We start from the raw sequence: 279927 nt of genomic DNA, 5'->3' as shown, positions 1-279927 counted from the left end.
AAGCAGACGAATATCTGAGTTTGAGGCCAACCTGGTTTAGAGTGAGTTCCAGGGCAACACAGAGAAACAACTATTGGAGTGGGGTGGGTCTTAAAAGAGTTTGGCATAAGTATGATGTTGGAAATTTCCTTGTGACTCCTGGTTGGGACTACTAATGAACATCGAGTTCTGTCACTTTGTCCATTACCTCCAAAAGCGGCTTGTTTGTCTTTACAGGACAGATCAGTGGTCGTCTAGTACTTCACAGTGTTCCACACGTCTAGTTTTGAGATGTGCTCCAAGGCACTGGGTATGTGTGGGGCTTTTTGTGGGTTAGCTTTAGTTACCACGACTGGAAGGTACTTACAGATGGTCTTTCATGTAGGGCAGCACAGGTACTCAGATGCATTTAAATGTTCTAGTGGAAAGAATTGACACTAATGTTCGTTTCTTAGTGTTAGGTCTTGTTATTTTCAGTTTGCAGATGGATACTGAAGGTGCAGCTTTCTTCATAGTTAAGCCAGGAGCTTGGTTTGAATGTTCATCTTTTAGAATTTTTACCCTTAAACCACTATGTTATACCAGAAATGTAAGATTTAGAGAACTGAATTCTTCCCTACTCCCAGGAAAAGCTATGAAGGAGAAGTGGGGTCTCCAAGATCTGAGTTTGTGTGTGAGCGTATGTGGAGGCCAAAGACAACCTTGGGTATTGGTCCTTACTTTCTACCATGTTTGAATTAGGGTCTCTGAACTTCCAGGGGCATTCTCTTGTCTCTGCTTCCCATTTTACCAAAGAGGTTAGTTTGTTTCCAGCTTTTATATAGGTTCTGGCGTCTGAATACAGGTCCTCATGTTTGTTCATCAAGTACTTTACCTGTCCCTCAGCCTCTCCTCAGCTGCTGAAGCTCTCAGAACTGCAACTTCAGACTGGGTGTGGAGGCATGCACCTTTAATCTCAGCACTTGAAGAGGCAGGGAAATCTCTGAGTTCAAGGCCAGTCTGATTTATCTATTGAATTCCTTCTTTAAAAAAAAGAACAAACTAGGGGCTGGAGAGATGGCTCAGTGGTTAAGAGCACTGACTGCTCTTCCAGAGGTCCTGAGTTCAATTCCCAGCAACCACATGGTGGCTCACAGCCATCTATAATGAGACCTGGTACCCCCTTCTGACTTGTGGGCACACATGGAAAGAATCCTGTACACATAATAAATAAATAAATAAATAAATATTAAAAAAAAAAGAACAAACTATTGCTTTGGAACTAATTATTTTTAAAGGGTTTATTTGTGATGGACTCAGCATGTAACTTTTTTTAAAAGATATTTATTTATTTATTATGTATACAATATTCTGTCTGTGTGTATGTCTGCAGGCCAGAAAAGGGCACCAGACCTCATTACCGATGGTTGTGAGCCACCATGTGGTTGCCAGGAATTGAACTCAGGACCTTTGGAAGAGCAGGCAATGCTCTTAACCACTGAGCCATCTCTCCAGCCCCGTAACTCTGTTTTTGAACTCAGATATTTGCCTGCTTATGTCTTCCAAGCTTTTTTTTTTCTCTCCTTTTTTTTTTTTTTTTTTGGTTTTTCGAGACAGGATTTCTCTGTGGCTTTGGAGCCTGTCCTGGAACTAGCTCTTGTAGACCAGGCTGGTCTCGAACTCACAGAGATTCACCTGCCTCTGCCTCCCAAGTGCTGGGATTAAAGGCGTGCGCCACCACTGCCCGGCTTCTTTTTCTTTTTAAACATAAATCTTTATTGGTTCTTTTGTTGTTTCACATCATGTACCCTAATCCTATTTGCTTCCCAGTACGTCCATATCTGCCCCTACCCATGCAGCATGTCCCTAAAAGACAACCCCCTAAATCAAAAATCACCTCACTTTCTAACACCCTTTCATCTTAGTGTCATGGGAAGCTGCAGTGTATCACTATGTGTACCCTTTTGTCCAATCAGCTTACCTCTGGTACCCCATCACTGGACCCTCACCGAAACTCCTCTTGGGTATATTTCCTGCTGTTCCCCTCTGGAGTCCTGGAGATCCTGTGGTTATATTCTGCAGGGTCAGTCCCCCTCACACACTCCAGCAGGTCATAGATGGGACAGATGTAAGGGTGGGTTGACCCAAGGCTCAGGATGTTGGTCTAGGTGGTAGCTGAGTTGGTTGGTTCAGACCACTGGGACTGCCTCCCTCAGGTGAAGGACAGAGTCAGCTTTCCTAGGCTCATGTCATCTGGGTCAGCCGGTGATGGGAGGTGGGGCCATCTCTCCAGAGTGGGGAGTGGGATTCCTGTTTTGAGTGTCCAGTGAGGGGGTAGGGCAGGCTCAGCACAGCCCTCAGATTTTAACATGCATGGTTCCTATGACCCCCTATGGTAACACCAGGCCATGGACATCACAGACCCAGCTGCTATATCATCTCCCCGATGTCACTATGGTCCCTGTGGCAGCATAGGCCAGATCAGTATGGCCCCAGTGGCAGCAAGGTCCTTGGACACCAACATGGTCTCAGGTGGCTGTCTACACCCTGTCATCCACATATCCTCTGGTATGCACAGGAGCTAGGGATATCAACACAGACCCTGGTTGCTACTGGGTCATGGACCCAGACATGGCCCATGGTAGCAGCCCAGGCCTAAGAGACACCATGACCCTGTATGACAGTGTGGGCCACCCAGATTGGCATGGCCCTAGTGCAACACAGCTCTCAGACACCAACATGGCCACAGGTTGCATCCTAGTCCTGGGCATCCATGTGGCCTTTGGTACCATGGACCATATCAACACAGAACCTAGCTGTGGGAGCACTGTGAACCCAGACATGGTCTCCAGTAGTAGTCTGGGCTCAGATGTCACCATGACCCCAGTTAACTGTGCAGGCCATTGAGATTAGTGTGGCCCGCAGACACTAACATGACCTCAGGTGGTGGCCCGACCTCTGGCATTGGCCTGGTCTTTGATGGTATCTAGAGTCATGGATATCAACACAGACCATGGCTGCAGTGGGGTCATGGAGCAGATATGACCCCAAGTGACAGTGCAGGCCAGATTGGCATGGCCTTGCTGGTGGAAGTCTTTAGACACCAACATGACCACAGGATCTGTGTGGCCGTTGGTGCCATCATAGACTATCAACACAGATCCTGGCTGTGGTAGGACCATGAATCTAGACATGGTCCCCAGCAGTAGCCTGGGCTCTGATATCACCATGACCCTAGGTGGCAGTGCAGGTCACTCAGGATGGCATGATCCAGGAGGAAAGTGGCCCTTGGACACCAACATGGCCCCAGGTGGTGGCCCAGACCTCTGGCATTGGCCTGGCCTTCAATGGTATCAGGAGCCACAAACATCAACATACATCTGGCGGTAGGATCATGGACCCAGATGTGGCTCTTGGCAACAGCCCTGGCCTGGATGACACCGTGATTCCAGGTGACAAAGCCAGCCACTAGATAGATGTGGCCCTAGTGGTGGCATGGCTTTGGGTGCCATCATGGCCACAGACCCCAGGCATCTGTGTGGCTTTTGGTTGTATCATGGATCACGAACATCAACAAAGACCCACACATGGTCCTCACCATGTATGGCCCAGTCTCAGATGTCACCATGGCACTCAGGTCTTTATGGCCCTAGCTGCAGCATGACTCTCAGATCCCACTCTGGGCTCAGGTGACAGCCCAGACCCTGGGTAACTGTATGGCCTTTAGTGGTATCAGGAGCCATGGCCAAGCTTGTCTTTAAAAATTGTTATCCAGGGGCTGGAGAGATGGCTCAGCGGTTAAGAGCATTGCCTGCTCTTCCAAAGGTCCTGAGTTCAATTCCCAGCAACCACATGATGGCTCACAACCATCTGTAGTGAGGTCTGGTGCCCTCTTCTGGCCTGCAGGCATACACACAAACAGAACATTGTACACATAATAAATAAATAAATATTTAAAAAAAAAATTGTTATCCAGCACTCGGGAGGCAGAGGCAGGCGGATCTCTGTGAGTTCGAGACCAGTCTGGTCTACAAGAGCTAGTTCAAGGACAGGCTCCAAAACCACAGAGAAACCCTGTCTCAAAAAACAAAAACAAAACAACAAAAAAATAATTATCATGGGCTGGAGAGATGGCTCAGCGGTTAAGAGCACTAGCTGCTCTTCCAGAGGACCTGAGTTCAATTTCCAGCAACCACATGGGGGCTCACAACCATCTGTAATGAGATCTGGTGCCCTCTTCTGGCCTGAAGAAATACATGCAGGCAAAATACTGTGTACAAAATAAAATAAATCTTAAAAAAGGAAGAAAAAAGAATAGTTTATTATGAATGCATTTTCCAAGTCTATGCACCATGTGCATGCAGTACCTGAGAAGGCCAGAAGAGGGCATCACATTCCCTGGAACAGGTATTAAAGACAGTCTTCATGTGGACATTCTAAACTGAACCTGGGTCCTCTGGAAGAGCAGCCACTACTCTTGATTGAATCGTCTCTCCAACTCCAAGGCTTATCGTTTTAAAAATGTATTGTGTGTGTATGTGAGCATGTATGTCTGTACCTAGGTTGGTATCTGTTCTTTCTGGTGCTGTGCTGCACACTAGCTAGCTGGCCTGCGAGCTCAGTGCCATTCTATCTCTGCCTCCCATCTTGTACTCTCATATCTCTATCTCCACGGTGCTGGGATTGCAAGTGTTCTCATCCCGAGGGTGGGACAACAAGCCCAGGGTTCAGGCATGGTAGATAAGACCTGTAGAGTAGAGTTTAGAGTTTCATCCCGGGCTCTGTAGCTACTCTTGCAAAAGTGCTGTTTATGGTCCTGTCTGATGGAACCACTAGGGTCCTGTGGAGTTTTATTTTCTCAGTCAGGTTCTTAATATCCCTATATGCCTGGCTGACCCGGAACATTGTAGACCAGGTTGGTTTGGGTAGCGCTGGGATCAAAGACCTGTGCCAGCACGCCTAACAAGTTTATGTGAAAATTAAAGAAAAAAACGTAGGGGTTGGAAGGAAAAGTTTTTGTCTTGTAACGACAGGCCCAGTTTATTAGAAGGCCTTTGTGAAGATACACTATGGCAATAGTTTACTTTGCCATAGATATTGGGAAGTGTCTTCTGAGCCACGGGTGTCCCTTTGAGCATGCTGGGACAAGCAGATTTCACGGCTTTCCAGGGTTGCATCCACGTGAGTATGTAGTGCCTGGTGAGCACATGTGGATGTGGGGTGTATGTGGAAGCGTGTGTGAGGAGATGGGTTTGGCTGGGCTTTAGGGCCAGGCTACAAGTCCAGGTATGACAAGTAAGACAGTCTGCTCCTCTGACCAGTTTTGGTGACTCAGGCCTTTGGAGGTAGACTACAAGCAGGGAGGACCAATTGGAGGCCTGTTGCAGCTAAGAGGATAAACCCAGTCTGACGGGGAGTGAAGCTGGTAGGTGGTTGGCATTCTGGGGCTCCCTGGTAACCTGCTTGTACCTCTGCCTCTCCTGTGAAAATTTAAAGGATCTTATATGGACTGGTTGTTTCTAGATGCCTCTGGCACAGCTGCCCCTCCCAGTTCTAAGCCCTGTTGTACATTACCCCCACTTTAACCTGATCTGGATAGATGTGTTCCCATGAGTAGTCCCCTTGGGAAAATATGGGAAGAGCTCCCAAATGGGGAACCAGGAATCATTTGAGAAGTCTTACACACTAGAACAGTGAAACCAGAACTCTGGAATTTTGGGCTAGAGATTGAGCCCAGGGGTTTGTGCATGGTAGGTTCATGATCTGCCACTGAACCCGCCCTTTAGCCCATTTGACCTTTAGAAACATAGCTTAGCTAAGCACGAACATCCAAGGGAGCAGAGAAAACACAAGTACAAACTTTTTTTTTTTTTTTTTTTTTTTAAAAAAAAAAATTTGTGTATACAAAGTTAGGAGCTAGATGGGTAGGGGCTGTAGCTGGAGAAAATACCTCAGCTCTTCTCCAGGTCTGCCACCAAGTAGGGCTGTGTTTCTCTCAGGGCGTTGAGGAGCAGGTTCTTGCAGCTCAGGTCCCAGGATGGAGCGAAGCTGAAGAGCTTCCGCATCTTGTTTGGACTGGTGGTCTCTGCTCGAACTGCCTGATACTGTTCCTCATTCAGCACTTTGCCATACAGGATATCGAGGACACCGTCGACGTCTGTGACCCTGGCAATGAGGGCTTGCCTGTGCTGGTCAATGAAATGTGCTGGGGACAGAAGTCAGAGCAATGTTGAACACTGCTTCAAACTTAGTAAATGTAGTTTTAGGGGTGAGGGTGGGGGATCAAGGAAGGCCACCCACCAAGACTACATAGGTGAACTATCCTCCCGCCCCAGAATTCGTGGGTAGTAGGTAGGGTTAGTTTGGGCTCTGGCCTTGGCACAACAGAAAGGCTGTGCAAGGGTGTGGTAGGGTGGGGAGGCCTCACCTGTTCGGGCTCCCTTTGGAAGAGGGGCACTGGTTGCAGCTGCCACAGCTCCGGAGGCTGTAAAGAAATGTCGGGTGGTTCTTTTCAGTTATCAACAGTCTGGAGCTGGCTCCCGGTCCACCCAGGGTGCTAAGTTCAAGGCTACAAAGGGAAGATTTCTTTGCTTTTGTAGGAAGAGAAGAAAACTAAGAGCCAAAGAGGCAGGCCTTCTGGCGGGGTGCAGGAAGTTGAAGCCAGACAGGCGCAGCCGCACTCACCTTTCTCAAAGACTCTTTGCAGTTTCTCAGCCAGCTCCTGCATGCCCATGTCTCTAAGCACAGTCATTGTGAGTTCCGTGCCGTAAGACTCCAGGTAGAAGCTGACAAGCTTGTCCGTGAGGTCTATGGCGTCCATCGGCAGCAGGATTCCCCGTGGGATGCGTCCATAGCCCTCGCGCAGCGGCACCGACAACAGCTTCATCTTAAACTTTTTGAGCTCATCCGCGGTCAAGTTTTCAAGAGCGTCCAGGATGGCATCCCGCGCCTGCCCCATGGCTCTCGAGTTCGCAGCCGCGGTGGCCTGCTACCCGTGCCGTCGCCCGCTGAGACCAGGAAGTCAGCAGCCTAGGCATCCGGATGGGCGGGCCGAGACTCCCCCACCCTCTTCCAGTTACTGCTCCCTCTCTTTCCCCAGCTTGCAAGTTTTGGTTCCCGCGCTAAGACTTGAGACTCCACTCTTGGCTAGGCAGCAGAGGGAGACGGGGAGGTGTGTTGGAGGTTGGGGAATGGGGATGGAGGGTGGAGTAAATTGCTATTCTCTGGATTTTTTTGGGAGATGTTCAGGAGTTCTTGCTTGTAAACCAGCTGGCACTGAACATCAACCTGTTCTGTTTATTCTGAATTTACTACTGGAGTATATAGATGCTTAGAATCTTGGAAATCTAGAAACTCAAAATCTCATTTCCCCAGATCTTAGGATCCTCTCACATGCCATAGTATATTAGAATTGTGACAGCTAGAACACTAAGCCCCCTAATGCCACAGAGAATTGTAACAGCTAGAACACTAAGCCCTAATGCCACAGAGAAAAGGAAGTGTAAAACAGTCATACTTATTAAACATCTTCTTCATCTACCAGACTTAAGAGTCCCTCCCCATCTACCCATCCAGACGTTACTACAAGCTACTGCTAGTTAACAGTTACTTATTTGTAGCTCATGTGATATTTTTGGGCGGAGCTTGCTACAATGCTGGGGACTGTGCCAAGGGCAGGTCACATAGACATTACCTAAGGAAGGATGTGCCTGTTTATTTTAGATAAGGTCTAGGTGTGTAACCTAAGCTAGTTTTGAACTCTTGGTCCTTTTGCTCAGTCTTACGATGACTGGAATTGGAATTGCAGGTGTACTCTACCACATCTGGCCTAAGACTCGCCCCGCACCCTCCCACAGAATACCGTTAGGTAACCCTGGCTGTCCTAGAACTCAGAGATTCACCTGTCTCTGCCTCTCGGGTGCTGGGATGAAGGTGTACACCACCAGGACGGGCAAAGTTCTACCTCTTAACACTGTTAAGTTGTGGATTAAGTTTTCAGGGCGACAGAGCGTCTCCATCCTGAGCAACCATCATGGGACTACTCGTGTCCCTGACTCATAAAGCTTGCTATGGCTCCTCATTAATCCCTATTCTTCCAAAAAATTTCAGCTCATTACCACCAAAAGGACACATCTTCCTAACCTCCACAAAGGATCTTGCCCTTCTCTACTCTTGTGATTCACCAGGCTCCTCAGAAGCAAGTCCAGGATCCTTGGCTTGGCCTCTGAGAGCCTGTGTTAGCTTCTTCTGTGGTTCTTCTGTCTCGCTGGCTTTCGGATTATGGTACAGCTCTTATTCTGCTTGGTTTCTCTTCTCTTCTGTTCTCTTTGCTGAGCCTGTCCTTTGATGGGAGAAGACACCTTCTTGGGCTGGAGAAATGATGGCTCGGCAGTTAAGATCACAGAGATCCACCTATGGGATTAAAGACGCGCACCACCACCGCCGATTTATTTGGCCTCTTTAATCATGATATCCCCAGGACCATGGCCATATTCTGCTGTTGTAGCTGAAGATGCTGAAGCTCACTGACATGGGTCATTTTCCCAGGGTGCTCAGAGTGAGTTAGTGATATCAGGGTTAGGACGGGCGTGCATCGGTAGCAGCCTGCTGGGAGTTGTGCTTTGCACATATTCAGTCATAAGGAAGGAATGAGCACTGTTCCTGCCTTTGCTTGCTTGCTTCTGAGATAGCATCTTGAATTAATTAATTCCTTAATTACTTAGAGACACTGTCTCACTATGTAGTTCTGGCTGTTTTGGAATTCATTATGTAGACTAAACTGGCTCTTTTTGTTTGTTTTTGAAATAGCATCTTGCATCCATCCATCTATCTATCTATCTATCTATCTATCTATCTATCTATCTATCTATCTATCTATCTATCTGGGACAGTGTCTCTCTATGTAGCTCTGGATGTACTGGAACTTATTATGTAGACTAAACTGGCTTCGGATTCAGAGATCTGAATGCCTTCCAAGTGATGGGATTAAAGATGTATGCTATGGTTGGGCATGATGATATAAGTCTTTAATCCCAGCACTTTGGAGGCAGAAGCAAGTGAATCTCTCTGAGTTCGAGGCCAGCCTGGTCTACACAGAGAGTTTTAGGACAGCCAGGCTACACAGAGAAACCCTGTTTTGAAAAATCAAAAACAACCAAAACAAACAAACAAACAAATCCCAATCGCTCCCCTGACAAAAAAACCAACCAACGAACCCACCAGCAGCACCAACAAACCCCAAAAAGGTGTGTGCCGCCACTCCCAGATCTTTTCTCACTTTCTAGACCAGAGTAGCCTCAAACTCGAGGCTATCTTCCTACCTCAGCTTTCTGAGTGCTGGGGTTACAGGTGTGAGCCATTGCACATTTGTGGATGTATCACTAACTGTTGGGAGACTTTCCTGGGGTACATATCGGGACCTCTTCTCTGAGCCCCAGGGACTTGGTTTAGTTTCAGAAGCAGCAACACTGCTCCCCTAGTCCGCCTCCCTCAGACATGGCTTTTTGCTCTGTCTTGTTCTGTAACCTTAACACAATCAACGTCTCTTTCATGGATCAAAAGACAGACCTAGTCCACTTCTGTCCCCTTTTGGCCCTGGATACACACTCCTATAGATGAATCAAATCTAGACTCTTTTGCCTCAACTTGACAGTGATGGAAATTCTAGACGAGATAAAAATTTTGGATGTTAGTTTTTGAACCTAAACGAAACTGCTTGTGGTTTGGATGACCATCTCCAAATACACATTTGCCCTCCACCCTTCCTGTTACAAATGTCAGGTCAAATCCGATCCCTCCAAAATATCAGCGAGGTTGTTGGAGACGTAGAGATAATGAGAATGGGAGAACTAAACCTTCCCTGGACTTTTCAGTTGCCTGGTAAAGAACAGGGGCAGGGTTACAACCTGCCTGAAACACCAGCATTCAAAGACTGAAAGAAGCAAAGAGCCTCCAAAGAGGAAACTGAGAATTTAAAATAGAAACTTTTGACTGAGTGAGATAGCTGTCGAGCGAGGAATGAGTAAAGTTAGCTCAACCCTGAGCAAAACTGATTGAATCTGATAGTCCAAATGAGAATGAGTTCATTTCTGTCTTTATTCATTTTTGGAATAGTAATTGAGCATGATAGTGTGGCATGCACTTTAAGTCAGAGAAAAGCATGGAACAAAATTTATATTCTAACAGAAAATAAACCAACAAGTCAAATGCATTACATGTTAAATGGTGGTAATTGTTACGTAGAAAAAGGAATCAGAGAGGGGAGGTTTGGGAAGACGTGGTACTGTCAGCTGTGGCTCATCTGTAGGCATAGTTATTGGCAGGGGGCTGAGCAGGAGGATGAGTTCAAAGTCAGCCTCAAAACAGACATATCAGTCATGGTCATAATCCCAGTGCTTGCAATGTGGAGACAGAGGATCATAAGTTCCAGGTAGCCTTAGCTGCCATCTGTAACTTCTGTACCCGGGGATTGGATGACTTCTGACCTCTGTGGGTACCAGGCAGGCACATGATACATGCACATATATATAGGCAAAACACTCACACAGAGAATGTAAATCTAGAACAGTTTAAAATTAGTTAAACATAACAGATATTTCTGATGGATTGAAAACACATGACTTGTGGGGAGCTAGGTTTTTTCATTTATCAGATAAATGATTAGATATGGGCACATATAGAGATTTCTTCCTTTGGCTTGAATATTTTTATAGTTTTCATTCTATTTGGCTCTCTCTCCTCCCTCCCCCCACCAACCAGGTTTTTTTTTTTTTTTTTTTGAGACAGGGTTTTTCTGTAGCTTTGGAGCCTGTTCAGGAACTAGCTCTGTAGACCAGGCTTGCCTCGAACTCACAAAGATCCACCTGCCTCTGCCTCCCGAGTGCTGGGATTAAAGGTGTGCGCCATCACCACCTGGCTACCAACCAGTTCTTTTCATAGGCTGTGGGAGAGGTAGTGGGGCTTCACAAGACCAAATCCTGAATACCTTGCCGTGGATGACAGAACTCACCTAGAGCTTGGGGAGCACATTAGCAATAGAGACCCCATTTGGGGAATGTTCATGATGTCTGTAGTCCCTAGTGTGTCCCGAATGACAAGTTCTTTGTGCACAAATGGCACAGTTTATACAGCAGCCAGGGACCATGGTGGGTGTACTACCTTACTTTCTTTTTTTTTTTCTACCTTACTTTCTTAAAAGTTTCTCTTTTTTTTTTTTCTCTGCTTCTGTGGTTTGTGCAAATGCAGGCAGGTGCCCAGTGAGGCTACAAGAGGGCACCAGATTCCCCTGAAGCTGGAGCTGTAGGCAGTTGTGAGCCCCTGGATGCGGGTGCTAGGAACTGGATTTGGGTCCTTTTGAAGGGCAGATGCTTTAGCTGTTGAGCCGTCTCTCCAGCCCCACGTTGTGACCTTTTTTGGCAAGACTGTTGTTCTTTCATGTGTGTGTGTCATGCAGGAACTGAGGATACACATCCATGTTTAGGTTTGTTTATTCTAGTTTATGTATATGGATGTCTTGTCCACATGTATGTATGTATGTGTCCCATGTGTATGCCTGCCTTCAGAGGGCAGAAAAGTGTGTCGGATCCCCTGAAATTGAAGTTATGGGTGGTTGGGAGCCACCATGTGTGTGTTGAGAACCAAACTTGGCTCCACTGCGAGAGCAGTGAGTGTTCTTAACCTCTGAGCCACCTCTCCAGCAGAGGGCCATTGTGTGCCACACGAATGAGAGGAGCACACTTGCTCTAAGTCTTGGCATGGTAGTGCATACATGTGATCCTAGCAAGTAGGTGATGGAGGCAGGAGGATCTGGTATAGGGGGAGTTTGAGGCCAGCTTGGGCTGTGTGACACATTGTCTTGAAGAGCTAAATACAACAACAACAACAAGAAACTAAGACTGAAAATTAAAATCAAAATATAAGACTTGTGTTACTTCATTTCTTCATTTGTTTCCTGATACACAGGGTTTGGCTGCAGCCCTGATGCCCTGGAGCGCATAGCCCTCCTGCCTCTCCCTCTTGAATGTGGGATTACAGATGACCACCAGAGCTGGATTTTTTGCTGTAATTTTTTTTTTGTTTGTTTTTTGAGACAGAGTTTCTCTGTGTAGCCCTGGCTGTCCTGGAACTCAGGACAGTGCCCCCTGAGTGCTGGGATTAAAGGCGTGTGCCACAGCTGCTTGACTTTCTTTAATCTACATAATACACGTATATTTAATATTATCTTTAATATATCTTGATGTTGTGGAATATTATTTTAACTGTGTAAGGTGTGTTACATTTGTTTCTGCTGCCTTTGTGGATGATGCAAAGATGTGTTACAATTGTTTGATTGACTAAAGTTAATCTGGGGTCAGGAGGCTGAGTCAGCAACTAGCTGACAGGAAGTGGTAGGGAGGAACTAAGCATGGTGAGGGTGCTTTAGTGGGGGCTGAACAGGACAGCCCCTTTTTTTGGGAGATGCAAGCAAGGACAGAAGGTTAGCTACTTGCTCCTCAGCCTCTCTGAGCTAGCAGGATTTCTCCTCAACCTTTGAACCCTGAGTTCTATAAAAGGATAGAGATTTAGATCGAGTTTCTTTTAGTGGTTGTGATAGAGCTGCTGCGGAGTTGCAATTGCCAGTTGGGACAGCAGTTACTTAAAGTGCAGCCACTGTATTGAATGCAAAACAACATCTGGTGCCCAATGTGGGGCACCATAATGTAGTTAGTTCTTTTTCACTCTTTAGGGGCTCACCACCCAGCTCCCAAGTAAATACACAGAGATTTATTTTTACTTTTGATTGCCCAGCCTTAACTTGACTTGCTTCTTGACAGCTTTTCTTAAGTTATCCTGTTTCTCTCTTGCTCTCTGGTTTTTCCAGACAGGGTTTCTTCATGTAACAGTCCTAGCTGTCCTGAAACTAGCTCTTGTAGACCAGGTTGACCTTGAATTCACAGAGACCCATTTGCCTCTACTACCTGACTGCTGGGATTAAGGGTGTGGGCCACCACTGCCCAACTAAATTATCCTGTTTCTCTTTACCTGCATTTTTGTCTTTTTATCTTTCTTTATTCTACATATCTTTTTTAAAGATTTTATTTAATTTTATGTGCATTGATGTTTGTCTGCATTCAGGTCAGCATGAGGGTGTTGGGCCCCCTGGAACTAGAGTTACAGACAGTTGTAAACTGCCATGTGGTTGCTGGGGATTGAACTGGGGTCCTCTGGAAGAGAGGCCAGTGCTCTTAACCACTAAGCCATCTCTCCAGACCTCTACATATCTTTTTTTCCTTCTTACTCTGTGGCTGGCATTCTCCTCTCCTCCTTTTCTTGCATTTTTCTTCTTTCCAGCCTAGATTTCTCTTCCTATTAATTCTCTTGGCCTGGCAGCCCCGCCTCTTCCTCTCTCCTACCTCGCTATTGGCTGTTCATCTCTTTATTAGACCAGTCAGGTGTTTTAGAGAGGCAAAGTAACACAGTTTTACAGTGTTAAACAAATACAACAACATAAAAGAATCTAACAGGACTTGCTGCGAAGGAACGGCTGTTGGTGTCTGCCTTTGGCCGACCGGAAGCTGGGGTCTTTGCTGCTAGTCGCCTCTTCTTCAGAAGGAGCCATGGCACTCAGGGTCACTAGGAACACGAAACTTAACATGGAAAATAAGGCCAAGGTCAGCACGGCAGGCGCCAAGCATGTGCCTGTGGCAATTGCTGCAGCCTCCAAGCCCGGGCAGAGACCAAGAACCGATCTCGGAGATATTGGTAACAAAGTCAGCGAACATGCACAGGCAAGAGTGCCTCTGAAAAAGGAACAGTTACTGGGAAAGTTTCAGCTGAAATCCCACCCAAACTTCTGGAGAAACTGCCCATGAGTGAGCCAGAGGTGGAAATTCCTGAGCCTGAGCCTGAACCTGTTATCGAAGAAGAGCTTTCTCCTGAACCTATTTTGGTTGATAATCCCTCTCCAATCCCAATGGAAACATCTGGATGTGCCCCTGCAGAAGAATATTTGTGTCAGGCTTTCTCTGATGTAATTCTTGCCATGAGTGATGTGGATGCAGATGATGGAGCTGACCCAAACCTCTGTAGTGAATATGTGAAAGACATATATGCTTATCTCAGACAAGGGGCAGAAGAGCAGTCAGTTAGACCAAAATACCTACTGGGCGGTGAAGTTACAGGAACCATGAGAGCCATCCTAATTGACTGGTTGATCCAGGTTCAGATGAAATTTAGGTTGCGACAGGAGACCATGTACATGACTGTTTCCATTATTGACCGGTTCATGCAGGATAATTGTGTGCCCAAGAAGATGCTGCAGCTGGTTGGTGTGACTGCTATGTTTATTGCAAGTAAATATGAAGAAATGCATCCTCTAGACATAGGTGATTTTGATTTTGTGACTAACAATACTTACACCAAGTACCAAATCAGACAGATGGAAATGAAGATTCTGAGAGTTCTAAAGTTCAGTTTGGGTCATCCTCTGCCTCTGCACTTCCTCCACGGAGCATCTGAAATTAGAGAGGTTGATGTGGAACAGCATACTTTGGCCAGATACCTCATGGGGCTCACGATGCTGGACCACGACATGGTGCACTTTCTTCCTCCTCAAATTGCAGCTGGAGCTTTTTGCTTAGCACTGAAGATCCTTGACAGCGGTGAATGGGCACCAACTCGGCAGCACTGCCTATCCTCCCCTGAAGAGTCCCTTTGGCCTGTTATGCAGCCTGGCTAAGAATATGGTCACAGTGAACCGCAGCCTTACAAAGCACACAGCGAACCGCGGCCTTACAAAGCACATGACTGTCAAGAGTACGTATGCAACCTCCAAGCGTGCTAAGATCAGCACTCCAGCACCGCTGAATTGTACACTAGTTCAAAATTTGTCCAAGGCGGTGGCAAAGGCATAACTCGAGTAGGCCACCCCTACACCTGCAAATGCGACCGGCACCATGTGCCGCCTGTACATAGTGTACATTGCTTGTTCTTCAGGAAAGGTCGTTTTCCTTTCATAGCTCACCCCATTTGGATGGTTTGCTCTGACTCTAGGATAACAAAAGCTGTCTGAAACATTTATTTATTTATTTATATTTTATTTTCGAGACAGGGTTTCTCCGTAACTTTTGGTTCCTGTCCTGGAACTAGCTCTTCTAGACTAGGCTGGCCTCAAACTCACAGAGATCCTCCTGCCTCTGCCTCCCGAGTGCTGGGATTAAAGGCATGCGCCACCACCGCCTGGCTTAGGAATCTTTTTAAAACTTGTTTTAGTTTAACAGGGGATCCAAGTAATGTATATAATTGTAGCCTATGTTTATATACTTCCTTTACTTTGTGTGTCCTGATCGTGTCTTAAGTCATCCTGCAAAGTCCTCTGCCTAGCTCTGGTTTCAACCAGCTTGTCCTTAGTTCCATTTTCTTCAGGTGGTTGTTGCCCTTCACCATTGTCTCTTGAGCTATGGACTTTCATAGCTGAAACCCAGGTTTTTTGTATAATTATTTACTTGTTCTTAATTGACTTGGAAAATAGGATGTTTAAAACGAAAGGTATCTTTTAAAAGAACTTGCCCCTCAGTCTCAATGTCCTGTATAAATGTAATCATGCATGTGTTGTCAAGGAGATATTTTTATACGGGTTCATTTTTTTCCTAACAATATACCATTCGCTGCCTATATTGCATTCATAGTGTGCATTTCGTACTGTATGTAATGTATTCAGTTGTCCCTTCAAAGACATTCAGACCGCATTCTCTCACTGCCTCTATTATACACAGTGCTGCTAAAATGCTGTTTTGTGCTTTGCTTTCCTAGGGGTGTATGCTTCAAATTCTGACAAAGCTGGATGAGACTTTGAGTATTGTTGGCACTAAACCAAGGTGCCACTTCCTCTGTCTTGTGACTCTAACTGGCAAAAATCCTGTCTCATTCGCCATTTTACATTTATATATCCAATAATAAAGTTGAATAAAATTTTATTAATGGAAAGCTAAAGAAAGAATATAGCACATCTTTGCATCACTAAATATTCCACAGCGTAACTGAAATCTCAAGGTCCAAATCAGGAGCAGAAGGAGAGAGAGCACGAGCAAGGAACTCAGGACCGCGAGGGGTGCACCCACACACTGAGACAATGGGGATACTCTATCAGGAACTCACCAAGGCCAGCTGGCCTGGGTCTGAAAAAGCATGGGACAAAACCGGACTCGCTGAACATAGCGGACAATGAGGACTGCTGAGAACTCAAGAACAATGGCAATGGGTTTTTTTTTTTTGTTTTTTGTTTTTTCGAGACAGGGTTTCTCTGTGGTTTTGGAACCTGTCCTGGAACTAGCTCTTGTAGACCAGGCTGGTCTCGAACTCACAGAGATCCGCCTGCCTCTGCCTCCCGAGTGCTGGGATTAAAGGCGTGCGCCACCACCGCCCGGCTGGCAATGGGTTTTTGATCCTACTGCACGTACTGGCTTTGTGGGAGCCTAGGCAGTTTGGATGCTCATCTTACTAGACCTGGATGGAGGTGGGTGGTCCTTGGACTTCCCACAGGGCAGGGAACCCTGATTGCTCTTTGGGCTGACGAGGGAGGGGGACTTGGTCAGGGGAGGGGGAGGGAAATGGGAGGCGGTGGCGGGGAGGAGGCAGAAATCTTTAATAAATCAATCAGTCAATAAATAAATAAATTAAAAAAATCATCCACAGCATAAACGAATGCGACACATCCTAAACTCATATACCACAGCATTTGATCCTCTTGCCTCAGCTTCTCAGGCCTAAGTCACCCCACACCAACCTCTGTGTGCAGTGTTCTGCATGTACGCCTGCAGGCCAGAAGAGGGCACCAGATCTCACTGTAGATGGTTGTGAGCCACCACGTGGTTTCTGGGAATTGAGATCCAGATATCTGGAAGAGCAGCCAGGGCTCTTAACTTCTAAGCCATCTCTTCAGCTCCCGCCCCCAACCCCTTGCTCTAATTTGTTTTTTTAAAATGGTTTAAAGTTTATTTTATTTTATGTGTATGGTGTTTTGTATGCATGTACGGTTATGTGCCACTTGTGTGCCTGGCGCCCACAGAGGTCAGAGGAGGGTGTCGCGTTGCCAGGAACTGGAGTTACAGACGGTGATGAGCCACCATGTAGGTGCTGGGAACAGAGCCCAGGTTCTCCGGAGGAGCAGATAGTGCCTTTTAACCAATGTGCCGTCTCTCTAGCCCGGTTCTTTAAAGACAGTAAGGGAATATTGTCTGTCTGTCTTGCCACTATAGGGCATGGCAATGACACTCAGGAATTTAAGAACCCAGGATTTGGAAAAGGCATCACTGAAAGGTTGACATCGACAGGAGATCTGAGGGCAGAAGGACGGGAGCCATGCAGTGTCTGGGGTTGAAGGGGCATTCTAGGCAGAGGGGTGGGCAAGAGCAAGTCCTTGAGGAACAAGGGGAAAGGGCCGAGACCCGCAGGTCAGAGCAATGAACAGGGTCAGACAGGATGTAAATTGTGGGCCATAAGGAAGACCGTGATTTTTATCCTGACTGAAATCTATACTAACATTTGAAAGATTAGCATGAAGAAATCCTGGGTGCTCCCGGGGCAAGCTCCAGCTCTGAGCTGCAGACTCTGGGCTCAGTTCATTCAATCACCTACCTATCATTCAGTTTCCCAGCGTTTGGGGAGGGGGTACTTCATGCCAGGACCTATGCTAGAAAACAGGGAGAAAATACGCTCACCTCAGCTATGAAAGAGGAAAACCTTTCAGGGTTTGGGGAGGTTCTGCCTTCCCACAGGTGGAGGTGGCAATGTCAGTGTGGCTCCCTAAGTGGTCAGCTTGGGAAATGAATAGGTTAACTAACAACAGACAAGGAGGAAGGAAGCCAGAGACTGTGGACGTGAGAGTCGGAAGAAGGGGCAGCCCTTGGCGGTTGTCTTCCCTGTGTGTGCAGAAGGTCCTGCTTCCGCACTGATTCCAAGCTCTGCCCTGGCCTGAGGGGGGGACGGGCCAGGACAGGTGGCCTGGACTTGAGGCGTCTGCCTGTTGACGACTCACGCTTCGCTTTTAGAACGGTTTCCAGAAGCGGTGGGAGGGGATGGGCAGGGCAGCTAAATATAGCTCTTGGGCCAGTGAACTATCTGGGAGGGTCTGCCCTCTGCCCAGAATGTGCTTGTCACCTGTTGAGTCCACTGACTGCCGTCTGGCCCCGAGTCCCTGTCCTTGCACCAAGCCTGCTGCTGGCTTCTCGCTGGTCTCTGGACGCAGCTCTGTTCACCCTGCTGGTACGCCTGTTTCTGACGGTTCCTTCTTGGTTCTTTTCTGGCCCAAATTCTCCCACCAGATCTGTGAGTCCCGTGGGCCTAGAGATACCGGGAAGGGGGAGGGCTGGGTATGCTAGAGAGGTCAGTGAGCAGACAGTTGGGGAGGGGATTCTGGCTAATTCCAGAAGAGTTGGGGCCTAGACATGGGTCAGAGGCATTCAGCCTGGGCTAAATCAGGAGCAAGGAGTGGGTGAGACTGGAACCAGGTCGTGCTTAGAAACCGGGGTTGACAAAGGCCCAGTTGGGTCATATTTGTTTTTATCTGGGCTGATTGGCAATATATACACTCACTTTGGAACGATGCTAAATCCCGTTTACCTGTGGGCTATAACCAGTCTCTTCCAGTATGGACTATAAGATAGTTATAGGTTGGGGCTCTGGCTGCGGGCCCACAGACCCAGTGTGGGATTGAGCTGGAATTCTGTCTTTGGGTCTCTCAGACAGACTCCTCTTCCCAGGCTCACCATGTCGGCTGCACCAGGTCTTCTGCACCAGGAACTGTCCTGCCCACTGTGCCTGACGCTGTTTGATGCGCCAGTGACTGCTGAGTGTGGTCACAGTTTCTGCCGTGCCTGCCTGGTCCGCGTGGCAGGCGAGCCTGCCTCTGATGGCACAGTACCCTGTCCCTGCTGTCAGGCACCCACGCGGCCGCAGGCGCTCAGCACTAACCTACAGTTAGCGCGTCTCGTGGAGAGTCTGGCGCAAGTGCCCCAAGGCCACTGCGAGGAACACCTGGATCCACTGAGCATCTACTGCGAGCAGGACCGCACACTTGTGTGTGGTGTGTGTGCCTCTCTGGGTTCGCACCGTGGCCACCGTCTTCTGCCTGCCGCCGAGGCCCACGCCCGCCTCAAGGTGTGGGACCCAGCAGGGGTCGGGCTGGGGCACAATGGCTGACTAGAACGGGGTATGACTAAGGGAGAAGACCGCTGCGTTGATTTGCATTACGATCTTCAGAGAATAGGGACCCAGGTTGCTAAGGAGGGTGGACAGGTTAGGTGACCAGGGGAGGTGGCCAAAAGGCCGCAGGAGTCTTCTTGCTGAGCAAAACTCACGGAACCCGCTGGGAGCAGCGTACAGAATAGCGCTTGCCTGGCTGAAGTCCTCCAGCAAGCCTAGAAAAGCCCAAGGAGATCTGACTAAACCGTGGTGTGTCTGGCAGATTGTTACATACAACCTCCCACCCACACGCTTTTTGGTGAACTGGATGGACCTGCTAGATTGGCAAGTTTGCGGGGTGGGGTGTCGGTTAAGGCTAGCTGATGGGGAGTTAAAGGCAAGGCCAGGAGTTCCAGAACCCAACTGTCCAGTTGTCTACTGTGCATAGCAGAAATTCATTCATCCCTCAAGCTGCTAAACTTGTGTGAGCCTGAAGCTCCATGCTCCACGGGGATGTGGGAAGGGCAAGGCACATTTGGCCAAGGCTCACGGTCTGGGCTGTTATTCTGGTTGGAGCTAGAATAACACAGTGGTGCTTTCCCAAGTTGCACTAGGAAAAATAAATATCTAATTATAGTCAAACGGACATGCCAGCTATACGTGCTCCTACAAGTCACGGATATCACAGATTACACGCATGCAGATACTAACAGGTATGTGCCCGGTTGGCCCAGAAAGGTCTGTTATTAAGCATTTATTAGCTTGTGGAAAAGTGAACAGGTGCAGAGGCAGGGGGAGGAAGTAGGGTCCTGAGCCGTCCTTCTTCAGGCCGGTGGAGCTGCTACTACTGTTGTCTTCTGCTGCCGCAGAGGCATTGTGCCTAGTCTTCACTGGCCTTTGATAGCGATCCCCAAACTTCCCAGGGCCTCGCCTCACAGCCCTCCTTCCTGCTCCTGCCTCGCTCAGTCCAGCTAGGAGTCCACCCAGCCCAGTTTTCCCTTTGCTGACCCTAGAACTCTAAACCTAGCTCACTTGTGTCTGTGGAGAGAGGCTAGAACCTGTGGAATAGAAGTGCGAGGCTTCGGGGAACTTGTAAGGAGCAGATGTGAAGCCCCAGTCTCAGTGACCGGCATCAGGGTAGCCTAAGCCTTAAGCGGTCTGAAGATGGAGAGCCTAGAAGAGAGCCAGAAGGAGGCAGGGGACAGGAAGGCTCTGGTACTTGTCCACTTCTGCACACCCATGTCCTGCAGCATGGCTGCTATGAGTTTGGCACCGTAGTCCTTGAAGTAGAAGGCAACCGGCCTGTTGGTGAGGTTGGTGGCATCCAGTGGCCAAGTTGGCCCCACCTCCCACGATGTGTCAAAAGCCCTTAAGAATGCCACACCTTCAAGCTTGAACTTTTTGAGCCAGTCGGCTGTCAGACTCACCAGCACCTTCTGGACGGGGCTTGTTTACCATGGCTCTGAACCTCTGATTGCAGGTTCCCAGAGCAATCAGGTTAGCCTCAGGAGAGGACATCTGAGGTGGAGGCTGATCTGGCAGCTAGCTAGGAGTCCTCGGTTCAGACCTGTGACTTCCCCAACAAATGCCACCTGTGTCTTCAGGTTCCCCAGGGGAGGTGTCACTTGGCAGAGGACACCCATTCTGCAGAGGAGGAGACTGAGGGGAGTGAGGGTCGGGTGAGAAGGCAGAGGTGACTGGCAGCACCCTTTAGAAGCTCTTCTGAGCCTGGTTCAGGGATCCCTAACCAGCCCACAGTGGAATTTAGCTGACTCATAGCAGGTATGCACATTAAATTTTCTGTTCTCAGATCCCATAGGTTTGTAAAGGGGCTGACTAGAGCTCCAGGTGCCTGGGCCAGGCTTTTTAAATAAGGGGCGATATCCAGGATGGGAAGATCGCATTCCTCTTCCTCCTCCTCTTTTCCCTCCCCATTTCCTTCCTCTTCTCTCCCTTCTTTACTTCTCCTCTGAGACAGGGTACTATTACATAGGTCAGAATGACCTCAAATTTGTGATCCTACTGCCTCAGTCTCCCCAGTGCTGGGGTTACAGACATGCACGATCATGTTCCGTTTCATTTTTGTTTTTATAAATCCCTTCCTCATCTCTGGAAGCCTGCTGTGTGCCACGCGCTACACTTTCCAGTCTGGTGATGGTCTTGTCTGTGATCCTTGCAAGGACCTATACTGAGGTTAACTGGGGAAAGTAAGGCCAGTGGTGAGTTACCATGGCGACAAAGGATGAAGTATGGCCAGGCCTGGAGGCCTGCAAATGGACTGGGGACTAAGCAGAGGGCTGGAGAAGAAGCTGCCATTGAGGGGAGAAGTACAGATGGTGAGATAAGGGGGCTGTGTTTCGGGGTGGCATCCCTAGCATCTCTTTTTTCCTGTCCCATAGACACAGCTTCCCCAACAAAAGCTGCAGCTGCAGGAGGCATGCATGAGAAAGGAGAAAAGTGTGGCCGTGCTGGAGCATCAGTTGGTGGAGGTGGAGGTGAGGGGGCTGAGGGTGGCAGAGCCTGTAGGATCTGTAGGTCCAGGCGGAGGATCGCTAGGCAAGGATCTTCTCATCCTTACCCCAGGAGACCGTGCGTCATTTCCGGGGAGCTGTCGGGGAGCAGCTGGGGAAGATGCGGGTGTTCCTGGCTGCCCTAGAGAGCTCTTTGGACCGTGAAGCGGAAAGGGTGCGGGGTGAGGCTGGGGTGGCCTTGCGCCGGGAGCTGTCAAGCCTGAACTCCTACCTGGAGCAACTGCGGCAGATGGAGAAGGTTCTGGAGGAGGTGGCGGACAAGCCGCAGACAGAGTTCCTTATGGTGAGCACTGAAGGACCGCCCCTCCCTGCCTCCTTGCCACTGCTCAATTTCCAGAGACCTCGTCCTGTTGTCATATGGGGACCCTGAAGCCCACAGCAGTGGAGGGAAAAGCTAGGACTTCATTTCAGAGTTGGGTCTCTGAACCGCTGTTCAGAGTATATAGAGCATAAGTGTGTAAGTGGAACCATCCATGTCCTAAAGGTGCGGGTTTGTGACTCTGTTAGGAGCATCTTCTAACAGGAGACTGTATGGCTCTGGGATTGCTGTTCACATGAAAGTTAATATCCATCAGTGGCTTTGACTCCTGGGTTTCTTTAGGCTTTTCTGACCCCACATTCTTGGTCGTCTGTTTCACCGTTAGAACTCTCAGAGTCCCCCCTCCCTGCTTTCCAGAGTCCGCCCTCCCTGCTTTATCTCCATTCTCATTTTCTCTTTCTCCAGAAATACTGCTTGGTGACCAGCAGGTGAGGAACCTGTCTCTTTCTTTGGCTGAACTTGCTTGCCCTAGTCTTCCAGGGACACCCTCTGCTTGCAATGTGCTTTTCACCTCATTTCTGTGCACTGTGTTGAACACAGAAATGAAATGGCCTTGGTCCTTACTCCTGGGGACCTCATATACTGGTGCCATGGTGCTGCAGATGTGGACAGGTCACAGGTATCATTTCAAGACTGCAATGAGGACTACTGAGAACTGAAGAACAATGGCAATGGGTTTTTGATCCTATTGCACGTAATGGCTTTGTGGGAGCCCAGGTAGTTTGGATGCTCACCTTAATAGACCTGGATGGAGGTGGGTGGTCCTTGGACCTCCCACAGGGCAGAGAAACCTGCTTGCTCTTTGGGCTGAGGAGGAAGGAAGACTTGATTGGGGGAGGGGGAGGGAATGGGAGGTGGTGGCGGGGAAGAGGCAGAAATCTTTAATAATTAAATTAATTAATTAATAAAAAAATCAGCAAGAAAAAAAAAAAGACTGCTGGGAGAGACAGGGGGAGCCAAAGGAGACTCCCCAGAAGAACGGATGTTGGAGTTGGATCCTGGAGGAATGGGCCGGAGTTGGGGAAGTAACACGCAAGTGCAGGCGGGAACTAATGAGCTTGGCCTCTCAGATGCTAGGGTGAACGGCACGGGCCACGGTGTAGCAATCCGTTCCTGCTGTGCAGCTGTCCTCTTCCGCCATTTCCAGAATTTCCATATTCCCAAGCAGACGTTTTAGTGGAAGAGTTTGAGGCAGGGGTGTGATGTGGGGCGATCCCGAAAGTCCCCTCCAACAACCTGTGTCCTCTTGTCCCCGAAGTATTTCCTTCTGCCCCCCCATCACCTCTGCACCCCTTTACTTAGGCTGCAGAAGATCCTGTCCGAATCCCCACCACCCGCAAGGCTGGATATCCAGCTGCCTGTCATCTCAGATGACTTCAAATTCCAGGTGTGGAGGAAGATGTTCCGGGCGCTGATGCCAGGTACCGAGAGGGCGGCTCTGGGTATGGATAGCTGTGGGGTTGGTGGGAGGCACAGGGCACAGGGGCTGGTCTCCCAGCCCACCTCAGAAGCCATGGAAGAAGCTACACTGTGCCTCTTAGATTCTTCCATGCAGCTCCCTAAGCCGTGAGGGCCTAGAGTTTACAGTGGATAAATGAGTCGGAAAGCACCCAGCTGACCCCAGGAGCGCTGCTATGACGGCCCTGGGCTATTGACTGTGTGATCCTTGGCCAGTTCTTGTCCTTCTCCGACCATGGAGATGATGGTTCCTGCTGGCTGGGGGTTGAGGTTTTGTAGTGTCGTTGTAACTCTGGGGACAATACTGCACCTGACACTGCCTCTGGGAACCTGTGACTGGGAGCCAAGAGCTCAGCCTCCTCTCCTAGAAGCTAATATTTGCTAATATTTCTGGGTGCCCACAGGATGGACACGCACGCGCGCGCGCACACACACACACACACGGGGGAGGGGAGAGAGAGGGAGAGAGAGAGAGAGAGAGAGAGAGAGAGAGAGAGAGAGAGAGAGAGAGAGAGACTATTCACCCTTTATTGTCTCTGGTCCAGGTGGGGCAGGAATGAGTATAACATTGGTTTATTCAAGAATAAACTTTTTTTTTTTGGTTTTTCGAGACAGGGTTTCTCTGTGGTTTTGGAGCCTATCCTGGAACTAGCTCTTGTAGACCAGGCTGGTCTCGAACTTCCAGAGATCCGCCTGCCTCTGCCTCCCGAGTGCTGGGATTAAAGGCGTGCGCCACCACCGCCCGAGGCCCATAGACTACATCAAGCCAGACAGAACTGGGCTTCCTGGCTCCTGTTCTGGATCTTGGGCGTTTTGGGGGGGGCCTCAGAAAACACCACTCATTTGGAATTCTCCAGTCCTGCCCACCATGTGCCTTACTGTGCAGTTGAGCAAATGTATGGATGTGGGGAGGGTGAGAGGACTCTAAGGTCCCTAAGTTGGTTGGGAGCAGGAAGGCTCCGCGCGGCCAGCCTGACCATTGTCTGTTTGGCAGATCTGGAGGAACTGACTTTTGACCCCAGCTCTGCGCACCCGAGCCTGGTCGTGTCCCCTTCTGGCCGCCGCGTGGAGTGCTCGGAGCAGAAGGCACCGCCAGCGGGAGAAGACACGCGCCAGTTCGACAAGGCGGTGGCGGTGGTGGCTCAGCAGCTGCTGTCCCAGGGCGAGCACTACTGGGAGGTGGAGGTGGGCGACAAGCCGCGCTGGGCCCTGGGCGTTATGGCGGCTGACGCTCCCCGCCGTGGCCGACTGCACGCGGTGCCCTCCCAGGGCCTGTGGCTGCTCGGCCTGCGCGATGGCAAAGTCCTGGAGGCGCACGTGGAGGCCAAGGAGCCGCGGGCACTGCGCACCCCCGAGCGGCGGCCGGCGCGCATCGGCCTCTACCTGAGCTTCGCCGATGGCGTGCTGGCTTTCTATGATGCGAGCGACGCCGACGCGCTTGCACCCCTCTTTTCCTTCCACGAGCGCCTGCCCGGGCCGGTGTACCCCTTCTTTGACGTGTGCTGGCACGACAAGGGCAAGAACTGTCAGCCGCTGCTGCTCGTGGGGCCTGACGGCGGCGAGCAGGCCTGAGCTCGGCCCTGTGCGGGAAGAGGGGGAAGAGGTCGGTCCCGAAGGCGGTGGGAGGTTTAGGTCACCTTTGTCAGGCCTGGAGTGGGTTGGGCGGGTTTCTGGAGCTGAAGACTAGGCTGAGGGGTGCTAGGGAGGGGGAGTTTGTCTCACAGAGCTCAGAGAAGCACATGGGTTGGGATGGGCAGGGGACAGATGGTGAGGGATGGAGGGATAGGGTCTGTGGAGTAGGACGATTAGTCAGACCCGTGAGGCAATCTGAGTTTGGATCAAGAGTTCCAGGAGGAAGCTGAGGTTTAGGGAGCCTGGGGAGAGGGTGGAATTTAGTGGAGAATCTTGGGAAGTCTGTGGAACAGTGGTCCCTTCAGCCCCACAACTCGCTCCTGAAGGCCCCTCCTCAAGTCTTCACATTCCCCTTACCGGGCAGGTTTTCAGTTAGTGCTGCTGATATCAACAGTCTTCTTTTTCCTTCTCTCTCTTCTTTCTTCCTTTCTTTCTCTCTCTCTCTCTCTCCCTCCCTCCCTCTTCCCTTCCCGCCTCTCATCTCCTCTTCTCTCCTCTCCTCCCCTCCCCACTTCTCTTCTCTTCTCTTCTCTTCTCTTCTCTTCTCTTCTCTTCTCTTCTCTTCTCTTCTCTTCTCTTCTCTCCTCTCCTCTCCTCTCCTCTCCTCTCCTCTCCTCTCCTCTCCTCCCCTCCCCTCCCCTCCCCTCTCCCTCTTCCTCTCCTCCCTCTCCCTCTCCCCCTCTCTCTCTCTCTTTCTTTTGTTTTTGTTTTTCTGTTTTGAGACATGGTTTCTCTGTGAAACAGTCCTGGCTGTTCTGGACGGTCTTTTCAAAGCCCCCAACAATCCTGACAGACTGCTGGTGTCTGTACTCCCAGCACTCAGGAGGCTGAGGCAGGAGGATGGAAAGTTGAAAGGCAGCAGGACTCTGTCACAGACAAACGAATGTGCACAGAACAGTGTCTTGGTAACACTCTGCTGTGTTTCTGAGGTAGCAGATCTGGGGGAGGCCAAAGCAGGCTTCTGGACACGGGAGAGATGGCTCGGTGGTTAAGAACACTCGCTGCTCTTGTAGAACATTGAGGTTCAGTTCCCAGCACCGATACCATGGCTCACACACTCCAGTCACATGAATCTAATGGCCTCTTCTGTTCTCTGTGGGCACTTGTGGTACACAGACATATGTGCAGGCAAAACACTCATACATTTAAAATAAAAAAAAAGATTGTCTCTATGTCTCTATTTCTGTTTTTGTCTCTTTGGAGACAAAGTCTTGCTGTGTAGCCCAGGCTGACCTAGAATGCACTGTGAGGCCCAGGTTAGTTTCAGATTCTTGATTCTCTCCCTCAGCCTCCGGAGTGTTGGGTTTCAGGTGTATGTTACTATGCCCAGCAAAGATGGTTCTTCTAACAAAGAGGGTTTCTAAGTGTCCTGTAGCAGCAGGTCACCTGGGATCACACTGAGAGCACACCCTCACTAGCTAGCTGTAAGCGTAGACAGAGGCGTTGAGTCTAAACACATTTCCTGGTTCAAGTAGCACTTAACCCTGACCGAGAGATGTGGGAGGGAAGAAAAGGAACAACCCATAGGCACCCCTCCCCCCTCCCCTGTGCCTCTAGAATATGTTCCTGTTTGGATAGTGAGGAAATCCCCCATGCTTCTCACCAAGAGAAAGAACTTGACACTGTCTGCCTGTGGGCCCTGGTGCTGGTATTAAACAGAGGGTTTCTCTGGGGTGCCTGGAACTGGCCCCTTCCTGCTCTCCTCTCGGTTCATACTTTCCTGGATTTTTATTTTTCTTAAGACAGTGTTTGTTTCTTTTTGTAGTCCTGGCTGTCTGGCCTCAAACTCAGAGATTTGCCTGCTTCTGCTGGGATTAAAGGTGTGTGCTACCACACCTGACTACTTTCTTGGATATAAAAAAAATATGCTCGTGTGAGTGTGTGTGCTGCAGCGCCATCTTGGGTGGTGACACTGAGCGTCCAAACTGTAAGTTCTCCCCGCCTGGAGGAGCAAACCAGTCTGGGAGCTCTGTCCTGTGCACTGTCTCCCTAGGACTCCAGCACTGCATAGATAGTGTTTGTCTTTTTTTGATTTCTACCTAAAATCAGGCAAAAGAGCCGTGGGGTGGTTTGCAACAGCCTCCCTTCCCAGTTTCCTTCCATGTGGAGAACAGCATCGGGCCTTTACCAGAAGCTGAGTGAGACTGGCACCATGCTCTTGGACCTCCAGAACTGTTACTTCATACGCTGCCAAGATTCAGGTAATTCATTATTGCAGCAGAGATGGTCTAACATGAGTTCTTCCCGTGGGAAAGATGGGAACCCAGAGGAAGTGGCTGCTGCGACATTTCCTGTGCCTTCTGATGCCTTCTCATAGCACAATGATGAAGCCACACGGCATGTTTACACTGGAAGACAAGGGCACCTGCTGGGAGCTTGCTCTGAGTTAGTACTTTTGCTTTTATTATTTTATTTAATGCATTTTATGTACATGGGTGTTTTGTCTGCATGGATATCGGCACACCATGAGATGTTATAGACAGTTGTGAGCCACCATATGGATGCTGGGACTGGAATGCAGGTCCTCTGGAAGAGCAGCCAGTGCTCTTAACCACTGAGCCATCTCTCCAACCCAGTGCTGTTGTATTTAATACCTAATTTATCTTCACAGCACTAGGCCTCACAACAACTAAAGCTCCACCAGGCTCTGCGGCATCTCATGCTGGAGGTCTAGAATCCTCTAGGTGTGAGCGAAATGATGTTAAGTTAAAACATATTTTACTTTGAGGTGGTGATATATGCCTTTAATTCCAGCACTTGGAGGGAGAAGCAAGCAGATCTCTGTGATTTCGAGGTCAGCCTGGTCTTCAGAGTGAGAGTTTCAGGACAGTCAGGTCTACACTGAGAAACCCTGTTTCCAAAAACAACAACAACAAGAAGAACAAAAACAACCCCCCCCAAAAAAACCCAAAAAAGCCCAAACTTTTTTTTTAAACTTTTAACTCTGTGTGTGTATATATGTGTGTGTGTGTTTGCACACACGAGTGCACTGTCTTTGAAGGCCAGAGGAAGGCGTTGGGTCCCATGGAACAGGACTTACAGATGGGTATGGGAGCTGCTTGGTGGCGATTCACACTCCAGTCTTTGGCAGGAGCAGTACGTGCTGAGCCGCTCTCCAGCCTCTGAAATGAGCTGGAAGGACCTGGGTTCACAGGAGTGTGTGTATACTGGTGAATTTTGTGTTGGTGTGACTAGAACATCTGACAGAAGCCGCTTACGGGAAGAAGACTTTGTTTCCTCGCATCTCCCTCTTCCCTCTTCCTTCTTCCTGTCCACCCCTTATCCTTCTGCCCCTTTGCTCCCCTTTCTACCTTTATGCTACACATATTATTCTGGGACTTCCTTAAAAGTGTTCCTCTTCTCAGTTTGGTTTTCTAGTTTTATGACCTTCACACACACACACACACACACACACACACTCAAGCAAGTGTATATATATGTGTGTGTGTGTATACATATATATATATATAGTTAGGATCCACATATGAGAGAGAATATAACTTTTTTAGTGTTATTTTCATTTTATGCTAAAATCACGTCATTAGTGGGGCAAGCATTCAAAGCACCAGCCTGGGGCTGCAATTTGGGTTTGTGCAAAGCCCCTGGCTTGATCCTCAACACCACATAGGTACAGCGGTACATACCTGTAATCCTAGTGCTTAGAAGGTATGGGATGGAGACTGCAGAACCAGACATTCAGGGCCATTCTCCGGTAGAGGGAGTTTGAGACCAGTCTGAGCTACAAGAGACCCTGTCCAAACAAGAAGAAGAACGGTGACAAGATGATGGGGGCTGGAGATGTAGAACCAACAGTAGAGTGTTTGCCAAGGATGCGCCTAGCCCCGGAGGGAACTCCCAACACAGAATAAACTAGGCAGCACATACCTGTTGTCTCAGCCCATGGGAGGTGGAGGCAAAAGGATCCAAAGTTGAAGGTTATCCTCAGCTGTATACTGACTGAGCTTGAGGCCAGCGTGGGCTAGAAAGCCTGTCACAATCACTATGGGCCTATGGGGGACTTTTCAATCAAAATACACTTGCAGTCTTGGCATTGTCCTCCTTTCCCCTGAGTTTGATCCCTGGCACCCACATGGTGGATGGAAAGAACCAACTTCCACAGATGGTCCTCTGACCTATATACGTAGCCCTTCTGTGGCCCATGCACGTTCCCCTGTTATAAATAAACAATAGAAAGAGAAAAAATCTAGCAGAATTCAGCATCATTTTTAATTTATGAGGACCTGAATGGAGAAGGGAGGCACCCCCCCCTCTCATTTAGGCTGGAGAGCAAACCCAGGGCTCTTGCTGTGCTGGCTTCTTTAAGTTGACTTAGAGGGCTGTGAGCTCTCATGTTTTATGGTTGGGATGTGTGTGTTGAATACTTACTTGGTCCTCAGCTGGGGGCACTATTTTGGGAAGTCCTGAAAACTTTAAGAAGAGGATGAGGAAGAAGGGTGTAGCAGGGGTTCACTAGGGGCATGCCTTTGAAAGCTATCACTGGTCCCTAGTCCTTTCTGTAAGCTCTACTTCCTGTCCACCATGAAGTAAAGAACCTTGTCTGCCACATGCTCCTTCTGCCACATTGCTCTGCCCGAGCACAAGAGGCCAAGACACCATGGGCCAAACACTCTGACACAGCCAGCCGAATGAACCCTTCCTCCTGACCCTCACTAAATCTAGCTGGTTAGTTTCTTATTATTTTATTTTTCTCTCAACTTGACTTAAGCTAGGGTCACTTGGAAAGAGAGAACCTCAATGAGAAAGTACCTCCTTCATGTTGGTCTGTAGACTGTGGGGGCATCTCTGGGTTTACTGACTGATGTGGGAGGGCTCAGCTCACTGAAGGTGTACCACCTCTGGGCAGGTGGTCCTGGGTGGGATAAGGAAGGATGGTAGCAAGCCATGGAGAGCAAGCCTGTAAGCTGCATTCCTCTAGGGCCTCTGCTTCAGTTCCTTCCTCCAGGTACCTGCCTTGGGTTCGTGCCATGGCTCCCCATCATGATAGACTGTCATCAGAATGCGTAAATCAAATAAAGCTTTTCTTCCCCAATTGATTTTGGTCATGGTGTCTATCACAGAAATATAAACCTAGCTAGATGCTGATTAACACCCAGACAAGAGGTGTTGGCTTATCGAAGCTGGTCCAGACATACCTTCTCTGACTGAGTCCCTCACTCGAGGCTTAGCTTTGTTATTTTTAACTATATGCATGCATGTGTGTCTGTGTGGGGTTTGTGCATGCGTGTGGCCAGAGGCTTTGGATCTCCCTGGAGCTAAAATTATAGGTGTTTTTGAGCTACTTGATGTGGGTGCTGGGAACTTAACTCAGGTCCTCTGCAAGATGAGTGTGTGCTCTGAACCACTGAACAATCTCTCCAGCCCTGACTTATTGTGATGCTTGTACACGGTCCCCACCCCTGCCCATGTTGTCCTTCCTGTGCCTCACTGATTGGTCTGTTTGCCAAGGCAGGCAGCCATCCTGGGCAGAGATGTATCCCTCTCCCCCCCTCAACCCTCTGCTTTCTCCAGTGCGCACTTGGTCTAGGGTGTCTCATCTGAGGGACACACTCTTGTCTCTTTTCTTGTCTGGCCATCTCAGCTGCTCCTAGCCATCTCTATCCTTCCCTTCAGCATCCTCCAGTTTGGAAGTTGACACAAGTTTTCCAGTTTATGAAGATCTCTAAATCCTGGCAACGAGCAATAGGCCCTTCTGAGGCTTCATCTAGACTCTAACTTCTCTCTCTCTCTCTTTTTTTTTTTTTGGTTTTTTGAGACAGGGTTTCTCTGTAGCTTTGGAGTCTGCCTCTTGTAGACCAGGCTGGCCTCGAACTCCCAGAGATCCGCCTGTCGCTGCCTCCCGAGTGCTGGGATTAAAGGCGTGCGCCACCACGGCCCGGCTTAGACTCTCTAACTTCTGCAATCCAGAAAAGAAATCTCTGATCTCCACTTGGGGTGCTGTGGGATATCCAGCAGAGAAGACAGCTCAGACATGGCTTTAAGCCAAGAGAAAGTCTGTATTAGCGGGTTGGTGATTATACCGGGTGTTTGGGATCCCAGGGTGGCCCCGAACCTTCCTCATTTAGACTTGATGGATGAGGTCTTTGCTTTCATTTGTCAGGTGGTGCTGTCTGCATTCTGAGTTTTACGGCCTGAATGGTACGTCCACTATGGAGTCAGTTGTGCTAAGTTCAGGAGGTCTACTAAAGTCTGTGGCCATGTTACAGGCGTTCACTTATTTTGTGTTTGGGGAACCTGTCACGGTGCTAGGAGGATAAATGACGGGAGTAAGGACATCGGAAAGGGCAGAACTGGCCCTGCCCTTGCCACTAGGAAATCTTGAAGTCCTTATGGGCAGCCCTCTATAAGCTACAGAGCTGTTGTGAAACACTGTTCTCTGGGTGTGACTAAGCCACTGCCCTTTTGAACTGTGTTTCCTGGAAGGAGACCTGCATAAGATTGGTCCTGTTAACTTTCTCAATCTCTGAGTAGGGGCCTCTCCCTAAACTTTTATAGACAGTGTTTGGGTTGCTAGAAGGAAGGACTCACCCCTCAAGGATATATAAACATTAATGGTGACTGGGGGTACGAGAGCTTTCTTTAGTTGTTGTGTATAGGTCGCTACACTTGTGTAAGTCACCTTTACCCCAGTCACACTCATTCTTTCTTCATTTCTTTGGACCGTTGTTGAGAAGGTGTTTGTCTATATTTTCTCAAGAAAAGGCCACATAGCAGGACTTTGATAAATCACATTTTGTCCTTAGCTTTGGGCTTATTTTTTTTCTTTTTGGTGTCTGGGTTAGACCCCAAGCAGCATCATGTGAGTGAGGTTTCCCAAATCATCTCCAAATATCATATATATACACATACACACACAAAACTTATATATATATATACATATATATTATAAAATTGTATCTATAATTTAAAAAAATTTTCTAGATAGGGTTTCCTGTGTAACAATCCTGGCTGTTCAGGAACTAGCTCTTGTAGACCAGGCTGTCCTCGAACTCACAGAAATCTGCCTGCCTCTGCCTCCCGAGTGCTGAGATTAAAAGCGTGTGCCATCACTTCTTGACCCAAATATTTCTTTCTTTCTGTTAACATAATAAAAAAGAAATATGTGGTATACTGTTTCAATTTAAAATAAAATTTTCAATTTTATTTTTCGATTATAATTACAACTCCCCCCTTTTCTTTCCTCCTCCAAACCCTTCTGTTTACCCTTCCTTGCTCTCTTTCAAATTCACGACCTTTTTTCATAGTTGTTGCATTCATACATGTATATACATGTACTTCCTAAATACATACATTCCCCTCCCCCCTCCACTCTGCTTTTTACTGCTCAGATGTATAAGGTGTTATCTATTTGTGTGGTACTGGGGATGAAATCTGGGCCTCGCTCGTGAAAAGCAAGTTCTCTGTCATTGAACACTACTCCAAACCACAAGCAGGAATTATTCTTGTTTTTTTCTTTTCTTTCTTTCTTCTTCTTCTTCTTCTTCTTCTTCTTCTTCTTCTTCTTCTTCTTCTTCTTCTTCTTCTTCTTCTTCTTCTTCGTCGTCGTCGTCGTCGTCGTCGTCGTCGTCGTCGTCGTCGTCGTCCTCCTCCTCCTCCTCCTCCTCCTCCTCCTCCTCCTCCTCCTCCACCTCCTCCTTCTTCTTCTTTTTTGAGACAGGAGTTCTCTGTGTAGCCCTGATTATCCTGGAACTTGCTTTGTAGACCAAGCTGACCTCAAACTCAGAGATCCTCTTGTCTCTGCCCCCTGAGTGCTAGGACTAAAGGTATGCACCACCACCACCTGGTTATTTTTCATTTTTAATTAACATATGATAGTTGTACATATCAATGGGATACAACACAGTATTTCTCCGTGGACTAAGCACACTAAAGATTCCTCATATGGGGCTCTACAATGCAGTAGGTTTGAATGCATTAATAAAAATCTCTGAGTCACCAATAATGTGCAGTGTCTCATTAAGGACCCTTTGGTGTCACGTAACCAAGAGCAAGTCCCGATCTGAGTTCTCTGCTTTAGGCTCCCTGTGTCCTTCCTTCTCGGTCTGTTGTTGGAGTCTGAATTTGAGCCTGCCTGAAAGCGGCCGTGTGAATCTGGCCCTGTGCCTGTGTCTGACTCTCACAAACGGCTTTAATCTGTCTTTATTGAACAATACAGGACACATCTTGAGGGTAGGGAATGAGGGGTACTTACAGAAATCTTTAACAGTTTTATAAGGCAGTAAGTCACAGTCCTCAACTGACCCCAAATGACCCTGTAAAACAGTATTACAAACACCGCTGTTTATCAAGCAAAATTTGAAGAGTTCAGGAATGGAATATAGAATTAAAGGGTCCGGTTCAGGAATATACAATAGAAAGCTGTAAACTCAAACACAATTTGGGAGAAAAATAAATAAATAAAGCTGGCAGTCACTCTTAACCTTTAGCAAACACTTTCTTAAGAGCAGCCATCCGGGCAGCCACTGTGCACAGAGGTAAACCTTTAACAATTGCCTCCACCTCCCAGCTTCCCAGCTAGGCAGGTCCTGCAGACAAAGGTTAGCTTCTAACTACTGTCTCTATGGAACCCTCTGCATGTAGTCCCTTCATTTTTAACTGCCCCCGGATGGGACTCTTGCGTTCATTCAGGGGCAGTGGAAAGTGGCTTTCGCAAACACTCTAAGTTAATATCCTAACCTATTATAACCAACGCTGTAAAACTTAAGATGTACTGTGACTTTAAGCCTGACCTCAAGGCTGTAAAAGCTCTTTGACTCCATGTGGTGCTTGATTTTCCTTTAAGAGGAAGCCCCAAGCCAACCCCCCATTGCCACAACTGCAGAAGCCTGAGCTCTGGCTGGGGTCACAGCTATAATTGAGAAGCTTGTGTGCCCCATGGTGACTTTTTTTCTTTTTCTGGAATAAATCTTGCTTCTGGTTTACTAGACTTTGGTGGTCTGTCTCTCCATCATTGCGTGATCCCAGACCCAACAATATTCATAAGTATTGTGTGTTTGATAATCTTCATAAATATTGTGTTCAATACTTATGAAGGATTTTCACTTTATGAGATTGCTTTCAACCTCTATTTTTGTGTTTTCAGCAAACAATACACTTGCATCGTTTTGGGTCAGGCATGGGACAGCACATAACTTGAGACTGCAGCGATGCATTAGCTTAGGTTGTAAAAGTTGATTACATGAGGAACCCAAGGCACATGAGGCTGGTTGTTTATTTGTTTGTTTGTTTCTTTCTTTTTGAGACAGGGTTTCTCTGTAGCTTTGGAGCCTGTCCTGGAACTCACTTTGTAGACCAGGCTGGCCTAAAACTCACAGAGATCCACCTGCCTCTGCCTCCCGAGTGCTGGGATTAAAGGCGTACGCTACCACCTCCTGGCAGGCTAGTTGTTTCTTAAAGTCAGGTTGGCTGAGTATAGTAGGGTTGCAGGTTTTATTTATTTATTTATTTTTGAAATAGGGTTTTACTGTCTCATCTGGCTGGCTTGCTACTCACTTTATGGGTCAGGCTGGCCTCAAACTCACAGAGATCTGCCTATCTCTGTTTCCCAAGTGCTAGGATTAAAAGCATGTACCACCATTCTAGACAGGACCTCAAGGTGTATTGATAACTTTGGCTAAGAGGTTCAACAAAAGTTCCAGTCTCTTAGAATGTAATTGCTTTTTATCATAACGTAGTGCCATATATCTCAATTCATATTTACGATGTATGGTGATCAGACCAGAATAACTGACATTTATATCGCTTCAAATATCACATTTAACTATATTTCTCCTAAAAATCCCTCATCCATATCACTTACTCATTTTCTTTTTGAAAACTTATTTTATTTTTGTGTAAGGGTATTTTGCCTGGGTGTGTGTATGTGTACCATGCACACTTAGTGCCCAGGGAGGGTACAAGGAGGCACTGACTGGATCCCTTGGAACTAGAGTTATGGACAGTGAGTCATCTTCTTGTGGTGCTGATAACTGAACCTGGATTCTCTGCAGAAGCAGCCAGTGCTCTTAACCACTGAGCCATCTCTCCAGCCCTTAACCACTGAACCTTCTCTCCATCTCTTAACCACTGAGCCATCTCTCCAGCCCTTAACCACTGAGCCATCTCTCCAGCCCTTAACCACTGAGCCATCGCCATCTCTCCAGCCCTTAACCACTGAGCCATCGCCATCTCTCCAGCCCTTAACCACTGAGCCATCTCTCCAGCCCTTAACCACTGAGCCATCGCCATCTCTCCAGCCCTTAACCACTGAACCTTCTCTCCAACCCCTTGCTCATTTTCTTGACCAGTTATAATTGTTTTTTACATATTATGTACACTTATCATTGTCTGTTACATACATGTCTCTTTTTTTGGTTGTTGTTGTTTTTTCGAGACAGGGTTTCTCTGTGTTGCTTTGGAGCCTGTCCTGGAACTAGCTCTTGTAGACCAGGCTGGCCTCGAACTCACAAAGATCCACCTGCTTCTGCCTACTGAATGCTGGGATGGAAGGCACGTGCCACCGCCTGGCCGTCCTTCCACGTTTACACGGTGTTGGCTGCTTTTCTGTTGCTGTAGTAAAATATCATGGCCAAAAATCCTTACAGGAAGGGCAGTGGTGGCCACACCTTTAACCTCAGGACTCGGGAGACAGAGGCAAGCGGATCTCTGAGTTCGAGGCCAACTTGGGCTACGGAGCGAGTTCCAGGACAGCCAGGGCTGCACAGGGAAACACTGTCTCAAAAAACCAAAACTAAACCAAACAACCCTCCCAGAGAAAACCCCCAAACAACAGCAACACAATACAACAAACAAAACTTATAGGCAAAAAGACTTCTTTTGACTTATGATTCCAGTGGAAGAGAGTCCGTCAAGGAAGAGAAGACGCGGAAGGGCTGGGCAAGCAGGGCAGGGCAGCAGGAAGTGGAAGGATCGCCTTCCGTCTACTCAGGGAGGTGGGGCTCTACAACCTCACGCCTCGCCCCTCTTCTCCAGGGACGGACTTCCTTCAGCATGGCTCCTCCTCCTATAGGTTCTAGAACCTTCTAAAACAGCACCACTGACAGGGTGGAGACCATTGCTTGTTCACACTATGTGTGGGTTCTGGGGGACTGAACTCAGGTCACCAGGGTCGTATGGCAAAAGCCTTTGCCCAATGAACCACCTGGATGGCTCCTATAAAAACAAATCTATTTTAATTAAAAACATTTCTTCTTTTATTTTCTTTCGTTTTTTTTTTTTTATTTTATTCTTTTGGTTTTTTGAGACAGAGTTTCTCTGTATAATAGAGCCCTGGCTGTCCTGCATCTCCCTTCGTAGACCAGACTGGCCTTGAACTCACTGTGATCCACCTGTCTCTTTGCCTTCTGAGTGCTGGGATTAAAGGCGTGCACCAATATGCCTGGTTTCTCCTTTTATTTTTGAGATTATAATTACATAATTTCTCCCTTCCCTTTCCTCCCTCCAGATCCTTCCATACACCCTTCCTAGCTCCGGATCCTTCCATACACCCTTTCCTCCCTCCGGATCCTTCCATACACCCTTTCCTCCCTCCAGATCCTTCCATACACCCTTCCTAGCTCTCTTTCAAATTCATGACCTCTTTTTTTTCATTAACTGCAGTCACATGCATATGTGTGCATGTTTATATATATTCCTACATGTTACCTGCTCACTTACTTGCATTTTCTAGAATGACCATTTGGTAATGGATAACCATTGGTCTGCTCCTCCTTTGAGAAGAATATTTCCCCCTCTCTCAGCATTCCTTACTAGTCCTTTGTGTAGGGTTGAGGACTCATGATCTTTCCCCATCTGCTTCTGCATACCGACCTCTGTTGCCTTGGGTCAGCTCATGTTCAGGCAGGCAGCTAAGTTGGTGAGACCATGGGTGTAGCTTCTGGCCTGATAGGAGACACAGTCTCACAGCAAACTGATCCTCTGGGTCTGATAATCTTTCTGCCTCTTCTTCCTCCATGTTTCCGGAATCTTGGGTGTAGGAGTTGTTTTGTACATGTCTTCACTGGGACTGGGGCTCACAGCCATGCATTTTGCCTCTTTGTGGTTTTCTGTAGTGGTCTCCATATGTTGGTTACTGCCAAGATATGTCTGCCACCACTGTACCGTGCCCTTAGTGCTGTTTTGCCATGGTGGTCACTGTAGTACACAGGCAGTGTAGCTGGGTAGGACCTGCCCTCCTTTGGATGCTAGTCCTCAGGGCGGGGGTGTTCAGATCAGTTCCAGCTCAGGAACCTCTGGTTCCTCTTTCTAAAGTGCACAGGGTCCTCAGCAATAGAGGCTTACCTTCCACCTCTGGGGGGCAACCAAGGACCATAGCAACAGGCTGTATGTTTTGTGACTCTTGGACGGTCCTGACCAACATCTCAAAAGAGGGCTTCACCTTCTGGTATTGGGATATTTGTTAGGTAGTCTTTGGCTCTTGAAGAGAACATTGTCAGCTCGCTCGGGAAGCTCTTATTTAAAATATATTTGTATATTTATAGACAAAATTACATATAGATTTTTTTAGACAAACAGTAGTATGACTCACACTATTGCGCTTTTCATACTTAACACTTTTTTTCAGACTCCTTGATATTTTACCCCCTTCTTTGTATTTCCCTCTGTCTCCCCTCCTCAAAGAGCCCCTTTTCCGTTTTCCAGAATGGACCCCGCACCCTGCCCTTCCCGTCTCTATTGCTCCCCAGCTCCGCTGTCCAGACAACGGTCCCCTTTACTCCCCTGCTTTCTACAGTCGCCGCTCTTCCTCTGCCACTATCAGTACGGCCGACGTCAGAAGAAGGCCCAGTGATGCTCTGGGACTGGGGCTATGAGTCACCACGTAGGTTTTTGGAACTAAACCCGGGTCCTCTGCAAGAGCAGCCAGCATTCTTAACCACTGAGTCATCTCTCCAGCCACACCCGCATCTCCTGCTCCCCGCCCCCCGCCCCTGCTTTTTTCTCTTGAGACAAGGTCTTATATGACCTAGACAGGCCTCAAGCTTTCTATGTAGTGAAGATGGTTGAGAACTCTGGCTTCTTTTTTTTTTTTTTGGTTTTTCGAGGCAGGGTTTCTCTGTGGTTTTGGAGCTTGTCCTGGAACTAGCTCTTGTAGACCAGGCTGGTCTCGAACTCACAGAGATCCGCCTGCCTCTGCCTCCCAAACGCCGTGTTTAAAAGCGCACGAACGCCGTCATCATGCTTGGGCTCGAATTTAGGATTTCTCAAGGATAGGGCGGAGGTGAATTTCTTAAGAGGGAATGTGTGAGTCAGGAGACACCCACATGTTCAATTGCCTAACAGGCACATTCTCTACCACCGAGCCTCACACACGCGTGGTGAATGGGTAGTGACAGCTCTCATTGTGTTAACACTTTGTTTCCTTTAAACCGTCACAAAACTTTGTAAAACAAAGAGAAGGAGATAAAGCAAAGAAAGATAGACTAAAGAAGAGGTCTTTCTTTCTTTCCTTCTTCCTTTCTTCTTTCTTTTTGAGACAGGATTTCATGTAGCTCAGACTAGCCCCCAAAACTAACTGTAATGGCTATTCTTCTTGTTTATCGACTTGATTACATCTGGAATTAACTAAAACCCCAAAAGGGAGGGTCATGCAGTTAGGGATTTTCGCTTAATTTGAAGCTGAGAACTTTGAGCCCTCTGATTCTCAAGGGTTTGCCTCTCCTGAGGAAGAAGTCTCTCCACCCTCAGCAAAGATGTACTGGCACCCACCCCTTGGAATGCTACCTTTTCACCTTTCACTGAGGAAATTAATCCTTCATTGTCTTTCTCTGAAAGTGATGCCAGGCAAGACAGTTTTGGTGTATATTCATATTCTATACGTTCTGCTACTCCAGAGGAACCCTGAGTACCCCGACTAACCACTCACTAAGTAGCTGGAAATGACCTTAAATTCTTTCTGCTTTCACCCACCACATGCTGACATTACAGGCATAAGCCACGCCAAAGAGTTTTCAATGAAATGCTACCCCAAGTGACTTACTCTCCCAATTTGGCCCAACCTCCTTAAGTTTCTAGAACCTCTCAAGATAATGCCACCAGATGGGAATTAAGTATTTAAGATACAAGTCTATGGGGACATGTCATATTCAACTTGTAATATCATATACAACCAGGTGATGGTGGTACACACAGACGCAAGCAGATCTCTGAGTTAGAGCCCAGCCTGATCTGTAAAGCAAGTTCCAGGACAGCCAGGGCTACCTGGAGAGACCCTGTCTGGAAAAGACAAAACAAAATTATATACTTATAGAACTAGGGTTTAGCGTCTCCACCCTGTTTGCCCTATATTCTGTTATTTACTATTGCATCACTGTGACCAAAACATCTGACTTATGACTTGAGGGAGGTGTTGTTCTGTCTCCTGGTTTCATAGCATCTCAGTGTATTAAGGCAGGGAAGACAAGGTAAGTGAATGGCAGAGAGTGAAGCAGAGGCTGCTTACCTCACAGAGGAATAGGCAGCGGAGTCAGTTTGTCTTCGAGCCCTTGACTTCCTGCATAAGCCTGGGGTTATATGTGTATAGCTTTTTACAGACACACACACACACACACCACCCTTTACTATTTACAAGACAAAGACCACGAGGAGCTTTGGTTGCTTGTGTAAATAGCAAGGCACTGGAAGCTAAGAATGATCCATGCATCTTTTACTAGGTAGTTAATTCGGGCCCTCAGTGGTGTGGCCTTGTTTCATGTACCGATGCCCAGACAGCGAATTACCAAGGCAGGCAAGATTGGCAATTAAACACGGACACACCAGCGAAGGTCTGAATTATTTGATCAGTAAAAATACACGTATGAGCACACATGCACATATACACATGAACTCCCAGCACTTGGGAGGCAGAGGTAGGTGGATCTCTGGGAGTTCGAGGCCAGCCTGGTTCTCTAAGAGAGAGCTTGTCTTAAGCAACTAATGAGGTAAAAGGATTGCGCTCGGAACTCCTCCACTGGGGCGAAGAGTTCGGCGGAAGAAACCTCGAAGGTAGCAGAGACAGGGCTGTGGGGGTTCAGAGGCCAACTCAAGTTCATTTCAGGAAGCAGTGGTGAAGAAGGGCAAAAGTACTGAACCGCTGAAGGTAAGGACTGGGAACTGAAGCTGAAACAAACCAACTTGACCTGGTGACCCCTGAAGCTGTTTTGGTAGAGGTTAGGGCTGGGAACGCTTGCTTGGAAGAGGTTTACGGAAGAAAACACGCAGCAGATAGAACCAGCTGCTTTGGAGAAGATTTGCAGAAATGGAAGCGAAACTAGAGCTTTGGTGGGTGTGGGAGACAGAGCCAAAGAAGGGCTCCTCGCTTCTCTTTGGGAGAAATGCATAATTTCTGATGGTAGCATTAGGTTTTTTCCCCCTCTTTTTCTTCATAAAATTGTGTTACATTTATTTGCATTTTATTTATCTACCTCCCTGTCTATGTGTCTGTCCGTCTGTGTGTCAGGAAATCAGAAGTTTGGGGACTACCTGGACTCCACCTCTGTGGGGCAGGCAGCCTTGCCTCCCTAAGCTAGTCTCCACCTGTCCTGGAGCCAGGGTGTGTGTGAAGGTAGAGGGTAACTTTGGGGAGTCTCTCTCTCTCTCAGCCTGTGGGCTTCACTTGGGATGGCAGGCTTTGTAGGAAGTGCCTTTACCCTGGTTCTCAACAGGGTCTCCTGTATCCCATGCTGCCCTTTGTGTCAGTGATATAGAACTTCTGCTGCTGCGGCCTTCGTCTCCAGAGTGCCAGCACTGTTGCTGCGAAAAGATTTTAATGAAAAAGAAAAAAAAAAGCCGGGCGGTGGTGGCACACGCCTTTAATCCCAGCACTTGGGAGGCAGAGGCAGGCGGATCTCTGTGAGTTCGAGACCAGCCTGGTCTACAAGAGCTAGTTCCAGGACAGGCTCCAAAGCCACAGAGAAACCCTGTCTCGAAAAACCAAAAAAAAAAAAAAAAAAAAAAGAAGAAGATTTTAATGAAGCAGAGAGAAATTTCTGGTTTTGGAAGGAGGAGATCCTGAATGGCTCTCTCTGTGTCGCAGGAGAGACTCCTAGAAAGGAAACCTCAGGTCGGTCAGTTCGGCGTGCTGCTATACCCAGCTTTGTTTTTTTTTTTTTTTTTTTTTTTTTGAGACAGGATTTTCTCTGAAGCTTTGGAGCCTGTCCTGGAACTAGCTCTTGTAGACTAGACTGGCCTAGAACTCCCAGAGATCCACCTACCTCTGCCTTCCAAGTGCTGGGATTAAAGGCATGTGCCACCACCGCTGGGCCCGTACCTAGCTTTTGTTCCATGAAGTGTCCTCTTTGTTTCTTTAGATTTATTTTTTATTATTTTATTGATGAATTATTCTTATTATTATTACTTATTTTTGAGACAGGTTCTCTTTATATAGTCCTAACTATCCTGGAAATGACTATTTAGACCAGGCTGGCCTTGAACTCACAGAGGTCCGCCTACCTCTGCCTTCTGAGTGCTGGGAGGAAAGAGGTGCAACACCATGCCTGTCATGTGTCACATATATGTCTTCATGTGGGCTTGCGCATGCCAGAGCAGGTGGCTGTGGAGGCAGATCAAACTCGGTCCTCTGCAAAAACAGCCAGAGCTTTTAACCTCTTCAGCTTCCTCCCTTCCCTTCCTTCCTTCTGTCTTTCCTTTCCCCTTTAATACAGAAAGCTTCCCTGGGTCGCTGATATTATCAGAGTCTCCCAGATCAGGGGCAGCCTGTGTGCACGCTGCTCTGCTTTCCTTATCTCGTGTCCAGTTCAATATCGCTGTCACTGAGTGAGGCGTGCCAGCGCTGGTCATAGTGTCCTCATAGCAGGAACATTGCTGGTGAGAACGACACATTTCGTTCTGCCCTGTCTTTCTTTAGCGCTTGGCTGTGCTCCAGTATTTTCCACTTCTCATGCTAACTTAGAGCTTAGAGTTGGTGATTTTTTGTCTTCTTTGTGGCCACCATTTTGCTGTCTTAGGAGTTCAAACCAAGACCAACTGCTGAGAGGATAAGGAACTTTTTTTTTTTCTTTCTTTTTTTTTTTTTTAATGAGAAAGGGTCTCAACTCTGTAGCCCAGGCCAGCCTCTAATTTACAGAGATTCTCCATCAACCTTCTAAGAGCTTGGATTATGGATGTGAACCATCATGCCCAGACCCTTTCTTTCTTTCTTTTTTTTTTTAAATTAAAATTTATTTTTCTGTGCCTTTCTCGCCCCTCTCCTCCAGAACTGCCCAGGGCATACGCTGACCTCTGACGGTGCTGTGTATCTCTGATAATAATGCTCTGTCCACTTGTCTTTCGTAAAAATTTAGTTTCATTGTGTAGCTCTGGCTAGCCTGGAACTCCCTGTATAGACCAGGCTAGTTGCAGGATATTTGATCACACTGTGTGAAGATGTGTCTTGTCTGTCTTTCCTCATCTGCCTAAGTGTCTTCTGATTGGTTTAATGAAGAGTTGAATGGCCAGTAGCTATGTTGGAGAGGACAGGTGTCAGGAGCCATTTTTCCCCCCCAAAATTATTATAGGGATCATCGCCCTGAGGAGTTTGCAGAGGGCTCCACTTCCCAATTGTATTGAGAATTGTTTTATTGATAAAGCCTATCCCACACCCAAGTTAACTGTTAATAGAGAGCTATCTGTTAGCGGAACCCACCTCACATTCCAAACTATCTAGAAGAACTAGGTGTGTCAACTCGTGAACTCCTGGCAGATGAACCGTCACCTGACCGATCGTGATCTCTTGGCCTACGTGACCGACGTGGACCACAGGGCAAGATCCCGTGCCCCAGCCCCCCAAGCTCCTCATCCAGGGGCTATATAAGCTGCAACCATGACTCTAATAAACGGAAGCTTTGACAAGAACTCTGCTTGGCCTCCTTCCTGTCTCCCGCCCATGTCTTTTCAGGTAGCGCCTCTCCGGGACCCTGGAATAACTGACCAGTCAGGCAGGTTACAATCCCTAGACTAATGACCTGCCAAGGTGGTCTACAGACAGGTGGATTTTGAGGGGTTGGAGGGGGGAGAGGATCTCAGGGGAAGAATCTGAGAGGTGGGGGAGTCGCCAGTCAGATGCAGAGGATGTGGAAACCGAGGAGAGGTAACAAACCTTGTGGCAGAACGTAGATTAACATGAACGGGTAATTTGGGAACAATCCTAATGTAAGGCCAAGCTTTTGTGCTTAATACTACATCTCCGTTTGATATCCCAGAGCGAGCGGTTCAAGGAAAGACTGTTACACAGGCTGGCCTTGAACTCACAGAGATCCGCCAGCCTCTGACTCCCCAGTGCTGGGATTAAAGGTGTGTGCTACTATATCCGGGTTTTTTTTTTTTTCCTTCAAGACAGGGTTTCTCTGTATATCCCTGGCTGTCCTGGAACTCTCTCTGTAGACCAGGCTTGCCTCAAAATCAGATAGCCACCTGCCTCAGCCTTCCTAGTGCTGGGATTAAAGATGTGAACCACCATGCCTGGCTCAATTATTATTTTAATTATGTGTATGGTTTTCTGTGTGTGTGTGTGTGTATGGTGTGTGTGTTAGGGTTTTATTGCTTTTAAAAGAAAACATTTAATTGGCTTATCTTATAATTCAGAGGTTTAATCCATTATATGTTGTGTGATGTTTTACTCTTTTGACTTTTTGAGGGGCCTACCACCCTGCTCCCAAATAAATCACACACGGAGGTTTATTTTTAGTTATGAACATCCAGCCTTAGCTTGGCTTGCTTCTTGCCAGTTTTTATTAACTTAAATTATTCCAACTACCTTTTGCCTCTGGGCTTTTGTCTTTCCCTATCTCTGTACACCTTTCTTTATTTCTTTCTCTGTGGCTAGCTGGGTGGCTGGATGGTTGGCTCCTGATGTTCTCCTCTCCTTCTGTTCTCTTGCTCCTTCTCTTCATGGTTTTTCTCCTATTATTTATACTCTTTGTCTGTTAGCCCCGACTGCTCTTGCTCCTGCCTTGCTATTGGTTGTTCATCTCTTGTGTTTTAGACAGGCAAAGAATCACAGCTTTACAGAGTTAAACAAATGAGGCATAAACAAAAGTGACACACCTTAAAATAATATTCCCTAACAATTACAGTCATGACCGGAAGTATGGCGGCACGCAGGCAGATGTGGTGCTGGAGAAGGCACTGAGAGTTCATCATCTTGACCACAGGCAGCAGGAAGAGAACTGCTCCATTGGGTGTGACTTGAGTATCTGAGACCTCAAAGCCCACCCCCAGTGACACGCTTCCTCCAACAAGGCCACACCTAATAGTGCCACTTCCTATGGACCTATGGGGGTCATTTTTATTTGAAACACCACATGGGGGTTTATGCACATGAATGCTAGGTGCCCACAGAGGTCAGATGTGTCAGATTCCCTTGAGCTGGGGCTACCAGGTTGTCAACTGCCTGACATGGGTGCTGGGAATCAAATTTTTGTCCTTAGGAAGTGCAGTATATGTTCTTAGCCACTGAACCATCATCTCTCCAGCCTATGTTTCTCTGTGTAGCCCTTGCCGTTCTGAAATTCTCTCTGTAGACCAGGCTGGCCTTGAACTCAGAGATTTACCTGCCTCTGTCTCCCGAGTGCTGGGATTCAAGGTGTGCACCACCACTACCAGGCTGTTTCAACAAATTCTCATTTATTATCCTAAACGTTTTAAATGACATGTCTTTGTGTGCAGTGTGCATATGAGGGCAGGTGCTGGCAGGAGCAGGAGGCGGAGCTGGAGTTACAGTGCTTGTGAGCTACTTAAAGTGGGAGCTTGATTCAGGTCTTGCACAAGAACAGCACTCACCCTTAACTGCAGGACCGACTCTCCTCTCTGTCTCTCTCCTTTAGTGGGTCTCCTTTATTACGCTCATGGAGGCATTTCCAAGAATGGGTTAACTCTATACAGAGGCAAGGGTAAGGGAAGCCCTGATGGGTATGGAGAGCTTCTGCATTCCTCTGGGATCTGGAAGGCTCACCAGATTCCAGTGCCTTTGGAAAACTGGTACTCTATGACTGGATTGAGGTTGCTATATGTGGTCTTGATCTCAGGGCTCTGCGCATCTTTGAATCTCTCCCCTTTGCTGTGCGGTGTGTTATGCCCAGATTACAGGGACCCCCAAAAGACCACCACGGAAACGTAATCTCAGATGAAAAAGCAAAGGGCCTTTATTCAAGTTCAAACCTGGACTCTTCATGTGTCCAATGCATTGGCAAGATCAGAGAGCCTTGAGCTCAGCTGCGGTGTTTTTTTTTTTTTTTTTTTTTTTTTTTTTTTTTCCACAGTGGAGGTTGGGATGAGGGATTTCTGAGGTTCAGGACCCCTGATTGGCTGACATTTGTCTAGGGGTGTCTTGGTGAAAGGGGATGGGTGTATGCTGTGCTAAGGGACATCAGGTGGTCCTATTTATAATGGTTGGAATGTAAGTAATTTCCTCTGGAATGTTGGGTACTCTCCTTTTGGATGGTCAATTCCTGGGTGGTCTGTTTGTGGTCTTTCCTAGAACCAGGTAATCTGAAACTCAGGCCTCTATTGAGCTTGTCATGGCTGGCTGTTCCTACATTCCCCCTTCACAAGTATCAATGACAGGACCCAATCATGGATCCTGCTTGTTCAGGGATTTAAGGGGACAGTATTGTGATCTAAAAACCATTAGCTAACAGATTTTTCTAGGACAGTGAGCATCCTCTGCTATCAGGCCCTGTAGCTCTGAACTTTGAGTATAACCAAATTGTTAAATTGGGAGCATAGACCCCAGCCCCTCGCATCTATCCCAGTCACCAAGCCTGAGAGTTGTATTGGTCTGGACTCCAAATCCCAGCATGCCAGGTCCTGGCCCCTCGCTGGGGGGTCAGGACCACTCCCACAGAGTATTTAAGTGAACTTCCAAAAGAGGATCACGTGTCCTGTTTCCTTCCTCTTGGTGGTCGTGTTTGAGGCCTTCCGGTTCCCCCCATTAAATTAAATTAAAAAGCGCAGGAATCCCATTAAACCTGGATATTTCTTAATTTGGCTTAATTGGGAATTTGCGTCGGCAGAGAGTTTGCATTAGAAAACATTTCTAACACAAATTATAATTCTGAACGACCTCTGTGGTTCTGCATAAAGAACCAAAGTGTCTTATCTTCTTGTAGAACCATTTTAATTAATAAATGCATTGATTGACAACTCTGGATCTATTTTCCTGGTTTATCAATGGGAATTATAGGTAGCCATTTTGTCTCCCATGTCAAGAAGTTACCCCTTGTCTCAGCATTTCAACCTACTGGGCTAGGAGCGTGGAGTTCTTTTCTGTTACTACTTTGAGCTGTCATTGGACATTTTTATCAGGGCCCAAGAAGGCTCAAAGGCTAGCCAAGGGTAAGGGGGAACTCAGGCAATGGGGCAGTCATCAGAAGCATCCGGTCCATTGGTTGCGCTGAAGAGACAGGGAACATTCACATAGGCTGGACTGGTCCACAGCAGCTTTCAGCAAGCCCAGGGCTTGCAGTTTTGAGGCAGGTTGTAGTCAGTGGCTGATGCTTGGATATGCCTGTCAGTCAGCCATGTGGAAACCTGTTGAGACAAGTTTAAACTAGGAACAGAAGTTAAATTTTATGAATTTACTGGAAAATATTACATTTGAAACTTTCAGGTCCATAGTCTTAGTAAGCGGGAAGGGAAGGAGTCCCAAGACCAGGAGAGAGGAAAATATCATTCCCAGGAATAGACAGATAGGGAAAACTTGGGCTGTACTCATCGGGAATCCTTTTGACCTGTGAGAAGTGGATCCAGGTTTTTGTTTTTTGAAGCCTATATGAATTTTAATTTTACAAAAGGACAGATATATTAGTATCACCACTCTATACTGAAATCCACGTAGCAGAACTAGCAGGCAATGGTCTGTAAAGCAGCAGGCTGGACTCATTTGAGCCCTAGCAGAAGCTGCAGACTTGGGTAGAAGCATGTACATTTTCCTCTGGCCAGAGAGCCAGGTACAGACCGGACAGAGATGTCTTTAGCCCAATGACGTTAATAGACCTTAAAATCTATTAGCTTATCATAGCTATACCATAGAAGGAGAAGAAATATGAATTCCTTGATTTTTAATCTAATAATTTACCAAAGACATAAGCAGTTATTATTGAGAAAAGTCATTTCAAATCATGACTATTTTCTTTTTAGTGAAAAGCTACTGTTAGGAATATTCCTGAAGAGGAGCATCTCTGCTGATGCAAATAACTTTAATCAGACCAGCTTAGAACGAATCAAATATGCCCACGTTTAATAAATGCAGTGCTCCTGGGTGGCCAAGAGCATGGTGGGGGGAATAGGGGGGTGGGAGGTGGGTGGATGGGATGGGAGGTGGGGGAGGCCACATGAAATCCAAGACCATGTGTTCCTTTTTCCATCACAAGCTTAAATAGCCTGTGGAAGTGGTCCTGACCCTCCCTGGGGAGGGGTCAGCACTTGCAGGCTTCCTGGAGGTGGAGTCGGGACCAAGGCAACTCCCAGGGGGAGGAGCCTTGAAATGGAGTGTTCTGCTCCATTAGCACTCCATTGGCGCCCCTAGGATGGATGCCAGGGACTGGGGTGATGCTTCCAATCAGTAACATCTGAAACCTATTTATATTTTAATATGAAGCCTGTTAGCAAGGCAAACTTGTCTAATTCTTTTCAACAGGAGACCTAGTAGCTCTAGAAAAAGCAACTCTTGATTTTTACATATGAAATGAGCTAACAATCTGGCTGTAGCCTAAGGGAAGAACCTGGTTGCCTGCTATTAAGTGGACAAAGTTAAAGCTAGCCCAACTGTCAACACTATCAGAGATCTGAGAAGGATATATTATACCTGAGTACAGACCAAGCAGCTTCTGAATCTATTAAAAATGATAGGGAGCCGGGCGGTGGTGGCGCGTGCCTTTAATCCCAGCACTCGGGAGGCAGAGGCAGGCGGATCTCTGTGAGTTCGAGACCAGCCTGGGTCTACAAGAGCTAGTTCCAGGACAGGCTCCAAAGCCACAGAGAAACCCTGTCTCGAAAAACCAAAAAAAAAAAAAAAATAGGGACTAACCAGTTACCTAGTTAGCCATACCCAAGTCTCCATCCATAGTGTTGAGGCAGAGATATCAGAGCAACACCAGGCCCATATGGTGAGAGTGTTTTCTGTGGAGGAACATGGGTAAGACCGACCTTATTTTGACTAGGCAAAAAGGGTGTGATCTATTCTTCAGTGTCCATAGTCTGGGTCAGGTCCTGGCGGAAGGCGTTGCACTGGGGCATCTTGCCCAGTGGTCAGTGTTGTCAAATCCAGGTGAAAGCATTGTTGTGCCCCGTAATTTTTCTTTGGGGACTTTGGGTCACTGCCAGCATCTGGAGTCTCTGTCTGATATAACAAGGTTTTTTGTTCTGCTTTGTTTTGTTTTTTTTGAGACAGGGTTTCTCTGTGTAACAGTTCTAGCTGTCCTGAAACTAGCTCTTGTAGACCAGGCTGGCCTCTAACTCACAGAGATCTGCCTGCCTCTGCTTCCCAAATGCTGGAATTAAAGGCTTGTGCTACCACCGCCTGGCATAACAAACTTTTAATCAACATTTTAAATGCCATATTTTGCAGATCTCTAAAGTATTTGAGGGTTGCCCAGCTATGTCTGAATAGACAACTTTTTGTTTTAAGCTTAACTTTTGAAAGCATATACAGGGGACTAAGCAAGGTTTATTCCTGTAATTAGTTATAGCATAACTATAATTAACAAGTTTGATCATTAATAAGGATGGCTATTTTTTCTTTTTTTTAATTGTTTTTATTGAGCTATACACTTTTCTCCACTCCTTTCCCTTCCTCCCCCTCCCCTTCTACCCTCTCCCATGGTCCCATGCTCCCAGTTTACTCAGGAGATCTTGTCTTTTTCTACTTCCCATGTAGATTAGATCCTTGTATGTCTAGTCTATGACTATTAGCTTGTGATTCTTAACATTTTACAATGGGCTAACAGCTTTCATAAGACTAGGACTTTACATAACATTTTTGTCAGGTTTAGCCCTAAAAATAATGATCTTGAATTGAAGCCCTTTCATTATCAATATAAAAACATTTGTATGACTTAGTTTATCCAAAGTTAGCAAAGGCACAGAGGCAAGACATGCATTCTTAGGCCTGAGTAGACCTTGAGTAAAGAGAGACTTTCTCTAAGCCATTGGTTCTCAACTTTCCCAATGCTTTGGCCTTTCACTATACTTCCCCATGTTGTGGTGACCCCCTTATTACAAAAATTTTGCCATTGCTATTTCATAACTGCACTTTTGTCATTGTTATGAATCTTAATGCAAGCATCTAGCATGCAGGTGGTCCTAGTCTAGCCCTGTAAGAAGATTTTTTTAACCCCCAAAGGGTCAAGACTCAATGGGCTGAGAAACTGCTTCAAGTCCTTTGTCAGACAGCTTAGATTGTTGACTTGCTGCATCATGAGAAATGAACATCCCAGTTTCTGGTTAGTATTTGGTGATTATGACTGTGACCCTAATTTTTAGTCTTTTATTATTTTTAGTCCAAATATTAACAATATAAAACATTTTATAAACTTAAAAATGTCCTAATTTAAGTATTTTAAAAACTATTTTTAAAATTTAAAATCTCTCAAATGTCTTTCTGCAATATCAAAAACAAAGTATTCTTTTTAATTTTAAGAGGGAGAAAACATGACATAGCTGTAATGGTCTGTCCTGTCCCTTTAAGAGACAAGCCCTGCCTACTCCCTCCCCTGTCCATTGCTGAGGCAGGCAGATCTTCCTTCCAGCTTGCAGCCTAAGCCCTTTCCTTTCTGTCTTTCTCTCTAAGAGGCAGCTTCTGCCTCACTCCACTTCTTCTCTCCCCCCCATCTCTGGTTCTCTCTCTCCCTCTCCCTGCTCTGTTCTTCTTCCTCCCCCCTTTCCCTTTCCCCTCAATAACCCACTAAATAAATAGCCAACCTCACTCTGCTTGGCGTGCCTATCCCTCTAGGTCTCTCACCCACCCTGCGGCTCTGTGCCTAGGACCTGCTGGCTCTCATGGTCTGCGGGCCACTGGGGGGGCTCCCTGCCTGGGACCCAGCTGCCTTCATGGCCCGCCATGGTCTCATGGCCCACTGCCCACTGCTGCCACTCGGGGACCTGCAGTGTTTCTGCCGCTGCACCCCTCGGGGAACCTGTAGCATTTTACTTAAACCATGACAATAATGACAATCTGTGTGTGGCAAAACCAAGCTCCAATAGTGCACACAGTCTAAGTTCAGCATCTGGGGCTTAGTTACAATCTTTTCTTTTTTTTCTTCTGAGGTTTGGGTCACCTCTTTGGCCCCACCCTTGGCAGTGTATACATAGCCTGCCTTTTAGAACTCAGTCTGCTCCATTTTACGGTGGCTGGTGTTTCTGGTGACTGTCACCTGGCACTGGCATTTCTGAAACTGTTAAGGTCACTGCAGCAACTGGACTCCCTCTGGGACTCTAGCCCTGCCATGTGTTTGCAAACCTCAGCTGCTCCCTATGGTCCCTTTACGTCCTTAAAACCATTTCCATCTGGGTGACTCTGAGATTACAAAGTTTAGCTGCCAGAGCAAGGTGCATTCCTGTGTACAAAAGCAGCGAGGTGTTGCTTTAATATTTTAAATCCTACTTTTAAAAAAAAGTAAACCTTGTATTTAGGACAGGACATAAATTATCATGTAAAAACCTAAGCCAAACTGTTTTGGAGATCTGTTAGACCCATTTCACGTGGTCACCTCTGATCAAGATGGTGGTGAACTCCTGTGACATCTGTCCTTTTTAAACTCCAGCAAAATGGCAACCAGTCATGTAACCGACTAAAAAAATGGTGGCAATCCAAGTTGGAATCATGTCATATGGTTCCTTTAAAATTACTTGTGCATAGATTTTTTTTTAAATTTTTTTTTATTTTTGAGACAGGGTTTCTCCGTAGCTTTTTTGGTTATGGTCCTGGAACTAGCTCTTGTAGACCAGGCTGGCCTCGAACTCACAGAGATCCTCCTGCCTCTGCCTTCTGAGTGCTGGGGTTAAAGGTGTGTGTCACCACTCCCTCCATAGTTTTAATTTTAACAAATTTTTACTTATTTATTTAAAAGAAAACTATCTTTTCTCATTTTACATACCAATCCCAGTTCCTGATTTTAAGAGATTTTTAATCATATCTAACAAAACAAACTTATAAATTTTGAAGTAGAGAACGTCCACACAAACCAAGTCTAATTCTTTTGGCCGTTCTGTTTTGTTTTCTTCTCCCCGTCTCTGTGTCAGGGGCTCAGGCTGACATGTTTAAATAAGCATGCATGTCTCTAGTGAAGGAAGAGCCATAATCCAACTCCAGAGCCAGCTTTCCAATAAAGAATAGCATAAAACAGTTTGAAGATTATCCACATCAAAGAGACATCCGAACTCCTGCCAACACGAATCCAGTGACCACAGGTCTGACCATAAATGTAGCCCCGGCAGTGGTGGGTGGTGACTGGCTGCTGTCAGCAGAGACAGCGACAGTATCCAAACCCTTTCTGTTTCAGCTCCATGATTGCAGCAAAGCTTACAAATACACCAGGAAACACAGACAAAACCTTCCAACAAAACAAATATAAACAACTTTCTCGAGAAACAGACAACTTTTCCAACAAGACAGTGCTTTCCAACTAGGAAATGGCGATGTTCAGTAGTTAAACCATGACTCCAGCAACTATCAACTGCTTCTAGCTCAGGGGTCCTAAAGCTGTGACCCTTTAATACAGTCCCTCAGGCTGGGGTGACTTCCAGCCATAAAATTATTTTCATTAATACTTCGTAACAATTTTGCTACTGTTATGAATTGTAATATGAATCTCTGTGTTTCCGAAAGTCTTAGGAGACCCCCTTAAGGGTCATTCAACCCCTAAAGGATAAGAACCGCTGCTGTAGGGGGAGGGGTAAGGGCTCATGCTCCCTCCCCAGCCAATGTTGAAAGGTTGATGGACCCAGTCTTGTTGTACAAGTCTTGTTCAGGTGGCCACCAGGGTTGGAAGTTCATGAATGCAACAGCTGTGTCCATTCAGAAGCAAATGCAAAGCAGGTTTTTAACTCTTGGCTCAGCAGTGGGCAGCTCAGCCTGGGAAGACACTTGTCTAACCCAACTTCAGCTCCTGGAATTCACAAGGTAGATGGACACAAGTTATGCTCTGGCCTTCACACATGAGCCATCGCAAGTTGTGTGTACCCCCTTATGCCCAATAAACAAATGAAGGTACGGCGGGTGGTGGTGCACGCCTGTAATCCCAGCACTCGGGAGGCAGAGATAGGCGGATCTCTGTGAGTTCGAGGCCAGCCTGGTCCACAAGAGCTAGTTCCAGGACGTGCTCAAAAAGTATAGAGAAACCCTGTCTTGAAAAAAAGAAAGAAAGAAAGAAAGAAAGAAAGAAAGAAAGAAAGAAAGAAAATAAGAAAAAAGTGGGGGAGGAGGGAGGACACTTCTAGAGTTTTAAATCCCCAGGAAGTTGCTTCATCCAGAAGGGAAAAGGCGACAATGTAGTTCTCAGATTAATTCCCACTTTGGTGGAGGGCTCAGCTCTGCTTTAGAGCCTTACTTTTTATTCCGGCTTCTGTAAACTGTAATCCACTCTCGACATGTGTGCCCAGCTGCCTGCCATGGGGTTGTGTGGTGGGGTTGATAGCTGTTGCAGGTATCAGAGCTGACACTGATCCAGATGATTCTCATTTCCTAGCCACACTTTCTCCCGGAAGTCGCGAGCTGTGGAGTGCCACACCAACTCCAGTGCCGTCTGTGTGACATGACATACGTCATTATGCCGGACGGGAGCTACATGTCCTATGGGACCAGGCTTCCTGGAGGTCAATGGCAGATGGCCTGGTATTGGCCACCACTAAGGCATAGACGGCATATGGGCTTTGCACAATCTCTTTTATAATAATGGTATTCTTATATCTACAAGACAAGGGTTATCTCTTCAGGAACAGCTCTGGGATAAGGAAGCACAGTATGGGAATGTATAAGACTACAGCAGAACCTTTGTCATACACGGGGTGTATGATGAGCAAGGGAATAGATGGGTTAATGTTGATGGACAAAGACTGTTATATTATACTTTGAACTTTATGGATAGGCTTGCTAGATCCCAACCCCCACGGTGTCTGCTGCATAAGAAAGTACAAAAAAGTATATTTCAGCAGGTGCAGAGAACTGATTAGACATATTTGGTCACTAGATGAGATAAAGAAAGGGTTAGAAAGAGGAAGGGCCATGATAGCGATAACGAGGCAGAAACTTTCTATTCATAAGATGAAACCATTTGTCTGAGATTCACGTTCCCAGGGACAAGATTTCCTCTTCGAAGGATGCTTTATGTTGAACACCTGTTCCTGATAATATGCTTTTCTTAGAAATCGCTGATGTGACTAAAAGAAGCTTTCATACTGTGCCAACTGATGACACATGACCTTCTGATTTGTTCTTTGTTTGAATACTATATAATGAAAACATGAATTCAGTAAAATCGCAGCAGATTCCAACCACTCTCTTGTGTGTTGCGTCTGTTTGTCATTCGCCGATCTTGTGCCTTCCTGTTACCAAGACCCTGCTTCTCGCACGGTCTGAGTGGCTGCCATGAGCCAGTCCGTGACAGTGGAGGGTAACACTGCCAGCCTGACAGGATGTAGAATCACTTGGCAGACCAGCCTCTGGCCTGTCCGTAAGAGTTTACAGACTGTGTTAACTGAGCTGAGATAATCTGCCCCTAGTTCCCAGGGTAGCACCGTTCCATGGGCTAGGACCCAGGCCTGAATAAAAGGGCAAAGTGGGCCCACGAGGCCATGCTCTTCCTGAGGGACTCATGGCTGCATTAGCAGCTGAGGAGAAGGAAGGGCATTCACGGGTAGAGCCCCAGATCGGCTGCCCTTGCTCCACTAGATCACTTCGCTGCTGCCGAAACAGAATGCCCAACAGAGCAGCTTAAGGAAGGAAGGGTTTGGCTGGGCGGTGGTGGCGCACGCCTTTAATCCCAGCACTTGGGAGGCAGAGGCAGGCGGATCTCTGTGAGTTCGAGACCAGCCTGGTCTACAAGAGCTAGTTCCAGGACAGGCTCCAAAACCACAGAGAAACCCTGTCTCGAAAAACCAAAAAAAAAAAAAAAAAAAAAAAAAAGGAAGGAAGGGTTTGTTTTGTTCCCAGTTTGAGGGAGCAGTGAATGACATCAGGGAAGGCATGGTGTTCTAAGTCCCACCCACAGTCAGGAAGCAGAGAGACAAAGGCTGGCACAGATCTCTCTCTCTCGGTTCATGTTTTCATTTCTGTTATTTTATTGTTTGACAATTTCATATATATATATATATGTAATATATGTTTATAATTAATTTTAGTCATGTTAAACCTTTATTCCTGGCCCTCACCCCCTTCCTCTCCCACTGAAGACCTTCTCAAGTCTGCCTCCTACCCTCCCTTATTTTGCTGTCCCTGAGACTACTTGCCAAAACAGGGCCATGAGGCTATCCTTTGAACTGACCTCAGACTTCCAAAATTATTACATTGGATAGATTGTCTCCTACAATTCCTGAATAGATGGTGCTTCCCAATCAGTCTATGGCTAGACTTTTCTCTCTTAGCCAGTCCATTTTTATTGGATGTTGTCTTGGTCACTGTTTTATTGCCACGAAGGGACACCATGATCAAGACAACTCTTATAAAAGAAAGCATTTAGTTGGGGCTGGCTTAGAGTTTCAAGTACATTATCATCATGGTGGGGAGCATGGTAGCAGGCAGGTAGGCATGGTATCGGAGAAGTCGATGAGAGCTGTGGTCTGATTCGCAGGTAGTGGGCAGCAGGCAGGACACACACACAAAGACAGAGACACACAGAGAGACAGAGAGACATAGATGCAGAGAGAGAGACAGACAGGCAGAAAGATAGACAGAGATGGACACACACAGACAGAGACACAGAGAGAGACAGAGATTTGCAGATACACACACATACAGACTGGGCTTGTGTGGGCTTTTGATACCTTAAAACGAACCCTCAGGAACACACCTGGGGAACACACCTGCTCCCACAAGGCCACACACCTCCTAACCCTCCCCTGACAGCTCATCACTGGAGACATAGCATGCAAACATGAGCCTATGGGGGCCGATCTCATTCAAACCACCACAGGTATCTATTAGGTATGACCTGTGTACTGAAGAGAGTGAGGAACATTCGAGAATCTCTCCCGTCATGGAGCTTTTGTAGTCCACTAGGGGAGTCAGATAACAGACAGGCCATGAAAATATCCTGCAACTTCATGTAGAAAGAACTATGTGACAAGCTTCTGCACCCCCGTAAGCTTCTCTGCCAAATCAGCAATCCAAATCAGATCACATCTAACCCAATTAGGAAAAGCCCAGGTTTAATAGTAAAATGCTCCTGGATGATCCCTAGGGAAGAGAGACCAAAAAAACCACTGTCTGTTTCCTGGGGGGTAGTTTAAATACCCCATGGGAGTGGTCTTGAGCATCTCTGGGGGAAGAGCCATGTTTGACAGGCTTTCTGAGATAAGGCAGGGACAGAGAGATGGGGGAGGGGGATTGAGGTGGAGCTTCCACCAGAACATTTCAGACTCTTGGGGTATATGGATGCCAGGGGCTGGGGTGAAGCCTCCACCAGAACACCATGAAAAATGCTTATCTGTAGCAGATACTGTGTTTGCCCCATCCGTGTCCCTTTAACCTGTGATGTTCTCATGCAAGCTGGACTTGCAAGAGAGCCATCAACTACTGATCTGGGCGGGGTCGGGTGGACTCAGCAGCTCCTGGAGCCTGCTCTCTACTTGGGTGAAGGGCAGGCTTGGTCTGGGAGTGGAGGATTTCTCACGTAGCCCTTCAGCCAATAGCTAATGTGAGCTGTACAATAGTGTCTAGATTCCTTGCCCCTCGAGCAGGCAACGGAGCTGTCCAGAGTGTCCTAGTGTTCTGAGCTGCAGCTGTCTACAGAAGTAACTTTCTCTGAGCGTTTTCTCTTGTCCACGTGCCCACTTTTCCAGATCGCCTGCTCAGCCAAGGGAAAGAAAGAAGGAAAGAAAGAAAGAAAGAAAGAAAGAAAGAAAGAAAGAAAGAGTGGGTGTAGGGGGGCTGGACTGGCAACCTTCCCATACTCATCTGGTTAGGGCATGCCAGTTGGTGGGTGTGATTTTCTTTTTACTGTGTATGGGCATTTTATCTGCATATATATCTGGACACCTGGTGCCCTAGAAGCCAGAAGAGGTTGTTAGACTCCATGGAACTGGCTTACAGATGGTGGGTGCTGGCAATTGAACCCAGGTCTTCTGCAAGATCAGCAAACGTTCTTAACTGCTGAGCAATCTCTCCAGCCTCTGATGGCTGGTTTTAAACGTCAGCTTGCCACAACCTAGAATCCGTGCTCAGAAAGCCTCCGTTGAGAGCCTGTTTCCATAGGGTTGAGCTGCGGTATGCCTATGGGTAGTTACCTTGATTGCCAACCGATGTGGGGCAAGTGGCCCTTTGTGGGTGGTAGCTTTTTATTGGTTTGCTTTTGTTTCAGCTGGGCCATGGATGGTGTAAGTGTGAAGAAGGCCAGCGAGCAGGCAGCGTGGTCTCTCTGCTCTTGATTATGGATGTGACTGACAGTTGCTTGAGTTGCTGACTTGGCTTCCCTTAAACGATGAACCGTCACCTGGAAGTCTAAGCTAAAATAAACCCTCTCGAAGTTGCTTTGGTCATGGTGTTTTATCATAGTGAGAGAAATGACATCAGGACTGCGGACCTTTGAGAAGCACTCTTTGGATTGGACAGCTCTTCTGAGACTTGCCTAGTTCTTTGCAGTCAGTGCATGCTTAGCCGCTGCTCATACTTTGACGGCTTGATGTTGAGTTAGAGTAGCCCCTTGGAGAGGTCAGAATGTGACAGATTTTATCAGAATAAACCCATCTCATCTATTAAATGTCTCCCTGTTACGGCTTAGATAAGCAATGGTCCCCATGCTTGTATTGCATGCTGGGTTCCTGGTTTGTAGCACTATTTTAGGAGGTTCTAGAAATTTCAGGAAGTAGGACCTATTTGGCAAAAGTGGTCACCTCTGGGTGATAGGCTGTTTAGAGGAACAGAGCTAATGTGTGCGTATGTGTGTGTGTATGTGTGTGAGCGCACACGTGTGTGTGTGTGCGCGCGTGTGCGCATGAGCTCAAGTCAAAAGGGGATTCACTGGAATGGCTTACACACTAGGGCTTGGGTCGTCCAACCACAGCTGTCTGTGTGCTTTGAGACTGAGAGCGTGTCGATTCTAAGCCCACAAACCTGGGTGTCTCAAGAGTCTCAATCTGCAGCTGAAGGCCTGGAGGCCTGGAAGGTTCCTGGAGAATTTCTGTCGGAGGGCCAAAGAAGCTGGATCTGACGCCAGGGAAGGATGGTGGTTGTAGCAGGTGCATTCACATCCCCTAGGGAGACAAGAAGGCAGGTGGCAAGCAATGCCGTTATCTCTCCAACCTCTTACATCTGGGTCAGCCACTGGACAGTGCCACCCACCTTGAGGGGCATCTTCTATGTTAGTCTTTCTGAAAATTCCCTCAGAGATCCACGGAGAGGCTCAGAGTCGATTCCAGATCCCATCGAATTGAGAATTTTCAAGATTCACTGTTACCCCGGGAAGGTGGGTAATGGAAGCTCGCATCTGGTGCCCAGTCCCTTCCTCACTCTGCTGTGTGTTGTGAGCTGAAGACTGTTCTCTACCACACACGCCTTCCGCCATGTTTAACCTTAGCAGGATCCAGAAACAGGGCCAAGTAACAGTGGACTTTGGGACCTTGGGAAAGTTCTGAGGAAATGAACATTTCCTCCCCAGGCTGTCTCTGTCAGGTGTCTGTTCACGGTGAATGAGGAGTCTGACAAACACCCTTCCTCGCATTCTGTAGGTGACTTCTCATTTGGGTCCTTGGGCTTGTTCCTCTTTTCCTCAACCTGTCAGCTGAAATCAGCTGCAGTTCTTTTCTTTCTAGTTATAAAAGTCACCCCCCCCTCTTTTGTATGAAAGTTTGAAGTGCAAGCCAGGCGTGAGGACCACAGCTCTAATCAGAGCAGTGGGAAGTTGGGAGGCTGAAGCGGGAGAACAGTGAATCCGAGGTCTCTGAATGCAGGGGTTACAGATGTGTGCTGCCTTACATTTTAATTTTCTGTGCATGTGAGTATGTATGGTGTCTGTGCATACTTGCATGGGTGTGTGCGTGTACATGTGTATGTGTGTTTGTGTGCATATCCAAGCAGGTGTATACGGGCTTAGGCCAGAGGTCGGAATCCTCAGGTGCCTTCATCACCTCCCACCTTATTTTTTGAGACAGGGTCTTTCTCCGAATGTGGCCACTTATTGAGTAGACCCATTGACCAACGAGAGCCAGGGATCTGCCTGTGTCTGTCCTCAGTGCCGGGGTTGCAGGCCGGTGTTACTTTGCCCAGGTTTTACGTGGGTTTTGGGGATCCCAATTCAGGCCCTCACGCTTGTGCAGCAGACACTTAACTCACTGAACTATCTTCTCAGCCTGTGCATGTGTGTGTGTGCATGTGTGAATAGCTTTGAAACAAACTATATAGAATTTTATTTATTTTTATCTAGCAGAAAAACATCTATTTCTATTTGACTATTGGAAAATATAACTCGGAACAAAAGAAAATGTGTGGAGAAAGAATGAAGAAAGCTGGACACAGTGGTGTAGTGTGTGCCCATGGTCCTTGCACTGGGAGGGGCTAGGTGGGCAGACCACTTGAGTCAGGGAGGTCAAGGTCAGCTTGGACAACACATTGACAATGTACATGAGATGGCTCAGTGACAAGGTTCTTGCCACTAAGCCTGATGACCTGAGTTTGGTCCCTGAGACCCACGTGACAGATGGAGAGAACTGACCCCAGCAAATTGTACTCTGACCTTCATACAGACACAGTGAAATGCACAAGCATTTACACACACACACACATGCACGCACACACACAGCACACCAAATAAATAGATGTAAACAAAACAAAGACAAAAATAAGAAAATTCCAAAGAGTAAAGAAACCACTATTTTGTTTTGCTCTGTTTTTTTGGTTTTGTTTTTGTTTGGGGGCAGAGAAAGCGTGATGTGGTTGTGTATCCTGCATTTGGGGAAATCGCAGGCTCAACACAGCCCAAGTGCAATGGGTGAGCCTCGCCTTGAGGAAAATACCTTCCTGATCATGGCGTCTCCTCTACCAAGGAAGTATTAAAAAAAAAAAAACAAAACCACTATTTATCAAAAACCTAGAATGAAATGCATACCTTAACGACAGGAACGGTTGAACATCTCTGGTGTGGTGCACTCTCGGGTGTTGGGTGCCTATTGACAGACACTTTTATCCACTGAGCCACCTTGCTGGACCAATTCTTGGCTATTCCTTTAAAAAAGAGATTTATTTATTTTACTTTATGCTTATGGGTGTTTTATCTGCATGCAGGTCTGTGCATCATATGTGTTCAGTGCCAGTGGAGGTCATAAAGGGTTGTCGGATCCCCTGGGACTGGAGTTATGGACAATTTTGAGCCTCCATATGGGGATTCTGGAAACCAGTCTTGCAGCTGTGGGTTCCACCAGAGCAGCCTGGCACTAAACTCTGAGCTATCTACCTAGCTTGTTTTTCATAACATTTGACCTATCCCAGAGAGAAATGAGTGTCAGTTGGCACCTTTTGGGTGGTGACCGTGATGGTTTGGGCCAGGAAACAGGCTTGCGAGGAAGAGCAGGCTATGCTGTCCCAGAGGAAGGCTAAATAGGGCTGGGTGCTTGCCGAGCCTACGCCCTCTCTGAGTTGCTCACAGCCTTTGCCTCTTACTTCTCTATTTTTACCCCTCCTGGCTTTGTTGGCTTCCTTAATATCTGTTTGTGGTGCCTGCAACCCCACAGCTCACAGTCTTCCAAGGTCGTGGTCCTTACAGTCATGGCTTTTAAATTTCTTCTGGTAACAGGTATGTCGGGGTCTTGGGGGAGCTTCAGGGTGGGGAGGAGGGGCTGGGGGTCTTCAGGGTGGGGAGGAGGGACTGGGGGTCTTCAGGATGGGGAGGAGGGGCTGGGGGTCTTCAGGGTGGGGATGAGGAGCTGGGGGTCTTCAGGGTGGGGATGAGGAGCTGGGGGTCTTCAGGGTGGGGACGAGGAGCTGGGGGTCTTCAGGGTGGGGACGAGGAGCTGGGGGTCTTCAGGGTGGGGAGGAGGGGCTGGGGGTCTTCAGGGTGGGGAGGAGGAGCTGGGGGTCTTCAGGGTGGGGAGGAGGGGCTGGGGGGTCTTCAGGGTGGGGAGGAGGGAATAGGAGGTCTCCAGAATGGGGAGGAGGAACTAGGGGATCTCCAGAATGGGGAGGAGGGGATCTTTTGGATTCACGAGTGGAGAGAAAGGGCCGAGAATAGGAAGGAGTAGGTGGGGAAATGCAAAGGACTTTAGGGAACGTAGATTCTGGGGATTGAACTTAAGTGTTTATCTGCTGAGCCACCTTGCTGGACCAAGTTTTGGCTTTTTCTTTTAAAAAGAGATTTACTTATTTTATTTTATGTGTGTGGATTTTTTTTTCTTCTGGGTTCTTTGAGACAGGGTTTCTCTGTGTGACAGCCCTTGCTGTCCTGGAGCTCATTTTGTAGACCAGGCTGGCCTCAAACTCAGAGATCTGCCTGCCTCTGCCTCCAAATGCTGGGATTAAAGGTGTGCACCACCACCGCCTGGCGTGTGTGTGTGTGTGTGTATGTGTGTGTGTGTGTGTGTATGTGTGTGTGTATGTGTGTTTTCTGTAGACGGTGTGTGCAGTGCCAATGGATGTTAGAAAGGGGCATCAACAGGGGAGGGAGGACAGAGCATAGGAAGGAGTCAGGTGGGAGAGAGGCAATGTGCTTTAGGGAAGGATACGTGGTTCAAGGAGAAATAGAGTGGAGGTGGCCAAGAGAGCTGGTCAGGGAAGCTTGGATGAAGGACTAAATCCATCGTCTCTGCAAGGCGGCTTGTCATAGGCGAGGTTGCTGGGGCCCAGAGAGAGGAAGGGACCGGAGCACAGAGGGTGTGTTCTCTACTTCCCGAGTATGTCCTCCTGGGTTCCACTCACCTTGGTCTACTTAGCCTTAAGTTCTAGTTAACAAGGACCTCGTGCGAATGTTCGCTGAATGACTGCTGAATCAAAAAGCCGCTTGAGTTCTCCTTTTGTGTCTGCTTTGTAGGGGGAGAGCCAAGAAGGGAAGGAACTACTTGAGGATTGCAGAGGAAGGAAATTTCTATCTGAGGCCTTTGATTGTTGTGTAAATCGTTGTGGTTGTGACAGGGCAGGAAGAGGCCACTGTGGGCTTAGAGAGGGGCTGGTTTGCCCCAGGATGGGCTCCCATAGACCCTTGAGCCGTGAGTCAGCACATTTGGCCTGTGGGTTAAGTGTAGCTATTACCTGTTTTGAAGATGGTCATTTAGCATTCACTGGTGACAGAGGACACTAACTTTATTCCCAGTAAAGTGAAATGCCACTCCTCAAGACTCCCATTTATCTCATGAGTAAACCTGTATCACAAAAATTGTGATAACTGATTACAGTCTGAATTTCCTCCTTGGTGAAAAGTTGGTGGAAATGAGGCCCAGGACTTGCCTAGCACGTATGAAGACCTAGATTTGATCCCTAACACCAAGGAGGCTGCATGGGAAGGGTGCAAACCTGTAATCCTAGCAGTGGAAGGCAGAGGCAGGAGGATCAGGGGTTCAGAATGCTCTTCAGTTACACGAGGAGTTCAGGACCAGCCTAGGCTGTGTGAGGCCCTGTCTTGACAAGCTTTTCCTCCATTGTCTTACCGTATAGTCCTGACTGGGCTGGAACTCATTATTGAGACTAGGCTGGGCTCGAACTTGTGGCACTGCTTTTGTCTCTGCCTCCCCAGTGCCGGGTTCTGCTTAACTCTCTGGTCCTCTGTAGAAAAAGAGAACGGACCGCAGTGTGTGACGGCCCAGTCCTGCACCCCAACGTTTGGGAGGTAGAGTTGAGGCAGGAGGATCAGGAGGTCTAGGTCATCCAGAGTTTATAACACTGTAGTGTTCTAAGCTGGGGAGTATACAACACCGTCTCAGAACCCCAAAAGACAAGTCCCTGCTGGGTGGACCCCAGATCCCAATTGTCAGAGTTTTTTGGTGGATGTGGTCAGGGAAGGTCCCCATGGAAAGGGACGCTGTGCTCTTAGCCGTGTTGATTCCTGTACTTTGACTCTCTGTTGTCACCTTCCAGCCTTAGCCTTATGTCATGGATTCAATCTGGACACTGAAAACCCCATGACCTTCCAAGAGAAGGCAAGAGGCTTCGGGCAGAGTGTGGTCCAGCTCGGTGAGTCCAGGTAAATGCTCAGGGGAAGTCCCCTGTCTCGGTGCTTCTCTAAAAGCTAGGGAATAAAAGGTTCCCGATTGAGGTTTCTTCCTTTCCCTCTTTCCCTCTAGTCCCCTCCCTTCTCTCTCCCCTCCCCTCCTTTCTTTCTTTACTTTGCTAGGGGTAGAATCCGAGGCTTGCTGATGCCCCTACCGCTGAGCTACATCTCCCTGCCCTCTTGACTGATTTTTCCATTTTTCTTTTTTGACTCTGTAGTGAGGTTTTAGAGTTCCAGATTCATGAGATCCCAGAAAGCCGAGAGCAATAGGTGTTCTCTCCTGTACCTCCTTCCTAGGAGGGATCCTGACAACCAACTCATGGTTCTTCAGGAGACATTTTTGTCTTTCTGTCCCCTACCGGCTGCCCCCTCCCCACCCTCAACTGGTAGCATGAGTTATGCTCAATTTATGTTCTACTTGAACATAATACGGCAATAACAAGGTTATTCCTGTAAATACATCTAAGACATTTATGTGTGTGTATGTGTGCGCATGCACACGTGCCATAGCATGCTCGTGCAAAGTCAGAATTGCTTGCGGGGTTGGTTTCTCCATGTGGGCCCTAGGGAAGAGCTTAGCTAACAGGGTTCGCAGCAAGGGCCTTTACCCACCGAACCATCTCTCTGCTATGAAAATTAACCTTATCGAACACGACCCTGCTCACTTGTTACCCGCAGAACAGAGAGAAGTGATAAGGGGAAATAGTCTGCAGAGCCTAAGATGTTTACCTTTAGGCAAATATTTGCTGGACTCATTCTGGAGAGTCTTTCCGGAGTGAGAAAGGGGTGGTGCCTGCTGTTGTGGAGCTGGGGGTTCGTGTGAACAACAGCGCTGTCGTGTCCAGACACAGCTTTCCACTGCCTCTGACTCTTCCTGTGCTGTGGTGATGACCTCCAGGCCTTGAGAGGAAGTATGTGGTATAGATGTCCCATTTGGAGCTGAGCACTCACGGTCTCTTATTCTCTATATATGGACTGGTTGTGAGTCTTCGTATCAATCAATCAATCAATCAATCAATCAATGTAAAAGGAAGCTTCTCTGATGAGGATTGAGAGATGCACTAATCTATGGGTATAATGTTAAGTCCTTAGAAAGAACTTTAATTTTGTGTCTACCTAGTAGACTAATGGGAGTAGATTCTTCCCTTGGGTCTATGACCTACCTACATACAGGAACCTGGACCCAGTTACCAGTACTAGGCATGAATTTCGTCTTGTGGAACAGACCTTTAATGCAAGCAGAAAGAGGTGGTTACTCCCTGTCTTAGGTTTCTATTGCTCTGATAAAACACCAGGGCCTAAAGCAACTTGGGAAGGAAAGGGTTTATATGGGTCACAAACCCTGGGTCACAGTCCATGAGGGAGGCTGAGACTGGAGTCTGGAGACAGGAGCTTAGAGGGAGGAACTGAAGCAGAAGCCCTGGGGGAACATGGCTTATTGACTTGCTCAGTCTGCTTTCCTGTGCAGCCCAGAACCACCTGCCCAGGGGTGGCACTGCTCACAGAACTCACGTCAACCGCTAGTCAAGAAAATGCCCTTATAGACCGGTGTGATGGAGGCAACTCCTTAATTGAGATTACCCCTTCCCACATATGTCTAGGTTGACAAAGTTGACAAAAAGTACCAAGCATGTTCCCATAATAGTCATGCCACTATTACACCAGTGGGCACTTAGATATCTTGCCAGACCAGTCCTTATTGTAGCCCAAAGGTTCACAGCCGTGTAAAGCTTTTGATTCCTGTTCTTCTCTGGTAATACACATAGAGCTTTCCAGAACCATGGAAACCAGCTGGTAGGGATGAAGTTTCCAGCTTGGTACCGCTTGGTTTCTCCATATTCTATGACTCAAGGATGCATTGTCTTAAGCAATCAGTCATTATCATCAAATTTTGGAGGGTAGCCAGGAGCAGCAGCAATAGCCTGCCACATTTAGGGAAGAAGTCGGAGGGATCCCAGTGACCAACAACTCGAGAAGAGGCACTTTGTATCTGGGCTTTGTATTTTGTAGCTCATGGTATCTGGGAGAGGAAACTGTCCCCTCATTCTAGGGTAACTGCATATAAATTGTGTGTGTGTGTGTGTGTGTGTGTGCGTGCGCGCGTGTGGGTGTGGATGTGTGCATGTATGTGCATATGCCCACACATGGTATAGCTGGATCTTGCGGTAGAGCTATTTCGATCTTTCTGAGGAACTTCAGCACTAATTTCCATAGTGACTGTACCAGCTGGCTCCCTGACCAACAGAGGTTTCCTCATGTCAGCATTTGCTGTAATTCTTAAAAAAATCTTAGTCATTATGACTAGGGCAGGATGAAATCTCAAAGCAGTTTTAATTTGCATTTCCCTGATAGATAAGGATGAGGAACATTAAAAAATTATTTTTTTCAAGAAAAGATTTTATTTGTTTTTATTTTAACTAAGAGTTTGTCTGTGTGTACATCAGTGCACCACGTGCATGCAGTGCCTGAGGAGGCCAGAAGAGGGCAGCAGATCACCTGGAACTGGAGTCACAAATGCTACGGGGCTTTTTATTTGATAGCTTATGGTGTCTGGGAGTGGAATTGCCTCCCTCGTTGTAGGGCAATGCATTATAAATTTCATATGTATATTAAATTTCTATCACTCCACCCATTTCCATTCTTCATGTGCTCTCTCTTTAAATCCGTTTTTAAAAATTCTCTCAAGAGATTTGCCCCATTCTTAGAAAGGGCCTTCCTGTTCTAGGGCTTACATTTTTTTCATTGCTAATTTTTCCTCCTGTTCATGGGCGTTCAGGAAGCTCACTCCCCTATGGAAGGCAGGACTGCTTCTGTACATTCAGATTATTCTTTTCTACCCCCGTTTCTGCAGAGTGGCTGTTGCAGCCCCCCAGGAGGCAAAGGACATTAACCAAACAGGTGGCCTCTACGAGTGTGACTACAGCACCAGCAGGTGTGAGCCCATTTCCCTGAAAGGTGAGTCTCTCCGCTCGCCCTCTGGCTCCTGGTGGGCTCTACCTGTGAACACACCTGTAGCCTGTGCATCTCTGGTGGAGCAGAGAGCACCTGGCTTCCTCGCCTCTCTTGTCTATGGACCCTGCAGGCAACCCCCACTCTGTTCCTTCTTCATAGTCTATCCCATATCTCCCAGGCCGAATTGACTCTTTGCAGCTTTTTCGCTAAAATAATCAATATTTAAATATCTTATATGTGTGTGTGGTGCATGTGACCTGTGTGCCACCCGTGAAGGCCACAGTCGACATCAGGTGTTCTTGGTTCGACTCTGGCTTGTTTGTTTTGAGTCGAGAATTCATTGGTTTGCCTAGGGCAATGGATTTCTCTTCTTTTTTTTTTTTTAAATTTTTATGATATGTGTATGAGTATTTGCCACCATGCATTGTACCATATGCATATCTGGTACCCAGGGAGGTCACAGGAGAGTGTAAGAGTCCCTGCAACCAGAGTTACAGACTGTTGTGAGCTGCTGTGTAGGTGCTGGGAACTGAGCCCAGGTCTTAGAAGAGCAGTCCGTGCTCCTAACTGCTGAGTCCTCTGGTCCACGAGTTTTGAGGACGCTTCTGCCTCTGCCCCTCTAGCACTGGGGTTACGGGTGAGCGTAACCTCGTCTATTTTATCACATGGGGACCCAAACTCAGGGCTTCAAGCTTTCATGGCAGTGACTTTACCGACTGAATCATCTCTCCTGTTCCCAGATAGGCATAGTAGTTTATGTTACACCACGTGAGAGAATTAGCCCCTTTCCCTGTCCCTCTCCCCCTCTCTCCCTCTCCTCCCCTTCTCCCACCTCTCTGCAAGGTCTCTTGTACCCAAACTGGCCTTAAATTTGCGATGTAGCTGTCGATGACCTTAAACTTCTGCTCCTCCTGCTTCACCCTTGAGTGTGGCAACACAGTGGCCTTATGTTCTGTGCATGCTAGACCACACTGTACCACAGGGCCACACCCCCTTGCCTTAAACTGGGTTTCATTATGACAGTTTCTTTTTTATCCTTTATTTTTTTTATTTTTAAAGATTTATTTATTTATTATGTATATCATGTTCTGCCTGTATATATGCCTGCAGGCCAGAAGAGGGCACAATATCTCACTGCAGATGGTTGTGAGCCACCTTGTGGTTGCTGGGGATTGAACTCAGGGCCTCTGGAAGAGCAGCCTGTGCTCTTCACCTCTGAGCCATCTCTCCAGCCCTATTTTTTTTTTTTTTGAGACCAGGTTTTGCTGTGTAGCCCTGGCTGGCCTGGAACTTACTATGTAGACCAGGTTGGCCTCAAATGTACAGAGATCTTCCTGTCCTCTGCCTCCCCATTACTGGGTTTAAAGTTGCCTGGCTGACATTTTCATATATGTGTATAATATATTTCAATCTTCCCGCGGGCTTTACCCCCTGCCTCTTCCTGCTGCCTATACTCCCAGGAGTGCTCCCTACTTTAAATCTTTTCTTACTTAATTCTATCCACTTCTAGGCAAGTGACATAATTTCATTCTCTGTGACTGGATAGCCTCCATTGTGTAGATGGCATTTTCTTTATCCAGTCATTTATTGACCGGCTTCTGAGCTCGGCTATTGTAAGACTGTGAATGTGGTGTGTACACTGTCATGCCCCTGCCTCACTGCTTCACTGTAGCAAGCTTTTTTGTCCGCCATCAGCTCACAAATAATGACAGGGAAACTTACTACTTATGAAAGCTTGGCTTTTCTCAACTAGCTCTTAACTTAAACCAACCCATTTATATTAATCTCATTACCTCTCCTCCATCTTGTACCTCCTGTTCCCTCTCCGGGTCTCTGGCAACTCCACTTTCTTCTTCCCAGAGTTCTCTCTGCCCAGAAGTCCCGCCTATACCTCCTGCCTAGCTATTGGCCATTCAGCTTTTAATGACACCAATCACAGCAATATATCATTACACAGTGTGCAAATATCCCTCAACATTTCACAACTGCTCTTATCCCTGAGGACGACCTTGCTTGTGTCTCTCTTCCCAGTGCCCCCAGAGGCTGTGAATATGTCCTTGGGTTTGTCCCTGGCTGCCTCTACAGGCCCCTCCCAGCTGCTGGTGAGTTGCTCTGGCTAGGATGGGAGGAGTGGGAGACCCGGGGATGCTGGGGTGCAGGTCCTGTGGAGGGTGGAGGTGCTACCATGGCAGGACAGGAGGCAGGGGCAGCCCCTTTACCAGCTCTTTGCCCCTCAGGCCTGCGGCCCCACTGTGCAACAAACATGCAAGGAGAACACGTATGTGAAAGGGATGTGCTTCCTGTTCGGCTCCAACCTGATGCGGCCACCCCAGCAGTTCCCAGAGGCTCTCAGAGGTACGTCATTTGGGGCAGAGACTTGAGGATGGGAGGCAGGGTTGAGAATGGTTTTTGGGCTGCTTTAGAATCAACATCTCATTACCTTGGCTATATTCTGGTTATTTGAAAGAAGCTTAAAACCAAAACCCAGCTCGGCTAGGTGTCGTGACCTGTATCTGTACCCTATCATGGGAGAAGGAGAAGTGAGGATCAGATGTTCAAGGTCACCTTTAGTCACGTAGTGAGTTTGAGGCTAGCCTGGCCTACGTGAGACTCTGTCTCAACTGACAAAACAAAACTAACAGTGCTTCTTACACCGAAGAAGAGGAGGCTGTCTCAGTCAGTGCTCTGCTGCTGTGAGAGACACTATGACCAAGGCATCTTATAAAGAAAGCGTTTAACTGAGGGCCGGCTCACAGTTTCAGAGGGTCAGTCCGTTGTCATCATGACAGGACACATGGCGGCATGCAGGCAGACATGGTGCTGGAGAAGTTGCTGAGAGTTACATCCTGATCCACTAGTTGAGAGAGAGACTCTGGGGTTGGCATGGGCTTTGGAAAGCTCAAAGCCTGCCCCCTGTGACATTCTTCCTCCAACAAGGCCACACCTCCCACTCTTTCAAATATCACCATGCCCTGGTGATCAACCATTCAACTCCCTGAGCCTCTGGGGGGCCATTCTCATTCAAACCAACATAGGGACTATTCAAGTATATTATCGTCATAGGGTGGGGATGGCTGATTGATCCAATTACACTACTTTTTCTGCAAACCTTGGTACTCTGTGAAATATAATCTATTTTACTGGTAAGGCTTTCTACTGAGGCTTTTTTTGAAGTTTTTATTTCATCATCATTTGTTTGTTTTTATTAACATTCATTTTTTGAATTCCTTTTCCATATCTAGAATTTAACTTTCTTATTCCATTCAGCTATTTGTGCTCTCTTTGAAATCATTCAGGCGTTTATCCACGTGGTCTTTGAAATCCACAGACATATTTGTGACTATTTTTCAAATTCTCTGTTTATAATTTCGTCACAGTGACTCTCATCAGAGGCCATCACTGTTTAGTGCACCAGGCTTTTGCTTTTGGGCCACCAGCCAGCTCCCAAATCATGACATGGAGACTTTTATTAGTTATGAATGCTCAGTCTTATCTCATGCTTGTCCCACTAGCACGTGTAACTTAACCTGTTTCTCTTCATCTATGTTTTGCCAAGGGGATTTTCACCTTTCTTTCCTTCTGTAGATCTTACTTTCACTGCTTCTCGTGTGTGATTAGCTGACTTCTCGTGTACGATTAGCCTAGCTTCTGGCCCTGGGCGTGTCCCTCTCTTTTTTCCTCCTTCTCTCTTGAGCCTATATTTCTTCTCCTAATGTATGGTAGTGAGCTGAGTGTTGGATGCCATGGTGTCATATGATTCTGACTTCAGGAGTCTGGATCTGCACAGTGTGGAGGGGCCAGCGTTTCACAGACCACAGGAGCAGGATTTCATGCAGCCTTTGACCTTGGGGGTTGGAGCCTGCGTGGTTTGTGCAGTCAGGCTGTCTTAGTGAGGGTTTCTATTGCTGCAAAGAGACACCATGACCACAGCGACTCTTACAAAGAAAACATCTAATTGGGGCTGGCTTACAGTTTCAGAGGTTGAGTCCTTTATCATTATTGTAGTGGGACATGGCGGCACACAGGCAGACATGGTGCTGGAGAAGGAGCCGAGAGTTGTACATCTTGATCCACAGGCAGCAGAAGCAACTGTGTGCCACACTGGGCAGTAGCTTGAGCATAGGGAACCTCCAAGCCCACCCACAGTGACACACTTCCTCCAACAAGGCCAGGTTCACTACAACAAAACCACACCTCCTAATTGTGCCATTCCCTGTGGACCAAGCATTCAACACATGAGTCTATGGGGTCCATACCTATTTAAACCATCATACAGGGTGTCATGGTAGGAACAAGATTTCATGTGCCCTGTAGCAGGCTTTCTTTTGAGCCACCAACTAGCTCCCAAATCACGACACAGAGATTTGTTTATTAGTTAGGAATGTTCGGCCTTATCTTAGCTCTTGTTCTAATCTGTTTTTCTTCATTTATGGTTTGCTTCGGAGGTTTTTTTTTTCCCTTTCCTTCCTTCAGTATGTCTTACTTTCCTGTTTCCTCCATGTCTGACTGTCTGGCAGCTGCCTGGCTGGCCCTAAGGGTTTTTCCCCTCTCATTCTTTGAGCCTAGATTTATCCTCCTACTTACTTTCTCTGCCCGCCAGTCCTGCCTGGCCCTCTATTACCTAGCTACTGGTTGGTCAGCTTTTCATTAGACCAATCAGGTGCCTTAGGCAGGCAAGATGAAATAGCAATACATCTTTACATAATTAAACAAATGCAGCATAAACAATGTAACACATATTTATATAGTTAAAGCAATATTCCACAACAGTGCCCTCTCACCCTAGGAGTCAGAATCCATGCATTTCTGCAGGCCTTAGAGTATTGGGGTTACCAGACTCAGCGTGTGCCCCAACAAACCAGGTTCATCTACCTGCCCTCAATAAGCCAATTTAAACAGCTGAATTAATAGTGAAAAATAGAAAAAGAAAATTCATTCAGTGTGGCCACATTATGAAAGAGGGACAAAGAGATTCATTGACCGCCCCCTCAGCCTGTCTTTGGGGGGGTCCTGACATAATTCCTCCTCAGGCAGGCAGTCCTATGACTGCCTTAGGGCTTTGGCCTCTTCTTCTTCTTCTTCTTCTTCTTCTTCTTCTTCTTCTTCTTCTTCTTCTTCTTCTTCTTCTTCTTCTTCTTCTTCTTCTTTTCTAATTTTATGGGATCTATCCTTTTAACAGTTTGATAGTCAAAGAGGGGGATTTAGTCTACAGGCCAGCTCTACTGGGGTTTCATGTGGACTTTGACCCAAGGAACCTGGGTCCATGTGGTCCTTGCGCACTGGGTGCCAAGGGTGAGTTACTGATGAGAGCAGCCAGGGTCTGCAGGGTGTGCAGGTCCAAGGGTGTGTGTGGGGGGGCAGAGTTGGCATGACCTCTGATCTCAGGAGCTGGAGTCCTCATGGTGTGTGGGCACTGGATGCCCAGTGTGTTTGCTTGGTCTGTGATCTCAGAAGCAGGTGCACAGATTCCTTACATGGATCCAGTTCTTAGTGTGGGGATTCACAGGGCTTTCGCCCTCAGGATCTAGTATTTGCAGTGTCCTGGGGAGTGAGGCACTGGGTACCTGGGGAGGGTGTTGTGTGGCTTCTGACTTCAGAAGCCAGTATGCATGAGGTCGTCCTGGCAGTTGCTTTTGAGCAGGGGATCCTCTCAGTGGTGGTCTCTGTTCAGCCCTTCAAGTGAATTTTCATTTTACAAGTGTCAGAGAATACACATTGCCTTCCAAAATGAAGGGGTGAGCACACAGCGAGCAAATACTGGATCAAAGCAAGAATGGACTCCATAAGGGCAAACACCGAATCCTGCAGCTCCATGTCCAGTGTTCAAAGGGCTTAGATGACCTGCCTCTCGGGATTTGCCAACTACTGAATACATCTCTGTCTTAGCCTGGTTCCACTCCCTGTATGCAGCTTTCCTACATCTCTGTCTTGGCCTGGCTCCACTCCCTGTATGCAGCTTTCTTTGGCAGATGTCTCATGGTTTGAGCATTTCCAACATCCTGGGGGCTCCACTGCATCCTAGGCTTCACTTTTATAAAGCCACAGAATGACTTCTCAGGGCTTTCATGTAGAGACTCCCTGCCACATGCTGCTGGCCTTGGCAGCACTCCTAAACATCAGATGTAAAAATCCACGACCCCTTTACTCTGGCATCCTTCAGCCTCGAATGCTAACACTGTAAGGATGACACAGTCTGACTGCCAGTTTGAGCTAGATCCTCATTCTTTTATTACATTAGCAGAAGACTTTTTTTTTTTTTTTTTTTTACTCAGTTGCTTTCTCTTGCCCATGTTGGAAGCTTAGCTGGGTGGGGTCTGGCCCTGAGAACACCCTGTCCATTGTTCCAGAGTGGAGCAGGCCTCTCTAATGGTGCCGAACCCCCTAACAGTTACAACCTCTCTTCCAGGACAAACCCTGGCTGTAGTGTAACTGGAGGAGCGGGCTGCTTGTCGTCCTGGCTGCCCGGCTAGCTTACACACAGAATAACCACACAGAAACTGTATTTATTAAAACACTGCCCTACCCATTAGCTCTAACTTCTTATTGGCTAATTCGTACATCTTAATTTAACCCATTTCTATTAATCTGTGTATCGCCATGTGACTGTGGCTTACCAGCAAGATTCTAACCAGCGTCCATCTCAGGTAGGAGACCCATGGCGTCTGCCACTCTGCCCTTCTTCCCAGCATTCAGTTCTGTCTTCTCTGCCTACCTAAGTTCCACCCTATCAACTAGGTCAAGGCGGTTTCTTTATTCATTACCCAGTGAAAGCAACACACAGACAGAAGGAGCTCCTACGCCACTGTAGCTCTAAGCTTCCCAGTGTTCTGTCATTCTTCAAATTGTACATTCTCTGTCCCACTTGCTCTTTTCTCGTTGTAGACCTGGACAAACATTATCAATGATAGCCATGCTATAGACGCAATACTGTGACTTGAAATTTCCTTCACCAAAGAAATTAGTCCACTACTTTTAGTTTCGGACAAGTTCTTTTTTTGTTTTAATTTATTTTTACTTTATGTGCATTGGTGTTTTGCCTACATGTATGCCTGTGTGAGGGTGTCAGGTCCCCTGGAACTGGAGTTACAGACAGATGTGAGCTGCTGTGGTTGCTGGGAATTGAACCTGGGTACCTGGGAGAACAGTCAGTGCTCTTAATCACTGAGCCATCTCTCTAGCCCCTCCGCAAGTTCTGAAGACATGGGCACTGTCTCTGCCCCATTTGCTAACATTGTCTGAAAAGGCTAGGTGACCACCTTCTGTGTGGCCAGGTGCAAACTGTGGCCTGAAAGTCTGGCCGCCATACAATGTAGAAATATGGGCCAGTATAATATTGTCCTACAGACATCTGTTCATATTTTATTGTCCTTGGTACAAATTCAGATTTTTTTTAACTCCCTCATTTTCTTTTCTTTTCTTTTTTTTTTTTTTTTTGGTTTTTCAAGACAGAGTTTCTCTGTGGTTTTGGAGCCTGTTCTGGAACTAGCTCTTGTAGACCAGGCTGGTCTCGAACTCACAGAGATCCACCTGCCTCTGCCTCGTGAGTGCTGGGATTAAAGGCGTGCGCCACCACCGCCCGGCTTCCCTCCCTCATTTTCCAACTGAGAGCTGACATTCAAAGATGACATTTCTAATGACTTAACTAATTTGTATTCTTTTTTCCTCTTGCCTAGAATGTCCTCAGCAGGAGAGTGACATTGCCTTCTTGATTGATGGTTCTGGTAGCATCCACCCCACAGACTTTCAGAAGATGAAAGAGTTTGTCTATACTGTGATGGAGCAGTTCACAAAGTCAAGAACCTTGGTGAGGGCTGGTGGGTAGCCCTACATGAGGCTGACAAATCTGTGACTACCAGGCTGTTCGATTGATAAAAATGTGGGATTTGGCACACTGATGACTTTATTACTTCATCATGCTCTTTTCTCCTGTGTGTGGGAGACCAGTTTCAACAAGTATACCACTTACCGGAGTAGGGGCACAGGGATCAGAAAAAGAGAGAGACAGAGAGGATGCAAGTGAAAATAATAAAAAAAGAAGCATAGGATGGCACCAGGAGGGAGTTCCAGTGAACATGAAATCACCCCTGTTTAATTTTTCCACACACTCTTGTGCCCCAATACAAAGGGGAGAGAAGGCAAAAGGTGCTTTAACATGATACAAAGGACAACTAGAACAGTTAATTGCTTCAATATTTTGAGTCATCAAGCCATTAACTAATGAGAAAAGCATTCTGTTGTTTAGGCAGTGAACCCACCCTAGACCAAGTATCCTGAAGGTAGTCATTCCCTAGGTCAAACCTCTTAATTCAAAAGGAGCAGAAGTATGCTAGAATTCTTTGAACTTAGGTCAAGGTGGAGTGGATCTACCGGTATAGGTCATCTTAATATCCAAAACACCAAGCAACCACACCCTAGGTTAGGGTGTGTAGCAACATTTACCAACAACTATGAGCAAGCTAAAACTCTCTGACCTTCAGACAAGGTGGAAATAGGCTCACATTTTTTGGCCTCCATATCTGTGCTTGTTGCAGTCTTAGCATTCCTTTGGCTCCTGTCAAGTAGGTGGTCATGATTAATATGAGGGGATGAAACCCACATGCCATTCTTTCTCTCTCTCTTTTTAAAAAGGATTTATTTATGTATAGAGTTCTGCCTGTATGTGTCCCTGCAGGCCAGAAGAGGGCACCAGATCTCATTTAGGGTGCTTGTGAGCCACCATGTGGTTGCTGGGAATTGAATTCAGGACCCTTGGAAGAGCAGGCAGTGCTGTTAACTCTGAGCCATCTCTCCAACCCTAAAGAAGAGGTTTTAGTTTGTTTTGGTTCTTCTTCTCCTTCTCCCTCTCCCTCTCCTTCTTCTTCTTTGTTTTGTTTTTCAAGATAGGGTTGCTCTGTGTAGCTTTGGAGCCTGTCCTGGAACTGCCTCCCTTCCACCCCAATACTGGGATTAAAGGCACGCATCACCACCACCTGGCCACACGTTATTCTTGCTGAGCTCTAGTATTGTCAAAAAGATGTGTACAGTCCTTGTTGGGGTGGGGAAGGAAGATAGGCACTTTCTCTGGTGTAATGCTGGCTCCCCTGTTCCTAGTTCTCTTTGATGCAGTACTCTGATGAATTCCGGACTCACTTTAACTTCGATGATTTCAAGAAAAATCCTAACCCAAGAACACATGTGAGCCCCATCAGGCAGCTGAATGGAAAGACAAAAACCGCCTCAGGAATCCGCAAAGTAGTGTGAGTGCCTCCATCTTTGCTTTTGATCGAAGGAGACAGTGGCACTTGTAGCCGGATGGTGAAGGATCAGAAGACTTGCTCAGACAGGGGTGAGGTGAAGCATTTCCAGAGGGTGAAACTATTTGAAGAACGTTCATGTAAACACAGGTTGCAGTTAAAATTAACAATTAAAAGAGGCCCCAAGAACATGTCTGAAAAGATGGGTTGAGCCTGTTCTGGGTATGTGGTTTTGGGCAGAGTGCTGGCCCAATCAGTGGAAGGTTCTGGGATTAATCCTCAACACCATAAGAAAATGAAAAAACAAACCAAAAACCAAAAGACAAAATAACACCAGATTGAATCCAAGTTGTCACCAAAGGCCACTTTATAGTCCGTGTGGAACCACTGGTGGTTTTAAGCAGGAGGGAGGCTTCTGTCTCTTTTGTTTTTAAGATTGCTCTGCTTTTGGTGTACAGAGGGGAGTGCGGGGTTGGCAGAGTTTGAGAAGATGAAGTCAGGGGACTTAGCGACATAGCTCAGCTAATAAAGGACTTGCAATGCAAACAGAGACCAGAACCCAATAGAAAAGCCAGACTTGCTGGAAATTCATTTGTAATCCTACTGCCAGGGAGGGAGGCATAGAAAGGAGGATCCTAGAACTTGCTGGCTGCCCAGCCTAGTGAATAAGCTCCAGGCAGTGAGAGGCCCCAGGCTCGAACAAGGCAGACAGCTGCTGAGCTGTGACATCCTGTCCCTAACCCACATTCTCTCTTCTGCCCTCCCTCCCTTCCCACCCCTCACACACACGCACAAGTGTAGGAAAATGTCCTGGAAAACATAGTATTCGGAGTAAGATTTAACGATAGAGCCAGGCGGTCTTATTTCTTTATATATTTTTTCTATATTTGACAGTAATGAGGAATTTGCCTGTGTTGGCGCATAGCTATAATTCAGGAGATAGAGGCAAAGGGATCACCAATTTGAAGCTCAGCCAGACTCTGTGTTCAGAACATAAAAACAAATCCAGTCAAACTCAAGGGGGGACAGCCCCACCTAGACAGCCAGAGCTCGGCTGTACCTGTGACTGTTGCCAGTTCATGCTGGGTGCTAACAACACTTCTGTCTGCTTGTGTCTCTGTCATTCTTTTCTCTGCACAGGAGAGAACTGTTTCAGAAAACTTCTGGGGCCCGGGAGAATGCCGTGAAGATTCTAGTTGTCATCACAGATGGAGAAAAATACGGCGATCCCTTGAATTATGAGGATGTCATCCCCGAGGCAGACAGAGCAGGGGTCATTCGCTATGTCATTGGGGTAGGAAATGGAGAGATTGGGCCTGGCACTTCTGTGGAGATTTTCTACCGGTGTGTCCTATCTTCAATGTGCAGATATTGGTCAAATTAAAGGGGGGGCAAGGGCCATTGCTAGGCCACACACTGCTACCACATATCCACACCACAATAACGCTATATATATCACAAATGATCTCAAAGTCAGGGGCTTAATAATTTTATTAAGCCTGACCCTTAATGACTGGGCCACCTCGCCAGCCCTCAGTGGCTTAATATAAGTCCATTTGTAATTTGGCCAGATTGTTTTCCTGGTCTCAGCAAGGCTCACTTGGATGTGCTGTTAGCTGCAGGCTGGCGGGCAGATCTGCTGACCTTGCCTTTGCTTTCTCCACTCCTGGATGAGAGTTCTCCTTGTCTGCTGGGCGGATGGCCTTGCTGGGAACAAGTTGGGTAATTTGGCTCTTCTGCTCCCTGGGTCTCATCGCCAGTGGCCTTGCCTGGGGATGCCCTTGTGCTCGGGGCAGGGGAGAAAGGAAGTGGACGCTGCAGGCGCGCTTCCTGGCTTCTATCAGCCCCGCGTCTGGTAACTGTCATGGACTGACCCAGAGACAGCGACCCGGGCAGGATATTCCAAGAGTGAGCGGGTGTGGCAAAATCTGGGAAAAAGGCCTGGGTACAGAAAGAGGTAAAGTGTTAGGGCCGCTGGTGTTGTCACACTTGCACGTCACAGGAAAAGGCATGAATTCACAGTGTGGCCTGTAAGAAGGGCCTTCATGTATAAAACAAGATTCCCTTGGGGCTGGAAGGATGGTGCAGGAGGAGCACTTACTGCTTTTCTAGAAGACCAGTACTCAGGTCAGGGGCTCCTAACGCTTGTAACCCCAGCTGCAAGGGATCTGACATCTCTGGCCTTGAGCATTTATGTACATGGATATGGATACACACACACACACACACACACACACACACACACACACACACACACACACAGAGAGAGAGAGAGAGAGAGAGAGAGAGTTAAAAACAAAATAATTAAAATAATTTTAAAAAGGATTCTCTTTTGCTGGGGAGATGTCAGCCCCCTACCAGGAGGAATGGCTCCTTCTGGTGAACTCTTTATTTGATAGAAGTTTCAGATTCTTTCATCTAGGATTTTCTTTGCTGAATGATACAGCTACCATCAGAGAATAAATAATTTAGCTAATTATTACTCTTTGGTAATAGGTGGGAAATGCCTTCACCGGTAGGAAATCCCGCCAAGAGCTTGATACCATTGCTTCTAAGCCAGCTGGAGATCATGTGTTCCAAGTGGACAACTTTGAAGCCCTGAAGACCATTCAGAACCAGCTCCAGGAAAAGATCTTCGCCATTGAGGGTGAGCCAGCCCAGCGCAGACCAGCGGTTCCCACTTAGCGTTCTCACGCCAGCATCAGCTCTCCTGTCACCCTTTGAATGTCTCCGCCGCCTGGAACAGTGTGTGGTACACAGAAAGCATCTATTAAATATTTATCGAATACATTTACAAATTAGAGAATTTCTTTCTTTTGAGGGATATGCTGTTAAGATTGTCTCACCTCGTAGCCCACGATGACCCTGAACTCTTGGTCATCCTCTTGCCTCAGCCTCTTGAGTGCTGGGACCACATACATGTGCTACAACTCTTAACCAAATTTGGGCATTTCATATATAATCTGGATGGATGATGTCTGGGAAAAGTTAGATACCTTGAGAACCCCATTCTTCCTTGAGGAAGAGAAGGTCGCTGAAGGCCCACCATCCTCTCAAGCTGTGCGTGTTCAACGTGGGAGCCTCCCTTTGTCTGCCATGACAGCACTTGGGGTTTTGGATATTTGGTCCACGCTTCTCTGCTTGCTTTCACGTAGAACGTCTTCTTCCCTGCAGGCACTCAGACAGGAAGTACCAGCTCTTTTGAGCATGAGATGTCTCAAGAAGGCTTCAGTGCCGCCATCACCTCTGTGAGTGCTCCTACAATAAACTAGGGGTGAAGAGTGGGGGCACAAAGAAGGAAGAGGTGCAAGGGTTGGGGGCTTTTCTCCGTGGCACGTACTCCAGAGGAGGTTCTTTTGATGGGCATCTCTGGTCCTTTCTTTCCCCCTCAGTCCTGTTATGCTCCTTTCCTCAGAATGGTCCCTTGCTGGGCTCTGTGGGGAGCTTTGACTGGGCAGGTGGAGCCTTTCTGTACACATCAAAGGATAAAACCACCTTCGTCAACACAACCAGAGTGGGTTCAGATATGAATGATGCTTACTTGGGTAAGTGAGGAGGGCAGGGGTTGTTCTAGGAAGGGATCGGAATGTGATGTCACTCCGCTGACACGCATGCTTTTGGATCTTTTGTTGGCCTTTGGGATAGTTGTAGAGATTTTTTTTTTAAGAATCTAAATTTAGGGCCGGGCGGTGGTGGCGCACGCCTTTAATCCAGCACTCGGGAGGCAGAAGCAGGCGGATCTGTCTGTGAGTTCGAGCCCAGCCTGGTCTACAAGAGCTAGTTCCAGGACAGGCTCCAAAACCACAGAGAAACCCTGTCTCAAAAAACCAAAAAAAAAAAAAAAAGAATCTAAATTTAATTTTGGTTATGTGCATAATAGTCGCCCCAGCACATCAGGCCTGGGGCTGCTCTGCTGTCCTACTTAGGAACGGGCCTGCACTGTGAAAGGAGGCCAGGTCTGCACCGGAAAACGCTTTGCCTATTACAAACATTCTTCTTAGGTTATTCTTCTGCGGTCATCGTGAGGAGCCGGGTCCAAAGCTTGCTTTTAGGGGCACCTCGATATCAGCATACTGGTCTGGTGGTGATGTTCAGACAGAATTTCGGTGCCTGGGAGCCCCAGGCTGATGTCAAGGGCAACCAGGTAAGTGTAGAGTGTGTGAAACATGAAGACACAGAGGGCCCTGGAACTGAGATGCTAGGGTGGACCAGTGCTGCATGTGGCATCTTTGGAGGGCTCCATGTTAGAGAGTCCCAGGTGAGCTTTGAGTCTGAGAATGTCATGTCTTCGGCCTTTTTTTCTTTTCTTTTCTTTCTTTCTTTTTTTTTTTTTTTTGGTTTTTCGAGACGGGGTTTCTCTGTAGCTTTAGAGCCTGTCCTGGAACTAGCTCTTGTAGACCAGGCTGGCCTCAAACTCACAAAGATCCGCCTGCCTCTGCCTCCCGAGTGCTGGGTTTAAAGGCGTGCGCCACCACCGCCTGGCCTTGGCCTTTCTTTCTTGTGTTGTGGTCCTGGGGTTTGAACCTAGGGCCTCATGTGTGCTGGGCAAGTGCTTTACTGAGCTATTTCTAGTCCTAGCTTCAGCACTTCCCCAGCAATGACCAGTAGTATTTGAACTGCATGGAGTTTTCTATGATGACCTGGTTTTTCGAGCTGCTGTTCATCAGGATATAACCAATACAGCTACATTAGGTATTAAAATACTGAAGTAATTCCATGCCTGTTGATGGGCTATGGAGATAATAGGGATGTGAATTTGATGCCCAGAACCCACATAAAAAGCTGGGCATGGTGGCATGCTTGGGATCCCAGAGCTGGGGAGGTGGAGACAGGGGCATTTCCTGGGGTTCCCTGGCCAGCATCATATCCTATTTGGTGAGCTCCAAGAAACTGAGAGACTGTCTCTATGAACAAGGTAGACAGTTGCTAAAGAATGATGAACCAGGCTTTTTTGGGGGAGGTGAGAATGGGGGCACCAACCAGCTCCCAAATCATGACACAGAGACTTATTATTAGTTTTGAATGCTCAGTCTAACTTAGCTCTTTTCTGGCTATCTCTTTTAACTTAAAATTAACCCATTTCTCTTTATCTACCTTTTGTCTTTGGGCCTTTTACTTTTCTTTCCTTCTGTAATCTTGCTTTCGCTGCTTCTCGTGTCTGCGGGCTGGCAGCTGCCTGGCTTCTGGCCCTGGGTGTCTTCCTCATTCCCTCCCTTTCCTCTCATTTCTTCTCCCCTTGAGCCTAGATTTCTGCTCCTTTTTATTCTCTCCCCTCTCTAGCCCTGCCCTCTCTTTCTCTGCCTAGCTATTAGCTGCTCCTCCCTTTCATAATTAAATAAATGCAGCATAAACAAATGTAACACATAACACATCTTTGCCCAGTTGAAATAATATTCCACAACAAATGACCCTTGAGGTTGACCTCTGGCTGTCACACACACACACACACACACACACACACACACACGACACACACACAGATACACAGACACACACACTCATGGGCACCCACATATACATACTAAATTACTGAAGTAATTCCATATCTGTTGATACATAGCTGTTTCTCTAAGATGCTTCAGATGGACAAACTGATGTCAAAGTTCATGGGGAAATGAGGGAGACCCAGAATAACCCAAACAATTCTGAAAAAGGAGAGCACTTCCCAATCCTGAGTTTACAGACCAGGTATGGTAGTGCATGCAGAAAATCTTAGTATGCAGCAGGATGAGGCAGGAGAGTTGCAAGTTTGAGGTCAAGTTAGGTTACACAGTGGGTGCTAGGCTAGCTTGGACTGTATTGTTTGAGACTCACTCTCAAAACCAAAAGAAAACAACAGCAGAACCAACTACACAACCCCAATGTCCAAGTATATAGAGATAAAAAGCAGGTCAGGAGTCACCAGCGGATGAAGTGGGGCAGATGCTGGGGACTAATCAACACAAGGTTCCTTTCTGGGGACAGTGCTACAGATTTAGAGCCCATGGTTACAAAACAAGAATATACTAAACACTACTGGTTTTTGCACTTTAAAACAGAGAATTTATGTTATGTGAACTTTCTCACTGAAAGTGCTATTTTGAAAAACCTCAATGTAATAATTCATTGTAAACAGGCTTTAAGAGCTGTGTACTCACCCAAGTAGAGCCAGAAATAGAAGCCGGCCCACCCCGACATCTTTTCACATAGAAAACTCCTGGTGGCATGTGGGCTAAAGGGCGTGTCCCCAACTTGAAAGGGGTCAGTTACAAAGTCTCCAGCCGGCCTTATGCTTAAAAGTTTAAAATGTTTCCATCTTAAAATCGTAAACAAGTGACTGCCACTCTTACTATTTCTTTTTTTCAAGTACTCAAGTGTATTGTTGAGATATTGATCAAATTAAAATCATATTCCTCTCAGCAGTGTCCAGAGTTGATTTTAGATATAGTCAAGTTGACAACTGAGGTTTTTTTTGTTTCTGTTGTCTGCATTTTGGGGTCTAACATAAAAAGCGGCCCTGCTCATATCAAGGTCCTCAAGTGCTCCTTTGTTTTCTTCTAGTAATTTCATAGTTTAGGCATTATGTTTAGGTCTTCAGTATGTTTAGACTCAAATGGAATAGGGGTCTAGTTGCATTCTTCTGCCCATAAATAGTTCCCCAAGCGATAACATTTATCAAACGGATATTCATGTATGTCCTTGGGGCCTTTGTTGAAAATCTGTTGCCCATGAGAATGTGGATTTCTGGCTTCTGCATCCACCCACCTGGCTTATTCTTATTTATATTCTGATGCCATGCTGCTTTGATTATAGCATCCTCCCCCATATATGTAGGTGGAAGTTTCTGTCCCACCAACAACTCCCAAATAAACACACTGAGACTTAATATTACTTATAGATGCTTGGCCAATAGCTCAGACTTATTACTAACAAGCTCTTACGACTTAACTCATTTCTACTAATCTATGTGCTGCCCCGACGCTCATGACTTTTACCTTTATCCCATTTTGTGTGCCTGATTCCTTCTCTGTGTGGCTTGTGCTCTCTGACTCCACCCTTCCTCATCCCATCATTCTCAGTTTGGCTTTCCCACCTAACTTTATCCTGTTCAGCTAGTAGCCAGCTATTCACACAGTGTTGGAAGAATTATTCCACAGGATCTTGCTATTCAGCCTGGCTTGTCCTTGACAATGATCTTGTCTCACTTGCCCCCAGAGGTGTGACTCTAGGTGTGTCCCTGCTCCCAGGTATGGGCAGGCTTACATACTGTACCACCTTTATGTTTCTTCCTTTAGCTCAAGACTGTTTGGATATTTGAGGATTCTTTTGACTTTCTATGAATTTTAGAATTTATAAGGATATATTTAGTTAAAACTGCCATTTTATTTCAATGCAGACTAATTCTTCTAATTCATAAATGTGTTTTTTTCATTTTTATATTCTTTTCAACCTCTTCTCAATATTTTATATTTTTCATTCTAAAGAGGCTCCATTCTGTGGTTAAAATCATTCCTAGGTTTTTTTTTTTTTTTTTTTTTTTTTTTTTTTTTTTTTTAGATAATGTCAAGTAGCCCAGGTTGGCTTGGCTTTGAACTTTCTAAGTAACTGACAGTGGCCTTGCACTTCTTATCTTCTTGCCTCTTCCAAGTGTACCACCACCCCACTTATGTGATGCTTGACTTTCTCCATGCTATTAAGGGAGCATTTTCTCTTCTGAGCTGTATCTACAGACTTTCGTTAATTTTCTTTCTTTCTTTTTTTTTTTTTTAAGATTTTTATTTATTATGTATATAGGTTTCTTCCTTCATGTATCCTGCAGTACAGAAGAGGACACCAGATCTTATTACAGATGGTTGTGAGCCACCATGTGGTTGCTGGGAATTGAACTCAGGACCTCTGGAAGAGCAGCCAGTGCTCTATTCCTCTGAGCCATCTCTCCAGCCACCAATTTTCTTTTCTTTTTTTTCATAGTAAATATGTGTGCTTTTGTTTTTTTTTTTTGTTTGTTTTTTTTGTTTTTTTTTGTTTTGTTTTTTTTTTTTGGTTTTTCGAGACAGGGTTTCTCTGTGGTTTTGGAGCCTGTCCTGGAACTAGCTCTTGTAGACCAGGCTGGTCTCGAACTCACAGAGATCTGCCTGCCTCTGCCTCCCAAGTGCTGGGATTAAAGGCGTGCGCCACCACCGCCTGGCAATATGTGTGCTTTTGTGAATGTGTTCAGGGGCCCATGGATACCATGGGTTCTAGGAGATACCCTGGGACATTACAGGTGGGAGTTACAGGTGATTGGGAATTGTCCCACGTGGGTGATGGGAACTGAACTCAGGTACTCTGGAAGAGCAGCAGGTGCTTTTAACTGCTGAGCCCTAGACCTATTGTTTTTTATAGCTGTTGTAAATGGTGTTACTTTCTTCACAATTGTTTTCAGATGGTTCACTATTGGTACCTAGTTTTTTGTATTGCTTTTGTATGTGGATTCTGTGACCTTTAACTTTACTAAATTATATGCTCCAATGGCATTTTTGATAGAACCTAAAAAAATGTAAATTTTGCTTCCTCCTGTCTAGTTGCCCTATTTTCTGTCTCTTGCTTAATTTCTCTGCCTAGGGCTTCTTCTACTGTGTTGAGCAACAGTGCTGCTCAGATCTTACAGGAGACAGTTTGTTTCTTATCGTTCAGGGTGGTGTTTGCTCTCAGTGTGTCATAGATTATGTAGTATGTGTGTGCGTGCATGCATGTGTTTGTGTATGTGTGTGTGTGTGTCAACTCGCTCTGTAGACCAGGCTGGCCTTGAACTCAGAGATCCGCCTGCCTCTGCCTCCTGAGTGCTGGGATTAAAGGTGTGAGTCACCACTGCCCGTCAACATATACTTTTATAACTAATTTGTTTAAAATTTTATTTTGAAGAAATGTTGAATCTTATAAGATGGTTTTCTTGCATGCCCTGAAATGATCACACAACTTTTCCCATTTAGTCTAGAGATGTGATATATTAGCTTTATTGGCAGTACAATTCCCTTCACCTCTTCCCCTTCTTCCTCCCCTCCTTCTCTCTTCTTCTTTCCCCCCCTTTTTTTCTTATTCTTCATCTTTCCTTTCCTTTGCAGTATTGGGTAGCTTCATGAACACTAGGCAAATATCCCACTACCTCTCATCTATGTCGCCAGACCCAAGGAATCATTTGAAAATGTGCTGTTGAGCTCATTCTGTTAACACTTTACTTAGGGATTTTTGCAGGCTGTTTTCTTTTTGTTTCTTTTGATTTGTGCGCTTGTCTGGCTTTAGTAGCAGTGTAATTCTGACTTTATAAAGTGACTTTGAAACTATTCCCCCTCTTTCACACCTGGGATACCTGTAATCCCAGCCCTTTAGACTGGAGGCTCAGGAGTTCAAGGCCAGCCTGGGCTATGTGAGACTCTCACCCTCAACTCCAATAACTGATGCTCTTTATTTATTTATTTTTTTGATTTTCAAGACAGTGTTTCTCCGTAGCTTTTTGGTTCCTGTCCTGGAACTAGCTCTTGTAGACCAGGCTGGCCTTGAACTCACAGAGATCCACCTGCCTCTGCCTTCCAAGTGCTGGGATTAAAGGCGTGCGCCACCACCGCCCAGCTGCTCTTTAACTCTTTATGGGATGGAGTAGCAAGGCACAGGTTTCTCTTTGTTGGAAATCTTTTTCTTCTTACTGGTTCACTGGCATTCAGATTACCGGTGTGTTCAGGCTCTGCTGCACAGGACTCTCTCCACTCTGATTCTGTCTTCAGGGTAGATTGACACAGGGCTAGCTCATCTGGCAGGAGTCTTGGCATCGTCCTCTCTCGTGGTCATTGTTGGCGTGGAGTAGCTCTTTTTCTCCTCCCTTCACTTTCAAGCTATGTCCATAAATCTGCACCTATAGGGCTAATTTAGGTAGCCAGTACTGAATCTAAAAAACCCTTTCAGTCAGGCTTGGAGAGTTGGCTCATCAGTTAAGAATATTCATTGCTCTAACAGAGGACCTGGGTTTGACTCCTACCACCCACATGAGGCTCACAACCATCTGTAACTCCAGTTCCTGGGGGCATCTAATGTCCTCTTCTGGCCTCTATAGGCACCAGGCACACATATAACACACAAACATATGCAGATAAAACATCTGTACATATAATGAAAAACAAAACAAAAGCTCCAAACCCATTTGTATATTCTATGTTTTGGTTAAAGAGGGCAATTTGCTTGTACTTAGCACAATTGTTGGTGAACAACCTGGGTTTGTTCACTGTTTTCTGCTTTGCAGTTCCTTTGCTCCATTCTATCTCTTATTGTCTCATTTGGCTTTGATAAAATTTCTGTAGTTACATATTGATTTATATAGTTATGTAAGTCTATATATATTCATTATAGTTCTATACTGATTTCTCCTCTGTGTCTCTGCCGCAGATTTCTCTGTGTTTAGGAGGCTTACTTAAAACACCTTACAGTTATTGTAGTCTGTTTTTAACAGATGACAGTTTCACCCACATTAAAAAAAACTGCTCATTGACAGCTTCTTCCACCACTTTTTATGCTGTTATTGTTGCAATTGATGAATTAGTATTCAACAAAAGTACAAAAAAATGTAATGGAGAAGCTTTCCAACGAGTGACAGTGGGGCTGACAATCTACAGCAGACCATCTTATCGTGTCTGATGAGACTGATCCAAAGAAAAGCCAGTTTCTTAGGAGATGTGACAGCCGTTCACACACTAGCATTGCGACTAAGCATAACTGAGGAGGCATGGAGACAGATATTCACATGGAAATCGAATGCTTGCCACTGCTCTGTTCCCAACCACATCACACTGGAGGCATCGGGTTGCCCTGAGCTGGAGGATGGAATCGCAAGCTGTGACAGGCCTGTGCAGTGGAGGGCTCAGCAGCAATAGGAGTGGGTTACTAATGCACGCAAGCAATATGGATAGATTTCAAGTCAATTATTCGAGCTGAAAGACGAAGTCTAAAGTTGTCTGCAAACTGTGTAGCCATTCGCATAGCAATCTAGACGAGAACAACCGTGGTTCAGGGACAGAAACAGCAGTGGTGTCAGCGGGGAAGAAGCCAACCGTGAGGCACCAGGAGGAGGCCATAGCCTGATGGTGGTCATGATCATATGACTGGATGTTGTCAAAACTCTGAAACTGTAACTAAAACAGCTGAATTTTATTTTATGCAAAATTTATCACCAATAAACCTGACCTAAAAAATGCTATTGACGTCAGGACAAAGCTCCAGAGCCTTCACTGGGTGGTCAGTGAGTCTCCTGCAGTGGTGGTGGTGGGGGGGCGCAGAGTTTGTGTTGTCTCGAGTCCTCTGTACTTTTCCTTCCTGGGGCTTCTAGTTTGAAACCTGTAACACATCCCTGTTTAACTTGCTCTTCTTCTCTCCACATTGCTGTGCTGAGAGTCCTTGAAGGCACCGTGTCTGCTACCCCGTCTGGTGCTCAGCAAACACGTCTGTGTTGAGTGAATGAGAAAGTGGGCGATAAACGCCTGGGTTCTATGGATAAATGCTGCGTGTTTACCTAGAGCATATGAAAAAGACATTTTTACTGGTCAGATAACACAAAACTTTCTGGGCAGCAAGGTTTTCAGTACTAGGGACTAAACTACTCAGTGCTTCAAGAATACAGGACAAGTAGTTTACCACCGAGCTATACCACCAGTCTTATAATTGTGGTTTTTACCCAATCAAACTGATTATGGTCAAATTAGACTTTTTTTTTTAAAGGATCCCATTAACATCATACGGATTTCTTTTCTTTTCTTTTTTAAAGATTTACTTATTCATTTATTTACTTATTATTTATACAGTATTCTGCCTGCACAAATGTCTGTGTGACACAAGGGGGCACCAGATCTCATTATTGATGGTTGTGAGCCACCATGTGCTTGCTGGAAATTGAACTCAGGATCTCTGAAAGAGCAGCCCATGCTCTTAACCACTGAGCTACCTCTCCAGCCCGCCATATTAGACTTTATCCTTTGCTTCTGCAGATAATTCTATTCTAAAGGTACCATGTCTGCTCTTCTAGATATTGTATTTGTGTTCTCCAATGCATCATATTCTTAGCTGCCTTAGTAATTTCCCTAAAATATCATCTGTGATAACTACAATCCTACTTCCCCTTGGCTTTATGATATATTCCTCTAGCTAGGAGCATATTCAGTTGGTTGGGGGTGTAGCTCAATGGTAGACCAGTTGCCTAGAATGTCTGAAGTCCTGGATTTCACCCTTAACATTCTCTCTCTCTCTTGTGTGTGCGCCTGTGCTTTCTCAAAATGTATTCTGAACCATGTCTTAGTCACTGTTCTGCTGCTGTGAAGACACACCATGACCAAGGCAGCTCTTAGAAAAGAGAGCATTTCATTGGGAGCTTGTTTACAATTTTAGAGGTTTAGTTCATTGTCATGGCAGGAGAATGGGGACACATCTCTGCAGCAGCAGCTGAAAGCTATGTCCTGATCTATTGGCTGAGAGAGAGAAATAAAGGAACACTGGGCTTTTGAAAACCTCAGGGCTGGAGGGATGACCCAGAGGTTAAGAGCCCTGGCTGGCCGGGCGGTGGTGGCGCATGCCTTTAATCCCAGCACTCGGGAGGCAGAGGCAGGCGGATTTCTGGGAGGTCAAGACCAGCCTGGTCTACAAGAGCTAGTTCCAGGACAGGCACCAAAGCTACAGAGAAACCCTGTCTTGAAAAACCAAAAAAAAAAAAAAAAAAAAAAAAAAAAAAAAAAAAAAAAAGCACTGGCTGTTCTTCTGGAGGTCCTGAGTTCAATTCCCAGAAACCACCTGGTGGTTCACAGCCATCTGTAATGAGACTGATGCCCTCTGCTGGTGTGCAGGCATACAAGCAAGTAGAATACCGCATGCACAATAAATAAATAAATAAATCTAAAAGAAAGAGAAGGAAAAGAAAACCTCAAAACCCCTCAGATATGTTGTTCACCTTTTAAAATTTTTTTATTGATTTTTATTGAGATTTACATTTTTCTCTGCTTCCCTCCCTGCCTCTCCCCTCCCCCCTTCAGCCCATGCTCCCAATTTACTCAGGAGATCTTGTCATTTTCTACTTCCCATATAGATTATATCTATGTAAGTCTCTCTTAGTGTCCTCATTGTTGTCTAAGTTCTCTGGGATTGTGATTTGTAGGTTGGCTTTCTTTGCTTTATGTTTAAAAATCACCTGTGAGTGAGTACATGTGATAATTGTCTTTCTGTGTCTGGGTTACCTCACTCAAAATGATGTTTTCTAGCTCCATCCATTTTCCTGCAAAATTCAAGATGTCGTTACTTTTTTCTGCTGTGTAGTACTCCATTGTGTAAATGTACCACATTTTCCTTATCCACTCTTCAGTCGAGGGGCATTTATGTTGTTTCCAGGTTCTGGTTATGACAAACAAAGCTGCTATGAACATAGCTGAGCACATGTCCTTGTGGCAAGACTTTGGATATATACACAAAAGTGGTATTGCTGGGTCTTGAGGAAGGTTGTTTCCTAATTTTCTGAGAAATTGTCACACTGACATTCAAAGGGGTTGTACCAGCTTGCATTCCCACCAGCAATGCAGAAGTGTTCCCTTTTCCCCACAACCTCTCCAGCATAAGTTGTCATCAGTGTTTTTGATCTTGGCCATTCTTACAGGTGTAAGATGGAATCTCAGAGTTGTTTTGATTTGCATTTCTCTGATGACTAAGGATGTTGAACATTTTCTTAAGTGTCTTTCAGCCATTTTAGATTGCTCTGTTGAGAGTTCTCTGTTTAGGTCTATACTCCTTTCTTTCTTTTTCTTTTTTTCTTTTTTTTTGGTTTTTTCGAGACAGGTTTTCTCTGTAGCTTTGGTGCCTGGCCTAGAACTAGCTCTTGTAGACCAGGCTGGCCTTGAACTCACAGAGATCTGCCTGCCTCTGCCTCCCGAGTGTTGGGATTAAAGGCATGCGCCACCACCGCCTGGCTACTCCTTCCTTCCTTCCTTCCTTCCTTCCTTCCTTCCTTCCTTCCTTCCTTCCTTCCTTCTTTCTTTCTTTCTTTCTTTCTTTCTTTCTTTCTTTCTTTCTTTCTTTCTTTCTTTCTTGTTTTTTTCGAGACAGGGTTTCTCTGTAGCTTTTGGAGCCCGTCCTGGAACTGGCCCGTGTAGCCTAGGCTGGCCTTGAACTCACAAAGATCTACCTGCCTCTGCCTCCCGAGTGCTGGGATTAAAGGCATGTGCCACCACCGCCCTGCTGTACTCCATTTTTAAATTGGATTTTTTTTTTTTTTTTTTTTGGCTTTTCGAGACAGGGTTTCTCTGTGGCTTTGGAGCCTGTCCTGGAACTCTTGTAGATCAGGCTGGCCTCGAACTCACAGAGATCCGCCTGCCTCTGCCTCCCAAGTGCTGGGATTAAAGGTGTGCGCCACCATCGCCCGGCTTCTTGAGTTCTTTGTATATTTTGGAGATCAGACCTCTGTCTGATGTGGGGTTAGTGAAGATCTTTTCTCATTCTGTAGGCTGTCGTTTTGTCTTGTTAACCATGTCCTTTGCTTTACAGAAGCTTTTCAGTTTCAGGAGGTCCCATTTATTAATTGTTTGTCTCAGTGTCTGTGCTGCTGGGGTTATATTTAGGAAGTGATCTCCTCTGCCAATGCGTTCAAGTGTATTTCCCACTTTCTCTTCTATAAGGTTCAATGTGGCTGGCTTTATGTTGAGGTCTTTGATCCATTTGGACTTGAGTTTTGTGCATGGTGATAGGTATGGGTCTATTTTCATTCTTCTACATGTTGATATCTAGTTATGCCAGCACCATTTGTTAAATATGTTTTCTTTTTCCATTTGATATTTTTTGATTCTTTTTCAAAAATCAGGTGTTTGAAGGAGTCTTCTATTAGGTTCTAGTTGTCCTCCTGTCTGTTCTTATGCCAATACCAGGCTGTTTTCAGTACTGTAGCTCTGTAGTAGAGTTTGAAGTCAGGGATTGAAGTCCAGAAGTTCCTTTATTGTATGGGATTGTTTTGGTTATCCTGGGTTTTTTGCTTTTCCATATGAAGTTGAGTACTGTTCTTTCATGGTCTGTGAATAATTTTGCTGGGATTTTGATGAGCATTGCATTAAATTTGTAGATTGCTTTTGGTAAGATTGCCATTTTTACTATGTTAATTCTGCCTACCCAAGAACATGGAAGATCTTTCCACTTTCTGGTGTCTTCTTCAATTTCTTTCTTTAAAGATTTAAAGTTCTTGTCATACAAGTCTTCCACTTGTTTGGTTAGAGTTACTCCAAGATATTTTATGCTATTTGTAGCTATTGTGAAGGGTGTTGTTTCTCTGATTTCTTTCTCAGTCCTTTTATCATCTGTGTACAGGAGGGCTACTGATTTTTTTGAGTTAATCTTGTATCCTACTACATTATTGAAAGTATTTATGAGTTGTAGAAGCTTTTTGGTAGAATTTTTGGGATTGCTTATGTAAACTATCATATCATCAGCAAACAGTGAGAGTTTGACTTCTTCTTTTTCAGTTTGTATCCCCTTGATCTCTTTTTGGTGTCTTATTGCTTTAGCTAGGACCTCAAGAACTATATTGAATAGATATGGAAAGAGTGGACAACTTTGTCTTGTTCCTGATTTCAGTGGAATCGCTGTGAGTTTCTCTCCATTTAGTTTGATGTTGGCTCTTGGCTTGCTGTATCTTGCCTTTATTATGTTTAGGTATGTTCCTTGAATCCCTGTACTCTCCAAGACCTTTATCATGTAGGGATGTTGTATTTTGTCAGGTGTTCACCTTTAATTCCAGCACTGGTGATGCAGAGGTGGGCAGATCTTTGTGAGTTCAAGACCAACCTGCAAATTCCAGGACAGCCAGGGCTGTTAACACAGAGAGACCCTGTCTTCAAAAATTAACAAAAACAAAACAACAAATCCCCCCCCCAAAAAAGGAATGAAAAAGAAAAGAAAAGAAAACCTCAAAATCCATCCCCAGTCACATACTTCTTCCAACAAGGATGTGTCTCTTGTAATCCTGTCAAAGAGTTCCATTCCCTGGTGACTAAGCATTCAAATAGGTGAGCCTATGGGGGTCATTCTTATTCAAGTCACCAAAAGCCACCTAGAAAATCTTGCCTTCTCCACACCCTCCCCTCCCCGCAGTCATGATCTGGTTTTCCTCCTTCTTCCTTTGAGACAAGTCTCACCTATCTCCCTATGCATCCTTGAACTCCTGATCCTCCTACCTCTGCCTTCCTAGTGCTGGTACGCACCACCAAGTCTGGCTTCTTCACAGACAGGAAACTCCCAGAGGTGTGTGATCTTTCCCCCCCATCTCTTTCAGATTGGCTCTTACTTTGGGGCCTCCCTCTGTTCCGTGGACATGGATGGTGATGGCAGTACCAACTTGATCCTCATTGGTGCCCCTCATTACTATGAGCAGACCCGAGGAGGCCAGGTGTCAGTGTGTCCTTTGCCTAGAGGGGTAAGTGATGAATGGATGGCCAGATGCGGCTGGGTGTGAGGTGAAGGGTTGTCATGGTTTTGGGCCTGACACTATTTCTGTTTAGCAGAGGGCTCGGTGGCAGTGTGAAGCCATTCTCCACGGCGAGCAGGGCCATCCCTGGGGTCGTTTCGGGGCAGCTCTGACTGTCCTGGGAGATGTGAATGGGGACAAGCTGACGGATGTGGCCGTCGGGGCTCCAGGAGAACAGGAGAATCAGGGAGCAGTCTACGTCTTTCATGGGGCATCGACAGTCAGCATCAGCACCGCTCACAGCCAGGTAAGTCCCCACTGCTGACCTGGCATGGCACTGACTTGTGTGGTCTGGACCCTCTGATTTAACTGCCAGATCGGTTTTCCTACACACCTTCCAGAACCTTTAAGAGAGTAACACACTCTTCACACTGCCTCAGAGACTCTCCAGCCTAGATGAACTCTTTGAAAGGGTAGGCGGTGCTTTGGGGCACCCACACTCAGCTTTATTGCTGAGGCCTTGCTGGCCCCACACTGCTTGGTTCTGTTTAGCATTGGCTTTCCACTGTTGAGGGTGTTACTGTGTTAATTGCCAATGCCTTCTTTCTCCTCTTACTTCTTGTATTTATATGAGAGTTTGGGGCTGGTGAGAGGGCTCAGCAGGTAAAGGCCCTTACTGCCAAACCTGCGTACCTGAGTTTGCTCTCAGGGCCCACATCATGGAAGGAGTGAAATAATTCTTAGAAGTTGTCCTCTGGCCGAGTGGTGGTGGCGCACGCCTTTAATCCTAGCACTTGGGAGGCAGAGGCAGGTAGATCTCTGTGAGTTCGAGACCAGCCTGGTCTACAAAAGCTAGTTCCAGGACAGGCTCCAAAACTACAGAGAAACCCTGTCTCGAAAAACCAACCAAACAAAAAGTTGTTCTCTGACCTTTAACGTGAACACTTCCTCAAGGAAGATAGATGTAATGAAAGAGATAATTTTGAGCTGGGCAGTGGTGGCTCATGCCCTTAATCCCTGCACTTCGGAGGCAGGGGCAGGTGAATCTTTGTGAGTTCAAGGCCAGTCTGGCCTACAGAGCTATTACCAAGTCTCAGGAAAAAGAGAGAGAGAGAGAGAGATAGATAGATAGATAGAGAGAGAGAGAGAGAGAGAGAGAGAGAGAGAGATTGAGATTTTTTTTTCTGATCATATACATAAGATCCAGGTGGGTGAAATGGTATATATATATTTAATTTCTTTCCTGTAAAACTTTTAACTTTCTTTAGGAAACTCAGATAATCCAGGACAATTTTGTATACTGTTTGGAGATTGTGACTTAAAGTTAAACAGCTCCTTAGTGGGTCTTAAGTCATTTGAATTCCTTGAAAAGGCTGGGTGGTAATGAAGAGAGCCTCTGCCTCAGCGCCCAGTCACACTCTTGCCTCCTTCCTCTCTCCTTTCCTGCCCTCAGCGCATTGCAGGTGCCAGCTTCTCCCCCAAGCTCCAGTACTTCGGTCAGTCACTGAGTGGAGGCAAGGATCTCACAATGGACGGCCTGACAGACCTAGCTGTGGGGGCCCAGGGGCACCTCCTGCTGCTCAGGTGAGAACCCCTCTGATCGCACCAGCTCTTTGCCTTTGGAATGTTTCTGCCATCTCTGGTTCCTGATGACTCTCTGGTATCCCTCTAGAGCCCAGCCCGTGTTAAGACTTGAGGCGACCATGGAATTCATTCCCAATGTCCTAGCAAGGAGTGTGTTTGAATGTCAGAATCAAGCCTCAAGAAACAAGGATGCTGGGGAGGTCAGAGTCTGCCTCCGTGTTCACAAGAGCACCAGGGATCGGCTGCAAGAAGGTGAGAGATGCTGGCTGAACCTCCGGGTTTCCATGACAGCATGTCATCTCGGTCTGCCCAGGCTTCTGGCAGAAGAAAGTTCTGGCTGGTGCTGACAGCCTTTTAAAGCCTGGCTAGAATGAATGTGGAAGCCCAGCAACCTCTACAGAGAAGTGACCAGGTGACACTTGTGTGTTGTGTCAGTAGTCCAGAGAACCAGCACCCCCAGGTCTGTGAGCAAACTGGGCTCCCTCCCTCCCTCCCTCCCTCCCTCCCTCCATCCCTCCCTCCCTCCCTCCCTTTCCTCCCTCCTTCCCTCCTTCCTTCCTTCCCTCACTCCCTCCCTCCTTCCCTCCCTCCCTCCCTTTCTTTCCTTCTTTTCTTCTTTCTTTCTCTTTTTTAAATGTAAGAATATCTGCACATAGTTTTGTATTTTCATTACATCTATTATGTATGTTTAAAATGTACACAGATTGTTATACTCTATATATCCACCCGAAACCTCCTGTTTTTACTTAATGCAATAATAGTAAGATAATAAATTATTTTTTTCAAGGCAAAGCTGACCTTTGTCACATGCCCAGGAAGATGACCATTACTTCCATGCACTAGAACTACCTTACCCAGTTCTATGTGGTGCTGAGGACCGAACTCGGAACTTTGTGTATGCTAGGCAAACACTTTACAGCTGAGGATTATCTACCCAAAGTGGTTTTTCAATGACTATTTTAAACATACAAAGCTAGAGACCAATATATTTCATTCTTAGACAAGTTTTACAGCGTTTCCAAACATGCTTCATTCAGCTCTTTAAAAAATTTTCTTTGCCAAGTAATCTTTAAAAATTACTTTGAAGGAAGATTTATTATATTTTTAATTGTATGTCTCTTTAGTCTTGTGCGTGTCTCTGTGTAGGTGTGTGCACAGGACTGTGGGTGTCCACAGAGGCCAGAGGAGGGCTCTGGATGCCTGGAGCTGGAGTCCAGGCAGTGGGAGCTGCTTGGCAAGGGTGCTGGGGGCGAAACTCCTGCCCTCTGATAGAGCAGTGTGTGCTCAGAGCTACCAAACCTCCTCTCCAACCCCTCAAATCACTTGTTTGTTTTGATTTTTGCTATGTAGAACATAATTTAACATCAAATGGATCAAGAACTTTAATATAAGACCAACATGTTTTTTTTTATTAATTATCTTACAATATTTACCTTCTTTTATAGCATTTTCATACATACTTATTTTCGGTTGCTTCCCCATCTCCGTGTTTCCAACCCCACGTAACCCCCACCCTCCAGTATCCTCTTTGTTCTTTCCTGCCACATGGGTCCCATCGCTCTCCTTGCTCGTCTCCCTAACGCCTCCTTTCTTCTCATGGCCGCCCCTGTCACTTTCTGTCCTCTCCATACGCTCTCCCATCAGAAGTGAGATCCTGTTAGAAACAGAAGCCAGGGTTTACACAGGAGAGAGAACATTTGGGGTCTGCCCTTCCGAGTTGGCACTCGCTCACTTACTGTATTTTCCAGTTCCCCCCATTTTCAAACAGCTTCATTCTCAAGCGAGAGAGAACTGGCTTGGGAGATTCAATTGATCAAGTTGAACAGGGTTTTGTTGCCAATGGCCTGACTCTTCCCTGCCCCCATTCTTAAAGAGAAGCATTGCGCTTTGGCAGAATAGTAGTGGCTGACACGGAGAGAAACAGGAAGAGGAGAATAGATGTTTTTCCAGCTCCATTCTTACCTGTCCAGAGGTCAGAAGAGCCAGCTTGACTAGAAATAGAAATGTTTTGGAGACTAGGAACAGTAGGAAGAAGGTATCATGAAATCTACATAGAAATTCTTCTCAAGCTGTTTACTACTAAACTGTGAATGCCCAGATTAGAATATCAGAGCCAAACTAGCAAACAAACAAAACTTTGAAAGGAGCATAAATAGCTTTTTAATATCTTACAGAATAGAGACTATCCCTCCCCCGCCCCCGAGACAGGCTTTCTCTGTGTAATAGCTCTGACTGTCCTGAAACTCCAGACTAGACTAGACCAGGCTTGGCCTCGAACTCACAGAGATCCGCCTGCCTCTGCTTCTCGAGTGCTGGGACTAAAGGCGTGAGCCACCACTGTCCAGCATTGCACCTTTTTACCTTTTTTGTTTTTTCCTGGAGCTGAGGACCAAACCCAGGGCCTTGCATTTGCTAGACAAGTGCTCTACCACTGGGCTAAATCTTCAACCCTAGCCACGCTTTTTGAGGGTTTACTCAGTAGGCACGACCTCATTTCTTCTTCTTTTTAACCCCTTGAGGGCCATTGTTACTGTTCTTTCTTGGAAAGTAATGAATTAAGACAGAGGCCAGTTGATACGTGGATAATCACACAGCTGGGAGCCGAGCTGTGGTCTCCTACCTCTGCCTGCCTTGCTTCCTCACACCGCCCCCTCTCCTCTCAGGAGATATCCGGAGCACTGTCACTTACGACCTGGCGTTAGACCCTGGCCGCACACAAGCCCGTGTCCGTGCCATCTTTGAGGAGACAAAGAACAACACTCGCCGGAGGGTCCAGGACTTTGGGTTGGCACGGAAATGTGAACCCCTGAAGCTGCAGTTACCGGTGAGCAGGCGAAGGGCGGGGCTCCTGGCTGGGGATGGGGTGGTCTCGGGAGACTGCAGAAGGCGGAGCTCCAAATTCCCACTCTCCCTTAGGTCTGTGTGGAGGACTCCGTGAGTCCCATCGTCCTGCGCCTCAACTATACGCTGGTGGGGGAGCCCTTGGGCTCCTCTAGGGACCTCCGGCCCGTTCTGGCTGAGGATGCTCAGAGGCTCTTCACAGCTACGGTGAGTCCTGGAGTCGGGGCCTTGCAGGAGTAGAGAACAGAACAGAAAGAGTTTGCTGAAACATTTTTATTTTATGTAATTTCATTTAAACGTTTTTTGTTTGTTTGTTTGTTGTTTTTCAAGACAGGGTCTCTCTGTGTAGCCCTAGCTGTCCTGGCACCAGCTTTGTAGACCAGACTGGCCTCAAACTCACAGAGATCCTCCTGCCTCTGCCTCCTGAGTGCTGGGAGTAAAGGTGTGTGCCACCACCTGGTGTTCATTTAAACATTTTTAAAAAATTGCTCCCCTTGGGGCTGGAGAGATGGCTCAGCGGTTAAGAGCAGTGACTGTTCTTCCAGAGGTCCTGAGTTCAATTCCCAGCAACCACATGGTGGCTCACAACCATCTGTATTGAGATCTGGTGCCTCTTCTGGCCTGCAGGCATATATGCAGACAGAACACTTTATACACAATAAATATATAAATTTTAAAAAAAAAATTGTTCCCCTTAACCATTTCTGTTTCTTTCGTTTCAATGATGTGCCCTGTCCAGCTTCCCTTTGAGAAGAACTGTGGCAACGACAGCATTTGTCAGGATGACCTCAGCATCACTCTGAGTTCCATGGGGTGAGTGTCCTGGTATCGCTTCCCTTAAGTCTGGATCCTGGTCCCCAAAGGAGCCCAGGCTTCTTCAGAGATATTTGTGCACCACAAGGTTCCTTGTGCCTGCTGTTACATTCCTGCCTCTCCAAGTTTCTGCAGCCTGTCTATATCAAACCAGACGTGCTGAGGCGAAGCCCTTGGTACTTCATGGTCTTGTTATTCTCACAGCCGGGACACTTTGGTGGTGGGAGACCCTCGGGACTTCAACCTGAGGGTGACAGTGAGAAATGACGGTGAAGACTCCTACGGGACCACGGCTACCTTCTACTACCCGGCTGGCTTGTCTTACCGGAAGGTGTCAGCAAGTCAGGTAGCCGAATCCTCTCCGGTCTCCCGGCTCTGCTTTCCTCGCCCCCGTGGCTGGCAGTTGACGGTACTACATTTGCCTACCTTGGTTCCAGAACCCGCTTACCCAGAAGCCTTGGCGTGTGGCAGCTGAGCCCAGCTCCTCCACTGAAGGGCACGGGGCTCTGAAAAGTACCACCTGGAACATAAACACCCCCATCTTTCCTGCTAACTCCGAGGTCAGAACTCCAGCTCCTGCTGCTGTCCTTCTGTCTGCTGTCATCCTATGGAATTCTCTCTCTCTCTCTCTCTCTCTCTCTCTCTCTCTCTCTCTCTTCCTCCTCCTTCTCCTTTTCCTCCTCCTCCTCCTCCTTCCTTCTCCTTATCCTAAGGGAGAAGCTGCCCCTTTCTACAAACTGGCTTTATCGATCCCATGAACCTCCCACAGTGTACAATTCAGTGGTGTTTAAGTATTCTCAGAGGTTTGCATCCGCCACTCTGCTCAATCTGAGACCTTGCTAATAGCCCCTGGGGCCTCCCAATCGACCTTCTCTGTATGGATTCACCTCTCCTGGATATCTCCCATCCATAGACACATACAGCATGGTCCTCTGGGATTGGTTTCTTTTCACCAACATCGTATTTTCCAGGATCACTTGCCTGTCAGTTCTTCTTTTTATTTCCGAACAATATTCTATTACGTGGGCCAGCCATGTTTGATTTATCCCATTCAATGGTTGGTGGACAGCGGTGCTGTTTTCTTTACTATTTTAAATCACCGTTTCCATTCTCCATCTCTAGGTCACCTTTAATGTCACGTTTGATGTGGACTCTGATGCTTCCCTTGGGAACAAACTGCTCCTCAAGGCCAACGTGACCAGGTACGTTCCCACATTTCGTGGTCACCCTCCCTTCTGTGGCCCAGCCAGGATGAATCATTTTCTTCTCTCTATCGGTTCTCTGTTTGGATGACTTTATTAATTCAACAAACGGATTGAGCACGCACCCATGTGCCAGACATTGCTGGGGTCTCACGGTGGTTGATAAGACAATTGTGGTCGCCCTCATGAACATTCAGTGGCGTGGATAGGCAGGGAAACGGGTGATTACTGTATAGTATAAAGTAAATGATGGGGGTGGGGGAGGTAGGGATGCCCAGTGCTCTGAGAAGATCCCTGAAGAAAACACATTTAGGTTGGGACTAAGTCAAGCAAAAGCCTAAAGGTAGCAGGCAGCACGCAGCGGGCAAGACCCGGAACTGGGAGGTATCTGGGCATGCTCCAGACCAGCCCGTGAGATGGCTCAGTGGGTGAAGCCTGATGACCCGTGTTCCATCCTTGCAACCCATGTGAAACTGGAGGAGAGAGCTGACTCCAGAAAGTGGTCCTCTACCCTGTAACATGTGCGGCGCTGTGTATGGACCCTCTCGCTACCCACATCTAGTAAAAATACATGAGAGAGACTGCTGAGATAGCTCATCAGGCAAGGCCGCCAAAGCCCAATGACCCAGGTTCAACCCTTGGAACCCACATGGTGGAAGGAGCAAACCAATTCCAGAAGTTGTTTTCTGACCTCCAAGTGTATACTGTGGCATGTTATACCCAAATACACACACACACACACACACACACAGTAAAAAAAAAACAGTAGCTTGAGCACATGAAGCAGGATTTAAAGAGCTGGTGACAGTCAGACATGGCGGTAGCATGGGATCACTGAGGGCACTGCTAGGAAGTTTGCTGTTTAGACTACGGGAGACACACGGTTACATTTATTTGTATATCAGGGCAAAGGTGGGGGCTGGGAGGAGCAGTCAGAGGCCGCAGTAGCTGTTGGAGTGAGTAGGGCCTGATGAAGCAGAGGTCGAGAGGACCATGGGGACAGCAGACACGCAGACAGAGTGGACGCAGAGTCGGGGGGGGCACGGAGAGGAGTGGGGGGCACGGAGAGGCTCACTCTCGGTTCTTAGAGCTGGCTGAGGACCTGCTTTCCTTTTAGTGAGAACAACATGTCCAGGACCCACAAAACGGAGGCTCAGTTGGAGCTGCCTGTGAAGTACGCCGTCTACATGGTTGTCACCAGGTGCTGCTCCACCCCACTCTCCCCTGACAGGCTGGACACCACTGGCTGTGTGATTGTGTGCATGCCATGTGACTGAGTGGAGGAATGGTGTGTGTGTGTGTGTGTGTGTGAGCGCGCGCCCAAACCCACACAGAGTCTGACAGACGCTGCCCTCAAGGGCTATATTGTCCCCTTCCTGTGCTCTGTGTATTATGTCCAAGCAGGACACCTTCATGTTCGGTCACCTCTTGTCTACTCTTGTTTTCTCTTAGTGATGAGAATTCTACCAAATACCTCAACTTCACAGCTTCAGAGATGACCAGTCAGGACATACAGCATCAGTACCAGGTGAGGAGCAGGGGAAGCCCGGGTCCTGAGGGATGCTGGGAGGGAAGCTGATATGAAGGGAGGGCAGGAGGCAGTTGCAGGAAGCATGAATACTGTGCTTTCTGTGTGTCAGGCACACTTCTAAGTTTGTTCTACACTCCCTCCTCACAGATATGTAAACATGTGTGCAGACACACAAACATATACACATGCACATACACACACTCATATACATACATGCATACATATGCACTCAAACATAGATCACATACAGATCCATGTGCACACACATGCACTCATATACATACACGCACACACATGGATGTACATGTACATACTCTCACATATATGCTAGCACACAGATGCACATGTACATCGACACACAATATGTACATACACATAGATGCACATGCACCCACACATACATATATGCATACACATACAGATGCACATCCACATGCTCACATACACACATGAACACACATGGATACACATGTATATCCACATGCTCACACACATACATGCATGCACACACACAGATGCACATCCACACACTCACACACACATGCACACACACAGATGCACATCCACACACTCACACACACATGCACATCCACACATTCACACACATGGATGCACATGCATATCAACACACTCACACACATACATGCACACACACACGCACGCCCTATGTCAGGACCCTGAACACTCTTGCTGTCCCTTGTTTTCAGATGGAGAAACTGAGTCAGAGAGACATGAACTATGTCTAAATTCTCACAGCTGTGAAGTGACAGCTAGAACTTGAGATGGGCACGTCTATGTTTGGCATTTGTTTCCGTGCTCCTGTCTCACAGGAGAGCAGGACGCTCAGGCCTTATTCGTGGTCCTGGGCTGTAGGAAGTGAGGAGCCAGTTCCGAGAGCCAGCTGGGCCATAAGGCTAGAGCCCTCACCCCCTCCTTTCTGATGCAGTTCAACAACCTGGGCCAGAGGAGCCTCCCCATCAGTGTGGTCTTCTGGATCCCCGTCCAGCTGAACAAGGTGACCATATGGGACCATCCCCAGGTCGTCTTCTCCCAGGTGAGTCTAGCTGGGTCTCCAGAGGTCATGTCTTTCTGAAGACCTGTTTCTCACCTTTTCTGACTCTCCCTTGGGCCCAGGCTCTTACCCTCTGGGTGGGACCAGAGCCCTCATTTCTCTCTCGATGTCTGTTTTTCCTCAGAACCTCTCGAATGCCTGTCACACTGAGCAGAAATCTCCCCCTCACTCCCAGTTCCAGGATGAGCTTGAGAAGGCCCCAGTGCTGGTAAGAACACGGTGGACTCCAGCCTTGAGGCCACACGTACGGGCACTGTGGTCTGCCCCAGCCTTAGGCAGCTGTGTCTTTGGTCTTTTCTTCCAGAACTGCTCTGTTGCAGTCTGTAAGAGAATCCAGTGTGACCTCCCGTCCTTCAACACTCAGGAAATGTTCAATGTCACCCTCAAGGGCAAACTGTCATTTGACTGGTATATCAAGGTAGGTTGTGCTTTGAGGCTTTCTGGGTATAGCCGTACAGTCCAGAGCCCAGGCCTGGCTCCCATTCTGTTCTCTCCACAGACTTCCCATAAACACCTCCTGCTTGTGAGCACCGCTGAGATTGTGTTTAATGACTCCGTCTTTGCCCTGCTCCCAGGGCAGGGGATGTTTGTGAAGTCCCAGGTACCCATCTCAGGCACGGTGGGGTGGAGGGGCAGCGGGGCAGCTGGAGGGAGGAAGAAGCTGGACAGCCGATCTCGTCTCTGGGTTGGCAAGAGAAGCAGATGGGAAGAGAAATGAGGCCGGCAGCTGGTCTTGTGGATTGCAGGGAGGGAGTAGCCCTAGAGCTCAGGGAACTCTCCAGAAATGTGGGGCATATCTCCTCTGCTGTACCCCTTTTCTTTCCTCTCTCCCCTAGACGCAGACCAAAGTAGAACCATATGAAGTTCACAACCCTGTACCACTTATTGTGGGCAGCTCCATTGGGGGACTGGTTCTTTTGGCTCTCATCACTGCTGGCCTGTACAAGGTACTCCTCGATTCATTTCTGTCCCCGCCCCCCTCCTTAGCAGCTCCGTCCTTGGGTCTCAGTATTGCTGCTCACTATATGACTTTTGGCCAGTTGCAGGCTCTTAAGACCTCAATTTCTCCAGTTATAAAACAATAGTATTAACTAACAAAGAAAATGAGCGTAATACACGCAGAATAACTAGGATGGCCTTCGCCTTGTATTTTATATCTCTTTCCTAGCCTGATGCTGTTTCTCGCCCTGCCTGACTTTCCCCAGGTCCTGTCTCTTCTCTACCCTGTCACTCTGTGTCCCGCTTGGTCATGCTGTCTGATACGGTCTGTGTCTCTCCTGTTCTCCCTGATCTTGACCTGCAGCCGTGGACTCTGTGGCCTTACCCTCTGTCTTTACCCTGACAGTTTGGCTTCTTCAAGCGGCAATACAAGGACATGATGAACGAAGCTGCTCCCCAAGAAGCCCCGCCTCAGTAAAGGCCCTTTCTCCACGGAGCGACCTCTGCAATAGCAAGCAGGTCTGGTCAGACCAACACCCAGGTCCCATGGCTGATGGACAGACATGCCCTCTAGGATACTGTTGTAGTGTGTCTTGTACAGGAATGGTTTGTGTGTGTGTGTATGTGTGTGTGGTGGGGCTCAGACATTTCTTGCATGTGGGCAATGCCTTGAATGCGTCCTCTCAGAGGGAAAGGAATCTTTTGGGTTTCCCACTGTGTCAGGGCAAACGCTAATGGACTTTTCTCTGGGCAAGACGATGGAACCCTGTGGGCAAGCATAGTGAGATGCTCTGGCTGTCCTCTCTGAAGGAAGTACTATTTCCTTGCATGGATGAATTGCAGACTTGCAAGAGTCCAGGTGCTGAGAATACAAGAGAAGCTGGACTTGGACTAGAGAATGGGTGGCCCAACAGAAATGTCCAGTGAAGAATGAGACATCTCCCAGGGATTGGAGAGATGGCTCAGTGGCTAAGGGCACTTGTTGCTCTTGCAGAGGACCTGGGTTCAATTCCCAGTAACCATATAGCAGCTCTCAACAATCTGTCACTCCAAACCCAGGAAATCTGAGAAATCTCCCACTACCTAGTTATTTATTGTTTTAATAATAATTTAGATATTTAAATTGATTAACCTGTCCACAGTACAAAAACCGAAAGACATTCGAGAATGTATAGCAAAGGCTGGGAATGTAGCTCATGGCAGAGAACTCACCTGGTTTACGTCGTTGGGCTCAGCTTACAGCAGTGAGAACAAGGCAAAGCAAAAACCAATCTAAAAAGTGTATCGTGAAAGACTCCCTCCTCAGGGGTGTTCAAGGCTGTATGGTTAGAACCTACTTCAGAAAGATTGTAGGTATCTACACACACACACACATACGCAGAGTTTTAAACAAACAGTAACATATTTTTGTACTATTATGCATCTTGTCTTTTTATTAATATGCTCAAATAATTTTATAAGCTATAAAGAACTGTAGCTGCAGAGTACAGTATCCCATGTGACTATATCAATGTATTTAACCTGTCTCTTTGCATATATTATTTCCAACTTCTTGCTCTCCCAAACAATGCTGAATTAATAAATTGTATATATCTAAGTTTTACATATTTATCACAATAATTTATTGATATATTTATAGACATTTGACTTCTACTTGAAGTGATTCTAAGATAAAAATTTTAGAAAAGCCGGGTGGTGGTAATACATGCCTTTATTTAATTCCAGCACTTGGGAGGCAAAGGCAGGCGGATCTCTGTGAGTTCAAGACCAGCCTGGTCTACAGAGTGACTTTCAGGACAACCAGTGCTGTTATGCAGAGAAACCCTGTCTTGGAAAATGAAACAAAAAATTAGAGAGGAAGATGAGCTTGGTGGTGTACACTTATAGTTCTTTCTACTCAGAAGGCAGAAGCATTCGAGGCCAGCCTGGTCTACAAGAGCTAGTTCCAGGACAGGAACCAAAAAAAGCTACGGAGAAACCCTGTCTTGAAAAATCAAAAGAAGAAGAAGAAGAAGAAGAAGAAGAAGAAGAAGAAGAAGAAGAAGAAGAAGAAGAAGAAGAAGAAGAAGAAGAAGAAGAAGAAGAAGAAGGCAGAAACAACAAGCTTGTGAGCTACAGAGTGAGTTTAAGGACAGCCCAAGTCACTTACCAAGACCTTTGTTGATAAAATAAATGGCTGAATAAGGTTTGGGGCTACAGTTTAGTGACTGAGCACTTGCTTAGCTTGCATGAGGCCCTAGACTTTATCCTCAGTATCACTCCCAAAGAACTCAAGTGAGAAAGCATCCCACAAAATACCTACAGCCAGAGGGAGTTATCTGGGGAATGGAAGGCAGATGTCTGACCACGGGAGTGCCCTGTGAAACTCTGGATCTTGATTCTGCTGGGAGACAGTGAGTAGCACACACCTGAGTATCATCCAGGGGCAGAAGAAGTGCACATGCACCATTTTCACACAGTCACACAACTGAGGCTATATAATACATACACGCACGCACACGCACACACACATGCACACACACACGTGCATGCATGCACACATACACACACAGTGCATGCACGCGCACACACACACACGTGTGTGTGTTAATCCCTTAACTCTTCTTGCTTGCAATGAATGTGAGTGGAGTAGGGTCTGGCGGCCAGAGCCAGAGGTGCTGCCGGTCGGAAGCCTGATGGAAGAGCACAGCTGGAAAGGCCTGCGGGGACTTGGCTGAGGCATTGCCAGCACTGACTAGCAAGAGCACACACAGGAAAGTCTGACGGCTATTTCTAGATGGCTCTCCATCCTCCAGGGGAAGCCCAGTTCCTATCTCTTGCACCTTTGTGAATGTGGTGACCTCATCCTTAGTCTTGAAAGCATTTTCTTTGATTTTATACTAGTCTGTCTAAGTAAGTGGCTGCTTTTTCCTATTTATTAATATTTAAATTTTATTTGTGGAGAAACTGAGCTCCTGCTTCATTCTCCCAAGAAGCTGCAACCGTAGATGGAACCTCATCCTCCCAAGAAACTGCAACTGTAGATGCAAGCTGTCTTGTCCAACTTGTTTTTTTTTTTGGTACAAAAGAAAAATATGAATTTCATAATGTTCCTTGAGATACAAGAAGAAAGCCACAGGCTGGGTACCTGTTCCACCTGTTCCAGATGTGATAGGAAGGGAAGGGTATAGTGAGAATCACAAATATATATATAAATTTATTGAGGGGTACTGAGGAGAATAGACTCATGGAATTGGGGATCGAGGGAGTTGGGAACTGGTCACATGCTATTTCATGCTGCCCAACTCTGGTCTTCACAACCCAAAAGAGCGGGGGACTTCTCTCTCTCTCCTTTTAATAGATCATATCAGTAGACAAGAAGCTATACCTTAAGGCAGGTACCCCAAATCTATTGGTGGAATGAATTCCCATGTCAGAGGGGCTTACTTCTTCCTGGGGAGATGAAGAAAGTTGTGGTTGGTATACAGTTTGGGTGTGTCATCCTTGGTTGACTTGCCAGGCACTAAGAGATGGAAGCAATCTTGCTATGGCATTCTGAAGTGGGGCCTTTGGAAGTGATTAGAATTAGATGAGGTCATGGAGCAGAGTTGTCACAATGCAATCCTGGTGGCTTTTTAAAAAGAGGGAGAGTTCTTTTGGTACAGACCGAGGTCTTCCTCCCTCATTTATTACTGTCTGGCCAGACTCACTCTTACATAGTCAGACTTTCCTTTGGACTGCCAGCTCCCGAATAATGACACGGAGACTTCTTATTAATTATGAAAGCTTGGCCTTAGCTTAGGCTTGTTCCCTACTAGCTCTTATAACTTAAATTAACCCATTTATATTAACCTGCATTCTGCACATGGCTCATTACCTCTCCTCCATACTGTACTTCTGACTTGTTCTGTGTCAGTCTGGCAAATCCCATGCGTCTCAGATTCTTCCCTGAGTTCCTCTCTACCTGGAAGTTCCTCCTATCCTCTCTTGCCTCATTATTGGCCATTCAGCTCTTTATTAAACCAATCAGAAGGTGCGTTGGCAGATATACATCTTCAGACTGTAGAACACTCTTAGTCCTACTGCAGCCTGCCTACATGAGCCGCTCCTCCCACCACACCTTCATCTTTGGAGATGCTGCCTCTCGGAGTGGTCTCAGGGTCTCCCTAACTCTTTATCACTGTCCCCCTCAGTCTTTCCTCCTAGCCCGTCTTCACCCCTTTGTGTCACCCACCAATCCACCAACCCATGGCCACCACACTTGCCTAGGATCCCAACCGGGCAACAGCAACCACAGGACAAAAGACCCACACAACAAAGATGAGACCCAATATCTACACCAAGAAACAATTCAAGCATCCTAGCTCCAGATTCCTGGATCCCAGAGCGAAAATACAAACATGAACACCCAGTACAATATGCCTCCTCCAGAAGCCAGCAGCCCTATTGGAATAGGTTCTGAGGAGAGCGATTTAGCAGACGTACACGCAATTGTTGGGAGAGTTGTGCTGGCTGGCAAAGTCTGCAGTCTGCCATACCTGGCAGCTCTCTCTAAGCTCGGCAATATAGAAACCCCATCCCTCCCCAGCAAAGTTTCTTGCTCTCTACCTAGCCTTATCTGGAGGACATCCCTGGGCCTGGGGGACTGACCTTATCTGAAAGTTGCCTGTCTCTAAAACCAAATGCCTGACTTACCGTTAGCTTGAACATTGGCACAGATCCCTGCTAGAAGGCTCCCTTGCTGCACATTCTAGGACCCTTAGGATAGGAGCGTGCCTCTTTGTGCATATTAGGTGATGCCCCTGCCACTGTCCCCAATCTTTATATTTCCCATTTCTTCCTGGAACAAAGTGGAGTTGTAACACTTAACTGTCTTCCCAGAGAGCTCAGAAGTTGTGGGACCCTGCTCACTCGTTCAGGCTCCTTCTTCCCTCTTGGACAGCCACTGACAATCCTGAGGAGCTGCACACAGGGCTCTATCCTTACCCAGCTGGGATTTCTTTTCTTTTTTCTCCAAGCCTCTGAACAAGTTTGGAATTTTCCTGTTGTATCCTCTCTGAAATAGTCTCCAGATATCACACCTGGGTTCCAAACACTCCAGGGCTCACCTGCCCTAGACCGGCTGGTTCTGCCTTCAGACAGCCCCTATCACATGTGCTTTTTTGGCACAATCCTTGGTGTGTTTTTCAGACAGCTCTCTCTCTCTCTCTCTCTCTCTCTCTCTCTCTCTCTCTCTCTCTCTCTCTCTCTCTACCATGGGTTGTGGGTTCTCCCTGAACCCCCAAACTAGGTAGCTGTCTTGAAATCCAGTCAGGCTTTACTGTTCTCTGCAGCAGCAATCAGCCTCATGTCTTCATCAACATCACCTGTAGATTTAGTAAGACAATTGGGAACCCATAAAGAGAGGAATTAGTTAAAAGAGAGTTTTTTTTCCTACATTAAAACATGGGGAAACAATTACAATGGAAGGATTTGGGTCTCTATATGATAATATGCTAGACAGTTTGAAAATGGAATGATTAAATCTAATTTAGATAGGATTTATGTAATGTCAATTGTAAACATTGTCAGCTTTGTCATTTTTGTTTTGTCACTAAAAAAGTTGATTAATTTGAGTGCTAATATACAGGTCTTAGAAAAACCTAATAAAACAGAAGACAGAGATATTAAAATTCAGACAGAGGGATTTAATGGAAAACCAATTTCAGCATTGCATTATAAGAATAGAAAGGAACAGCCTAAGGTTTTCAAACAGCCAAACTTAATATAGCTATCAATCTTACAGGTATTGCCAAATGGCAGAGGCTCTGTTATAGCTAAGTGAACTCCTGTGCCAATGTTAGATTTAAAGAGATTCAAGGAAGCAATAATCTCAAATGGCATGCATTCACCTTTTCTGAAGCAAATGTTAAATTTGTGATCAGTTTGTAATAGAATTATCCTTAAGGACTGGACAGAATGGTTAAATGTGTTTTAGAGCCTGGTCCACAATTACAATGGAGTACCTGGTTCAGAGAAGAGGCTAAGGTTATTGAACAATGGAGTAAAGCTAGAGGTAGGGAAATCTCCCAAGATCAAATTCTTGGAGAAGGAGATTATGCTACTATAGAAAGGCAGGCTGTATATGATGACAACACTCTGGATTTATGCTACACAGCAGCTTTGAATGCTTGGGACAGAACTGGAGAAATAAGAAAGAAAATTGAATCATTTACTAAAGTTATACAGGGCCCAAAGAAAGTCTTTATGAATTTCTTACAAAGATTGACTTCAACAGTAAATAGAATGATACCAAATTCAGAAGTTAGACAAATAATAATTGAATCTCTGGCTTTTGAAAAATGCCAATTATCTATGCAAAAGGATAATTAGGCTGTTGCAGGCAAGGCCAGCATCCTTGGAGGAATGGATGTGAGACCTAATTAATATTGAATCTCATGACCATGATGATGCATAAATAAGAGAGGTGATTTTCCAAAGGTTTGAGGAATAACTAAAATGTCAAATGTTATAATTGTGGCAAACAAGTTTGCCTTAAAAGGGGTTGTAGACAGGGCATTCCTAGAAACAATTTTTTTTATAAGAATAATCCATTTCAGAAACCCTCCCTTTTGGATTATGCAGAAGGTGTGGAAAAGGTAGGCACTGAACTAATAAACATAGGTCAACAAGGGATATTCAAGGTAATCCTTTGCCATTGGGAAACTCCTTGAGGGACCTCTGGCAGGTCCCTATGCCAAATCCGGTTTGGTCATTTCCTCCCATCATGGAGGAAACTCCTTCCCAGAGCAATTAAAGAACCTAATGCCTATTGTAAGAAACCATACTGCTCTGGATAATAGAACAGCTATAGAAGAGAGAACAAAAAATTCAGAAGAAACCATAAATTGAGTATTTTGGCAAACTTCTATCAATGAACAAAGACCAAAATTAAAAATACAAATAAATGACATTGTCATTGAAGGTTTGGTAGACACAGGTGCAAATGTAACAATAATTTCATCACAATCTGGCTTTCAAATTGACCTTTTTAGAATACAAATGTTTAGTTGTTAGGAATCAGAACTTTATCTCAGGTAAAATAGAAAGCAAGATTGGTCAAATGTATAGGGCTAGAAGGACAGAGAGAAATATTAAGACCATATGTGGCTAACATAGTAATGAATTTGTAGGGACATGATTTGTTATAGCAATGGAATACACAGATTAACATTTCCCTGATTTTCAAAACAAATCGTAAATTAATGTATCTTTCTGGGAAATATTACAAGATATTATAAAGAACAGTAACCAGCCATTCAGGTTGTACAAGAACAGGGCACAACAGCTGCTGATCTTTCAAAGACATCAATAGCCCTACTTTTAAAAGAGTTGACAGACAAACTTGTATGAGTTAAGCAATGGCTCAGCATATTGAAGAATCAACCAGCCCTTGGAATTCTGTGTTTGTTGTTAAAAAGAAATCTGGAAAATGGAGAATGGTAACAGATTTAAGAGCTGTTACTAAGGTGATTCAGCCAATGGACTCTCTACAATCTGGAATCCTTTGCCTATTCTAATACCTAAAGGATGGCCTCTTACAGTTATTTATTTAAAAGATTGTTTTTCATTATACCTTTACAGGAAAAAGATAGAAAATTTGTATTCATGGTGCCTACTTATATTAATTATCATCCTGCTAGAAGATATCAATGGAAGATTCTCCCACAGGAAATAGCCCCACCCTGTGCCAATAGTTTATAAGTCATTGTAAATGATATGTAAGCAATTTTCTGAATCTATAGTTTACTATTGCATGGATGACATTTTACTACCTGATTCAAATGTAGATATTTTAGAAAGAATATTTGAAGAAGTAAAGAAAAATTTGCCTTGTTGGGGATTACAAATTGCTTCTAAAAATATGAAGAAGAGATTCTATTAATTTTTTAGACTATAAATTAGATTTGCAAAAATTAGACCTCAAGAGGTGCAAATTAGGAGAGATCAATTGCAGACTCTTAATGACTTCCAAAAATTGCTAGGAGACAATTCCCAACTATGGCTCACTATTGGGATAAAACCTGATGGACTGATTCGTTAAGCAAAAACACAGGTGGTAACAAGGCCTTAAACAGTCCCAGGGGATCATCAGACGAGACTGAGAGAGAACCGGCTTTAGTGGACGAGAAAGCACATGTGCATCGTGGGGATCCGAATCTTAACTGCGTTCTGGTCATATTATCCTCCAAACATTTTCCTACAGGAATTTTAATGCAGAGGGGAGATGTTATCTTAAAATGAATCTTCTTACCACATAAGATGAGTAAAAAATTAAAAATGTTTGTGGAAAAGGTCTCTGAGTTAATTATAAAAGAAAAATGGAGGCTTTGTCAATTAGCAGTAATAGACCCAGCAAAAATTATAATATCTTTTAATAATTATGGAATTGACAAATTATGGGAAGAAAGTGAACCCTGGCAAAGAGCTTGTAGTAATTTTTTGGGAGAGATTAACAATATTTGTCCTAAAAGCAAGAGAATTCAACTTATAAAGAGAACTAACTGGATTCTTCCTTGAATTATATGGGACACATCAATAACTGGAGTCCCTACAGTCTACACTGATGCAAATAAATCAGGAAAGCAGGTTACAAATCAAAAAATTTAAGTAAAGTGGATTAAAGTCCTTATGATCCTGTACAAAAGTCAGAATTATATGCTATTCTCATGGTAGTAAGGGATTTTAAAGAACCTCTCAACATAGTTACTGATTTACAATATGCCAAAGGAGTTGTGTTGTATATTGAAACCACTGAATTATACCAGATGATACAGATTTGACTTTATTATTTATTCAGTTTAAAGATACAATAAGTAATATGAATCATTCCATATATATATATATATATATATATATATATATATATATATATATATCACATCCAATCCCATACATATCTTCCAGGTCCTCCAGCGCAAGGTAATGCAGAAATTGATCAATTATTGATTGGAAATGTGCTGAAGGCCTCAGAATTTCACACAAAACATCATGTCGATAGCAAAGGTTTTTAAAAAAGACTTTTATATCAGATGGCAACAAGCCAAGAAAATTATAAGGAAATAAATGTTTTATATGTTTTTTTATACAGCCAAACACCACTTCCTGCAGGAAGTAACTCAAAGGACAATTAAAGGAATGAAATTTGGCAGATGGGTGTGTTCCATTTTGTAGAATTTGGAAAACTAAAATATATGCACCACACCATTGATACCAATTCAGGTTTTCAATGGGCAACTGCTGTGAGTTCAGAAACAGCTGATTCGGTAATCAGACATTTGCTAAATGTTATGGCCGTCATGGGTAAACCTATACTAATAAAGACAAACAATGCTCTAGTATATGTCTCTAAGAAAATGAAACAGGTTTTTGCTTATTATAATATAAAGCATATTACAGGTATACCACATAATCCTTAAGGTTATACAGTTATAATAAGATCAAACCAAACTTGAAAGGACATGTTAAATACACAGAAAGGGATGATAAATACCCCCAGAAATAGACTGCATAATGCTTTATTAACTTTGAATTTTCTAAACAATAATGAGAAAGGAACAACAGCTGTGGAGAGACATTGGATAGTAGAAAAAAACTACAGAATTAAATCAGCTGATTTACTTTAAAGATGTACTGACCTCAGAATGGAAACTGGGACACATGTTATGTTGGGGAAAGGGTTTTTCTTTTGTTTCCACAGGAGAAGAAAATCTATGGATACCATCAAAATTGATAAAGTTTCTATTTGAACAAAAGACACCTCTTAATTAGGAGAGATGATAGTTCATCAAACAGCATGGTTGTTTATAAACTAAACCAACCTATAAAACTAACAAATGCTTTTCATTTGATCAGATATAACTTGCCAAAAGAGAATCTCCCAAAAGTTAGGGCTGGGGAAGGATTTTGTTTCTGTCTTTTCAGGAGAATAAAGGCATCCAGCTAAGGAATCTGAAGACCACTGGACAAATGAAACATCTGAAGAAAAGCACAAATCATCCAGAACAAAATATTTCAATAAAAGGAGTAAATTGACCTATTGGTATATTACATTTTCCACAGGATAAAATTTCATAAATCTCCCCAAACTTTGGATGATTGTCTAGGCAGTCAGCTGTTTCTGTCATTTCTCACATTTTTTGGAAATCACTTGCTCTCACTTCTGCTTACTCAATTAATATTATTTCCTTCTTGGGTCTCTGAGGGAATTTGAAGACTAGATCGTTACTGCTTTCCTTGTTTACCAGATGCAAGTAAATTAGGTACAAGAGTCTGGACTCACCAAGATAGGACAGATATGGTGTATTTTCTCTGAATTTGTCAAATGCAAATGGGATAGACATTGTTGATGCATTTATTGCCTCTATATATTGTATACAGTTATTGCACTTATTGCAAATAATTTTTCTTATATTAGTTATAGCCTTCTTTTTATTTTAGACAAAATGGGGGAAATGTAGTGATATTTCATTTGTATTTTAATAAATAAAACTTGCCTGAAGATCAGGATGCAAGACAGCCACACTAGTCAGTCATACAGGCCCGGCAGTGGTGGCGCACACCTTTAATCCCAGCACTCAGGAGGCAGAGACAGGCGGATGTCTGTGAGTTTGAGGCCAGCCTGGTCTACAACAGCTAGCTCCAGGACAGGCACTAAAGCTTTAGAGAAACCCTGTCTCGAAAAATAAAACAAAAAAGTAAAGGAACATAACAGCAAAATGACTTCTAATGACCTGCTATACTCATAGATCAGCGCCTCACTCAGCCGTCACCAGAGAAGCCTCTTCTTGCAGATGGTAACTAACATGAAGACTCATAACTAGACAGTGTAGGGTAAAAGGTCTGAACCCACTTCTGGGTTTGAAAACCTACCCAAAGCCACCAATACCTGAGCACAAAACCCCACCAATCCTTGGGCACAAAATACCACCAGTCTCTGAGCATAGTATCCCACCAATTCCCAGGCTTGGATCGGAATCTCAACAATCCCCATCCTGAAAATCTCCACCCTAGAAAACTCCTCTCCCAAGAAACTCTATATAAGCCTGTCTCCTGCTCAGTTCCCCACTGCTTCTCACCAGAGCAGAGGCAGCCCACCCTCTTGCGTCTTTCCCAATAAACATTTTGGGTGAGGTTTGTCGTGCAGTATGACTTTAGCTGGAATTTTCTTTGGGCCACCAATCAGCTCCCAAATAAAGACACCCAGAGACTTATTATTAATTATAAATGCTTAGCCTTAACTTAGGCTTGTCCCACTAGTTAAGTTAACTTAATTTAACCTGTTTCTATCCATCTACATTTTGTTTTGTTTTGAGGCTTTTTTTTTTAACCTTTCTTTTATTCTGTATGTCCTACGTACTACTGCTTCCTCAGTGTCCGGTTGGCTGACCCCTGGAGTCTTCCTGGCGTCTCTTTTCTTTCTTTTTCCAAGCCTAAATTCCTCCTTCTATTCACTCTTCCTCCCAGGAGGTCCTGCCTATCCCTCTACTGCCTAGCTATTGGACATTCAGCTTTTTATTAGATCAATCTTAGTCTTAGGCAGGCAAGGTAAAACAGCAACACATCTTTGCATAGTTAAGCAAATGCAAATTTTGCAACATATGACTTTGTGGTATTCCTTGGCTTCCTATTGCCAGGATAGCCTTCCCTTCAGAGGTATAACACTTTCATTGAGGATTTCTCCTCAGAGTTGTAACACAACAGTATGTGTGAGATACTTTGGAGAACTCATCTCTGAATGGGATGTCTGACTTCATCAAACAGTTCCCTCGGGACTGAGGGGTCTGTGGAAGAGGAGGTGGAAAGATTATAAGAGCCAGAGGTGATAGATGTCTCTAAGGAAACTGTGTCCTCCAGACACAAAAGGACAGATGTGCATATGAATTCAGAGAGACATGGGCAGCACACACAGTTTGAGTCAAATGGGACCCAGTGTTGAGAGAGAGAGAGAGAGAGAGAGAGAGAGAGAGAGAGAGAGAGAGAGAGAGAGAGAAGTGGATAGGGGTTCCCACCCCTAACCAAGGAGCTATCTGTAATTGATACCTGCTTCTAAAGAATCCTAGTCACTCTTCGTGGTAAGCTCATGCCCAGGAGGGCAACATAAAATGAACTCAAAGATATTTTTGTAGATATTTTGTCTTAGGTTGCTTTGCTATTCCTTCCTTCCTTCCTTCCTTCCTTCCTTCCTTCCTTCCTTCCTTCCTTCCTCCCTCCCTCCCTCCCTCCCTCCCTCCCTCTCTCTCTCTCTTTCTTTTTTTTCTTTTTTTTTTTGTCTTATTGGTCTTTTGTTTGTATATGTTGGTTTCCATTGTGGTTTGTCTTTGTATGTGTGCCTGTGTATGTTTCTAGATATTTGTTGTTGTGTGGTTTGTTTTTAAAGAGAGGAAAAAAAGGGCTTGGAGTTGGGTGGGTGGAGATGTGGGGAAAATCTGGGAGGAGCTGGGGAAGAGGAAAACTATGATCTAAATATATTGTATATTTTTTTCAATAAGAAAGAAAGTTTAAATTATTTAAAAATAAGGAAATTTGCAACTGATCGACTAATAAGAGTTTTAGGCACTACATCTATGTTAAAAGAAGGTATTGAAAATAGAAAATTAATATTAAACATTTAGAGATTATAGCAGAGCTAAAGATAAATATTGAAAAATGGAACTTTTTCCAATTCTCTCCTCTCATCTCTTTATGACTTTAAGCCCTCTTTCTTTATTTTCAAGTAAATAAAATTCTGTATATCAAAGGAAACAATTACTATGGCAAAACATGGAAGGCAAAGAGATCCTGTACTACACTTAAAATTTCCACCATGAAAGTGACCCTCTGCTAGGTAAGAGCTTGCTCTAATGACCCAATTCTGCAGAACAAGCTTTGTTCTGTCTTACATCTGGAAGGATATAAAATTTTAATTTTAATTTGGTTTATTTATTTTTTTGTCTGGGTATACCTTGATCTAGTTTAATTTTCATGTCCTTTCCTGATAATTGTTTTCATGTGATTGTAATTTCTGTATATGTCTTTTTTGTGGGGGGGCAGGGTCTCTCTATGTAGCCCTGGTTGTCCTGGAACTTACTATGTAAACCAGGCTGGTCTTGAAAACATATATATCCACTTGCCTCTGGCTTCCAAGTGCTAGAATTAAAGACATGTGCCACCCACCTGGCTGTTATATGTCACTTTATTTTTAATAAAGAAAAAAGCTAAAAAAAAGAACTGAATAACAAAATCTGTGGTCACTTCATCTATATAATATTTATTTTGGATTAAAATATTTTGCATGTGCAAGAGATATTTGTATGCATGTGGAGTCTAAAGGTTGTTGCCATGGTATTTCCTGATTGCTTTCCACCTTATCTACTGAGGTAGGGTCTCTCATTTGAACTCAGTTTGCTGATTCAGCTGTTCTAGCGAGCTAGCTCTCCACCCCCTGAGCACTGTGATACAGCTGGGCCACAAGGTCCTAGCGGCACATGTGAGGATGCTGGAGATCTGAACTCTGGTCCTTCTGCTTCTGCAACAAGCCCTTTACCTTGTGCCATCTCCTCAGCCTCATTATACATTATCTTACTTAGTTAGGGTCTCTATTACCGTGAAGAGACACTGTGCCATGGCAACTCTTGTGAAAGAAAACACTTAATTGGGGCTGGCTTACATTTTCAGAGGTTTAGTCCATTATCTTCATGATAATGGACATGGTGGCATGCAGGCAGACATGGTGCTGGAGAAGGAGTTGTGGGTTCTACATCTTGATCTGCAGGCAACAGGAAGTGAATTGTTTACCACACTGAGTATAACTGGAACAAGAGACTGCAAAGGTCATTGTCTCATGGTACCGCTTGTTCGTCCCGCCCAGAACTGTAATAATCACACAGAAACTGTATTAGATTTAATTAACTCTAACTTTTTATTGGCTAGCTCTTATATCTTAATTTAACCCATCTCTATTAATCTGTGCATCACCATGAGGTCGTGACCTACCAGCAAAGTTTCAGCATGTCTATCTCTGGCGGCGGATCCATGGTGTCCCCCTCAACTCTGCCCTTCTCTCTCCCAGCATTCAGTCTAGTCCTCCCTGCCTACCTAAGTTCTGCCCTATCAACAGGCCAAGGCAGTTTCATTATTCATTAATGGTAATTACAGCACACAGAGGGGATTCCCACATTAGTTCATCCCCACAGTGACACTTCCTACAACAAGGCCACACCTATTCCAACAAAGCCCACACCTCCTAACAGTATCACTCCCTTTGGGGGCCATCTTCTTTCAAACCACCACACACATTAAAAAAAAAACAAACAAAAAACAACAACTTGTTGTGATGAATGCAGAGACTCATGGGTGTCCAAGATGCAGAACACAAACAACAGACACAGGCACAGCCCTAAAAAGAGCACTTAGATCACCCTCGTGAAGATCAGGTCACATTGCAGACAAGGGGGAGGGAGCTGGGGAAAGGCTGCAAAATGGTATTCTCTGGACTAGATAAAACCATTGCAATTGCTGACTCCCAGCAACTGCAGTTACCTGCACTGGGTGCACATGAGACTGGTGCTATCTATAGTCGATCAAGGAAGGGGAAATGGCTCCTGGGACCCTACCCTTGATCTAGGTTTGTGCTTCTTTCAATTCTGGTAAAGAAACTTGCTGCCCCCACCCCCCACACACAATAGGTAGTAGTTAGTGAAGAAATCCTAAACTGGTCATAGTGCTAAGAATAAATGCCTGTTATGTGCTCAGCCCTAAAAAGATCACTTACATCACCCCTCCTCCCACTGTAAGGCTCAAGGAACATTGCAGAAGAGGGAACAGAAAGAATATAGGAGGCAGAGGGTGAGGGAGAGTGTGTAAAATGTTGTCTTCTGAACACGACATAGCTCTCGCCTTCATGAACATGTAACTATGGTTACCTGGATAGGATCAAACCCCTGAACACTGCAGTGTGGATGGGGGAGGGTCTTGTGCAGGCCTGCCCCTTGCTGAGAAGTCATTGTTAGTAGGCGGCTGCTGAGGCAGAGGGGACCAGTTTTCTTTGGGGGTGTGACTGTTGGTAGGGCTGCCCATGCTCTAGTGGCTGGCCTTACACCCATGAGAATATGGGCTGTACTAATTGAACTTCGTGGATTTTTTTTTTAAAGTGGGATTGTGGAGGTGGGAGAGAGAAATGCTGAAGGATGCCCGAGGGAGCAGGAGGGTGGCAAAGACAAGAATCTCCCTGGAACTTGCTGAGTAGAGGAATCTGTTGTCTGTCCATCCACCCTGGGCTGTGGTCCTCTCCAAGATGTCTGGGTCACATCTCCGGGTTTAGGTCCGCTCTGTGGTGGGAAGAAATCTCTGTTGATCCGTATGAGTTAGGGTTGCCTTGGCTCTTGGGCCTGGTCCCCTCTGCTTCTTTCCAAATTAGAGGAGGGGGTTGGCTGGGGTCTGAGCGAGCTAAGTGTGGTGGTAGAGGGGACCTCAGCTGGACAGAAGTATCAGGATGTTGGACGATCAGTGGTAGTTCCCAATTTCTGCTTCCGAATTTCCATGATGGTCTCCTTCGAGTCCTGGTACAGATGTTATAAGTCTTGGGCCTTGGGCTGGCTGTTCAGGTGTCTGTGTTCTTAGGGAGAACAGAAAATGGAACAAAAGAGCCAAGACTCAGAAAAGGTGAAAGCAGTTCACCGAGGCAAAAGCTTTCTTTTGGGGACTCTGGGCTGGTCTGTTATAGGCTCCTGGAATCTCCCCCCCCACCCCCAAGACAGGGTTTCTCTGTCAAACAGTCCTGGCTGTCCTGGAACTCACTCTGTAGACCAGGCTGGCCTCAAACTCACAGAGATCCGCCAGCCTCTGCTTCCTGAGTGCTAGGATTAAAGGCGTGTGCCACCTCCTGGTGAGTCTCTCCTCCTGATCCCTCTCTTTTCTTCCCCAATTTCCTCCTCCCCTCTCCCATCTCTTCATCTGCATGGTCTTTGGCTTTCAAAGATAAACAAAGACAGTGAGGTGGCACCCCAGCTCGTTCCAGTCCGATGCTATGTGGGCATCTTAGGGTTTTTATTGCTGCGAAGAGACACCATGACCACCCCAACTCTTTTTTTTAAATTAATTTATCTTACATCCCAACTACAGTTTCCTCTCCTTCCTCTCCTCTCCCTCCCTCCCCTATCCTCCCCTCTGCACCCCTTCACCCACCCCTCCTCTGTATTTGTTCAAAAAGGGCAGGCCTCTCCTGTGCACCAGCAAAGCAAGGCCTATCAAGTGCCATAGGATCAAGTACCTCCTTCTGTATTCAGGCTGAGACAAACAATCCAGCATGAGGAATAGGTTCCCAAGAGCCAGACAAAGCATCAGAGACAGACCCTGCTCCAATAGCCAGGAATCCTGCAAACAGACCAAGCTACACAACTGTCTCATAGAGGGCCTAGCTCAGTCCTAAGCAGGTTCCTTGGTTGTGACCACAGCAACTCTTCAAAGGGAAACATTCAGTTGGGGAGGCTTGCTTATAGTTTCATGGGTTCAGTTCATTATCATTATGAAGGGGAGCATGGTGGTGTGCAGGCAGATGTGGTACTGGAGAAGCTGGGAGTCCTACATCTTATAGGCAACAGGAAGTCGATTGAGACACTGGGTGGTGTCCTGAGCATAGAGAACCTCAAAGTCCACCCCCATAGTAAAGAACTTCCTCTAACAAGGCCATACCCACGCCAACAAAGCCACACCTCCTAATAGTGCTACTCCCTATGAGATTATAGGGGCCAATTAAATTCAAACTACCACTTTCCACTCCCTGACCCCCATAAACTTGTAACAATATTATAATGCAAAATGTATTTAGTTCAACTTCAAAAGTCCCCATGGTCTATCACTGTCTCAACAATCTTTAAAAGTCCAACGTCCAATGTCTTTTCTGAGATTCATGCAATCTCTTAACTGTAATCCCCTATAAAATCAAAATCAAAATGCCAGATCACATAGTCCAACACATAATGGCGCAGGATATATAGTAACGTTCCGAAATTAGGGTAGGAAGCATAGTGAGGAAATACTGGACCAAAGCAAGACTGGAAACCAGTTGTTTTTTCCTTTCCTTTTCTCTTTATGGTTCTTTTTATTTCTTTTTTATTTGTTCTTCTCTCATATATTACATCTGCAGTTCCCTCCCTCCACTCTCCCTAGTGCCATCCGCGCACCTTCCCCAGGTCCACTCCTCCTTCCCCTTCAGAAAAGGGCAGGTCTCCCAGAGATATCAACCAAAGATGGTTCTTCCTTCCTTCCTTCCTTCCTTCCTTCCTTCCTTCCTTCCTTCCTTCCTTCCTTCCTTCCTTCCTTCCTTCCTTCCTCCCTCCCTCCCTCCCTCCCTCCCTCCCTCCCTCCCTCCCTTCCTTTCTTCCTTCCTTTCTTTTTAATTGTTTTTATTGAGCTCTATCTTTTTCTCCCCTCCCCTCCCATTCTTTCCCCTCCCCATTTACCCTCTCCCACGATTCCAATGCTCCCAATTTACTCAGGAGATCCTGTCTTTTTCTACTTCCCATGTAGATCAGATCCATGTATATCTCTCTTAGAGTTCTGTTTGTTGTCTAGGTTCTCTGGGAATGTGAATTGTAGGCTGGTTTTTCTTCGCTTTATGTCTAAAAGCCACTTATGAATGAGTACATATGATATTTGTTTATCTGGGTGTGGGTTACCTCACTCAATATGGTGTTTTCTAGATCCATCCATTTGCCTGCAAATTTCAAGATGTTATTTTTTTTTCTCACTGTGTAGTACTTCATTGTGTAAATATACCGCATTTTCCTTATCCATTCTTCTGTCAAGGGGCATTTAGGTTTTTCCAGGTTCTGGCTATGACAAATAATGCTGCTATGAACATAGTTGAGCACATGTCCTAGTGGTATGATGGGGTGTCCTTTGGGTATATACCTAAAAGTGATTGCTGGGTATTGATGTAGGTTATTTCCTAATTATCTGAGAAATCACCATACTGATTTCCAAAGCAGCGGTACCAGCTTGCATTCCCACCAGCAATGCAGGAGTGTTCCCTTTTCCCAGCAACCTCGCCAGCATAAGTTGTCATCAGTGTTTTTGATCTTGGCCATTCTTACAGGTGTAAGATGGAATCTCAGAGCTGTTTGATTTGTATTTCTCTGATGGCTACTTTGGACCCTGAAGTCCAATCACCAAGGAGGAGTCGCCCTAAGAGACCACTCTCATACTGCAGTTGATGTAAAAGCAAGAGGATTTAATTCTGTCGTGACAGAGTCTTTCAGCATTCAAGAAGCCAAAAGACCCCGAACGACTGTTACAAGCTATTTTAAAGCAAAAAGCCATAGAAACAAGGCGGGGGAGCCTTGGGCTTTTTTTTTTTTTTTTTTTTTTTTTTTTTTTTACTATTGGGATTGGCTTATTCAAAGGGCTATTACCAATAATTGGCTGGAGAGTGGTTGCCAGATCAGGTAAGGTAAAAGGGAACATCTGAGGGTCACTTTGCTTCCTTCCCAGGGACTGAGTCAAAACACCTGTGGACATCTGTGGGCTATCTTGTCCCAATTCCAGGAACGGAGCTCTATTTGGAGAACACTCACAAGGACTCAGGGAGATGGAAAGTTCCCAACATTCTAGTACATGCAGGTGCAGTTGTTAGGTTCCTGGGGGTAGGGGGGGAAGCACTAAGGCTGAGAGGCCTCAGAGAGTTCTACAGCTAAGGATGTTGAACATTTCCTTAACTGTCTTTCAGCCATTTTAGATTTGTCTGTTGAGAGTTCTCTGTTTAGTACTGTACCCTATTCTTTTATTGAATTATTTATTTATTTTTGATGTCACGTTTCTTGAGTTCTTTGTATATTTTGGAGATCAACCCTCTGTCTGATGTGGGATTGGTGAAGATCTTTTCCCATTTTGTAGGCTGTTGTTTTGTCTTGTTGACCATGTCCTTTGCTTTACAGAAGCTTTTCAGTTTCAGGAGGTCCTATTTATTAATTGTTGCTCTCAGTGTCTGTGCTACTGGGGTTATATTAAGGAAGTGGTCTCCTGTGCCAACGCATTCAAGTGTACTTCCCACTTTCTCTTCTACGAGGTTCAATGTGGTTGGTTTTATGTTGAGGTCTTTGATCCATATGGATTTGAGTTTTGGGCACGGTGATAGATATGAATCTATTTTCATTCTTCTACATGTTGATACCAAGTTATGCCAGCACCATTTATTGAATTTGCTTTCTTTTTTCCATTTTATACTTTTTGCTTCTTTGTCAAAAGTCAGTTTGTAGATGTGTGAATTGATATCTGCATCTTCTATTCAATTCCATTGGTCCTCCTGTCTGTTTTTATGCCAACACCAGGCTGTTTTCATTACTGTAGCTCTGTAGTAGAGTTTGAAGTCAGGGATGGTGATGCCTCCAGAAGTTCCTTTATTATACAGGATTGTTTTGGCTATCCTGGGTTTTTTTTTTGCCTTTTCTTATGAGGTTGAGTGTTGTTCTTTTGAGGTCTGTGAAGAATTTTGCAAACATGGTTCTTAGAAGGTGAATGTGAATATCTCATTCCTTATTGCCTTCCCTAGTACTTCCTTCTGCCTGCAGGGCTTGTGACCTGCTCACTCTCCATCCTTTCCCTACAGCCCCAGCCTCATCTCTTGCGAATCCTCCCACTCTGCGGTGTGAACTCCTTATAGGGAACCAGAGAAACAAACCCCACAGTGGGAATTCACTTCACAAACTCAGTAAAAATAAGGGAAAACCCTCTAATAAGAATAGCTTACTGGGTGGTGGCGGCACACACCTGTAATCCTAGCACTCGGGAGGCAGAGGCAGGTGGATCTCTATGATTTCAAGGCCAGCCTGGACTATGAGGCCAGTTCTAGGACAGCCAGAGTGACTACACAGAGAAATTCTATCTTAAGCCCCCCCCAACAAAAAAAAAAAAGAAAAAGGGAAAGAAAAAAAGGTAAGAAGGAAGGAAGGAAGAAAGGAAGGAAGGAAGGAAGGAAGGAAGGAAGGAAGGAAGGAAGGAAGAAAATCTTGTATCCAGTTTTGGCTGGTACCCAAAGAGAGACTGGCCCTGCATGAGAATTATTTGAGGCTTATGTAGATCTTGAGCTATAACATCTCGCAAATGATGTCACCTGAATATCTCTTTGAAGTCCCAGCTCTGAGAGATGTTCTGAGCAATTAAACATGTTTTACAGAAACTCAGACATTTTAGACAAAACAGAGACACAGCCAATATTATCTCTAAAGCATGTCAGAACGGGGAGATTTATACTGTAGTGGTACGGTCACACATGTGCTCACAAATGTCACAGTTACTTTAACACCTCAGTTTTCTGCCAACTGCCACTTGTGATCCAAGGTCATCCTGTTGGCCTGGCACAGCTAACTTTTTCCTGGTAGGGAAATGGAACCAGAACTCAAAGGCGGCTGTGAGGCAATGCTGCCTCCCTTTATCTGAATGCCCGATAGAGTCTGACCCTTGATGTGAGGAAGAGTCCAGTGACCACCTGTGAGCCAGGGTTGTCTTCTAAAATAGGGCCTACCTGATGGCGATCTTAGTGGACATAGCTGACTGTCACTTCTCAAATGCATTTGTCAGTATTCTCTTGACCTTTTGGTATTTTCTCTTGACCTTTTGGTATTTTCTCTTGACCTTTTGGTATTCTCTTCACCTTGGCTGCCTTTAAGACTCAACCCAAGGGCTGCCTCCCCCAGGAAGCCTTCTGGGTTCTCAGCCTAAGTAAGCCTCCCAGCGGTCTCCGCTCTTCTTCTCTTACAGTGCGCTCTTTACTGTTAACGTATCTGCTTCTCCACTGATCTCTGGGCTCTTTTCTTCTCTAGTTAGCAAAGGACTCAAATTAACCCCCTTGATTATGCTTGTTGAATAGTTTACTAATTCGGTGAATGAATGAATAAATGAACGAATGAAGGTCAGTCTGTGCTCCTCAGATGGGTCACAGGCTTCGTTCTTGGCCCAGTCTTCCCGGACAGAGGTGGAGGAGGGCTCCCATTAGGGTCCTGCAGTACTGGCATCTTCTTCCCTCTCTTGAGGCTGGCTCACACTTGAAGTCAAGGGTAAAGTTCTGCTGGGACAGATGGGAGCTGAGAGGGGTGAGGTAAGCAGGGGACTTGCACCTATCCAGGTAAAAATTGGGAGGAACAGAAAAATGTGCCAAGTCATTCCTAACTAGAACAAGTCTTCCATGGAAGTGTGTGGGCTGCCTTAGCCTCCTCTCCGCCCATCTTATCTTGAGGTTCTAGTCTTCCCCTCTGAGTCATACTGACAACTTCCCTCCTGGCCTCTGGCCTCCTGACCACCTTTCTTCTCATCAGCTTCCTTGGTGACTTGGTAGCTGTTTCTGAGTTGCTTGTCTCCCAGAGCCCCGCTTCTGTTCTCCAGTCATGAGCCGTCCTTGGAGAGCCCTTCTGCTGCTGACCGGTGAGCCTGGACCTGGAGGAGAGGGACTGGGTACTTGGTCTTTAGCGAGCCAGGTCCCTGAGCTGTAGGATATGGTTGAAAGAACCCGGTCTTGGTAAGGAGAGAGACATTTGCGGGAGGCAGAGACATAGGGCTGGGGATCTGGAGTTTGGGGAACGAGAGAATGTTGACGAGCTAGTTGACCTTGACAACCCACAGATTTCTGAAGCAGGCAGAGCAAGCACGTCTCATGGTGTACCCATGATACCCCCTTGGTTTCCAGGTTTTTCTGGATTCTCCCTCATCAAAGCCCCAGATGGGAAAAGAGTATCTTTAAACTTTGAGGCTCATTCTGTGAAAACAGAACCGAAACTTCGCAGTGGAAAGTGAACCCTCCGCTGAGCGAAGGAGAGAAGAGTCCAGGGCCAGGGCTCTTGGGTAGTGAGACAAGGGGGGCAGGAGCCTGGGAGATGCAGCTGAGAGGGAAGGATGGTGGTCAAGGGGGTGGAGACCCTCTGTAAAGCTTCTCATGCTTCTGCAGCGTTTGCTTCTTCTCTTGGCTTCAACCTGGACACTGAGCAGCTGACCCGTTTCCACATGGACGGTGCTGGGTTCGGACACAGTGTGGTCCAGTATGACAACACCTGGTGAGGCCTGGGTGGGGGCAGCACAGAGTCCTGGCCCTCCTCAGCCCCACACCCCAGCGGTACCACCTGCATACCTTCCCTTTGTGGCATGTGTCAATTTTCTTCATGATAAGGGTGTTTTCCTGAGAACAGGCCTTTTGAGTAACTTCAGATAACATTTCCTGAGTGCTCACTATGTGAGAGGCATTGTGACCTGCAGGTCCCAGGGCCTGTTCATTTAGACTTCATAGTATACTTACAAGGAATTGTGCGTCTGACATATATTTATGAAATATCTAGATGTCAGAAATGAAGGGCTCCCATCAGGAGAGAACAAAGCAAACCAAAACCTACCTGCCTAGGACTTGCCTTGTTATGAACCTCCATTATTCCAGAGGGGTGAAGCTCACCCTCTACCATGGTTCCAGTGTTGACGGTCCTAACGGCAGGGCACTGTGTCTCCCCACAGGGTGGTGGTTGGTGCTCCGAAGGAAATAAGGGCCACTAACCAAATGGGTGGCCTCTACAAATGTGGCTATCACGTGGGCAAGTGTGAACTTGTCCACCTCCAGGGTGAGTCATAACCCTACCTCAGACCTAGTGCTGAGCTCTGATGCTGTGGGCTTTGGTAGGGCCCAAGAGTCCCACCTGTCAGCTGCAGCTCCGTCCATAAACGCAGCCCTAGACAGGCTCCTGGGCCTACCCGTCACACCTCCATGCTGCCCCAGCTCCCTTATGATGTGGCTATCTGCCTCCCCTGTGGGCCCTCGCTGTCTCTCAGGTGGAGGTATAACGTCTTCTGTCCTCAAGGGTGACTGTGCACATGTCTGTTCCCTCAGTGCCCCCAGAGGCTGTGAACATGTCACTGGGCCTGTCTCTCACTGCTGCCACTAACCCTTCCAAGCTGTTGGTGAGTGCCCTCAGTCTCGCAGGAGGGTCTGGAGGGGTCGAATAGGGACTTGGAGCTGCTGGGCTGGGCGTGTTATGTTTGCTAGAGGTGCTGGGATAGGAGAATAGACCAGGACAGAACATTTCCCATTCATCAGCCCCTTCTGCCCCAAGGCCTGTGGTCCTACTGTGCACCACACATGCAAAGAGAATATATACCTGACGGGGCTCTGCTTTCTGCTGGATTCCTCATCTTTCCTGCAGTACCAAAGGTTTCCGGCTGCCCAGCAGGGTAAGTATTCAGGACCACGAGCTCTTTTGGAGAGCCCACACACATTCATCTGGGGGTTCAGTGGACCAGATTCTTTTTCCAATAAGGAAGAGAGTATCTGGAGAAATACATTGTCAGATGGTGCAGCAGCTCCAGGCACAGCTGGACAGATGCTGCTGGCACTGATACCTGTTCTGTTATTGTCTGGGCACTTTGGTTTTTGCATCTGTCAGATGGGTCTTTGAAAGTAACACGAGATGAGACCCACGGCCAGCCTTTGGGACAATGCCTGATCTGACACGGCACCAATGATATTAGCTGATGCTGCTCTCAGGATGAAAGTGAAGGGTATTCATTTTCCAATGACGGCTTGCTGAATGGTCTGAGATTGGCTGATGGAGGTGTGGTCTGAGTAGTGTGTGTGTTCTTTCTCTCTCTCTCTCTCTCTTTCTCTCTCTCTCTCTTGTGTGTGTGTGTTGGCTTCTCTGGTGCTGATGGAGATCGAAGATGAGGTGGAGGAGTGAGCTTCTCCAACCCAGTTGGCCTACTGAAGCTGTCCCCTAGTTTCATAGTCATTCTGAGGTTCAAGGGGAAATGGATGGGCACCCCTTACAGAAATCTCTGTGTTTTGACTCCACCCACAAGACCTGTTAGGAACTTAGCTAGTCTCTGTTCTTTGAGAGAACACAGAAAGGGAAGGCTGGGGGAGCGCTAGGAACGTCTATAGAGGCCATGCATTTGGTTAGCAGCCCGTTTCTTCTTGGATGCGTCCATCACCACTCTGTGCAGCGACAAAGGACATGCAGCTAAGAGCATCGACACTGCCGCTGCTCCAGAGGGTCGACTCTACTCCCTCGGGCTGGAAAAGCTTCTTCTGAATAAAAATTCTGATATTCCCTGGGAGGGGAACCCACACTGAAACAGAACAAAACAGGGATAGTGTGTGGCTCTTGCCAGGGGCGACATTAAAATACCAAACAAAGGTGGCAGTTCAGCACTAACCAGAAAAGACAGTACTGGCACAGCCTAGGGTCCTTTCCTTGCTGGATGCTGTGGTATCCAGGCTTCAGGAGAGGCACTAAATGTTTTATATGGAGGGAGAAGCCTCTCAGTGTTTTGTTATTGAGGCAGGAGATGCTGCATTTTTTTTTTTTTAATCTACTGGACTTGAGGTCGATGAGTGACAGCTGTAAGGCCTTGTCTGAGTCAGAGGCCTAAGGAAGCTTTGCTCTCTGACACAGAGAGGGCCCACGAGTGGGGTTGGGCTATGACTGTCCGACTGAGGGAGATGGAGGGGGGTGGAGGGCGTGGGGAGAAGGAGCTCCTGCAGCCAGGAGACCTTGTGAGTGTCTCTTGGAGGATCAGAGCAACCCCCTTTCTTAGAGTGTCCACGGCAGGAGCAGGACATCGTGTTCTTGATTGATGGCTCGGGTAGCATCTCCGCCAGCAATTTTAAAATAGTGCTGCAATTCGTGGAAACTGTGATGAGCCAATTCCACCCACCCCACACACAGGTGTGTCTCTGGGGACACGGGCCTGGGCTTGGGCCTGCGGGGCTTGATGAGAAGGCTCCCTGGGCGGGTTTGAGGAGTCTTGGGGAAGCTATCTTAACCTTTAGTCCCGTGTGTGTGTGTGTGTGTGTGTGTGTGTGTGTATGTTTTCCCCCTTAGTTCTCCCTGATGCAGTTCTCCGATAGATTCTTCACACATTTTACTTTCAAGGACTTCAGCTCCACCTCAAACCCTCTAATGCTGTTGAACTCTGTAAGGCAGCTGAGAGGGTTTACGCACACAGCCACAGCTATCGAGAGGGTCAGGTGAGTCCAGCCTTCCCGTGCAGCCTTTCCCAGAGCATCCAGAACTCTCTTTGGGCCTCATCTGCCAGTCTAAGAAACAGGAAGATCCTGTTGGTCCTCTTGTCAGTTGGGGGTTTCTGAGCGGGAGTGGGGCCTCTTACAGGAAAGGCTACAGCCTCATTTTTGAGAAGCCATCAGCAGCCAGCGTAGTTTGTTCACAGACCTCTGGACTCTCTTTCTTCACAGAACAGAACTGTTCACTGCCCAAAATGGGGCTCGGAAAGATGCCACCAGGGTCCTCATTGTCATTACTGATGGGAAGAAAGAAGGTGACCACCTGAGTTATAATGATGTCATCCCCCTGGCAGAGGCTGAGGGCATCATCCGTTATGCAATTGGGGTAGGACACAAAGGTGGTCACCCACTACTTGCTTCCTCCTGTTACTTCCTCTTCAAGCAACTTCCTCTAAAGGGCAGAACCCGATTTTCTCATGTATGCAGACTGGGGACCTATGACCCCATCGAAATTTGCTTCCACTCCCCAGTGCTGGTTGAGCCTCATTTTGGAAGACTCTCCAAGGCTGACCAAGATGTTCCTGGTGGACAGCAGCACGTAACCGTGCCTTAGCCACTTGCCTCGTTGTGGGAAAGCATCCAACAGAAACACTTAAGGGAGAAATAAGTTTTATTTCATTTTCGTTCCTTGAACGTTTCACACGTGTATGCAAGGACATGTGACCACACATATCTTCATTCCTATTTCTCCTCCCCTGTGTCACACACATGTGACCACACACATGTGACCACACACATGTGACCACACACATCTTGATTTCCTATTTCTCCTCCATTGGGTCACTTGTCCCTCCCTTTCCTAACTTTATGTGTTTAAAAAAAATAACCCACTATGTCCAATTAGTACTGCCCATATGTGCACAGCTGTGGGATGGGGCATGGATGCCATCTTTCCCATCTCTGTGGGACTTTGGGCTAGCTTGATCCTATGTGTGTTTTGTGAACCAGAGCTGGTCTAAGTTCATGGATGCAGCAGACACATGGTATCCCAAAGCCAGCACTTCATAGCACCCCAACCCTCCAGCCCTACACCCTGACTTCCTCCTTTTCTACAAAGGAACTATTTATTTTGATTCACGATTTCAGAGGGGCTCAGTCCATGATGGAGGAGAAGGAGGGGTAGAATCCATGGTGGTGGGAGTTTGAGGCCACAGCTCTTCACAGTGTGGAGGACCAGAAAAGAGGCAAGAGAGGGTGGGGTGGTTGTAGGATACCACCCTAAAGCTCACCCCAGTGACCTACTTCTGCCAGCCAAGCCCCACCCCACAAGCTGTTTAAAACACGAACCCATAAAGGAGTTTCCAGACTTCTGATTCTCTCCGGGTTGGTCTTTTCTGGGGACAGGTAGGAAGGGCCTTTTCCTATGCACAGAACAAGCGAGAATTAAAGGACATTGCATCAGAGCCTTCCCAAGAACACATTTTCCACGTGGAAAACTTTGACGCTTTGAAGGACATTCAGAACCAGCTGAAGGAGAAGATCTTTGCCATTGAGGGTGAGTCAACAATGAAGCTCCCTGCTTCAGGAATCCTCAAACACAGGGATTTTCTGGTTGAGTCTAGACCCTCATGAGCTAGGCACTAATCCTTGCTTGAGGATTTGGATCTTACACTCTCCTAAGAAGCCTCCCTGAGCCTGGGAAATGTCTTTCTCCCCAAGCCAAGCATCATGCCTCCCCCAGGTACAGAGACAGCAAGCAGCAGTTCTTTTGAACTGGAGATGTCCCAGGAGGGCTTCAGTGCTGCGATCACACCTGTGAGTTGAGCTTTCTCAGGCTGGTGATGGAGGACGCTGGAAAGGAGGGCAAAGGGGAGCCAGGGGAAGTCTTTCTTCAGATTAGATTGGCATCCTGCTTCAGCCTGCTCAGCCTTGGGATCCTTTCCTCCCAGGATGGACCAGTTTTGGGAGCTGTGGGAAGCTTCAGCTGGTCTGGAGGTGCCTTCCTATACCTCCAAAATATGAGACCCACCTTCATCAGCATGCCTCAGGAGAATGTGGACATGCGGGATGCTTACCTGGGTAAGAAGAGGCTGTGGGAGGAGGAGGGGTAGGACGAGCTGCCGGAAGATGGGAAAAGCCTTGGTGCTGAGGTCTGGACCCCTCAGGTTACTCCACCGCACTGGCCTTTCGGAAGGGGGTCCACAGCCTGGTCCTGGGAGCCCCTCGCCACCAGCACACAGGGAAGGTTGTCATCTTTACCCAGGAATCCAGGCAATGGAGGCCCAAGTCTGAAGTCAGCGGGACACAGGTTGGTATGGAAGAAGCCAGAGTGGAGTTTGAGAGTGGGCAGTGTGGCCAGGGTGGAGAAGGAGGAGATGAAGGGGCTTTGGAGCCCACAGGGGAAGCTGTGGTACTGGGAGAGGGGCGGGGCCTCGCCCAGATGGGGCATCTATAAGATGACTTCAGGCTTGACCTACCAGATCGGCTCCTACTTTGGGGCCTCCCTCTGCTCTGTGGACATGGATGGAGATGGCAGCACTGACCTGGTCCTGATTGGGGCCCCCCATTACTATGAGCAGACCCGAGGGGGCCAGGTGTCTGTGTGCCCCATGCCCCGTGGGGTAAGTGGTGAAGGGTCCTGCCTGGTGGTCTGTGGGTGTGGGTGGAGGGCTGCCCAGGTCGGGTGTGACGCTGGCTTTGTCTACAGAGGAGCAGGTGGCAGTGTGAGGCCACTCTCCACGGGGAGCAGGGCCATCCTTGGGGCCGCTTTGGAGCAGCCCTGACAGTGCTGGGGGACGTGAATGGGGACACTATGACCGATGTGGCTATTGGAGCGCCTGGAGAGGAAGAGAACATGGGGGCCGTGTACATATTTCATGGAGCCTCAAAACTGGACATCAACCCCTCGCCCAGCCAGGTGAGGCCCAATACTGTCTCCCAAGACTACAAGAGCTTCCTCTTTGTCTCTTCTCTGTCACAAAGATCCTCTTCTGTGACTTCATTTCTTGGCTTAAGCACTGAGCATTTTGCAGCAGGTCAAACCCAAGCAGCGGAGACATGAAAAGGCAAGCATCTGCCTTCCCTGCTTTGTCTTGAGACTCAATACTCGAGTAGTTTCCAAACCATACCAATGCAATCAGTGATCCTTCCAGATGCCCAGCCAGGAAGGAGTCCTCCACACAGCAGAGCAGGGTTTCCTGGGAAGGGACGGCTGCTTGCCTGGGCAAATGTCAAAGCCGTCAAATAGGCAGACATCTCAGCAGACCTTTCTCCCAAGGTCAACCAAGGTCAACAAACACAGGGCAAGTTGAGAACCTGGCATCATCATTCACCGGGTAGCGACCTCACCACCGTGAAGTGTGACCTCATGGTCGTCTACACGGAATCACAGGGCCACCAATCATCAGGGCGTGGTGCATGCAGCACCCCCAGGCATGGCTGGTGAGAGTCTGAAGATGCTATGGCAATTTTGAAACAATGTGTTAATTTCTCAGAAGATCAATTATAGAGTTGTCATGTGACCAGATGATTCTAGCACAAGAGAACGGAACACACACCCTCACAAAGCTACATAGAATGCTGCTTGAAGCATTACTCAGAATTATTAGCCGAAAGGTGGAAACAACCCGTATGACCATCTACTTTTAGCAGATAAACCAAACATTTACCCATGCGGTGGCATATTATGCCACGATGAGCTGGTACAGGCTCTGTGAACGAACTTTGAACTCCTATGACAAGTGAAAGAAACCAGTTAAAAGAAATCATATGTTGTATGGCCTTCCCACACAGTGTCTCTAGCAGGCAGATCCGCAGAGACAGCAGTAGATTACGGGTTGCCTAGGTTTGGGTGTAAGGGGAAGTGACAGGCATGGGGTGACTGTTAACAGGTGTCCCATCTCTTGTTGGGGGTGATAAAGTGATCAAAAATTAATCATGGAAACGGTCTCACAACTCTGAAGACATGGGAGTCGCAGAGCTGTGAGGTGAACTCTACGGTGCACGAATATTTTTAAAAGGCCGTTGTGCTGTCCTCCAGGAAAGCGCAGGGAGAGCCCTGTGGTTCTGCCAGCATCTGTGTACCACTTGAGACTGAATTCAGCAGTACTCAGAGATTAGTAAAACCTCTGTGTGTTTCTGTTCCTTCTCTTCCCCTCTCCCACCCTCCTTCCTCCCCCTTCCTGGCTGCCATTTTGTGAGCCTCTCTTCTTTCCCTCCACAATGAGCCAAAATAAGCCCTTTCCCCTCTTAGTGGTTTAGTCAGGGATTCGTCACTGTGACATGAAAAGGGACCAACACCTGTCTGTGTTCGCCTGTAGGATGGTGGCCACCATAGGGTGGACTGGTCACCCTGTTCTCGCAGAGCACTCGGTCTACTGCCTGGTACATTAGCGTGTCGTGTTACTGTAAGCCGCTGTCATTTTGTTAGCATCGTTTAACAACTGAGGGAGATCTGAGGAAGGCGTGTGACTCGGGGAGAATCCCCGCAAGTGCGCCCAGTTCACACCAATGTACAGCTTCTCTTCCCCCACATGGCTTACAGGTGCCACTGGGGTTCACCCATGGCCTTTCTGGTTCACTGACCGCAGTGATTCTTTTCTCATTCACTGGACTGGAAAGGGTTTACATCGTCCTCCACAGGCTCAGATACCAAACCCGAGACTTCCTGAATGGGAGGACCCTGGAGTCGGTTACCACACCCATCCTACGCAGGGTCTCTTAGTAACTGGCATTTTTTGCTTTTCAATCTTATGGTTATTATGAACATCTTTGGTCTCCACAGTGTCAGAGACTAAACCACAGGTTTCCTGAAGGATTAGGTATTTTAAGAATGATGGAAATAAAAGAGAACAAAGCCACAGGGGAGGTGGTGCCCCTGAGGGGAGAATCGGGGTTAGCTGCAGCCACTCCCTCACCCCAGCTTTGTGCCTCTTTGTCCTTTGAAAAGACGGCAAGAACGATGCTGGGTTCAGGCTGGAGTCAACTTCTTGTTTTGTTTGTGAAGTGGGACTGAGGCGTAGATGGGTCCTGAAGTCCTTTCTATTTCATTTCTGTAGTGCACGGGGGTGGCGCACGCACACGTGTGTGTAGGCATGTGTGTGGGCCCATGCATGTGAATGCGGAAGCCAGACGAGGACGTTTGATGTCTTTATTATTCTCCACCTTCTTACTTGAGACAGGGTCTCTCACTGAACCCGAAGTTTGAAGTTTCAGCTAGTCTAGCTAGCTAACTAACTCCCAGAATCTCCCTGTCTCTGCTCCCTAGTACTGGGGTTGCCTCTACGATGGGGTTTTTCCTGAGTGCTAAGGATTTGAGCTCAGCTCCGCATGCTTGAACAGCAAACACTCTTACCCACTGAGTCTCCTCCACAGCTCCTGAGACCCCATTTAGCCTTGTCATTCATCATAGTAAGGTTGACTGCTGACTGCACCCCATGTATGGTTCTAATAACCATAGTGGATTCGCTTAATGCCTGTGAAAATATAAATATAATCCGTAGGCACAAATCCTAACATAGTCTCTCTGTGTGTGAAAGACAAAAATAAGGGAACCGAGGCACAGAGAGATTGAGTCCTGGCTCATGTGAGAGTCAATGGGAAGCAGGGACTAATTAAGTCAATGTAACTCAGGTCCCCAGGACAACCTGCCAGTCTCTGAACCCTTAAGACTCCAGCCGCCATTCCCCAGCTGCCCCTCTTCCTTTTAGACTCTGTTAAATGATCTCTTTTCACTGCTTGCCCTTCCTCCTCTCACATTCTTACCTCCCTCTTTCTCACGTCGCTTGAACTTTTCTGTGTGTGGGTGTTTTGTCTTCATAACAGATGAGGGGCTGTGTGTGTGTAAGAAGGAGAGATATGCATGGCAAGACAGGACACCAGGGAGAGCGCAGAAGGCTAGCCTTGCTTTGACACAGGATCTCACTGCATAGCTCAGCTGGGCCTTCAACTAGAGGTGCATGTTTGTCCCTTCCAAGTGCTGGGATTGCGGTTCGTGTCCTCATGCCTAGCCAGGGGAGGAGTCTTGTTCTTTGCAATAGCTCTAGGAACTAGATGATTTGTATAAACCCTACTTTCTCTCTTGGACAACTTCTTAGTTACGGTTTCTCTTGCTGTGAATAACACACCGTGACCAAAACAACCAGGGGAAGAAAGCGTTTATTTCGGCTTTCAGTTTCATTCCACAGTCCATCGTGGAGAGAAGTCAGGGCAGGAACTCAAACAGGGCAGGAGCCTGGACGCAGGAGCTGCTGCGTAGGCCACGGAGGAGCGCTGCTCACCAACTTGCTCTCCGTGACTTGCTCAGCCTACTCAGGATCGCCAGTCCAGGGGTAGTACTGCACACATTGTTCTGACCCTCCAATTTATCATCCATCAAGAAAAAGCACTACAGACTTGCCTACAGACCAATCGCATGGGGGCATTTTCTCTAAATTTACTTCTTCCTACGTGACTTTAGCTTGTGTCAGTTTGGCATAAAAACTGGTCAGCACAGAGGGCAAGGCCACCAATAACGCAGTTCCACTAGGCTTCTCGGAGAGGCTGTCACACAGGAAACAAGCCGCAGCTAAACCATCATATCCCTTCCTGGAGTCTGATTCACCTTCTTTTCTGGACAGAGGATTTCAGGATCCCGGCTCTTCCCTGGGCTCCAATATTTTGGGCAGTCACTGAGTGGCGGTCAGGACCTCACCCGGGATGGACTGGTGGACCTGGCCGTGGGGTCCAAGGGGAACGTGCTACTGCTCAGGTGGGCACAGCTTTCCTCAGACGCTCCCCACCCATCCTAGACTAGGAGCCTCCTTCCCGACTGGAGGCTGAGGTTCCAGTGGCCAAGAGCCTCTTCTCAGCTCGGTGTTCCACCAACAGGACCAGACCCATTCTTCGAATGTCACCGACTGTGAGATTCTCACCTTCAGAGATCGCCAGGTCTGTGTTTGAGTGTCAGGAGCAGGTGGCCTCTGTTCAGACACTGGGTGACGCCACAGTCTGCCTTCATATTTATGATAGCTCCAAGACCCGACTAGGTGAGTTTCTTCCCTTTGACCCCCCTGACCTTTGGAAGCCTTCTATCTGATGACTTGCCCCTCATCTACACGAGTAATTTCTGGCTCTCTCCATCTTCCTTGTGTTCCACATTCCCTTGCAGGTGACCTCAAAAGCTCTGTCACCTTTGACCTGGCCCTAGACCCTGGCCGCCTGAGTCCACGTGCCATCTTCGAGGAAACAAAGACCCAGGCTCTGTCCCGAGTTCGAATCCTTGGCCTGAGCAAGCACTGTGAGACTGTGAGGTTGCTTCTGCCGGTGAGCTGACTATAGATGGGTTGTGGGAATCGCTGTGGGTGGAGGTCTGCTGGGGACTGGAAGGAGGTTCAGCAGAGACAGAACACAGCATGTTCCAAATTTCCGCCCAGGATCTGGCTTGCAGGCGATAGGATAGTTAATACCTGTTAGCTAAGGAAGTGGCTGAATGATTATCGCCAGTTGCAGCTGCCAGAGGCCACCCAGCTGGATTTAGGGAAGAGAGCAGGGTTGCCTGGGAGAGCTGTGTGGAGGTGGAGCTTACTGACCATAGATGAGATTGCTCTACCCCCTTTCCACATGCGGAGATGGGGTACAGCCAGTAACTACGCAGGGGACTTTCTTTCAAACCACCCTCTTCTCTAGGCCTGTGTGGAGGACTCGGTGACCCCTATCACTTTGCGCCTCAGCTTCTCTCTTGTTGGCCTGCCCATCCCTTCTCACCAAAGCCTTCTACCCATGCTGGCTGTGGATGAGCAGACATACTACACGGCCTCTGTGAGTCAGCTTTGTATGGTGTTGGGGCTCAAGGGGGAAACCAAGGCAGGCTGTCATTTCGGGTAAGATATTTATTAGCAAGAGCTATTGACAGCATGGACTGTATGGGCGTGGTGGGGACTCTGAGGAGAGTCCATGAACACAAGGCAGAGTAGGGCGCTTCTTCTTAAAAAATTATTTATTTATTATTTTATATGCATTAGTGTTTTTGCCTTCATATATGTCTGTGTGAGGGTGCTGGATCCCCTGGAACTGGAGTCACAGAAGGTTGTGAGCTGTCATGTGGGAGCTGGGAATTGAACCCAGGTCCTCTGGAAGAACAATCAGTGCTTTAACCACTGAACCATCCATCTCTCCAGCTCCTTGGAGCCCCATTTTATTGGTCTCAATGGCAAGGTTCCATGCCGTGTAGTTGATGAGTAGCTCACATCACGGGCCTGCGGCCAGGCTGTGCCTGATTCCTGGGCAGCGCGAGGAGGACTTCTGGGAACCTGCATTATGGGCAAAGATATGAGCAGCTGCAAGGCTGTGAGGGAAGTGGGAGGAGGGGCAATCTAGCTGAGGTGTAGCCACTGTATGGGCAGTGATGGTTTGGAGTTTGTCAACCTGAACCTGCGAGCGTCTTTGGAGGAAGTTAGAATGGTGCCTGCTGTTTTCCTGGAGTCTGGGATCTGTTAGGGAGCTCGAGAGTCGTAGAGAGGTTTTTGGTGGGGAGCTTGCCATCCCCTTCGCTCTGGCTATTTGTCAGAGGCTGGTGCATGTGGGTAGGGCGTGAGCTGCCTGTCACCCCAGACCTAATTTCTATGTCCCCCTTTCCTCAGCTTCCCTTTGAGAAGAACTGTGGAGCCGACCACATCTGCCAGGACGACCTTGGCATCATCTTTGGCTTCCCAGAGTGAGCTTGCACCGGCTCCGCCTCCCCCAGAGCCCCGCCTCCCCAGAGCCCCGCCTCCCCCAGAGCCCCGCCTCCCCAGAGCCCCGCCTCCCCCAGAGCCCCGCCTCCCCCAGAGCCCCGCCTCCCTCCCAGGATCTGGCACTCACACTCTCATGGTGGGGGAGGGGGGGTGGCAGAACCGGGGCATCTCCTGTCTATCTTTCACCTGCTACCCCACATTTCATCCCCAGACCGTTTCTAGCCTCAGTCACAGAATCCTCTCCTCCCTTTTTGCAGCTTGAAGACCCTGGTGGTGGGAAGTGACCTGGAGCTGAATGTAAATGTGACGGTCTCTAACGACGGGGAAGATTCCTACGGGACCACGGTTGCTCTGGTCTACCCGGTGGGCCTGTCCTTTAGACGAGTTGCAGAAGGCCAAATACTCCTCCGGGGGAAGGAGGAGGTGAGTGGGTTCGGTAGTACAGGCCCCTGTACTAGGTTCAAAGCTCGGGCTGGTAGCTCTTGCTTAGCAGTCTTTGGTGAGCCAAGAGATCTTCGCTGGTCCTGATTGGATGGTGGGGGTGGTATTACGTGGGTTTGGACTTCTGGAACCATATTTTGAAGGGCCAGTGGGATGGCTCAGCAGGTAAGAACACTTGCCAGCAAGCCTAGTGACCCAGAGCCCACATGGTGGAAGAAGTGACACTGGGGTGTAGCACGGATTCCGACTGGTATTAATAATAAAAGCTAGAGTCAGCTATCAGGGGTGATGCTGAAAACCAGAGAAGCAGGGCGGTCAGTCACTGGAGAATTCTTACCTCTACCAATGCTCAGATCAAAGGGGCAATCCTATCCTCAGACGGCACTTCAGACTGCTTCAGACTACACTGTTCCTCAGACTGCTGGCTCAGACTGTTCCTCACCTCAGACTGCATCTGAGCTCCTGTCCCCTCCTGCCTTATATTCCTCTCTCCGCCCAGTCATTTCACGCCGGTCTCCACCTCCCCAGTGCTGGGATCACCTTTAGGTGAGCTCTGTTTTAGACGGAATTAAGTTTGTGAGCCCAGGGTGACCTTGAACTAACAGAGCTCGGTCTCCCTCTGTCTCCCGAGTCCTGGGATTAAAGGTGTAAACCACTGCTGCCTGGCCTCTAGGGGATTAGCTGCACTCTGATCTTCAGGCAAGCTTTATTTGTTAAAAACAAACAAAATACCACTATATACCCGAAAGATATCATGGACTCCTGCCCCTGATTCCCTAACACTATTATCTGGGCTCAGAACTCAGGCGATCTGTCCTCTGTTTATCTTTGGCCTGTGTGCAGGTACTATTTGTTTGTTTGTTTTTCCTGAGACAGAGTCTTGCTGGCCTGAAACTCACTATGTAGCTCCGATTGGTCTTGAGTTCATAATCCTGTTTCAGCCTTCAAAGTGCTAGGAATATAGGCACACACCATGAAACTTATAAAGTACTTAAAAAGCCTTATAAAGTACTTAAAAGCCTTGGGCTTGCCAGAGTTTTTCTGTGAAGGCTGGATGGGAAATGCTTTAGCTACGTGTACCATATTGTTTCTGTTCTAGCTTCTCAGCTCTACCTTTTCCAACAGTAGCAGACGCTGACACGAATCTACAGAAGTGTGCACAATACAACTTTGTTTGCACGAATCTACAGAAGTGTGCATAACACAACTTTGTTTACAAAAATAGGTGGCAGGTCACTCTGTTCTAGAAGACAGAACCAGAACCATAAAGAGTTATAAAGAAACAGGGTTTTTTGTTTGTTTGCTTTGCTTTTTGAGACAGGGTTTATCTGTATATCCCTGGCTGTCCCAGAAGACCAGGCTGGCCTCAAACTTGCAGAGATCTGCCTGTCTCTTGAATTCTGGGATTAAAGGCAGGCACCACGAGCCCCCAGTGAAACATATTTTTCAAAACGATTATTGTTAAAACAATTTTAAACTTTTACTAAAGTAGTCAGAGTTAAACAAAACATTCTCTCACAGTGCCGTTGGCAAGGATCAACAGTGATCAACACGTTGACCCGTTTGCTCCACCTGTTTCTCCCTCTCTCGGTGCCAGCGTCTCTTTTAGCCCAAGCTAGCTTCAGCTTCAAGCAGCCAAGGCTTGCCTTGAACTCCTGATCTTTCTGCCTTAATTTTTCCAGGGCTGGGAGCACAGGTGTACACCACCACCCCTGGCCTTGTCTTTATTTGCTGAAATATTTTCACACAAGGTTGGACAGTGGGCCATGGCTTCCTCTTCATTTGACTCTGGAGTGCTGAGCAGCAGCGATGTCTTATGTGACCCCACAGTTGTCATGTCATCCAAGAAAATGAGCGAGTCTTGGTGTTTAGAGCATGGTCGAATTCCTCTAATTCTCCCCCCAATATCTGTTTTACACCTGGTTTATTCGAGTGGGACTTTAAACTGGGCTCATACATTTGCTTTGTACGTGTGTTCTACCTCCTGACCTAGCATCCCTCCGCGGGAGCACATTTTAATTACTTATAAAAAAATGAACCAGGAAAAGCAATTCCCAGAGAGTGAGCAGTGACAGTGATCCTAGATACAGCAGCCCAGTGTGGTGTGTGGATCTTTGATGGATAGTTATTTAACAGAAAAACAATTTAAAATCAAAATGGTGAAGAGGCAACCCAGGAAAATGGAACCTGACCGCTACAATGGGGAGGCTTTGCTACTTCTGTTGTGTACGGTTTGTTTGGTCTTGTGGTTCTATCAAGAAAACAACCTTGTTGGTTTTGAGTAGACATTGAAATATATTGGGATAAAATAATACGATGTGTAGGAAGAACTTTAAATTATTAAGAAAAGAAGAGGTGGAGAATAATCTACGGGGAGAGAAGCTTAGGAAAATTTGATAACTTGTGCTGAGTGACGGGAAATAGAGGTTGATAGTCCCCTCTTTCTACCTTGAGTGTGTTTGAAACTATCCACCTTAAAAGGCCTTTCAAAGTAACAAGAAGCTGGGTGTGCTGGTTCATGCCTATAATCCTAACACTTGGAGTCTGAGGCAGGAGGATCACCATAAGTCTGAGGCTAGACTGGGCCTTCTAGTGAGTTCTAGAACAATATGGGCTACAGAACAATAACAACAAGAAGAAAACTCCCAACAAGAAGTGAAGGGTGGGGGCGCTAGGGACTGGAGCTTTCTGCATTCTAGGAAGTTTGACCAGATGTCCAGCCTCAAGCCCTAAGATTTCCAGCGAACTGTGTGCTTGAGTCCCAGCATCTCTCTAGAACACTGACAAACACCATCTGCTGTACGCTTTTAGCCTTGTTTTTTTTTTTTTTTTTTTTTTTGATTTTTCGAGACAGGGTTTCTCCGTAGCTTTTTGGTTCCTGTCCTGGAACTAGCTCTTGTAGACCAGGCTGGCCTCGAACTCACAGAGATCCGCCTGTCTCTGCCTCCTCAGTGCTGGGATTAAAGGCGTGCGCCACCACCTCCCGGCTTTTGGCCTTGTTTTTATCTAGAATCAATGGCGACAGCGTTCCCTACACCTCACCTGTGATAGCTCCCCAAGCAGGAGCCAGCGCTTCTGGAGGACCAGTTGCGGCATCAGCCACATCATTTTCCGGGGAGATGCACAGGTCAGTCTGGCTTCCGCCTAGCCCATCCCTTGTTCCCACCCGCCTCACTCTTCTGTGACCACCCCCTTTTCTTCCTCAGATGACTTTCTTGGTAACTTTTGATGTCTCTCCCAAAGCTGTGCTGGGGGACTGGCTGTCTCTAACAGCCAGAGTGAGTAGGTAAGCTGGCTAGGCCCAGGGGGGTGTCTTTCTAGTTCTGATCCTTACACCTCATACTCTTCCTCTATCCCCAGTGAGAATGATACACCTAAGACCAATAAAACCACCTTCCAGCTGAAGCTCCCAGTAAAGTATGCCGTGTACACCGTGATCAGCAGGTACGCTCTCTAGGACCCCAGATGGTTCTTCTTTATGTGGAAGTAGGGTTTGCAAGAGTCACTACCCTCATCCGGGATGTTTCAGGTTTTATTGTCCTTTCGGTAGGAGATGATATTGATAGCTGCACATATTCATCAATGAGTGTTCGTTATGACCATAATTGTGAAATCGCTATCATTACGGCCTATATTTAATGCAGGTTACAGGTTTCAAAAGGCTTTGAAAATTCACAAGATTGTCTTGGGTCCTCTGGGGTATATGAAATACACCCTTATCTTCGAGGTTCTTACAGCCTACGTGGAGATCAAAGTTACTGTACCCAAGTCAAAATCTCACCAAGCGCTGTTCTTCAGTTCTGTACCCTGGGTAGCATGGCATGTCAATCAGGTTTCCATCGTCACAAGAATCTGAAGCCACCTGCAAAAGGAAAAGACTGATCTGGGCTCACGGTTGGGAGGTTTTAGTCCACGGCTCATTGGCCTGATGCTTTGGATCTGTGGTGACGTAGCGTACCATGATGGATGTCCTCATGCCATGGCAGGGAGGCAGCAGAGAAGGCAGAGGAAGGAGCTGTGGTGTTACAGCCTCTGTTGGGGCACCCCGTACTGATCTAGGAACTTCCCAGTAGGTCCCCCCTTCCTGACTGTGCTACTCAGAGTGCTAAGCCTAAATTTAGGGAAGGGAGAGAACGGGTTTCAATATGAAACAGTAGCTGTGGGTTACTAAACTGGTAGTGAAAGAGGGTTCATCTGAACACTGGGGGGGGGAGGGGTCTATGGCACTGGGCTTGACCAGGGTGATTCTCAAAAGGTCCGTTTGCATTTGTGCATGACTGTTATTTTTCATAAGAAACAGACATAGCCCATAGGGCAGATCCTGCACAGGAGTCACATATCAGATATTTACAATATGATTCATAACAGTAGAAGAATTACAGTTCTGAAGTAGCAAAAAAAAATTTGTGGTTGGGGGTCACCACAACATGGGGAACTAAAGGCTCACAGCATTCAGGCTGAGAACCACTGCTGTAAGGCTTTTTGAACCTTCTCCTTCCCAACTTTTGTAGAAAATAGGAACGAAAGATATACCTGCTGAGGATGGGTGTCAGGGAGGCAGGTAGGGCCTTAGCTGGAACTAAGAAGCATGGGAGGAGGTATTGAGACTTGGGGATAGAAAATGTTCAGCAGATGCCTTCTTAGTGTTTGCTCCACCTCCACGTCGGGCACAGCGTGGCTACTTTCAGTGAATTCAGCTGACAGGAACAAACATTGCTGAGCTCCTATGTGTGGTTAATCCTGCTCTTATGGACTCACCTAACCGGAGGGTTTCTTCTCGTGCAGCACTGCACACTTTCATTTCATTGCCTTAGGCATGCTCTAAGAGTATATATACCCAGGGCTTCTCATGGCACTGTGCAGGGAACCACAGATAGGGCATAGCACCTGCAGACTTAGGTGGTCCTACAGGTCACAGAGGGGCATAGCACCTGCAGACTTAGGTGATTCTGCAGGTCACAGAGGGGCATAGCACCTGCAGACTTAGGTGGTCCTACAGGTCAGAGAGAGCATAGCACCTGCAGACTTAGGTGGTCCTACAGGTCAGAGAGAGCATAGCACCTGCAGACTTAGGTGGTCCTACAGGTCAGATAGGGCATAGCACCTGCAGACTTAGGTGGTCCTACAGGTCCATCATAGGTCCCAGTCTTCAGGGCAATCTAGAGCATTTGGAAGGAGTCCTCTGAGTACAGGAGAAGTGAAACTTAGGAGGGTTGCCATTGGGTGAGGGCAGAGAGCTGTCAAAGGTAGAGCGAGTGCTTCCAGGTCACCACCAGAGAAAGAACTCACACCTGAATCAGTAAGGAGTTGGGAGGAGGAGTTACTACGGAGCAAAAGCGCACATTTGAGAAGGAGCCCAAGCTTCTCATGAGAGTGGTGTGGCTCAGGATTCCGGAGAGCTTGTCTGATTGGCCGACTGGAGTAGAGATAATCCTCCTGATAGGGCCTGCCCATCTTTTCTGACCTTACATGGGGCTGACCTCAGACGCATGATGGGAACAGCTAGTCTTGCGTGCATAGCCCTGCTGGTCCTAGTTGGCTTGGGTTGGTCTTGTTACTGTTCGAGCAGACACAGGTGTTGTGCTGTAGTGTGGCTTTGCCGGTATATCAGACGCAGCTAACCATGCAGGCTTTTCCTCTTCTCCTCTGTGCCTTGCTAGCTTGCCTCAAGAGGAGGAGTGGTGGGCTAGAATTTGGGCTCTAGAGGTCAGGTACCTGAGGAATAGAGTGGTAAGGGACAGAGGTAGAATCAGCAGGGATGTGAGGGGCCTTACGGTCCCTGCACTCTCCGGCTTGAACCCAAGTAGGTCTCATGAAGTTTTGTTACATTGAGACCTGCAGAAGAGTCTGGCATTGGCCCTTCAAAGCTTCCTGGTGATAAAAGGCAAAGAAACAGAAAAGGGGCGGGGCTAGGGGGGTCAAGAATGGGCAGGGCACATAGTCAACAAAATTTGCTGTATCCTACATGTCCACAAAGGACTGAAATGAAGGGTGAGGTGTAGAAACGGGGCAGGCAGTGGCCCCTGCTCTCCCAACGACTCAGTGGTGTGAATCTTAAGTCTGTTCGCTACACCCCAACCTATTCTTTCTTCAGTGATCTCTTTTGGGTAACTCCTGCATGCTTCCTTATACCCGCCCTGAAACCCATCCTGCCCCCTAAACCTTCTCTTATTCCAACCCTGCCACACACCTCGTTCTACGCCACCCAAAGGCCCACCTGACTACTTGTATCCTCATGCCAGTGCCAGGCCCTCCTCAGGAGGCCAGGTGGGACTTCATGACTCTTCTCTCCCCAGTCACGACCAGTCTACCAAGTATCTCAACTTCTCGGCCTCAGAAAAGGAGAAGAGCAGCGTGGTCGAACACAGATACCAGGCAAGTGTGGGGACTTAGGACTGCGGAGCTGGTGAGTAGGGGCGGAGGACCCGGGCATAGACTCTACCCGCAATGCCTTCTGTGCAGGTGAATAATCTGGGACAGAGGGAAGTGCCAGCCAGCATCAACTTTCTGGTGCCTATAGCGCTGAAGGGAGAAGCTGTGTGGACAGTGAAGGCTCCCCAGCTCCAGGTACTCAAAACCAGCCCTGGGTCCTCAGTGAAGGCCCTTGGCTTCTATCCATGTCACTCACGGGTCCCTGATGTTGCAGCTAAAGCACCATCCTCTGTTTGCCTTCTAGAACCTTCCCACCCAGTGCTATCAGAATAGAATGGTGCCAACACAATCTGACTTCCTGGCTCACATGCAGAAGAGCCCTGTGCTGGTGAGGAGGACCGGGAGGTTTCAACATGTCACACCAGGGGACTCGAGCTCACTTTGCGAATGCCAACCAGCTGTATTTAGAAGGGGCTGCTTCTGTCAAGTCCCACAGCTTAGTGCTGTCTCCTACTTAGCTTCCTCCGGTCCGATACTATTTCTCTGACCCCAGGACTGCTCCATTGCTGACTGCCTGCACTTCCGCTGTGACATCCCCTCCTTGGGCATCCAGGACGAGCTTGACTTCATTCTGAAGGGCAACCTCAGCTTCGGCTGGGTCAGCCAGGTGCGTGGCCAGGAGCAGAGGTCCTCCCCCAGTCCATGCGTGCCTGATGGCTCTGGAGCATCCTTGGGTCAGGGCGGTTCTGGACCCCTCAGCTCCTCCCGGGTCCAACTCCCAGCTCTGCCCCACCCTCTCTTTTGCAGACACTGCAGAAAAAGGTGGTGGTCCTGAGTGTGGCTGAGATCACATTCGACACATCTGTGTATTCCCAGCTGCCAGGACAGGAGGCGTTTCTGAGAGCCCAGGTAGTGGCTGTGTGGCAGGCGGTGGCCAGGCTGGCGAGAGGGCTCCTAATGCTCAGTCTGCAGTGCTGGCTGGGGGCCTTGCCAGCCTGGAGGGAGGTCGAGTGAAGGGCCTTAGGCTCTCAGTGCACAAGAGCTTCTGTAACTCAATGCCTGGAATAGGGGGTGGGCAAGGAAGGGAGGGAGTTAGAGGCTGGGATCCCGGGGGCAGGTGAGGCAGCATGAGACATGATGTTTTCCACTGGGTCCATCTCCACCAGACGAAGACAGTGCTGGAGATGTATGAGGTTCACGACCCGGTCCCTCTCATCGTGGGCAGCTCTGTGGGCGGTCTGCTGCTGCTGGCTCTCATCACAGGCGGGCTGTACAAGGTGAGGGACTTGTCCTTCTTACGGCAAGATTCGATCATGCTCCTCCTGCAGGGTAGGCAGGAGCTCATGCTGGAGTCTGAGCACATCATCACTGGCACACATCACGTGACAAACACTCCCACCCAGTTATCCCTCATTTGTGCTTCCCCATCCGAGAGCCACTCTCATCTCTCTCCTTTTCTTTCCTACTCTTCTTTGCTTCTCTTTCTGTTTCCCTTTCCAGAAGAATAGAACATAGGTGCAGACATGGACTCGAATGTTGACATTAGCACCAGGGCTTGGTCTTTTTCAGTGTAAGGGCGATTGAAGCCACATAATTCTGTCTGTGTCTAAATGATGCAATATGTACCCGGTTATTTGAAAGTCGTAGGGCTCCAGAGATGGTTACCCCTTCCTCTCCTTTAGTCATTTATTTCCTTTCTTTTTTTTGCATTTGTGGGCATATATACATGCACTCATGCATGCATGCGTGTGTGTGTGTGTGTGTGTAGGCGCACGAGTTTGGGTACACATGTGTGCTTGTGAAGGCTACCAGTAGATGCTGAATTCCTGTCTTTATTCCTCTCTACCTTACACATTGAAGCAGATCTTCTCACTTGAGCACAGAGATCACTTCGGCTAGTCTAGCTAGCCATCTTGCTCCAGGGATCCCGTCTCCACCTCTTGAGTTCTGGGCTTACAGGCAGGGTACCACGCCCATTCATCATTTGTATGGGCTCTGGGCATCTGAACTCCAGTTCCCACGCTTGTCAGCAAGTGTTTTACACACTGAGCCCCTTAGCTTCTCTCATCCTTCTTCCATTTTCCTCTTCCTCCCTACAGGCTGGCTTCTTCAAACGTCAGTACAAGGAAATGATGGCAGAAGCGAATGGACAGACTGTCTCAGGAAACGAGACCTCAGACCCTCAGGATGCCCAGTGAGAACTTGCCTCCTTGTCTTCTTTGAACCTGCCCTCCTGAGAGGCTTCCCAGATCTTGTACTGTCCCCTAGGTCAGGCTAAAGGACAAAAAAACATTCTGCACTAGGAATGCTGGGACCAGGCCAACTTTGCTCTTTGTGTCTTGTTTGGGAAGGGACATTTGTCTGGTTAAAACGTTACCTGAAAACTCTGAGGACGCAGTCCCTGCTATGGGCCAGACAACCCAACTAGGAATTCATGCCTAGGAACACATGGGCAGTTCAGTGGCCCCTTCACTATTGATCATTGATGAGCTTTATAGGATGAAGAGTGGAAGTTGTTGTTCATTCTTGTCTGTTTCCAGTTCCTCCCATCTATGTTCAGGATGTTAGGACTGAGTTCTGTTTTCAGGAGGGGAACCTCAGACAGCCTGGGATACTCTGCTTCCGTGCCATCCTCAATTCTAGTAAAATATTGTTAGCATCAGTTTGTAGCTTTTCTCTGAGACTCTTAACCCAGCTTTCTCTGAATTGATAAGGAAACATCTGTACAATGTAATCAGTGGAGCTGGCTTCTAGTGCCAGCGTTGTTAGCTGGGAAGAACAGTGTCCTTTTCTCTCAGGAGGAACCTTGCTCCTGTACAGCGCCAGGTCAAAAGAGGCCCATGCCCCTTAGCTGTGTGACTTCTTCTGGGAAGACATAAGCAAACATCTGTTCACCCAGGATAGAGCACTGGCAAAAGACCAAAGACAGTATTCCACCCAACCTTGCCTCGTGAACAAATGAGGGAGCTGGCTTAGTTTTTCCATATCTGACGGTGCACATGCGGCATCTTCAGCAGTAGAAACTTACCATCGAGTTCTAAGATGCAGTCAACAGCAGGGCACCATAGGGCTCCTGAGAATGCCTTTCCCCACAAATGCAGTGTGCCTTCATTCAAACTCCTTACCTGCTGTCTTACCGTTCCTTCAGATTCCCTGAGTCTGAAGGCATTGAGGATCAGCATTATATAATAAAGCATTTCCTTAGCCTGTCTTTGTAGTGAATGATGGCAAATCTGGACTCATGGCTGCTTTCAGTGCTAAGACCAGGAGACTGGTGAGTGCTCAGAATTAAACAGGACACTTATGTCACCCTTTCCAAGCTCAGAGTGGAGAGAATCTCAGAAAGAGCGGAAAGAGTGTAAGGGCTGAACATTAGGGAGGAGGGCTGTGAGATGCTGTGGGATGCTGTGGGTGCTGTGGGATGCTGTGGGTGCTGTGGGATGCTGTGGGATGCTATCGGATGCTGTGGGATGCTGTGGATGCTGTGGGATGCTGTGGGATGCTGTGAGATGCTGTGGATGCTGTGGGATGCTGTGGGATGCTGTGGATGCTGTGGGATGCTGTAGGATGCTGTGGGATGCTGTAAGATGCTGTGAGATGCTGTGAGGTGCTGTCTTGTGAGGTTGAGGAACAGTTGCAATTGTCTGCACAGGGCCTGGACAAAACTGACCTAGTCAATACTCAGTCGTAGAGAAGGGGCCTTCCCTGTCCAGGGGAGCTAAAAGCATTCAAAGCTTGCTGGAGGGGAGGTTATTGTCTTCAGTGATGTCTTCATGTTTCAGTGGTGAACCCCATACTCATGCCCGTGCACTTGCCTTCATTAACTCAGAGGGTCACAACACAAAACCAAAAAGCAAAGCAAAACCACACAGATGTAGAATGGGACTTGTGGACTGGGTGGGCTGGTTGTGCTGGGAGAGAGTAAGAGAGGGTGAAGGGATGGATAGAGTCAGAATGTACACTGTGGCCCCTCACTCACCTCCCATCTCCACACTTGGAGGCCCAGCTCATGCCACTTGCACAACAACTTTGCTGGCTGAATTCCCCATACCCCCATCTGCTCTTGTGGTATCGCTACACTTGCAAGCCTAACTCTAGTCAGGCATCTCGTGTGCTTGCCATAGACCTAGATCTAGTCATCAGCTTCTGTCCCGGGCCAACCTGAGACAGATGTGAAATCCAGGAAAGAAGTCCGCATGGCCAGGTGTCATTGCAAAGAAGAAGCTCTCAGAAAGATCAAGACAGGATGTCCCCACTCAAACCCATTCCTATAGAAAAGCTCTCCAGTGAAAGTTACTTAGGGGAACTCTAGGACACAGAATTTAAAAGAACAATGATGAACGTTATCAAATAATTTCAAGGGGCTTAAAGAAGGTACATTGCAACGACTTTGTGTATTCTATCTGACCACAATGCAATAAAAGTTAAAAGAATGAACACATTTCTGGTAGTTACCCAGACATACGGAGGTTAAACAACACACTCCTTAATGGTGAATGGGTCAAAGAAGACATTAGGAAAGATTTCTATTTTTAAGTTTACTTTTACTTATGAATCTATGCATATATATCATATGTGCGGCTTCCAGATGTCATTGGATCTCTGGAACTCGGGTAATAGATGCTTACAGGCCATGTGTTACAGGTGGGAACTGAACTTGGATTGTCTGAAATCAATACGTTCTTTTTTTTTTTTTTAAAGATTTTATTTATTTATTATGTATACAACATTCTGCCTCATGTCTGCCTGCAGGCCAGAAGAGGATGCCAGATCTCATTACAGATGGTTGAGAACCACCATGTGGTTGCTGGGAATTGAACTCAGGTCCTCTGGAAAAACAGTCAATGCTCTTAACCACTGAACCATCACTCCAGCCCCTCAATACGTTCTTTTAACTGCTGAGACATCTCTCCAGGCCAGGAAAGGTTTTCCTTAAATCCTGGAACAAAGTGAAAATGAAAACATAGTACAACAAAATCTCTGAGGCACATTAAATGGAGTCCTCAGAGAGAAATCCATGTCAAACTCCTACATTAAAAACATCAGAGCAAGCTTGATGCACCCCATAGATGTGTAAAATTAAAGAGGGGGGCTAGGGTGATCGCTCAGAGGTTCAGAGTACTTGTTGCTCTTTCAGGGGACCTGGGTTTGGTTTTCAGTACCCGAATGACAGTTCACAATCATTTATAACTGCATTTCCGGGAACCTGATGTCCTCTTCTGGACTCTGCCGGCACTAGGCGTGCATGTGGTGCACACGCCTTCATTCATGCAGGCAAAACACTCATATTCTGAGAATAAAAGAATCTGGAAAACAATAATAAACCAAATCCAAATCTAGTAGCAAATCTAGAGCAGCCTCTGGTCTAGCCACCTCTTGGTGCAGATCCAGAATGGTCCTTTTCCGCTGCTCCCATTAGCCTTCCCTAGCCCATCTCTGTTCCTTTGTGTCAGTGGCTGATTCCCCTGATTCCCAAAAACGCTTTCTGCCGGGATTCGCAGTGGCTATGTAGGTTGGGCCTCAGGTAGGAGATGCTCTCTATCTTCCCTGCTCTATGTTAGCCTCTGTAACAGCTTGCCTGCCGGAGCCCCTCCAACCATCCCAAATCCATTCCCTGGGGAGTCCACCTAAACTCTTTCATTCTGGTCCCTCCAGACTTGCTCTTGTACCACTGAAGTCTGCTTGCAGGAGCCCCACCTCCCACCACACCTCCACTCCCGGAGAACTCCGGCTCTTAGTGTGGACCTACCTCCCTAGCTCTTTCCTCCAGTCCTCTTGACTCTTCCTCTTGGTCCACTGTCTCGGTTAGGGTTTCTATTGCTGTGAAGAGACACTATGACCCCAGAAACTCTTACAAAGAAAAGCATTTAATTGGGGCGACTTACAGTTTCAGAAGTTTAGTCCATTATCATCATGGCAGGACAGGGTGACATGCAGGGAGACATGGTGCTGGAGAAAGAGCTGAAAGTTCCTAGATCTTGATCCACAGACAACAGGAAGTGAACTGTGACACAGGGAACAGCTTGAGCAAAGGAAACCTCAAAGCCCACCCACACAGTGACACATTTCCTCTAACACGGTCACACAGCAATGCCACACCTCCCAATAGTGCCACTCCCTATGGAGGATCATTTTTGTTCAAACTAGCACATCCAGTCACCAACCTGCAGAGGCACCCTCTACCAGGGACACCACAACCACCACCCTTGCTAAGAATCCAGACCGGGCAATACCAACCAAAGGATAGAATACCTGCTAAGAAAGCCAAGACCAGAATCAATGTCAAGAAATACCTCATAAGTATAATTCCAGATGCCTAGACTGTTGGAAGCACAATGGTCAGCACTAGGGAAACCAGGAATGTCAATCACACAGGCCTGTCTCTTTAAACGAAGAGATGTATAATGTATTTTCTGCCCAGAAGGCTGGAATGGTGGTGGTCAATAGCCCAGTGACCTTTGTGCTATCTGTACGGCAAAACCACACCTGGTTCCCCCACATTCCCACAAGCCAGACTGAAGGTGGTTAACAGCCTAGGTAACCTTTGCACTATCTGTATGACCAAGACCACACCAAATCTTCCCCTAGACCCTAAAGATAACACATGTAGCCTATCTATGGAGCCCACCCTCTTGGAAGAAATGGCACATGCTTTAAGAAGCATTTTGGTGTAATTATGCCTCATTGTACACATGGGATTGTGTTACGGCAGGAAACATTTTTCCAAATCGTACTGCACTTACATACACCTAAAATAAACAGCCCAGTGTCAGACTCTAGGAGGCTGAACCAACACTGTTATTGAGTTGCGTTGAACTTCTTGCCTCATATGGATAGTTACTCTACCAGCTCTCCTGGTGTTTGCAGAGACTTTCACACTAGACACACACACACACACACACACACACACACACACACACACACACACACACACACATGAACAGCTAAGAAAATATAGCTGAAACACAAGATAGATGACTTCAAAGTAGCAGCTATGAATATGTTCAAGGACCTGAGGAGGATATGAGTAGATCTCGTAATGAAGTTCGTGTAAACACAAACAGTTAAATGAAATAATAAAAACAGTTTAAGACATGAGTATAGAATAACAAAGAAATAGAATAATTGAATAAAACCCAACTGAAATAAAACTGGAAATGAAAAACTTAGGATATAAAATGAAAACTACAAAGGTAAAAACCTCACCAACGGATTAGAAGGCATGGTAAAAAGAACCTCAAGTCTTGAAGACAAGGCAAAAAAATAAATGGATAGATCAGTCAAAGAAAGAATTAAATTGAAAAAAAAATCAGACACACAATATCCAGGAAATCTGGGACACTCTGAAAAGACCCAGTCTACGAATAAGAGAGAAAGAGGAAAGAGAAGAAACCCAGGTCAAAGGCACAGAAAATATTTTTAACAAAATCATAGAAGAAAATTTTCATAACCTAAATAAGTAGATGCCTATTAAGGTACAAGAAGAATAGAGAATACCAAATAGATAGGACCAAAAGAGAAATTCCCCATTATGAATAATAATTAAAATACTATACAAAGGTATTAAAAGCTCCAAGAGAAAAAGAGCAAGTCATACATAAAGGCAGACCCATTAGATTAACACCTGACTTCTCAATAGAGATTTTAAAAGCCAGAGGGCCTGGACAGGTGGTCTACAGACTCTGAGAGCCCACAGACGCCAGCTCACTCTATTATACTCAGCAAAATTATCAACCACAATTAATAGAGAAAGAAAAAACACTTCACAATAAAACCAAATATAAACAGTATCTCTCTACCAATGCAGCTCTACAAAAGGCACTAGAAGGAAAACTTCATTCTGAAGAGGTTAAATATGCTCACAAGATATAAGGAATAAATAATCCCAGAGCAGTAAATCCAAAAGAGGGAGAAAAACTCACACCATAACAACAAAATAACAGGAATCAAGAAACACTTCTATTGACAACTGTCAATGTAAATGGTCTCAATTCCTCAATAAAAAGACAAGACTAACAGATTGTATTAGAAAATAGGATCCATCTTTCTGCCACATTCAAGAAACACACCTCAGTTGAGCAGTGGTGTCGCACGCCTTTAATCCCAGCACTCGGGAGGCAGAGGCAGGCAGATCTCTCTGAGTTTGAGGCCAGCCTGGTCTACGAGAGCTAGTTACAGGACAGGCTCTAGAACTACAGCGAAACCCTGTCTTGAAAAACCAAAAAAAAAAAAAAAAAAAAAAAGAAACACATCTCAACATCAAGGTTAGATGGTTAGATATTATTTCAGAGCATCTCAAGTGAACAGGCCAAGAAGCAAGCAGATATATCCATTTTAATATCCATTTCAAACAAAAAATAGTCAGAAGAGATAGCAAAGAACACTGTGTAATCATTAAAGGAAAAATTCACAAAAAGGATATTGCAGTTCTAAACATTAGTCATCACACACAAGGGTACCTAAGTTCAGACAAGGAACATCACTACAGCTAAAATCACACATTGATCTTCACAGTGATAATGGGTGACTTCAATGTCCCATTCCCACCAATAAAAAAGTCATCCAGACAAAAACTAAACAGAGAAATGCTGGGGTTAAATATCATCGAAAATCAAATTGACCTAGCAGATAACTACAGAACATTTCACTTAAACACAAAGGGATAGATTTTCTTCTCAGCAGCTCATGGAACTTTCTCCAAGATTTGCCACATATTTGTACACAAAGCAAATCTGGAGGTATAAGAAGATTGAAATAACACCCTATATCCTATCTGACCACCATGAATTAAAACCGGATATCAATAACAGAAACACTACAAAGCTCACAAATTCACGGGAACTGAACAACTCATTACTGAATAAAAAATAGGTCAAGACAGTAATCAAGAAACTTTTAAGAATTGAATGAAAATGAAAGCACAATGTACCCAAATTTATGGGACACAATGAAGGCTGTTCTAAGAGGCAAGTTCATAACACTAAATGCCTGCATCAAAAAACTGGGAGAAATCTTATATTAGTAACTTTAGAATACACCTGAAAGACAGTGAAGAGAAATAAAACCAAAAAGAGTAGACAGAAAGAAATAATCACACTCAGGGATGAAATAATAAAAAAGAAAATATTAAAAAAGAATCAAGGAAACAAAGAGTTGATTCTTTGAGAAAACCAGTGAGATTGATAAATTTGGCCAAATTAATTAAAAGACAAAGAGAGGATTTAAAGTAACAAAATTAAATGAAAAGCAGGGTGTAACAACAGACACCAAGGAAATCCAGAGAGTCATAATGGCATGCTTTAAAATGCTGTACTCCACCAAATTGGAAAACATAAAAAAGAATGATATTTTTTATGTAAATGACATACTAAAATCAAGATCAGATAGTAATTCAAACAGACCCATAATCCCTAGTAAAACAGAAACAATAATTTAAAAAATGTCCAGGGCCAGATGGATTCAGAACAGAATTCTACCAGACTTTCAAAGAAGAATAAATACTAATATTCCTCAAATTATTACACAAAATAGAAAATGAAGGAACATTGACTAATTAGCTTTTTACAAAGTCACTATTGCCCTGATATCAAAACCACACAAAGATCTGACAATAGAGAAATTTATAGACCAATATCCCTATAAATATAGATGCAAAAATTCTTAATAAAATACTTGCAAACTGAATCCAAGAGCATAGCAAAAAGATATCCATCATTATCAAGTTGGCTTCATCCCTGGGATTCAGAAATGGCTTAACATACATAAATCAGGGCTGGAGAGATGGCTCAGTGGTTAAGAGCATTGCCTGCTCTTCCAAAGGTCCTGAGTTCAATTCCCGGCAACCACATGGTAGCTCACAACCATCTGTAATGAGGTCTGGTGCCCTCTTCTGGCCTACAGACAGAATTTGTATACTAAATAAATAAATAAATATTTAAACAAACAAACAAACAAACAAAAACCATACATAAATCAATAAACATAATTCACCACATAATCAGACCAAAAGGCAAAAACAAGGCAAAGCAAAGCAAAACAAAACACATGATCACCTCTTTAGTTTTCATAAAGGCCTTTGACAAAAATTCAACATCCCTTCATGATAAAGGTCCTGGAGAGACTAGGGATAGAAGGGTCATACCTCAGTCTAAGAAAGGCAGCTTTACTATAAGACCACAGCCAATATCAACCTAAATGGAAACTCAAAGCATTTTTATTAAAATCAGGAAGAAGACAAAGATGTTCATTCTCTCCACACCTATTCAATAGGGATAAGCTACAGTCTTAGAACAGTAAGACAACAGAAGGTGATCAAGGGGATACAAATAGAAAAGGGAGCTAGCAAATTAGCTTGTAGCAGGCTTTCTTTTAGGGCACCAACCAGCTCCCAAATAAGGACATGGAGACTTATTAGTTACAAATGTTTGGCCTTATCTTAGCTTTTATTTTAATGTTTCTCTTTATCTACATTTTGCCTTTTTTTTTTTTTAACCTTTTTTTCCTTTTGTATGTCCTACTTTCCTGCTTCTTGTGTCTGACTTGCTGGTGGCTGCCTGGCTTCTGGCCCCAGGCATGTTCCCCTCTTTCTCCCTTGTTCTCTTCTCTCTCATTCTCTCCTATTGATTTTCTCTGCCCTCCAGCCCCACCTATCCCTCTTCTGCCTAGCTATTGGCCATTCAGCTTTTTATTAGATCATTCTGGTGCCTTAGGCAGGCAAGGTGAAACAAATGCAACACATCGTTACATAATTAAACAAATGCAGCATAATCAAATGTAATACATCTTTGCATCATTAACAAGGGTAGTGGAAACAAATGTAACACACCTTCGTGTAGTTAAAGCAATACTTTGCAATATAAACAAGTGTAACACATCTTGCCCAGTGAAACAAATATTCCACAACAGTATCCTTATTTGCGGATGATAAAGTTTTATACTTAAAGACCCTAAAAACTCCAGGAAACTTTCTACAGCTGATAAACACTTTCAGCAAACTAGTAGAATACAAAATTAGTGCACAAAATCAGTAGCCTTTCTATATACAAATGACAAGCAGTATGTGGGAAAAAATCAGAGAAATAGTTCATTTCACAATAGCCTAAAAAAAAAAAAATCTAACCTCTCTGGAAAGTAATGGTACATGCCTTTAATACCAGTATTTGGGTGGCAGAGGCAGTCACGTCTCTTTGAGCTTAAGACTAGCCTAGTCTACAAAACCAATTCTAGTACATCCAGGACTGTTTCACAGAGAAACCCTGTCTTGAAAAATCAAAAAATTAAAAATTAATTTATCAAACAAACAAACAAACAAACAAAAATTTAATCTCAAAAACAAAACAACAAAAAACTCATCACCTCTAACCAAGCAAGTGAAAGACTTATATAACTTTAAGACACTGAAAAAAAATCGAAGAAGATACCGGAAGATGAATCTATTATGGTCATGGATTCATCAGATAAGTATAGTGAAAATGGCCATCCTACCAAAAGCAATCTACAGATTCAATACAGTCCTTACCAAAATTCCAACACAACTCGTCACAGAAACTGAAAAATCAACCTTTAACTTCAAATGGAAACACAAAGAACCCAGGATCTCTAAACCATCCTAAATACCAGAAGAGCAGCTGGAGGTACCACCATCCCAGATTTCAAGTTGTACTGCAGAAATGTAGGAATAACAACATGGTGTTGGAACCGAAGCAGATGTGTTGATCAGTGGAATGGAATTGAAGACCCAGACATAACTCCACAATATATGGATACCAAAAATACACGCTGAAGTAAACACAGCATCTTCAACAAATGTGCTGCTCAAACTGGATGTCTGCATGTAGAAGAATGCAAATAGATGCATATTTATCCCCTGCCCAAGACTCAAGTCCAAATGGATCGAGGACCTCAACGTAAGACCAGGTACTCTGAATCTGTTAGAGTAGAAAATAGGGGATGGGTTTACATTCATTGGCACAGGAGAAGACTTTATGAGCAGGGCACTCATAGCACAGGCACCAAGATAAACAGTTAATAAGAGGGACCTCATGAAAATGGGAAGCTTCTGTACAGCAAAGGACACCATCGTTCAGGCAAAGAGGCAGTCTGTAGAGTGAGGGTTAGTTTCTAAAATATACAAAGAACTAAAAAAACCTGAACATCAAGAAAACCCAATTAAAATAGGGTGCAGGACCAGGAAAGTAATTCTCGAACAAAGAAACGTTCAGCATCCTTAAACAGCAAGGAAATGCAAATTAAAACCTACTTTGAGATTTCATCTTACTCCTGTGTGTATTTTTGGTGCTTTCACCCAGTCTGCAACTGTAGCATGAAGCTGTAAAACTTTTTAGTCATTTCAAAAAAGAGAAATGACCACTTAGGGGAAGGAACAGAAATGTGAGAAACACAGGGCAGCACAAAACTATGCCACTGAGCGCAGTTTGCGTTAGCACGAGGCATGAATGCCACAGCAAAGTAGTAGCATTCTGAAGCAGAGATGTTCCTGCAGCAAAAGCCGGAAAAGCCACAAATGTCTAAAGAAGCTTAGGAAGATGGGCCACAGCTACACGCGACAGGAGGAACAAGTGCAGAAGAACATACACCTGTTCTACACAGAGGTCTATTAGTGCATTTAGTCTACTAAAATGCAGGCTGCACCCGGGTCCTGCTGTTTCAGACATCTGGGAGGCTGAGGCAGGAAGGTCGCTTGAGTTCAGGATATGGGGGCCAGGCTGGCTACCACTGGAAACCCTACTGCTGCCCCCCACACAAAAAGAACATGATTTCAACTTAAAAATATTTAAGTTTTAAAAATTATTGCTTGTGTTTGAGTGTTTTATCTGCATGTATGTCTGTGCAGCACATGTGTGCACTGCCTATAGAAGCCAGAAGAGGGCGTCAGATCCCTGGAACTGGAGTTACAGATGGTTGTGAGCCACCATGTGGGTGCTGGAAATCAAACTTTGGTCCTCTGGAAGAGCAGTCAGTAGTCTTAACCACTGAGCCATTTCTCTTGTCCCATTCCCAACATTTCAACCACCTTTCTTTGTGTGCTTCTGTCCTCACCACTCCCTCGTGAATGCACAAGAGCTGCCGTAATTCCAGGCACTTATTTCCAAAAAACTGTACCACAGGCAAAAAGAGCAATTTCTCCTCCTACCCCCTGTGTCAAAGAGATAATTTATTTACATATATTCTCATATCCTCTTGACCAGTATTAATTTTGTTTTCTTACTAAGTGGAGTGCTTTTTTGTAGGCCATTAGTTAAGTTATTAACTCTATTAAGTTGGAGAAGGGACCTGGGCAGAGGCCTAAGTTGGTAATGTGCTTGCTGTGCAGACATAAGGATATGAATTTGATCTCCAGCATCACACTCAAATCCATGCAGAATGCTGTGGTGGGACATTAGTTAAAGAGGTGCTAGATTCTTTTGTGCTGTGAAACATTTGTTTAATGATGCAGAGATGTGCTGCATTCTTTTATGTTACATTTGTTTAACTCTGTGAAGCTGTGCTACTGTGCCGGCCTAAAAGACATGATTGGTTTACTAAAGAGAGGAATGGCCAATAGCAAGGCAGGAGAGGAATAGGCAGAGCTGGCAGGCAGAGAGAATAAATAAGAGGAGAAATCTTGGCTTAAGAAAGAGAGAAGAGAGGAAGAGAAGAGGGAGGAACAAAAAAGAAAGGAGAGGAAGAGGACACCAGGGGCCAGCAGCCCAGCCATACAGCCAGCCATGTAGAAAGAAAGAAAGAAAGAAAGAAAGAAAGAAAGAAAGAAAGAAAGAAAGAAAGGAAGGAAGGAAGGAAGGAAGGAAGGAAGGAAGGAAGGAAGGAAGGAAGGAATACAGAATAGAGAAAGGTAAAAGCTCAGAGGTGAAAGGTAGATGGGATACTTTAGTTAGAAGAGCTGACCAGAAAGAAGCCAAACTAAGGCCGGGCATTCATAAGAAGAAATAGTCTCTGTCTATTTATTTGGGAGCTGGGTGGTGGCCTCCAAAAAGTAAAGAGTAAAAAACAACCAACTACATAATAAAATCCCAGTGCTCTAGAGACAGTGATTGGATGATATCTTGGGTTTGGTGGCCAGGCAGCCTGACCTTAGTGTGCTCCAGATTCCTGGGAGAGACCCTGATTCAGGGCTCCCGAGGAAACAGTGCCCGAGGCTGACCTCTGGCCTCTGCACACATGCACATATGTGTACCCTTCTACAATGAACACATGCATTCAACTGCACACACACACACACACACATACACACACACACATACACACACAGAGAGACAAATACACAATAAAATAAGAGAGGAAACTGTTTCAGGAAGGAAAAAGGTGGTTGAACAGAAGGTGTAAATATGTTTGAGGAAAACACCCCGTCCTTGATCAAGAAAGGCTCGTACTGTGTTAACCAAACAGCAATGCCTGACTCTGGTGGGGGAGGGGAACAGAAAATAAAGGTACCTCTTTGATTCCGAAGTCTCGATTCCTCAAAGCTTTCTGTCACGCTGAAATGTGGGAGGAGTTAAAGATGGGGTCATTGAGCAGTCACATTTTCAGCGTTTCCATGGCGACATGAACGAGCAGCTGGTTGCTTTTCACACGAATGTCAGAGAGAGAGAGATGGTCACTTGGGATTGCAAGATGGGCGTTTCGTCAGCTCGACTTTATGCCTTATTAACCTTTTAGTTAGTGTAGAAAGCAACGGTTTTGCGGAGATATTGTTTATAGCGCTGCCCTTTGCCCACACGCACACCTGCTGCCCTCTCACCCCTCCCTTCTGCTGCCGCCTTCCTGGCCTCTGATCTGATGACTCAGAAGTATAAATAGATCACATCCAGATACCACATGTGAGAAACCACATGCGTGGCCTTTCTTCCCTCCTTTTACCCTTCCTTGTTTCTCTTTCCTTTTTCCAGAAGTCCCTTTCCTTCCCCAACTAGTTCCTTTTCTATTTTTTATTATAGATATGGAGACGAGAGGGTCAGGAATTCAGGGCCAGGCTTGGCTACACAGCAAGTTTGAGGCCATCCTGAGTTATGTGAGGTTCCATATATTGAGAGAAAACATGCAATATTTATCTTTCCCAGTCTGGTTATTTTACTTGACGGGTAGTCTCCAGTTCTACTCATTTCCAGCCAATGATGAAATTTTGTTCTCCTTTCTGGCGCTGTGTATTCAAACCACAGAGTCTTTGTCCATTCATATGCTGATGGCATCTTAGTAGATCTGTGTGCAGAGCCACAGTTAACAGGAATGTGAGGTATCTTTGTGGTGTGCTAACTTAGATTCCTTCAGACCCCTGCCCAGCAGCGGTGGGACTGGAGCAGGCGTAGACTTCTTACTGGGTGTTGTCAATGCTGTATGAGTACGGGGCATATAAATATCTCTGATGTGTTAAACTTATTTTGAAGATTTGGCATGAGGACACGCCACACTGTTTCTCATAGAGGCTACACTGTTTTGTATTCTCTCTCTCAGTGCTTGTGTTTCTCTGCCTGCTCAACGATACTCATTTACTGCCTTTGTTTTCGCTGCCCTGACAGGAGTCACCTTAGTGAGCAGAACGAACGTCACTGTGGTTTTGATCTGTATTTCTAGAAAGGTTCATGAGGAAGAGTACCTTTCTGGATGCTTGTTTATTTGTATATTTTCTTTGAAGAAATGTCTAAGCTTTTTTTTTTTTTTTTTCAATACAGGGTTTCTCTGTGTAACCCTGGCTGTCCTGGAACTTTTTCTGCAGACCAGGCTGGTCTCGAACTCAGAGATTAACCTGCCTCTGCCTCCTGAGTGCTGGGATTAAAGCCACGTGCCTCTACTGCCCGGCCTGCTTGTCCATTTTTCAGTAGGGTAATTTTTGCTAAATTGTTTCATTGTTAGGCTTCTTTAAATGTTCTATATATGAAAACTTTATCAAATATAAGCTTTGCAACTATTTCCCTCATTCTGTTGATTATAGCTTTTAAACACAGGTTTTTAGTTTTGATGAATTCTAACTTATCTGGTTTTTCTTTTATTGCTTCTTTTGTTAGCTGTAAAATTGTTATTATATCCAACATTCTGAGGAATTTCTTAGCTTTTTAAAAGCGTAGTTTGTTGTGTTTAAATCTTTGATCTGATTGAAGCAACTTTTCTGTGTGGTTAGGGCAAGGATCCACTTTAATACTTCATATGGATGCCCAGCTTCTCAATCTCTTGCCTCCAAGTCTAGATGCTCAGGCAACTAATGGGCTCCTATTGATCTAGCTCAGTGGTTCTCAACCTTTCCAAAGCTTCGACCCTTTAATAAGTTCCTCATGTTGTGGTGACCCCAACCACTAAATTATTTCATTGCCAATTAATGGCTGTAATTTTGCTACTGTTATGAATTATAATGTAAATATCTGATCTGCAGGGTATCTGATATGTGACCCCCATAGGGGTCACGATCCACAGGTTGAGAACCGCTACTCTCTACTAACTTTCATTTTTAAGAAATTGTATCAGTGGCCTTAGATCCCAAAGGCGATTCCAGGAGAGGGGATCAGCCATACCTTATTTGGAAACTTCTCTCAACCTCTGAACTCCTAGCATGTACCAACCTCAAGGTTGGGTGGAACAAGATAAATTCCCTAAAGTACTGCCCAATGCTTTATTTAATTCCCCCGTTAATCTGCTGAGCGAACTTTCCCTATGCTCCACTTTCTAGACTATAAACGCAAGGGTTCTTTGTTGTTCTGAGCTCTTGCTGCTGGATCCGATCGCCACATTCCAGCTCCTCTTGCTGCAAGCGACTGGTGTCCTTAAAGGACAGATGGGCTAAGATCTGTCTCAGGGCTTCTCTCTGCTGAATCTGGACAGAATCTTTCTTATTTGAAGCAAGTGGAATCATATGGTACTCATCCTCTGTTTTCTTTCATGTGGTATATATAAATTAAGAATCTGTGGTTTCTTGTTAGCTGGGGCTGAAGAATCCTGTGATTAACAAGGAGACCTCAGTCACTGATGTGAGAGTTTAATTTTACTGGGTCAATTGATTACCCCAACTTGAAAGTTGCATGTTGTCTACCTGACTGGACTACTGTACGGCAACTATGTGGCAGAAACCAAGCAAAGGCAAACAAATAAAAAAGAAGAAACAAAAAGCTCTGAACAGTGCACTTAAGCTGTGGGAAAGTCATGAGTCAGACTTCCCACTGCTGGGGCAGGCATGGCTGGTTCCGCTGAAAGGTTACAAGAATTATTAAATATGTAGTGTACTAGTAAAGCGATTGTGTGGCCAGGTGGTGGTGGCGCAGGCCTTTAATCCCAGCACTCAGAAAGCAGAGGCAGGCAAATCTCTGTGAGTTTGTTGTCTGCTTGGTCTACAAAGTGAGGTCAAGGACAGCCAGGACTACATAGAGAAACACTGTCTGGAAAAACAAAAGAATAAAACAAAAACAACAAACAAACAAACAAACCAAATCCCCCCCAAAAACTTAAAACCAAACAAGCAAGCAAGAAAAAAAAAAAAACAATTAACCAACCAAACAAACAAAAAACAAAACCCAATTTTTGTACATTGGAGCTGAAGTCAGGGCCTTGCGCATTCCAGGCAGTGCCGCACCACCACACTACATCCAGCCCTCGGCTTCTCTGTGGAGTCCTCTGTGTAACTCGGGCTAGCTTTGAATTTGCCATCTTCCTGCCTCAGCTTCTGCGTGCTGGGATTACAGCTGTGTGCCCCTTACCCTGAGGCAGATGGTGGCTTGCACAGTTATGGCGCCCCCTGAGATCCCCTGAAGATGCTGTTTGAGGAATTAGCGCTGCAGCTGTCGCGGGAGGCGGAGTCTTGGCAGCTTTTGCACTGCGTTTGGGAGGGAGATATTCTCACAGCAAGATGTGGTACCTGACAGTATCTGAACAGTGTATTTCACGCTTAGTTTTTAGTCTACTTGACACAAACTAGAGTCATCTGGAAGAGGGAGCCTCAGTTGAGAAAATGTCCTTACCAGAGTAGCCTGTGGGTGATTTTTTTCAATGAACGGTTGATGTGGGAGGGCCCAGCTCACTGTTGGTGGTGTCCTCCTGGCCTGGTGGTCCTGAGTGGTCTAGGAAAGGAGGTTGGACAAGCCATGAGAAACAAGGCAGTAAGCAGCACTCCTCCATGGGCTCGCTTCCGTCTCTGCCTCCTGTTCCTGCCCATTGTTCCTGCTTTGACTTCCTTCAATGAAGTAGTGAGAAGGGAAGCTATAAGCTGAAAGTGATCCTTTCCTCCCCGAGTTTCAGCCACGGTGTTTTATCACAGCAGTAGAAAGGTTGAGACTCTCTTGTTCGCTAAGAACGCTAAGACACTCTTGCTGAGGCAAGTGATAATATAATAAAGGCAAAGCTGGAAATTTGTATTCTTGTTGAAATCAGCAAAATGTGGGCCTCAAGTACTTCTATGTTCATAGAAGGAAGTCCAGAATGAAAGATCATTAGTGAAATGCTTACAGCATTCCAGACCGTGACTAAAAGTGGAGAGGGAGGCGATTAAGAACTTTTTACATTAGCCGGGCGGTGGTGGCGCACGCCTTTAATCCCAACACTTGGGAGGCAGAGGCAGGCGGATCTCTGTGAGTTTGAGGCCAGCCTGGACTACATAGAGAGACCTATTCTCAAGAAAAGGGGCAGGGGTCAATAATAAAAAAAATCATAGTTCCAAACACAGATTTTCAGTGACCCACGGAACCGATGACTAGGTGCGGTGATTGTTGTGCAGACGTACCACGAGAAGGAGAGACCCTTGATGCTTTGACTGGAAAGGAGCCTCGCAGCCATCAGCCACAGTTCTTGGCCTGGTTCCTTGCAAGGGAACCATCCACACAGTAAAAAGATCAGCCTCTGAAGAGTTACACACAGTTCAAGTAAACCGATGTCAAGTTGTTGCTTAGGAGGTCAGTGAGATGGCTCAGGGTGCCTGCCTTGCAAACCTGAGGACCTGAGTTCAATCCCTGAGCCCATAAAGGTGGATGGAGAGCACTGACTCCACAGCTGTCCGCTGACTTACCTCCATGCGTGTGCGGTGGCAATGCACCCCTTCATCACACATGATGATAACAGGTAAAATAAAGTTCATATAAAAGAGGAAATTGATTTCAGGGGTTGGATGCATGTGCTGTTGGTAGAATACTTGGCTCACTTTCATGAGGACCTGGGCTGCATCATCAGCAAGGCGAAAACAAAAAGCAACCCAAAGGAAGCCAGTTTTATGCTGTGTATGCTTAACACTTAAATAACTGTCACATAGACACACTAAAAGTAGTGTATGCTATGGGCAGAGACTTTGTCATGTGCTTGAACCATACAAATCTGGCCCCAGTTTCTCCGTATATGACTCGCCTCCGTGTTTTTGTAAAATGATTGTTTGTGCTTGTTTGTAGAGCAGCTCAAACATGCAGAAAATTAAAAGAATGAAGAACAGTCATGTGTTTTCCCACCTGCCAGGCTTCTCCCCCATTTAACAAATGTTAAAACACAAAGTGTTAATTGTTAAATTTAGCAAATGTTATGATAAAAAGACAAAGTGTCCCTCCCTCCTCATGTCACCAGAGGTGACTGCTCTCTGATTTCCAGCTCCAGTGGTTGGTTAGCATTTCCTGCTCTTTACCTTTGAAAAAAGGAATCCCACGTCAATGGAGTGTCTGGCTCCCTCCATTTCAGACCCCCAGACAGCTGCAGGATATACTTAGTCTTTTTTTTTTTTTTTTTTTTTTTTTTTTTGGTTTTTCGAGACAGGGTTTTTCTGTGGTTTTGGAGCCTGTCCTGGAACTAGCTCTTGTACACCAGGCTGGTCTCGAACTCACAGAGATCCGCCTGCCTCTGCCTCCCAAGTGCTGGGATTAAAGGCGTACGTCACCACCACCCGGCGATATACTTAGTCTTGTGCCCATCAACTTATATTTTCATTATCTTTCTTCCTTGCTGGTCACTTATTTATTTACTTTTCTTTTTGAGTCAGACTCTTGAGTGGTCCAGGTTGTCCTAGGTTCTGCTATGCAACCAGGTTGAGCTCTAAGAAGTGATTCTCTCCCCCAGCTTCTCAAGTGCTGGGATTACAGGCTCGGCCACACACCCAACAAAGGACACTGCATGCTTCTGAGTGCTGGGATTACAGGCTCAGCCACACACCCAGCAAAGGACCTGTGTGCTGCTGTACCAACATCTGGACTCAGGGTGGACTCCTTCCACCCTTTCCCCCTTGGCTCTCCAAGATCCCCCAGTTCCCATTCATGCGCTGCATAGCCTCTATGACTGTCTGTCCAGTTCCTTCCCTTTCTACTCTTATGTAGCCTTAGAGAGCCCCAAGGGCCCCGGACCTATAAGCCACTCAGTACCAACTCTTACTGTCATCTGACTAACTAGGAGAAGGGTAGTCTCTAGGAGAAGGAAGCCCGCTTCCAATAGGTGACGGGCAGGAATGCATTAAGCCTTTCGTCGTGGGGTGTCTTTTGCCTCTGCCCCACATATCTACTCTATTAACCAAAGTCCTTTCCCCCAGTGAGGCTCTCTTCCCGCCCCTTGAGCTCCTGACTCATTATTTTAAGCCCCCTCCCCCAAGGAGGTTTAGCACCCTGCAGGCTCTGCAGCTCTCTACGTCCTAGCCCACTGCTCAGTAATGGCTCGTGGAGTTGTGATCTTCCTGTGCAGCTGGGGTAAGGCTTGCGAGTGGGGGGGGGGCTGGCAGGTTAACTGGGGACTGTTGGTCATCTCCAACAACTCTTAGGGCAAGGGTCTGCATCAAAGGGAGGGAGGAGAGGTGCCTTTGTAAGCTATGCCTCTATGCAGAGCGAACGGCCTTACCAGAAAGTCCTATTCTCCAGGGCTTCCCATTTACAAAGTTCCATGTACAGAGGTGTAGAGGGGAGATTGCAGAAGCTAGCAGGTGGAAGGAAAGCCTGGATTCCACCTTTCTGGGCCCAGGTGTTCTCCAGGTTTTGACTTCAGGTAGGTAGGTCCCTCTGCTATCAAGAGAATAGTCCATAATTTGAAGTCTGTACTGGGACCTCATCCGTGTATCAGATTCATACAGAAGCCTAGATTTGCACCTCTCTTAGCAGGTCTGGGTACCGAGCCTGCTCATGGCTGCCCTAATAGAAAGAGTGCTGTGGGTTTTCCATTCCCTGGTGCCGGCCAACTTCTCCATTCACTTTCCCCTGCCCCTGTATTGTCCGTTAGGGTTCGAGCCTGCTAAGAAGGGGAGTCACCTAAGGTGGGAAGAGAGGTGTATGAGGCTCCTGAGTATGTGGCTGCAGGGTTCTAGCTCTCTAAATATCTGAACCCCAAGTTCAAATATCTCTCTGGCATGGACTCAGACAAGTAACCCTTTGGAGTGTCCTTGCCCTTGATGTAGCGTGGACTCCAGAATCCAGAGATGACTGGGAATTCCAGGGGCGTGGGGAAGAAGGGTGGTTGTTTAGGAATATGAGGGAGCAGAAAGGCTTTTGAAAGGTAGAGACCTCCTGAGGGTTTGGGCTTCCCCATCAGCAAGGGGAGTGTGACCCAGTAAGGATCGGGAGAACATGCTGGGGTCCTGCATGCACTAGTAAGTGGCTATTCTGTGAGGGGAATTGGGGATATAGCCTAGCCAAGGCCCTGCCTAGTACTAGAAGTGGAGAGGGAGGTATTCCGGAGCTAAGAAAGTAGATGGCCTAATTCCAGATCCCAGATGTCCTTTGAAATGGCTTGGAGGGACGTTTCCCTGGAACTGTTGCCATCTGCATTGGGTTTGTTCTTTGTTTTATTTCTTACACTTTTGGTTGTGAGCCTAGCCTTTAACAGCCGAGACATCTGCACGTTGCCCTGGCTGGCCTGGAACTCACCCTACTGTAGACCAGGCCAGCATGGAATTTGCAGTGTCTTCATGGCTCTGCCTCCCACGTGCCGAGATTAGAGGCATGCACCAGCACATCTGTTGGGTTTGGCTGTTTATTTTTTTTTTTTAAGTGTTAACATCTTTATTTATTTTGTGTGCATGTGTGTGTTTGGGGATGCAGGGGTGTGGGTGTGGGTGCAGGGGTGTGGCTGTAGGAGTACCATGGCATGCAGGTGAGGGTCAGAAGACAGTTTACAGGAGTTAGTTTGCACCTTCCACCATGGGAATCGCAGGGATTGAATTCAGGTCATCAGGCTTGGTGGCAGGCCAGCTGAGCCACCTCGCTGGCCTGGCTTTGGTTATTTTTGAGGGAGGGGAAAGGATGAGGACCACCCAGATGGCTAGCCTGGAACCACAGTGGAAGCACGGTGGGAGGAGGAGACTTGGCTCTCTTGGGAAGGTAACACCCTAAACTGGAGTGGGGTCGAGCATCAAGATACCGGGGGCGGAGGGGGGGGGTCGTTGGGGATTTGGCGTCTTTGATGACTTCTAATCCTTTTACCCGCTGTGTTCCTTAGTCCTGGCTTCCTGTGATGGGTCCAACTTGGATGTGGAGAAGCCCACTGTGTTTAGAGAGGATGCAGCTGGTTTCGGGCAGACTGTGGTCCAGTTTGGTGGGTCTCGGTAAGAAGGCCCTGCCTGCTCTCCTATGCCAACCCCTTCCAGGTCCTTGGCAGGCAGGTAGCTGCTGCTGGCACATGGCAGGAATGTGCCTCGGGTGAGAGGGAAGTCCTGACACCATTTGTTATTAATGGACCCAGGGAGGACGGCAGAACTGGAGGTAATGCCTGGTTTTACACAGGAGCCTCTGAACCTGCCCTTTGTCAGGGGCTTCTCTGTGTGTGGTCCCCTGTAACTGCCCCAAACCCATACTGGCTAAACTTGCAGTTTACTGGTCTACCCTGAGGATCCTGGATTGCTAACTGTTTTACCTTTGCCTTTGTGTTCTGTAAGCAAGGAAGGATGGAAGCAGAGAAGTATGCTGGGAGTTGGCCCACAGACCCATTTAGCCCTCAGCATCTCTCCGCAGAGATATTCCATTTCTGCCCAGCAGCCATTGTGCTGTCTTCTCCTGGCATGAGCTGGGCATGGTCAAGGTTGATGAAGTTACCCCAAAAGCTTGGGGGATTGAGGAGATAGGGGGAAATCTCTCCCCAACCCCAGGAGCCCCACATTTTTATTTTGCATCGATAGCCACAAATTATATACCTGCCCCACCTACCTCCCACCCCCGGGCACTCCTATTCTCTTGTCCCAGAAATAAGAACCAAAGGATTTCAAGTCACATGCAGCATGGATATAAATTAACTTTTCGGAGACCCAAGGAGGAAGGGAGCAAATCCAGGGGAATTCCAGGCTGCTCCATGAAGGAGGTGGCAGTGAGCCTGAGAAGATGGGGTTTCCCAGGCCAGCAGGGAGCCACAGAGGCCCCCGAATTCTGTATAGCCACCCCTCCATCCAGCTAACAAGCTAGGGAGATGAGAAAAGCATCAGCTACAGACTCTAAGTTCCAGGGTCTCATTCCCCCCCCCCTTTATTTAAAAATGTAAACACATAGGAGGAGGAGGAAGGCCTTGGTCCTGCCTAGTGGTGTGACAGACTTTGTAGATTCCCCATGGGAGGCCTCACCCTCTCTGAGAGTGAATGAGGGGTGGGGTAAGGAGAAGGGGGGGGGGAGGAGGACCAGAGGGAGAGGAAACTGGGATTGGTTTGTAAAATAAGATTGTTTTAAAAATAAAACAAGGGGGAAAATCTAACTCATAATGTAACACCTTAGCCGGGGTGATGCATGCCTTTAATCCCAGCACTCGGGAGGTAGAGGCAGGGGGATCTCTGTGAGTTCAAGACCAGCCTGATCTACAGAGCTAGTTTCAGGACAGCCAAGGCTACACAGAGAAACCCTGTCTCAAAAACAAAACAAACAAAACAACAAAAACAACATATAGACTGGTGCACTGATCTAAAGGTTCAGCTCAACGGTTCTTCACACACATATATGCCAGGGTAGCTGTTGTTTCGATCAGCTCGCAGCCCTACGCCAGCAGACCCCACCTACCCCTGCTCGGCACCAAAATCCAGTAACCTGGAAGGTAGCCATTGTACTCACATCTCTCATCGGAAGTTGGTTTTTAGGCTCCATTGGTAATTTCCCGATTGCTACAAAGCTACGGTTTATCCTGAAAATTTCTTTAAGTCATAATGGAGACACCATTATGAGTTTCTATAGAAGAATGAGCTTGGTAAAGAAAAGTCAAGTTTGTTCTTCATGATTGCCATCAAGTCCCAAACCCTGTAGCCATCTGCCAGGTTCTCCTCAGGGAGCTCCTGGACACCCCTTGACTCATGCATGGTACAAAGAATTGCAGCTTTCTATAAAGTATCCTCTGGAGAAAAGAACCCTTAGGAGCCTGTTGAATTAAGGCTGCCTTGGCTGGCAAAAAGATACAAATCCTTGTTTGCTTTTCTTGTCTGGGTGGGGAGACTGTTGGTAGTGATAAAATATTTCCAATTTAAAAAAAAAATCCCCTTGAGGTGTTTTTCAAGAAAACCATTTACATTTCTACTATGAGGATTAGGTACAGACCTGATATAACCACATTAAATTGTCCAACTTAAATTGCTTACATTATATTGAAAAATTTCCTGTTAACCATAATCACCTTTGCTTGGAAAGCTTATGGTCTCAGAAAGCTGTTTCACTGAACTCAAGGTGACTATTTCTCAGGTGGCTTAGAACGGCAGATGCATAATGTGTTCCCATCCCTGGGAAATGTCATATTTGGTGCAATATCTTTTTGTAAAATAATCCAGAGTCTTTATTCACCCAGCTACATATGATAAACAAGCTGGTGGGCGTCCCTTCCACGCGCGTGGATAAAACACAGGACTGACTTCTCAACAGCCTCCCAAGTAGAAAATGCCCAAAACTTCCCCACAGAGGCTTACTTCCTCATGGCAAGATAGTTCCTTGTACCCAGGGTGCTCCTGTTTCTCCTCTGACTGTGACTTGTGGTTGTTGTTCTAGACTCGTGGTGGGAGCCCCTCTGGAGGTGGTGGCAGTCAACCAAACAGGACAACTGTATGACTGTGCACCTGCCACCGGCACGTGCCAGCCCATCTTACTGCCCAGTGAGTGACTGGACCCAGGGATGAGTGCTCTCAGCTCTCCTAATGTGTTCCTTTCAGTGGACCCCAGCTAAGGCTAAACCCCTCAGTGAAGCTGTGTGGTTGGGTGTGACTGTGTGTGTCTGTCTTCTCAGCTCCCCTAGAGGCTGTGAACATGTCCCTGGGCCTGTCCCTGGTGGCTGCCACCAATCACTCCCAGTTGCTGGTGAGTGCTCTGGGTCACAGGAGGATCATGAGAGGCATAGTAGGAACTGAAGGAGGCTGGGGGTAGGGATGGGAGTTTGGGCGGAAGACGATGCCCGGGAAGCAATGCTCATGGAGGTGGCCTCTGTCTTCAGGCCTGTGGTCCAACCGTGAAGAGAGCTTGTGCGAGGAACATGTATGCCAAAGGGTCCTGCCTCCTTCTAGGCTCCAGCTTGCAGTTCATCCAGGCGGTCCCTGCTACCCTGCCAGGTGAGTTTGCTGGAGACAAGGCTTCTGGGGAGCTCAGCTTGCATTGTGCGGTCAGCGAGTGAGGCCTTCTTCTCCTGGCCCCTTCTGGAGGGCAGTGTGTGGCTGAGCAGGAGCCTTGGCAAGCGGAAGAGGTGGGCGGGAGCACACTTTGGCCTGGCAACGAGAACAGCCACCCTCAGTTGGCTATGACTGGATCAGAGGAGAGCCTGGGTGCTGGTCGAGCAGGGTGTGACGGTGTCACAGTTGCTACAGGTGTCTGGGCACTCCTTGGTTTTCCTTTGATGGCAAAAACAAGTCTTAAAGAAGAGAAACCCGTGAGGGAGACAGCGCGGATGGCTCATGACCAAGCTGCTGGGTTCTCCAAACTCTCTCAAGGACAGAGCTGCAGAAAGTACGCTGCACAGTTGTGTGAATGTCAGTGTTGTCCGCGGAGGAGGGGACCTGGGTGCTCTCTCACTGAGAGTCAGGTTGCAGGGTTAGGTGTTTTCGTGTCTACAGGTAATAGCGCCTTTCTCTGGACTTTAGCTTCCTCATTGGTAAAGGGCTTGCATTCATGTAGTTATAAAGATGAAAGTATTTAAGGTATACAAAGTGACTAGATCCCTGGCTGGCACAGCCCATGTGATAACCCTTATTCTGTCAAACGGTTGTGTATTTGCCTTGAGGGAAGGGCCCAGAAAAACTGCCTCATCGGTAGCCTAAGAAAGGAAGGCAGGAGCCGCACAGGATGCCGAGAGCAATGCTTTAGACTGGAGAGGCCACAGTGCCGTTAACAGTGAACATTTAGTTCGTGTTAAAGCAGCGGCAATAAGAGCCCCAGACTACACTGCCAGACCAGAATCTCCTTGGGGAGCAGAAAGAACAGAGAAGCTGTGTCTAGGGTTTTAGGATTTGGGGAGACTGTGTCCAGCCCGAGGAGGTCAATGTCTCCTGACAGATGTCCTGGGAAGTCACAAGGTTGGATGTCGGATGGTGGAGAACCCAGGTGCATGAACTAGGTTCAAGAGAGGCAAGTTTGGCGGAGGTAGAAAGAACCAGGATCCACTGGCTACCATCTGAGGACCAGCGCTCTGTAAGGCCTCCGGGTTGTAGGCAGGACTGTTTTTATTTAACTGGTGAGTGAACCAGGATCAGGGAGGCCTCCCTGATAAAAAGAGGCCACAGAGCTCAGGCAACCTTTGTTTTGTTGGTTTCTTGCCTTCTGAAAGATGCTCAGCTCTGTTCAGGAACTTGCTGTTGGAAGCCTGGTGGACACAATAAAAAGGGAAAGAAACAGGAGGCATTTGATAGAACTTGACATAGACCTGGCCTGAGAGAAAACAAGGATGTTGTTTTGTAAAAAGAATGAAAACAGGGACAAAATTACAGGATGGCGACTACTCAGACGTGTGCAGGGCAGCGAGGGCAGCTGTCGTGCCTACTGCGTTAGGCTATTGGCACAATAAAGTTAATTAATATGTATATAAGGTGATGGCTACAGGGTCTGTCTGCCACTTCGTGATGGTTAGCTGTGGTCGCCATCCTCACTGGCCTCAAACATCTCTAGGTCTGCAGAACAGGATGCTCGAGGCTTCTCGCCCTGCTGTGTGGAAGGCTAGACTTTGTGGTCACTGCAGAAGTAGAAAGGGAAGTGGTCATCCCCCACTTCTCCCCAGCACCTGCCATGGTCCCACCGCAGCTCCGGTTCAGGTCCTGAGACTGGGGAAGGGGCGTCGGCGGGAAGAAATGAAGTAGTGTGTCCCATCGCTAGTGAGTTTCACACAAGAGGCTGGCCCGAATAGCTCCAGCCATCTTTATTCATACCCCTAAAACAAACATGTTCTTCCCACCCTCCAATGTTAACTTCTAGCAAAAACAAATATGTCAAAAATGTTTTTCCCCCAATGTTTTTACATCAAAACATCTTAAAAAAAAAACAAAAAAACAATGCTTATCATTTTGCCAGCTTGGCCAAATATGGAGCCAGGTTCATACTATCTTTACAAATCTAAAAGGTGATGTGCATAGGCACACATTATCAAGAACAACAATATCATTCCAAACTTAACAAAGCATATTTACAGAAGGGGTGAATTGCCGCCAGTCCCGTCAGCACTGAATTGGGACAGCTCCCAGGGTCAGGAGCGACAGCTGACATCCCCAGACAAGAAACCTGAGAAGCATCAGTCCCAAAGAAATTTAGATGAAAATATTTGAGAAGAAAAAATGGGGTTTCCAGGAATGATCACATCTGTCCCCTGCGTGGCTGACAAAATGACACAAAAAAACGCCAAGAGAATCGCTAATATTCTGAGAGAAGAGAGAGTGCAGGTCACGCTGTCCCAGCAGTATTCTGCGCTGTCTGGAAGTCCACTGGTGCTTGCTAGGGGACACTGACCCCCTCGGAGTCCCTGCCTCATCTGGAGACCCGAGGGACAAGTACTCATGTTCTGGTCTGAAACTAGGCCGCATGGCTCCCAACAAGCACCCTTGAGGCCCTGGTGAAAGGAGCAGATAAAGTGGGGGGCAGCGGCGAGAGGAAAAAGCCCTTTTTATTTTAATGGTGTGTGGGAGGCTAATGTCTCGGTGTGACACCTCAGGGTTATGCTGGTCGGCTCGCTCCCCACCCTGTGGATAACGCAGGATGTGGGTGCTGGTGGAGGCAGCAACAGGGTCCTGCGCAAGGCCCTGCTTGTTGACAAGCTTGCGGTATGTCTTTCCTCTTACAGTGTGACCTCTATGAGGCCCGAAGTCGTAGCTTTTTGAAAGTTAGGGCTCTGCAGCCAGGTTTTCCCAGAAACATATTCTCTGGAGGGCAAGGCTGGTTAGCAAGAGGAAAGTGATCTGGGCAGAAGGTAAGGGCAGGTTAGCACGTCCCTTCCGATGGAAAGAAACCTCTCTTCAGGGAGGAGCGAGAGCCCCTGAGGCAGAGGAAGTAACCAAACTTCACCCTCCGAGAAAGTGCGAAAGCAGACACTGCCAAGATTCCCCAGGGCGCCTCCCAAGGGTGCCCCCCCCCCCAGGACTGTGCACGCTTAGAAAACTGGCAGGGAGGGAACCCGCATTTCTGGGAAGAGATGTGTTGGCTCTGTGGAGCGCCTGCCTGCAAGCCGTGCAGAGAGCTCCAGGGTTGCAGCTTTCGCGTACTGTCACCTGTGCTGCTGACACAGTGGCCTCTGGGTCACCCCTGCTCCTGTCAGTCGCCCCTCACCACACTCCTTCAGTAACCCTAAGTTGGATTTTGATGCAGTTGCGACTTGGGTCTGTTTTGGGTTCACTTTCTGGGGTGATTCTGTGTGTCATATCCTGAAGTCTGTCACACTCCAGCGAGGTGAACAGTGAGGCGGTTGGACACTAGTTGACCCCGTATGTAGGCTGGAACCCTAGGTAACACACCTCCTGTCCAGAGGGATTCTTGGAACACTCAGAGCTATTGTTGGCCGGCTCCGGGTAGGCTAGAAGCGAGTGCATCAGCATTGGAAGGGGACGGGCCTGGGTGGCACCCCACTATTCACTGCAGGTGTGTTCTGCAAGCCTAGAGAACTCCTGGCACGTGTGTAACGGTGACAGTAATCCTCACTCAGGGCCATGCCTTGTATTGATGTAAGTGCGTTCATTGTGGCAATAATCTGATGTGGTAGGTACTACTGTTATCTTAGAGACAGGGAAGCCCAAGTGCTGAGGGATCAATTAAATAACTGCCTAAATTCATCAGCTAGGGAGAGATGGAGCTGGGGTTCAAGGACAGGCACTTTGGTGCCAGGAGGCAACCTTGAACTACCTTGCTAAACTATACTGCCTGTGCTTTCTAACCCGAGAGCATGGGGTTAATGAGGAGTTGACAGGTTCCCTGTGGAGCCTGTTTGGTCCCTAGCCTTTATTTCTCCCTCCCCACTTTTCCTGGCCTCTTTGAGGGCGAGTGAGGACAGTACCAGGGCTTCCGATACAGGAAGAAGAGGGAAGGGCCGTCTCTGTGGAGGGCTTGGCTCTGTTGATACAAAGGAATTCTGGGCCCCAGGAGATGGATGAAATCCATACGTGCATCTGATTTCTCTCTCCTTCACTGCAGAGTGTCCAGTACAAGAGATGGACATTGTTTTCCTGATCGACGGCTCTGGCAGTATTGATCAAAGTGATTTTAGCCAGATGAAGGCCTTTGTCAAAACGCTGATGGGCCAGTTTGCGAGCACCAACACCTCGGTGAGTACCAGACATGGTGGCCTGTGGAAGGGTGGCACAGATGTGGCCTCACACAGCTGGTAGAGGAGGAAGTCTAGAGGGAGAGCTCATGTCAGGGCTGTGAGCCAAGGACAGTGTCCACATGTTCCACATTGTTTAACACTGGAAGAGCTGAGGATAGCACATGCCTGGGATCCCAGCACTCGGGAGATTGAGGCAGCAGGGTCACGTGGATTCAGGTTCAGCTGGACCAAAAAACATGACCCTTTCCAGACAAAAAACAACCAGCCAACCAAACAAACATACCCGTAACAACAGCAAAGGGTTTTAAGACAATTTAGTCGTGAAACCTCACTGTAGGTAAGTCAAGCAAGCGAGTGGTTTCTTTATTGTGTGTTCTGTATAATCCACAATATTTTTATGTTAAAGTACACGGGAAATGAACTGTACATCCAAAATTATTCCTAAAGTGAAGGCTAATTGAAAATGACAACAGACCCACTGGTGAGGTGGTTAAGTAGGGAAAGGCGCTTGCCGCACAAGCCCGATGACTGTAGTGGGAGCTGCGGGCTGTGTTCCTGTCACCCGCTCCCGGCCGCCTGGCTAGCTTATGCCCCGAAATATATGCCCCGAAATAACAACACACAAACTGTATTCTTTTAAACACTACTTGCCCCATTATATCTAACCTCTTCTTGGCTAATTCTCACATATTAATTTAGCCCATTTCTAATAATCTGTGTAGCACCCCAAGGTGCGCTTACTGGGAAGATTCTAGCTTACGTCCATCCTGGGTTGGAGGAGCTTCATGGCGTCTGCCCTGAGAGGAGCTGCCCTGCATCTGAGCTCACTTCCTCTTCCTCCCAGCATTCTATTCTGTTTACTCCATCCACCCAAAGGCTGGCCAATCAAATGGGCCAAGGCAGTTTCTTTATTAGCCAATGACCTTCCTTCATCAGATGACCTGAGCTCTCTCCCTGGGACCTGCAGCGGAAGGAGAGAACCAACTCCTGAAAGATGTTCCCTGAGCTCCACAGGCACATCAGCGCACCTTCCCCCCACACACACCAGAGAAGGGGTGGGGGAAAGGAGAAGGGCTGGGAGGGGGAATGGAAGGGTGCAGGAGGGAAGGAGCTGTGGAGAGTCCTGAATTTGGGGCTCCCTTGACTTTCACAGTTCTCCCTGATGCAGTACTCAAACATCCTAAAGACCCATTTTACCTTCACCAAATTCCGGAGCAGCTCGAACCCCCAGAGCCTGGTGGATTCCATCGTCCAGCTGCAGGGCCTGACGTTCACAGCCACAGCCATCCAGGAAGTGGTGTGAGTCCCTCCTGCCCGCCCCTCCCCACCCCTGCTGCATAATGTTGAGTCAGTAGAGTTCTTAGCTCTCCTCTGGAGGCTCTGGAGGACCATCGGGGAGAGGGTCGGATGTAGGCAGACTGCTTTCCACAGCCCAGTTCCCACGCGTGCTTGAGACTGGACGCCTCTGTAGCTACTTCCCCTATGCCTGGTTCTAGGAGCCTCAACAAACCTCTTTCTTCTACACAAGTGGTCCCTGCAAACTCACTTAATGTGGTGGGTCCGGCAGAGGGTGCGGTTCTCCTGTGGAGGAGTGAGACTGAGTGTCCGGGATCCTTGTTTTTCTGCGCATCCTTGGGTGCTGCGCTAAAATGTGCTAGGATCATCCCAGGCAAGAGATCATCTGGCTAAATGCACTCGCTCAATTTCATAGCAGCTCTTGTGCCTTGGAGAAAAGATAGAAAGCCCGAAGCATAGCACTCCTCCTCGAGCCCCTCCTCAAGCCCTCAATGCGCCCTTCCCCTGCGCCCCCCCCCCCCCCCCCCCCGTGCGCTGGACCTCGAGAGGGAAAGTATATGAAGTGAATTCACAGTGGCTCACGACTTCAGGCCCATATCCCAGAATGCACTGCAGCTCTCCAGCGGCCGATACCCCAGAGCCAGTCTCATGTTAGCACGGAACTCAACTATTGCTTGATTCATTCCAGTGCTAAGTTAATTTTCTTCTCTTATTCCTCCCCCTCTTCCTCCTTCCCTTCTTCCTTCTTTCCCTTAAGACATTTCATTTTAAAAAGACTAAATGGCAGCGCTGGCGGTGTCTTAGTCTTAGCATTTAATAGGGAGTGGCATCCCTCCAGTCCTAGCCCTTGGGAGGTGGAGACAGGAGGATCAAAAGGTCAGTGTTAGCCTAGGTTGACTTTGAGATCCGCTTCGGATATCTGAGACCAGTTCAGCTAGTCATTCCTAAGACCTTATGTCAAACCACAGCTCACAAACTCTGAAACGGTGGCAAGGTTACAGGATTAAGGGTTACCCATAATTCCTCTAGACGTTCTAGTATACAGAATATCAGAAACAAAAAGTGATACATTCAAATGAATCAATAAATTCCACCTGCCTGACACAGTCCAAATTTTGTCACTTGCCTTTATGTAGGCTGATGAAGTAGGCTGACGGTGTAGGCTGACGGTGTATGGTCACAACAAGGCAAAGCCAGATTTTGCTGTATTTTTAAAGGAAAATTTAAATTTATAGCATGTTCTATATCTCACTACAGTTTTGGCTTTTACTTTTCAACAAAGGAGCCGAAGAAGCCAAGTTATGTTTTGTTGAATTCCCTCCCTAATGTTGGACAATTGGGTGTTTTCTAGCCTTGTCTTCGGCTAGAAGACATGGTAGGTATGGTATGTTCTGGACTTGAGTGTGACAGTGCACAGTTCCCTTTTATGCATTTGTTAGAGCTATGACCTGACTGGCACTCACCCACAGGCCATTCACGGTCATGTAATCTCTCCAATAACCAGGCACCATTTGTTTCAGTCGCCAAATCTGGTGGCTTCAATGACACATATTCTTTCCTCCTAGTCCAGAGAGTATGGAGGGTTCAGCTGTTTCTACAGATGTTCTTTTATATAGCCAGAACCCAGAGAGCTCCTTCCTATGCCTGGTGCTCAGGAAGGCCTGGCTGGAGGGACTGGGCTCAGCTGGGGCTCAGCTGGGATGGTGGGACTTGTGTCCGCCAGTGGTCTCTTCCCGTGGGCTGCTCCTGACGCCTCTAACAGAGCAGTCAGACTTCTCTCATGGCGACTTAAAAGTGTAGCCAGTAGCCGTGTGTCTACATCCATGAGGAGAGCACTTGCCTGGCAGTGAGAAGTAAGCCCCGCATTGCTCTGGGTGGGAGTGAGTCACATCAGGCCCAGTTCTCTGTGGGAGAAGACACCGTTTTAGAGCATGGTCAGGGCACAATTGCTATCATTTTGCTCGGAGAGAATCAGAAGCTCAGAGAGGTTAAGTAGCACATACAGAGGTGCCTGATTCCAGAGCTGCTCCACACCGCACCGCCTCTAGGAATGGAGTTCTGTGGCGGAGAGACTTAAGTAAACATCTAATATGAACGCCTTTACTATTTTCCTTGTTTCTAGTTTAGCTTTCTAAAGGGAAATCTTTTATCTTTTCCTTCCCCCACCTTTTTTTGGGGGGGGGTGTTTGTGGAATGGGTAAGAAGTAAGGGGATAGGTGTGAGAGTCAGGGTGAGGGTGTGTGTGTCCCAGATCTCGTTGTGTAGCCTAAGCCTAGCCAGACTGGAGCTCATTCTCCTCCTGTCTCCATCTCCAAAGATTTGGACTGCGGACCCGCATCACCACTGCCAACGCTGGGTAGTTCCACAGCGTGCCCTGCATGGTCTTTCTAACGTAGCCAGATGAGCTCCTGTCTTTCTAGGTTGTCTTTCCAGGATCAATTCTGTCTCGATAGTCATTGCTCTTCATTCTCTGACAGGAAAGAGCTATTCCATAGCAAGAATGGGGCCCGCAAAAATGCCAAGAAGATCCTAATTGTCATCACGGACGGACAGAAATACAGAGACCCCAAGGAGTACAGTGATGTCATCCCCGAGGCAGAGAAAGCTAAGATCACTCGCTATGCTATTGGGGTACAGTCTCTTTCTCCTCGTCTCCCTCAGACCGGCCTGCTCTTCACCCAGTGAAGGCTCAGTGGGTTTTTACTGCTTAGATGCCTCTCTGCTGCAGGTGGGGGATGCCTTCCAGGAACCCAGTGCCCTGCAGGAGCTGAACACCATTGGCTCAGCTCCCCCACAGGACCATGTTTTTAAGGTGAACAACTTTGTAGCACTCGGTAGCATCCAGAAGCAGCTTCAGGAGAAAATCTTTACCATTGAGGGTGAGTGGGGGCAAGCTCCGGCCTTGGGGTTGAAGAAACTGCTACCAATTGCCCCCTGTAATCTTGAAGTTATCCTTATTTATGTCACCCGCCCCCCCCAATGCCCTATAGAACTCAGGCCCCAGACCCTACTGTGTTCTGAGTCCTCACACTCCCATAGCTTTGGAGAGTCTAAGTGACATGCTTCCCCGCAGGGACTCAATCAAGGACAAGCAGCTCCTTTCAGCACGAGATGTCCCAAGAAGGTTTCAGTGCGGCTTTCACAATGGTGGGTGGAACAGACATCAACTCTGGGCTTTCTGTGGGCGGGGTGGGGCCCAGAAGGGACCAGGAGCAGATTTGACCTCAAGTCCTCTGACTGAATGAACAGTATCATCCACGGTTCTTAAGGTGCAGGGGTACAAAGGAGAGCAGGAGACAGCCAAAGCTTGAAATTTTATGGGACACACATTGTAGTGGGTAGAGGCCACACACAAAGCTCTCTCAGACTCTCCTGGATATTGGGGTAGAGAAAGGAAGGTGTTCAGATGACCCTGAGTGGTGACGAAGGGCCCGTCCCGGGAAAGTCTGGGACCGATTACTGCAGTTATGGGGGAGGAGGGGGAGCTGTTGAAATGGTTCTGGGGCAGAACAAAGCTCTTATGCTAGGAAAGGAAGGGTGGACGCAGCAGGAGCACAGTGAGTTAGGGACAGTGAGCAGCTGGAGGGCTAGGAGGGCCCAGCCCACACGGACCAGAGAGAAAGCAGTGCAGTAAGACTTGTCTGAAAACTGTGTGCCCAGCGCATCTAAAGAGATTTTCTTCTAATAAGTTGGGGCTGAGTAGAGCGTGGCAGCAGGGAACCAGGTTTGTTTGGAACTGGTCACTGGGGCTATGTCAAAGGGTCATTAAGAACTTCTTTCGGTGTTTTTACATTTCTAAGTTCTCTATAATCCAGAGTCTAGAAATGAATACGGAATGCAAGGGAGCGTGAAGCATTGCTACCCGAGGGTGCTGACAGAGACCTTACAACGTTGTGACGAGCGTGGCTTTGTCATAGAGGAGCTGAGAGAGGAGCTGGGGTGGACAAGGTCCCCTCTGTCTGGGAACAGAGATTCACTGCCCAGATTCAACTGAGAAGTGACCCAGATGACATTCTAAGGGGACCAATAATGGCTTACTAGCATACTGGTGCCTTCATGCTGGGTTTGGGGAGGCCTGATGCCAGGATGGGAGAAGGTAGAGCAAACGGCAGGAGCCTAGGAGGCAGAACAGGTGGAAGGGTAACACGACCGACAAGGGTAAGGTCAATGTATTGAGAGACTAAGGAGTTAAGGCGTAGAGACAGCTAGTGAAAGCTAAGGAAGAAGAAAAATTAAAATGACATTTGGGGACAGGCTTCTTCGGATTAGACTGGCATCCTGCTCTAGCTTGCTCAGCCATGGGATCCCTTCCTCCCAGGATGGACCAGTTCTGGGAGCTGTGGGAAGCTTCAGCTGGTCTGGAGGTGCCTTTCTATACCCCCAAAATATGAGACCCACCTTCATCAGCATGCCTCAGGAGAATGTGGACATGCGGGATGCTTACCTGGGTAAGAAGAGGCTGTGGGAGGAGGAGGGGTAGGACGAGCTGCCGGAAGACAGGAAAAGCCTTGGTGCTGAGGTCTGGGCCCCTCAGGTTACTCCACCGCACTGGCCTTTCGGAAGGGGGTCCACAGCCTGGTCCTGGGAGCCCCTCGCCACCAGCACACAGGGAAGGTTGTCATCTTTACCCAGGAATCCAGGCAATGGAGGCCCAAGTCTGAAGTCAGCGGGACACAGGTTGGTATGGAAGAAGCCAGAGTGGAGTTTGAGAGTGGGCAGTGTGGCCAGGGTGGAGAAGGAGGAGATGAAGGGGCTTTGGAGCCCACAGGGGAAGCTGTGGTACTGGGAGAGGGGCTGGGCCTCGCCCAGATGGGGCATCTATAAGATGACTTCAGGCTTGACCTACCAGATCGGCTCCTACTTTGGGGCCTCCCTCTGCTCTGTGGACATGGATGGAGATGGCAGCACTGACCTGGTCCTGATTGGGGCCCCCCATTACTATGAGCAGACCCGAGGGGGCCAGGTGTCTGTGTGCCCCATGCCCCGTGGGGTAAGTGGTGAAGGGTCCTGCCTGGTGGTCTGTGGGTGTGGGTGGAGGGCTGCCCAGGTCGGGTGTGACGCTGGCTTTGTCTGCAGAGGAGCAGGTGGCAGTGTGAGGCCACTCTCCACGGGGAGCAGGGCCATCCTTGGGGCCGCTTTGGAGCAGCCCTGACAGTGCTGGGGGACGTGAACGGGGACACTATGACCGATGTGGCTATTGGAGCGCCTGGAGAGGAGGAGAACATGGGGGCCGTGTACATATTTCATGGAGCCTCAAAACTGGACGTCAACCCCTCGCCCAGCCAGGTGAGGCTTTGTCATTGGCCTCTTCTATTTTGTTCCTCTCTCCACGTCTTGGGTTGGTTAAACACGTCCGCCCGGCTGCTGGTGACAGCCACTGTCTCTTTTCACAGTCTCTCAGTACTCTGCTCCTCCGCACTGAGCACCCAGCATCTCTGGGCCGACCCAGCCTCCGCTCTGCTGCAGACAGCTTTCTAAGAGACTAAGCTGGGAACTGAAACTCTTGAGTCAAATCCCTGGCAATAGCAACCATCATTTGCTTCGTGCTCTTTGTCTGAATGATTGCTTCAGATTCTGCAAGCTTTAGTTTTTTCCTATGTAACAGAAATGATCAACTCCTTCCTGTAAGGATAATATGTACGCTGAGTGCCTTGAGCACTCCATCTACCTACCACACATTTTCTGGATGACTGTACGCATGATGAACAAACTACTTTAATCCTGTGTCTGTATATTTATTCCCCTTCTGCTTCTACCCTCAGAGCAAGCTGGACTTGTAAGAGGGCCCCCTTCTCTCTTTCTGAGAATCTCCTCAGACCCCCTCCCCACTGTTTGCTTTCACCTCCTAACCCTTCATTTCTCCTTTAGCAACCCCTGGATACCATCACCTATTGGTTTTCTTTTCTTTTCTCTTCTTGGTCAGCGGGTCACTGGCTCCCAGCTCTCCCTGAGGCTGCAGTATTTTGGGCAGTCACTAAGTGGGGGTCAAGACCTTACCCAGGACGGCCTGGTGGACCTAGCCGTGGGAGCCCAGGGACACGTGCTGCTGCTTAGGTGAGAACTCACCCACATCCCATCCAGTTACTTGTGCTGGTTCTTCTCCCAGAGATCGGCATCACGTCCTCACCCCTTGTTTATGTCCCCAGGAGTCTGCCTTTGCTGAAAGTGGAGATTGCTATAAGATTTGTCCCCGTGGAGGTGGCAAAAGCTGTGTACCAGTGCTGGAAAAGGATTCCCACTGTCCTTGAAGCTGGGGAGGCCATTGTCTGTCTCACTATCCGCAAAGGGTCACCTGACCAGTTAGGTGAGTGGTTTCCTAAATTTGGGTCCAACATCGCCCCCTTTCGAGGCCTCTAAGGCTCTGTAGAGGGCAGAGCAAGCCCAGGAACACTAATCTCTTGACCTTTCCTGAGCTGCATGAGTCAGGGCCTGAGTTTTTTTGTTCCCTTCCATACACCCAGGCCTATGGGCTCCTGTCTAGGAAGACCCACAGCCTGTCTCTTCTCCTCCCCACTTCAGCCTCTGTCCCTGCTTAAGCTACCACATCTCTGGTTACCTGCACTGAAGCAGAGACTCTCTTAGTGGCCCTCACACCTCTCCTTATCCCTCTCATCAATGAGAAACTACGCTTGATTGATCCCAAAATGTGAAACCAGGCTCCTTGCCCCAACACTTAGCACCCTCACACTGCTTTCTCTTACAGCATTGGAGACTCCAGTCGTTTCTGTGATTCCATCCCATTGTGGTCCCTCCTTGAATCTCCTGTCACCCCTCATCCCACCCCTCCCTCCATGTACTTCTGTGATTGTGCCAGCCCTATCTCCCCCAGAATCTTAGGAACATCAAAAACTTTCTTTCCCCAGGCTTCATTCACAGTCCATGTGCTTAGCTTCTTTACTAAACTGAGATTCATAAATCTGTCAGTTTGTTTGTCATCTATCTACCTATCATCTATCTATCCATCTATCTGTCATCCATCTATCTACCTATCATCTGTCTACCTACCTATCTACCAACTAATCCATCCATCATCCATCCATCCATCCATCCATCCATCCATCCATCCATCCATCCATCCATCCATCCATGTTTCCATGTGTATCCCCAAAGGTGTTGCAGTCATGGGCAGTGCTCCGCAAGCTTAAACAGCTAAATGGAAGCAGGAACTTTAGGTTCTCTGCTTTTGCACTTCTCATCTTCCATTTCATGTCAGGTGACATCCAAAGTTCTGTCAGGTATGATTTGGCCTTGGACCCGGGCCGTCTGATTCCTCGTGCTGTTTTTGATGAAACCAAGAATTGGACTTTGTCTCGAAGAAAGACTCTGGGGCTTGGCGATCACTGTGAAGTGATAAAGCTTCTTTTGCCCGTGAGAATTTGGGGAAAGGGTTCGGGGAAGGGGAGTGGGTAAAGGAGGGTTTGGGGAAGGGGGAAGAGCCAAGACTGGTTTGTCAGGTCTCTGGTCTCTACTATGTGAAGTGGGCAGAGAGAGGACATTGAGAGCAGAGAGGAGAAGGGCTGGGAGTGAGCCTGGCCCCTTAGCCTGGATGTGGCACTGTCTGTCTGGATGCAGAGGAGGAGCCCAGTGAAGGAAAGGAAGAAGGGCGGTGGCTCTTCAAAGTTCCTTCTTTCCCAGGACTGTGTGGAGGACGTGGTGAGCCCTATCATCCTGCGCCTCAACTTTTCCCTGGTGGGAGACTCTGCTTCATCCGGAAATCTTCGTCCTGTGCTGGCAGTGGGCTCTCAAGACCATGTGACAGCATCTGTGAGTACTTGTCCGGTGGAGTCCAGGGACAGGGTGGCTTCATTGTGTCGCTCTGTGCTTAAGAACCCACAACAGATCCCAGCTGCCCACCAGGGACGACACACCCAAGGATGCCCGGCCAGCTTCTTAGGCGTGGCCTAGCTGGTACCCTTGTGCATGCCCAGTACATTCTACACACTGCCCTCTTCTCTCATCCTTACCTCGGAACCTCGGTCTGCAGTAATTCCCATTTGAAAACCATTCCCTTCTCTCTGTCCAAAGAAAGAGCCTGCCTCATCTGCTCTGACCACACCGGTGCCTCCCACACCTCATCTCCTCTGACCACACCGGTGCCTCCCACACCTCATCTCTTCTGACCACACTGGGTGCCTCCCACACCTCATCTCCTCTGACCACACCAGTGCCTCCCACACCTCATCTCTGACCACACCTGCACCTCCCAGCTCCCACTTTTCCTCTGGTTCCTAAGTCTGCTACGATTGTCCATTTCAAAGCGGTACACCTGGAAACTGAGACACTCCATCTGCATTGGTCTTGGGTCACACATTTCTCGTGCATTGGAGCCATATCTAATTCACCTGTAGTTTTTACTTCCCCAAACTTCCACCCAGTTGAAAACTCCCGCCCTGTTTCTAACATCTAGTAACGTTTGCTGAGTATCTGCTGCAGCACAGCGGGACTTGATCCAGCTAGACTTCGTTGTGCTGAAGCCAAGACGTCACGTTCTCATTCTTTCAGTCCTCGTCAGCCCAAGGCCCATTCCTTGCAGGTGTCTATGAGAGCACTGGGGGCAGAGGTTTGCTCTCAGTCCAGAGAGGGGGTCAGAGACTTAGTCAGACATGGAAGAGAAAGGAGCAAGCCGTTTTTGTTGCAGCTCCCATTTGAGAAGAACTGTAAGCAAGAACTCCTGTGTGAAGGGGACCTGGGCATCAGCTTTAACTTCTCAGGGTGAGTGCTGTCTCCTTCCAGATGATGAACCACTTGTGACCACCCCCTTGACTGCCTAAAAAAAAGTAAATTCTGTTGGAATACCATCAGCTCAAGGTTCATGAGTTCTCACTATCTAGCTCCTGGCCTTGATCCACTTTCCACTTACCCCCAATAGAGCCCCTCCTTCAGGCTTGCCCTTCCTTCCTCAGCCTGCAGATGTTGGTGGTGGGAAGCTCCCCGGAGCTCACCGTGACAGTAACAGTGTGGAATGAGGGTGAGGACAGCTATGGAACGGTAATCAAATTTTACTACCCAGCAGGGCTATCTTATCGTCGGATAATGGAAATACAGGTAAGCAGGTCCCTTGGACTCTACTAGATAGCTCGGGCCTTTTCTGTCTCTGATACCAAAGTACTACAGGCTGAATGAACCATAAAGAAATGATAGTAATTTGGCTCAAGATTCTGGAAGTGCAGACTTAAGGGTGCACCTGGTGGTGGCCTCGCTGGCAGAGTCTCAAGGCAGTTCAAGAAACAGTGTAGCAAAGACAGGTGTATGTGTGGGCGTTCTGTCCTCTTCTATCCTGGGGTCCCACGTTAATGACCTTATCTAATTTTGATCACTTCCCAAAGGCCCCACTTCTAAACGCCACAGTCTGGGCAAGTTTCTACTTTCTTAATATCTTACAATGGGGATTAAATGTCACACACAGAATCTTGGGATCCTCAAGCCATTTTCAAACCAAAAGTCATTCTCAAATCCCGGCCCTATAACTTCCAGTTGTGCAATCCTTATACCATATATGTATCTAGATATTATAGGTCATCACAGATAAAGTATATTAAGCCTATGTGTCAATAAATAACATGGAGCAAATATTCATAAAATCATGCCTAGTCAGAAGTAAAAAACTGCTAACATCCTTAGAGCCGCCCACTCTCTGTCTTTCCCTGTCACAACCCCGTTCTCTCTCCCATGATAAGCAGATTCTTAACTTCATGAGAATCATTTCCAGGAATTTGTAGGGTTGCCATCCACGGGTGTGTCCCTAAATCACACGGTTCAGGTTCACTGGGGCTTGGACTCTATGTGAATGGAAGCGTGTGGTATGTGCTCTTCTGTGTCTTGACCTCCTCCTTCAGTGTTGTTTGTGAGGTCCTCCGTGCTGCTGCGTGTGACTGTGGCAGCTGCACCATTGCGACCAAATATCTGCCAGCAACAACCTGAAAGGGGAGAGGCGTATTTGGCTCCCAGTTTAGAAGGTGTGTTAGACAGAACTGACGGTGTGAGTTTCTACTGAAAGGGGAGGTGCACATTTTAGAGGGCGTGTTAGTCAGGGTTCTTTAAAGGAATGGAACTGATGCAATGAGTATCTATTAAGAGGGGATGGACTGGGCTGGCTTATAGGATGCTGTCTGGGCAGTCCAGCAAGGGCTGACTCGGGCCAGGAAGGCTGTATCAGTAGCTGCACTCAGGACTGGTAGCTGTCAGTCATGAAGCTGATGTCTCAGCGCTCTCAATCTGATGCTGGAGCCCTGGGGACCCTCAGAGAGTCGCTGGGCTTCAGTCTGTGTTAGAATCCTGAAAAAGATGGATTTAATACTGGCCACAGCCGCAGGATAGATGAACTTGCCAGCTTGCATTGTGAGGTAATTCTACCAGAGAACACACAGACACCCTTAAAGCCAAGCTGTATTGCCAACTGCACAGGGAACTTTTCCAAATCACTCAGCCCTGAGCAACACCACTTTTTGTCTTTTATGAACAAAAACCACACCTGGTTGATACACGTTGGTTAGCAGGAGCAGTCAGCAAGGAAGCAAAACTACAGGAGACATAGAGCAAGGTTAGTACATTAGGGACTTTTCTGGGCCCTGAACTATGGATTAGGTTTTGTTCTCATTTGGCAGAGGTTGGAGCCTATGTGCTGGGTATTAAGGTCAGAACATTGCCTCTAACATGGTGTCAGTCATGCTAAGTTCTCAGGACCTGCGTGAACTACAGTGAGAGCAAACAGAGAACCGAGTTTCCTTCTTTAATGCCCTTTTCTGTGGACTGCCACCAGAGATGTGGCCCAGATTTAGGGTGGTCTTCCCCCCTCAAATAATCGAATTAATTAATAAGTCCATCAGCTGGCGTTTAGGTGGTTCCAGATGTAGTCAAGTTGATAACCAAGATTAGCAGCCATCACAGAAGGTGATGGAGACACAGGGGCTGCAGCATGGCCTCTGTAGTGTAAGGGGGTTGACTATACCTTATCAGCAAAGAATAAACAGGCCTCAAACAGGCTTCTTTTTTTTGAGACAGGGTTTCTCTGTGGTTTTGGAGCCTGTCCTAGAACTAGTTCTTGTAGACCAGGCTGGTCTCGAACTCACAGAGATCCGCCTGCCTCTGCCTCCCAAGTGCTGGGATTAAAGGCGTGCGCTACCACCGCCCGGCTCAAGCAGGCTTCTATATGTCTCGAGACCCATTCAGAGTAGCCTGCATCATCCGGCAAGGCTGTGCACCCGCAAAGTTCTACAATCTTCCTCCACCCCAGAAAACAGCACCACCACCGAAGGGGACAAAGTATACAGACAGATGAGCCTGTGGTAGCATTTCACATTCAGACCCTAGCATAACATAACAGTGCCACAGTTTCACTGTGTGAGAGCTCTACCTGGCCATGTCGCATTTGGACCACTCTGCTTCTGATGGTTGCTTTCCTGATTTGAGCCATGACTGTTCTTAAGCTGCTATCTGCGTGACGCATAACATTTTGGGGGATTTATACCACATAGGAATTCTATAGATTGAATGTCACGGCCGCCTCGTCCAGCAAGGAAGCCGCAACACCGGAGCTCTTCTTGCTAAGCAGTTTATTCAGGACCTTGTTAACAATTGTAAAATCAATCCCCCCCCCCCCCCCCGGCAAAAACCTCTCCCAGCCCTTAAATAGGCCTGGGCTACCAATCCTGGATAGCCACGTAGGCACCGTTCATAGGTCCATACATACACAGGCAGCTTACGATCATCGCGTGATGATCGCAAGAGTCTGGCCTTTGCCATATGCGCTCGCTTTCGGGATCGCGGAAGGCGGAAGCCAGCGCCATCTTTAAGGTGCAGCTCCACGCAGCTCTCTACAATTGAACATTTTCAGAAGTGTATTTTTTTTTTTGCCTATTTGCCCTTCTGTGAGTAGCATATGAGGGTCCCTGTGCCTTCTGTCAGCTCTTGACACTAGACTTCCAGCTGTCAGTATGGCCACACATTTCCTTGCAGTTTTTGTTTGGAATATTCTAGAGAAATTGTGCAACTTTACATACATTTTGTGGTCCTTTGGGTCTTTTTTTTGGGGGGGGAATTTGTCTATCTACATATTTTCTTCTGTTCTTGCTTGTATTTTAAAAATTGGCCAGCATAGTGGCACACACCTTTAATCCCAGCATTCAAGAGGCAGAGACAGGTGAGTTTGAGGCCAACCTGGTCTACCCGGTGAGTTCCAGGACAACCAAAGCTACACAGAAAAGCCCTGTCTCGAAAAACCAAAAAGATAAAAAAACAAATCAGAAAAAAAAACAAAAACAAACAAACAAAAAAACACCTAAATGAATGAATGAATAAATAAATAAATAAATAACTCTGGATGTGGCAGTATAAACCTTTAATACCAAAACTCTTGTGTGGTGCAGACAGGAGAATCTCTGTGATTTTTAGGCTAGCCTTGTACACATAGTGAGTTCTAGGCCATTAAGGATCACCTAGGGAGACCCAGACTTAAATGTCGATTTGCAAGAGCTCTTTACATACTCCGATGGTCCCGTAGAGCGATATGCTGCCCTTTCAGTCTCTGCGTTGTATCTTCCAGCTCTATATAAAGGATGTCTTAATTCAATCCAATTGAGTTATCAATCTTTTCCTCTATTCTTAGTATTTTTTTTGTGTGTGTGTATGAATCTTGTGTAAGAAATACTTCGTCATATCCTAATGCCCGAGTGTGTAGATCTTTCCACCTACCCATAGATGGCAGGCCTTTGCTCTTTGTCCCCCTCCCAAGTCCACACCACCCCTCAGACTTGTACGCCAAGGGCCACTGCCTACCCGCCTGTGTCTCCCCGTTTCCTGCCACCCCTGAGGTGACAGGCCAGCTTGAGCAAGGGCTGATCCCAATCAAGACCAAACTCAGTAATGACAAAGTGTCGTGGTCACAGGCTGGCCTTGAACGTCTGAATTTACGTGTTACAGGCATGTGCCACAGTTCATGAGGTTCTAGGAATCAAGTCTAACACAGCTACAGAACATCCCCAGCCTGAGAAAGGTGGTTAAGGATGCTTGACACCAAGACTGATGGCTGGAGCTCAATCCCCAAGACTGACAAGATGGAAGGAGAGAATGGGCTCCTGCAAAGTGTCCTCTGACGTCACACACACACACACACACACACACACACACACACACACACAGAGAGAGAGAGAGAGAGAGAGAGAGAGAGAGAGAAAGAGAGAGAGAGAGAGATCTAATAAAGCATTAATGTTTAAAAGAAAACAATATATTTCCCAGGGAAGGGTTGTGGTGGTAGAGAATTTACCTAACATGCATGAGGCTCCCCACCCCCAAGTTATGATAAGCTGTAATCCCTTTTAAAGTCTTTATAGTTTTACTTTTGTTCTTAAAAGTCTTTGAAACAACTAGAACTTATTTAATATTTAATAAAAAGAGGCAGGGATCTCATTTCATTGTTCTCTCTGTACTTTTATTTTTCAATACGAGGCGATTTTTCTTGGTACCATTTATTGAAAAGCCCGTCCTCCCCTACTGTTCAGCAAGGACAGCACCATCTTCTGTCAGATAACTGCGGCAGTCTGGATGGAAAGTGTCCCCCACAGTCTTAAGAATTTTATCACTTGGTCCTCAGTTGGTGGCACAATGTCTGGGAGGTTTAGGGTCTTGCTGGAGGAAGTGCATCACTGCTGGGTTGGGGTTAAGAGTCAAAGCTTCAGGCCCCTTGAAGCTTGTATTTTCTGTTTAGCGCTGTGGTTGAGGGTGTGAGCTCTCAGATTTCTGCTCCGGCTGCCATACCTCCCGGCCATGACAGACTCTTACCCCTCCAGAGCTGTGAGCCAAATGGACCCTTCTATATTGAAGTTGCCTTGGCCACCGCGTTCTGTCAGAGCCACAGACAAATAACCAATAGGGTAACGTGAATTCATCTGCTCTCCTACAAGCAACCTCACCAGCGCCCACTCCGCTTGGCGTGCGAGACTGAGTCCACGGCCCAGGAGAGCCTGCGGAGCAGCAGCTGTAGCATCAACCACCCCATCTTCCGAGAAGGCGCCAAGGTCAGTGCTACCTGCCTCCCCCCAGATCCTCAGTGCTGGTCTCTTTGTCCCCACACACTCCTCCCCTTCCTTTCCCATGACCTTCTCCATGTCTTCCTTTCTTTCTCCCCTCAGAGCACCTTCATCGTCACATTTGATGTCTCCTACAAGGCCTTCCTGGGAGACAGGTTGCTGATGAGGGCGGATGCCAGCAGGTGAGCCCGGGAGAGCTAGTCTGTCACTCCTCCCCCAGTCCTCACCCCAGCTGGCTGTTGTTTTCCTGGACTCCTCACAAGTGTCTTCCTCTCCTTTTTCTCCAGTGAAAATAATAAGCCTGAATCCAACATGACTGCCTTCCAGCTAGAGCTCCCGGTGAAATACACTGTGTATACAGTGGTCCGTAGGTACTAAATCCTCAGCCTTTGCCTTGGCCCTTTGCTTCCTCCAGGCCTGGTAGTCTGAGTCAGCCCATTTTACCATAGTGGACTGAGCCTGGATCCTAACAGAAAAGCTGTATAATTCTTGGACAGTCGGGCCTGCTGGTGGGCTTGCTCACCTCTTCACCAGTGCTACCCCCTTCTTCCTCCCATGTTCAGTCTTCCTCTCAGTGAAGCTTTCCTTGGTGTTAGATGCAAACACACCAAGTAAAGCTACTAGATTAAGGTCAAGACTCTCCTGGGCATTGTGTGCTGGGAACTTGACCTAACAGGATAGGTCTGTGATCACACCGAGGCGAGGCAGGGCAGAGGAGGGTAGAACTGGCAGGAGAGAGAAGGCAAAGCTTCTGCGATGGGTTTGAAGGTGTGTAGGTGAGGGGGCAGGGCAGGCTAGAAGCAAGGGGCCGTATTTCAGATAGCGGGAACTGTGTGGAAGCCTGTGAGAATATCAAGGAACAAGTTTGGCGCGGTGGCTGCTGAGCCTGTAGGAGAACTGGAGGGAGTCAGGATCAAATGTGTCGTTGTCAATGACATGACCCATGCATGGACGACATGTATGAATTTTCTCTTTCATCCCTAGGAAAACACTTACAACACAGGGCACAGTTAAATTTTAAGCGTTTTTTTTTTTGTTATTGTGGGGTTTGGGAAGAGTTATATAGTTTTTTGTTTTGTTTTGTTTTTTGATTTTTCGAGGCAGGGTTTCTCTGTAGCTTTGGGGACTGTCCTGAAACTAGCTCTTGTAGACCAGGCTGGCCTTGGACTCACAGAGATCCACCTGCCTCTGCCTCCCGAGTGCTGGGATTAAAGGAGGGTGCCACCACTGCCCAGCTGAGTTATATAGTTTTTTTTAAAAAAATTATTATATCCACTTAATCTTCTGGACAACCATATTGCTCTCCCTATTTTTCTCCAGTAAAAAAAAAAATTCAAGAGTTTAAATAACTTGCCCCTGTATTTACCAGGGAATGTCTCCTACAAGGCCAACTTTCATAGCAGGGTAGCTTATATTGTCCAGAGTAAGCAGGCAAGCCCAAGGCTTCCACCAGAGCAACTTTGTGCCCATGCGCACATGTTGTTACACACCTCTCAAGACTGAGGAAGGCTGAGTGTTTCACTTAGAGCTGAAAAGAGGTTTAAGGCCTGGAGGTGGCTCAGTGGGTAAAGTCACAAGCTGCCAAGCCTGATACCTGGGACCCACACGGTAGGGTGAGAGAACAGACTTTGTGTGTTGTCCCTTTCACAGTGTTTTTCAAAGAGAAAACCTTTAGAACTAGAGATTTTAAAGTAAGAAATGGGATCCCAGAGAGAAGAGGTTCAGGAAGTACAGAGGAGTCCCAGCTAGCATACGGAGAGAAAAACCCCAGTGTTATGGAGAGCTCATGCGTACTGGGTGCTGCTATGGCCCTCATTAGAAAACCGGCAGGACTCTAGTGAAGTTGAATGACTTGCGCTTCAAGTTGAGTAGGAAGCACTGTGTTTGAGGTGTGAACGCATGCAGTTTGTCACCAGTGCCTCGGTTCTGAGGCTTGAACCTGAGGCGCAGAGCAGGCGATGCAAGTGCCCCGCTGCAGAGCACACCCTCAGGCTGCTCCACGTGCTCTCAGAGGTCACGTTGATAGAGTGGAAACTATTGGGGTACGCAGGGGTAGGTAATCTGGCTTCTGGGTAATGGTGAAGCATGTTGGCTCCTTCCTCTTTCTCTTCTTCTTCTTCCTCCTCTCCTCCTTTTCCTTCTCTCTTCCTTCTTTTTTAAAATCAGGCTCACACTATGTGGTCCTGACTGTTCTGAAACTCTCTATGTAGATCAGGCTAGCATCAGACTCACAGAGATCCATCTGTCTCTGCCTCTGCCTCCTGCTTGCTGGGACTATAGATGGGCACCACCATGCCCAGCCTGCCTTATGGTATTGGGATCTGAGACATCCAGCATTGAGAAGGTGGGAATTATAACTTAACTAATGAAATCATCAGTACAATCCAAATACCCTGGAAAAAAAATTTGTGTGTGATGATGCTTTTGTTTATATCAGCATTGGTATACCATAACACCTTTTTTCCAAAAGTAAATATGTATTCTTTATTTTTTCATTTAAATTTTATTTTTGATAATTTCATACATGAGTAATGTATTTACATAGCCTCCATTCCTCTCTCTCCCTCCTTACTGCTCCTTGCCTGGCCCTCCCTTTTCTCTTCTGTAACAGAAAGCCGTGGATAAGCCAGATGTGTTGGCTTGCAGCTGTAATCCTTGCATTTTGGAAGGCAGGGGCAGGAAGCTCACTGCAAATCTAAGGCTGGTCTGAGATACAGTTTGAGGCCTGTCTCGGAAATACAAAAACAAGGAACCAGTAGACAGAAACCCCTGTCAGCGTATATGGGCCTTCTTGACTTGAGCCCCGGGGGCGTCCCTTTTCACATGGGCTAACTTGCGCCAACATGACTGTATCTACTCATTACTGCCACCAGAGACAGGCTCTTACTCCATCTGTTCCAAGTAATCTAGCCTTCACTTCCTAGATCCCCCATAGGCTTATTCATTCTGGCAGAAGACCTTCTAGTAGTTCCTGAGGCTACTCCCTGTCTACTAGACCCTATCAGCTAGAGGAAGCATATAAATGCTTTCTTTCCACTGGGAAAGGTTGAACATTACAAGTGACATGCAGAAGTCAGGTCTGAAAGTAAAATTTCTAGAATTTGACTAAACATTTTATGCCAAAGAGCTGGAACAAATCCATGGTGGTATAAAGAAGCCGGGGCACCAAGGGAGGAGCTGGTAATTCCGTGTGTCTGGCAAAAAACACTGTAGCGAGAGGAGTGGCATGGGTGCTGAGGCTGTAAATGCACATGGGGACAGGTGTTATTTTCCTGCGTCATCTGCCGGGCCCAGCACTCTGTAGCAAGCTATGGCTCAGTGGAGATGGCGTCAGAGCGGTTTTTCACCAACATGCCATTTTCTCTAGGCAGGAAGATTCCACAAAGCATTTCAACTTTTCTTCTTTCGACGGGGAGAGAAGGAAAGAGGCTGGACATCGATATCGTGTGAGAAGCTAGAGGCTTTGCACGCCCGTCTCAGCTGGGGGGCGGGGAGCAGGAGAGCTATAGGTAAGAAATAAATGGGGGTGTTCTAGGGATCTTGCTAACATCAGGACTCCCTTTCCCGCAGGTGAATAACTTGGGCTCGTGGAAGCTGGCCATCAGCGTACACTTCTGGGTCCCCATCCTCCTGAACGGTGTGACTGTGTGGGAAGTGGCTGTGACGACCTCAACAAAGGTACCAGCCTGAAGTTTCTCTCTCCCCAGAATCATTTTCTGTAACAACACCGTGCTCTTATCAGGAAAATGTCCCCACCCCCACCCCCAGGGTGTCTCCTGTGCATCCCAGAAGGAACCCCCTCAGCATTCTGACTTTCTGACCCAGATTCAAAGGCGTTCTGTGCTGGTGAGAAAAGCCCATGCCCTGGGGGACACAGGGATACACTGATGAGTCAGAGCCATGTGGTCTGTCTGTGGTTTTAGATCCTCTACTCCATGCTGGACAGCCTTCAGTCCCTCTTTTCCTCTCTCTAGTAAACACCCTCCTCAGCTTTATTCCCCCCACTTCCCCAGGACTGCTCCATTGCTGACTGCCTGCACTTCCGCTGTGACATCCCCTCCTTGGGCATCCAGGATGAGCTTGACTTCATTCTGAAGGGCAACCTCAGCTTCGGCTGGGTCAGCCAGGTGCGTGGCCAGGAGCAGAGGTCCTCCCCCAGTCCATGCGTGCCTGATGGCTCTGGAGCATCCTTGGGTCAGGGTGGTTCTTGACCCCTCAGCTCCTCCCAGGTCCAACTCCCAGCTCTGCCCCACCCTCTCTTTTGCAGACACTGCAGAAAAAGGTGGTGGTCCTGAGTGTGGCTGAGATCACATTCGACACATCTGTGTATTCCCAGCTGCCAGGACAGGAGGCGTTTCTGAGAGCCCAGGTAGTGGCTGTGTGGCAGGCGGTGGCCAGGCTGGCGAGAGGGCTCCTAATGCTCAGTCTGCAGTGCTGGCTGGGGGCCTTGCCAGCCTGGAGGGAGGTCGAGTGAAGGGCCTTAGACACTTAGTGCACAAGAGCTTCTGTAACTCAATGCCTGGAATAGGGGATGGGCAAGGAAGGGGGAATATTAAAGACTGGGAGCCTGATGTGTACGTGTGTGTGCATGTGTGTGTGTGTGCATGCACACACATGAGAATATGTGTCAATGAGTGTGTGCGAGTGTGTGTTAGTGTATATATGTATGTGTGTGTGTGTGTGTGAGAGAGAGAGAGAGAGAGAGAGAGAGAGGGATGGAGGGAGGGAGAGAGGGAGGGAGAGAAAGGGAGAGAGAGAGCCCTCTTTGGTCTTCAAATCAGGTAGAGACAGTATTAGAAAAATTTGAGGTCTACGAGCCCATCTCCCTCATCGTGGGCAGCTCGGCGGGCGGCCTGCTGGTGCTGGCTCTCATCACAGCCGCACTGTACAAGGTGAGGTGTCGTTTCCAATCATACTCCCAACACTCCCAGTGTGCACCACCAGCTCTGCCGTGCACGAAACACAATAGTGAACACTCGGATCATGGTTGTGGGGCAGGCTTGGGAACACATTCCATCTCTGTCACTTACAGTTTAATTTTAGGAAAGTTGCTTCTCGTTTGGGGGCCTCTTTTTTTGCTTCTCATTTTTGGAATAACAACAACACTTACATCACAGATTGGCTGAAGTGAAACAGAAATGCCAAGGTATGCGTGCAAATCTGCCTGACGGTTAATCTGTGCTTTTCTCCTGTAGTTATGTGTCTAACACCTGCTTGGCACACAATTTCAATATGGGACAGCTGTTTGTATGCATGTTCTGGGACACGGCTGTTCGCATGCATGTTCTGGAACACAGCTGTTCACATGCAAGTTCCGGGACACGGCTAAGAGTTTAGCTCTCTTCAACTTCTTCTCAACTTTCTTCCCTGCCCTCTTACCCGTTTTTTCTGGCTTACCACATTTCATAGCTTGGCTTCTTCAAACGTCGGTACAAAGAAATGCTGGATGGCAAGCCTGTGGCTCCTTCGCCAGCCGGTGAGGCTGATAACAGCTGTGAGACCCCACATCTGCTTCCGTCCTAGGAATCTGCCTTCCCAGGATCTTCCCAGGGAAGAAGCACTCTATGGCTCAGGGCTAGCCTGGGCAACTTCCCAGGTGTGATGTTCCTGAGCTGGGAGATTTTTATGCTTTTGCCCATGTATTAGACTTCAGTGTTGATCCAGGGGCAGGAGCAAGTACAGGGACAGCATACTATGGACAAAACTTACAACACAACACAGAGTGAGGCGAATATGCTTGCCACACAATGCATCGCTTGGATAAAATGTTGTTTTAAATAAAATGAAAACGGAGGAGGAACGTTCACATTTTCCTTGTATGAAGAGCCTGACCCCAGATACCAACTGCCCTTCTGGAGTCTGCCCCGCCCCCTCTGCCGTGCTGTTCCCAAAGAGCCAGAGGACACAAAAGTTCCACACCTTTATTGCCCTTGGGACTGTCCCCTGGAACTTCAGGGGCTCACACAGCCGGTACACAGAAGGTCAGTTTGGAGATCGCAAAAGAGTCTGTCTGCTTCAAGAGTCCTCATAGCCCGTGGGCAAAGGATTGACGTGGGGGTTGTGGAAGAGCGTGTGGTTGCCATCCCCCCAGGAGAAGGGCTGTAGAGAGAAGGCAGACAGATCACTACAATCCCTCCCCCTGGGACTCATCGCCCCCCCCCCCCTCGCCCTCCCTCAGGCTCTGGCTGTACCTTGGTGCGGATGCGGAGGTGGTGGTAAGGGATGAACTCTGGGCGCTCACGGTGGCCAGCGTGCATCCAGCAGTTGAGGGAGCAGAGGGCCACGCTGGGCAGGGCTAGCACAAAGGTCAAGATGCGCCAGGTGTTGGCTGCGGGGACAAAGGAGAGGATCGGAGAGAGGCTATCCCTGGACCTAGAGGCCAGGAAGACCAGTGCCGTTGGGTAGGTGGATCGGGTGGATCGGTAGAGGGTAGCCAGGAGAGGGAGCAGAAAAGAGGAGGACAAGAGTCACAGTCAGGTCTAGCCCCGCTTACCTCCTGCCCCGCCATGGTCTCCTTTGGCTGCACTGGCCAGGCCCCGACTCAGGACCTTAAGAGGCAGAGCCATTGCTGAGGAGACGCCGGAATGACACTGCCCTTTCTTTTCCCCTTCAGGCAGCCTGGAGGCCGCCCTCCCCTCTCTGAGCCAATCACCTGTTGAGCTGGAACGGAAGGCTATTTTTAGGGGCCTTCTCTATCTAAAGTGAGCTTCTCCAGGCAGCTGACACAATGCGTGCCTTTCATGTTGGCAAGAGAGCATTTCAAGTGAAAGCTGTGCCTGGCTTGCTTGGTGAGCCAGGCCTGTCACCCCACCGCTTGAGCTGCACAGGCAGGAGGAGCAGAGTTTAAGGCCACCTTTGTCTGTTTAGTGAGTCTGAGCACAGCAGCTTGGGCAATGTGAGACCCTGTCTTTAAAAACGAAATAAAAGATGACCGGTGGTGGTGTCACCTTTAATCCCAGCACTCAGGAGGCAGAGGCAGGCGAATCTCTGAGTTCGAGGCCAGCCTGGTCTACAGAGTAAGTTCCAGGACAGCCAGGGCTACACAGAGAAACCTTGTCTTGAAGACAGCAACACAAATGGGAGGTAGAAGGGCAACGAGAATGTAGCTTAGTTGGTAGAACGCCTGGAGTGTCTGCCTGCCCAGTACCCACAATGCCCCATGTTCTGTCTCCAGGGCTACTGCAAGCCCAGTGTAGTGGCACAGATCTTTAATGCCAGAACGTGGGATGTGGAAGCAAGAGGATCAGGAGTTCAAGGCCATCCTAGATTACATACCAAGGTCAAAGGCTACACTAGACTCTCTAACTAAATAAATAAAAAATATACTATCTATTTCCATAGTAGTGGGGAATGATTTTACTATCCTCAGGGCCTAGTACAGACTAGGCGTGCAATGTGCATAAAATTAATGAAGTGCCCATTAATAAAATGTTTATCGGTGTGGGGAATTGAATCCCAGGACTGAGTGCTTGATAGTTAAATGCACTTCCTGAGAGGACTCTAGCCAGCTCAGGAATGGTGAACACGGCTTTGGCAGGCCTTGCCCTTCCCTCATTCTCTCTGCCTTGTTGAAAACCCTTAGATCACATTCCTAAAGCCGGCCACCAAGGTCTGTCTTCTTATTTGGCCACTTCCTCCTCCTGAAGCTGACAAGGTCCAGCTATCAGAATATTGAAGTCCAGCTATCAAAGTACTGAAGTCCAGCAATCAAAAGACCTCTCTGGCTCACCTATTTAACACACCCAGTTAAAATGAACTGCATCACCCTAACACGGGGTTTCCCATTTTACCTTTATAAACCGCCATTTGCTTATGTGTCCCGTCTGTCTCCTCTCTATCCAGAGGCAATCCTTTGTCTCCCCCACTGGGTAAAATACCCCTCCTCCTCTCCCTAGTTCCCCCCCTTATCCTCTGTCTCCCGTCTTTGTCTCTTATTCCCTGCCCCCTGTCTCTCTGGAGCTAATAAATCTTTGTGCTGAGAATGTGGCCTTGGGGGTCCTGAGCCCACACAGATCCGCTTCATTTCCACTGAGCTCAGTCATTGTCTTTGCTTTGTCTTACTTTGTATTATCGAGTGTGTGTCACAGCGCTGTGTGGAGTTCAGAGGACGGACAACGTTGTGGGGTTTGTTCTCTCTGTCTACCTTCAGGTGGATTCTGGGAACCAAGCACAAGTCACCAAGTGTGTTTAGCGAGCACCTTTGCCCACTGATCCATCTCAGGCACAGAGGGAGGAAAGAATGAAAGAAAGCAGCCAGAGCTAGCTCCACAAAGCTCTCTCTGTAGGCTAGGCCGGGGTCACACTCATGACCTCCTGCATTACAGGTTTGAATTACACTGTGCTCAGATTTACAGTCTTCACAGGACGCCTCCAGCTTGGAACAAAGTTTGATGTATCTAATCTGAACTCAGTTTGCAGAAGTGAGTCAGGTACAATTTCAGGAAAGGCCTCTATACCCATACTTCTTATTTACTTTAAGTTGGGGCTGCTGAGATGACTCAGCAGGTTAGGGTGATTGTTGTCAAGCCTGAGTTTGATCCCAAAGACCCATGAGGTGAGAGAGACATCTTCAAGCTCCCCTCTCCCACAAATAAACAATTAAATGTAATAGAAACTGAACGGTTTCCACTTGCCGAGGTTCCTCCTTCAGTTCACCTTCTTTGGTGACTCTACTGGACTAGAACAGATTCTTCTGAGGGTCACTGTTGTCCTGTTGGAGTTTAGGATTGCTGTGGCCATGGACTTTAAATTCACCTCCCTGTACGCACAGTTTCCTGGAACCCCCTCCTTATTCTGTACCACTATGGCTACTGAAGAAAACAGAGAGACATTTTCACTTATAATGACTCTAGGTCTTCCTTTTCTCCTAAGAAGCCACTCAGTGATATGCTGAGAACTTCATCCCTGCAGGCTAGGCCTGGAGAATCCCAGAGGTTTGCTGGCTATGACTTGAAAACTGCAAAGGTCACTACTGTCCTCTGTCGCCATCATGTGGTGCACTTGCCCGAGTACCTGAAAATTTTTACTTGTGTGCAATGTGGTTGATTTTTGGGCTGCTCCGGACTGAACCTAGAGGCTGGACATACTAGGCAAACCCACACCCCTGGTTCACCTTCTCTTTTCCTCCTTTGGCTTTTGAGACAAGCTCTACCTGGGTACCCCTGTCTGGCCTGGAAGTTAAGTCCTCCTTAGTGCAGTATTTTGAGGTGCTTGCTTCCACATCCAACTGGTTTTAATTTAACTGCTTCTGTGCGGAGACCGTAGCATGGGCACTCGTCACCGCCTCTGAGCTCTCTCTTGTGCCGGTCGTCAGATTCCTATTCCTGGAAGACTACTTTGTTCTTTGCTTCAGGCAGAGAACAGAACAAACTCACCAACTGCTAAGCCCCATGGAGCAGCATCTCAGCCATTTGTTAGACATTTGCCAAGTGGTGGTGGTGAGGTCCGTGGAGCGGTGGCTCACACCAATCTTTCTCATGCTTGCTCCATAGGACACTACATGGTATTGTTAGCAGGAAGGTGTTTGAGTTCCTGCCCAGGTCACCACATGTTATTGGGGAAATCAGACTCAGAAGAAAGGGTGGACATGGTCCAGAAGAAACCTGTTCTATTTCATTTTAGAGAACATCCATCTACAGGGACAGGTGAGATGTATAGCCAGGCATAAATCATTAAAGAAGGAAGATAATTTCCCCAGAATATCTGTCATTCCCAGGTACTAACATGATCCTTCCTACCAGGCTTCACACCTCGGAGGCATGGTGGCCAGGCTTATAGGAAACATTAAGGCCAACAGTACTGTGAGTCCAAGGGGAGCAGAAGGCACTGTGACCTCTTCCAAATGCCCCTGTTGAATTCCTTAAGATTCTGCCATGTGAGCCGGGTGTGGTGGCACACGCCTTTAAGCCCACACTCTGGAGTCAGAGGCAGGTGGAGCTCTGTCAGTCTGAGGCCAGCCTGGTCTATAGAGTGAGTTCCAGGACCACCAAAGATACACAGAGAAACCCTGTCTTGAAAAACCATGCACAGAGCCACCAGCTTTTGGGTTTGCCACTGGAGCAGGGCTGTGGAGTTATTCAGATTTCTACCATACATTGACCAACCAGCTTCTGGTTGAGGGGGAGGAGGGCTGATGAGCCTGCCTTTGTCCCTGGATGGTGACAAAGGGTTGGTCCAGGTTTCCTCTTCCTCAGCTGGGGTGGTGGATCCATAGAAAGATGCCTGCAGTTTAGTCTTTAATGAGCATCCAGAGCTCAGCCTGCTGTGCCGGCTGGTTCTACGGCAGAGCATCTTCATTGCATTTATTTGACACTGCCTTGGAGACTCCTCATAAAATCAGGTATTGACCTCTCGGTCCTGGGATTATCCTTGCTAAGAGAACTGAATGCCAAGTTAACGGACATGCTAACTAGCATGCAGGTCCCATGCCAGCGAGGCGGTAGGCTTAGGCACAAGGTCCCCCTGTTTACAGCTTCACAGTGTGTCAGTTCAGGAAGCAAACTGCCATTTGGTTCTCCATTGCTTGAGATATTTGGGATGTGGGGGTATGGGCTCCAAGACGCTCCACCGTGCAAGAGAATCTGCTGATCATATGAGACACTAGTAGCAATCCATCCTCCCTACAGATAGGAGATTTCTCTGGTTCAGGCTGCATAGGCACTGTCAGGAGCAGACGACTCTGGAAAGTCTTACTTCCCTATGCATCCCTATCTTGTATTGAGGCTGGCGTGCAGCTTTCTCTGATGTGGGCTGTGTCCTATCCAAAAGGAGAGGGTACTACTTGAGCCTGGGGCTTCCCTGCCATGCGAATCTACCAACCAACTACTCTTACAGAGTTCACATACTGTAAATCTAACCCATTTTATTCAATTCGCCATAATCAGGTCTTATAGTTTCCTTTGGCGAAAATACTCTTGATTTTAAATATTATTTCTGATTAGCAAACTTCAAGCTTAGTTTCAAACTTGCTCTGCTTGGAAAGCTCTGCCCTGACATTTTCACAACACACAGCAGACTGTATAATGGAGATGTCAATTGGCCCCTGTGCAATGGAGATGTCGATTGGTCTCTGTATAATGGAGATGTCCATTGGTCTCTGCCTCCAACCTTGTCTCTGTAAATAAATTACATTTACATTTGAATGGCTACAAACATATTGTAGGCATAGTAAAAACGTTTTATCACTTATGAGATGACTGGATTAGTTAATTCAAATTTAAATTACTTTTGTTTTAAAAATTAATAATAAACTAGAAACTCCCAGAAGATTAGGATTTTATCTACTGGGATAATTTATCTTTGTTAAGATTTTGAGCCTTAATAAATAACAAATTTTGGATTGAAGTTCTTTTTAGTACCAAAATAAACTTCATGCCATAAATACAAAGCACAGAGAAACTTGGAATCTCATTTTGATGATTCTTTTATAGTGCGCCTCTATAAAATCTAAAACAGTTTCCTAGTTCATGAAGTATGTGCTTTTCTTTAATTATATACATTTTATGTTATTAATTTCCATAGTAAAAACCATTTCAGAAACTCTTAAAGTGATTTCCATTTTCCATTATATTCAGAATCCAAAAGGTGACTTTATTCCTTTCTAGCATTTGCTTCCCCCGAAACTGGCATTTTTTTTAAATTTTGGAATCCTCATTTCTAAAGTGAGATCTCCAGGAATGTAAACATGTGACATTATCTTTTATATCAAGCAAGCTCATTTTCATCATTAAGGATATAATTCCGATTCTAGAGAGGGCCAGATTTATTTTCATCAGTAGACATTCATAAGAATGAAGCTGTGTGCAAGGAGTCATTACTATAGCTATCGTGACTTGGTTTTCCCAAACGGTAAAGTTTAACAAAGTTTAACAAAGACGTGAGAGATTAGACACACCCTTTAAGTAAGTTTTTGCTGTCATGAATGGATCGTTATAACCTTAGGAACATTAAAAACCTCAATCAGTAAACACATCACGTCCCGTTCCTCATAAACTTTATATTACTTATATAATTATATATTCAGACCTTTTATGACTTGGCTTTACGTTGTCATGGTTTCATCCATTGTTAAATTTTTACTTTTAGGACAAAGCTTATATATTGTATCTATATATGATTCACTTTTATCTAAACTATTTTAATTACTTTTATTAAAGGTATAACCTTATAGTTATATCTTTGAAGCATTTTAACCTTTTATGCGGTGCGGTAGGAAGTATTACAGCTTGCATTAGCCCCCCTAATATCACCTGTAAGGAAACTGAGACAAAACTGTTTGGATATAAAGTGGGCGGGTCGGATCCCATTTCCAGAGCAGTTTTTCAGCAATCTTAAACAGCATACTGCAATTTACCAACATCATCTATGCCCTAAAGGAATTTTTAAAATAAAACGGAGCCCAATGGTTTATAATGGATAGCAAACTCACTGTTGAGTCTAGTGACAGCTATATGGATCCAAAGCATCTGTCTTCCTTTTATTCTGTGTAGAGTTGTCCAACTGTGTCTTATCTGCTGGGCCTGATGGGGACTCTCATAAGAAAGACAGCATTTTTCTTTGAGTAAACTATAAGAAAAACGTTTTAAAGGGTCACCCTCTGATATCTGTAAATTAATAAGATCGTAGGTGAGAGGAAGCTTGCCTTCATGATCAAACAGGATCAAACTGACAGAGGTATTCTCTTAGCTGGCTACTTCCTCCTCCTGAGGCTGACTACCAAGGTCTAACTACCAGAGTATTGAAGTTCGGCAAACAGCGCCCCCATTTTGGCTGCCCTAATTAGCATGTCTAATTAAAAAATTAAACATCTCATCCTAACACAGGGTTCCCCCTTTTACGTTGATCAACCACCTTTTTCCCAGGGCCATGTCTGTCTCCCCTCTATCCAAGGGCAGTCCTTTGTCCCTCTGGGATAAATACCCCTGCCCCACCTCCCTCGTTCCCTTCCCCTTCTTCCTTGTCCTCTGTCTCCTGCCCTCTGTCCCTCTGGGGCAAGTAAATCTTTGTGCTGAGAACTTGGTCTTGGGCTGTCCTGAGCTGATGCCAGTCCCTTTCAGTATCCCCCTGGAAAAAGTATGTCACATGGCAATGACTTTCCTAAGAAAGCCTCCTAATGGTCTAATGTCTCTTTGGTAGGCAGTCCTGTGAAAGCCCTTCCCCAACCAGTTGTCTTTCCAAAGAACACTCCCCATAGGATATGGTCAGTATCCTCTTCCACCTCTGTGGGGTGGGCTGTACTGGGACTTGGGGTCCAGTCCTAACACCTTAACCTAATCCTGCAGACTCCCTGTGAGTTTGTCTTTTTCTCTAAGAGAGTATAGGGTAGAAGTTAGCCATGCTGGGAGTCAGCGAGCCATTCAGAGGAAGTTCCAAACATGCTGTCAAGGAGCTCTCATTTCATTTTCTGGGACTGGATTGAGCAGCGGCACGAAGGGCTGACATGGAGAAAATCTTGCTGGGGGTCTCCGTTTGTTAAGGGGGAGACAATTCTCAGGGCTCAGAGATAAGCCAGTTCTTTAATCAGCGCACAGCCGTAGCCTCTTCTATCGTTAAAGGGGCCCAGCCCAACCAGAAATATTTTATAAAATATATACAGGATTAGACATTGCCATAATCTTGTCTATGTGGCATTTTACCATCCTAGGGAGATCTTTTTATCCCACCCAAGGGAGGTTTTTTCTCAGCGCTAAGCAAGTTTTACAGAAGCAGAAATGTGCAGGTTTCTAGTTACAGCAGTTTTATATTTAGCAAGCAGAACTGGCTGGCTGTGCTCTTTTCCAGAAGAAGGAGGAACACACAGCAGGTTTAGAAAAGCAGTCGTCCATTTACAGCTCTGTGGTCTCAGATCAGAGGCATTAGTACTCCATTTTCTTCCTCTGGTGCAACCTAGTGTTTATTTCCTAAGTAAGCTTGCGAATCGTACTTTGCTAATGTTAACGCTTGCTATTTCCCTTCTCCACCTTAGCACCTCACTCTCCCTGTGCCACCACAGCCATCCCTTCCTATCAGCCCAGGATCTCCTTATCTTACCTCTAGATTACAGTCTGCTTTCTTTAGGGGGGGGTGGGGGGGCTCATTTTCTTTGTCTTCCAATTATTTACGCAGGTTGTGAGGGGCGTATTTGTTACAGTTGCATAGCGCTTCCTGGTTTGTAGCAAGGGTTACTAAGGAAATGTCACACGTGGAGGGGCACACTGGGATAAAGAGTAAGGTGCCGGACCTCTGGCTAGGGCTTACCCCTCCCCCTAGGGTCCCATCTACCTGTCTAGGGATTAAAGTAGTGGTCTTCACCCCTTAGCGCTCTTGGGCTGGTCTCAGGTAGTTCAGCCCAGTGCTTTGTTGTAGATCTCTGTATCTGCTTCCATCAGTTGCTGGATGAAGGCTCTATGATGACAACTAAGGTAGTCATCCATCTGATTACAGGGGAAGACCAGTTTAGGCGTCCTCTCCACTGTTGCTTAGAGTCTTAGCTGGGGCCATCGTTGTGGGTTCCTGGGAATTTCCCTAGTACTGTGTTTCTTGCTGGCCCTTTAATGGCTCCCTCAATCAAGATATCTCTCTCCCTTTCTCTCCCTCACCATCCTTCCCCCTTCTTGACCATTCCATTCCCTCATGTCCTCCTCCACCCTTCCCTTTCACCCTCTCTCCTCCCCCTCCCTCCTAATTTTCTCAGGAGGCCTGGTCTGTTTCCCCTTCCCAGTAGAATCTATGAATGTCTCTCTTAGGGTTATTCTTGTTACGTAGTTTCTCTGGAATTGTGGACTATAGGCTGGTTATCCTTTGATTTACGTCTAATATCCATTTGTGAGTGAGTACATGCCATGTTTGTCTATCTGGGTCTGGGTCTGAGTTACCTCACTCAGGATGTTTTTTTTTTTTCTAGCTCCATCCATTTGCATGCAAATTTCAAGATGTCATTTTTTTTTTAACCGCTGAGTAGTACTCAATTGTGTAAATGTACCACATTTTCTTTATCCATTCTTCAGTTGAGGGGCATCTAGGTTGTTTCCAGGTTCTGGCTCTTATAAATAATGCTGCTACAAACATAGTTGAGCAAAAGTCCTTGTGGTATGAGTGTGCATCCTTTGGGTATATATGCCTGAGAGTGGTATCGCTGGGTCCTGTGACAGAGTGAGTCATAATTTTCTGAGAAACTGCCATACTGATTTCCAAAGTGGCTGTACAAGTTTGCATTCCCACTGTGATGGTGATACCCACAGAAACAGCTGACCTGCGTTGGGGGAGCTCACTGACTCTGAACTGATAGCAGATAAACCTGCACAGGACCAAATTAGGCCCTCTGAACATAGGAGACAGTTGTGAGGCTTGGACAATCTGTGGGGCCACTGGCAGTAGGACCAGGATTTATCCCTAGTCCTTGTCCTTGAACTGGTATCTAGGAGCACATTATTTTTGGAGGGTTACCTTGCTCAGCCTAGATATAGGGGGGAGGGCCTTGGTCTTGCCACGAAGGGAAGTGTCAGACTTTGTTGACTCCCCATGGGAAGCCTTACCCTTTCTGAGGAGTGGATGGGGAGGGGGGAAGGTGCAGGAAGTGGGAGGAGGGGAGGAAGTGGGAATGGGGATAGTTATGTAAAATGAGAAAAGATTGTATTTAAAAATATTTTAATAAAAAATGAAAGTTATTAATTAAAAATAATAAAGTAGTGGTCTTCAACCCTACCTGTGTAAGAGAATTACCCAGGACCTTTACAAACTGTGTTAGCCAATGTTGAGAAACTCGAGCTAAAGGACCCGTTTTTCATCAGTAACTTCCTAGGTCCATTCTGTTCCTGCAGCTCCTTTCTGAGAAAGAGGTCCCAGGTGATGGTGAGCTGACGAGCCGAGGTCAAGGCCCTAAACTAAGGTGCCCATGGCTCTCAGAACGTGAGCAGGTGATGAATGCTCATACCATCCAAACTGTCTCCATTAGGATCGCGCTGTACGTTTAGACAAAGTGATATGGAAGAAAGATCTGGAAAAAGTTGGCTCTGTGGAAAAGGCCTTGGGCTGATGGAGAGGCCTAGGACCATTGTAGGAAGGAGGCTGAGATTCCAAGGGAAGGATCCAGCCGATGGGATAATCGTGTTCCAGAAGGAAAGCTGAAAGGGACAGTAGAACTGCTTGTTCTGTACCCCAAGTGTTTATGAGGAGGCGATGTGGAACCTCACTAAACATTCCAGGGTACGGCAACGGATTATGTCCACAACATTCCTTTCTCCATGTGGTACCCTGTGAGATCCTGCATCTACACAACTCCTGCAAGGTTCCCAATGGTGCAACCTAGCAGAGGAGTCACCTCCGGTCTTCAGCCAGGGCCGAGCCCTGGCTGAGGAAGGCTGTTGGCACTGGAGAGGGCTCCAGCCTCACAGGAACCGCCCTGAGGGACTCAAAAGGGTGTGTACTCGTGGCTTCAGTGAAGAGAAGAATTTCAGGACGAGCCGGTATGGAGTGGAGTTGGGGTTCATTAAAGGGGATATGATACAGATTTAAGACCCGTTGAAGCACACCCAAGAGGTTGGGTGTGAGCTTCTCTGAGAGAGCTGTGCCTAGTTTCTATGCTAGTCAGGATTCTGGCAAATTCAGAAGTCAATATCTTCAATACTTTGGTGGGCACCTAACAGGTTTACAGTTGATACGGTAAAACTCTAGACCACCAGAGTGCAGGAAGTTAGGCAATCTTCTTTGTAAACAAAGTCTCCCAGAAAATGTTAGGGAGAGAAGTGAGGCCCTACCATGACCAGACACATTCAGGCCTTCAGCCTGGCTCATTTCTATTTTAACATTATTCATATGTAATATATAATATAGAATATAAATAGGGACTTTTATCTCTCTGCAACCTTCACAGCAAATGTGCTGGAATTCCTGCTTCAAGCTGGGGAGAGGCTTCAGGCAGACTTCTGGGGCTGGGGCTCCTTTCCCATCCTGGTCTCATCCATCCCTCACAGGCCTTTCTCTTCTGCCTAGACTCACTCTAATTGTGGCCTTGGCTCTAATGCGATGTCATTAACAAAAGTATGTGGCTCTCAAAAGTTGTACTCTGCTGATTTGTCTCCAGCGCTGGAAACTAGACAAGTTCTGTGCCCCTAAATACATCCCCAGCGCTTGGCTTTCTGAGATACTCTCACGAGACGGCCTAAGCTAGCCTGGAGTTTATGGCCATCCTTTCTCCACCACGGAATCAGAATATTGTGGAATCCAGTGGGCTCTTCAGGTTTAGTCCTTCTGTTGTGTATCTCAGCTGTTGGGATCCGACATGCTCATTGCCATCTTACATCCGAACGGCTGTGGTCAATCACCCACATGAACCCCTCAGAGGGACCTGTTAACAGTCCTTCCTGGGGAGAAAGAGGCCTTCATCATCCTCTTTCCTGAAGTTAGACCAGAGGTAACCAAGGGAAGGAGCTCTCTGCCCTTGGGCTCTTAGCAGCCTGTAAACTGTCCAAGGGTTTGGTTTATAGGTATGAACCACCATTCTCAGCAGTTGGATGATTTTTTTAATTGCATTAAATATTACTTAGCCTTGACTGAAGAAGGTTTTGGGATCTCCTTGAATTTTGCACTAGAGACTACTGCCTCTGTCTCTAGGACTCTGGCCTGGTCCTCCATCTAGAAAGAACCCCAGTTAAAGTCTGAGCTTTGCCAGAGCTCTGATAACTTTGGGTAGGCCACATCCTTCTCCAGAGTAAAGTACTCTATGCAGATCCATCTTGGTGAACCATTGAGTTTATTGGGTCGTTTATTACAGTATGAGCCAGTTTAATAAAGATCTACTCCCCAAATCTGATCTAAAGGCAGCTGTGTCACCAGCATCCTGGATGACTCCAGAAAAACTGCACGGCTAAGGACTTCCTTGGGTGATTTACAGGGGCTACACTGTGGGAGAGCCTGAGGGCAGAGAGCGCCCTCAGTGGGTCACCTCTTGTATAACTTCAGGGAAGAGGAACATGAAGGCCCCTTTCTCCCCAGGAGGGAGGATTAACAGGTCCCTCTGAGAGGTTCATGTGGGGGATTGACCACAACTGTTCGGATTTAAGATGACAGTGAGCATGTTCGATCCCTAGAGCCCAGAGTCACAACAGGAGGACTAAACTGAACAGACCACCAGGTTCACAATCTGGTCCAGAATCCGGATCCACAGTCATCTGCACAAGAATCTCCAGAATGTCTCTTGGTTGCACCAGAACCTGAGGATGCTCAAGGATCAAGGTCTTCCTTGAAGAGTTTTCACCTCAGTTACCTTTCAAAATACAAATCTCCCTGAAGCTTATTGGGCGAGATTGTGTTAATTGTTCACTTTAACAGAACTTAGAATCACCTAGGAGGTAAGCTTCTGGGCATTCCTATGAGGGATTATCTTTTTTCTTTAAATTGAAAATAAACTTTTCCATAAAATATATTCTAAACATGGTTTTCCCTCCTTCATCTTCCAGATCCTCCCTGCAAAGGAACGGTCTGACATTTTATAATTTTAATCGTTTTTTAGAGGTGGCAGGAAGTTTCACAACACCCGATTCAGTTCAGCACAGCACATGTGACAGGGAACATGAAAAATTGCCTCTTAACTGCTTCAGGGAGAGCTGTGGGGAGGCATGGCCTGATTCGGGTCACGGGATCAGGCCTAAAGATGCAGGCCAATCGTGCGGGCCAGTTTTACGTCAACTTGACAAAAGCTAGAGTTATTTAGAAGAGGGAACCTTAATTGAGAAAACGCTCCTACCAGATCGGCTTGTGGGCAAGCCTGTGGTGTATATTTTTGATGGCTGACTGACGTGGAAGAGCCCAGCTCACTGTGGGCAGTGTTATCCCTGGTACTCTTAGGCCCTGGCTATATAAGAAGGCAGGATGAACAAGGCAGTAAGCAGTCAAGAACTGGTATGGGTACCAGACACCCCAAGACCAAGTTCTTAGCACAAAGGAGATTTATTTGCCCCAGAGGGACAAATGGTAGGAAATAAGAGAGGAAGATAAGAGCTAGAGAATGAGGGAGAAGGAGAAGGAGAGGGGTGTTTGCCTGGGAGGGACAAAGGACTAACTGCCTCTGGATAGAGAGGAGACAGACATGGGCCCATAGGAAAATGACAGATTATAAAGGTAAAAGGGGAAACCCCTGTGTTAGGATGAGGTGTTTCATTTTGTCGGACAGGTTAATTAGGTGAGCGAAAAGGGGCTTCTGATTGCTGGACTTCAGCACTTTGTGAGAGGTATTTTGAAAACCCCTGGTTTGGGGGTTTCTCCGCCAATGCAACCAACCAAATCCAGCTGAGTTAATAAAATTGGTTTAATAAACAGAGCAAAGCAAAACAAAACATTCCTGGGTGGCTCTCAGAAACGGGAGAAATCATATGGTGGGACCTGGGTCTTAAATACCCTGTAGGTGTGGTCTTGAGTATCCCGGGGAGGCGCCACCCCTTGGCAAGCTTTCTGAGGGGTGGGGTTTGGAGGGGAGCGAGGTAGAGCTTCCACCTAAATACTTTGATAGCTGGACCTTGGTAGTCAGCCTCAGAAGAAGGAAGTAGTCAAATAGGGGAACAGACCTTGGTGGTCAGCGTTAAGAATGTCATCTAACAGTTTTTAGCAAAGAAGATGGAATGGGGGGCTGGAGAGATGGCTTAGAGGTTAAGAGCATTGCCTGCTTTTCCAAAGGTCCTGAGTTCAATTCCCAGCAACCACATGGTGGCTCACAACCATCTGTAATGGGGTCTGGTGCCCTCTTCTGGCCTGCAGGCATACACACAGACAGAATATTGTATAAATAAATAAATAAATAAATAAATATTAAAAAAAAAAAAAAAGAAGATGGAATGGGAGAAGAGCAAGCCCTGCTAGAGCCTTTTCAGGGAGCATTCCTCCATAGCCCCTACACTAGCATTTGCTTCAAGGTTCTGCCCTGGTGTCCTTTGATGATGGAGAGGGACCTAAGAGTTGTAAAGCTGGAATAAACACTTTCCTCCCAAAGTTGCTTTTGGTCCTGATGTTTTGCCCCAGGCATAGAAATCATATGTAAGGCAGAAATTGGTACTGGGCCATGGGGTATTGCTGTGACAGATGTGACTTAGGGTCACTGTTGCTGTGATGGACACCACGACCAAAGCAACTTGGGGAGGAAAAGGTTTATTTGGCTCATGTGTCCACATCACTGGAGAAAGCACAGGAGTTCTGGCAGATCAGGAACTTGGAGGCAGGAACTGATGCAGAGGACATGGAGATGTGCTGCTTACTGGCTTGTTCCTCATGATTTCTCAACCTGCTTTCTTTAGAAGCAAGGACCACCAGCCCAGCGGGTGGTGCCACCCACAATGGACCGGGTGCTCTTACATCAATCATTAAGAAAATGCCCTACTGGCTTGCCTACAGCCTGATCTTATGGTGGGGGCATTTTCTGAGTTGGGGTTCCCTCCTCTCAGATAACTCTAGTTTGCTGACATAAAACTAGCCAACACACTAACCATGTATTTTTAGGAGAGGCTTGTGAAAAGATTTTGGATCTTTAAGCTGGCAGAGCTGAAGTTTTCAAAACTTAATGGACTGTTCTATGGGAGCATGGCAGATAAAGAGCTGAGAGAAAGGCAAAAGATGGATGCCTGGCTTGTGACTCTCCAGGGAGATGTTTGAGAGCCTCTCCAAGACTCTATAAGTGCCACTGTATACTATTTTGAATTCAAAACTACTAAAATGAAACCTTTGCTTTGCTGGGACAACTAATACTGGCCAGCTGAGGCTGGAGTCAAGTCTGATTAAAACGGGAGCTGCATCATGGAAGTTAAATCTTCTTGGAGTATTTCCTCAAGTTCAGCACACAGACGCTGTGGTCCAGAGTGGGCCAAGGCTGCATCTCATGCATGCAGACTGATGTTATAATCCAGGGATCAGGAAGTTTCTGAATACTGCCTCTTTACAAAGTAGGCAGCTAGACACTACAGGAAATTCGCAGGCTCTTCTACTTTTTGATTACCAGGAACAGCCAATAGCGGTATGAAAAATAGTTCCTTCCTAATTTCTACATTCTAGATTTCATGCAGAAATTTCCCAGCATGTTGTACCAATTTGTTGCACAGTGGTTTCCTCTGAACCAAAACGTTTCACTCTGCAGGGAGACTCCTTAAGACTGTGGAAGCAAACAACTCAGTACCCTCAGGACATCCCTGAAACTTACTGGCTACACAAAGCCCTCCTTCTCCCAAGGTTATGTCAGTGGTAAGGATTGCTGAGGAGACTCTTCAGCCTTTGTGCTTTGGCCGACTGTACAGAGAGCCCCGAGGTTCCACCTGTCATGAATTACCACCCATGCTGGGGTGAGCTTTTGGTGATCCTGTACATACCCTTTACTCATGCTCCTTTAACCTCCAAAATTCATTGTTTCAGATCGATGTTGTTGCTATAGTTACTTTGCTCTGTTGTTGGTTTCCTGTCTAGGGCAAGTAGACACTGCATGTCTCCCCAGGAAGAATGTCACACAACACTATTATATTGGCCATTCCTTCACTTTCAGATTTGTTCATTGTCACCCAAGGTAGGGTGAGTGAAGAGAAGGTGCCAAACCAGACTATCTTTACATAATATTGCCTAGACCCAGACTTCTACCTACAAAAAGCTTTGGGGGCTGAAATGTTTATTTCACATATTGTTTTATTCTCAGAAATTAGCACAGTATGTTTATAAATGAATGAGTAACCATTAATAATCATTAAGGTCATCTTTTAATACAGTGACAATTTTTGGTATGTAGATTTATGTCCTTAAACTAAACATTCCAAAATTGCTATTTGAGTTTGTAGATTTATTTTTTTCTCACTAGAGATTGAAACTAAGATGTGCAAGGCAAGCACTAAGAATGAGCTACAGTCTCGCACCTCTTTCCCCTTCAAGAGGGCTGCTGTGGGATAGACTATTTGTTTAACTCTGTAAAGGGGTGTTACATTTGTGTTGCAGAATAACTGCTTAACCATGTAAAAATGAATTGCATGTTTTCATGCTGCATTTGTTTAATCACGTAAAGGTGTGTTGCTTTTGTTTATGTTGCATTTGCTTAACTATGTAACGATGTGTTGCTGCTTTACCTTGACTGCCTAAGGCACCTGATTAGTTTAATAGAAAGCTGAACAGTCAATAGCTAGGCACAGTGGAGATAGGCGGAGCTGTTGGACAGAGAGAAAAGAGGAGCTGTTGTATGAGCCCACTTGTTTGTTCCTGGCTGCTCAGCTCCAAAATAATCACACAGAAACCATATTGTTTGCAAATACTGTTTGGCCAATAGCTTAAGCATATTTCTGGCTAACTCATATCTTAAATTAACCCATATCCATTAATCTGTGTATCTCCACCAGGCTGTGGCTTACCGGGTAAAGTTCCAGCATCTGTCTCCAGCGGGGCGACATGGCTTCTTCCTCCCTCCACCTTCTTTCTCCCAGTATTCAGTTTAATTTTCCCTGCCTACCTCTATTCCCTGCTCAGGCTCAAGACAGTCCTTTATTAACCAATGGTATTCACAGCATACAGAGGGGAATCCCACGTCAAGGAGCCAACCTGCCAGCCAGCCAGGGTCCAGTCAGACAGACACGGAGGAAGCAGGAAAGCAGAATGGACAGCACTTAGATAAGGTAAATGAACCTCAGGACAGCACAGAGATGAATAGAAATGGGTAAATTTAAGTTAAAGCAAAAAAGGTAGTTAGAAACAACCCTAAGCTAAGGCCAAGCATTCATAGTTAATAAGTCTCTTTGTCATGATTTGGGAGCTGGCTGGTGGTCCAAGAAAACCTGCTACACAGGTTCCCACTGTGTAACCCAGGCTGGCCTTGAACTTATGATCCTCCTCCCACTGCCTCCTGTTCAGACTGATTTTTTAAAAAATTATTTTAAAGCAGAAAAATTACAAGAATGATTATGTCTACATGACTTGATAATAATGACCTAATGCACAACCTCTGAATACTTAAGTATATATTTTTTACATATAAGACCATTCTCTTGTCTAACTACAGGCATCAAAATCAGTAAGTTAACTGTCATCAAAACCTTAGATTCTACTTCAGCTTTCCCAATTAACTTAAAATATCTATTTGTTATAGCAAAAGGGTCCAGTACCTGTTGCATTAATAACCATGTCTATTTAGTCTTCACTATTCTAGAACAGTGCATCAGCCTTCCTTGATTTTTATTACTTTAAGTCTTTTATTACTGGGATGGCACTGGTTCAAGAACATCAAGAGCCAGGGAATAGCCAAACAAAGGCACAAAAGTGTGTATGCACACATATACCTCTGCTTATTTCTGTGTCTGCACATTTACTGACGATTCTGTCTACTAACACCTTCAGTTCTAATCCAATTCAAGAGCTACTTAGGTTTCTTCCTTTTCTTATCTATGTCTTTCTTTCCTGACAGAAAAACTCGACTTTCATTATCCTTAGTATAAATGCTTATTTTATCAGTGCCAATTGAACTCCTGCCATCCCCTTACTTGGTTAATGCTCCCTAACCTATGCCGGCCCATCAGCCATGTGGATGGACACTCTTCACCTTGCCATGTATTACTGCCCACAAAAGATGCATATTTTGGTGTCTGCCCCTAGCTAGATAACCTTCAAATTGCTCAGGAAGGAGAGAAAGGAACTGGAAGAAATCAACAAGAACAGATCTTTCCTTTCTTTTAACTTGCTATTCAAAGCAAGTTCACTGGTTTAGAAACTAGACTTTGTTTCATTCACTCTTTGATGCTACATTAAAGAGAAGTGAATCAAGCCTTTCCTGAGCTGAGTGCACGAGCTTGGGTGCATGTGCTTGGAGGTGTCTGCTTTTTTAACATACAGAGTCAAAGCCTTTTTTACTCCATCCCTGGAGAGCAGTGGGTGTTAATAAACCTAGAGAGGCCTCACATGACAAGCAGGGCTTTAGTCTTTCTTTTTTTATCCTGTCACTCTGGTATCTGATGTCTTAGAATCTGTCATGAGTTCAGGGCTGACACTGGTGAAGAGAGGTAGATTGTATGGGTGGGATTATTGTGAAATAGAATATTTGTTTAACTAACTCAAGATGTGTTACACTTATGTTGCAGAATAATTGTTTAATTATTAACTATGTAAAGATGTGTTGCATTTGTTTAATTATGTAAAGGTGTGCTGCTTTTGTTTATACTGCATTTAATTATATAAAGATGTGTTGCTGTTTCACCTTAACTGCCTAAAGCACCTGATTAGTCTACCCCCCCCAAAAAAAGCTGAATAGCCAATAGCTAGGCAGAGTAGGGATAGGCGGAGCTGGTGGGCAAAGAGAAAAGGAGAGCCAGTCAGCCAGCTAGCCAGTCAGGGGCTAGCCAGGCAGACATGGAGAAAGCAGGATGGACAGTATACATAGATGAGGTAAACAAGCCTCAGGGCAGCACAGAATTAATAGAAACGGGTTAATTTAAGTAAAAGGAGAAAAGAGCTAGGTAGAAACAACCCTAAGCTAAGGCTGAACATTCATAATTAATAAGTTTCTGTGTCATGATTTGGGGACTGGTGGTTCAAAAACGTCTGCTACAGGGGACCATGTCCAGAGAAGGAGCCTGGGGTTCTCTGGTGACTGGATTTCTGAACTATGCATATTGGGATTCCAATCATGGCTTCTTGTAGTCAATACTACAAGAACTACTGCGAGCCCCTGGGCCAGAGCGGTTGCTAAGAGCAGCTTTCCATGCTGAATGGAAGTTCTCATTCCCATTCTTCACAGTCATGGCCCCAAAGGGAACTCCCTCCTCTTTCCAACCTTCTAACTCTTAAACAGTTGAGGTATGGGAATGATGTGGGTCTGGGGTTGAAGGAGATGAGAGGCAACATGTTCATGACTTTGAAGCAATGAGAAGGAGGATCCTTCTGGGCCCATGCCAAATTTGGTTCAGTCATTTTCTGCCATCATAGAGGAAACTCTTTCCCAGAACAATTAAAGAACCTAATGCCTACTGTAAGAAACCATACTGCTCTGGATAATAGAACAGCTATAGAAGAGAGAACAAAAAATTGAGGAAAAACCATAAAGTGAGTATTTCAGCAAACTTCTATCAATGAACAAAGACCAAAATTAAAAATACAAATAAATGATATTGTCATTGAAGGTCTGGTAGACACAGGTGCAAATGTAACAATAATTTTATAGAATCTTGGTATCCAAATTGGCCTCTTCAGGACATAAATATTCAGTTCTTAGGGATCAGAACTTTATCTCAGATAAAGCAGAGCATGAGATGGGTGGAATGTATAGGACTAGAAGTACAGAGAGGAATACTAAAACAATATGTAGCTAACATAGCAATGAATTTGTGGGGACATGATTTGTTACAGCAATAGAATACTCAGATTAATAGTCCCCTAATCTTAGAAACAAACCATAAATTAACGTATGTTTCTGGAAAAAAATACTAGACGGTTTTATAAAGAACAGTCACCAAACATTCAGGTTGTACAAGAACAGGGCACAACAGTTGCTGATCTTTCAAAGGCACCAACAGGCCTACTTTTAAAAGAATTGAAAGACAAACCTGTATGGGTTAAGCAATGGCTCAGCATATTGAAGAATCAACCAGCCCTTGGAATTCTCCTGTATTTGTTGTTAAGAAATCTGGAAAATGGAGAATGGTAACAGATTTAAGAACTATTAGTAAGGTGATTCAGCCAATGGGTTCCTTATAGTCTGGAATTCCTTTGCCTTCTCTATTACCTAAAGAAGGGCCTCTTATAATTATTTATTTAAAAGATTATTTCTTCACTATAACTTTACAAGAAAAAAGAAAAAAATTTGCCTTCACAGTTTCTACTTATAATAATTCTCAGTCTACTAGGAGATATCAATAGAAGGCTCTCCTAAAGGGAATGTTAAATAGCCTCACCCTGTGCCAATATTTTGTAAGTCAGCCATTGGAAATGATATGTAAGCAATTTCCTAAATCTATAGTTTACCATTACAAGGATGACATCTGACTCAAATGTAGATTCTTTAAAGGAATGTTTGAGAAACAAAGAAAAATTTGCCTTATTGGAGATTACAAATTGCTCCTGAAAAAATACAAAGAGGAGATTCTATTAATTATTTAGGCTATAAAATAGGGCTACAGACAACTAGACCATAAAAGGTGCAAATTAGGAGAGTCAACTGTAGACTCTTAATGGCTTCCAAAGATTGCTAGGAGACATTTCCCAGCTACTGCTCACTATTGGGATAAAACCTGATGAATTGATTCATTTAAACAAGACCTTAGGTGGTGACAATGAGTTAAATAGACCCAGGGAATCATCAGAGGAAGCCGAGAGAGAATTGACTTTGATTGAAGAGAAATTACAGAAAACATGTGGATCATGTGACTCCAAATCTTATCTGCATTCTGGTCATATTACCCTCCAAACATTCCCCTACAGGAATTTTAATGCAGAGGGAAGATAATATCTTTGAATGGACCTTTTTGCCACATAAACCAAGTAAAAAATTAAAAACTTATGAGGAAAAGGTGTCTGAGTTAATTATAAAAGGAAAATTGAGACTTCATCAATTAGCAGGAATAGGTCCAGCAAAAATTATAGTACCTTCCAATAATAATGAAATTAACAAATTATTGGAAGAAAGTGAATCCTGGGAAAGAACTTGCAGTAATTTTGGGGGAGAGATTAACAACAAATATCCCCAATGCAAGAGAATTTGATGTATAAAGAGAGCCAATTGGATCCTTCCTCACATTGTATGAGACATGCCAATAACTGGAGCCCCTTCATTCTAAACTGATGCAAATAAATCTGGAAAGGCAGGTTATAAATCAGAAATTTTAAGTAAAATGGAAGAAAGCCCTTATGAGTCTGTCCAAAAGTTATAATTATATGCTATTCTCTTGGTACTAAGTAATTTTTAAAAACCTTGAACATAGCCACCTAATGTGGGATGTCCTTCTGTATATGTGCTATTTTTATTGGTTGAAGAATAAAACTGTTTCAGCCAATGGTTTGGCAGAGTAAATCCAGGTGGGAGATCTGAGCAGAGATTTTTATAGAGAATAGGAGGAGTCAAAGAGATGCCATGTAGTTGCCAAAGGAGAAAGATGCAAGAACATTACTGGTAAGCCACATCCTCTTGGTGATAAATAGATTAATACAAACGAGTTAATTTAAGATGTAAGAGCTAACTAGGAATATGCCTGAGCTATTGGATAAACAGTGTTGTAATTAATATAGTTTCTTTGTGATTATTCAGGTCTGGGAAGTTGGGAAACGAAAGCACAGTCTGTCTACAAATAGCACACAAACTTTTGGCAAGAATTTCCACATAAAGCCTGAGAAAGCTTTTTTAAAAAAAGGATTTTAGATAGAAAAGAACAGAGTCAAGCATGGCTTCTTGATAGCAGCATTGTCTCAGGTGGGCTGTTTGCTAGAGGCAAATAGAGGTGCTGCTCCTTTAAGAAAGGCTTCCTGACTCAGCATTAGTAACAAAAACCTTGCAGCTCTTTTAAAAGGTCCTGCCACCAAACACTCAAATGGTATTCACAAGCAGCCAGAGGAGGCTTCTTGGTGGCAGCCTAGGCCTGGAAGCTCCATAGAGTTGTGACAAGAAACATGGCTCCTGCCAGTACCTCTGCCATGAAGCTAGACTCAAAAGCCTAAGGAATTGGGTGGAGCCAGCTGCCAAAGCTGCAGCTTTAATCCTACCATTTGGCTTAGCAGATTAAAGATTCATGAGGTCAGAAAAAGATAGATACATAGAGACAGATTCAGATGGGGAAAAAAAAACTCCAAATGGCTTACAGTGTATTTTAAAATATATGTAGGCTTGAGAGAGAAAAGAAAAATGATAAAGTTCTTAAAAAAGAAATAGAGAAGCCAGGGGTGGTGGCACACACCTTTAATCCCAGCACTTAGGCAGGTTGATCTCTGTGAGTTTAAGGTCAGCCTGGTCTATAGAGTAAGATCCAGGACAGCCAAAAACACACAGAGAAATCCTGTCTCAAAAAAAAAAAAAAAGATTAAAAAATAAATATACAAGAAATAGTAGTTTTTTTTTTTTAAAAAGCCACATAAAGATGGAAAATATACAAAGGGTCTGGATTATGTATATTATTGTGTTTTCTTCTAATTTTTTCACTGTGAATGAGCTAACTACAGAGAGACATTTCATTATATGGACTACTAAGCTAAACCAACATATATATTTTAAAAGTCTCTTGACTTCAAAATTTTAGTATAAGGCTATGTTACTTTGGAAAAGAGGTTCTGTTTTTGTTTCCACAGAGGATGGGAACCTGGGATTCCTTCCAGGCTAATGTAGTTTGATGGAACAAGAACCCCAAAAGATCTCCATGAACATTAAAAATGCATCACCTAACAAGCAATAGGAAGAGGTTTGGAGAAAACTATGCCCAAATCCCCAAAATGATTGCTTACAAATTTTTATGTCATTTTAAAAGGGTTGGTTATAAATGGTTAATGGTCACAGTCAATTTTAAAGAAAGAAAGAAAGAAAGAAAGAAAGAAAGAAAGAAAGAAAGAAAGAAAGAAAGAAGAAGAAGGGGGATATGTTATACTTTACATTTGTATGGATTTTGGTCTATTTGATATAAATTTAAGGTCAATTTTGTTACATCCTCTGTGTGTGTGTGTGTGTGTATAAACAAGAGTAGAAATATATTTATTCAAGTACAAGATATTATCAGGAATAGGCATCATTCCATATATATAACACACATCCAATCCCTATGCATTTCTGCCAGGTCCTCTAGTACCAGGTAATGCAGAAATTGATCAATTATTGATTGGAAATGTGCTTAAGGCCTCAGAATTTAATAAAAACATTATATCAATAGCAAAGGTTTAAAAAGGACTTTTCCATTACATGGCAACAAACCAAGGAGATTATAAGGAAATGTCCTACTTATTCTTTATACAACCAAACACCAGTACATAAACAGAACGTAACCCAAAGGATACTCAAAGGTATAAAATCTGGCAGATAGATGTGTTCCATTTTGTAGAATTTGGAAAACTAAAATATGTACATGACACCATTGATACCTATTCAGGCTTTCAATGGGCAATGGTTTTGAGTTTGGAAAAGGCTGTTTCAGTAATCACACATTGGGTAGAAGTTATAGCCATCCTGGGTATACTTGCACAAATAAAGACAGACAATGCTCCAGCATATGTCTCTAAGTAAATGAGAGTTTTTGTTTTTCATTTAATAAATAAAATATTTAATAAAATAAAGCATATTACAGGTATATTAGACAGTTCTACAGGACAGGCAGTTATAGAAAGATCAAATCGAACTCTAAAGGATATGTTAATTAAACAGAAAGGGATGATAAATACTCCCAGAAACAGATTACATAATGCTTTATTAACTTTGAATTTTCTAAACACTAATGAGAAAGGAACAACAGCTGTGGAGAGACAATGGATAGTAGAAAAAACTACAGAATTAAATCAGCTGATTTAAAGTTGTACTGACCTCAGAATGGAAACTGGAACATGTGCTATGTTGGGGAAGGGGTTTTGCTTTTGTTTCCACAGTAGAAGAAAAGCTATGGATACCATTGAAATTGATAAAGTTTCTATTTGAACAAGACACACTTTGTTTGTTTTTTTTTTGGGGGGGGGGTTCGAGACAGGGTTTCTCTGTAGCTTTGGAACCTGTCCTGGAACTCCCTTTGTAGACCAGGCTGGCCTCGAACTTGCAGAGATCCGCCTGCCTCTGCCTCCCGAGTGCTGGGATTAAAGGCATGCGCCACCACTGCCCAGCCAAGAGACACTTTGTAATTAGAAGGGATGATAGTTCATCAAATATCATGACCTTTTAATCTGAACTAATCTATAAAACTAACAAAAGCTTTTCATTTGATCAGATATAACTTGCCAAAAGAGAATCTCTCCAAAGTTAGGATTGGAAAGGGTTTTGTTTCTGTCTTTTCAGGAGAATAAAGGCATCCAGCTAAGGAATCTGAAGACTACTGGACAAATGAGACATCTGAAGAAAAAGGACAAATCATCCAGAAAAATAAAAAATGTCACAAGAAAAAGAGTAAAAAGGCCTATTGGCATGTCACATTTCCAAAAGGGTAAAATTTCACAAATCTTCCCAAATGTTTGTTTCTGCTGTTCTCTACAGACATATAATGCAAATGGTCTTTTTGTAGTCCCAGTTCAACTGAAGATTAAAGCTGGCTTTGGAGTTGGAGTGCAACTCTCTCCTTCTCTAAACCCAAGCATGCTTATTAAAGTGAAATTCAAAAATCTCTGTCTCATGTCAGAAGAGTCACCTGATATGGGACAGGAGAAAAACAAAAATTTAAGAACTATTTTGTTGCTACTAATCTCATAATCCTTTGGTTTTGTATTGACCCTTTGAAAGCTTTTCTTAAGGTATAAGATTTACAAAATTTATATATATATATACATATATATATATATATATATATATATATATATATATAACATTTTGTCATGGTATTAATGGCACCATTAATATAGAGTACCAACTAGTTCTAGAAAAAGGTTTCACCTACCTTCTTGTACATGATTTGGGGTTTGAGTCTCTATCAGTTTTCTGCAGTGAACCATGATCGCATCTAATAGCAACCTTTGAAATCTCAAAAAGGAGGATGGGGCCCCACAATGACGATCCCTCCAGGACTATTATAACACCATTAAGCTAAAAAACACCACCTAAAGATCGGCTTTGGACTACAAAATTCTCAGAACAATGCTGAGATGGCTAGCTGAGATGATCCAGCCTCACAGACTACTCTTGTCAGGACTTGAGACAAGCCCAGCACTTTCCCATTATACAGAGACTGGACAACAAATTATATAGCTACCTCTTCCAGGATTTGACAATTAATCCAAATTTTTCTTTTCAGGATCCCCTAAAGATACCATCACCCCTAGATAGCAGGAAGTAAATTTAAGAATATGAGGTCCACATTTCCAAGAGTGGGGTGGGTGGTTTTTGGTCATTCAATGGATTATTTATATTTGTCATTGTTTAGAGGGTTAGTTATAAGTTATTAGTGGTAATGGCCAGGAAAAAAGTTAAACAAAGGAAATTAGATCCAAGGTTCTTGCTTTGAAAAGAAAAAAAAGGGGGATATAGATGATAGGATAAAAGGGTAGATTATTGAAGCTATTTTTTAAGTTTTAAATGTTTTACATTGGATTGGACTTTTGTATACTGTATACAAATTTTGTATATTGAGATTAATTTTGTTAGAATATATTGTACAAACATTTCTACTCTTGATCAAGGTATTGTACCTATATAACTTATTTAACAATGTAATGCAAATTTCTAGTCCTTGAAAATTATTATTACCAACTGTTAAGGATAATAAGAAAATGCAGGTTAGTAGTTAATCACCTAGTATAATCAAACCTGTAGTCACATTAGGTATGTTTTCAAGGTCAAACAAAGATGGATTTTAGATAGACAGGGTATCTTCAAACACTTCAGAGATCTACAGAATATGGCATTTAAGATGTTTTAATAACCTAGGTTCTTCTTTTTTTGACAATGAGACATGTCTACTCCTGGAAGCAATCTACTTCAGAGAAGATAATGGGTATCAAAGAAATTCCACATGGAGTTTTTCTTTGTGGCAAAAGTAAGCAGCTGGGCAAGAAAACGCCCTTCTCTTGACTGCCACAGAAACATCTGTTGGATATGCTAGGCCTGTAGGCCAAAGATGGATGCCCCACACTTGCAGAGGAATTCTGGGCGACTGCCCAGCCAGCCAGCTGTTTCTGTCATTACATTTTTGGAGGTTGCTTGCTTGTACTTCCTGCTTACTCAGTTAATATTATTTCCTTCTTGGGTCTCTGAGGGAGTTGAAGACTAGATATAGTTTTCCTTGTTTAACAGAGAAAGCAAGATAGAAAGTAAATTAGGTACAAGACTTTGGACTCACCAAGATAGGGAAGATATGCAGTATTTCCTCTGAATTTGTCAAACAAATGGACAAGACATTGTTGTACTTATTGTCTGTATATATTGTATATAGTTATTTTACATACTATATATAGTTTTTCTTAGTTATAGCCTTCTTTTATTTTAGACAAAAAGGGGAATATAGTGATATTTTATTTATGTTTTAATAAATAAAGCTTGCCTAAAGATCAGAAGGGCAAAGCTAAGCCACTAGAGGTCAGGCAGTGGTGGCACATACCTTTAATCCCAGGATTTGGGAGACAGAGGCAGATGAATCTCTGTGAGTTCAAGGTCACTCTGGGCTACACAAGATCAATGCAGAAACAAATACAAGTGGTGGTGGCTCACACCTTTAATTCCAGTCCTGGAAGGAATATAAAATGGGAGGAGAGCCGGGCGGTGGTGGCGCACACCTTTAATCCCAGCACTTGGGAGGCAGAGGCAGGCGGATCTCTGTGAGTTCGAGACCAGCCTGGTCTACAAGAGCTAGTTCCAGGGCAGGCTCCAAAACCACAGAGAAACTCTGTCTCGAAAAACCAAAAAAAAAAAAAAAAAAAAAAAAGGGAGGAGAGGCTCAGTCTGTTTAACCTGCTTAGTCTGCGGTCACCCAGCCTTAGTATAGGTAAGACTTCTCTAGTGGCTTGGCTGTTTTGCTTTTCTGGTTTTTAGGTTGAACTCCAATATTTGTCTATGGCTTTTTATTATTAGTGCCACAGTTCAGATAGTAGGTCCAGTGATTATCTGCTCTAATGTGAGACGGCAGCTTTCAGCTTCCCTAAGACAGCCTTCCATGCTCACCCGTGCCATGTGCTTAACACACATACACAGGTATGGGTAAAATATTTACTCTCTCATTGTAAGGGAGCCAAAGACAATAGTAAGCAGTATAAACAAAACCCAATCATAGCTATTTACGGAGTGCCAATTATGTATGTGTTATGCTCAGGTATTCAACTCAAACTTTCGGTTGTGTTTTTTAAAGTACTAGTATGGAACACATCAAGAATTTCTTTAATTACTTACTCCTGCTTGGAGTAAGTTTCTTCCACCAAGCTTGAGGAGCCAGAGCTCTTTATTAGACATCACCTGAGTCATGCCTTTCAGATTTGCTCCAGGCGACATTGCCTTTATGGGACAATAGTCTACTCCAGGAGTGTCTAATTCATTTCTGAAATCTCAGAAGCTGATCTGTGAGCTGCCAAGATGCTTTCTGAATGACATAACCAACAGGACTCCAGACTTGAGGAGAACTGAGGCTTACTGAGCCATTTCCCTAAGCAGGTACTTCATGCAAGTAAGTATATTCATGGACTCTTCATAGCCTGGTGAGGTCGACTGCACATTTCACAGATGAAGCAACTGAGACCCAGAAGAGGAGATGGGCCACACAGCTAGGAAGAGACAAACCTGGACACAGAAACTGAGGCTGGGTCACTTGACATTGTTCCTCTTTAGCCTCTTACTCTATTTAGACCCAGTTCTAGATGCAGCAGAACTGGAGGGCAGGGGACAAGGAGTTTGCAGTTAAGGATGAAAGTGGACTGTCACAAAGGAGCTAGTCAGTCGGTCCTTGAAACAGAAAACACCTTAAAAGGTTAGTCCATGCCTCTCAGGAAACTGTTCAGACTGCATCTGCTTGGACATAATCATCTGATTAATGATTACGCAATGCTTTGGAAAACCTCCCAACTCTCAAATACACTAATTTTAGCAATAGAAATACATTTGGGTGAGAAACCTGCTTCTGTGTCAGGCAAAAAGGCTGCATAATCTCAAAAGTTCAGAAGTCTTCACTACTCTTCCAGAGGGGACTGAAGAAGTGTATGTGGGACGTGGTGGGGAGAAATGAGTGAGGGAAGGCATTAAGGACTAGGAAAAGGCCAGATGACAAATCTAGGGCCTTGGCCCATATCTAGAAATACCATAAAGCATCCTGAACTCAAAAATCTGTTTCTTTGTTTTGACCTCATTCCCCACCATCTTAGTGTGAACAGTAAAGATAGTTACTAAGTGATAATAGTTCTTTGAATGGGATCCTACACCCAGAGTTTATGTAACAATCCCAAATTCAAATTCTTTGGTCCTTTAGCTAGAACATAGCCTTCTTTATGATTCCCTCTGGTCTACCTTCAACCTCTTCTACTATAGTGCTCAACAGGAACTTTGTCTGGCTTGTAAGTCCTCTTCCTCTTGAAAAAAAAATTGTTGCTTTTGGTATGGTTAACCTATCTCAAAGCAGCTGGGTCAGGATTATGTGGCTCTGGATACCTAAAAACAAAAACTTCCCTCTAGCTAATGAACATTCTGGATGTAACCTCACAGAATAGAACCTTTTTTTTTTTTTTCTTAAATCTTGTCTCTTTGAAGGTAGTAGTCACAGCTCTAGTGCTATGTTCTTCTAGCCTGGGGTTCCTGTCTCAATTCAAATGGCAATATTGAGTCCTATTATCAGCCATTAATTAAACCACCTTAGGGATGCAGAAGAGGTTTTTTTTTTTTTTTTTTTTTTAAAAAAATCCTTGTTCCTTCAGGCTTCTCAGGACTGGACCAACTCCAGAAATAAAATTTGGATTAAAATTGAAGCCAGGGATATATGCAGAAGCTCCCATCCTGGTAATCCATTGGTGTTAGACAGGATTGGGAGTTATGGACAAAGGCCTCGCCACATAACAGGCAGATGTAAGTCTCCTTGCTACTGAGCATCACCTTATAGAAGAGCAAGTGGGAAACCTGCCTGAAGCTCATGGCACACTTGCTGCAAATGTGAGGTCTTTGGCCTGTGTGGATATGCTGGTGTTGTCCACAAAATACTAGCTGCCACCAGGACACTTCTAGGGCTTTGTGCCCATGTGTGAACATTAATAGAACTGTGGTGTAAGACTTTGCCACATTGTGGAAAGGTGGGTCATTTGCTCATGTGGATGCGCTGGTGTTCAATGAACATGGTGCTCTCACTGAAGCCACGCCCACACTCCAGACACCTGAAAGGCGGTTCTCCATTGTGAGTGCGCTGGTGCCTCAGGCAGTTAGAGCTGTTGGTGAAGTTCTTGCCACACTCGCAGCAATTGTAGGGCTTCTCCCCGGTGTGTGAACGCTGGTGTTCCAGCAGATAGGAACTGCGCCCAAAGCTGATTCCACACCAGACACAGAAGTAGGGTTTCTCACCCGTGTGGCAGCGCTGGTGCTGTAAAAGGTTAGAGCTCAGGCTAAAACTCTTGCCACAGAGTCCACACCGGTAGGGTTTCTCGCCAGTGTGAGTGCGCTGGTGCTGGATGAGGTTGGAGCTAACCCTGAAAGCCTTACCACACTCAGCACAAGCATAGGGCTTCTCCCCAGTGTGTACCCGCTGATGCTTCGCTAGGTCTGCACTGCGGCCAAAAGCCTCTCCGCACTCCACGCACTTATGAGGCCGGAGACCTGAATGCGAACGCCGATGTTTAGTGAGATTAGAGCTGAGGCTGAAGCAACGGCCACATTCTGGGCAGGGGTAGGGTTTTTCACCAGTGTGTACTCTGTAGTGCTTAACCAGATCTGAGCCACGCCGGAAGCTTTTGTCACACTCTGGACAGCTGAAAGGTCGGTCACACCCATGGCTGTTTTGATGGTGAATGAGGTCAGAGAGGCTGGCCACAGTCAACCCACAATTCCGGCATCTGAAAGCTTTGGGGACTGCAGGATCATCTGTCTTGGCAAAGGCTTCTTGCTCAGCGCCTGAGCCTGACCTACATAGGTACGGCTGGACCAGCAACTTTTCCCCAGCGGCTTGCTCCGGCCGCGCCAGGAGGGGGCGCTCATGCAGCTCAGCCTCGCGATCGAGGGGCGACTCGAGGGTTCCCGGGAATTTTGACGTCCGGTTTCCCAGTAGCTTTGCCCCATCTGGATTCTCCCTACCTGCCTCTGGCGCCGCAAGTTCCATAGCGGGCGAAAAGTGCTCGGTTTCCGAAATGCCACCCGCTTAGCTCGTCAGCATAGCTGGAGAAAAGAGGCATTTGGGGCTCGGAGGCCAGCACCGGAAACGGAAAGGTCTTCAAGCCCGAGCTGCTCTAGGAAGCAGCAGCGAACTTTCTCGGTAGGTTTAACTCTCTCATTCACTTAATGAGGGCTTGGAGTTCTGAGACGATCAGTCCAGTCCTCGACTACCGCGCTTAAGGGTTGCCAATAAAATCTGAATGAGGAAAGGCGGTCGCTGACAAGGACGAACCGGGAGCGGAGTCGCTAAGTCACGTTGAGCAGCACAGACTCCATAGCGGGCCGTCTGGCTCTAGAAGCAACAGCTCACTCCTAAGCCCTGGGAAGTGTCTCACCCACTTTAAACCGACTACATATCCCAGCATGCATTGCACGCGCCTCTTGCTTTCACCCAGATAAATACCATTCTCGCCATGTCTTCTGCGACTGTGCAAGTACCCAAGTTCCAGACTCTAGAACTTCAACTTCCGACTCGCACGATAACTGCGGCGGCGCCATTCAGAGCAGCAGCCTGGCCACGCCCCCCTCTTCCAGTTCCGCTCTCTCAGGGAACCGGCGAGGCGCGGGGCGGAGCCTCAGGCCCGGGCCAAGATGGCGGCTGCGAGACCGGCCCTTACGGACTCGCTCTCGTTTTGCCTCGCGCAACTCACGGCGGCGGCCGGGGAGGGGCCGGGTTGGGGAAAGGACCCCGCTACCAACGAGACACCCCTGGGCCGCGCGCTCTTAGCACTTCGCACGCGCCACATCAAGGCAGCAGAGGGAATTGAGCGCTTCCGGGCACGCGGCGGGCTCCGCCCCCTTCTCTCCCTGCTACGCCGAACGGCTGCCGCGGGCCCCGCCCCGTCCCCAGCAGGCTCTGGCTCCGCCCCTTCGTCGGTTGCGTCAGCTGGTTCTTCCCCTGGCCCCGCCCCCGCCGCTGAGTCGTCTTTGCCGCCTTCGTCGCCAGTGCGCCTGCGCAAGACGCTGGATCTGGCGCTCAGCATTCTAGCCAACTGCTGTACGGAAGGGGCGTGCCGAGCCGAAGTGCGTCGACTTGGAGGCATTCTCCCTTTGGGTAAGTGCTCCGCCCCATTTCTTAGTCCTGTGCAGTCTTAGCCCTGTTCTTACGGCACGTCTCTGAGTGCGAGCTTTGTGATGGATGCTGCAGCGCCACTCACCTCAGGTGTCATGCTGTGTGACGCCACTGGTCTCCCTATAAATTATACCCGGACCCTCCCAGACCAGGACTAGGTTTTGACCCCTGCCTCACTTTTGAGCGAATGGCTTGCACTTTATATTTTTGGCGTTTTAGCGGACAGTGCTTACTGCTGTGTGCGTCCCTGTGCATGGCTTCACGTGGATGAGCTGGAGGCGGTAGTTTTAAAAGTTCAGAGAATGGATTTAGGAAGTGGTGCAGTCAGACACGCCAGGCAAATCAATCTCTCCAAAGCTAGAATCCCTGTGTAATAACTAACTACCCGACAAGACTGAAGTGGGCTAAAATGAAATTCAAATATAGAATGCCCAGACTCCAAGCACAGGCTGAGTACTTAAAACCGTATAGGAAACAAATTCCAGCAAAGGATAAGCCTTTCCGTGGACCGGCTGATTTTGCGCCTCCTAATGGTAATGCTGGGAATAAAATTGTGTCATTGCTTTTCTTCTGATAGTACGCCAGTTTTGGCAAAAAAAAAAAAAAAAAAAAAAAAAAAGTGAAGCATTTATATATTTAAAACTTGCATAGAATGCACTTGTACAGTAATGTGTTTGACAAGAGCCTTGACAATAGTCTCGTAAATACCAAGTTCTCTCTAACTGTGCTTCCGCTTTTCTGTGCTGGGCATGATTACCTTTTGAGTGGCAGGAATGAAAGCTGACTTGGACTGTCACGACAGCCTCAACCATCCTCCCGAGTCCCTGCTCCTTTCTCTTGTAATACCCCGCCACTACAGTTACCCGGACTGTCATGACAGCCTCAACCATCCTCCCGAGTCCCTGCTCCTTTCTCTTGTAATACCCCGCCACTACAGTTACCTGGACTGTCACGACAGCCTCAACCATCCTCCCGTCCCTGCTCCTTTCTCTTATAATACCCCGCCACTACAGTTACCCAGTAACGTCACTGCCCTCCTTAAAACCCCTTTGTGGCTGCTGTTGCCTTCACGTTTAATTGACTCCTTGGACAGTTATCTGAGGGACTTTGTGAACTCGTAGGACAGACACCATTACCCGGGGGTATTTGGAAGAGCTGCTTCCAAACCTGAGACACTGGCCTTCCCGTTTGCCCTCCTTCTGGCAAGTATCCGTTCAGCCGTCCAGCCCTCGCTCACCTCTTAGCATCTTCTGACCTTCCCTAACCCTCTCATCATGTTTTCCCCCTCCTCTTCCCCCCCCCCCTTTGGGTTGTTGGAGATTGACTCAGGGTTTGGTACAAGCTAGACAAGCACTCTATGACGGACCCAAATCCCTGGACATTTATCACATCTAGAGATGACTGATTAGAAACAATTATGGGGTAGAGCCCTCCAGAAGACAAACTCTCCTTGCAGTGACCATTCTTCAGTGTGTGAAGACAGACAGCATCCAGAACCGAACGGCTCGCGCTCTGGGGAACTTAGCCATGGAAGCTGAGAGCTGCAGGGACATCCACTCTGCTGGTGAGAGGACTGCGAGAGTGGAGTTGCTGAGATTTGTAGTGGGAGGACTCCCGAGTCTACCCTTGTTCATCACCTGTCTCCCGCTTCCTCCTCCAGGGGCTGTTCCCTTCCTTGTTGAGAGCCTGACGGCCTGCCAGGACTCACAGTGTCTCCAGAGTATAGTCCGTGCCCTCCGCAACTTAGCAGACTCACCCCAGCACCGCCTAGCCCTGGCACAGCAGGGAGCAGTTCGGCCACTGGCTGAGCTCCTGGCTACTGCCCCCGACCCTGCACTGACCTCGGCCCTAGTCCGCGCTCTCTTAGAACTCAGCCGAGGCTGTTCCCGGGCCTGTGCTGAGCAGCTAAGTCTGGGTGGGGGGCTGGGCCCTCTTGTCAGCTTGGCTTCTCACCCTAAACGGGCAATACGTGAAGCGGCCATCCTGATCCTTGCCAATCTGTGTGCACAGGGCCTGGTGCGGCCCGCGCTGGGCAATGCTGGTGGTGTGGAGGTGTTACTAGGTGAGCTTAGGCGGCGACGGGGGCCCAGTGGGACCAGCTCAGCTTCCCAGCAGCCCCTAGTGCGGGCTGTGTGTCTCTTGTGCCGTGAAGCCATCAACCGGGCCCGGCTTCGGGACGCCGGTGGTTTGGAGCTGCTGATGGGCCTGTTGCAGGACCCTGGTGCCAGTGCCTGGCATCCACGTGTTGTGGCTGCCCTTGTAGGCTTCCTTTATGATACTGGGGCCTTGGGCAAGTTACAGGCTCTGGGCCTTGTGCCTCTTCTGGCTAGGCAGTTATGTGGTGAAGCTGGCGAAGAGGAAGAAGAAGGAATAGAAGCTGCTTCCTGGGACTTCCCTGAGGAACGGACCCCTGGGCAGACAGAGGCAGGAAGCTTCCGAAGCCTTAGGTGAGTCCTCTTATTAGGGCCTGAGGGATGGATGGTGTTTGGGGAGGGAGTTTGTGTCTGTTCTGGCCATCTTCCTTACCTCTGCCTCGGTTCTGCCTTAAAACATTTGCCAAGATGTATTCCTAATTCACTGCTCTTCCCTAATATCACTTGGTCTGCCATTTGACCCTGGCTCCACCACATCATTCCAGAACTCTGGGCCCTACCCAAGTTGATTGGGGGTGGCATGTGTCCTAGTTACAGTGGTATGCTATGGAGCCCAATTTTTATTTATAATTTTTGAGATAATGTTTTACTTTGGAGACTAGGCTACCTGAATCTCACTGTGTAGCCCAGGCTGTCCTTGAACCTGAAGCTATCCCCCTGCCCTACTCTTACTCTGTTATCATCACTAAAACATTTGGGAAACTGACTGACTTTTCTGAGCTGCCGAGTTCTTGTGTGTGCAGTGCAGGCAGCAGCCTACGTACAGAGTTGTTGCCGAGACTACCCAGACCTAACTCCAAGTGATGGCCAATAATGTTAACCTTGGGGACTCCAGCTACATCTCCACTCTCTCTAGTACCTTCAGAGAGTCTCTCTGTCTGGAACACTCTTCCTCCTGTGTGCCTTCGTCTCTCACCTCCTTCAAAACTTTGTTCGGTTCTTGCCGTCTTTGCGAGGGGTCGTGGTCACCGTCTTATTTAATATCTCACTTCTCCTCTGACCTTCAGTGTCCTGGTCCCCGTTCTGTTACCAAGCCTCCCTGAGAGCAACATACCAGGAAAGGGTTGGTTGTTTTGTTTTGTTTGGACAAGGGGTCTCACTCCATAGCCTAGGCTGATCTTAAACTTACCATCCTCCTGCATCAGCGCCCCGAGTGTCAGGATCACAGGCATGAGACGCTGTGCACCTGGTCACACCACATGGTTTACTTGCTTGGGCTGTTTCTCCTCAGTAGATCATAAACCCCAGAATAATGTTTTGTTCATTGCTTTTCTTGAGCCCCTGAAGCTGGACTTGGCACATCGTAAACACTAGTAATTCAGAATGAGATGTGGCCCCAGCTCAGTTTACACATCTTCACGGAACTGTTTCCATTCTCCTTCCTTAATTTCTCCTTCTTCCCTCTCTCCGTCTCATCTGTCTACTTTTTTTTTTTCTTTTTGAGACAGTATCTCAGCAGGCTGTCCCAGATCTCACTCTCCCAGGCTTGCCTTGAGTTTGTGATGCAGAACCATCTTTCTGGATTCTGCTTCCTTACCTTGGCTCTGGGTTCAGACTCCTTTTCCTCCTGTCCTCTGTAGGTTGTGGCTGATTTCTGAGGGTTATGCAGCAGGCCCTGGAGATATCTCCCCAGATTGGTCTCCTGAGCGTTGTCCGATGCCAGAGCCATCTGAGTCAGTCAGCCCTACCCCTGGCCAGCCCTCAATGTCGACACCCCGCACACTGCGCAAACTGGCCCGCGTTCCCGCTGCCACTGCCGAGGAGCCTTGGGGCCAGGAAGGGCCAGCACTGTTGCTGTTGTCACGCTTCTCCCAGGCTCCTGACCCGAGTGGAGCTCTAGTGACTGGCCCAGCACTGTGTGGCTTGTTGGCCTACGTGACGGGTGCACCGGGACCACCAAACCCGCGTGCACTACGCATCTTGGCGCGTCTCACCTGTAACCCTGCCTGCCTTGAGGCCTTTGTGCGCAGCTATGGTGCAGCACTGCTGCGTGCCTGGCTCATATTCGGTGTCTCACCAGATGACTGGCCTGTGGCATGTGCCCGGCCTGCACACCGAAGCCAGCACCGAGAGCTGGGTATGTTTCCCCTGTCCCTGCCCACACAAAAGGCCCATTTCCTCCCATACCTTATGTGATCCTAGAACCTCTCCTTCACTTGCCCTCACCGTTCTCTGCAGCCTACCGTCTAAGCTTCTCAGCCCCAGGCATTGAGGGTGGGGGGCTGGAAGGCCGGGGACTTTCCCGTCTCTTCCATAGCCCTGGAATACAGAGAGTTCTGTTCTGTCCTTTGTCCAAACTTTGGGGCCCAAATAACCTGGTCACCAGGTTTGGCTCCTAGTGCCATAGAATCGGACCTTTCCTCGTTTCTTTACCCACTCTGCTCTTGGTTCTGCGTGGTCCTGTTTCTGCCCTGGGCACACTTATGAACTCAGACCGAAGCGCTGTGTCCTTTCAGACTCTACTACTGAAAGTTTTCATCTCAGGACCACCCTGTCTTCTGGCCTGATTGTAGGCTGTTTTATTCCTTAGGGGCCCCGATCTGCACCCTGGCCATCCACTTGCCTGTCCTTGACCGGTACTCTTGGCACTCCTCTGTTGATTTCTTGCCCTGAGAGTTTACTCTCCTTCGTTTTATGGACCCAGAGTCCTGTCTTGCCCATAGCACCCCAACCTGACCTGCTGTGCCTGTCCCTGCAGGTGAAATGCTGCTGCAGAACCTGACTGTTCAGGCCGAGTCCCCCTTTGGAGTAGGTGCCCTCACCCACCTGCTGCTCTCTGGGAGTCCTGAGGACCGAGTGGCCTGTGCACTGACCCTACCCTTCATCTGCCGGTGAGGGGGAGGCGGGTATGCTGCAGGGAGCGTGGGTAAGACTGCGCCTTTCCTGTGCTGCCCCAAGACACCCCCCCCACTCAAAGACCTCCCTTTCCCCACAGGAAGCCTACTCTGTGGCGCCGCTTACTTCTGGACCAGGGTGGCCTCCGCCACCTCCTCGCAGCGCTGACGCAGCCAGCTCCACACCCGCTCTTCCTCTTCTTTGCCGCAGATTCCCTCTCCTGCCTCCGAGCCCTGGTGTCTTCCACTGTGAGCCCAGTCCTCGTCCCTGCCACATCCTCGAAGCTAGACCCACCCTCCCCTTGCCTCTATGAACCTCTCCTGGGTCCAGCCCCTCTCCCAGCTCCTGACCTGCACTTTGTTCTGGATTCGGGCCTCCGGCTCCCTGCTCAGCGGGCTGCTTCAGCAGCTGCCTCCCCTTTCTTCCGGGCCCTGCTGTCCGGCAGCTTTGCTGAAGCCCAGATGGATTTGGTGCCGCTTCGAGGCCTGTCCTCTAGTGCAGCGTGGCCTGTCCTACATCATTTACATGGCTGTCGGGGCTGTGGGGCTGCTCTGCGGCCCATACCCCCACCTGACCAGCCCTTGCTGGGCTCCAAGGCTGAGGAAGCTCTGGAGGCTGCTGGCCGTTTCTTGCTGCCTGCACTAGAGGAGGAACTAGAAGTGGCTGTTGCCCGCATCTACTTGGGTCCCCAGAGTGGCCCTGAGTCAGTGAGTGAGGTACTCCGCTTAGGTCGGCCCCGGCTGGCTGTCCACTGTGCACGATGGACACTGAGGCCAGGGCAGTGCCCCAGAAAACGGGCCCTGGCTCTCATGGGGCTCGTGGAAGCTGCAGGTGAGGAGGCAGGGCCTCTCACTGATACTTTGCTGGCTGTGGTAACAGAGACTGAGTCATAGTACAGATGCTCTTGGATAAACTGTTGGCCTCCCTGGGGGAGCACTCCGGGGTGAGTTGGCTGTACGGGAGGCTTCTCTCAGCATGGCATGAGGGGAGACTGCAGAAGGAGCTATCCTCAGGGACTGTCGAGCAAGTGGAACTGAGCCCCAGGCTGAAGATCTCAAGATCCATGGCTGAAAAAACAACACCAGAGCCTGTGCACAGAGTCCAAGAGGACAGCTCAGGGCCCCGGGATCTGGTCTGACCAAGCCCTATGGTGTCAACATTAAAAACTTGAGATTTGGACACTGCTATTGTGTGGTGCTTCTGCTTGCTTTCCTCTGGGGGTACACCACCATTCCCCTGCCAAGGACCTCGTGCTTTCCTCTGGGGGTACGCCACCATTCCCCTGCCAAGGACCCCGTGCTTTCCTCTGGGGGTACGCCACCATTCCCCTGCCAAGGACCCCGTGCTTTCCTCTGGGGGTATGCCACCATTCCCCTGCCAAGAACCCCGTGCTTTCACACGGTCTATCCTTGGACTTACAAGTCAATAAATAATTGCCTAGCCATTACTCTAGGCCTGGGATAGTGTGGGTTTTCTGTAGGATAGTTTTGGACCCCTGAAGGAGGCCAGCTTTCTGTTTATGGATCCTCATTGCTTAGACACAGCCACCCATCTAAATACAGAAGCTGGCCATGGCTGGGAGGTTTGGGCTGAGGGCACCGAGTGTGGTGGCATGTCATAGCAGTTCTGCCTTCCGACTGTCTCCTGTCTCAGTCTCTGTGTCCATTCCTATCTCAAGCCATTTTTTTTCTTTAAGATACTAATTTATGTGTGAGTATGTGCATGCCGTGGCTCCTATGTGGATGTCAAGGGTAACTTGAGAGCGTTTCTTCTCTGCTTCTGTCATGTGGTTCCCAAACTCAGGTCATTTGGCTTGGCAGAAAAGTACCTTTACCTGCCGAGCTGTCTTCCTGGTTCAAGCCAAGTTTTAAATGTCATCTGCCTAGGGGAGAGCCACTATATTCTCAGGGTTTCTGAGGCCTCTCTTGGTCATGCTCAGAGGATGTCACTTTACTGGCGTTGAGGTGAAGGAAGGGTCTCCATCACAGGGCTCTCAGAACCCTGGACTGAGCCTGCTAGGGTCTGGCCATTTGAGAAAGGTGAGTTAGGGTGGCTCTTGCTGTCCCTGAGCCTCCCTGGTTCAGGCTGTACATTTAAGGTGTAGTTGCACACACCTTTAATTCCAGCACTCAGGAGGCAGAGGCAGGTGGACCTCTGTGAGTTCTAGGGTTGCACAGTGAGATCCTATGTACTTAGATACTTATGCCTTGTCCTTTTCTGATTGATTTAGGCTGGCATGGAGGACTATGCTGGGTTTCAGTATTTTACCAAACTTTCCAGGTTCTGACTTGTTCCTGGGTCAAGGCCCATAGTCCATTGTTTAGATCTGTTCTTCAGGATGGCTGTAAGACAGCAGCCATTGGTCCACACCCATCTCCAGGTGTTTCCAACTTTTTTTTTTTTTTTTTTAGGGAGTCGTACAGAGACAGCTTGTCACTCTTGTGATTGGAGTCTATATGCTTTCTTCTCTTTCATCAGTACCAGAAAGACTATTTCATCAGGGCCAGAAGGGTGACGAGCTGTGGAATGCACTCTGATCACCTCAATTGTTAGGAAAGGTTTTCTTTTACAAGTTGTCTGCGGTTTGTTTCCTGGGAGTTTACATGGGGTTTAGGTCTGGGTTTTGCTCTCTCTGTTTTGTATACCTGTTTCCAGGTATGTTTTGCAGGGAAAGACCTGTCTTAGAGTCTTGATTCACGGTGCTCTCTGTATGAGACATTTTTTTGTGTGCATGCCTCTTGCCCTGCGATTTCTATTTGGCTGGCTGTCAGAACTTGGGAGTCTGATAGATCTTTAGAATACCACTCCTGCCTCTAACAAAATCTTGCAAGAGACAAGTCTTTTAAAAATACCCTGGGTGGGAGTGGGGGCCCTGCCTAGAACTCAGGTGCTGGCTTTGGGAGGAGCGGGTTTGGGGGCTTCGACTTATGAGACTCCTTAGTTAGGCAGAAGCTATGGAAGAACCACTTCTGACTTGGCTTCAGCTTCTAGGACTTGCCGCGGAGGCAAAGGCTGGGGTGTGGCCTCTGAGCAGAGCCTGAATGCTGGCTTGGTTGGGTGGGCCCTGGTGCTGTCTTTCTTCTTGTCCCCTTGCTCCCCCTTCATCGCTCCCCCCTCAATCGTATCCCAGCGGGTCCTGGCTTCCATACATGGTCACGGCCCTGCTTCTAACTCCCTGACGTCCCCCCCATCCCCCGCCCCCACCGGACACGGCCCCCGCCCTGCTTGCCCCAAGCTGTCCGCCAGCGCACCGCCATGGAGGATCTGGGTGAGTGGGGACCGGATCCCCTTAGCTTCTCACCCCTGCTGCGTCTGTCTTCTTCTCCCACATTCCCTCCATCCTGAGTTTCTTCCACCATTTTCTTGCGTCTCCCTCCCAAATCCACGTACCCTTTCCTGCTTCTCCCTTCCTGGCTCGCTTGCAGCGCCGCGCTCTCCGTTCTTCGCTGGCTCTGCTCCCTCAGCCCAGTTTGTGCAATGGACTAGGCGTTAAGACAAGACACCACACCAACGAGGGGCTTGGATTAAGAGGCTTTGGGAAGGAAGGAGTTAAAGGATCCTTGGGTTCTGAGACTGGGAAAACGAACTAGAGGACTAGAGAGGAGAGTGTGACATCAAGTTTCAGAGATGAAAAGGGGCCAGATAGCCAGTAGTGTTTCAAGGAGAGAGAAGAGCGAGCTCCGAAGTATAGCAGAGGTCAGGTAAGTCCTCAGGGCAAGAAAGAGAATAACAGACAGTGCCAAGGTGAGAGAAAGAAGTTTAAGCTCAGAGAAAAGGGACCGGGAGCTCTTAGATTCAAAACGCCCCAGGCGTCTTATCCTTTTTTTGCGGAGGCTGGGTCTGGAAGGTTGTGCTCCCTGTGGTGGGATTTCTGGACCCAACAGCAGAGGGCGCTCCTCAATAATAGTACATGGATAAGAAGTCCACCAAAAAACAGCTCCCCGCCAGTACCACTTGCCCCTGAGGAGGACTGGATGAAACTACATTATCAGGTTGGCCAGGCTGTTTAAATATGGGGAAGAATTAGTGAGTGTGGCACAGAGAACAGTTAACCAGGAGGTTGGGTGTCAAGCATACAGCCAGTTGAACGATTGGGGTTCTGTAAGAACCAATCTCAACTGCATCAGGAAATCTGGCGGGAATAAAAGAGTCAAGTGACTAGGTTTGTACTTGGCTCCCAGGATAAGTCGAGGGAGATGTCTGGTCATAAATATCCCCTGCTACCATTCCACTTCTTTGCCTTAGCCTGGCCCTGTGTTTAGATTTCTTAGCCTCTGCCTCTAACGCCGGCTTCTATCTTTTCAAATACTGCCACTTGGAACCCCTTATCCTCTAAACAAGACCTTGACACCCTCACCCCTCAGACCTCTCACCCAAGGGCCTCTCACTGCAGATGCCCTGCTCTCTGACCTGGAGACCACCACTTCACACATGTCACGGTTAGGGGCTCCTAAAGAGCGCCCACCAGAGACACACACACCTCCCCCACCCTATGGCCACCAGCCACAGGTGAGATGAGATTCTGGGGTCTGGGGCAGCCACCAGGGCCTGGGTTGGTCTGGGCTCGGGGAAATAAGAGTCCGCATGAGGCAAGGAACATGACTGTCCTTCCATACACACCTCTACTCTCTGTAGACAGGATCTGGAGAACCTTCCGGAACCTCTGGGGACAAGGACCATCTATACAGGTGAGAGGAAAGGCTTGGTCCCTGGGACATGGAGATGGAGAAACTAGATGAAGTTCAGGTGAGGGGACTTGGATTCCCTTCCCTAAACCCACATTCCCTTCTGTCCTGTAGCACAGTATGCAAGCCTCGGTCACCGAAACCTGTGGCCCCTGTGGCCCCTCCATTCTCCTCTTCCAGCGGTGTCCTGGGCAATGGGCTCTGTGAATTAGATCGTTTGCTTCAGGAACTTAATGCCACTCAGTTCAACATCACAGGTACCAGGGTTACAGAGCCAGTCTTCGATGGGTTGGGGATGGGGCAAAGCAGGGCAGAGTCTAAGGACACGAAGCCTTCGCTGGGAGGGTGAACTGAGATGGCCTCTTGCCTCGTGTTATTTTTCTCATCTCTCCAGATGAAATAATGTCTCAGTTCCCATCTAGTAAGATGGCTGAAGGGGAGGAGAAGGAGGACCAAGCTGAGGACAAGAACCCACCCAGTGTGTGAGTCTGGCAGAGCTAGGAAGGAGGTGGTGGGTCCTGGGTGTCTGACTTACTAGAGGAAGCATCATGTTAGCAGGCTCTGAGGTTCTACCACTGTGTTCTCCACAGCCCTCCCAGCCCATTGCCTGCCCCCTCAAAGCCTTCAGCCACCTCAGCCACTCTGGAGTTGGATAGACTGATGGCATCACTCTCTGACTTCCGTGTCCAGAACCACGTGAGTCTGGAAGGATTTTGCCTGGTGTCACTCTGTGGTTCACCAATCCAGTTCTGATGCTTCCAGTTTGTGGCCTTGTTGACTCAACATCCGTGTTCTCTCCACTGCAGCTTCCAGCCTCGGGGCCATCTCAGCCACCGGCGGTGAGCGCCACCCAAGAGGGGAGCCCTTCTCCACCAGGACAGACTAGCAAGGGCAGTCTGGACACCATGTTGGGCCTACTGCAGTCCGACCTCAGCCGCCGTGGGGTGCCCACTCAGGCCAAAGGCCTCTGTGGCTCCTGCAGTAAACCTATCGCTGGGCAGGTAAGTGAAGTCCCGAAACAGAGACATATGCCTGCAGAGCCACCTCCGGGAACCAGACGCAGTGCTCTTCCCTGTATAAATATTGTTTATTCTTTGAGAATTTAATACATATAATCAGTATATTTTGGTTTTAACTCCCCTCTTAATTCCTTCCAGTGCCCACACCTTCCTCTCAACTTCATGTCATCTTTTCCAAAGCCACTGAGTACACTCAGTGCTTCCGGTATGTGATCGGGTGCAGGGCCATTCTCTGGTGCATTGGCACCATCCAGGGGCCACATTCCTGGAGAAAACAGAAGCACCCTTTCCCAGCAGGTCACAACTTCCAGTCACTCCTCTGCTGGAGGTTGGGCTAGGCAAGCGCCTCCCTCCTTCCTTGAAGGAATTTTAACTAGCTTGATTCTGAGGAGGTCTTGTGAAAGAGCCACATCTGCCTTATGTTCATGAGTACAACATCCTGTCTTGTCAAGAATGTTCTGATTCACAGCAGTCTCCCTGCTTCTGGCTTGTGCAGTCTTCCCCAGCCCTCTTCTGTGATGATCTCTGAGCCTTGTGGGGAGGGTGCACTATAGAGGCCCCATTTAGAACGGGGCCTGTCAGTGAATACCTGTGGAGGGAAACTGCTTTTCTTGTGAAGTTGGCATGTGCTAGACAGACCCTCTGTCGCTGAGCTGTACCCTAACTCTCAGATTTTTTTTTAAGGCAGTGTTTCATGTATCTCACGCTGGCCTCAAATTCAGTCTATATTCAAGGATAAACTCCAATCTGACTACTGGGATTATAGGCATGCATTCCCCTTCCCAGTTTATCTGTGATTCTCGGGGATCAAACGCAAGACTTTGTGTATGCTAGGCAACCACTCTACCACCTAAGACACAACCCTAGCCCAACCCTTGGAGTTTTGAGATGAGACCTTACTATGTAGCCCAGGCTACCAAACCCACCGTTGTCCTTCCTTTACCCTCAAGGTCTAGGATTCCCAGCATGTGTGACTATGCCCACCGGAAGTGGACTTATTGTTTATATGTTTTAGAAAAACCCACGATTTTCTTTTGAGGCAGTGTCTGACTGTAGCCAAGGCTAACCAGAAATGCACTCTGTACCCCCGGACTAGCCTAGAGCTCATGGCCATCCTCAGCCTCCCAAGTGCTGGAAGCACAGGGTGAGCCATCATGCCCAGCGATGTCTTATGTTTCCTTAATTTAAAAATTTGTGTGTGCGCTAGGGACTGAACCCAGGGCCTTCACAAAAGCCAAATAAACCTTTTGCCATTGAACTAACCATTAGCACCATATATATTTACAGATGAGAAAACTGAAACTCTTAGTGATGAGTCATAGCGTAATAACTGCAGCCTGGTTAGTATTTGGTGTGACCCTACTGTGTGCCAGACACCGTACCAGCTCCTTTCCATACCCTATTTCATCTAATCGTTTCAAGAGCCCATTGCTTTTGTCTAGTCTCTCTCTTCCCTTTCAGAGTTTGGTCCAGGAGTCCTAGTTCTTGGATCACGCACTGCATGAATATGACCCAGAATAGCAAGCTGTGCCTGATTGGCTTAAAGCATCTCCTTAGATTAAGTACCTGACTCCCATAGCAGAGTAACCGACCACAGAAAGCAGGGTAGTATAGTTTCTGTGAGGCTCTAGACTCTTCAGTCTTCAGAGGTCGCTTCCTCTGCTAAAATGTATGTTTGTGTTGGCCTAAAGATGACTCTATTACCTGGCGTGGTGGTATATACCTTAATTCTAGCACCCTGGAGGTTGAGAGTTGGGAGGATTGCACTACACGGAGTCTGAAGTTAGGGCGTCTTAGAAAGATTCTACCTCAAAAACAAAAACAAACAAAAAACACACCCTACATAAATTTAAAAGTAATTAAACCTTTTTGTGGGCTCTTAGAAGGAGTGTGGGCCCCATTACACTATGCCTTATGTGCTTTGTGAACACAGATCCTGGAGTGAAGCCGGAAGGCCGGCTTTGGACCTCTAACACAGTTTGCATCACCCTGGACTTTTGTTTTTTTCATTCTGACCTACCAGGGTTAAGACTGGGAAAATGCCAGGTCTGTAAACCTTAGCTCACCCAGCACCCGCCAAACGTTGAGCCACTCGGACTGACAGAAACCTCCATTCAACTTCGCAGGTGGTTACGGCTCTGGGCAGAGCCTGGCACCCCGAGCACTTCCTTTGCAGCGGTTGTTCCACAACTCTGGGAGGCAGCAGTTTCTTCGAGAAGGATGGGGCTCCCTTTTGCCCCGAGTGCTACTTCGAGCGCTTCTCCCCACGTTGTGGCTTCTGCAACCAACCCATTAGACACGTAAGCTCTACAGAGCCCCGCCCATTTGCCTGTTCACGCAGAGGACCGGTCAAAAGCGGAGCTTTCTTCCAGCTATTTCCACGCCCACCCCATCCTGCCTCTCCTGTTTTCCCTCTTTAACCCCAAATTCCTTGTTAGTTCTTCCCCCTACAGACATATACTTCCTATTGTCCCCACTCCCCGCCCCGCCCGGTCTTTCCCCAGACCCCCATTCCCAGAGGGAGATGGAAGGAAGAAGGGACATAAGGCGACAGTAGTGTCCTTTTTCATTTTTTGCAGAAAATGGTTACCGCCTTGGGCACCCACTGGCACCCAGAACATTTCTGCTGCGTCAGCTGCGGGGAACCCTTCGGAGAAGAGGGTGAGAGCTCACTCTTAAAAGCTACAGATCCACTGTTCTCCTAGAGTTTTCTTCTATTCTATCTGGCCCGTGGGTTCCCACCCCATCTCGCCGCCTCCTTGACCTAGACCCTATCCTTCCCTTCCTACCACCCACACCCGCGGCCACGCTTGGATCTCGTAGTCCCGCCCAAATCTTCTGTCCCTGCCCCCAGGTTTCCACGAGCGGGAGGGCCGCCCCTACTGCCGGCGGGACTTCCTGCAGCTGTTCGCCCCGCGCTGCCAGGGCTGCCAAGGCCCCATATTGGATAACTACATCTCGGCACTCAGCGCGCTCTGGCACCCAGACTGCTTCGTCTGCAGGGTGCGTGGCTATGGGGAGTGGGCTAGGAGCTCAGAGTGGGGCGATTCATTGGTTAGTTGGGTTGACTTTTTCTGAAAGCAGCTCTTCACTCCGGCTGCGAGGCTGCAGGGTTAAGGTGGATGTTAGTTACCCATGTGGGTTATCTGCTCAGGGTTTTGGCTCATTTTGCCGATTCCTCCTTCTGGTAGGAGTGCCTCGCGCCCTTCTCCGGGGGCAGCTTTTTTGAGCACGAGGGTCGCCCGCTGTGTGAGAACCATTTCCATGCTCAGCGTGGTTCGCTGTGTGCCACCTGTGGCCTCCCAGTGACTGGTCGCTGTGTGTCTGCTCTGGGCCGCCGCTTCCATCCGGATCACTTCACCTGCACCTTCTGCCTGCGCCCACTCACCAAAGGCTCCTTCCAGGAGCGTGCCAGCAAGCCTTATTGCCAGCCTTGCTTCCTGAAGCTCTTCGGCTGACCTCCTGTTGGATCACGGATCTCCAAAACTAAGCCTCCAAAAACCCATTTGTGAAAAAGACTGAGTCCTCCAGATCCCTAGCTCTGGAGTTACCCAGACATCCCTTGCTCCTACCCCCATTCCCATCCCCGTTGTGGCCCAGCCACTGAACAGACAACCCCTAAGGTACTCTAGGTTTGTTGAGTTCAGAAAGGAAACCACACGCCTAAAACACCCACTAGCCTGGAATGCAGACCTCACTTTGACCTGATCCCGGTTCTTGTAATTCCAACCAATCAAAGGCCAGGATGTCCCGAGTCCCCGCCCCCCCCCCCCCCCCCCCCCGCTACTATTCTGTACACTTTTTTTCTACAAACATAAAAACACGCTCCACATCTCATGGTGCCAGAGAACCTTGCTTTATTACCCAGATCCCCTGGCCAGGCTCGATGCTCTGAGGAGGGCTCTAGACCACAGCTCTCTCCAGCATTGGAGATGAAAACAGATGTCGGATGAGGCATGCCTGTAATCCAACAGGGAGGCCAGGGCAAGCAGGCTCTCCTCAGCTGTATAGCAAAACTGAGGCCAGGTTGGGTTTATGAGATTATCTCAAAACAAGCGAAATAACCCTCTAAAAAAAACACAAAAATAACTGAAAACCCAAATCCAAAGCAGTGGCAACAGCGTGAAAGGTACGGCTGTTCATTACCGTAACCCCAGCACCAGGGCAGCAAGTTCAAAACCAGTGTGCTTGGATATGGTGAGATCCAGGCCAGCCTGGATCCTAGGCTACAGTCTAAAACCTAGTATAAAAGACAGGGTGGGGTGGGGTGGGGTGGGGAGAAAACCCAGGTTCAATTCCTAGCAGTCACAACTGTCTGTAACTACAATCCAGGGAACACAACACCCTCTTCTGGCCTCCACAGGCACCAAGCGCATGCATGGCGCACAGATATGCCTGCTGGCAAAACAGCCATACATACAAAATACCAATTTTTTAAAAGGGTTGGCAAAGCAACTCAGTGGTGAAGAGTTGCTGCTGCATGTTGAGAAGGTGTGTGTTCAGTTCCCAGCACCCAGTGGTGGCTCACAACCATCTGTAACCCCAGTTCCAAGGGGGCTCCTGCATGCGTGTAGTGTGCATATGTACATCCAGGCAAACACACACATAAAATCAAACCTTTAAAACAATTTAAAGTTCTAGGCTGGAAAGAACACCCAGCTGTAAAGTACTGGACAGGTAGTGGTGGAACCAGGACAGAGTCTAGGGCATCTTCAACCCTCCTCTTCCTCCCCCTCCAAGCTCCCTGTATTCTTGAATTCTTGAAATAAGCGCTTAATTTTTGCGTTCTCCCCCCACACACACACACACTTAGTTTGGTTCCCAGATTTTTATCACCCCCCCCCCAACTCCCTTGTTGTTGCTTGATTTGGTTTTTCGAGATAGGTTTCTCTGTGTAGCCCAGGTTGTCTTTGGACCAGGCTAACCTTGAATTTAGAGATCCGCCCACTTCTGTCTGGAATCAAAGGCATGAAACTACCATGCCCAGTAGCACCCAGCTCCTTTTAAAGAACTCTCAGAGGTCATATCAAAGTCAAGAATTTCCTCTAACTATTTTAGGGGATCACAAAGCAGGTAAAACTAGGCCTTTGACTATACCACAGAAGAGGATTTCAGGATGAACTAGTTTATAGAGCAGAGTTATTGCTTATTAAAAAGAAATTTTTAACATAGGTCTTAACCACAGGGTTAATAGAGAGAGGGAGGGGCTCTGGGAAAGAAATGAAGACATGCCTCAAACCATAGGTGTGGGCTCCTCAAAGACAGGCAAGCCAGGCCTAAGTGTCCCAGTGGTCAGCGTATATAGGATTTTAAGTGCTAATGAGTTTCTAAGGCACCCTCTACTTCTCTGTTTCCAGTCCTCTTTTTGGTAATTAAGGTTATTAGTTTGGACAAAGTGGCAGGCTACAGAATGAAAAAATATCTTTACCAATTACATATCCAACAGAAGGCTGATATCTAAAATATAAAAAGAGCTAAAAAAAAGTTGATATTAAGAAAACAAATAACCTCATTAAAAATGGGGTACAGAACTAAACAGAGTTCTCAAAAGATGAAACGCAAGTGACTGAGAAACATTTAAAGAGTGTCCAACATCCTTAATCATCAGGAAAATTGCAAATCAAAACAACTTTGAACATTACTAGGGAGGCAGAGGCAGGTGGATCTCTGAGTTTGAAGCCAGCCTGGTTTACAAAGCGAGTTCCAGGACAGCCAGAGCTACACAGAGAAACCCTGTCTTGAAAAACAAAAAACCAAAACTACTTAGAGATTTCATCTTCAGTCAGAACATTTCAGTCAGAATGGCCAAGATCAGTAAAACAAATGACAGCTCACGCTGGTGAGAATGTAGGGTCTGAGGAACACTCAACATTGCTGACGGGAGTGTAAATTCACACACCACTTTGGAAATCAGGTAGAGATTCCTCAAGAATCTAGGAATAGATCTAACTCGAGATCCAGCTATAGCACTCTTGGGCACATCCCCAAAGGGCTTCACATCCTACTACAGAGACCCTTGCTCACCCATGCTCACTGTTGTCCTATCCATAATAGCCAGAAGCTGGAAACAACCTAGATGACTATCAAGAAAAGAACGGATATAGAAAATGTGACACATTTATGCAATAGAATATTATCCAGCTGTTAAAAACATAATTATGGAAATCACAGGTAAATGGGTGGAGCTAGAAAAAAACATCCTGAGCAAGGTAACTCAGACCTAAAAGACAAATATGAATGTATTTTCTTATTTGTGGATGTTAGCACTTGGAAGACATGCTACAATTCATATAGCCTCAGAGGTTAAATATAAGGTAAGGGACTGGGAGTGAAGGGAGATATCTCCCAAGGAAGGAGAAACAGAATGTATGATTATAGAAAGACAGGAAGAAGATGAACAGGAAGATTAATTGAAGAAGGGGAGAAAAGGGGGGTGATGGTAAGAGAGGGAATGTGAGAAAGGGGCAACTAACCCTCAGGGCCACTGGAGGGGCTGTAAAAAACCTGATACTGGCCGGGCGGTGGTGGCGCACGCCTTTAATCCCAGCACTCGGGAGGCAGAGGCAGGCGGATCTCTGGGAGTTCGAGGCCAGCCTGGTCTACAAGAGCTAGTTCCAGGACAGGCTCCAAAGCTACAGAGAAACCCTGTCTCGAAAAACCAAAAAAAAAAAAAAAAAAAAAAAGAAACCTGATACTATAGAGACTTCCTAATGGATATGTATATATTTGTATATGTATGGAATTTAAATGAAGTAATGGAGTCATCCAATAATGGCAAAGACAATGCTTCAGCTAGATATCTAATACCACCAAGGGAAACATCCAGAGACAGGAATGGGTTCTATCTAGTTGAATCATTGGCCAAAGGAGTCCCCGGAAACTTTCAAATATCTCGGGCTATTACCAAGGATATTGGTTGCTTTCCACAAACTGATGGCAAGACCCTATTGCTGAGGGTAACACACACCTCATCCAACATGGAGAAGTCAAGCTGGTGCCTAACAAGAGACTTCACCCCTAGTCGCTAGTGTTCATGGTACTGGAGGTACTTTGTAGAAAGGTAAAGACCAACCCAGCTACAAGTCCTTCGATATATAATATGATGACCAGCCTGCACGATATCCTGGTGCAATAGTGGCACAAACATTGAGGGAGTAACCAACCACTCTCTAATGGGATTTAAGACCCACTCCATGAGATGGAACCCATGCCTTACTCTGCTCAGGTGGCCAAGGAACTGAGACTAAATAGGTCATAGACCTAGGGGAAAATACAACCGTTTTGCTAGGAATGTGGCAATAAAATGGCTCCTAATGATGGTCTCCTATACCCATAGGTCAGTGTCTCTCTCACTCACCCATCAGAGAAACAACTTCTTCTTCTTCTTTTTCTTCTTCTTCTTCTTCTTCTTCTTCTTTTCTTCTTCTTCTTCTTCTTCTTCTTCTTCTTCTTCTTCTTCTTCTTCTTCTTCTTCTTCTTCTTCTTCTTCTTCTTCTTCCTCCTCCTCCTCCTCCTCCTCCTCCTCCTCCTCCTCTTCCTCCTTCCTCTTCCTCCTCTTCCTCTTCCTTCTCCTCCTTTTTGACAGGGTTTCTGTGTGTAACAACCCTAGCTGTCCCGGAACTAGCTCTGTAGATCAGGCTGGTTACAGAGATCTGCCTGCCTCTGCCTCCCAAGTGCTGGGATTAAAGGTGTGCACCCCACTGCCTGGCTGAGGAACTTCTTTCTGCAGTATATGGGAACTAATACAGAGACCCGTGATTGGACAATGTGCAGAGAGCGAGATACCTTGGAACATTCAGTCCTTAATGGCATGTTTCCACCAATATCGTCCCCTCAGGGCTCAGGAAACTATGCAGAAGAGAAGGCAAAAATATTGTAAGAACCAGAGGGGATGAAAGATATCAAGGAAATGGTATCTCCAAGCACAACAGGACTGAGTCAAATATGAGCTCACAGAGACTGTGGCAGCACGCACAGGGCTTGTGCAGGTCCAAGCCAAATGGAGTGCCCGTGTTGAGAGGGGAAATAGACAGGAGCTCCATCCCTAGCCAGAAGCCCATCTTCAACTGAGAGCCACTTGCAAAGGGAGAAATGTGTCTTCTCCAATGGAATCTCACTGACTATACAACATGCCCAGCAGTAGATGGCCAACATAAAATGAATTCAGTGGTATTTTTGGAGAATTTTTTGCTCCATATTGCTTTGCTTGGGCTTTTTTGTTTTACCTTCTGGTCTTTTGTTTGTGTATTATGATTTCCTGTTTTGTGTTTTTATGCTTGTGTGTACATGTGTCTCTGTGTGTGTCTGTCTCTGTATGTGTGTGTGTGTGTAGATGTCTATAAACTGATGGAAGGATAGGAAAGTGAGATATTTGTGTTTCATTCATCATATCCACAGAGGTTAGGTAGCTACTAAGTGACCACGGAGGAGAGGGGATTTTCCAAGGCAGGGGAAACAGAATATAGTGTTATAAAGGGACAAGGAGAAAATTAAATAGGAGGGTTAAATGGGGACACGGGGTAGGGGAGGGAAAGTGAGGAGGGACAGCCGACACTAAAGGGCTTTTGAAGGCTCTGTGGATCATCAGAGTAGCTTCCTCCTGCTGTAGATGGGAGCTAAGACAGGGACCCACATTTGGGCAATGTGCAGAGATAGAGAGATAGAGAGACACACTCAGACACCAAGACAGAGACCTTGAAGTGTTCAACCCTAAACGGGATGTCTCCATCAAATTCCTCCCGCTCAGGGCTCAGAGAACTTTGCACAAGAGGAAGAGGAAAGAGTGTGAGAGTCAGAGGGGATGAAAGACAGCAATGAAACAAGGCCTTCTGGACACAACAGGACTGACGTACATATGAACTCACAGAGACTGTGGCAGCATGCAGGGCCTGCCCAGGTCTAAGCCGTATGGATCCAGCACCTAGAGGGCGCATGGGCATGAGCCTCCATCCCTAACTCAAAAACTATATTTGCTTGCAAAGGAAAAATTAGTTTTCTCTAGCAGAGTCTCAGTGGGTATAGAAACCACGCTTAAGTGTAGGCCCTATGCCCAGCAGTAGATGGTCAACACAAACTCAAAGGTATCTTGGAAGGTATTTTTGTCTCTCATAATGCTTAGTCTAGGATTTTTCCGATTTTGTGTTTTGTGGGATTTTTGTGTGTGCAAATATGTGTGTCTCTGCATCTGTATGTGTTTCTTGTGTTTTTTATTTGGCTTTTTTCCCTCTTAATTTCTCCTATTTGTTTGTTTTTATTTTATTTATCTTTTAGCTGACTGTTTTCTAATGAGAGAGAGAAAAAAAGGTGTGGGCTTGTGGGTAGAGAAGTGGGAAGGATCCGGGAGGGGTTGGGGGAAGGGAAACTGTAATCAGTATATATAATATAAAAAATCTATTTTCAATTAAAAAAATAAAAGAAGAGCCACGTGGAAACCCACTACGGTAAAAGCTTCCTAAAATGCAATGCACATTAATGAAATTTCCACGTAGTTGCCATATAATGAGGGAGACAATGTCCCAACTGGACATCATAAGCTACTGAACAAAATCCCAGTACCAAGAACGGGTTACCATCTGATGAAGCCATTGGCCAGAGGGGTCAGATGGAACCCCAAACATTGCCAAGGCTACTGGTTACGCTCCATAGCCTGATGGTTAGACTCTATTGCTGGAGACGGTACTTATTTATGTCACTGAACATGAAGAAATCGAGAAGGTGTCCAACTAGAAGCCTCACCCTACTGAGTAGTGTCCATAGTGCTGGAAAGTGCTATATGCACTACCAGAGGAGAAAAGCAGTCCTCAGTCTCACCCAGCTACAAACCTTGAAGCCTCCAACAGAGACCTGCTCAAAAGATACTCGTCGGTGCACACACATTCTGAGAGTAACTAACCACATTTGGTTGTATTTCAGGTCCACTCTGTGAGATGGAACCCATACCCGACACTGCTAAAGTGGTCAAAAACCCGAGACTAGATAGGGCATGGGCCCTAGGGGACAACATACTACAATTATCCTGCTAAGTGCATGCAGCTATGTAATGATTCTTAGTAACATATTACTGTACCCATCAATCAATGCATCATTGAAACTTCATCAGATCATTAACACAGAGACCCACCTGGACATGCTAAGAGTGAGAGGCTTTGGAGCACTCAGCCTTAAATGGGATGTTTGCATCGCATCCCTCCTCTCAAGGTTCAGGGATCTCTACAGAAGAGGAGATGAACAGACTCTAAGAGCCAGAGATGGAGGCTGACTCCAAGGAAGCAGAGTTTTCCAGACACAAGAGGACTGCTGTGGATCTGAACTCACAGACTGTGTAAGACCGGCACAAGTTCAAACTAGACAGAATCCCAGCACAGAGCAGGTGAGTAGGCACCAAGAAGCGATTTACTATTGATAGCTACTGGGAGAGGGAAATTGGTTTTCTCAATGGAGAGACACTGAGTACATTAACTACACCCCAGGGCAGGTCTTATGCTCAGGAGTACCTGGTCAACACAAAACAGCCTCCATGTTTTCTTTTCTTTTTGGTTTTTCTCTTTCTTCTTTCTTTCCTTCCTTCCTTCCTTCCTTCCTTCCTTCCTTCCTTCCTTCCTTCCTCCCTCCCTTCCTTTCTTTGTTCCTCCCTTTCTTCCTTTCTTTGAGAGAGAAAAGAATATGAAATTGATTAGGGAGGGGGAATCTGTGAAGAGCCGTGGAAGGGAAATGAACATGTCCAAAATGTATTGCACAAATTTTTTTTAAAGTAAAATTTAAAAAAATTCCTGGGGTAGATCATAAAGAAACTAGAAAATATTTGGGTTGAGAAGGGCAGGGGAGCGGTGAGAGCAATGTGATTTTATTCTAGGTTTTGTATGGCAGATATCAAGGTCCAGCAAGCCTGGGCAGTCAGTCTGGGAAGCATGTACTCCCTTCTGACTGTCATGGGGAGCTATGGAGGACTTCTGGGCAGAGCAGCAACCCTGCCAGCATTGGATTAGAACCTAGAGGCTGGCTAAGCCAGGCTCCCTACATTGAAGCTAGAGGGTATATTTTCAGAGAACACAGGTAGTGACTTGTCTGGAACACTGGGGATAGGATGCAGCCTAAACCCAGAGAGATATGCTCCTGAACTCAGAAGGGTCCAGCGCCCCAGGACCAGCCTTCGGCCTTGACAGAACCTGATTCAGCTAAATAAAGCTGGGGAGGAGGTTGAGACCTGGGGGACTTGTCGGCTCAGTGCTCCTGAGGTAACCATTAATCTTTCCCCTAGGAGAATCCAGGGACTAGCCCTTTGAGGGGCAGATGCTGGAGAGAATGGAGAAACATATGAAGGATGGCTCTGAACTTGGGGAGCAGAGGGTCCTAATTGACAATCCTGCTGACATCCTGGTCATTGCTGCATATTTCCTGCTGGTCATTGGTGTTGGCTTGTGGGTGAGAAGCTGAGGGAGTTTCGATAGGGAATTGCTTCTGGGGCTTGAGGGTAAAGATTAAGGGAGACCTCAGAGAGAGGTGGGAGAAGTGTGCTCTATTTGAGGGAGAAACATGGTCTAGTAGGTAAGCAAATCTTTAACTCTTTGTCTTCATACGTTCTGGACTGTGCAAAAGAGGGTGGGGGTATCGGTGGGTTTTCATTAAGAGAAGCGTTCTTAATGAGGTCTCTGTTTCCCTGTCTGCATTATGGCTGCAGCCAATATCTGAAGCCACCGGGTAAGTCAGGCTGAATTCAGCCATATTTAGGTTCCAGCTCTAAGATTGCTCTAGGATTAGTACCTGGGTTGTTCCAAGACTCTGGGAGGAGGTTGGGGGTAAGGGGACAAGCAATCGGGGGAGTCTAGTGCTAGTTAATCTTCAGCCTGGAACAAGACTGAGGAATGTGTTGAGGAAGCTAATGAAGGCCAAAGACGTGCCCCAATCCCAGTCCCCCCCCCACTTCTCTTTCCCAGTCTATGTTCAGAACCAACAGAGGCACAGTTGGCGGCTACTTCCTAGCAGGACGAAACATGGTGTGGTGGCCGGTGAGAGGGACTGGGCCATGGGATGGGAGGGACCCTAGAGGAGCAGCCTAGCTCACCCTCGTTTCTGACCGTCCAGGTTGGAGCCTCTCTGTTCGCCAGCAACATTGGCAGCGGTCATTTCGTGGGCCTGGCAGGGACTGGTGCAGCAAGTGGCTTGGCTGTGGCTGGATTTGAGTGGAATGTGAGCGCTTCTTTTCTATAATAACCCACTCCAGTGGAAACCTCTGGAAAGATCACCCCTTGGGGATGCTCCTGGTGTGGGGATATGAACAAGCTGGAACAGCCCAGTTGTGGGGTGAGGTTGGGCTGCGAGCAAGGATCATGTGCTAGCTTACAGGCAGTGGAGTACAGGTAGGTTATGCTCCTGACTTCCTGGATACGCCAGCATCTGTCCTTGGTGGTCCTTGACCTATGTACTCCACTCTGAAGTGGGACAGGCAACTCACAGTGAGAGAAACACCTATCCGGATGTTCTTTGACGCTGTGGCCTTTGAGCATCTCTAGACTTGAAGTCTTTGGCAAAAACCTGGAGACCCAAGTCCTGGGACTGGTCTCACCTGGGAGGGTTGGAGAGATGAGAGTTTGAGCCTTCTTGGAGGAGACCTCTGAACTGAGCCTTTGAGGATAAAATTCTTGGGTGGGTGGAGGAGAGGAGGAGCCCCACAGATGCTGAGGTCAGTCTGAAGAGCCAGTGTGCACAGGTTTATTTGCTAGAGAGGTAGGGAGGGGCCGTGAAGATCTCCTTGGGGGAGACTGGTTGGAGGTAATGGTCTGTGAGCGCACAACCGGCTCTAATGAAGATGCCAGGCAGATGTCAAGGTTCTGTTCCCTTCTGGCTCAGGGCCCAGGCTCTTCAGTTGGTGCCTTCTGGGTCCTGGGTGTGAGGGTTAGTACAGACCCGCTTGAGATGCTAAGACAGTCACGTTGGGCTGTCACTTGTTCCCACAGGCGCTCTTTGTGGTGTTGCTACTCGGCTGGCTCTTCGTGCCTGTGTACCTGACGGCAGGCGTGATTACGATGCCTCAGTACCTGCGCAAGCGCTTTGGCGGGCACCGTATTCGCCTCTACCTGTCGGTGCTCTCACTTTTTTTGTACATCTTCACCAAGATCTCGGTGCGCATGCGTGGTGGGCAGACCCACCCAAAGGAGGTCTTCTGGGAATTCTGGAGGGGCGGGACCCCAAAGAATCATGGGTGGCGGATGGTGGGGTGGACGAGAAAGAGCTGGTCTGAAAAGCTGTGGGCATAGTGATTAGGGCCCGGGAAGACTAGGTCCTTGAACAGTGAGTGGACTTTTGAGGTGTGGCCACATTGGATGGATGGTTACAGCGGCTGGAGGTGGAGCCAGGTCACTACCTTTGCTTCTGATCTGTGCATTTGTTCTCTCCTGGAAGGTGGATATGTTCTCTGGGGCGGTATTCATCCAGCAGGCCCTGGGCTGGAACATCTATGCTTCTGTCATTGCACTCTTGGGCATCACCATGATTTACACCGTGACAGGTGACTGGCTGCCCAGGGATGGCCGTGGGGGGCGGGGGGCTTGGGGGTGGTGAGAGAGATCTGGCTTGGAGATGTTTTAGAAGCTCCTGCCCTTCTTAGATGTCTGAAGAGCTGACTTGGTCGGTCTCCAAGACCTTTGGGTAAATGCAGTGCAGTTCCCAGGTTCCCGGGTCACACACAGAATTGGGTGGAGTGGTGCCAAAGTGGCTTGGAGGCGACAGCAGGGTAGGATGCAACCAAAGGCTGAGTCTAGAGGAATCACGCCCCCCCCCCCGCCACCCTATTCAGCTGAGAAAATGGGCCTAGGAGTATACTGTGGGAATCTTGCACCGCATGGATTCCTGGCCAAGAAAGCATTGGTGGCCTAGAAAACTCTGCTTCCTGGCGCTCTAGTGCACAAGCCTAGCATCGTTTTTATAAAACTTGTTCTCTGGAACGGGTACTTGTAAAACATGGGTGCCAGGGTCCGGCAGCTGCGCTGTCTTCCACTGACTTGGGGCCGTTGCAGGAGGGCTGGCGGCATTGATGTACACAGACACCGTGCAGACCTTTGTCATTCTTGCTGGGGCCTTCATCCTCATGGGTTACGGTATTTACCTAACGGGGGCAGGGCATGGATCTGTGCTGTCACAATGCTTTTAACCTCGGGGCTGGAACCTTGCTTGTCTCTGCCATGGGGGCGACATCCCCTGACAACCTTGCCTGCACAGCTTTCCATGAAGTGGGCGGCTACTCGGGTCTCTTCGACAAATACCTGGGAGCAGTGACTTCACTGACCGTGTCCAAGGATCCAGCTATTGGCAACATCTCCAGCACCTGCTACCAACCCAGGCCTGATTCCTATCACCTCCTGCGTGACCCGGTGACAGGAGATCTGCCGTGGCCTGCCCTGCTCCTGGGGCTTACCATAGTCTCAGGCTGGTATTGGTGCAGCGACCAGGTGAGGGAGGCTGGCGTTTGGGGCGGCGTATGTGCACATACCTGGGACAGAACTTTAAATGCCCTGTGCTGACTGGTAGGTGGGCCTGACACCATCCTTTGGAGTTAGGTTGAAGGCAGGCCTGAGCTGGACCTAAAAGAAGTCAGAATCCACCTGCAGGATCTGAGAATGGAGACGTCGTAGGGACTCTGTCGAGTTAGGGGTTGGGTATGAATTAGAGTAGGGGTGAAGGCTAGTGTTGAGTGGAGGCAAGGCCTGTGGGGGTGAGTTGAGGTTCAAATGACCCAGAGTTGAACACCCCCACATCACAGGTCATAGTGCAGCGCTGCCTGGCTGGGAAGAACCTGACTCACATCAAAGCCGGATGTATCTTGTGTGGCTATCTGAAGCTGATGCCCATGTTCCTTATGGTCATGCCGGGCATGATCAGCCGCGTTCTTTACCCAGGTAATGTCTGCGTCACACCAGCCTCAATGGGACTGTGCCCCATTCAGCAACCTACCTTCCTGTGCAAGAATCCATGTGCCTGTCTCTTATACTGTCCTAAGACTTGGGAACCTGGTATCACATCCTGCTTCCCATCAGGACCACCATCTCTGGGATCTCCAGTCCACGCTAGGCTCCAGGGATCCTCATTTCCCAGTCACAGTCTTTCCTAGCCGCCTATGGCTTCTCTTGCAGATGAAGTTGCGTGTGTGGTACCCGAGGTGTGTAAGCGGGTGTGCGGCACTGAGGTGGGCTGCTCTAACATCGCCTACCCACAGCTTGTTGTGAAGCTCATGCCCAATGGTGAGAGCCGGAAGTGGGCCGCCTTTGGCCAAGCCTGCAGGGACTGCCTCTGGGAGGGCCACCTCTTGCCAATTCTTCACCACCTTGAACACACCGACGGCTCTGGCCTGACAGCTCTTGTTGGCCACAGGTCTGCGTGGACTCATGCTGGCCGTCATGCTGGCTGCGCTCATGTCCTCTCTAGCTTCCATCTTCAACAGCAGCAGCACGCTCTTTACTATGGATATCTACACCCGCCTGCGGCCTCGTGCAGGCGACGGGGAGCTGTTGATAGTTGGGAGGTACGGCCTGGGTCCCAACCCCTGCCCCACAAATGAACCTGGGGTGTGGGCACGAAACACCAGCAGGCTGATGGGGAAGGTGGGGCCTCGGTAAAACCTGACTGCCTTCAACCGCAGGCTTTGGGTGGTATTCATTGTGGCCGTGTCGGTGGCGTGGCTACCTGTAGTGCAGGCAGCACAGGGTGGGCAGCTCTTCGACTACATGCAGTCCATCTCCAGCTACCTGGCACCCCCAGTGTCTGCGGTCTTTGTGCTTGCCCTCTTCGTGCCCCGTGTTAATGAGAAGGTGAGTAGGGCATGTGCGTGTGGGCTCCGGGTGTGGCTTGGGTACCCAGGGTAGGCTAATGCTGTTTCTCCGGCAGGGTGCTTTCTGGGGACTGATCGGGGGCCTGCTGATGGGCCTGGCACGGTTTATACCCGAGTTCTTCTTCGGCTCGGGCAGCTGCGTGAGACCCTCAGCGTGCCCAGTGCTCCTCTGCGGGGTGCACTACCTCTACTTTGCCATCGTCCTCTTCGTCTGCTCCGGCCTCCTCACACTTGTGGTCTCCCTGTGCAGTGCGCCCATCCCACAGAAGCACGTAAGCTGCTCCGGGGGAGCTGGGAGACCAAACATGACCTGCATGGGATGGAAGAACCATTGCCACCCCTTTAGCCAGTCTGCTTCAAGGAACGCCCACAGAGAAATTCCATACTGAGTGTTGGTAGGGGAAGCTGGGAGATCAGTGTGAAGCTTTATTTTCAGGGCAAGCACATTTACTTATGTGACATTCTGGAGAAGCAGAGCAAATGACAGTGGGAACACACTGTGATCAGAACTCTAAGATTGGTCTGAAGAACTACAGTTCTGGGTGTAGGCAAAAAATTTGGGGTGAGACATGGGGGCAGGGCCAATGACTTTAACACTTAGATGAAGAGCTTGGGGTTCAGTGAAGGCAAAGGCTATCCCAGAAAGAGGAGTAAAGAGGAGTCTTGAGTGAGCTGAGCCTAGACAAGTGTGCAGGCCAGGGTCGGGGCTAGGGAGGCAGTGACAAAGTGGGTACGCCAGTGTAGACCTGGGGTGGAGAGCAAAGCTCCCACCTGTCCCTTCTCCCTAACTCCCCAGCTCCACCGCCTGGTTTTCAGTCTCCGGCACAGCAAGGAGGAGCGGGAGGACCTAGATGCTGATGAGTTAGAAATCCCAACCCCGTCCCCTGTGCAGAACAGGTGCCAGGAACAAGCAGTGGAGATCGAAGGTGAGGCACGCCCCAGCAAGTGTCCTGGGTTAACTAGGGGAGCTAACTCCCTCCAGACTAACTGTGGCCTCCCTATTTCTTCCAGACGTCCAGGCCCCAGCACCGAGCCGGCTCCGTCGGTGCCTGCTCTGGTTCTGTGGAATGAGCAGGAGTGGGTCAGGTAGTCCTCCACCCACTAGTGAGGAGGTGGCTGCGACAACCAGGCAGCTAGAGGACATCAGTGAGGACCCTGGCTGGGCCCGGGTAGTCAACCTCAATGCCCTGCTCATGATGACCGTGGCTGTATTCCTCTGGGGCTTTTATGCATAAAGTCAAATTTGTTCAATACCATGACTGCAACCAGGACATGCCTGAGTCTCACAGAAAGTGAGGGTGGGGACCTTGTAGTGGATCCCAAAAAAGAAAAAGGGGCAAGAATGTGGAAGGAAGAAACTGGTTCCCTCCTCTTTGCCTGGGGTCCAGTCCATTTGATTGGTTGTCACTCTCCACAAGATAGTGGCCAACTGGCCATAGCAGTTTGCCTATGCAAAAATAAAGTTGCCCTTCTAATATCCTGCTGTGGCCGAAGTGTCCTTGCTCCAGGCTCCTGTCCTGGGTTCCAGGCTCCTGTCCTGGGCTCTGGGTCTCTAGCCGGGCTGCTCATAAGACCTTCTTTTCTGGAGACAGGGGCCATGTGGCCCTCCACTCATCCACTTCTAAATGGTGTTTCTCAGTCTTCCAGCCAGCAGCCTGCAGTCCTACAAAGAGGTCACAGGGTGAGGCCAGGAAGGAGGCTCTGGGCTGAACCTAGGGACAGGTTATGGGCGCAGAAACACAGGCTTGTGCAGCCTTTGGCACTAGTTGGGCTCTTTGGTTGGAATTATCTATGGCAGAAAATGAGGTTAAATTTTCTTTGCGTAGTTAGAGCTGAGTCATAGCACATGGAAAATGGGCAGAATGAAGTAAATGCTTTAAGACCAGCTTGGTTTATAGGCTATCAATATTGGTAGAGCTTCAGAGACCATTCTGCACAGCAATCCTGCAGGGAGAGGACAGACTGAGACCGAAGATCACAGAAAAATCAGTCCTTTACCTCCCAGGCAGGGCCCACGGCTGAAGAAGCCCAGAGCTGGGGTTACCTTTCAAGAACTTTGGGAATAGCGTGTCCAACACTTGATGTGTCTCCCTGACGAGAACCCAGTTTTCTTTCTTAGGACCTGGTGGGCGTGAAAAGTGGAAATTCTCATATCCTTGTCAAGACAGACACCCTTCCCTTCTCACCCCTGTGGTCGTCAGCCCTAGACCACGAAGCTCTTACCAGCCCGAGCCTGCTCCCTCAGCTCTGCGAGCTCTTTTGGAAGGGGTCCATCTTCCTGCAGGGCTCCAAGAACCAGCCCGTGAGTGGCAGCCCGTAAGATAGCCTCAGGGCCAGCCACTTGGCTCAGAGCAACCTGGACCTGGTCTGCAGAGCCCCAAGGGGTAGATAAAGATCAGAAAAGAACTATTTCTCCAGTGCCCTCCATTCACCTTTCTGAGTTACTCGGTGCCTGGGGTCACTGCCAGGCGTGGGGTTCCCACTCTTCCCTGGTTCACTCAGTGCCTGAGGTCACCGCCGGGCATGGGGTCCCCACTCTTCCCCGGTTCACTCGGTGCCTGGGGTCACCGCCAGGCATGGGGTCCCCACTCTTCCCTGGTTCACTCAGTACCTGGGGTCACCGCCAGGCGTGGGGTCCCCACTCTTCCCCTTCCAGCTCCAGTTGTTTCTTTAGCAAACTGAAATGCTCAATTTCCAAGGACAATTCCACAGTAGCCTCCAAGAGGTAATTTCTCCCTTCACACACCACAAACCATCAGAAATCGTAAGGACTTGTTTCCCTAACAAAGAACTCAGGGTAAGAGACAATGTGACCTCCAGAGTCCAGTGGGCCGCAGTCTTATTTCAATGTTACAATGCACAAATTACTATTTACATAATTGTAGGGCCATATTATACAGGCCCATATTTCTACATTGTATGGCGGCCAGACTTTCAGGCCAGTTTGCACCTGGCCACACAGAAGGGGGTCACCTGGCCTTTCCAGACAAACTGACACCATCCTAAACAAAGGGTCAGGATCTGCTAATGTCTCTTTGCTCCTTCTTTGTGGAGACTGCCTGGGAAGAGGTGTTGATTCAGTTTATGTGACAGAGCAGCCATAGCTGCTAACGTGACCTAAGTCTCGCTACCCAGAAACAGAATGCTAATGAACTTCCCCTTCAGTTTACCCTTTGATATAAAAGCTTTAGGAGAATAAACGCAGATGATCTTCAGGATGTGAATGAACCATGGGACTCCCTCTTGATATTGCTCTGTGAACTGTGCCTCACTTATTCCCACGCCTCTACACTGGTCCGAGAGATAATTTATGTTGGGGCTGGACCCCGACTCATAATCACCCCATGCAATCCTTGGGAAAATGCCACAAGTACTATGGCAACTTCTGTGGCTTCATGCTATAGATCACTGCTTCTCAACCTCCCAATGCTGCAAGCCTTTAATACAGGTCTTAATGTTGTGGTGACCCCCAACCATAAAATTATTTTTGCTGTTACTTCATAACTGTAATTTTGCCAGTTATGAATTGTAATGTAAATGTCTGATATGCAGGCCGTGACCCGCAGGTTGAGAATAGGTGTTATACAGGAACATAGTGAATTCATTAGGCATGAAGCTATCAATTTGAATGCACCAAACTTTTAGTCTAGGCACTCTCTAGGACACTAGGCGGACTCCAAACTGTCCAGAGATTGAAGGCCTGGAGTAGACAATTAAGTGAACTCGGAGCGCGTAGGGCACTCACTGTGTGACTGGTTCCAGCGAAGGAGGTAGGGTTCCCGATGCCCTTCGATGAGCTGCTTCAGCTCGGAGACACTGATGGAGAGAAGCACGCACTGGGGCGGGGGAAAGCAAGGCAGGGGGACCCACTTGTCAAACCGGTGGCTGCAACTGTCCGCTTGCCATTGTCCCTACTCGCTGCTCATTCGTTTTTCCTAGCTGCTGCTTCACCTCCACCCCACCCCTCCATTCTCCCTACGCACCGCCCTTCTTCTATAAGCATCGCTTTTGCTGAAATTACGTAGCTTTGCATATGCACATCATGCACACCGATCACTCAAACCCTCCCCTCCCCCATCCACCTTCCTTCTCCCCACAAACCTCCCTCAGTTTTGCTATTTATTTTGTTTCGTGCTCACTGAGGTTAAGCCAGGTCCTTCTTTATGAACATGGACTTGGAGCTATGGTTGAAGCCTGGTGGGCTCAGCAGAGGAGGCACAACTAAAGACTGACTTCCCCTCTCACAGAACGCACTGATAGCTAACAAACAGTCTCTTCCTTGGCCACCTGGCAGAGCCAGCTTTTGTGGGCTTAGTGCCGGTAACTTCAGCTGGGAGTAATGACCGCATGGTTGTACTGTGTAGTGCTTAGTTTGTGGCAACTTGACACAACCTGGAATCAGCAGACAAGGAACCTCAACTAATGATCTGCCTTGACCAGGCTGGCCTTTAGATATGTCTGTGAGATACCGCCTTGACTGATGATTGATTTGGGAAGGACCAGCCCACTGTGGGTGACACCATCCTTACACAAGCGGGCCAGGTCTGCATAAAACAATGAGCTGAGCATGAGCCAGCGAGTGAGCTGGTAAACAGCATGGCGTCTGTCTTGGTTCTGTCCTGACTTCCCTTGATGACTGACTGTGACCTGGAAGTATAAGCCAAATAAACCCTTTTCTTCCAAAGCTGCTTTTGGTCATGGTGTTTATGATAGCAAAAACAGTAAAGCTACCTAGTGTAGAAAATGTATTTCAGAGCTCTTTATCCTATCCTCCAGCTCTTACATACCCCTGTCCCCTATTCCACAACGCTTCTGGAGCCTTGGAGGGGATGGTGTGAGGGACTTGTAAGAATGGCTCTACATCCTCCGTTTATTCTCTACCTTTGATGGCCATGAATCTCTGCACTCAGCACCACTCACAAGGCGAGGCTGATGGCTGAGCTTGTCTAAGGCTATGCAAGGGCATTTAGAGGGCAGTTTGTTGCTAAATCTACTCTGTTCTACCCCCTGCTTCCTTCAAGTGCTCGGGCAGATCTCTAGGCCTGCACATGACAACAAGACACCTAGGACACGACACACAACAATACAGACCAAAGACCAGCATGTGACCAAAAACAGGGCCATGTGGGGAGTGTGGGAAGCAGCAGTGAGGCAGGGGACACCGGGCCACTCACCTGGAGACCAAGTGGTGTAGCGGAACACCCAGGGACAGAGACAGGGATGGCCAGAAACCTGTAGGAAGCTGCAGTCAGAATGCTCAGGCGGGGGGGGGGGGGGGGGGGGGAAGGCCAGGAGACAGGGGCATGAGACCAAAGGGTTAGCTGACCTGTCCACAATGGCTCCATCTGATTGGCTGAAGCAGGCTCAAGTACTTCTCCCCTCTGAAGGAAGTGCTTTAGGACCAGCTGGAGCCGGCTTTCATTCAAAGTCTCCAGGACGAGGGCTCGGACTGCCCGGTAGTTGGCGTAGATGTGGAGGGCAGTCAGGAGGATGAAACATCCAAAGCTGAGGCTGGGGCAAGAGAGGAAGGCGGCCAGTATATACAGGAAGAGGTGGAGGTGGGCATCTTTGCTCTGGCCTTACTCCTGGCTTACCTCGGACAGTCTGATACCAGAGGAAGCATCAACAGGCTGACGAGGAGCCCAGCTAGGTTCACCACTGTCTCCTGGAAAATGGCAGAGGAGTTGAGCATTAGTGGGCTTCCTTCAAGGCAGAAGGGATGGCCCTGGGTGCTTTTTATTACAATCCTTAGTGCTTCAGAACCAACCAGGGCTCCCTACCTTAACAGGAGGGCCAACTACAGTTTTTGTATTGTGGTGAGAGAGCTGCTATTTAAAAGATGCTGGGAATTTCTCTGCTCAATAGACACAGTGCCCTCAGAACACCCATAGAACATATCTCTGCTGTGTTCAAGAGTCTCCTGAATCCCTGCACTGGGCACTCTTGGCTGTGCACAACCAGTTTTCCAGTGTGTTGGGAAAGGTGGACCCTCTTATTGCTTGGGGTCCTATACCGGCAACAAGGAAGCCCAGGACAGCAAGAACAGGCTTTGACTTCGGCTTGTGGACCAAGGTTCCCAGAGCCCTGATAGTGGGCCGGATAAAGACATCCTGGGGGAAAGAGACCTGCTGCTTGTCCCAGTGCATTGCTCAAGAGTAAGAATTAGGGTCCTAACTACTGGGGTTCTGGGAAAAGCTAGTCTTGGCAGACAGGGCCCCTGAGGCTCAAGAACTCTTTTTGCTCCCAGCTTTCCTGGCAAGAAGGTAGACTGAGGTGGACTGAGGGGATGAAGGCCACATATGAAGTAGCAAATGAGGATGAAGGTGCTTAGGAGCTCAGGGGCAGACAGGCCTCTGCGTTTGTTAGCAGAGAACATCAGTTCCAGCAGCCACGTAAGCGCAACAACACTATGTGAGCATGTGAACACAGAACCCGAGAGAAGCTACCTCAAGACAAACGTGTGAGAGGAGCCAGGTTTCAAGGAAGACGCACGCCCTTCTTTTCTTGGCATCAGCTGACAGTGGGGAGGGGGCTGCGTGTTCTTTGTGGACTCTTTCCTCAGCTCACCAGCCCACTTCCATCCTTGGTGCTTTTACCCCCTTTAAATAATCTCTTTCTACTCCATGTCTAACTTAAAAGTTCTGGCTTTTTCTCCATCTTCCCCCCTGGAGGCTGCCGGGATTTTTCATTTAACTTGCACTGTTTTTCTCCTAAGCTCTAAGAAAATCACCCTTGAGCTTCCTTCTCAGTCTGGTTCTAAACTCTTTCATTAATGAGACTCAGAACCCTCACAGGGAACATTAGCTTCCCCTGTAAGATGCGGTAACCAGGAAGGATTCCAAGGGAGTCCCCTAAAGATTCAGCTCCCTGTTGTCCAAGGTTCCTTTTGAAGCACTCAGTCCCCAGGCTTTCTCTTCTGTTCTGTCTCAGGTCTCGAGGATCGGTGCCCACATCCCTGTAAGGGCTGGAGGGCTGTGATGGCAGAACCAGTCCCCGCTTCCTAGTGGGCCTGTCTTTCCAAGTGAGTGATGTGGCTTCAGGATGTGTGAAGGCACAATGACAACCAAATCACATAGGCAAGAGAAGACAGCCAGGACATGCACCCACCCGCAGTGCCCCAGAGACCCTGGCAATCCACTCTGCCCGCATCCATCCGCACACCCTGGTCTTCTCTATTTCCCTTTTGCCCCTCTCACCCTTTGTATCCTCCAGACCCACCGACCAAGAGAAGCAGCTCTGGGCACAGAGGCTGCTATGAACTGTGTACCTGACCCCAAGGGTTTAGTCAAGCGGGGCCCAGGCAAGACAGAAGCACCACAAAAGGGTGCTGAGGCTTGGAATCAGGATCAGCTCTTTTAACAACTTCATGTAAACAAAAAGCTGTCTGCATATCCCTTACAGTTCTGATGATGTCTCTTTTGCTTTATAAGATCTACAAAATCAGACTGAAACCATGTCAAATACCTCTATCTTATTGGTAAACAGGTTTAGAATTAGATCTCAACATTTTTTTGCGGCAGAAATGGGTTCTGTTTATTATAATCTTTTTTGGTTTTGTTTGGTTTTGTTTTTGGGGGGACAGGGTTTCTATGTGTATCCTGGCTGTCCTGGAACTCTCTCTGTAGACCAGGCTGGCCTCAAACTCAGAGATCCTCTTGCCTCTGCCTTCCAAGTGCTGGAATTAAAGGTGTGCCCATTACTGCCCAGCAATTATAGTCTTGATATAATATGATGGATTATATCAGTGTGATGGAGACATTGTGCATTTTTAAACTTTATGTACTGTTATAATCAATTCACACTCAGATGGTCCCTTAAAACTCTTAGCTCCATCTACCTAGGTCCCCCATCACCCTCCAAGGCCTGAAGGTTAACAAGAGTGGGGATCCCAAACTCCCCCGCACCCTGCTCTATGTGATGCCTATCTCCCTAGTTTCTCTTCCTTTCACTACCCACCTCAGGTCTCTATCCAGGTTAGTCCTTTACTAAGAAGGGGTATACCGTCTCCGGGGTGTCCCCACCATCGTATGATAAAGTGAATGCCCATGCCCCTCCCTGCAGGATCTTACTGTTTACTGCTTGGAATGCTGGTACCTGTTGGGCCCTCCCAGATTACATGTCTGGGTTCTACTTCAATGGACTCAGGACTAAAGAGTGCACCAGGAAAGATGAGCTCTAGAACTGAGTGGGAGATACGGTGGCTTTGGGTCCTGACTATGCTGCTCGGGAAACTTAGGTCTCTGCAGCTAAGGTAGCGCTGGATGTCTACTGATTTACCTCTTAGATGGCTTCTCTGTAACAGGAAAACATTTATCTCCAAGTGAAATGATTCTAGAGGTAAAACCCAAACAGAAAACCACACCCACTTTGTGATTTAAAACCAAAGAGCTTGGAGCCTACTTGTTCTTCGCTTTTCTTCATTTTTGTTTACTTTTTAGAGCATCTTAGGAGACCATGTTCAACCTCAGCTCAGGAAACACGTCAGAGACGCTGGCAGTGGGGATCTGCACCCGGTGGTTTGGAATGATGAAGGGAGGAAGAGATGTACTGGGGAGGGGAGCACGAAACAGTGTTTCCAATTCTTTGGGGGCTACACTTGGGGGCTTATCCTCAGGGATGCTTGGGTAGGTAAAGACATGGAGATTGGTCTCGGACCCAGAGTGGCATCAGGGAGCAGTATACTTTATTTCAGGGGCTCTTGCCAGGTGGGCAAGCACAAGAGATACTTTAGGACTCTGGGCCCCCACTTGGTTTTGGTTTGTGCACATCTGTATCATGTTACCATACACTGAGTAGCTGGGCTCCTTTGTCTGCATGTACTATGTGCGTGCATGTGCGCGCGCACACACACACCTCTTCAAACACCGTATTCCCTACACATCGAGGTATAAAGAATAGAAAGGCCAACCTGGCCTGCACTGGTTTGGGGTACATACAAAGTAAGGAAAACTGTGTCCTCTAGTAGCCTTTTAGGGAGAATTCCCTATTTAGCATCTAATGTCTACATAATTGAGTTTGCATATGACTAAAATTAGAAGCATATGAGAAGAGGGTATACACAGTAGAGAAATAATTAAGTAACCTAATCTATTAATCAAAATATCGAACAACCCAAACTATGCCTGTTATTAACCAGCTCCTCATTTCCTTAGGCCCTGTAGAAAAGACACCAGGCTGTAGCCCAGGGTTCCTGAGTATTTTCACTCATACGGCCAGCTGTCAATCTTGACAGGGTATCCCATTTTAATCTCTATGATAGCTTAGCTCCAAATAAAATTATCTTGCTTCTTGTGCACATTTCTGTGGGCTCTTATTTCCAGTTCTTGGGCTGAGAAGCCAAGAATCTGGAAACCCTCAGTCCAGACCCCAACCACTGACAAACACAAGTACTGCCTCTGGCCAAAAGATAAATCTTAAACTTTAATGTCTTCCTATAGTTGGCTTTAATTTGTAAAAGTCAAGGGAAATGATCTAAAGCCCTATAAGAATAAAGAAAGCTTCCATATACTTCAATGTCTATAGTGTCTCTGGCGGGAAAATGCCTGGACCCTCAAGAAAAATACTGTTCATGTTCCTTTTCAATCATAGACCCCCCCCCCCAAAAAAAAAGCTAGAAGTATCTCTGGAGACTCCCAGACAGCAGTCGGCCACATCTAACTCTATGTCCTCCTGTGAATATCTGTTGTCTTATGGTGACTTACAAAGACCCCAACTACCCACCCCACTTCATAGCATGTGCTAAGCCTCTCTGGTGCACCCACCAATGTATTCTAAACTTCTCTTTCTTTCTTCTGTGAAACTATAAAAAATGTAATGAAACTGCTTCCATGTTGAACACAGAATTTGGAGCAATCTAATTCTGTGCTCCTGGGCAATGGCTACTCAAAATGGCTTCAGAATAAACTATCTCTTATTTCCTTTAAGATGACAGCTGTGGTTTTTTATGTTGACAATTGTGCCCCTCCTGATCCTGGTATCATCTCACAGAGTCTATGTGGAACACAGCCTGCAGAGTACAAACAGGAGGGGCTATAAAGACCACTGTACGGCTGGACGCTCTCTGGAGTCTTTCCTTAGCTTGCTAGCCACTGCTATTCTTGGGAGTGCGTCTTCCTTTAACAAGGTACTTCTATTCCACGTCTAACTTAAAGGGCCTTGACTTTTTCCCTCATCTCTCCTCCAGAGTCTGCTGGGATTTCCACCTAACATCTGGCTATGTATTTCTCTTAATTATTCCCGAGCTTCCTTCTGAGTGTTAGTCCATATGCCCAGAAATGAGCACAAGCTGGACTATGGGAGGACTTCTGGTATTAAAACAAAAGCAATCACATTTCAGGAACTTGTGAAACAGGTTTTCTGTCCCCCAAAAGGAGTCATTTCCCTTGCCTCTGGCAGAACACAATATGGCTCTCCACTGACACGTACCTGTGGATTTCGTATCGGGTCCATGCTGACCTCCAGGCTCCTGTCCCTACTCACAAGCACTGTTACACATTTCAAAGCCCCACACTAGCACCCTGGCCCCTTTCTTTACACCCTGTCTCCCCCACTCTTGCTGCCCTCACTACTTCCCCTCTTGCTACCTTACTATCTCTTGCTATCTCCACTCTTCTTTCCTGATGTCTCTCTCACCTCTCACGCAGGTAGTCCTGGCCATGCCCAGTCTACTTCCTTTCTTTCTGTTATGGATTCTTCCAGATGTTTCTGGATAGTTCCTCTCTCTTATCTACAATAAAAACTTAATAATAAAAATAATAAAGTGACCATTTTAGTAGTTTCTTCCCTGAGCCCCCTCACAGACACTGAGTCTGCTTCTAAATTATTTTATTAATGAGACTAAGAACCTCGAAAAGGGCACCTCACTTTCCCCAGAAACGAGCAGAAAGCAGGGCCAGCTGTAGGCCTGAGCACATGGTCTACGGGGCCCTGGTGATGCCCCTTCTCCCTCACTGAGGAAGCTCTGAGGCAGGACTTGGGGGGGCAGGGAGATGCTGGAGAGAAGGGTCTGGATTTTACTTGATCTAGTTCCATTGCCTGGGAAGAGGGGCTTGCCCAAGGGTATCTAGATGGACTTGGGACTTCCTATGCTTTTAGTTTCTTATTTGTGAAATGGTCACGATAGGTACAGTAACACTGTGAAGACTGGACTGAGTTCATGGAGAGGATACACCTGACCTGTGATTGATACTTTACAAATACTAGTTAAAGATTATGAGCAAAACAATGTAAGATAAGGCTATAGGACTGGATAGAATAGGTTTTTAAACAGATCCAACAACTACAAGAGGGACTAATCAAAGAATATCACTTCACATTCTGGGACCTGCCCCAGCCTTACCCTCCTCAACTGTGAAGCAGGGACCCTAACAGTGTAGACTCTTCTGGGCGGGTGTGAGTTAAATGAGAAAGCCTTAGCGAGCCCTTAGCACAGAGTTCGGTCTTAGGGCTGTCCCTCTCAGCCCTGGTCTGCTCCAGACTCCCACAGTCAGGGGGAGGTGCCGGGCCAGAAGGAACGTTCCAAACTACTGAGTGGAGGCCTCTGGCTGGTGGCCATAGCAACCTCGCATGCTTAGTACACCTCAACTTGGCAACTGTGCTCAGCACATCCAGCTCCCAGGATGGGGATGCAGCCTACAGAGGGCAAAGGTTTACTCTTGGCCACACAGGCCGGGAGCAGGGGCTGAACTCAGCTTGAACTTGTCTCTGAACTGTGATGTCAGATTTGCCCCCTCACCCTGGGTCACAGCAGGGACACTCACGGACCTCTTTCCATATTTCCAAACTGTGAACTGTGCTGGCCCCTTCCCCACCTCATTGTCTCCCCAGTGCTTGATGCTCACCTGGCTGCTGTCCTTAGCTGACACATCAGCCATGTTGTTTCTTCGGGCCTGGTGCATGGTCAGCGCAGCTCGAGTGGCCCCACCAGCCACACCCACAATGCACTGGGTGGGAAAAAAGAGAAGCGTGAAGGTCAGAGCTGCCACGTGCTGTAGAAACACGGACCCTTCTGTGGATGAGCACATAAATAACTCAAGCCAACCAGAGAACGGCTGGTCTCTGGTGACCCCTCCCTCCAGCAAATTCCATGTCTTTAGGTACATCTCCCTATCCTATTTTCTTCCATGAGAAAAACAAAAGCCTTGCCTGCCAATGTCACCGTGGAGCCCTGACTGGAGGGAATTCCAACTCCCTTTCCTCCCCCAAATATTTTTTTCACCCTTTGAGTCAGGGTCTTGTCATTTAACCTAGGCTACCCCAGAACTTGCAGTAGTCCTAGCCCAGGCTCCAGCACGCTAGAGTCACAGGTGTGTGCCTCCGCAGAGATTGTGTCCTTTAAGCCACACCTCCCGTCACCTTTCTTACTGGAGCTGCGGCCTTAAGTCCTTTCTTCTCTCTGCCCCACTTTAACCCTATTTAGCCTTTCAGGACAATCTAAACTTACTCCAGAAGGCACTTACACCTCTCCTGAGATCTGTAGATAGCAAAGTCCATTAACTGCAGTCACTAGTTGGATGACTTTGCTCATCAAGCCTCTTGTAGATGACAAACAATGATATGCTGTGCTAAAAAACAGACACGGCTTCTTGATGAAACTCACGTAGAGCTATTAAAAACAGAGGAACTAATTTGTTCAAATTAAGAGAAAAACGGTACAAAATGAGGCTGGAGGATCTAGCTGGCAGGGAACAATCTGGTCCAAGTAGAGCCTTGGAAGCTTTAAGGTTCCCAAAGAACAATGGGCCAGATAAGTAACCCCATTGATTTCCACCTTTACTATTTTTTTTAAAGATTTATTTATTTATTTATTTATTTATACAGTATCCTGCCTGTAGGCCAGAAGAGGGCACCAGATCTCATTATAGGTGGTTGTGAGCCACCATGTGGTTGCTGGGAATTGAACTCATGACCTCTGGAAGAGCAGTCAGTGCTCTTAACCGCTAAGCCATCTCTCCAGCCCCCTTTACTATTTTTTAAATAAAAAATGTTTACTTATTGTATGTGTGTGCATGCGTGTGATGATGCATGCATGGAGGTTAGAGGAGATTTGTAAGAGACGTTGGCTTTCCTTCCACCATGCTGGTCCCAGGGATTGAACTCAGGTTGGAGGCTTGGTGCCACCATCTTACTGTCCTTGCTCTAGTGCAGTATTTGATAGTCACACGGGCCTCAGGAGCAGTGGAGTGCAGAATATCAAAGACATGGCAGAAGTCACATCCCTTGGGCCACTGCTACAGCAGTGGTTCCTGCTGGGGTTTCCTACCTTGTTAACAAAAGCAGGGGTGAAGGACAAGGTGTGAGCAGAATTTACTGCTTGTCCTTAAACAAAAAGACTGCTTAAACCCAAACACCCAAAGTGCCTGCTTGGGTGTGGTGTTGCACAGACTGGCCCTTGCGATGGGTCCAGGACTGGGTCGTGAGGTTTTACTGTGTTCTATGCGCCTGACGGTAGTGGGCCTCTTTCCTCAACAGAAGGAGCTGCTGAGGGCACAGAGGGAAGCTTGTGTGGGCGTCAGCGGCCCTGCCGCCTCTCCATCTGAACCTGACACTGTGCTGTGACCTGTGGATTGCCGTGTGCGTGACTTCTTGGTCCCAGAACACCTTCCCTTCACCATAAACCCCTCTTCTTCAGAACTCAATCTAGGCTGGGCCTTTCTATATACCCAGACCATTTCCCATCTGGTATGCCCAGAACTGCAATTCCATAAGTATTTGTTTAATTATGTATCATTTCCTTTAAAGATGGGAGAGTCTGTGGTCTGTACTCATGCAGTAGGCATGGAAAAGATGTTTTACTGAAGGATGAAAAGTGGCAAGGAAGCTACCCCCAGACACTGGTGTGAGACTCCCTCCAGCTCTCAGCTCAGGGCCACCTCACCAGTGTGGTGCTCCCAACACGGCCTTGCACTCGCTGGCCGAGGTACAAGGACTACCCTGTCAAAGGAGGATCAGAAAGCCTGTCTGTGTCTGAGTAGAAACACATGAACTTTGTCCCTTTTTAAGAAGTGCCTTCAGTACAGGGCCCAGGTAAGCCATGCATGGCATCATTAAGGATGGTACCCAGGTATAGAAGTGCCCCAGACGTGGGTACCTTGGCTAGGTTGCTGATACTGACAGTCATGGTGAAAAAGACTGGGTACATAGGAGCCATAATCTCCAGGAACATTGCTATATCGTTGAGGACATCAGCAAAGAGCCTAGGGAAGGACCAGAGGTTAGAGGTCATAAACGAGAGACTTTTGTTTGTTGTTTTTCAAGACAGGATTTCTCTGTGTATCTCTGGCTATCCTGGAACTCACTCTTAGACCAGGCTGGCCTCCAACTCACAGAGATCCACCTGCCCCTGCCTCCCCGAGTGCTGGGATTAAAGGCGTACGTCACCACCACCCAGTTTACAAGAGACATTTATAACTGCGGATTTCCCCATTCTCACCTCCACTGCTTTGCGTTACAGTCCAATTTGCTCCTGTAGGGGATAAGAGGTTGTTACAGTTTAGAACAAAGGAAAATGCTGTGGGCTGTAAGGGAATCGCACTACATCACCATGAGGTCTTAAGGACTCGGGGAAGGAAATACACTTTCAACCAGACAGCTGTGGCCCTGGCGCTGTCAGATCACAAATCCTCTATCCCAGGTATCGGCCACGCCCTGCTGCAGCTCGGTGATAGCAGCTGGTAAAGCCTCGCAGCCCTTCCCAGCTCAGCTGCAGAATAAGCCCAGGTCCCTATCTAGTGCTGGCTCCATTCCCTTGAGCAACAGACTGGGCAGACTCAGCCATACGGTGTGAAACTCGCTGCTACTCCTTGGAAAATCCATGAAAGTCAGATCTCTGTCTGGGGGATTTGAAGGTGTTCCCTTTGGGCTCCCCTTGTCACACTACACATGCATGGCCACCATCTCTCCTCACCTGACTTCTCTCTGGGTTTGGAAGGGAAGGCCTGTTTCCTTCTATTGGGACACCACCACACTGTTCTTGGTAGGACGTTATATCCTTCCTGCAAGGCAGGAAGCTGGCTCTCTCCGGGAAGCCCTTTGGAAAGGTAATTCTGTACCTGCTTCTCTGACTGGTGTTTCATTCCCACCATCACTGCTGCCTGAAATATGACCCTTAGCTGGGAGGACCACCCATCTCTGACCACTGCCGATCTCTCCCTTACTGACTCCAAGGAAATAATCCTGTTTCCTGGCTGTTCTCCCGCTCTCTGGGCAACCTTTGAAGAGGCTATTCCTGGGTCACCCTCCTTTTCTCCTTTTCTCCTTGTTCCTTCAAAGGTAAGTAGGGCAAAGTTCACATACCTGGGACTCTTCACACCGCATTTGGTGTAACTGCAGGTTACAGATAGCTAGCCCAGGTTCTCTTGGCTCACAAAACAATAGGTGGGTGGGAAGGGAGACCAAGGCAGATGGCTGGGTGCTAATATCCAGGCCTAGGATATTTCTCCCTCTTCTGTCTCCATTCAGTTTGGGGGAACTGAATCCAGGGCCTTGCCCATGGCAGGGCAAGTGTTCCGCATCTGAGCTATATTCCTAGACTCGCATCTCCAAAATGTTCAGTCCTCCCCAGTGCTTACAGGGATCGGGGATGCTACAAAATGTTCAGTCCTCCCCAGTGCTTACAGGGATCGGGGATGCTACAAAATGTTCAGTCCTCCCCAGTGCTTACAGGGATCGGGGATGCTACAAAATGCGAGTGGGACACAAAACGGTAAACACTTTGCATGGATTCTTTTCTCCATTGAACTTTCTCCAACAGGCAAAGGCTTGTATTATTACCAGTGCCACTGGGAAGTACTACCAGAGCCAGCTGACTGGGAAGAGAGACACACTTACCCCTTCCACCAGGCAAAGATGATGCGGCCCAGCATGCCCGTGGAATCTGGGGGGTGAGAAGAAGGCGTCATAAACAAGGAAGGAGCTGCAGGGCAGGACAGACACCGGCGCTGAAGTGGCTGATTCACTTCCAGTCACACTGCCCTTGGGACAAACTCTGAGGAGTGCACTGAGGTCAGCAGCTTTTCGGTTTGTACGCGTGAACTATGTGCCCACGTACAGAGTAGACAAGAAATACTGCCTGTAGCATCGCTAGACAGGCACCCTATAAGGTGAGTTGCAGCCTCAGCCTGCAATGCTGTTAATAATAGCAAAACACTAAGATGATGCAGGTGTGTAAAGGGGACTCATAAAACCTTGGTAGAGCCACTCAGTGGCACATTAGACAGTGAAAATGACAGGATAACAGAGATAGATGCTTAGCACTGCGATCTTGCATGAAAGACTAATTCATAGAAACGGTACACAGCACAGCACGCTCTCAGGAAGCTGCACAACTGTAGGGATGAGGAATACATGTCTATTTGGCACAACTACTCAAAATCTTGTCTAGTGCACCGCCCTTCCTATAGCAAAATGGTAGAACTGAGAAGCTTTGCCAAAGGTAAGACTGTCTGACCCACAGCAAACATCTGCTAATTCAGCCCATCCCATTGCATGAGGTGGAGCAGGAGGATTGCCAGGAAGGAATGTTTTAGAACCAGGCAACCTCCCAGAGACTCCCAGGGTGGCGCTGGGAAGGACGGGCTGAAGAGGTGGAGGACTCGTCTTGTTTGGGTTTGAGGGCACAGACCCTTAAATGAGAACACAGAGGGAAGGCTGTGGGAATGTCAGTGGGGAATTTCCCGCCATATTAAACTGCAGGCAGAACTTCCCCTTTCTTTACAGAACCCTGGACTCGAGGGGTATGGGGTCGCCCTTCCCTCACCACTACAGTCTGTCAAAAGCTATTATGTGCATGACACTTTCCTATGCTGTCTGCTTCATCTCTGCCCCTGCCCGGTCCTGGAATACTCACTCAAGCAACTTGAGAGATATCCTACTTTCTAAAACTTACTTGAGCTTCTTCCTTCAAGTAAAAATTACATTATAAACAAAATTTTTATGTTTGAGATTTTTGTATTATATCAATTTTTAATTGTGAATATGACGAGATTACTATTGCTGATTCAGAGGGAGTCACTGGGACAGACTCCATTTCTTCCTCTTAGCTGCTTACTTACAACAGAGCACATATCCAACTTGAGCCATGTGACGGAAGCAAGGGGAGGTCTGTGGATCAATAAAGGCAGCCTCTAGGGCCTTCATTACAGTCTGGAGACTGGCAGTATGGTAAAATAATGACATAATGTCCTACCTATGATCTGAAAGTCAATACTATCTACCAGAATAGGAATCTTAATTCTCACTTCCTCTTCTTGGTCTTATAATTAGCAGAGTTGAAGATCTGGACATTTCTCAGTCTAATGATGAATTGGTAATCACCTATCCACAAATTATATGTGGATCTACTATAAATCCCTGCAAAGGAGGGGCAGTTAAGAATGGGACGCACAGCTTGCAAACTGCCTTTGCCTGACGGGTTCCTGACCCCAAACCACACTTGCAGGCTGCGTCTGGATGGGCAGTGCGAGGCAGTGCCTTTCAGGTTCCCTGATCCCATCATCCTCCACAATATCTCCACACCTGAAGGTTCAGCTCCCATCCAGCATCTCATCCGCTGGTTCAGGCATGAAGCTCCTGGGCCAGCTTAACCGAAGGCCGGCCATAATCTCACATCAGACACACAACCAAAGAAAGAAATCCACGTGTTCAGGACACATTATAAAAACACAGCAAAATAAAAGGTCAACAGAGTACATCCCCACTCAAATCCAGTAGTCCTCCAAAAATATTCTCCAATGAACCCAGGACACCAAATATAAAAGAACCACAAACTTTAGAAAAGAATTCAAGGAGCTTGAGAAAGACTCAAAGAACAAGCTCAGTCACCTAAAAAAGATAACGATAAATGCCTGAATGATGTCCAAGAAAACACTAATGGAGACAATTCAGTATCTGAAATATTAATTCAGTGAAAAGTCATAAATATTGAAGAGAACTCAAGCTGAAATTAAGATGGAATTGAAAGACTCAATAGCCTAATTAGAAAGCTCAGGAGGGAAGCCTTGTAAGTATAAGGGGTCAAGTAGAAGGTCTGAAGATGGAGTAGAGGAATTAGATCACACAAGCAAAGGATGCAAAAAATAAAAATATATAAAAGGAACATGGAAGAACCGTGAGACACCATCAAAAGGCCAGATCTTTGAATTATAGGAACAAATACACAAGAATCCCAGGTCAATGGCATAAACTAGGTCTTCAACAAGATCATAGAAGAGAAATTCCTTAGCAAAAGGGAAGATAAATCAATACAGATACAAGGAGCACACAGAATGCCAAAGAGACAAGGCTAGAGAAGAAACTCCCAGGACACGCTATAGTAAAGCCCTTCATATACACAACAGAGGGCAGCTGCTGAGAGCATCAAGAGAAAAACCACAAGTCACTTATACAGGAAAACCCATCAGTAGAACAACTGATTTCCCATGGAAACTTCAGAATCCAGAAAAGCCTGGGGCAATGTCCTTGACCTACTGCCAACCTAGACTTTTATACCCAGCCAAACAGTCTGCCATAGTTGAAGCATGGAGAAACAGAGGCTAAAAGAACCCATGTACGCTAAACTAGACACACAGAGAATACCAGAAGCAATGTTTTGGACTGAAGAGAGACATCAACACAGCTGAGACTATGAAAAGAAAACAAATGATGCAATAATTACTGAAACACAGTAAACAGAAAAAAATAACATGGCAACGATCATCACATACCGTTTAACAATAACTTTAAATGTTAATAGTTTCAACTCTCTAATCAAAGACATAGGTTAGCTGAATAGACGAAGAAACAAAATCCACCAACCTATCAGACACATCTCCTATCTTCAAGAATGGGCAAAACCTTAGAGTGAAAGATTGGGGGAAGTATTGCAAAACAGGAACAGAAGGAGCATTTCCAAACCCCTTCTAAGAAGCCAGTGTCAGTCCAATACCAAAACCAGTAGAGATACAGCAGAAAACTACAACTACAGCCAATCTCCCCCATGAACATAGATGCAAAGTCCTCTATAAAATACTTATAAGCAGAATACTGGTATATAACTAAAAGATCAAGTTGGCTTTATTCCCGAGAGGCAAGGATGGTTCAGCACATATAAGCCGATAATACAAGAAGCAACTCTCACGGTGTCTGAAAGAAGTATGGGCGGTACCAAGGGAGAAAAGTCACCAACAGTTCCTCTCAGCTGTGACACCCACCAGCCACAGTGACCAGACCGGCATGATAGTGCTGGTAATAAAAAGGGGATGGTTAGAAATGACACTAAACTCTGATACTGGCTAAAATACCGACCCAGACTTCAACTGCAGCTTTGAAAGGTGGATAACAGGAGAGCAACAGGAAAGATGAAGTTCAGCACAGTGTGATTTCTGTGAAAAGGACTAAATCGCCTAGAGTTCAAATCCAGGCTCTACAACTTACCTATGTGTAGTCTTCTAATTCTGCGGCTATGAAGTGGGGAAAACAGCAACACCCGTCCTACGGTTACTATGAGGTCTAATCAGCAAATGTGAAGACTGCCATAGAAAGGCACGGGCAGCACCTAGTATTAGCATTGCCATTGTTAAAGACAATGAGGACAAGCCGCCACCAATCACTTCTGCTCTGACAGTGCTCTGTCAAGAGGTGACCCCTAGTTAGTGTGCCTAGTTCTAGCAGTTAGGCATACACAGAAGCCTTTGGTTCTCCAAAGGGTCCAAGGAGGCTCTCCAAAGACCTGGCCAGGCCGCTGGATGCGCCTGACCCTAGGTTTCATTTAAATACCTGTTGTGTCGGGCGTTTGGTTCACAGATCACGCAGGTCCGTGGAAGAAACAGGGTCACTCTAGGATGATTTTTGCCTTTTCAGTCACAGGGGACTCAGCTTCCCGTGAACTGACAGTAGCTTTGTAGGCTTTTTTATGGTTATAAAGTTTACACTTTAGCACATCAAAACCTCTTATCCAAAACTCCTCAAAGAGACAAAAGCCAAAGCAATTCCCAGCCACAGGACATCTCAGTTTTCTGAATCCTCCTGCAACCAAGTTTTGCATGGGCTTTGAAGCTTTAGGGAACACTCAGGTAAGATTTACACACTTCAAACCAGAAGGTAAGGGACATAAAAGGTAGCAGTCACAAAAGGCAGATCAAGGCATCAAACCAGCTGCAAAGCTCAGCGGGAACTCCCCTTACAAATACCACTGGGGAGCAGCAGGGACAGAGGCAAGAAGACTGAGCCCTCCTAAGTGTGAAACATGTGGTGAGTTCCCTTTTCTCTGCTTCACTCTCTAGGTGGCATGGTGCTAAATTATCTTTTTTTTTCCTTGGTGATTTTCTTTTTTCGAAAAGCTATACACTCTCGGCACATGGTTACTGTAATCATCACTAACAGTACCGTCTTCTACTCCGAGGAGTCAGAATACATTTTAACCTTACCAGTTTGGAACCAGCTATGTCCCCTTTTCCCCACTTGAAGTATCTAATTTTCACCATCCTGAGAAGCTGGCAGCTTTATGTAATAAACTGCATTTTTTTGCAGTTCCGCACAAAGCAGGTTTAAAGTTAATTTAAGGATGAGGGATTCAGATTCTGAAGTTTGCAAGGGTAACAAGTTGTGCCTTTTGGGCTCATTCACTGATGACCGTATTCAACGCGCAAGAGAATACTGTTCTAGGCATGGGGACACGCGGCTTCGGTGTACTGTCTCATCAGACAGCAGACCACTCACAAACACACCAGAATCTGTCGGAGGTCAGAACGCTGCGGAACGGCAGTACTAGGGTTTGCAGTGGAGGAAAGAGGCCAGAGAGAGAAGGCGGGTGTGTGTGGGAGAGAGACCAACACGTAAGGCTCCCGGGCTCTGGCTCACCTTTCAGGAGCCAGGTAGACGTGGCAGCTGAAACAGAGGCTTTTGCGTCGCCTACCCCCAAGCCCTGCAACACTGCCTGGGTGGCTAGGGAGCCGGAGAGGCTGGAAGCAAAGGCCTGGAGAGAGAAGAAGCGGAGTGAGGGGTGGTCGCGGGAACACGGAAGCCTGCTGTACTATACCAGATCTCACCGGTGGTGTGTGACCTGGAAAACTGTCAGGACTCTGCGGTGCACGCCAGCCTTCCATGTGCAAATGCAGACCGCAGGGGCCTGTTCCCCTAGTCCCCAGCTGTAAGCCGCCGACACCCCACCCGCCACGGTAGTCGGCCGGCCGCACCTGCACCGAATCCCACAGCTGGTAGGGCAGGTAATCCGGACTGACGCTATCGGGGAAGCCCTGAGGCAGCAGCACGGCTCTGAGGCCCGAAAGCGCGGGCAGCGCTGCCCAGGGTCCCCCGCTTCCCGTGTCCTGCCCGGGTTTCGCTGTCGGGGCCCGGGAGAGCCAGCCCCAGCGCCGAGCCCCGTCCCACTGCAGGCTCCCGTCGGCGGCAGCGCGGCAGCCGCGCGGGGCTCGGGAGCCGAACTGTTCTGTGCACAGCTGCATTCGCAAGCTCGCAGAGTCAGCCATGCCCAAGCTCAGCCGGCCGGTCCAAGTCCAACGCGGCAAAAAGCCGGACGAATAACGTTTCCGGTTCGGCTACGGCGGCCGCAGAGGGGCAATCATCTTCCTATACTATCTTGGAACTCAGACTGCTGTGAATTTCAACAGTCGGGAGAGGGAGAGGTGCCTTCCTGTGGAAATAGTTGCCATCAATCAGATCTCAAACTTTTAGCTGTGTAAGTTTGAAAAGTATCCTTCTCTGGGTCCCAAGTGCCCTTTTTCTTTTCTTTCTTTTTTTGTTTTTCAGTGAGGCCCGGGACAATATAGCTTCTGAAAAACTTAAAATTGCCTTGAGACTTAATGAGCTTCATTATAGCATTATTATACATACTTTCTTCCTATTGTCTCTCCTTCACCACCCGCCTCCCCATTCCCTTGCTTGACCCCTACTGGATAGACACACACACACACCCCACCCCACACCTTGTGGCTTTTATGTCACATGATTTCGATCGCCTTTCTACTCTCCTGAAGATCCCATCTTCCTTCCTCATGGTCCCATTTCTAACTTCATGACTTATACCTCCTCCCACACCCATACACACATATAAAAGTGCTGATCTAGGGATTGCATATGAGAAAACATGGGGTATTTGTCTTTCTGAAAGTCTTAAACTCATTTTCCTGCAAATGTCATGATTTTCTTTGTGGCAGAATAAAATTCCACCGTAATGCCACATTTTGTTACCCATTTGTCTACTGACAGAGCTCCAAGCCGATTCCATCCCTTGGCTGTTGTGAGTACTGCCGTGGTAAACGCACATGAACCCGTGTGTCTGCGGTAGGACATGGCGTCCTTAGAGTATACCTACATCAGCAGAGCGGTAACCATGCGGTGGTTTCTGTTGTTTTCCCCTTGGCTTCTCACAGCAGCTGCAAAAGTTTACATTCTCACCAGCAGCACAGAAGGGCTCTTTGCTAGCTAGCATTTGTTATTATTTTGTTACTGGGGAAACTGACATTCCCATGGGAACTTCGTCTCCCTAATTAAAAGAATTTAGAGGCTGAGAGATGACTTAGTGGTTAGACGCCTGTAGTTCTTCCAGAAAAATCAGCATTTGGTTCCCTGTGCTGATGTCAGTTCACAAACCACTGGTGACTCCAACTCCAGGGGCTCAGACGCCCTCTTCCTGGCCTCCCAGGCAAGCACATGGATGTGCTCTTAAATACACACACACACACACACACACACACACACACACACACGGGGGGGGGCGGGGAGGCGGTAATAAAATCTTTTTTAATAAAAGAATTTAGTAGTGGAATGAACAGGAATCTTGAGGAAAGTTTTATTAGTTTAAGAGGGAAACATAGAACAGGATGAGGGGAGATCCTGGCAGCCACCAGGAGAAACCGGAGAAAACTGGGCCTTTTAAATTAGGCGTGGCTGAAAAAGCATGGGACAAAACCAGACTCGCTGAACATAGCGGACAATGAGGACTACTGAGAACTGAAGAACAATGGCAATGGGTTTTTGATCCTACTGCACATAATGGCTTTGTGGGAGCCTAGGTAGTTTGGATGCTCACCTTAATAGACCTGGATGGAGGTGGGTGGTCCTTGGACCTCCCACAGGGCAGGGAAACCTGATTGCTCTTTGGGCTGAGGAGGGAGGAAGACTTGATTGGGGGGCGGGAATGGGAGGTGGTGGCGGGGAAGAGGCAGAAATCTTTAATAAATAAATAAATAAATAAAGAAAGAAAGAAAGAAAGAAAGAAAGAAAGAAAGAAAGAAAAAAAATAAATTAGGCGTGGAAGAGAAGTAGATAACGCCTTAAGAAAGAGTGAAGGCTCTGCCAAGAATGGAAGTGAGCTAGGACCGAGGAAAGAGGCCCAGCATACCCGGCCAAGTGCTGTTTGGTCATTTACAGCTGTCCTGTAATAGCCCCCTAAACATGTAGGCTGATACATACAGTCCCCCTGACCCTTGTTCATTCCTACCCCTTGAGAGCGTGCCCTCCGCAATGGTCTCTTCGGACACTGTCTATTCTCACTCTGTGAGAGCACTTTCCTCTACTATGGCTTTTTGGCCATTGCTCACCCTCAACCCTTATTATTACACACAAAGCTCTATTTTCTATGCTACACTCTGTGTATCTTACCTGGATTCACTTAATAGAAAACACTGTGGGGAAACAGAGCAAGATCCAGTAACAACGTCATCTTCACCAGGTCTCTGCGTTCTTTGCTACCTTAATCTTGATTCAGACCATTTCTGCCCAAATCTGCATGCAGATATATTAATCATCAAGAGCTACTTTGTCTAGACCAAGGTTGATTTGACTTAAACTTGCTTTCTTCCCTTCCAAGGACGAAAACATCAAGATTAAGAGTAACTAAACCAAGTAAGGCCTCTGAACTGGCACCAGGAAATCACCCAGCATCAAGTTTTTGTTTTAAAAATGTCCTCAGCAGTTAGCTCTTTCTTATTGCTCTGCTTCCCTCTCTACAAAGCCCCTCCACAACAGATGGTTTTATTGGCATGAGTTAGCCTCTTTGTATCCTTTGTACTTTGTTCCCAAGTACTTTCCCTGAGTCATTAGTTTTGTCAAGTAGCAAGCAGACAGCTTGGTTCACTAACGCTGCGAGAAGAAATTCTCTGTCCTTCAGCTTTCCCCGGATTAGAATATTATTTCTACAAGGCCTCTAAGGACCCGGGGAGTAAGAACATCGAGGCGGGGCAGGAGTAGTGTCAGAACACAGCATAGGTGTGGGGAAGTCTTGTGTGTTTCTCTTCATGGGGAGCTCCGTGGAGTCAGGAGGAGAGTCTAAGCCACAGGGTTTCCCTTCTCCAAACTCACCCCTTCTCTTTGTCCTCCTCCTTCTGGCTTACTTTAGGGAACTGGCCCTAAAGTAGGAATTTGCCAAAAGCGTCTTCTTTTTTTTCTCTTTAAATCAGAAAACAAGATGTCGTTGTTGCTAGCCTGGCATTCTTGGATGGCCACTGCTCTGGATAACAACTCCATTCTGGAAACGTCTGATCCTCAAGGACTGCTGGCTTCATCATGAACTGTGGCTAGAAGCACCATGCTAACCCATGCCTCCTTATCTGACCCCACACAGAGTCTGTCTAAGGTTGACATAACCACTAGCACTTTTGTGAAGAACTGAGTTCCCAGGAGGAAGGAAGAAGTCAAGTTACCGAACACCGTGTTGTACTCTTTATTCTAGCTTCTGTGAATGAGCCAAACCCCAAAGCCACGTTCTGTGAATGAGTTCACCCAATGGCCTTGCTTGGCATGCAAGGTTGTAACTGTGAGATCTTATCTTAACTTTCTGTGGGAAAGTCATTTTTTTCTTTGGCATTCAATTTCCTCATCTTAAAAGTGGAAACAGCACTAATACATACCAGATAGGTGAGGGTGAGGGCTAAACAGATAACTTCTGGGCATCGTTTCTCTCCTTCTACCATGTGGGTCCCAGGGACTGAACTCAGGTCATCAGGCTTGACACAAGCACCAAGGCGCTATCTTGCCAGCCAGTGCATAACTATTTAGATGTTATGAATTATTTGGAGGTAGTGGCAAGTATTCAAAGATTCTTTTGCTCCCCTGAGGCAAAGGCATAATTTCATTTTTCTTTGTAGTTGAAAAAGCCCCAATATATCCTATATTTTCTGAAGGGATTTTTTATAATGATAAATATTTAATATATTATTGAAGAAGTGTCTGGCATAAAAGAACACATAAAATGGCAAAGAATGTGGCATAAACTTCTTTTTTGAGAACAGGGTTTTGTTTGATATGAATTTGGACTGGCCTTTGACTTGATTCTCTTTCCATGCCTCCTGAATGTGGGATTGTAGTCTGGATTCTAAACTGCTCTGAATATGGATGCTGTCGATGGAGAAACCAATGCCATTACACTGTGTCTAATGCAAAAATGCCCATTACGTACTGGGGTCCAGAAAATGTTAATTTCCTTAGAAGTCAGAGACTGGCTTGGGATTATAGGGAAAAGGACAAGCATATATATGTTCCTGGTTTGTTTCTTGCATTTTCTGTCTTCATTTATCTATTTTTTTCATGGTCTCTCTATCTTTCTAGCTCCAGGGAAGCCTCACCGCCCACCATCTCCACCCCAGGACGACCTATCACGCTCCTTCAGGACCTCGAAGCAGGGCGTTTCCGTCTTAAGCTAGCTCTGGACTCTGCTTACCTCCCGCTCAGTGCAGAGGACACGCCAACCCTGAAGAGTGTGGCTGAGGCAACTTCAGCACCTTTGGACTTGAAGGTGAGCAGTAGAAATGTGACTTCCACACAGAGCAGGTCTTGAAAGGTTTAGAAAGGAGGTGTCCCTCTCAGCCATGAGGGATGTTTGGGGTGGGAGAGAACTGGGGAGGATACCCTGGTGTGAGGAAAAAAGGATATATTTTACCTCCTTTCTTTAACTGACAGATGGCCCCTTTCCAGACCAATAAGGAACTGATTTCTACAGGGATAAAGGAGTTTAATGTTCTGCTGAATCAGCAGGTGAGCCTGGGCACTGTTTGAAAAGACAGATGGAGAGAGTGTGTGCTGGGGTCGGGGGCAAGGAGGTTCATTTGAAACTGTAAGGGCAATGGTGGCATTGGTCCAAATGTCTAGAAACAGAATGCAAATCCAAGAAAAGAGATTGTGGGCGTTTATAAGACCGTCCTGGCACTCCGTCTTGCTGACCACATTCTCCTTGGCCAATCTCTCCCTTCTCTCCCTGCCCCCAGGTCTTTAATGACCCTCTCATCCCTGAAGAGAGCATGGTGATTGTGGTGGATGACTGGGTAAACCTGTACATCAACTATTACAAGAACCACGTGCTTGGGGAGCAGCAGGAAAAAGACAAGGTGCTGCAAGAACTCCAGCAAGAGCTGAGTACTTTGGGCAGTCAGTTTCTGACCAAATATAGGACCATTCTGAAGACCAGAGAGCCCTCAAACAGAGAACTGCCCTCCTCATAGCCGAAAGGTTGAAGGTATCACGCCTAAGAACCCTGAAGTCTTGACTCTGGATTGTGTCTCCAGACTATTCTCTCATGGCGTTGCTGGACCTTGACATCTCAATAAAGACCAATACGAATTTGCTGACTCCTGGCTCTTTTTCCCATCGCTCCTGGATGTGGGTGCATTTGGTCACTTTCTCTTAATTATGCACTTTTGAAAAAATTACTTTAGAGGTTGACTTCAGTCCAGTGGAGGTTGGTAACTTTAAGAAAACACTAGATAATATTGAAGGAGGATCATGGTGTGTGTCCAGCCAGTCAGGGACCAAGAGAAAGTTCTGGGTGAGGAAGGTAATAGGAAAAAGAAAAGCAGATACAAGTCTTCTATAAATTGCTACTTCCAGAGTTGTTTGTCTAGCCAAGCATCTGGCTCATCTTTTGCCAGGTCTGCTGCCTTACATTTCTAACCCCCTTAGTTCCAGCGTGACAATATATTAGGATCTTCTATTACAAAGCACCCCCACGGACACTCAGAGGAGTAGCGTGGTCACTTGCAGCGGATAGGATGTTGGGAACCATCAGGTGGGAAATCCTTACCTCGGGCTCAGACATCAGCCAGTATAGATCCCAGGTCCCAGAAACAGAAGCAGTCAGCTTTCCAACTGCGTTAGCTGTCTCCTGTCACTCACAGACTAAGAGTTCCTTTTTCTTGGAGCTCCAGACTTTTTACTTTAGGAAGTTTTGGGTGGATACAGAGCCAGGTTAGGAGGGAAAAATGAGACAAAAATTTAAGACCACAGTTCATTCTTCCGTGAAAGCCTGACAACACAGACAGGAAGAAACGGGGCAGCAGCAGGGTGAGGAAGAGTGTGTTCATGTCGTTTGTCACGGTTCCTTTCCAGTGGGAAAAAGAGGCATCTGTGAAGCTCAATTTCTGAGAGAGAGGGTGGGGGCAGGGTTAGAACTGGCTCAGAGTAAGAGTGCCCCAGCATCCTTCTAACCTTCCTACTTGGAGGGCACTCCCTACTTACTGGGAGTGGCAGCTTTCCACGGAAGCAGGATGCATGCCCCTCTAAGGATAGCTGGTTCTCACGGTGGCTGGAGACTTTTCCCTGGACTTTTCCCCGGACAGCAAGTCTCAGGCTGTCAGTAGGAATCTGGTGCCTTTGCTCAGAGGACAGAAAACAGCTTGGCGCCTGGGTCAGGACCTGGAGTAGAGTGCAGGTGGGTGCAGGAGTCACTGAGGAACCAGATAAGGAAGTTATTTTATTCACGCTGTTACTGTGCTCAGTGTACCTGCAAAGACTAGTCAGAAGTCAGTTGACCTAAATGCATGAAGATAGATAGTCTTTCTGTAATGCAGGAAGGTAACCTGTCCTCAAGCGTTCAGACCAGGGAAGACGATAAAGAATTGGTCTGTCTAATAAGGTAAACAACTAAACACCAGCCGCTCCTCCCTGTGAAACTGAGAAGGTCCTTTCAGTGATGGCCATGTTCTTATGTCTTTATCCATGTCTATCTAGAAGAAAATCTAGACTGCTCTGAGTGTTGTATTTAGAGGTGGAAAATCTCTAGTAGTCCAAAACAATAAAATCAATAAAAATAAAATTACTGAATTGTTGTGTACCTCAAATCCATTACTGAAGAAAAATCAGGCAACTTTTTGCAAGGATGAGACTCTGTGAGAGACGCTCTGACTCCATTCTGGAGGGAAGGCTATAGGCGGGAGGTGAGACAAAGCTACAGCCCCCCTTATCTATGCCCTGGAGTGAGCCCTCGCCAAGGCTGATGGCAAACTTGAACCAGACCTTCAGCTCTGATAAGCTGGCTTTTACTCTGCCCATGGCAGACACCTTGCCCTCAGAGTGTCCCTGCATTGGACACAGACATTATCTTCATACTAATCTTGATGATGAAGTCACTCTGACTAACAGCATGATTCTAACCCTGAGCCTAACGCTCTCTTTTTTAGAGAGTTTCATAAAATTTTTATAAATTTTATTTTAAATTTTACATAAAAATTTTACTTGAAAAATGTTGTATAAAATATGACTCTTATAGTCAAATTTCTCCATAGGGTTCATGCAGCTTCCTGCCCTAAAGGTTATGGTATGACATTCGAATGAAGGGTTTTTCAAAGAGTCACCTATCTTCAAAACCTCTAAGAGATATAGATATGTTTCAAGTGCCTTTAAGGTGTGAAAACAAGTAATATAATTGTTGAATCTACTTGAAAATGGCGCATAGGGCGAACACGCCACAGCTGGTACAAGACTGCCCATGTTCGGTTGTCAACACAAAAACAATGCAGAAGGATAGAATTCTCTGAAAAGCAATCCCAGATGCTGCCACTGTGTCCTAACACCAATTCAGACAGTACTTGATCAATGAATGCTCTGTCAACCTTTTTCAAATATCAGCAGTAACAGGTAAGAGAGCAGTTGCCAGGTCAAGCAGGGCACCTCATTTCCTGTCTCATGTGACTATTGGCTGGATGTGCCCTAAAAACACGCATCACCAGGCTTCAGAATGTGAAGCCCATTGTTCTCTGGTTCCTCTGTTGTACCCTGGCAGTTTTGAACTGCCAACCCCTCTGCAGATTCTTCTGATGCTTCTGACAGAGCGTCCCTCTCTGGAATGGTTGGAGGTACAGAATGAGCAATGACTGACCGGGGTGCGAGGGAGGCTGCTAAGAATGTTTTTAAATGACAGACGCCCTTGACAAGGGCAAAGGTTTCTTCTGACTTCCCCGGGATCGCTTCTTCCAAAATGCTCTCACACTGCTCTGGTCTCCTCAAAGCACCCCCACGCCCCAGGAGCACCGTCTCACTGGCGCTGCTGCAGACATGGTGTTCTCTCCTTGGAGACTTCAGGGTGGACGTCCCAGGAACAAGGATTTCATTCACACCAACTAAGACCCTGCAAATGTCAGAGGAGCTCCAAACCGCAGCTGGCCTCTAGGCAGTGTGCCTGAGCACTGGCGTGGGATTTTTCCCCTCTGTATGCTGTGATTATGAAGCTGCTCCGGCCTATGGCAGGGCAGAATAGAGCCAGGCGGGAAATCTGAACGGAGATAGAGTAGGCAGAGTCAAAAAGACGCCTGGTAGGTGCGAAAGGAGAAGGGCTCCAGAATCCTACCGGTTGGCCACAGCCTCGTGGTGACACACAGAACAATGGAAATGGCAGTGTGCAGACAGATATGGATGTAGAATCCTCGGTTACTTTTCTGGCACCATATCTGTCTGCACACTGCCATGTTCCCCACCATGATGATAATGGACTTGTTAGGAATATTTCCTAGACGAGCCTCTCCACCGACACAAATAATTCCAATCAGACCAAATCAGACCGAATAAAAGATGCCCATGTCTAATGCAGTGCTCCTGGGTGGCACCAGGAAAGCATGGAGAGGGGAAGAGAGAGGAGGGGAGACCACACAACCACACAAAACCCCAAAACCATGTGCTCATTCTCTGGGGAGGGGGCAGTTGAAGTAGCCTCTGGGAGTGGTCCTGACCCTCCCTGGTGAGGGGTCACCACTTGGTAGGCTTTCTTGACCGTCCCTGGGGAGGGGGTCACTGCTTAGCGGGCATCTGG

At 47.0% G+C, this 279927-nt stretch overlaps 12 protein-coding genes and 1 pseudogene across 19 annotated transcripts; 9 read left to right on the top strand and 4 right to left on the bottom strand.

Moving 5' to 3' along the window:
* Window positions 1–5861: 5861 nt before the first annotated feature.
* Pycard (PYD and CARD domain containing) lies at window positions 5862–6964 on the bottom strand. The gene is made up of 3 exons (XM_057779445.1): window positions 6643–6964; window positions 6386–6442; window positions 5862–6163 (listed from the first exon to the last, which is right to left on the bottom strand). The coding sequence occupies exons 1-3, from the start codon at window positions 6914–6916 to the stop codon at window positions 5910–5912; spliced, it is 585 nt and encodes a 194-aa protein (XP_057635428.1). The 5' UTR covers window positions 6917–6964; the 3' UTR covers window positions 5862–5909.
* A 6589-nt stretch (window positions 6965–13553) lies between these two features.
* Window positions 13554–14849, top strand: LOC130880698 (G2/mitotic-specific cyclin-B1-like; annotated as a pseudogene).
* Window positions 14850–18094: 3245 nt separating this feature from the next.
* Trim72 (tripartite motif containing 72) lies at window positions 18095–26212 on the top strand. 2 transcript variants are annotated; one of them, XM_057778454.1, is made up of 7 exons: window positions 18095–18198; window positions 18682–19092; window positions 21516–21611; window positions 21700–21930; window positions 22372–22394; window positions 23269–23387; window positions 24419–26212. In XM_057778454.1, exons 2-7 carry the CDS (start codon window positions 18703–18705, stop codon window positions 24994–24996), a joined length of 1437 nt encoding a protein of 478 aa, XP_057634437.1. In that variant the 5' UTR covers window positions 18095–18198; window positions 18682–18702; the 3' UTR covers window positions 24997–26212. The 2 variants fall into 2 exon arrangements, with proteins under 2 accessions (XP_057634437.1, XP_057634436.1); XM_057778453.1 differs by having other exon boundaries at window positions 18095–18261.
* Window positions 26213–59917: 33705 nt separating this feature from the next.
* On the top strand, window positions 59918–102970 carry Itgam (integrin subunit alpha M). Of its 3 annotated transcripts, XM_057779245.1 has the most exons (31): window positions 59918–59984; window positions 62255–62360; window positions 65239–65342; window positions 67371–67441; window positions 67577–67694; window positions 73013–73143; window positions 74430–74575; window positions 75713–75866; window positions 77069–77219; window positions 77747–77820; window positions 77988–78117; window positions 78574–78716; window positions 90867–91007; window positions 91093–91305; window positions 92452–92582; window positions 92671–92834; window positions 95246–95406; window positions 95499–95630; window positions 96163–96236; window positions 96441–96582; window positions 96674–96796; window positions 97359–97438; window positions 98556–98639; window positions 98891–98966; window positions 99916–100023; window positions 100166–100249; window positions 100346–100459; window positions 100541–100642; window positions 100878–100988; window positions 101387–101499; window positions 102706–102970. In XM_057779245.1, exons 1-30 carry the CDS (start codon window positions 59957–59959, stop codon window positions 101456–101458), a joined length of 3468 nt encoding a protein of 1155 aa, XP_057635228.1. In that variant the 5' UTR covers window positions 59918–59956; the 3' UTR covers window positions 101459–101499; window positions 102706–102970. The 3 variants fall into 3 exon arrangements, with proteins under 3 accessions (XP_057635228.1, XP_057635229.1, XP_057635227.1); XM_057779246.1 differs by lacking the exon at window positions 102706–102970 and having other exon boundaries at window positions 91096–91305; window positions 101387–102548; XM_057779244.1 differs by lacking the exon at window positions 102706–102970 and having other exon boundaries at window positions 101387–102548.
* Window positions 102971–122248: 19278 nt separating this feature from the next.
* On the top strand, window positions 122249–144798 carry Itgax (integrin subunit alpha X). The gene is made up of 30 exons (XM_057779333.1): window positions 122249–122394; window positions 122915–123020; window positions 123469–123572; window positions 123839–123909; window positions 124062–124179; window positions 125542–125672; window positions 125829–125974; window positions 126200–126353; window positions 127373–127523; window positions 127710–127783; window positions 127918–128047; window positions 128134–128276; window positions 128449–128589; window positions 128676–128885; window positions 132586–132716; window positions 132836–132993; window positions 133116–133270; window positions 133634–133765; window positions 134587–134660; window positions 134937–135102; window positions 138131–138247; window positions 138327–138406; window positions 138481–138564; window positions 141417–141495; window positions 141583–141687; window positions 141797–141880; window positions 142046–142159; window positions 142300–142401; window positions 142659–142769; window positions 143592–144798. The coding sequence occupies exons 1-30, from the start codon at window positions 122358–122360 to the stop codon at window positions 143688–143690; spliced, it is 3507 nt and encodes a 1168-aa protein (XP_057635316.1). The 5' UTR covers window positions 122249–122357; the 3' UTR covers window positions 143691–144798.
* Window positions 144799–162091: 17293 nt separating this feature from the next.
* Itgad (integrin subunit alpha D) lies at window positions 162092–192076 on the top strand. Its single transcript, XM_057778455.1, has 30 exons — window positions 162092–162134; window positions 163873–163978; window positions 166380–166483; window positions 166615–166685; window positions 166819–166933; window positions 170982–171112; window positions 172268–172413; window positions 174888–175041; window positions 175139–175289; window positions 175484–175557; window positions 176729–176858; window positions 176945–177087; window positions 177260–177400; window positions 177487–177696; window positions 178334–178464; window positions 178557–178714; window positions 179624–179778; window positions 180046–180174; window positions 181049–181122; window positions 181314–181455; window positions 186309–186422; window positions 186537–186616; window positions 186722–186805; window positions 189802–189880; window positions 190005–190112; window positions 190203–190280; window positions 190448–190561; window positions 190702–190803; window positions 191216–191326; window positions 191844–192076. Exons 1-30 carry the CDS (start codon window positions 162098–162100, stop codon window positions 191955–191957), a joined length of 3486 nt encoding a protein of 1161 aa, XP_057634438.1. The 5' UTR covers window positions 162092–162097; the 3' UTR covers window positions 191958–192076.
* A 271-nt stretch (window positions 192077–192347) lies between these two features.
* On the bottom strand, window positions 192348–193077 carry LOC130880430 (cytochrome c oxidase subunit 6A2, mitochondrial). Its single transcript, XM_057779453.1, has 3 exons — window positions 192928–193077; window positions 192626–192762; window positions 192348–192533 (listed from the first exon to the last, which is right to left on the bottom strand). The coding sequence occupies exons 1-3, from the start codon at window positions 192998–193000 to the stop codon at window positions 192450–192452; spliced, it is 294 nt and encodes a 97-aa protein (XP_057635436.1). The 5' UTR covers window positions 193001–193077; the 3' UTR covers window positions 192348–192449.
* Window positions 193078–219649: 26572 nt separating this feature from the next.
* Window positions 219650–222688, bottom strand: LOC130880315 (zinc finger protein 239-like). Its single transcript, XM_057779290.1, has one exon. It carries the CDS (start codon window positions 222281–222283, stop codon window positions 221273–221275), a length of 1011 nt encoding a protein of 336 aa, XP_057635273.1. The 5' UTR covers window positions 222284–222688; the 3' UTR covers window positions 219650–221272.
* Window positions 222689–222895: 207 nt separating this feature from the next.
* Window positions 222896–229535, top strand: Armc5 (armadillo repeat containing 5). The gene is made up of 6 exons (XM_057779289.1): window positions 222896–223390; window positions 224865–224972; window positions 225069–225855; window positions 227142–227638; window positions 228260–228392; window positions 228497–229535. The coding sequence occupies exons 1-6, from the start codon at window positions 222928–222930 to the stop codon at window positions 229287–229289; spliced, it is 2781 nt and encodes a 926-aa protein (XP_057635272.1). The 5' UTR covers window positions 222896–222927; the 3' UTR covers window positions 229290–229535.
* A 2073-nt stretch (window positions 229536–231608) lies between these two features.
* Window positions 231609–237864, top strand: Tgfb1i1 (transforming growth factor beta 1 induced transcript 1). 3 transcript variants are annotated; one of them, XM_057777999.1, is made up of 11 exons: window positions 231609–231664; window positions 232790–232905; window positions 233032–233084; window positions 233196–233338; window positions 233476–233563; window positions 233672–233777; window positions 233888–234082; window positions 236227–236400; window positions 236680–236761; window positions 236955–237103; window positions 237292–237864. In XM_057777999.1, the coding sequence occupies exons 1-11, from the start codon at window positions 231652–231654 to the stop codon at window positions 237556–237558; spliced, it is 1386 nt and encodes a 461-aa protein (XP_057633982.1). In that variant the 5' UTR covers window positions 231609–231651; the 3' UTR covers window positions 237559–237864. The 3 variants fall into 3 exon arrangements, with proteins under 3 accessions (XP_057633982.1, XP_057633984.1, XP_057633983.1); XM_057778001.1 differs by having other exon boundaries at window positions 233888–234078; window positions 237292–237541; XM_057778000.1 differs by lacking the exon at window positions 231609–231664 and having other exon boundaries at window positions 232889–232905; window positions 233201–233338.
* A 7537-nt stretch (window positions 237865–245401) lies between these two features.
* Window positions 245402–251155, top strand: Slc5a2 (solute carrier family 5 member 2). Its single transcript, XM_057777960.1, has 14 exons — window positions 245402–245521; window positions 246034–246105; window positions 246182–246286; window positions 247054–247218; window positions 247499–247604; window positions 248113–248193; window positions 248315–248544; window positions 248856–248991; window positions 249226–249333; window positions 249464–249614; window positions 249732–249900; window positions 249977–250192; window positions 250717–250846; window positions 250932–251155. The coding sequence occupies exons 1-14, from the start codon at window positions 245402–245404 to the stop codon at window positions 251153–251155; spliced, it is 2013 nt and encodes a 670-aa protein (XP_057633943.1).
* Rusf1 (RUS family member 1) lies at window positions 250327–271413 on the bottom strand. Of its 3 annotated transcripts, XM_057777961.1 has the most exons (13): window positions 271091–271413; window positions 270756–270870; window positions 265749–265794; window positions 264352–264384; window positions 264010–264115; window positions 261761–261862; window positions 255515–255585; window positions 255247–255431; window positions 255095–255152; window positions 253666–253736; window positions 252144–252287; window positions 251965–252042; window positions 250327–251583 (listed from the first exon to the last, which is right to left on the bottom strand). In XM_057777961.1, the coding sequence occupies exons 1-13, from the start codon at window positions 271379–271381 to the stop codon at window positions 251486–251488; spliced, it is 1398 nt and encodes a 465-aa protein (XP_057633944.1). In that variant the 5' UTR covers window positions 271382–271413; the 3' UTR covers window positions 250327–251485. The 3 variants fall into 3 exon arrangements, 2 of the variants coding, with proteins under 2 accessions (XP_057633944.1, XP_057633945.1); XR_009057575.1 differs by lacking the exons at window positions 250327–251583; window positions 251965–252042 and adding an exon at window positions 252532–252700 and having other exon boundaries at window positions 252166–252287; XM_057777962.1 differs by lacking the exons at window positions 250327–251583; window positions 251965–252042; window positions 252144–252287 and adding an exon at window positions 252297–252700.
* A 104-nt stretch (window positions 271414–271517) lies between these two features.
* Window positions 271518–276469, top strand: Ahsp (alpha hemoglobin stabilizing protein). The gene is made up of 5 exons (XM_057779466.1): window positions 271518–271590; window positions 274313–274659; window positions 275460–275646; window positions 275811–275885; window positions 276116–276469. Exons 2-5 carry the CDS (start codon window positions 274625–274627, stop codon window positions 276347–276349), a joined length of 531 nt encoding a protein of 176 aa, XP_057635449.1. The 5' UTR covers window positions 271518–271590; window positions 274313–274624; the 3' UTR covers window positions 276350–276469.
* The last annotated feature ends 3458 nt before the right edge of the window (window positions 276470–279927 follow it).

The sequence above is a fragment of the Chionomys nivalis genome, chromosome 8, assembly GCF_950005125.1.
Source record: "Chionomys nivalis chromosome 8, mChiNiv1.1, whole genome shotgun sequence".
NCBI lineage: Eukaryota > Metazoa > Chordata > Mammalia > Rodentia > Cricetidae > Chionomys > Chionomys nivalis.
The sequence above is the reverse complement of the archived record's forward strand: the minus strand, read 5'-3'. Positions and strand labels throughout refer to the sequence as shown.

Coding starts and splice junctions, on each gene's coding strand:
- Pycard (XM_057779445.1), bottom strand. CDS start 6,916: ATGGGGCAGGCGCGGGATGCCATCCTGGACGCTCTTGAAAACTTGACC. Junction 6,443..6,642: donor GCAAAGAGTCTTTGAGAAAG/GTGAGTGCGGCT, acceptor ATTTCTTTACAG/CCTCCGGAGCTGTGGCAGCT. Junction 6,164..6,385: donor TCCAAAGGGAGCCCGAACAG/GTGAGGCCTCCC, acceptor TTCTGTCCCCAG/CACATTTCATTGACCAGCAC.
- Trim72 (XM_057778454.1), top strand. CDS start 18,703: ATGTCGGCTGCACCAGGTCTTCTGCACCAGGAACTGTCCTGCCCACTG. Junction 21,612..21,699: donor ATCAGTTGGTGGAGGTGGAG/GTGAGGGGGCTG, acceptor TCCTTACCCCAG/GAGACCGTGCGTCATTTCCG. Junction 21,931..22,371: donor CGCAGACAGAGTTCCTTATG/GTGAGCACTGAA, acceptor CTCTTTCTCCAG/AAATACTGCTTGGTGACCAG.
- Itgam (XM_057779245.1), top strand. CDS start 59,957: ATGGCTTTTAAATTTCTTCTGGTAACAG. Junction 91,008..91,092: donor TGTGTCCTTTGCCTAGAGGG/GTAAGTGATGAA, acceptor ATTTCTGTTTAG/CAGAGGGCTCGGTGGCAGTG. Junction 100,024..100,165: donor CCCAGGTCGTCTTCTCCCAG/GTGAGTCTAGCT, acceptor GTTTTTCCTCAG/AACCTCTCGAATGCCTGTCA.
- Itgax (XM_057779333.1), top strand. CDS start 122,358: ATGAGCCGTCCTTGGAGAGCCCTTCTGCTGCTGACCG. Junction 128,590..128,675: donor TGTGCCCCATGCCCCGTGGG/GTAAGTGGTGAA, acceptor CTTTGTCTACAG/AGGAGCAGGTGGCAGTGTGA. Junction 141,688..141,796: donor TGAAGGCTCCCCAGCTCCAG/GTACTCAAAACC, acceptor TTTGCCTTCTAG/AACCTTCCCACCCAGTGCTA.
- Itgad (XM_057778455.1), top strand. CDS start 162,098: ATGGCTCGTGGAGTTGTGATCTTCCTGTGCAGCTGGG. Junction 172,414..174,887: donor ACAGCCATCCAGGAAGTGGT/GTGAGTCCCTCC, acceptor ATTCTCTGACAG/GAAAGAGCTATTCCATAGCA. Junction 179,779..180,045: donor TGATAAAGCTTCTTTTGCCC/GTGAGAATTTGG, acceptor CTTCTTTCCCAG/GACTGTGTGGAGGACGTGGT.
- LOC130880430 (XM_057779453.1), bottom strand. CDS start 193,000: ATGGCTCTGCCTCTTAAGGTCCTGAGTCGGGGCCTGGCCAGTGCAGCC. Junction 192,763..192,927: donor AGACCATGGCGGGGCAGGAG/GTAAGCGGGGCT, acceptor TTGTCCCCGCAG/CCAACACCTGGCGCATCTTG. Junction 192,534..192,625: donor ACCTCCGCATCCGCACCAAG/GTACAGCCAGAG, acceptor TTCTCTCTACAG/CCCTTCTCCTGGGGGGATGG.
- LOC130880315 (XM_057779290.1), bottom strand. CDS start 222,283: ATGGAACTTGCGGCGCCAGAGGCAGGTAGGGAGAATCCAGATGGGGCA.
- Armc5 (XM_057779289.1), top strand. CDS start 222,928: ATGGCGGCTGCGAGACCGGCCCTTACGGACTCGCTCTCGTTTTGCCTC. Junction 224,973..225,068: donor CAGGGACATCCACTCTGCTG/GTGAGAGGACTG, acceptor TTCCTCCTCCAG/GGGCTGTTCCCTTCCTTGTT. Junction 225,856..227,141: donor GGAAGCTTCCGAAGCCTTAG/GTGAGTCCTCTT, acceptor TGTCCTCTGTAG/GTTGTGGCTGATTTCTGAGG.
- Tgfb1i1 (XM_057777999.1), top strand. Junction 234,083..236,226: donor GTAAACCTATCGCTGGGCAG/GTAAGTGAAGTC, acceptor TCAACTTCGCAG/GTGGTTACGGCTCTGGGCAG. Junction 236,762..236,954: donor GGAACCCTTCGGAGAAGAGG/GTGAGAGCTCAC, acceptor CCCTGCCCCCAG/GTTTCCACGAGCGGGAGGGC.
- Slc5a2 (XM_057777960.1), top strand. CDS start 245,402: ATGGAGAAACATATGAAGGATGGCTCTGAACTTGGGGAGCAGAGGGTC. Junction 249,615..249,731: donor GAGCTGTTGATAGTTGGGAG/GTACGGCCTGGG, acceptor CTTCAACCGCAG/GCTTTGGGTGGTATTCATTG. Junction 250,193..250,716: donor CGCCCATCCCACAGAAGCAC/GTAAGCTGCTCC, acceptor CTAACTCCCCAG/CTCCACCGCCTGGTTTTCAG.
- Rusf1 (XM_057777961.1), bottom strand. CDS start 271,381: ATGGCTGACTCTGCGAGCTTGCGAATGCAGCTGTGCACAGAACAGTTC. Junction 261,863..264,009: donor GTATCAGCAACCTAGCCAAG/GTACCCACGTCT, acceptor TTTCCCACCCAG/TGCATTGTGGGTGTGGCTGG. Junction 255,432..255,514: donor CTGGTATCAGACTGTCCGAG/GTAAGCCAGGAG, acceptor CTCTTGCCCCAG/CCTCAGCTTTGGATGTTTCA.
- Ahsp (XM_057779466.1), top strand. CDS start 274,625: ATGAGTTCACCCAATGGCCTTGCTTGGCATGCAAG. Junction 275,647..275,810: donor CAGCACCTTTGGACTTGAAG/GTGAGCAGTAGA, acceptor TTTAACTGACAG/ATGGCCCCTTTCCAGACCAA. Junction 275,886..276,115: donor ATGTTCTGCTGAATCAGCAG/GTGAGCCTGGGC, acceptor CCCTGCCCCCAG/GTCTTTAATGACCCTCTCAT.